This window comes from Triturus cristatus, chromosome 12 (genome assembly GCF_964204655.1).
Source record: "Triturus cristatus chromosome 12, aTriCri1.1, whole genome shotgun sequence".
Taxonomy (NCBI): Eukaryota; Metazoa; Chordata; class Amphibia; order Caudata; family Salamandridae; genus Triturus; species Triturus cristatus.
The window spans coordinates 757,276,147-757,534,605 of NC_140595.1; the positions used below are offsets into that span (position 1 = coordinate 757,276,147).

At 44.7% G+C, this 258,459-nt stretch overlaps 1 protein-coding gene across 1 annotated transcript; it reads left to right on the forward strand.

Annotated features, from left to right (window-relative positions):
* Positions 1–25,271: 25,271 nt before the first annotated feature.
* On the forward strand, positions 25,272–142,141 carry LOC146782724 (extracellular calcium-sensing receptor-like). The gene is made up of 5 exons (XM_085637208.1): positions 25,272–25,529; positions 108,047–108,553; positions 119,271–119,495; positions 141,011–141,134; positions 141,213–142,141. The coding sequence occupies exons 1-5, from the start codon at positions 25,272–25,274 to the stop codon at positions 142,139–142,141; spliced, it is 2,043 nt and encodes a 680-aa protein (XP_085493334.1).
* The last annotated feature ends 116,318 nt before the right edge of the window (positions 142,142–258,459 follow it).

Here is a 258,459-nt window from a genome sequence, read left to right on the forward strand (position 1 = left end):
GTGGACCAGGATCTGGGCATGCCTACTTCAGTGGCTGTGTTCAGCACCCTAGTCAATACCGGGGCCCAGAGATCTACCTGGCTTTTAAAAAGGTCGGGGGGTATCCCATCTGGGCCTGGGGCCTTCCTCATCACCAGGCCCTCAATTCCCAGTTTGACCTCCTCGACCGTGAAATGAGACCAATCATCACCAAGTGATTCTATGCCGCTATTTGGCAACTCCTCCGACTCACCGCGGTTGTATAGGCCACTAAAATGCGCCATCCATTCATCTGGCAAAATATGGGAAGCCACCTGAGGCTTATTTGGGGGTTGAAAACATGGAGCGTTTATGATCCTCCAGAAACTGGTCATGTCGTGGAGCTCTGCAGCCTCTTTCAGGGATTCCCAGGCCTCTGTTTGTAGGGATATTTTTCGCAACTTCGTTGCCTTTTTGTACCGGGCCCTACACGCTGCAATCTCTCCTCTATTCCTAGGGGCGGTTGATAGTGCCATTTTTAGGTCCCTGTGGGTTCTAGAGCAGTTCTTGTCGAACCATCTAGGACAGAAATCTGCCTGGGGCCTTGGTTTGCTTCTTAAGAGGGTGTCTATATGCTGTGCGGTGCCCTCAAACGCTGCAATCAAATCCGTCCCCTCAACAGTGGGATCTAAACATCTCCACAAGTGATTCTCAGCATTGGCAAGGAGAGCTTTATGGAGTTGTTCTCCATCGATGTTTTCCCATTTAATTCTTCTTCCTTGATCCTTTGCCTTGAATTCACCCGTGGTGGTCCTTCTATCTGTTTTGGTGCCTGGGAGAATGTCCACTAGAGACATGACCAAGGGGTTGTGATCACTAAATGCGCTGGGTACTATCATAAACTGGCCTATTCTGTGTATTAAGACAGTGGGAATGAAAATGTAGTCTATTATTGAGTTACAGCCTCTTCCTTTAAAGGAAGGGGCTATATCATCAGAATTCCCCCGATCAATCAGATCCATTGTGTGGGTTAGGGCGAACTCACTCAATATTGTGCTCAGGGAAAGACCCTCTCTGGAATGCTCCAGGTGCCAACCCTTAATAGAGGGGCAATTATCCCAAGTGCCACCCTCCCATTTCAGATGTGGGCACTGGTGGCAATTAAAGTCGCCCATAAGAATTAGTTGATAGCCCTCGTCCCCTGAGTTCTGAAGGGTGGCCAGTCTATCCTCTAATTCCATCAGATTTGTTAATGATTGTCCCGCGTTATAGAAGTTTATAAAAATCAGCTTTTGGCCCACCGAAGAATATTTTATGCCCTGGAGGCAGGCAGAATCCCACCCCAAGTCTTGCCAATTCCCCTGCAATGGTAATGCTACATACGTGATTAGTCCGCCTTTGGCTCTTCCCATATTGGATTTCTGGGCTGGCACACAAAACATTTTATATCCTTCCAGGAATGGGGCAGTTTTGTTAGTTTCCCATGTTTCCTGTAGGCAAATGATTTGAAAATTTGTTATAAATGCTAACCATTCAGTATTTTGGATCTTGGTTGCGAGTCCTGAGATATTCCAGGAAATAATCCCCAAATCCCTAAGGTTTAGAGCTATACCCCTAATCTTGCTAGGCATCGTTCTTAGGGGGGGGCTCTTGTCCAGACCGTGTGGCGTTTTCGGCCTGGCTTCCGTTTCCGTCCCTTGCTCTACACCAGGGGCGGCTGCTGCCACTTGCTCCGGAATCCCTTTAGCGTCTACAGTATTGTCCAAGGTAGGATTTGCCAGCTCAGGCACCATGCTCCCTAATTCCAACAGTCAGTCCTGTTCGTCCAATGCGGAGGGACAAGAGAGCGGTGCAAATCTATTTGTGTCAAATACAGGTGCCACCTCCCTCCAATTTTTGGGACGCCAGGGCCCCCGCCATCCTTGCCCAATGTCAGGTATATTATTCCTATAAAAAAAGTGCAGGGGTAGCATTGATATACATGACTCTAAACCCCCGTTCATGTGTCGATTGTCAAGTAGTTCTCTCACCATCTCGGGGTGTCTAAAATTAACTATGATGCAGTCACCTGTGAATCTTTTCGCACTATTCCCAATCCAGGCCACCCTCCTAGCCATTAAGATGTGCCTGTGTTCGAGCCTCAACCCATGTGGTTTGTTACGCACCCAGTGTATGGTCTTATTTATCAGGGTGCTAGTTGATTCCTCGACATCTTTATTAAGGCCTGGGACGCCTACTAACACTAACGTGTAGGGACTGGATGCAGGGGGTAAATCAAGAATCGGGAGGCCTGGGGTATTCTGTGCGCAAACAGTGTTGTTACTAGTGTTGGGCCAGACTACGTTCTCGTTTGGGCTACGGGGAGCGGTGTTTGGGTCGGGGGGGGTGCGTGAATTACCCTTGGATTTTTGTCCAGAGTGCCTATTACCAGTGTATGCTTGTGCTAAAGTGGCTTCCCTACAGTTACTGGGATCAAGTTCGTTATTAAAGGTAACCATTGTGTCACTGGCAACCCTATGTGACTCCTCTTCGTTCCCGCCACCCTTTTGCCTCCTCTGTGGAAAAATCCCATCTGGCTTTTCAGAGACTGGTTCTACCAACCTCCTTATCATACATTCCAAACTGGAAATTGCTAATAATACCGGGCCTAGATGTTGGACTAATAGCTGTTCCAATTTTCCTTCCAGTGCTGTAGTGGCTTCATATAGCCCTGTCGAGCCATTTATGGTTTTACAAGTTGGGCATTTAGAGCACTCAAGATTCTTGGTGGTCTTGGTTGGTCCTCTGCGACTAGGCTTACTCACGGGATTAGGGGTGTGCGTCCCTCCTGTGGTTACTGGGCCTGGCTGTAAATGAGATCTTTTTGATCGAGTTACCACTTCCCTGGTAGGCGATTGTTTGGATTCAGTAGCTACTACTGTTGTGAGTGCATTAGGCCCCCCCCTTTCTGCTTCTCCTAAGACAGTGTCAGGGTGTTGAGAGCCAGCAGCTTGCGGCGCCCTGGGAGTCGGGGAGATAATTATGGCAGACGGACTTACTGGATTTAGGGACCCCTGTGAGCTAGGGTCCGCCACCTGCAAGGGGTCAGGGAGAGTTCCTCCCGGCGTTACACTAAGGGCTAAGTTTCCCAACGAGGACCGTTTCTTGGCTATTAAAGAGTCCAGGGAAAGCCGCTTTTCCGTCAGTAAGATTTCATGGGCGAGTAGGGACTCTGCTCTTACAATAAAGGCGTCCAGGGTCCCCTTGACCCCTCCCTCCGCCCTGGACTGAGGATTCTTACTCTTTACCATGGTGATGAGATAAAGGGTGGGCCAACTATAAATTTGATGGGCACCGAAGGGGCGGTGCGGCACACAACAGAAATCTCTCACCACTGCCTCAAACCAATATATAAGGCGAGGTGGATACGGAACTTTGACAGCAAAAAGCGGGAATAGTCAGCGGTCAACAATGTACAATAGATACACCCAATAATGCAGCATCCGCTGCGACAGTCTCAGTGTCCCGGATCCCATAGCAGTGGTTAAGTACTTGCCTTACAGGACAATGTCTGGTAGGAGAGGGAGCGAGATGAACGATTTGACCCGGCCCGGCCTCTTCCGGCCCCGGACGGCCACAGACGGCCCGCCCTCTGCCCGGGCTCAGCCCGGCGCTGCCCGCGCGCGTCCCGCGACGCTGGGAATCCTCGCGGCTTTTGAGCGCCTCCGGGCGCGCTGTGGGCGGAAGTGCCCCTCTCGGGATTCTGGGAATTGTGGTTCCGGCCTCGCGCTGCTCGTCACACCAAGTGCTGCTGCTCAGGGCCACCAGGCACCTCGCGACCTCACGCCTTCAGAAATTAATATGCGGATCAGCCCCCGCTCCAAAGGGGAATCCTCGCGGCTTTTGAGCGCCTCCGGGCGCGCTGTGGGCGGAAGTGCCCCTCTCGGAATTCTGGGAATTGTGGTTCCGGCCTCGCGCTGCTCGTCACACCAAGTGCTGCTGCTCAGGGCCACCAGGCACCTCGCGACCTCACGCCTTCAGAAATTAATATGCGGATCAGCCCCCCACAAACCAGCAGAGGTGCAAAGGATAGCTAAGCAAGAAAATACCAACTTTGCAAAAATAAACTGTCACTCCCGCCTCAGCCACTTACATTACTGACAGTGTGAACCAGCAAGATTATCTTTTGTCAAAGTCCCTGATGGCCCCGGAAGTCCTAAGAAATAATATTGCTCTCGCCATCAGCAACGCTCAGTCAGATGGGGCTCCAGGGCCTAATGGTCTCCTGCAGGCCCTGTTCAAAGCTGGCCCTCAGCTTTGGTCTGAACACTTAGCCCCCCTATTTTCATACTGCTGGCCACTCACAACATACCAGAGCCGTGGAAAGGAGTCACAATTCACCCCATTTTCAAGGGAAGCAGGAGAACTGATCCCAAAAACTACAGGATGATAGCTTTTTTAGACGTAGAATCCAAACTTTATGCTAGCTTATTGCTGGAAGAGTTTTCATCCTGAGCACTTACAAGTCAGCATTTGCCATTTAACCAGACCGGTTTTATGGCCAAATCAGGCACCACTAGCAACTAAGTTGCCCTATCTGAACTGATGGAGAAAGCAGCAGTTTTAAAAATGCCATTACACTTCTGCTTCGTTGATTTCAAAGCGGCATTCGATCGGGTGCCCAGGGGCCTGCTATAGCACAAACTGCCAAAATGGTGAATACCCTCCAACCTGTTAAAGTCCATAATCCAATTCCACTCAAATACATGGATCTGTATAAAGTTAGGTGAGGGATCACATGTCTCAAGAAAAATACAGACCTCCAGTGGGGTTAAACAAGGATGTGTGCTGGCCCCCCTCCTTTTTAATCTTTTTATCTCACCTATTGGACAATGTCAATTCCCACTCTCCTCAACTAGGTGGATCCTGTATTAGTAATCTGCTATATGCAGACAACCTTGTTTTACTCAGCCATACGAGGGTTGGACTACAGAGATTACTTGACCAGCTGCATCCCTAAACTGCAAGTAACGCCCTGGAACTAAATCTATCAAAAAGAAGTCCATCACCTTCGGGAAGCGGAAGCAACTGAGTGGTGGGTGGTTTTTAACCCCTTCGCTGCCAGGCCTTTTCCCCCTCCTGTGCCAAGCCTTTTTTTGGCTATTTGGGGTAGTGCGCGATGAGGCCCCTGTAACTTTTTGACCACATAAGGTATCCACGCCAAATTTGCGTCCTTTTCTTCCAACATAATGGGGATTCTAAATGTACTCAGGGTTTGTGGATTCCCCTGGAGGGGTCACAGAAATGAGCCAAAATACAGCAACATTTTGTTTTTTTTCGGAAAAATTGGAAAAACGGGCTGCAAATGAAAGCATCTCGTTTTTTCCCTGCAAATGTTATCAAAAAAGGGTTTGTGGGGTTTAAATCACCATTTTCCCAGCTTTTCGGGGATACCAGACTTTTGTCAGTAACCCAACATTTTTTACACAGTTTTGGCATTTTTCTGGGACATAGCCTATTTTTGCTATTTTTTGTGCTTTTGACCTCCTTCCAGTTAATGGTAGAATTGGGTAAAAAAGCAATAATGGATCCTGGAAAGCTATACATTTTAGAGAAGTAGACAAAATTCTGAATTCAGCAAGGGGTCATTTGTGTAGATCCATCAAGGTTAAATATAGGATAAATTGAAAATTAGTTGAAAAAATCTGCCTTTTGTGTCAACGTTTTCACCTGTAACTTCTTCTAATTATGACAGCTCTTTGAAAGCAATATACCATTACATCCGCTGGACATTACTGGTTGTGGGGATATATAGGACTTGTAGGTTCACCAAGAACCCGACGATCCCAGAGCCAAAAACTGAGCAGCAACTTGCAATGGTTTTTTATTATGTACCGGGTATATAGTAATTATTCTGTAAAAATGTGTACATGGAAAAATCGGTATGAAAGACACCTATGTATTTCTGAAATGGGAACACAATATAGAGTTTAGAAACAGTAGATATTTGCACATTTCTGAAATTGGGAACACTCATACTAGCATGAGAATTATCAGTCATTTTTTAGAATGACTTCTTTTTTACACAATATCTTTCATTTGGAAGGCAGAAATGCATCGAAAGTCAATAGATAATAACAGTTCCTTTACAAATCTGAATTACCCTAAGTCTCCCGATAAAAATGGTACCTCACTTGTGTGGGTAGGCATAGTGCCCGCGACAGGAAACGGCGCAAAACGCAACGTGGTCACAACTCAATATCGCAGTGAAAAATTACCCAAACCTAAAAAATTGTCAAAAAAACCACATTTTCCCTCCATTTCTGTCGTGGAAAGTTCCGGAATCTGCGTGGATCCACACATTTCCACCCACCCCGCGTTCCCCAAAGTCTTACGAGAAAAACGGTACCTCACTTGTGTGGGTCGGCCTAGTGCCCGCGACAGGAAACGGCGCAAAACGCAACGTGGTCACACCTCAATTTCGCAGTGAAAAATGACCCTTTTTTGGCAAAATGTCTAGCTGTAGTTTTTGAACCCTAGCTCTGTGGGCTTTTTGGGAAACCTAGCAAACCTATACATTTTTGAAAACTAGACACCCAGGGGAATCCAGGATGGGGTGACTTGACTGCCTCCCACCAGGGTCTGTTACCCAGAATCCCTTGCAAACCTTAAAAATTGTCAAAAAAAACACATTTTCCCCACATTTCTGTGGTGGAAAGTTCCGGAATCTTTGTGGATCCACAAATTTCCACTCACTCCGCGTTCCCCAAAGTCTTACGAGAAAAACAGTACCTCACTTGTGTGGGTCGGCCTAGTGCCCGCAACAGGAAATGGCGCAAAACGCAACGTGGTCACACCTCAATTTCGCAGTGAAAAATTACCCTTTTTTGGCAAAATGTCTAGCTGTAGTTTTTGAACCCTAGCTCTGCGGGCACCTTGGGAAACCTTGCAAACCTATACATTTTGGAAAACTAGACACCCAGGGGAATCCAGGATGGGGTGACTAGACTGCCTCCCACTGGGGTCAGTTACCCAGAATCCCTTGCAAACCTAAAGAATTGTCAAAAAAACACATATTCCCCACATTTCTGTTGTGGAAAGTTCCTGAATCTGCGTGGATCCACAAATTTCCACCCACCCCGCGTTCCCCAAAGTCTTACGAGAAAAACGGTATCTCACTTGTGTGGGTTGGCCTAGTGCCCGCGACAGGAAACGGCGCAAAACGCAACACGGTCACACCTCAATTTCGCAGTGAAAAATGACCCTTTTTTGGCGAAATGTCTAGCTGTAGTTTTTGAACCCTAGCTCTGCGGGCACCTTGGGAAACCTAGCAAACCTATACATTTTTTAAAACTAGACACCCAGGGGAATCCAGGATGGGGTGACTTGACTGCCTCCCACCAGGGTCTGTTACCCAGAATCCCTTGCAAACCTAAAGAATTGTCAAAAAAAACACATTTTCCCCACATTTCTGTGGTGGAAAGTTCCGGAATCTGTGTGGATCCACAAATTTCGACCCACCCCGCGTTCCCCAAAGTCTTACGAGAAAAACAGTACCTCACTTGTGTGGGTCGACCTAGTGCCCGCGACAGGAAACGGCGCAAAACGCAACGTGGTCACACCTCAATTTCGCAGTGAAAAATGACCCTTTTTTGGCAAAATGTCTAGGTGGTGTTTTTGAACCCTAGCTCTGCGGGCACCTTTGGAAACCTATCAAACCTATACATTTTTGAAAACTAGACACCCAGGGGAATCCAGGATGAGGTGACTTGACAGCCTCCCACCAGGGTCTGTTACCCAGAATCCCTTGCAAACCTAAAGAATTGTCAAAAAAAACACATTTTCCCCACATTTCTGTCGTGGAAAGTTCCGGAATCTGCGTGGATCCACAAATTTCCACCCACCCCGCGTTTCCCAAAGTCTTACGAGAAAAACGGTACCTCACTTGTGTGGGTAGGCCTAGTGCCCGCGACAGGAAACGGCGCAAAACGCAACGTGGTCACACCTCAATCGCAGTGAAAAATGACCCTTTTTTGCCAAAATGTCTAGCTGTAGTTTTTGAACCCTAGCTCTGCGGGCATCTTGGGAAACCTAGCAAACCTATACATTTTTTAAAACTAGACACCCGGGGGAATCCAGAATGGGGTGACTTGACAGCCTCCCACCAGGGTCTGTTACCAAAACATTTTTTGGATAGGCAATGTTGATGTCGCATCACTACGTTTTGGGCCCTTGCCTGTCGCGGGTACTTGGGCCTCCCACACAAGTGAGGCACCATTTTTACCGGGAGACCCGGGGGAACGCTGGGTGGTGGGAAATTTGAGTGAGCCCGGTGATGTCACAACTTTCCTACACAAAAATGTGTGAAAAATGTGATTTTTTTCAGCTAAAATTGAGGTTTGCAGGGGATTCTGGGTAAGGAAATGTTGGGGGATCCACGCAAGCCATACCTCCCTGGAAGCCCCCGGGTGTCTAGTTTTCAGAAATGTATGGGTTTGGTAAGTTTCCCTAGATGGCCGCCGAGCACCGGGCCAAAAACCCAAGTGAACCCCCTTGCAAAACCAGGTGGTTTTGAGATAGACAATTTTGATGTCGCCTCACTACGTTTTGGGCCCTTGCCTGTCGCGGGTACTTGGGCCTCCCACACAAGTGAGGCACCATTATTACCGGGAGACCCGGGGGAACGCTGGGTGGTGGGAAATTTGAGTGAGCCCGGTGATGCCACAACTTTCCCACACAGAAATGTGTGAAAAAAGTGATTTTTTCAGCTAAAATTGAGGTTTGCAGGGGATTCTGGGTAAGGAATCGTTGGGGGATCCACGCAAGCCATACCTCCCTGGAAGCCCCTGGGTGTCTAGTTTTCAGAAATGTATGGGTTTGGTAGGTTTCCCTAGATGGCCGCCGAGCACCGGGCCAAAAAGACAGTTGACCCCCTTGCAAAACCAGATCGTTTTGACATAATTAGTTTTTGGTTTCTACAGCATGAGAATTTCGGCACAATATTGCAAGGAAAATGTGACAGACATTTTGAGGTTTGCAGGACATTGTGGATGAAATTACTTTTTGGAATTCACAAGAGAGACATCACCATGAACTCCCGTGGGTTTACGACAATATCTACAGTTGGTGGGTTATTCTTACATGGAACATACACCTTGGCAGAGAAACTAAAAAGACAAAGATTAGAACCAAAGATGGAAGGTGCACTCATTAAAATTAGACACATTGAATCAAATAGTCCAAATAGTATTTCTTTCTTTTAATTCTGAAGATTTTAACACGAACAGGACACAGCCAACGCGTTTCGTTCCATGCAGGAACTTCGTCAGGGCTTGCGTGTTATCGTTTGTATATAAATATATATGCAAATCAGGCCTTCGTGTAGTCACGATAAGGGTATATATCAAAAGTGATGATATGAACAGAGGATGTTAGATATTATCCTTCATAAGTAACGTCTGGTCTCAGCATGGTAGCTGCGAAGTATCAATAGATATACAAACGATAACACGCAAGCCCTGACGAAGTTCCTGCATGGAACGAAACGCGTTGGCTGTGTCCTGTTCATGTTAAAATCTTCAGAATTAAAAAAAAGAAATACTATTTGGACTATTTGATTCAATGTGTCTAATTTTAATGAGTGCACCTTCCATCTTTGGTTCTACGTTTTGACTCATTTTGCACCTTCGGACGACGGATGCAGGAAGTGTTTTTGCACCAATTTGTTGATTACTAACAATACACGTGTTTTGGTTGAGCTGGACCTTGGTCGGTCATCCTGTTCGTCCTTTTTTTGATTTAAAAAGACAAAGATTCCTGCACAGCCATCTATTCCTCAAACACACACACATACTGGTTGGATTTGGCACGAGGGCGAGTGATGGTTCAGTATATTAAATTTTATTAACAAGAGATTTCACAAAAATGAAATGCACTGTCAATAATTAAATGGAGAAAAAACTGAACAAATGACTCGCATCTCGTGAGCTGTAAAGCCACGGCAAGGCACCAACCGCTGTACAGGCCATTCACACCTTTCATACATGATACACACAAGACCATTCACACCACCAGGCACAAAACCAACATATCACAACATTCACAAAAAGGGACAAGGTACACCCTGCTTCAGGAAGACAAAAAAAGACAAATATTACTGCACAGCCATCTAATCCTAAAGCACACACACATACTGGTTGGATTTGGCACGAGGGTGAGTAATGGTTCAGTATATACAATTGTATTAGCAAGTGATTTCACAAAAATGAAATGCACTATTAATAATTGAAAGGACGAGAAACTGAACCATTGACTCACAGCTCGTGAGCTGTAAAGCCACGACAAGGCACCAACCTCTTTACAGGCCATTCATACACCTTTCATACATGTGACACATACAAAACATTCACGACGCCAGCCGCGGGCCCATCACATTGCAACACTCACACCAGCAGACAGCGCCATTCAAGGGCCCATCACTTCCACACGCCCACATTCCTGACACAGCAACTACACAAACTGATGGATTGCGTGGAGTGGCGCTCAGCTAGCAGTGTGTGCAGTGACCAGCAGCAAGTCACTACTCACACACCGCCAGCCGAGCGCCAGTCCACACACACCGCCATCACATTCAGGATTTTTTTAGACAAAAATAAAAACACAAAAAAATCGCAAATAGATACAAATCTACAAACACAAAATCAGAAACTAAATACATTGCACTAACGCCAACCTTGAAACAGAATCAAATTTTTCAAAGAATACAGGCCAGGCAGTTTACTTTACCACTCATGAATGCTCCCAATAATTATTTTGCGTGTGGTACGCTCTAAAACAAGCAGGGACACACAGCCCAGGTTTAGAAGGACAGTCGGGGCAGTACATACGAATCTCCTTCCGCGTACCTCTTCGCCAACAGACTCTACATCTCCTACAAGGAAAATCTTTTGAGGGTGTGGGAGGAATGAGATCAGGAAAGTGGCAATCTCTCAATCTAGCAATATCCTCCACCCCTCCAAATCTAGGAACACTTGCCTGTTCCACAACAACAAGGCTAGCTATCACAGAGTGCTGAAACTGAAGAAATGTCAAGTTTGACGCAGGAGAACACTCCTTGAACACAATAAAAGCATTGAAATTTGCTAATTCGAAGAAATGGATGGCCAACTTCTTATACCAAACATAAGCCTTCCGAATAGCAGAGTGAGGTTCCAACCTCTGATCTTCTCTCTCAACACAACCCATGTGCTTATTGTAGTCTAGAATGCACACAGGTTTGCGCACTTCAGCAACCTGACCCCAAACAGCTACAGGTGAAGTACTCTCATCATGGATGGTAGTCAGCATGTACACATCCCTCCTGTCCACAAATTTTACAGCTAGTAGTTCATCACTACTCAAGGAACTGCACTGCCCCCTCTGAAGTTTTTTGCAAACAAGCTCTTTCGGATAACCTTTACGGTTAGAGCGGATTGTGCTACATGCAAAAGTGTCCACTTTATACAATTCCTTAAATAATTGCACAGCAGTATAGAAGTTATCAAGGTACAAATGGTGGCCTCTGTTAAACAGTCTTCTAGCAAGATCCCACACAATTTTCTCTGAAACTCCAAAAGTGGACGGACAACCTGGGGGGTCAATAGTAGAATCTCTACCAGTGTACACACGAAAATTAAAAACATATCCTGTCCTACTCTCAGACAACATATACAGCTTAATTCCATAGCGTGCCCTCTTGCTAGGGATGCACTGCCTAAAAACCAAACGGCCCTTGAACAAGACCAAAGACTCATCAATAGATATTTCTTTCCCTGGAGTATACATCTCAGAAAATCGATCTACAAAGTGATCACGAATGGGCCGAATCTTAAAAAGACGGTCACAGTCAGGGTGATCTCGTGGCAACGCCATAGAATTATCAACAAAATGCAGCATATGTAGCAAAAGTAAATACCGATTACGAGTCATAACTGCAGGAAATATGGCAGTTGCCAACAAGGGGCTATTTGACCAATATGAAGCCAAGGTTGGCTTCCTTAACACACCCATCAATAAAGTCAAACCCAAAAACTTCTTAATCTCTTCCAGATATGTGGGAGTCCACCGGGTAGCTCTAGACTGGGGCCTAAGTTTGTCACTGTTGTCCCTCAAAAACTGTTCAGCATACAAATTCGTCTGCTCAACAATCTCACCCAAAAATACATCATCCATAAACAACTGAAAAAACTGTATAGGCAAAAAGTGTTCACAATCCACTGTACACCCTGCATCACCGCTAAAGGCAGGCAACACCGGCTGCACCATGTTTGGATCAACCCAAAGTCCAGCACTTCCAGTAGGAAGCCTAGCAGCCTCAGACTGCAATCCAGATGCCTTTTGCACCATCGGCACAGCAGTTTCCTCCTCTAAGACAGGCACTTAATCCGCACTGAGAGTTGCTTCATCCACACCAAGAGTACCTTCATCTGCACTGAGAGTACCTTCATCATCCGATGATTCCATGTGGAGAGAAAACTCACTGCCAGAATCTTCCCCTCCCTCCTCTCCCTCAGACGCACTGTCAGTCTCATAATCATGCTCAGAGGAAGATTCAAGAAGCATACCAACCACCTGTTGAGCAGTCATTCTGCTAGCCATAATGCTTACTAAAAAAGGTAACTTGTCAAACAAGTCAACAACAACAAACACTTTGTAAAATAAGTAATAAACAAAAAGCACCTTTATCAAAAACACATATATACTCCAAAAAAATACCACTCACTTGCCAGAGGCAGCTAAACTACTCACCAAAACCTACTCTGCACAGACACAGTATGGATCAACAATATCCCACTAAAAAAGAAAGAGAAAAGAAATTACACATTAGACTATGCAAAACACATCGCAAAGAATGTCATGCTCAAACCACTAACTAAATATGCTGCCATTATGCCATCACTTACAAAAAAATTCATTCAAACATTACAATATTACTCATTTGGAGTAAATACAACAAAAAAAAAATTCTTGCCAAAACAATGCAACTATACAAAACTGCAGAACAACCACTGTCGAAACCAGAAACAGGAATCAAAAGCTTTAGACTGGAATAAAAAGGAGAAAAAAACATTAATGTCACATATGCATATAATGCTCTAGACCATCACGTACTGCACAAAATGTATTGCTTGAACCTCCCACTTTCAAGAAGGAAAGATCGATGGCCCAATCCTTTACAGGCAACGCGGCGAGAATCTGGAACTCAGCCTCAGCTCCGGACCACCCCCTCTTCCCAGTCCTTCAAAACTGACCGCAAAGTTCTCCTCCTGCAAAGACACTTCCAAACTTAATTCACGCCCTCTCTATTGTCTGAAGGAAGTCTTTACATTATAGGAAATTCTGTTCTCCATGCCTATAGAAGTGCCTTCCCAGTGTGTTCCTGTGTTTTGAGTGTCTGCCATTTATTGCACTTTTATACCTCTACTTGTACTTTGTACTCTTTTGTAACTTGCACACATGTCACTTTTCCTCTTGTAACGTATTGTTTGCTACCTCTTGTATTTTGTTTGCTTTTGATACATGCACAATTACCACCATTGCCTCATGTAACATATCGTTTGCTCTTGTTTTCTGAGTGTCTGCCATTTATTGCAGTATTTTACCTCTACTTGTATTTTGTACTCTTTTGTAACATGCACACATCACTTTTTCCTCTTGTAACGTATCTTCTGCTACCTCTTTGATTTTGTTTGCACTTTAAAATATTTTTAAAATATTGTGGCCATAAGGGGAGCGACCCTTGCCTAAGGCGCCGCACCCACAAACAACCCCAAACCTAAAAAACGAAAAAAAAACCCTGGCGCTAGTGGCCATTCCACACAGAAATGCATAAAAGAGACATCGGGGGCAAAGGCGTAGCTAGAGCTTGTGGCGCCCGGGGCTATCTCTCAGATTGCCGCCCCTGGGGAGGGGGGTTGCTGGGGAAAAAGGACGGCGACCACTTGAAAGAGGTCCGAGAGACACTTAGTATCACCGCTAATAGTTACCTCGATCATGCAAGTTACATGCACATACATGACACGGTCCAAGGCTACACAGTTGAATACACCGGTGACTGGCAGTACAAAAGAGAACACACAGACTGCATGATCTATCTGGGGACTCAGAAAAATCGCATGTGACATCCATCAGAGAGCTGCGTGAATAATTACCTGGTAATCCCCTCCGCACAATGCAAACATGCACATACATGACACTGTTCAGGGATCCATCATCTACAGCTGACATTAAATGACCATTCATCATGGTCCCCCCATTACAGCAGTGCACTTTGTGATCTGCATGGTACATGTTCTTTGCAGCAGGCACATTAACCCTCTGTGCTACCTTTCCAGGAGTCAACCCTTCCACTAGACAAAACTCCATATCTCTCTAGGAAGAACATTAATCACCAAAGTTATCATGACATTTTTATTGTTTCTGAAAACTGCTGGAGGCCAGGAAGGAGGCAGCAAGTTTTTTTCAAACCATAATATACTTGCAAACACTACGCACCCACCCGAAATAGGTACCCAGTGAGGTCACACCGTTCGCATCGCCCTAACCTGCTCAAGGTTCATGTGACCTCAGTGACAGAGTCACAGCAACTGGATCACTGTTGCTCTAGGGTGTCCTGCTTCGTAGGCCTGCCCGCAAGACTGGAGATGGATTGTGGTGGACAGGCCTTCAAGGTTAACCCACAATAGACACCACTAGGGTACACCTGCTTGTGCTAAGACATCAAGCCTTCTAAAGTCTAGTGGGGCCTTCTACGGTCTAGCATGGGAATATGCTCCCTCAGTAGAGTGGTCTGGTGGACTGGTCATGAAGGCTGAACCCGGTTCCCCAGTTCCAAATTCGACAGCTCTGGCCATAGTGCCACTTCCTCTCCCACACTGAACACCATACTTTCCCACTGAGAGAAACTCGCACTGCCTTCAGCTATAACCTAATTGTGCCCGCTATAAACACTTGGGTGTGGCTCAAAACAAATTATGCACTTGATAAGAGTAATAAGCTGCCTAAAAAAAACGCAACCACTCATAGGGAATGCAAGATTAAGTAAAGCATGTGAAATGTAAGCAGAAACAACATGGTTACCTTACCTTAACGATCTCTCACTCACTATTCAGAAATCAGCGAGTGGTTTCACCTGAAAAGTTATGGACATGACTAGAGGGCCCTGAAGGGAACCGTTTCAATGTCCATTGCTTATATCCTTACAAAACGAAAGCAGTATGGTATAAAAAGACCACATCCATAAACACAGAGCCATGGTACACATTGTGTTTTCCAATCCACCCATCAACCAGGTATTGCAGTACCTTCATGGTACACTTTCCCATCTGGGAACCACAATGCTGTTCAAAGAAAGACGAGAAAACGAAAGTAGCGCTTCACTGGCAAACTCTGTAAAGTGAGGCTGATGTATTTGGATGTAAATAAAACCAATCTGGCCAGTTTGCAACCCCTCTGTCTTGCTTTATTTAGTTATGTATCTATTTTTCATATTGAAAACCTTGTATTTCTCTCCATCCCGCTGCACTTTGGAATAGAAAAATGTGAGAAAAAGGGCATTTCTCGCAAGTGTGTTTCTTTTTTGGATCCATTTCACAGGGATGCAACTGAAATAAAGCAGAACTAAACCGAGCCGAGCGTAATCTAAATGCCTTTGACCTCCCCCAACATTGTGCCTACACCGCCCCACCCTACCTAAGCCACCGATCGCAGAAATCCCCCCACCCCAGCCCCAAAACTCACCTTTCCTCTCCGACGCGCAGGAAGCAAATGGCTTCCTGCGCGACGGAGAACAAAGGGGAAACCTCCAATGACGTCAGCGCGGCTCGCGCGCTGACGTCATTGATGACGCGGGGGTGGGGGGCGGGGGGAGGCAGGGAAAGGTCTTCCCCTGCCTTCCCAGTAAAAAAAAAAAAAAGGATCGACCACTCACGGGGGGAGCGCCAGCGCTTCCCCCATGGGTGGGTGTCATGACGTGCTGGACACGTCATGGGCACAGCACGACTGTGCTCCATGACGTGTCCAGCACGTCATGGGCACAGAAGGGGTTAATGGTAAAAGCATTGAAACAGTGACATTGTATTAATACTTGGGCATCTATATGGACTCCAACAGAAAGAAGTGGTTAAAGCAAAAGCACTGTCACTTGAAGCAGCACTAATGAAGCTCGTGAGACAGTTACATGGCCCAAGTCTATAGCCCCTTCTGACAGTTATGAAGGCTAAGGTCACAAATTATCTAACATACGGTCAAGAGATAATGTTGGGGAGCAATTCTACCATGTTGAATAAAATAACAACCAGAATTTTCAAGCAAGTTTGGCGCCTACCAAAATCGGCATCACCGGCTCAGATCAGGCTTGAGTTCGGTCTCTTGGATCATCAGGGCGTTGGAGCCAGCACATTCATTAAGCTGTGTAACAGCCTGCGCAACTCGCAGGAAGGAAGCCTGGAGGCCATGCTATGGCAAGAAATATCAGCCGGCCAAATCAGACAAAAACATCGACGTTATCATAAACACTGCTGCTTGATATTGAAGAATACTGGGGTACTAACCCACCACAGCAGGCATTAAAACTATCCATCAAAAGAGGCATACGACTTTGGTTCTTTCATTCAGATAGGGCACAATTGTCCAAAAGAAAACATGCCTAGATCAGAGGCACCATATCTTTCAAGCACTTTTGCGCTTTCTTGGAAGAAAAGATTTATGGCACTGAGGATGAGTGAATGGCCCTTTTTTAAATACCTGCCAGCATGGCGCAGCTCAAATGACATTACCAAGTGTAGGGGGTGGGGCACCACTCAGAATCGATTGAGCACATGGTTTGTATCTGCCCTGCTTTTCTTAATGACAGAAGGATCTTACTGCAGGGCGAATGGATCAAACATGGTGCCCGATCGTGCCGACAAGCCATCATAGCAGATATGAACCCAGAAAACACGATGCTTAACATCCGGTTTACCAAATTCGTCACAAGAGCAGCCAAAAATCCCACAACGTCAGGATGGCAATCAATTCCGCCACAACCTGTACATCCATGAACATACCCGAGCCCCATCGACCTTTCGACCACTGCTTGCTCCTGCTCTTTTTCCTGAATGTTAAGGCTTGCCTGGTCTGTTTTTTTGTTGTTTTTTTTTGCTCCTACTGACAATGATATCAATCCTGGCAGCCCATACCCTCTATTAGATAACAACGAAATTGGTGAATTATGTGCATTGAACAATAAGGACATTACGCTCCAATTAATTCTAGCAACGTTTCGGCTTCTTTTTAAACTATTTGTAATAATGATTATCTTTTTAAAAATTTGTACTTTTTTCCCCCTCATTTTTGTACTTAAGTATTGTGTCTTTTTTTTCATTTTAATTGTCATGATTTTAAGTAATGAAACAATAAACATAAATTCAATTTAATTCAACTCTGGGTAGTTCTCAAGTTTAGGTGGAAAGCAGCTCCAGTATAGAGCACTCTCAACACCAGCGACACTCAAATGTATATACATACATCACTGACAATAACACCTGATGACAACACATTTCAAGACAGCATTGATTACAAATGACATCCTCATTTCTGATGTTTTCTAAAAATCCAGCAAATACTGAGTACTACCTGATGAAGGTAGGAGCCGAAAAATGGTAGTGGGAATATATTTTGACATTTATTTGTGACTCAATCCCTTCTTAAGGATAATGATTTTTGCGCTGGAGATATATATATATATATATATATATATATATATATATATATATATATATATATATATATATATATATATATATATATATATATTACCTACTGGCGGTCGCCAGTAGGTAGTTATAGTTAGGACCACGTTTCCATAGGAAATCCGCAACATTCTATTTTGAATAACTTTGGCGCCGGTCGACGAATCCTCGCAAATTTTTCAAAATAGGTGGGGCGCTACGCTCCGCTCCTACCCTGAAAGTCTCGGGGGGATTCGTCAAGCGGGGGCTGAGATAAAAGGGGGTCCCAAAATGCGTTTTTCCCATGCATTTTTCCATAGGACCTTTAGACACAGCTACAGCCCGAACGGCTGAACAGAATTACTTGAAATTTGGCAGAGAGGTAGTCCTCAGGTCAGGGAAGTGCCTTTTGTAGGTTTGGTGTAAATCTATTCAGTAGATTCTGAGAAAATAGCCTTTAAACCAATATATATATCTGAGCCAGCTTACGGTGCGCTTACGGTGCGCTTACCGTACGCGTACGGTGGCGTGCGCAAGCGCGATTCTGATTGGCTGTTAGATCTTAGTAAACATTCGAATCGGTCGAAACCAGGAAGCAGCGGCCGCCATTTTCTCTCTCGCTCTCTGAGTTGGGCAGCAAAAACGAAGCCCAAAAATGTGTAAAGAGGCAGTTTCTTGAGATCCTAACCACCCAGGATTGATATAGGGGTCCCCAAACAACCCCCAAGCCCAAAAAAAAAATTTTTTTTTTTTAGGAAATTCGCCGATTACGCTTACCGTACGCGTACGGTAAAAATTTTTTTTAAAAAAAATTATCCACATTCTCCCCACCCCGTGTGCAAATGCTGCCCGCAGGGCACCATTTGCGCATGGCCTATCACAACTATGAAATTAACAAAAAATACATTTCACAAAGATGCGCATAATATGTCCCCCATGTGCGCACGGTGCGCGAAGCGCATCGTGCGTACATGGCCCATCCCGCATAACGTGGGCACGTGGTGCGCGCAGCGCACCGCGTGACCACCGTGCGTGCACGGCACTAACTGCGTAAAGTGGGCGCGTGGTGCGCGAAGCGCACCGCGTGCTCACTGTGCGCGCACGGTGCGCGAAGCGCACCGTGCGCGCACGGAACGAACTGCGTTAACTGGGCGCGCACGCCACGAATGGCGTAAAGTAACTTAGCATTTAAAAAACCGTACAAATTCACTGAAAAAAACATAGGTTTCACACACGTTATAGTTAGGAATTAGCATTTAAAAAACCTTGCAAATTCACTGAAAAAACCATAGGTTTCATACATGTTATAGTTAGCTGTACGTTTCACTCGTAAAAAACCAATGAAATTCCCCCGTTATAGTTAGTGCAGGCAACTATAACTCACGCAACCGCAATCTTCTGCTGATGACATATGTGTCTTTATGAAAAAAAAAATATTTGTAATATATGTATAGCTAAAATTTAATGGAAGAAGACAGGGGCAAATAAGTGTCTAAATACAGTATTAGCATCAGCAGAGGATTGCGGTCGCGTGAGTTATAGTTGCCTGCACTAACTATAACGGGGGAATTTCATTGGTTTTTTACGAGTGAAACGTACAGCTAACTATAACATGTATGAAACCTATGGTTTTTTCAGTGAATATATATATACACACATATATATATATATATATGTATACACTTCCTGGTTTGGAGTGTTGGCAGCCAATGAGAATGATGCTCGGGAGGGTTCGCGAATCCACCGCTGCCCTAGATATTGAAACTTTTTATTTTTCTAATTGCTACCTTTTTGCCAAATTTGGTGTAATTCCATTCAGCAGTTCGGGCTGTAGCTTTGTCTAAAGTTTCCTATGGAAAATTACATCGGAAAACGTGTTTTGGGACCCTCCTTTTTCTCGGCCCCAGCTTCACGAATCACCACAAAACTTTCAAGACAGGAGCTGACCAGAGCGCCCCACTAGTTTTGAACATTTCGCGAAGATTCGTCAAATGGCTCCAAAGTTATTAGGAAAACAAAAAATGCTTTTCCTATGGAAACTAGGTCCTAACTATAACTACCTTCTGGCGATCGCCAATATATATTTATATATATATATATATATATATATATATATATATATATATATATATATATATATATATATATATATATATATATATACACACACAGTGAAAAAACCTTAGGTTTCTGGGACGTTATAGTTAGTTGGACATTTCACTCATACAAAACCAGAGAAATTTGGCTGTTGTAGTTAGTTGAGCTTACTATAACTCGAGGGCCCGCAATGCACTGCTAATGATGTCAGATATTACTTCACTGATGACATGGTCAGTGACATCACTGATGAAATCTCAACTGACATCACGGATGACATCACTGATTTTATCATCCAGAGACTGGGTGATTTTTAAAAGTTTGAGAATTTTCTATTTAGAAACACAAAGGTTTATTGAAGAATGAGTAGGCGTACGAAAATTTGAATGGATGATTTAGTGGGTGCATGACTGACTATATAAGTGAATGATTAAATGTGTCTTAGTGAATGCATGGGTGAATGACTAATCTGTGTGAATGTCTGTATCAGTCTGTCAATCGTTGTGTAAGTGGCTGCATGGGTTGGTAAGTAGCTAGATGAGTTTCTATACGAGTTAATGATTGGTTGTCTGAGTACCTGTATGGGTGCCTGAGGGTCTGTGTGGGTGGGGGTGTAACTCCCTGCATTGATGTTTGAGTGGGTGATTTAGTTGATGTATGGGTTCATGAGTGCATCCGTGAGGGGCTGTATGGGTGAGTGAGTGTACGTTTGGCTGTGTTGGCGAGTGAATGGATGTCACAGTGTGAGTAACTGCATATGTGAAAGGCAGTATATGTGCATGTTGCAGTATATAACTAACTATATTTGAGAGTGAGTGATTGTGAGAGTGGCTGTATGAATGAGTGTGTGCTTGTGTCAGTGATTGTAGAACAGAACACGTATGTGTTAGTATCTGTATGAATAGGTGAGGTGGTGTGCGTATAACTGTATAGGTGAGTAAAAGGCAGTGTTATTGATTCATTTGGTAACTGACTAGGTGTATGAGTAACTCTATGGGTGAGTGACAGTATGTGAGTGTCTATATGGGTGTATGAGTACATATATCAGAGGCTGTATTGATGAGTGACTGCGTGTATGAGTTACTGTGAGTGAGTGGATGTGTGTAAACCTATCAATCAGTGAGTGGGTATGTGCTGTCTGGTATTGGTGTATCTATGGTTTTTAGAATGGGAGTCTGCATTTTAGAGTGGGTGTATGAAATGTTATATTAGGGTGCGAGGAGGTGCATCAGATATTATCTGGATGATGTCATCAGTGATATCATTTGAGATGTCATCAGTGATGCCATCAATGATGTCACTGACCATGTTGTGAGTGATGTAATATGTGACATCATCAGCAATGCATTGCGCGGTGCAAGTTAAAGTTAGCTCAACTAACTATAATGGCCACATTTCTCTGGGTTTGTATGAGTGAAATGTCCAACTAACTACACCGTCCCTGAAACCTTTTTCTTTCATTGAATTTCTAAGGTTTTCTAAATGCTAATTACGTACTATACGAAACCTAGTTTTTTTCAGTGAATTTCTTAGGTTTTTTTAAATGCTAATTTATAGCTATAACGTAGTAGTTGGGTTTGCAGAGTGGTGCAGAAAGAGGGCTGGGCCCCTGACCAGTGCTCAGGAATTCCTCATTGTAGGACTTACAGGAGGTACCAGGAGGGCTTCTTGGCCCCAAACGTCCCTCAGGAGTAAAGTGGACTTCATCTCCAAACACTATGGGTTTGTGGACTTCATCTCCAAACCCATAGTGTGCCAGGAGGTGCGTTTACAGAGTGGTGGAGAAAGGAGGGACTGGCATCCGAAGACCTCTTAGCAATACCACTGTGTGGGACTTACTGGAGGTAACAGAAGGGGTAGTTGTCCCCCAGAACATCCTTGGGGGCTAACTACCCCTCCTATTACCTCCAGTAAGTCTCACACAGCAGCATTGGTAAGTTCTCAAAGCGTGCTAGGCCCCCGTTGCACACCAGTCTGCAAATGTGTTCCCCGGCGAGCTCTTGAATGGGGATTAATGTCCCCTTCGATGCTGGGGGTCCTTAGCAGCCATCTAGCTGACCTGACATCTCCAGTAAGCCCCCGATGGTGGGATTGCTGAGACGTGAACAGAGACCATGCCCCCTTTCTCCATCACTCTGCAAAATCGCCTCATGGTGCGCTCTTGGTTGGGGATGAAGTCCCCTTGACCCCTGAAGGGTCCCTTGGGGGCAACTAGACCTCCTGTCATGTCTAGTAAGCCCCACACAGCTGGATTGCTGAGAGTGGTCTGAGGCTACACCCCCTTTATACACCACTCTGCAAATGCACCTCCTGGCACACTGCTGCTGGGGGGATGAAGTCCGCTTTAGTCCTGATGTCCTCAGGAAACATGTGGGCCTCATCGTCCCACCAGCAGTGCACCAAGAGGCACGTTTGCAGAGTGGTGTTAAAAGGGGCATGGTCTCGGACCCCCACTCAGCAATCCCACTGTGTGGAGGTACCTGGTGGGCTAGTTGGCCCCTAAGGAGCCTTACGATTCAAGAGGACTTAATCCCCCTACCCAGGACACACCAGGAGGCGCGTTTGAAGAGTAGTACATGGAGGGGGCGGGCCCTCCGGCAAGATGCTGGCTTTTTTTTTCTTTTTTTTCAAGCAGGGCTGTGTAGACCCCTTTCCCTTAATTAATTTTGGGCCCTGGGGACCCTATCCCCCTGGGCCTGAGACATAGTTTTTTGTTGTTTTTGTTAAACCGGAAGGGGGCCGGGACATGGCCACATCTATATACATTTAAAAAAATATATTTTTTAATGGAGGGGGCTGCACGTCCCCCCTCCTGAGGCCTTTATCGGTTCCGGAGACACCTCCTGTGTGAGCCGGCATTGCTTTTGGGCAAAGGGAGCTGCGTACATACAGCTCCCTTTGCCCAAAAGCAGTTCTGTTTTGCTTTGTGGAAGTGAGAGCAGGTTTCCTGCTCTCGCTTCCACAAAGCAAAGCAGAAGTTTGCAATGACAGGGTGGATGCTCCTGCCCTGCCATTGCAAACTACAATGTCCCGGGGGGGGGGGGGGCACCCGGGACTTTGCTGGAGCCAGCCATGAGGGGTGGCGGTCCCCAGGGCCATTGAGGGCTCCACAAGGGGGGCCCCCACATAATTTTACTAACGCCCTGAGAAGGTGCTGGTCCCCGGGACTGCAGGGGGGGCGCATGCCCCACATAATATTAATCATGCCCCAGTGAGGTGGCAGTCCCTATGGTTGCGGGGGCCCCGCATATGTTTTACTTGTTGCTTCCGGGACCAGGCCCACCTGGAGGCTGATTAAAATGAAGTGCAGGACACCACGTTTCGTTTTATTTTTATATTCACAGTGGTATTCGTGCACCCAGTGCGAATCCTGCCGTATAAAAAAAAAGAGGGTCAGGGTGTTTCTACCCTGCCCTCTATTCTTTTTTTTTAACCATTTATTTTCCTTTATATATATTTGCCAATTTCTTTGGCACCTTTTCATGAATCTTTGAGACATTGTCAAAACTAATGGTTCGGTAAGGTCAGCTTCTGACTTGAAAGTTTCGGGATATATATATATATATGTATATATATATATAATATATATATATATATATTATATATGTATATATGTATGTATGTGTAGTTGGTGATGTTTAGTCCATATGGATGAAATGATTTTAAAGGGTATATCCAGAGGTTTTCTTTCAAGTACAGTAGTTATTCCTTTATGACATTATTCCATAGAGAAAATCTTCAAATCTGTCAGTGAATGATACACAAGGTTAAAATAATTGGCTCCAGCCCTGTCACGTTTCCTATTAATTGCTGAGGTGTTTGGATTACTAGATCATATAGGTTCCACTTGTCACCAAACTTGTTCATGATGATGTTTGTAAAAAGAAATTCACATGTGATGCATCTTTTAGAATCATACCAATAAAGGCCTGCATTTTTAGCACGCTTGCTAGAGGTTAGCTCTCACAATAAGAGCTCTTAGATTTGGAGCTTTGCAATAAGCAATGACTGTGTTTTTTACAAAAGCTATTTTTAATTTTTCACAGGTGGATAATAAGGGGAATGTTTTTGTTTTATGTTATTGTAGGTATGTGATGTTGGATGATAGTCAAAAATAAATGGAATTCTGTCGCTTTATTCTGATGTTGATATTTCAAATAAAAATGCTTCTATTGCTACCTGCAAATATTTGTACATTTGTTGCTGTATGGTATGCAGAGGACAGCCTTGCATTTGAAATAATCTAGCAAGTTCCTGTAGATGTTTTTGACCTCATTACCGTAGATGCCGTGTTTGGTGTGCTATAGATATATGTATATCTATGCATTGAGATTGTAGTTTGAAAAAGCTGTTCCCATCATGAAAGAGATAAATTGCTGTGATATTTGAGAGTGGGAGAGAACGTGAAGCTTAAAAGGCAACGGTATGGTCTGGGTCTACAGACTATACACCAGATTTCTCAAGGCTTTACACTGCTGAAGGGTCACACAAAGTGACACAAACTGGCACGAATTGGGCTTTTCTTCCAGCACAAATTTTGAATTTCGAGGTATAGTAGCACTAGTTCTTTGTGCTACTTTACTCCAAGAGGGTGGTATATGGGTGTTCCCATGCATACATGGATTTTGAAGGCCTATCTTCTAAAAAAGGGAAACAAGGGTTTGGTCCAAACATTTCTCAAAATGTTTATAACTTTGCATGTTTGCTCTCAGATACACACATGTAAAGTTAGAAAAGATTTAAGCTATGCTTAAGCATTGCATTTTGTATAGGCTTGGTGCCCATCCAGGACAGACCTATCCTAGACATTATGCACACCTTACGTACACACCATTGCACTATGGTTCAATGGTGCCTGCATGGCCTAAGTTAGCCTAAAGTGTACCAGTGCAGCGACTGACAGCAGTTGCGCCATATCTCGGTAGGCTTAGTATGGATGGCAGTGTCCAGCTGTCTCCCTTTCATGTAAAGCAGTGCAGCACTTTTGTTTGTTATATTATGCCATAATAGTATGTAACATATATTTTTGTGAAAATAGAGGCTAGCAAGACAGCTAAAGCTGTATCTACATCCGACCAAAATGATACTGCAGATGTCAATGTTGTTCTACGATCGCTCAAAGTTTGTTAATCTTTAGCATTCTGCCTTTATCAGGGCCACTGCCATTTTGTTCCAGAGGAAAACACCATCAAGCCTAAACTATGTATCAAACATAGGTTAATTATGTGGTGTAATGTGCCTTTTTTGATAATATTTCATCATTATTTTGAACTTTTACATATGGTACAAACACTGTCTTGACAAAGATTTGACTTCATTGGTATTGGTTTAATTGGTGGCTTGTAATCACGGCTATACATAGTAATATAGTTCTTTGAAAACAGTTAGGAATACAGAGGAATCATAAATGATATTTGCTAACCTTTTTTGATGTTTCTTTAATATTCATGTCCTAGGTTTGTCTTTCAAAACTATCAATGGGTCCAAGCCATGGTATTTGCCATTGATGAGATAAATAGAAACCCTGACCTCTTACCCAACATCACACTGGGCTTCCAGATCTATGACTCATGTGGCAATCCACTTCTTGCTCTTCAGGGCACACTATGGATGCTGACAGGGCAGAGACAGCACATTCTGAACTACAGCTGTCTAAGGGCTGGTCTTCTTGCTGGAATTGTTGGAGATGCTGGTTCCCTGTGCTCCATTCCTATGGCACGAGTACTGGGATTGTACAGACATCCACAGGTAGGATACAAAATAGCATCCTGTGCTAAGGGCAACTATTTCATAAGGTGTCAATTATGGGGATGAAGTTTTTAAAATGAATACAGAGATCTTGGTTTCTGAAATATGGAAACCGGTCTGCAATGACCTTGTAGTAACTCTAATTGACTTTATTGGAAATGTTTATCTATATCTACATATACATATATTGCTATATCTATAGCAATGAAAAGAGTTAGTGGATCTTTATGCATTCTTTATCTATAAACTAAAACGTAAACTACACAAATATAAAAAAGTGTAGAGTTTAATTTATAATCTACAGAACACTTTCAAATTATAATAACATGCACACTCCATATACAGAGTATAGAACTTGGTAGTCACGATATATTAACTACAACCTGCGTGTTCTCCATGCACTGCATAAACCATTTCATATTCTATCAGTTATACCAACTAAAATAACAACATTTACAAAAACACTTATGACATCACGTATCACATGTAGAGAGGTGAGTTGTAGTTAATGTATTGTTGGTATCGAACTCAATACAATTTGTATGGAGGTGCGTGAGTTATAATAATTTGAAGGTGTTACACAAATGATAAATTAAAAGTATAACTTTAGATTTTCTAATATTTGTGTAGTTTAATTTTCATTGTACCTAAAGAATAAATAAAGGTATAGGAATTTTAAGGTGGTCTGTATTTGGAGTGGCATAGTGTGGAGTTGCACAGAGTGGAATAGAATAGAGATTTGTGGTGTTGAGTGGAGTGACATGCAGTGGAGTAGTGTAGAGAAGAGTGGTGTAGAGTGAAGCTTTGAATTTAGCGATGTGCATTGGAGTGCAGTAGACTGAAGTGTCATGCAATGGAATAGCACACAGTGGAGTGACATAGACTGGAGTGCTGTAGTTTGGAGTGGGGTACAATGTAATAGTGTAGAGTGTAATAGTATAAAGTAGAGTTGAAGATAGTGAAGTGGCATGGAGTGAAGGAGCTTAGAGTGGAGTGACACAGACTAGAGTGTCAAAGAAGTGATTTGGTCAGAGTTTTACTTATTACAGCGGAGTCAAGTAGAGTGGGGTGGCTTGGAGTAGAGTGGTGTAAAGCAGGGTGGCGTATTATGGATTAGTATAGACTGCAGTGGTGTATTAAGTTAGTGAGAGTTAGAGTATGCGACGTAGACTGGAATATTGTACAATAGAGGAGCATAGAGTGAAGAGGAGTTTAAGTTTGGTTTGTATCTAAAGAATGAATAAAGTTATAGTAATTGAAAGGTAGTGTATAAAGTATAAATTTAAGGCATAACGAGAACTTTAGAATAAGTTTGCTTTGTACAGAAAGAATAACTACAATTTTCCTAATTATAACAAACGTTTAACCTTAGTTTTTTTCTTAGAATTTCAATTTTTTTAATAATTTTAATAACCATGTGGTTCAAATCAAAGAGTTTTGTGTCATTGAATGGAGTGTTGTTATATAAAGTTTTGTACAGTAGAGTGGAGGAGAGTGTTATACAGCGTAGTATTTTAGAGTGCAGTGTTGTAGAGTAGAGAACAGTGGAGTGGAGTGGAGTTGAGTGTGGCATAGTGGCGTGGCATTCATTGGAATAGGATATGGTGGAGTAGCGTAGAGTGGAGTGTTGCAAGAGGAAATATCATTGAGTGAAGTGTCATATAGTGGAGTGGTGTAGGGCAGAGTGTTATACAGTGGAATAGTGTAGAGTGGTGTGGGGACAGTGGAGTGACGTGTTGTGGAATAGCATCCAGTGGAGGGGCATGCATTGAAGTGGTGTAGACTTGAGTAACATAGAATGGTGTGGAGTACAATGTAATAGTATACAGTAGAGTGTTGTACAGTGGAGTGGCATATGTTGGAGTGACGTACAGAGGATTGGCATAGAGTGGAGTGGCGTACAGCAGAATAGCATACGGTGGAGTAATGTAGACTGGAATGCACAGAGTGGAGTTGTCCCATACCAAAAATAAGCTTTGCTCAATTTATGCAAGTGTCTGAGCTTTCTAACTTGTTAGACTTCAAGACTCAGTCTTAATCTTTATTTTAGAGGTAAAATGATTCCAGGTGAATATTGCAACCCAACTTATCTCCCAAAAACACAGATATAAGATGTTTTAGGTATACTAACAGATTCCCTGTTGTCTCCTAGACCCATGGTTGTACCAGTGTATAAATGTGGACACGTTTTATTGTCAAGGAAATGCTTAATTTCAAGTCAAGACTCTAATACCAACTAAGACACAGTTTGTATTTTACAAGCACAATTTATTTATTTAGAAAGATTGCTAAAAGGGTGTGCTAAGATCAATAAACGGATTAGGCCTAGATATTTTATTGAGGCAAGGAGGAATGTATAACAAAATCAAAGCTCAATCATATTATGGATTGCTGCCTCTCTAGGTATACCTGAGAGTACCCTAGACTCCCTAGATCAGCATGCTAGGCAATCCTGATTTCTAATTCCCATTCACTACTTATTAGTCTTGTTTGTTATCATCTGCCATTCTAAAAGGCTGTTGTCATTTCTGACTCATTGGGAGTGATGCAATTCATACCTCTTGCCAAGTTTTGCCTGGCTTGGGATTCACGCTAGCATCCTCAAGCACTCCACAAATGAGAAAGAGAGAAAGGAGGGCTTGAACTGCTCCATTCTGTGCTGAGCACTTATTTGAGCACTTATCTCCAGCTCCCGTAAAGGGAGGGCTCAGCTACTCTCAGCCTGGTTGAATAGATCGCCTGCACCTGGGCATGAGTCCCTCAGTCCCACACTTCTGCTCCGATTGACAGAGTTCTCACTCTTTTACCTTAGGTTCTGTCCAGACTTATATAGAGAATCTGACCAGAATTGTTCTCATTGTACCAACCCGGAGTGCACTGCCTTGACGCATTCCCTGGACTAGTCTTGGAATTTACTGTCACAGTATCTGGACATCCCCAAAAATGTTTGTACATCTTAAACTCATAATAATCTATGTATGTTTCCTATCTATCTATCAATCAATCAATCGATCATTTGTAAAGCGCACTACATACCCGCGAGGGTCTCAAGGCGCTGGGGGGCCGCTACTGATCGAACAGCCAGGTCTTCAGTATCCTCCTGAAGGTCAGAAGGTCTTGGGTCTGTCGTAGGCTCAGTGGGAGGGTGTTCCATGTCTTGGCGGCGGTGGTTGTTCTTCGGATGCACGGGACGGTGGCGAGTGAGAGGTCGGCAGAGCGTAGCTGGCGGTTGGGGATGTAGAAGGAGAGCCGTCTGTTGAGGTAGGCTGGGCCGGTCTCGTGGAGTGCTTTGTGTGCGTGGATGAGGAGCTTGAAGGATAGCCTCTTGTTGACGGGGAGCCAGTGCAGGTTTCTCAAGTGGGGGGTGATGTGGCTATGTCGTGGTACGTCGCGGATCAGTCGTGCCGAGGCGTTTTGGATGCGTTGTAGTTGTTTGATGAGCTTGGTCGAGGCTCCCATGTAGAGGGTGTTTCCGTAGTCGAGTCTGTTGCTGACGAGGGCCTGGGTGACTGTCTTTCTTGTATCTGTCGGGATCCATCTGTAGATCTTGCGGAGCATGCAGAGGGTGTTGAAGCAGGAGGAGGAGACGGCATTTACTTGCTTGGTCATTGAGAGCGTTGAGTCGAGGATGATTCCCAGGTTGCGTGTGTGGTCGGTGGGTGTCGGGGCTGCCCCCAGTGCCGTCGGCCACCAGGAGTCATCCCAGGCTGAAGGGTTGGAGCCGAGGATGAGGACCTCCGTCTTGTCCGAGTTCAGCTTCAGACGACCGATCTTCATCCAGTCGGCGACGGCCTTCATTCCTTCATGGAGGTTGGCTTTGGCAGTGATGGGGTCCTTGGTGAGGGAGAGGATCAGTTGAGTGTCGTCAGCATAGGAGATTATGTTGAAGTCGTGCTGTCGGGCGACGTGTGCGAACGGGGCCATGTAAATGTTGAACAGTGTCGGGCTGAGGGAGGATCCCTGGGGTACGCCGCAGATGATCTTGCAGGCTTTGGAAAGGAATGGGGGGAGGCGGATGCTCTGTGTTCTGCTGGAGAGTAAGGAGGTGGTCCATTCTAGAGCCTTGTCTTGGATCCCTGCGGTGTGGAGGCGTGCGCGTAGTGTGCGGTAGCAGACGGTGTCAAAGGCGGCGGAGAGGTCTAGGAGGATGAGTGCTGTGGTCTCACCGTTGTCCAGCAGGGTCCTGATGTCATTGGTGGCGGCGATGAGGGCAGTCTCGGTGCTGTGGTTGCTGCGGAACCCTGACTGGGATGGGTCCAGGATTCTATTTTCTTCGAGGTATCGGGTTAGCTGTCTGTTGACGATTTTCTCGATGACCTTGGCCGGGAAGGGGAGCAGAGATATGGGCGGGAAGTTCTTGAGGTCTCTTGGGTCTGCCTTAGGTTTTTTGAGTAGGGCGTTTATCTCGACGTGTTTCCAGCTCTCTGGGAAGGTCGCGGTCTCGAGGGAGAGGTTGATGACGTTGCACAGGTGGGGTGCGATGGAGCTGCTTGCTTTGTTGAAGACGTGGTGCGGGTATGGGTCTGACGGAGAGCCGGAGTAGATTGTGCTCATGGTCTTGATGGTGTTATCGACGCTCACGCTGGCCCAGGATAGCAGGGGGTCATGGTCGATGGTGTGCGGAGGGTCTGTTGTGTTGCTGTCTGTTGGGGCTGTCTGGGTGTTGAAGTTGTCGTGGATGTCTGCTATCTTGCGGTGGAAGGTGGCGAGGGAGTCACACAAGGCTTGCGACGGCGGGATGTCGTTGGTGTTGGAGCTGGGGTTGGAGAGTTCCTTCACGATGTTGAAGAGCTCCTTGCTATTGTGTGCGTTGTTGTCGAGGCAGTCTTTAAAGGAGGTCCTCTTGGCCGCCCTGATGAGGTGGTGGTGGTTGCGGATGGCGTCCTTGTGTGCTGCGTGGCTGTCCGGAGTTTGTTCACTGTGCCATTCCTTCTCTAGTTTCCGGCAGGCTTGCTTGGAGGCAAGGAGTTCTGGGGTGAACCAGATGGCCCTCTTGCTGGTGTCTCTGTGGGGGGGTTTCTTCAGCGGGGCGAGGGTGTTGGCGCAGTCGTCGATCCAGCGTCTAAGGCTGTGGGCAGCGGCGTCAGTGTTGGAGGGTTTTGTGGGTGGGCTGAGAGTGAGGTTTGCATGTAGTTGGTCTTCGGTGATTTTGCTCCAGCAGCGGTGGGGGATCTGTTGGGTGCGGTGGTCTGTGGTGGGTTTCTGGAAGGCGAAGTGGATGCAGCGGTGGTCGGTCCAGAGGAGTTCGGTGGTGTGGCTGATGGAGACGTGCGGGCTTGAGAAGAAGACGGGGTCGAGCGTGTGGCCGTCGGAGTGGGTGGGCATTGTGACGAGTTGCTTCAGTCCGAGGTTGGCAAGGTTATCGATCAGGGTTGTGGAGTTGTTCTCATTGTTGTTCTCAAGGTGGAAGTTCAGGTCTCCGAGAAGGATGTAGTCGGTGGAGGTCAGGGTGTACGTGCTGATGAAGTCGGCGATGGAGTCGCTGAACTGGGGACAGAGTCTGGGGGGTCGGTAGACGAGGGTGCCTCTGAGGGTGGAGTTAGGGTCTGTGTGGATCTGGAAGTGCATGTGTTCGGCGGTGCTGAGCGCATCGGCGGTGCAAGTCGAGACCCTGATGCTGTTCTTGTGGACGATGGTGATTCGTCCTCCGACTCCGTTGGTGCGGTCTCTACGGGTGATCTTGTAGCCGTCTGGGATGGCTATGGCGATGCGGAGTAGTCGTTCAGCCAGGTCTCTGTCAGGAAGGCGACGTCCGGGGATGTTGTGTTGAGCAGGTCCCAGAGCTCGACGGCGTGTTTGCGTGCGGAGCGGGTGTTCAGTAGTATGCATCGGAGGTGGTTGGGGTCTTTCTTGGCGGGTGGTTTGTTGGCTCTGAGGCTGGTGTAGCTGCAGTTCCGGCAGGTGAGGGAACCATGTGTGCGTTTCAGGGCGGCCTTGAAGCAGCTGTGGGTCCGTCCGGACATGAGAGCGTGCAGAGTGCTGGCTTCGTAGTGGCGGCGGTCGTTGTGGCGGGTGCAGGAGCCAGGGGTTCTGGCACTGGGCACGGTCCAGGCGCGGACGGGCTTGCCTATGGCGTGCGGCGCGGCCACGCAGCGGCATATATGGGGAGGTGGGAGGGAGGAGCAGCTGGGAGGTGGGGCAGTGAATGGGCAGTGGGCAGTCAGGGGGCGGGGCCACAGGGGACGCAGCGGCCGGGGCGGTGAGGGAAGATGAAGGTAACACAAGGCAAAAGGGTACAAAGAACGAGGGAAACGAGTGGCACAGAAGGCAAAAAGGGCACAGAAATACAGGAAAAACGAGTGTCACAGAAGGCAAGAGGGCACAGAAATACAGGGAAAAAACGAGTTGGACAGAGGCAAAAAGGGCACAGAAATACAGGAAAAACGAGTGTCACAGAAGGCAAGAGGGCACAGAAATACAGGGGGAAAAACGAGTGGCACAGAAGGCAAAAAGGGCACAGAAATACAGGAAAAACGAGTGGTACAGAAGGCAAGAGGGCACAGAAATACAGGGAAAAAACGAGTGGCACAGAAGGCAAGAGGGCACAGAAATACAGGGAAAATGAGTGTCACAGAAGGCAAGAAAGCACAGAAATACAGGGAAAAAACGAGTGACACAGAAGGCAAAAAGGGCACAGAAATACAGGGAAAAAACGAGTGGCACAGAAGACAAATAGTACAAAGAAATACAGGAAAAACGAGTGTCACTGCAGGCAAGAGGGCGCAGAAATACAGGGAAAAAACGAGTGGCACAGAAGGCAAAAAGGGCACAGAAATACAGGGGCAGCTGAGAAACAGAAGGCAAAAGCGGGCGGAGAGGCACGGGGGCAGCAAGGGGTACAGAAGGAAAAACCGGGAAGAGACACGGGGGTAGCGAGGGGTACAGAAGGAAAAACTGGGCAGAGATACTGGGGCAGCGAGGGGTACAGAAGAAAAAGCCGGGCTGAGAGACACGGGGACAACGAGGGGAACAGAGGGAAGAAAACGGGCACGGACCACTAACAGGCAGCGGGGGAAGACAAAGCAACAGCAGTCACAGACACAACAATATAAAACAGGCAATACAATAAAACAGTAGAGCGGAAGATGAACAAACCTACGGCCTACCACTGGCCACCAGGGATGAGGCGCAGGTGGTAGCCTGCGGGTGGTGGAGGGCCTCGAGGGACACATAGGCGGTGATGTAAGGAGGGGGAGCGACCTACCTGGTGGGGTCTATAGTGTGCAAATCCTCATCTTTGAATTTAACTGAGGACATCATTAAAATTATAATAGGTAATCCCTATGGCAACATGCCCCTGGTATCTGAAAGGAATTTGTTGACATTGCATCACTTACACACAGAAATATGCATCAAAACAATCCTAATGAGATGGCATATTTGAAGAATCATGTTAAAGATGCAAAACTCATGCATACAAAAATGGAGGAATTAAATAGATCATGTAACACCACACTGTGTTCAGAAAGTCTCTGGAAAATTTCAAAAACTGTATTATATGCACAGTTCAAAAGGTAATAAATGTTCATATAGATACAAAATGCATACATATTTATTCCTGCATTGTTTGCACTTGTAATCCGAAATGGATTATTCCAAGTACATCGACAAGTGGCAGATATTGCAGTACTCCATTGTTTTAACCCTGCAAACCTAGAAGCATCAATCAAAACTTGGAGCATGAAATAAAACCAAGCAAACCACTGACTCACAATATATCCTTTTGTCATGGATATTCAAAAAGCCAGAGATCAAATATACATAATGTAATGCTCAAAAGTCTGGAAACATATGTGCATTCATAACAAAAACCTCACCACCATTATTTGGAAGAGAAACCTTTGCTTGATAACCAAAGTAAAACGGGCACTGATATTTTTCAAAGCCAATTAGGAAAAATGAAGTGGCACAAACAACAGTGAAAAATAATGTCCTTTGTAAGTCCCCAAAAATAAAGTTCTACTTGTGATTTACCTAAAAGTTCATGAATAAAACCTTTTCCTACTTTCTTCGGTATTTCTATGCCATTCAGCACCCAGATCACATACTCTCCTCCGCTGAGACTAGTAGTCCAGGAATGTCAAAAAGCATAGACCTTTCAACTTCAGCCTGGATTTCACAGACGAATGCACACAGTGAAAGCTGTAGCATCTGATCCGCATGCATGCAGCGTAGGCCACATTATCCATAACCTCCATGAACTCAAAGGAGAAAGTTTCAAGTTCCATTTCACCAATTGCTGAGGAAGGAGACATCAATGGCCACATCACAGAGTCCATATGATTAAGCTGCTGGCCTAGCCAATAGTCTTGGATTGATTCAATGCTCACTAAAATTGGACCCTCAAAATGAGCATCAATGATAATTGGAAGAAAAAGTGTTTTGTGATGTGCTCTCACTCATAAGACCAGCAACATCCTGGTCGGCCATTGGATCTTCAAGAAGGATTTCCAGGCACAAGTTAAAAGGACAGATGAGGCACCAAAATACAGGGCACATGCTTCGACCTGCAGTCTGCAAAAACTCAGCAACCAGAAGTCAGAGAGTTTGTTAAGACAGCCTCCTCCCAAACACATCAACAGCCACTCTCTGCAAAGTTGTTCATTGTAGGACATCACTTCATTTTCCAGAAACTATGCATCCATTGAGGAGAAATAGATAAAACACCACAGCATTACAGCAATAGCGAGGATCACAAAGACTACTTGAATCCCAAATGCACTTGCAAACAGCAAGTGGGAGATCGATCATAAGATGCCTGCAATCTTCTGAAGCAAACACACTAAAATGGAACTGACAATCTTATTGACATGAATGACTCCTGTTTTAAAGGAGTTAATAAATATTCTATTCACCAGTTGTACAAAGTGGACTGGAGATTGTGTTCTGAGAAGGCTAGAACTTCAGCTGATGACCTTGCCACTTGCAATTTTATATTTTTAGCTGCTGAAGTTAACACAACTTCTTTCTGATAATAATAGTGTAACCAGTTTAATATTTTTTTTTTTTTAAAGCATCGGTTTTCATTCAACACCAAGACAGAGCTTGTAAGATATCAGTTGGTCCTGGGAAAACTGTTATGTCACAACATTGTACTGATCTGGAAATGGTTAATAGGTGGCACACTGAGGTTCTCATACTACAACCAGTGGAAATCCCTAAGAAAAATGCAGAACCATTAGCGAATACTGTGTATTCTGTGGTAATATACACCAAAGGCCTAGCACTTATATAACACTGAAGCCCAGGAACAGATGCACTACAAAGTCCATGCACCATGACTGGGCTGCATACCAAGACTTTGGATAGCAGAGAATTTCAAGTATTCATACGGATACAGACCTTCTTGTCTTCACTAAAGCATCAGTATGAAAACGGAAATGACCACTCATGTTTCAAATACTGTTAATTTCCTCATACCAGTGGACAGATGTATAGTTCAAACATTCAATATAGTGAAAAGTTGTTACTGGAAAAGCTATAACACCCTGAAGTAACCAGGTGATATCAGCCACAGAAAATGGGATGTGTTTCTGATTTTCTATACTCAGCAGAGTGTATATAGTTTCTGTCTTTGGAAGTATCCCTGTGTTTGAGACAGATTGTAGGACCTGAAAGGGCACCCAAATGTAATAACCACTAGGGTACCCATCCACCCACAATTGATTTTAAAGCCCAATCCAAACTCAGGATTGCTTTCAGCTGTGCCTTACCGTGCTGTAGCATTCTCATGTCAGTGTTAATCAAATCCAAAGCTGAAGAAACAACATGATTCAATTTGTAAATTCTTTCTGACAGTGTACTCATGCCATTGTCAACAACTTGAAAGGTCATTTATAAATTTGCTTTGTCAATCTGTTAAAGCCTAGCTGCAGCTTCCTGCTCGGATGCCTTCCAAATGCCAGTATATACTTCATGGAGAAATCTCTTTGGTAGAAACACGTGGCCCCAAAACAAAGTCACTAAATCCATGCCCTTGTGAATCGATGCTGTTTCACAGATTCCCTGATTCCAAGATTCCAAGAAGTGAGACTGCAACCAATTCTGACCCAGTTTACCCACACCTCAAATTGTATCAAACACAGTTGTGTCTCCCATTTTGTAGCGCAGTTCTGGTCTATTAGCTTTAAAACCAGTGTCATTTAACAGGAAACAGTTCACACAAATATCAGCTGACCAGAGTTCCCACTACTCAGAAGCAAATTGTGACATGTTGTATGTACCATTCATAATCATGTTAGGTGTAATTTCATTTTAAATATTTCATTTGAATTTAAAGTAATTCAGCTCTCCTGCCACAAGGATTGATTGTGTTTGCATGTTCTTTATGCAGGCAAGCCCTAGGCATGATGTCTTCTGCATGGATTTATTCAGAAAAAGCAACACGCCACTTGTTTGACTTGGATATCCAGCTCCTTAAACTCATGCTCCAAATATTTCTCCTCCAGCCTCAATTTAGTCAGCTCAAATTTCCTTTTTAGCTTCCTCTCCTCCCTCCTATCCTTCAACTCCTTTGGGGACAATCCTCAATCCGAAACACTGCTCTCTGCTTTATCCATCCTGAGTATCAGGGCCATCCATATCCTCTGCTGGGGTAGAGTCAGTCTCTCCTGGGAACTCAGGACCCTGGTCTGGGTCCTCCCTCCCCTCCTCATCCTCAGACCGTGCTCCTCCCACCTTATTGTCATCCACCTCTTCCTATCCTGAGGTGGCCTGCCATCTTTCTGCCTCCTCAAAGGCTTTGAGGGCTACCAGCAGATCCACTCTTGTAACCTTGGTTGCCTTTAGCCCCCTCTGTGTGCAAAGCTTTGGCAGCTCATACTTGCTGAGGGTATCCACATTGCAGGTATCCATCGTGCAACAAGTGAAGGTTTAGGGTACTTACATTTTGAAACAGGGGCGTCCAATGGAAATCTAGGACAGGAAAAAGAAAAAAACCTGTAATGTTCTTGAAAAATGTGGATGGTAATGTACACCAAATTTCTGTGAGGAACTGCACAAACACAAGTCCTTTACTCACCGCTGATCACAAATGTTAGAAATTGGGTCTCTAGGTGGCAGAGGTATGCACCCTGTCTGAGCAGCGACCAAAATCCTAGTCAGGGAAAGTCAGATCCACTGCATAAATTAAACTTTTCTCACCCTCTGATAGCTTGGTACAGAGCAGGCAGGCTTAACTTAGGAGTCAATGTGTAAATAATTTGTGCAACACTTAGGGGCCGATTTCGATCTGGATCGGAAGGGCACCGAACGTGATCCAGCCGGAAAAAGTATGAGCCGTACGTGTGTTTTCCACCCAACTCGTACAGCTGTACGAGCGACCAAGTCCGATGCGAGTTACGTGAAATTCACCTACTAAGTCGTCTCAAGGTCCGATCTGCTCCGTATGTCTCGGCTGTAAGCTAACCGTGGCGTGCAATGGATGCGATTTACGACCGAGCCAGTACGATGCATGCGTCGGACAGCTGGTGCAAGCTGGATACTCCGGCTCGCAAAATGTCCGGTAAGTTGCCTTTGGGGGTCCGCGTCAGACCCCCTGACACCCGCAGCCCTACGACTCGGACACAGGGGGAGACCCAAGTGTCCCCCCAACACAGGCATGTACGGTGAGGATGGCACTGATGTGTACCCACTGTAGGGGCCGCCCTTGTGCGAGACATACCCATTCAGTCAATGGGAGCCCATGTACGGGTCATGCAACCGGCTACCATTGACTTCTATGGGAGTCCGACCGAACCGAGTCCGGCAGCTTACGGCAGCATCGTGCTTGCTCGGTCGGACTGCAGGACTCCGGCTTGGTCGGAAAACACTCTGGATCCGGCTCGGTCGGAGAGGTTTCCGACCCGGATTGGAATCGGCCCCTTATTACTGTAAAACAGTCAAAACCACCACACAAAAATAAACCACACCTGGTTAGAAAAATAGGGCTTGAATTATTGAAAAAAATAAGACCAAAACAACCAACATATTTTAAATAGAATTAGATTAGAAGATTATCTTGAAATCCAGTGCTTAAAAGTAAATATCACTAAGGTGCCAATTCCAATCCTGCAAAACCCGGGTACGAATGGTCGTACGGAGCATATTCTCCTTCCGACTCGTACCCGGGAAAACCACCTTACAAACCAGCAAGTACGATTCGTACAGAAATACCATTTCCGTACGAGTCGTACAAAACACCGACCGGCTAAAAAATACCCACAATTCCGATCCGGGACACCGCGTACGTGACCTCCGGACGGAGTCAGGCAGCGTTTTACGGACCAGCAAGTACGATCCATGCCTACGTCACTCCGCACCGCTCATTTTTTACGGCAGCCAAAAACTCCTGTGAAATTGAGGACGACGCGAAGAAGGAGCACCGGTACGCGACGGAGAGCCATGGACCCCATCCTACGTGTCATCCTGGCCCTCCTAGCCTACGACCTGGTGTACAGAAACCGACGCAGACGCCACAGAAGGTCAGAACAACACCAATCCCTACGTACCACGATTGTAGTGGTGATGTAGGGGTACGCGTGGTACGGCCCGTACCCACGCTCTAAGGGCATGGGTACGGGCCATACCACGCGTACCCCTACATCACCACTACAATGGGCCATACTACCATTGTAGTGGTGACGTAGGGGTACGCGTGGTATGGACCGTACCCACGCCCGCCAGAGCATGTGTACGGTCCGTATCACCATTGTAGTGGTGTTGTAGGGGTATGCGTGGTACGGCCCGTACCAATGCCCTCAGAGCATGGGTACGGTCCGTACCACCATTGTAGTGGTGATGTAGGGGCACCATGGTACGGACCGTACACACCCTATGAATGCAGGGGTACGGTCCGTCTCACCCGTACCCCTACGGCACCAGTACATTATGGATACAAGGCGTAAACACGCCACAAATGTCGGACTACGGCCTGGTGCAGCATATTAGCAGTAAATTTGGGGGGGTGTATAACCAGGACAGGAGTGTACTGCACCAAGGGGGTGGGTGGGTGGGTGCGTGGCTGCAGAGGACTCCCAGCAGTGGACAGAGACATGGGGGTGGGTGCAGAGGATTTCCAGCAGTGTCCAGACATATGAGGGGTGGGTGCAGAGGATTCCCAGCAGTGTCCAGACATATGAGGAGTGGGTGCATATCACTACCAGCAGTGGACAGAGATGTATGAGGGGTGGGTGCAGAGGATTCCCAGCAGTGTGCAGACATATGAGGGGTGGGTGCAGAGGACTCCCGGCAGTGTCCAGACATATGAGGGGTGGGTGCAGAGGACTCCCGGCAGTGTCCAGACATATGAGGGGTGGGTGCAGAGGACTCCCAGCAGTGGACAGACATATGAGGGGTGGGTGCAGAGGATTCCCAGCAGTGTCCAGACATATGAGGAGTGGGTGCATATCACTACCAGCAGTGGACAGAGACGTATGAGGGGTGGGTGCAGAGGACTTCCAGCAGTGTCCACACATATGAGGGGTGGGTGCAGAGGACTCCCAGCAGTGGACAGAGACATATGAGGGGTGGGTGCATGTCACTACCAGCAGTGTCCAGACATATGAGGGGTGGGTGCAGAGGACTCCCAGCAGTGTCCAGACATATGAGGGGTGGGTGCAGTGACTCCCAGCAGTGGATAGACATATGAGGGGTGGGTGCAGAGGACTCCCAGCAGTGTCCGCACATATGAGGGGTGGGTGCAGAGGACTCCCTGCAGTGGACAGAGACATATGAGGGGTGGGTGCATGTCACTACCAGCAGTGTCCAGACATATGAGGGGTGGGTGCAGAGGACTCCCAGCAGTGGACAGACATATGAGGGGTGGGTGCAGAGGACTCCCAGCAGTGTCCACACATATGAGGGGTGGGTGCAGAGGACTCCCAGCAGTGGACAGAGACATATGAGGGGTGGGTGCATGTCACTACCAGCAGTGTCCAGACATATGAGGAGTGGGTGCAAATCACTACCAGCAGTGGACAGAGACATGGGTGTGTGTACATCATCCTCAGAGGACCACAACTCCATGGGTGTATGAAGGCATCCCCAATGTGCGACTATGTTGAGAGTGCCATAACAACACATCACTGACAGCAGTGTCCCACTCCCATGAGGATGGATGTCTTTCCCCCACTGCATGACACACCACATGTGGGTGTGAGGACAAATGACACATGCATACCCACCCCTGGCAGATGCAGCACAATACACACACTGAGATCATGTCACAAGACTGTACAGTTATGTTAAAGCCTACTAAACTAAGAGAGCCAAAGGGAACACACACTGTCACACACATTCCAGGACTGATAGGAATGTACAGGTGCTGGGACAGCCACCAAGTTGTTGTCTCCCATGAAAGGAATAGGGTGGACTTCCCACAGATACAATGCCCACAATTGTGAGTCAGGTGAACAAATACCCTGCAGAACAAGTACCATATATGTGCTAGGCTGGGAGTACACACTTGCATAGTGCGGAAAAGGGACAATTTCTACATGAAGGCATGGCAACATGCTCTATACACAAGTACAGTGACTACCAAGGATGGCACAGGCGATGCAGCCGGAGACATTGCTGAGCAGGCATGGCCATAGTTGAAGGGATCCGTCACCCACCAAGGAAATGTAGACACAGGTCAGCACAACAATTGTGCAACTCCCTGCAGGGAAGATGTCAGGTGCCACAGAGGAAGGAACACTCCTTGGGACAATGTCTCCAAACACAAAGAGCATACACGACCAAAGAATCTTTTCAGAGACCTTGTGATGGCACGCAGATACCAGGGTCCACCCCATGAGCAGCAAACTACAACATTTCCCAGACACCTAACACATGATCACCACCCCAACTCATGGAGCATCAGCACCAACATCAATACCTGAAAACCAATCGTGTTCAAAGGAAAAACAAAATGCTTTATTCAGCATTAAATTAGAAAGGTATAAAAGGGCACTATTTACAAAGGCCATAGGCCAGTCCAGATGCGAAGTCCTGCGGGGGGACACATGTCCACGCGTCTCCCTGAGCTTGCCTGCACATTCTAAACCTCTGGTTCATCGACTGGGGGGGGGCATCATGTGGGGAAGGACCAGGCACCGCAGGGACAGGAGGGGGAAGGGTAGGTGTTGTGGGTGCAGGCACGGACGACTCCACCACAGGGGGTGGGGCAGCGCCAAAGGTGGAGGTTAGCATGGTGCTGCACACGTCCGCAAGCTCGTCCAGCGTCTCCACTGCACCCGAAGGAACCACAGGCCCCAAGGAAGGGGGGGAGGGTCGGAGGGATGGGTTGCAGCGCTACTGGTGGAGGTGGTGGACAGGGGGGGACTCAACTCCCCTACACGTGAAGTGCCTTGCCCGTTTGCGTGATGGTGAACCAGTGGGGCTGAGGCCCAGCACAGCCAAGTATGTCTCCTTCTCAGACTGTGGGGCAGGGGAGCCGAGGGGAGTGACATTGGAGGGACTAGGGATTGAGGCATGCGGACTTGGACTGTGGCTGTTTGTCTGCCTGTGTGCCCTAGACCCAGTGGGTGTGCCTTCTTTCCCCTGAGTGTGCATGACAGGAGGTGTGCGCTTGCCCTTCCCTGTTGGTGTGCTGCCTGTGTCTGGTGGGGTGCGTGCCTGGGAATGTCTTTGTGTGCTTGGGACAGGCATGGGAGTGGGAAGTGTGGATGGTGCAGGGGTAGGGGGGGAGACGAAGCGCTGCAGGAGACTCACTGCTGCTGTCAGTGATGAGTCCATGGACCTCAGCAACATCCGTTGGTCAGACATCGCTGATGACATGCCCTCCATGTACGACACCATCTGTGTCAGCAGTCTGGTGTGGCCATGGAGGACAGTCAGGATCGATGTCTGCCCAACCTGCAACTGCCGCTGAATGTCCACAGACTCGGCAGTGAGGGCAGCAGGGGAGACAGGGGCAGGGGGTGCGGTGCCTGGCACGAAGGAGACACGTTGTTGCCCTACACGGACAGAAGGGTCCGGAGCAACTGGGAGGGCGGTGATGGGAATGGAGGGGGCGGTGACAGTTGTAGTGCTGCTGCCAGCTTTTGGAGCAGCCTCCGCCCCCTCAGGGAGTTCAGCCTCGGACCCGTCAGCGTCGTAGTCGGTGTTGGTACTAGACAGGTCCTCCGCCTGACTCCCCTCGCCCTCCGTGCCAATTGATTCCGCCGACTCCCCAGCAGTGGTGGCACCGGTGCTGGATCCCTCCTCCTGGTCCGTGCAGGTGTCTCCCTCGGTGTCCCCCGATGATGCTGTGTGCAAGGTGAAGAGACAGGAAATAATCAGTCACCTGTGTACATCTGACACATGAGTCCAAACAAAATAGGTCACAGTGCATATCAGGAAATGCATCATGAGTAACATCTAGAATACTCCGCACATATGTAAGCCCTGCTCTCCCCAGTTGATTCACCCACCATGCCACCTGAAAAAATGAAAATCAGGACACAACAGCAAATAACTCGATATCCAATTATACTGAGAAGCTAGTGTCTGTGAACAGTGGAGCACAGCCAGACTGAGAAGGCATGCCACCTCTTATTCACTGTGAAAGAAACAGTATTGGTGCACCCAAGGCCAAATAACAGACGCCAATGCTGAAGGTGTCCCCACACTCAGAGACCTGTGAGTACTTTGTAAACCCTAAAGAAATACATTGTGATCCCTTAGGAATCACAACACTTTACACAATCGACATGTTTGGAATGTGTGAATGTGCCACTTTTGGAACAGAACACACATGTGCCTGGATAACAGAAGTCACAGAAGGAGGTGCACAAAAAACTACATTTACACAGTCATTGTATGAGCTGCCAGCCTAATGCAAATAAGCCACTGTTAAGAAGAAATGTGGTATCAGGAAGTACATATACATGGCACCACGGTGGTCTGGATGACTTGACACCCGTAAGTTGGTATCAGCAACAACCAAGGACTAACCCAAATGCAACCACACTGTGGGAACATGTATATGTATAATCTCAAAACAATTTCTTTACAGAACTGTGCCTTTGTTTTAAATGTGCCAGCGTGTCCCCCAAAAGTTTAAAGGTGGTTTCTTGTGCACTTCCTTGGGAGACATCTGTCATGCAGGCACATTATTGTCCTTCACAACAAAAAATCAAAGTCAAGCATATAAACTATTGGGACATGTTGACAAGTGTAGTGAGTGCCAAGGTACAAGACTTCTTGACTAACAACTTAAATCATGCCACCTGTCACATGGCCATCCGTACCATGATGACACAGTTGGCAACACATCTGACCCACTACCTGTCATGTGGAGTGGCACACATGTCCAGACACAGGACAATGCATTAGCTAATTGCCCTGCAATTGTGTCGGAATAAGGAGCACCTGCACTGAGGAGACACCCTCATGGGAACCATTAATGTCCACACAGGTGTCAGCACACACAGACCAAACTACGTAGCATCTGGAGCACACACAGGTGCCAAAAATGGATGAGCAGGAAACATGTCTTTTAACTTTTACCACATGCTGCAAAGCACAAACATTACACCCTTCACAACATGCCTGGGTCACTGCACGTTGAGTGTCTGTCCAGACAATTATCACACACAGGTCAGACCTGGCAAGGAGACATAAGGTTTGGACATGTAGGCCTTGCCTGCAGAAACCCTCCCTACCTGAGACAATGTGATTGAGACAGAGCAAGTAGTTACACCTCTTAATCTGGGTTTACTAAAATGTGCATCAAGAACTCCTAAATGTACTCAACACCTCGTGAGGCTGACCACACATATTTGTGACAAACAACCATCAACAGATAGTTGTACATAGACACACAGGCACTGCCCAGTGTGAGTATGCACAAGGCTAATGGGGTCACCATGTACAGTGGACACATGTAGCACACTTTACGTAAATACAAATGAGGCCATGGAACAATGCCACAGAGGCCAACCTATGCTGAACACACAGAGAATGGGCACAGTGTTTGATGCCACACATGATTCCTAGGAAAAGGTGTCTCAGGGGACTGTAGTGGGCACACTGCTCCCTGGTCCTGGAATGAGCTGACTGTAACAGGAGCAACCGTCCCGGCACTATGCATATCTCCCACTCATGCACATCATGTCTGAGGCCACTACATCGGTCATGCATGCTGCAAGTCTGTTTATTTGAAACCTCACACTCCTATGTTGAGACTCAGGACAGTGCCAACAATTATGGACCCCCAAAGGAGTGAACAGGACAGGGCACAGGCAAGGTACCAACACATGTCAAAGACCACCCCCACACATGATGCTGAAAGCAGTGTGCACCTTGATTAACTTGCAGCCTAGATGACCATGTGCAATAGTGATTACACACACCCAGGGAACACATGTCAAGGAGGGGAAGGGAGGAAGAACAGCACCGGTTGACTTGGGGGAACAGGATATGCACTGCACATATAAACCCTGGCAGTGTATCCACGTGACAGAGCACTTCCAAAAGCTGGTGACACACAACAAACACACATGTACCTACCCCCTTCCTGCTGCTGCATCTCCTGTAACCGCCTATCCATCTCAGGGAAGACCACCGCCAGGACACGCTTCATTTGGTGGATCAGTCGCCGGCGCCCGCTGTGCTTGCGTGGTGGTGAGTCCCCCAGCAGGACCCGGGCGATCCTCCTGGTCCAGCACCGGATGTCCTGCCAGCGTTTCCTCACTTGGGGCAGGCGCCGACTGCGACCCTCCACCGAGATCACGGCCCTGACGGCCCGCTTCCAAATCTTCCCCTTCTCGTAGGCGGTTACCTGTGAGGATGACAAAGTGAGAAAAGATCACTACACCTGCTCCATGTCACAGAGACACACATTTGAACATCTTTGATTTGTTGAACAGGGCATAGTATGCTGCCAACTAATAGCACCTTTGTCATAGGGACATTCGCCTCTGTGTAAGCCCCAATGCACTACATGGCATTGAAAGTACACAGGTGGCATGAGGGGTTCGACACACTCCCTGATCATGGCAAACACTGTGCATCACAAGCAACACAAGGCTGATGGACAGCACCTCCAAGCAGTCACATGCCCCAGGCCACTGACGCAAAGTCAGCAGAGTACACAGGCACACACAGGCACAGATCATTCACCTGCCATTGGCAACAGCGTATACAAACCTCACTCTGCACATGTGCCACTTGCCTGGGGGGTGTCACAGGTGGGGGCTAGCTCAGCAAGTCAGATACACAGCACGGCTTACTTCTCACATCAGATGGGTAGAGCAGTTGCCTCCTTCATGCAGCTGTGGTGCAACACTCCACATGGACACTCACCCACATGACAAGGAACATTCACACACATCAATGTCCAGGGCGCGTACACATCATTTGGACACTCTCACCACAGCTCCACTCAACTCACACACATCTGTGGGTACAGTCACCTGTCACACCAGGGGGACCACTGAATCACCTCAGTGAGGTTCTGGACTTTTAAGAGTCCAGAGGTGTCAGGGAAACAACACCCGAAGACCCCTGAGTTCCTCCTGTCTCGGTGCACAAATAAACAGAGACACGGGCTTCTCGATGGCGGCGTCAAAGACCAAGGTTTATTTACTGCAGGGACACAGAAATCATAGGAACCACACAGAGGCAGAATCTACGAGACTGTTCAATTTGTATCAAGTGGGTCGTTTCTTAAATACAAGAAAAATGTCTCGGGGCAACATTACACAAATATTTCTCATGCCCAGCCCGGTATCCCAAACAGACAATAAATAAATATCAAACAATGATTAGTTGTAGGTTTTCGGTATTCGATCAGGTTCCCTCGACAGTTCTCCATTCTCCGCCCGATCCTCCCCATCATAAAAATCGTAACCTCCCCATTGTAAAAGCCCAGAAGGAAAGGAGCAGAGCCAGGTGCAAAGGATTGAAATGTAGGATAAGAGGTGTTTATGGATCATAAACGGGCATGGCTATCGTCTTCGGCCTTTCAGTCAGGACAACGGACACAAGAACCAGTATAGCAGGACTGGCCTCAGGCAAGGGAGGCAGCTTGATTCTGCCTAGTCATGCAGCGTCAGCCTTTCTCGGGCTCGAGCTTACGTGTCCTTAACAAGGTGACTCTGCCGGGGTCATCGTCCGTTCATTGACTATGTGAGGGCAAGAAACAAGATGGATGCCGTAACTAAAATGGATGCCATGGCTTTACAACAGAATGCCCTACTTCTCAGTGAATTCATGCTAGTTGCGCAGCGAAAACACTGTCATGCCTATAATGGATCATTTGCGGTTCATTGGTACCGAAATCGTGTCAGTACTACGATACCGAAATCACAGGTTCGGATCGCTACAGAACCTCAGACCGTCCTTTTGCCCTTACATAGGCAATAACTCACTCTATGTCAGAGTCCAGTTCTATGTTCATCAGGTCACTGATATGTTGTTGTAGCATTACTCTATCCCGTGGCATATCTCTGGAAACAGGTGGTTTTCTTATGCATGATGAAATACAAACGCTACATAAGGCAGGGCCACACTGAATAATGAGACAGCACGAGAATAAAAATACCAACGCAACACCAATGACCATTAGAACCTTCCACCCCCATGCAGATAACAGATTCCAGAACCATCCCATAAGTGACCAGTCACCCTCCTCTACATGAATGGAGTCGGAGATTTTGTGTAGCTTAGAGATGGCCTTGTATACTGTTGGCGCATTATCTGGGATAAAAACGCAGCAACTTGATTGGATCATTTTGCATACCCCACCTCGATCTGCAAGTAACACATCAAGAACCATACGGTTCTGTAACGTCATGAGGCGATCCGCTTGAAGCTCGGCCGTTAGGTTACTAAGGGCACCCGCAGTTTCGGTAATGGTGGATTCAACTACTCGTGTTAGTTGACGCAGGTTCCTACTGTTGACCATAGGCCCCCAGAACGGAAGGTAACCTTTGAAAAAGTCTCCTGCTTCTTGGCCAGCAGTATCTTCTTTACTGAATACACCTCTCACAACTCTTGTTTTGTGATAGTCCGGTGCAGCAGTGTATGTCGGAGGTAACAGTCGAGCGATATAACATGAGCCTGAGAAGTCAGCGGGCAGCCATGTATATGCTCTGTCTTGACAAACAAAATAGGTACCCTTAGCGGCTAAGAATGCTGGGGAAGATTGTGACGGGAACACGTATGTTTCAATACAGTCACTCTTCCCCAGTCGGGCTTTCTGATTCCTCCCATTCCCTTGCAAACAGACCTGACCTTGGTGGGGTACGACGCAGATCGGAGTTGAGCTCTTACGTTTGTTCTCGCCCAGAGTAATGCCATATTCTGTAATGTTCCACCCCATGTAAACTCGCAACTCATCCTTGGGAATGTACGGAGTATTATTGACATCTCTCACCATGTCAGTGATTCCTTTTACCAAGGCTCTATTAGCAGAGTTATACCGGGTGGAACGCGGAGGTCGTGGAGGGTAGGTCTCTAGAGCATAGGCGAACATGGTCTGAAATGCCCAGAATGATCCATTATAACTGAAAGGCAGGACCAAATAAGGGATGCCCTTGTCCATGGTATGTGGTATCAGGCCACATACCCAGCAGTTTGTTGTGTTAACCACTAGTTGATGTTGGTGCAAGAGCTGGATGAAAGTGTTATTTATAAACTCAGAGCGTCAAGCTTGTTCGTGAGCAGGAAAAGGGTGGAAAGAATGAATAGTACCAATAGTTGGGGAAACAGAAATATGGGGAGATACTGTAGACATAACAGGTGCAAAGATCAATTGAATACCAAAAATAATTCCGCCTACTAGAGTTATAAAAACAATCAGAAGTGTCAGAGCACATTGCATTAGGAAACATTTGCTATATAGTATATCATACAGTTTGGTCTTGTGCACATTTATGACTTTAACCCGTCGTAATTCAGGAAGCTCCATCTTCTATAACCGTTCGCAACGGATGGTTTGTACCTGTTAAAAACTTACCTCTGTCTATCCTGGGAGTTCCCAAGATAAACAGAAGAAACCGACCTAATGTCTGATTCCCTGTAAATTAAAACAAGGCACACGTTACGACCCTACGGTAACCCAGACGGCAAGGTAAGAGGATAGCAAAAACAAAAATTTAAAAAAAGCAAACTTCCTGACAGTACGGGATGCAATGCAATCAAAACAGTTTTACAGTTTTCAAACAAAAATGTAGTAATGCAATGTCATCAGTTCATCACATGAGAACGAAGATTGTATCTGTACTTTCCAGGTCTGGTTTGGTCTTGAAATAGCTGGTCCACAGGTGCAGAAATGTTCGACTCCACAGGTGACAAATGTTCACTTTGTGCAATACTTGGTTCAGGGTTCAACGGAACGGTTTCTGCTGAAGTGTCAAAGTTCTGCGTTTCAGTTCGTGGATGGTCCGTTAGATACTCTGCATCACTGAATGGGATGTGTCTAGGAACAGGTTCTGTCTCGGATACACCAATTCCTCGTCTAACCCAGTTGTCATAGGGAAGTGGAAGAGGGACACGCTTTGTGTGGCTGGCATGCACCCAATTCTTCCTGCCGGCCAGGCGTACTGCAGTTCTGGTTACAAGGAGGACCTGGAACGGGCACACGAATCTCGGCTGAAGGTTTCGGGTGCGTTCAAAGTTCCGCACCACGACCTGGTCCCCAGGTTTCAACGTGTGGCCTGGACTCTCCGGCAGTTTAGGCAAGGATTCGAATACCTGTTGATGAATAAGGCTCAGTTTAGCAGTCAGATCATAAAGGTAATCAATCAGCATTGGGTATTCAATTTGTCTAAATTCCTTTGGCCTAGGGACTCCCCAAACATTAGCAGGGCGGCCGAACACAATCTCATATGGGCTAAGCCCTACTCGAGAGTGTACAGTCGCTCTTGTGGACAGTAAAGCCTAAAGGCAGTGCGTCTGGCCAAGAGAGACCAGTGGAAGCTTGAATTTTCGCAAGCTTCAGCTTCAGGGTGCCATTGTACCCTTCCACCAAACCTGCTGACTGTGGATGATTCGCACTGTGGAATTTCTGTACAATTCCTAGACCTGCACACACACTTTTCATAACTTTCCCTACAAACTCACTTCCGTTGTCTGACCAAACAATCCGTGGCATACCATACCTAGGGAAATATTCTTTGAAGAGGATTTTGGCAGTGGACATGGCAGTGTTATCCTTTAATGGGTATGCCTCAATCCATCTTGAAAAGGCACATACTACCACTAGGACATACTTAAGATTGTTACACCTGTCCATGTGGATATAATCCAACTGAATCACTTCAAAGGGACAAGAAGGGGGAGCAAAATGACCAGTTGGGGTTGGGGTTCCCTTGCCAGGATTATGCATCAGGCATACCATGCAGTTTTTCACCACTCTTTCCGCACACTTTGTAATTCCATCATTCTTCCATACTGGAGCTAACATTTTACAGATCCCTTTCGAACTAATGTGCGCCGCTCCATGCGCCATCGTGACTACTGCAAGTACATACGCATTGGGTAACATCCAACGTTGCTGTTCAGACAGATCAACCCAACATCCACTCGAATCCATTTTACCCGTTTTCTCCTTCCATTCATTCTTCTCATCTTCAGTTGCCTCATTTTGGATTGCTTTCACACTGTCAATCGTATTCTCACACATTCCTGATTCAGCAATCCATCTTGCAGACGTTGCAACGTACATTCGGCTCATCATGTTCTTGGCCGTTTCTTTAGCGACCTCATCAGCAAACGCATTCCCTCGGCCAACATCATCCGTGATCTTTCGATGTGCACTGCACTTCACAATCGCAACTTCATTCGGTAGGGTCAGGGATTCTAATAGATCGCTGACTAACTGTCCATGTTGGATCTTAGTTCCATGGGACGTGAGAAAACCTCTTTCTTTCCAGAGACGTCCAAAACTATGTGCAACGCCGAAGGCGTACTGGCTGTCAGTAAACACATTCACTCTCTTTCCCTCAGCTAAAACACACGCTCTTGTCAATGCAATTAATTCTGCTGCTTGGGCAGAATTCTGACTCACTCTTGCAGTCTCAATAATCGTACTCAAAGTCGTAACTGCATACGCGGCCGTCACATCACCATTCTGGAGTTTGAAACAGGACCCATCGACATATAACGTGCCGTCTGGGTCTGATAACGGAGTATCTTTTAAATCGATTCTACCTTTTGTCTCTTCCTCAGTTCTGAAACAACAATCATGGGGTTCTGAATCACTCGACTCCTGGGCAATCGGCAACAGCGTTGCTGGATTCAATATGTTGCATCGCTTGATCTGAATGTGACTTGCCAAAAGTGTCAGCTCGTAGCCTGATAATCTAGCACTGGTGAGGTGCTGAGTTTTCGTTCGATTCATGAGTGTATCCACAGCATGAGGAACCATGACTACAAACATGTTGTTCATGACTAATCCAGCAGACTGTCGAATAGACACTGCGGCTGCTGCTGTGGCTCTCAAACAACTTGGCAATGCTCTGGCTACCGGATCTAACGTGGATGAAAAATATGCACAAGGCCGCTGTTTGTCGCCAAATTGTTGCGTTAATACGCTCAATGCACAGCCTTCTCTTTCATGGACATATAGTGTAAACGGCTTACTGTAGTCAGGAGTACCCAACACAGGAGCTGAACACAGCGCATCACGTAAGTCAGAGAAACTCTGTTGACATTCATCAGACCATGGCAAAGGGCTCGGAACACCTTTTCCAGTCAGGGCCATCAATGGTTTTGCCATGAGAGAAAAATTTGGGATCCATTGCCTGCAGTATGACGTAATACCCAAAAACGCACGCACTTCTCTCTGTGTGCTTGGTACAGTCATCTGCGAGATTGCTTTGATTCTCTCTGGGGTCAACCTTCTTCCCTCCTTTGACAAAAGATGACCTAAGTAGGTCACTTCTTGGCAACAATATTGCAGTTTAGAAGGTGACACCTTGTGATGTAAGTCTGACAAATGACGCAATAAAGAAATTGTAGCTGCTTTGCAAGTTTCCTTGTCATCAGCGGCTAGTAGAAGATCGTCTACGTATTGGATCAGAGCAACACCAGGAGGAAGTACAAGAATATCTAGTTGACTTTTTAATGCTTGGCTGTAAATTGAAGGGCTTTCACAATAACCTTGTGGAGCGCGTTTGAATCTGAAACTGCGTCCTCCTAAGGAGAAACCAAAAAGTCTCTACTTTCTTCGGCTATCGGGATGCTGAAAAATGCATTTTTCAAGTCAATTACCGTGAACCATGATGCCGATGCAGGAATCAACGTCAATAATGCAGTGATATCTGGTACCACTGGAAACTGTGGAATTACAATTTTGTTAACCTCTCTGAGGTCAATCACAAATCTGTAGATTGGAGGTTTGGAAGGATCAGTGAGTTTCAAAATCGGCAGAACAGGACTATTACAAACGTTTCCTCTAGTTTCCTCAATCACATCTTTCTGTATCAAGTCCTTTACAATCAGTAAAAGTGCTTGTTCACCCTCATTTGAAATCCGATACTGTGGGATTCGTGGAAATTTAACATTCGCTTTTAGACTTACCACGTAAGGCGGAATTTCCAATAGACCTACATCGTTAGGACCAGTTGCCCAAAGAGTATCAGGGAGAGAACGCAGCTCCGGTGGGAGCTTGTCCATCGACATGTACATCGGAGAGATGACTCTTTTGCCTAATGTGAGCTGTACTCCCGAAGGAGAACAGTACAGTGTCGCATGCAGGCGTTTCAACAGGTCTAAACCAAGCAGATTCTCATTACAACCAGTAGTTAGGATAAGGGGTGCTTCTAGCTTGCATGGCCCAACCGAGATAGATAAAGGACTAGACACAGGATTGTGAACAGGGGCGCCTGAGAAACCTACTGAAATGTTCGTTAAGCCGGACAAAGGTGCGCCAGGGAGTTTTGCACGCATGATTGAACTTTTTGCCGCACCAGTATCCAACAGAAACGGTTCGACCACGCCTGAGGTAGCTACTGCGACATAAGGTCCACTCTGATCAACTGGAACTGATACTACTCCCTCTCTCTGTCCTCGGCTGTCCTATTGCTCGCTTCTATGGATCTCTTCATTATGATCGTAGTAATCTTCAACATGGTACTGTGGAGATCTACCTAGTTGCGTAGGTTGTATATTTCGCTGGTCGAAATAATTCGATTGGCGATCAGCCTGTGGTGTCATCGTACCACGCCCTCTACCTCTAGGAGCTTGCGTAAATCCAACATTTCCTCTCTGAGCTGGGATACCACTAGTTTGAGGGTGTAGTACTGGACACTTGTTCTTATAATGACCCTCCTTTTTACAATAGGCACACTGATTCCATGCTAACTGTTGTCGGGGAAAGTTATAATTAAATCTTTGGGCCGTCCCTTGCTGAAATTGTGGCTGCGGTTGAAACTGAGGTCGCTGCTGTGAATCTGACTGATTCGAACGAGGCGGATATGCTTGTTGCAACAGAACTTTGTTTTTTAAATCTTTCGTTTTCTTTTCTGATTTTTCCTTCTCTTCTTTCTCTCTATTCTCGTAATACTGAGCAGTTGCAAGTATCTGTGCTGTCGTCGACACTGCCCATGCACTTTCTGAATCTTTTAACTTATTACTAAGCTCAGGTAATAAATTAAACACGAACTTATCAACAAACAACCTCTGACCTCCCTCGGTACTCATATCTTGCCCACTGTGATCTACGAAAGTCTCTTCAAATCTAGTGAAGAAGTCAGAGACGCTTTCGTCCTTCTTTTGCTTACATGCTGATAGTTTATCCCAATTTACTCGCAACGCTGGCATCAGTGTTTTCATCAGATTAATTATTCTGCCAGGTAAGTCAGCAATCAGGGGTTCAGGTTTAGCTCCGCCAACCTGTTGTGCATCTGCCGCTACGATAGCTGGCCAATCACCTCCTAAGGCGACTGGGTGGTTCTCTTGCCGAATCTTGGCCCATATAGGCTGTGGCACTACATTACCAAATAGCATTTCAATGTCTGCCAAATTCATGATACACGCTTGAACTGTCTGCGTTAATTCTTTGTAATAACCAGCAGGATTTTTACGAGGATCTGGCAATGCTTGCTTTACTGCTAATACTTCAGCCCGTTTCCAAGGGATGTGTATCCATACTCTCTGGAATTGTGCCGGAGCAGCTACAATACCAAGGGCCGCATCAGCTTGAACTGCATCACACCATATGGGCGGAACTTCCCTCATCGGATACTGACCTCGTCTTTTTCTAGTTATCGGTGTACCATCAGGGTCTCTTGTCGCCCTGAAGGGGGACTCATCCCTATAAGCTAAAATCAATTCTATCGCTCTCCCTACTTCTGAACCTATCACCATTCCTGCGGCGAATTTCTGCTGAATATTTATTAAATCAGAGGGAACTGTATCTAAGTCATCATCTTCCCATTCTTCACGCACAAGAGAACACATCACGTCAAAAACATAACGTTGAGTCGGTTCATTCCATTGCATAAATGTGTCTAACACTCTTCGTGCATCATACTTCGCAGCTTTCGACATCCACCTAAGAGCTGTCGAATCTAACGTGTCTCGTTCCTCGGGACCAGGAAGCTGGCTACGTCTCTGTATAGAGTCAGAAACGGGGGTCCCAATTAAAGACCTGTAGAGAGGAGTTAAGATATTAGTCACAGAGTCGGTTATCTTCCGACAAACGGAAAACGGAGTCAAAATGATAGGGCTTGGGGACAGGGCAGCTGAAGCAGATGAAATAGTAAGGGTGGGAGTAGTAGGTAAAGCAGTTTGTGAAACGATAGGCAAAGGTAGAACAGGCAACCCAGGGAGAGGGGGTGCCGTAGGATCATTGATCACGGGAAAAACAGGAGCTGGATTCAAAGGAAGTGGAGCACCTATTCCATGCTGACCAGCAGCTGACAACAGGTAGTAACTGTGGTGCTGTAATACCCTGTGCATACGGTGGAGGTGAACTCAACAGATAAGACAACAGGGGATCCTTTTCGGGATCCTCTATCGGCTTAGCAGGACAAGATGGCAAGACAGGGTAGCATTTATCGATCGCCAGATTATGGTTTCTATTCGCTATTTCTATTGCTTTTTCGGTCTCGTTGACATGCAGCTGCCTAGCAGACTCCATTAAGGTCAACCCTTTCTCTTTCTGCTCTTTCTTCGTTTTCCTAATTTCTCTCTGTTTGGCTTCTTTGCGCCATACGCGAAAAGAATCAAACATTGCCGGCCGGGCTTTTTTCTTGAACAACTTCATTTCTAAATTATCTAAAATTTCCGTTTCGAAACTACCATGCGGTGGCCAACTAAGGACACCATCTTTCTTGGTATAACGGACCCATACTTCATTGTACATAATAGGACCCACACCATGTTTACAATAGAGCTCATATGTAGGAGTTCCAATCAGAGGAACCGAACACGAATCCTCCAACCGGGAATCCCCGTTGCAACGTAATAAGGACAAGAAACAATTTTTACCCTTAATCATGATTATAAAGACAAATTCCAACCAAAATGCACAGAGAACTTAGGCCTACCAAAAACGAACCAATACCAAATACAAAGATTATCCTAACAAGAGCAACCAATGATAATCTACAAATCCAAAAACAAACGTATCCAAATGACCAGACTGAGCACTACCCAATTAATACTTAACTGAAATGTGGAAGACGTCACCAAGGAGAACCCGTCTACATCTCGCCGTACTAAGGTCTGCACCTCGGGTCCAAGACACGGCGACAGTCAAGGCAGCGGTCCTCTGTAGCCGCCTGGGAACGGGAACCCTCGTGGAAGAGATCGTCGGGCCACTTTTACGACATGCAGGGATCGATGAAGCGGGGTACCTCCCTCCGGAATCTTCACACAAAACTTCTCGAACTTTTCAGGCTTTGGACCGGTACCGGATGACGTCGCCCCACGTTGGGCGCCAATTTGAGGTTCTGGACTTTTAAGAGTCCAGAGGTGTCAGGGAAACAACACCCGAAGACCCCTGAGTTCCTCCTGTCTCGGTGCACAAATAAACAGAGACACGGGCTTCTCGATGGCGGCGTCAAAGACCAAGGTTTATTTACTGCAGGGACACAGAAATCATAGGAACCACACAGAGGCAGAATCTACGAGACTGTTCAATTTGTATCAAGTGGGTCGTTTCTTAAATACAAGAAAAATGTCTCGGGGCAACATTACACAAATATTTCTCATGCCCAGCCCGGTATCCCAAACAGACAATAAATAAATATCAAACAATGATTAGTTGTAGGTTTTCGGTATTCGATCAGGTTCCCTCGACAGTTCTCCATTCTCCGCCCGATCCTCCCCATCATAAAAATCGTAACCTCCCCATTGTAAAAGCCCAGAAGGAAAGGAGCAGAGCCAGGTGCAAAGGATTGAAATGTAGGATAAGAGGTGTTTATGGATCATAAACGGGCATGGCTATCGTCTTCTGCCTTTCAGTCAGGACAACGGACACAAGAACCAGTATAGCAGGACTGGCCTCAGGCAAGGGAGGCAGCTTGATTCTGCCTAGTCATGCAGCGTCAGCCTTTCTCGGGCTCGAGCTTACGTGTCCTTAACAAGGTGACTCTGCCGGGGTCATCGTCCATTCATTGACTATGTGAGGGCAAGAAACAAGATGGATGCCGTAACTAAAATGGATGCCATGGCTTTACAACAGAATGCCCTACTTCTCAGTGAATTCATGCTAGTTGCGCAGCGAAAACACTGTCATGCCTATAATGGATCATTTGCGGTTCATTGGTACCGAAATCGTGTCAGTACTACGATACCAAAATCACGGGTTCGGATCGCTACAGAACCTCATCAGGACTATAGAACAAGAATTCCCAAGAGGATTAGCCACGCTGACTGTGCCATGCACCATACAGTGAATGTCACAGTAAGCACAATGCAAGTGAGGAGTGCACACATGAACCACATCATGCTCTGCATGAGAGACATAAGCCACCCCCCCCCCCCTGGGACCCACTCTAAACAACATTGCATGTCTGTCACACCTGGACACAATGCCAGAAGTGACAGTCACAAAAAAAGGGGCACAGTCAAAGGTAGTGGAGTCAGCACTCCCCTGCTCCCCTGGTCTACCATACAGGCTGGAGTACTGTGGGAGGATGATGTCCAGCAACGCCTCATTCTCCTCCTGGGTGAATGGCTGGGCCCTCTCCACAGACCTTGACATGGTGCCAGAGGAAGACAAGACAGCAGCAGTGGTGTCGAATGAAAGGTTGTGCAGGCAAGTGCCCTCTCATGGGTTCTGCCTGACTTATATCTGCCTTGCTGGCCTATTTCATTTACAGGAGTACAGAGTGATTGGTCAGACTCATTTGCATCCTACGTTTCATCCAATCCCTTTAAACATACACCAGTGACAGCATTAGCATCTTTCAAATTTGCAGCAGCATGTCAAGTCAACAACCACTTTGCAACAATTTATACTGTGGCCAACTGCTTTTTCCAGCCCACATGATGGAAAAATGTGATCTTGAAACTCGGTATCCATGACAACCAGCATGCATTTAGGCCCTAATACTTGTCCCTTATGTGTCCCCATTGTAATTTTCAAATCCCCACACAGGTACGGTACGTTTCACACATACCCCTAGGGCACCACTACTATAGTGATACAGCCCGTACACGCGTGTGTACGGGTCGTATCCCTATAGTAGTGTTGGCGTAGGTGTACGCCATAGTGATACGGCCCGTACATGCGTGTGTACGGGTCGGATCCCTATAGTAGTGTTGCCGTAGGTGTACGCTATAGTGATACGACCCCTACACATGTGTGTACAGGTCGTATCCCTATAGTAGTGTTGGCATAGGTGTACGCCATAGTGAGACTACTCCGACACACGCGTGTACGGGCCGTATCACTATGGCGTACACCTACGCCAACACTACTATAGGGATACGACCCCTACACACGCGTGTACGGGACGTATCACTATGGCGTACACCTACGCCAACACTACTATAGGGATACGACCCCTACACACGCGTGTATGGGCTGTATCACTATGGCGTACACCTACGGCAACACTACTACAGGGATACGACCCCTACACACGTGTGTACGGGCCGTATCACTATGGCGTACACCTACGCCAACACTACTGTGGGGATAGGACCAGTGTGTACACGTACGTGTACGACCAGTGTGTACATGTACGTGTACGACCAGTGTGTACACCTAGGTGTACATACTGGTTGTACACGTACGCGTACTACGGTAGTACACATATGTGTACACACTGGTCGTACACATACGTGTGTGCGGTCCGTACACACACACGTACTCCTACCCAACCCTAATATAGTGATATGACCATACACATGCCCTCAGAGCGTGTGTACGGTGCGTTTCACAGCTTACACTGGTGAAAGGAGGTGCACACGAAAGGAATGGAGGTGTCAGACTCGCACAAGGCTGTACATCAATTCATTGTCAGTGCAGTCCTTCATGGGCAGGGCCTAGGTGTGTCAGGCAGTGATGTGGCACATGTCTCCTCATGTTTTAGCACAATAGATGTGTGATGACCTGTGTACACATGTCATGTGTGATGGGCCACTATGTGGCACACTTCCCCTTCACACTTTGCACATGTGTGCATGTAGTACAAATGTGTCAAGCACTGCATCACTGGTATGGCACAGTCACCAACACCCGCAACTGTCCCCTGATGCCAGGTACACAGATAATTACACCTGACATCTAACTACCAGCGTGCCACAATGTGACTATGTCATGTGTGTGTCATGTGCTCCCATGAGCTTGCTGTTGGTGTTCCGTCAACTGCATCTGCTGTTGCTGCATCCAACATGTGTCTGCGTGTAGATGGGCATGGCACACAATTACGCACACCATGCCACATGTGGAATCCCACGTAACGTGTGTCTGTATACATCGAACATGGTATTTCGACCTGAGGACATATCTGCGTTGTCTCAATGTCTGTGTTATCAGTTATGAAATGTACCCCTTCATGGCAATGTGTGTGATCTGTACTTTTAAATTACATGTGATCTGTGCATCTAGCTTGCCGCCAGCTGTCTGTATGAGATAACATCCTTTGAATGCAGATATGTGGATGTATGTCACTCCTGTAATGTGTCTGGCTGTTCACTTACACTGGCCCACAGCTAGATTCATGGCATGTCATGTAGACCTTGACAATCAACGGTTGTAGCTGGCTCTTTGTAGGAGTATCACCTGGCTGGCATACGTGTCCTGGATGTATTGCACAGACCAGACTCTGTATTTAGCAGATGTGTATTAGCTGTTGAACATGTGCTCAGTTCATTGACATTGTAATGTACTCACTCTTTGTTATTCCTTCCAAATTTCTGCAGGGCACCGCCTCTCCACCGACCAATGCCAGACTTGGGTGCCATGAGGGAACGTGACTGCATACGAGGCTACCGCTTCTCGCAAGAGTTGATTGAGCACTTGACCACCCGGCTGGAACCACACCTCCAACCGCTACACAGGTATCCTACTGCGCTGACCCCCAAGATGAAGGTGATGGCAGCCCTACATTTTTTTGCCACCGATACGTTTCAATTGACCATAGCTGATGTTGGTGGCATGTCCCAGACCATGTTCAGCCGTGTCCTGCATGATGTTTTAGAAGCCATGTTGGAGCACCTGGATGAATTCATCTATTTTACGACTCGTGAGCAGTTGACAGGTATCAAGGGTGAGTTCTATGCCCTGGGAGGGATGCCCCATGTAATTGGGTCCATTGATGGGACACATGTGGCTTTGGTACCACCACAGGCACAGGAGGTAGCCTATCGAAACCGAAAACATTATCACTCCATTAATGCCCTTGTGGTGTGTCTACCTAACATGCTGATTTCCCATGTCTGTACACGTTTTCCAGGGTCAGCACACGATACCTACATCATGAGGCATAGCAGGGTGCCACAAATGATGCTGTGGCTGCACAACGAACAAGCATGTCTTGTTGGTGGGTATACTCTGTTTGTCCTGTATTTAGCGGTATCTTTGTATGTTACGGCATCTCCTGACCCCCTTCTTTACATGATGTTTCCATGTAGGGGACTCTGGCTATCCCAACATGCCATGGCTGATGACGCCTCTCTGCAACCCCAGAAAAGCTGCAGATCACCGTTACAACAACGCCCATGGGCAGACCAGGCGAGTGATTGAGAGGACGTTTGACCTCCTGAAGAGCCGATTCAGGTGCCTCCACAAGACAGGTGGGTCCCTCCCATATGCACCAGTGAAGGTCTGCAAAATCTTCCTCGTGTGCTGCATGCTGCACAAAATGGCAGTGGAGAGAGCTGTGCCACTCATCCTGGATCCGGATGAGCAGGAACATCCACCCGTGGAGGATGAAGGGCTTGGTCACGAGGCAAGTGAGGAGGAGGAGGAGGAGGAGGAGGAGGACATCCGGAGTCAGCTCATACACAACTTCTTCTCATAATGGTGAGTCCCTGGGTCTGAGTGTGCACGCTTGGAGCCTTGTGTGCCATGTGTTGCAATGTGTGTGTCCAGCTGACTGTATGCTAAGTGACTTAGAGGTGTGTTCTGATGTGTCACTCAAGTGATGATGTCATTCCACACATTTTAGCTGAGACACTCAATTTTCAACTAGCATGGTGACAACCTTATTCATGTAGAGTAAATGACCATGCATGCGGATGACTATCTTTTTGCTGACTTCTTGTGTGTCTGTCATCCCCAGGTAGTTGCGCATACTGTCTGCTCATGCCATTGTTGGGCTCCTGCTATTCCTCATGAGTATTGCAACGTGTGCTGAATCAGCGTTATATGCACGGACATGGTGAAAATTCGCCTTTGGGTAAGGATTGCAGCAAGGCATTTTGGGTGTGGTAGTTGTTTGGAATGTGTGGGCACTGCTCCTGTGCAGGTTTTGTTACTATGCATACATGTCGACTCAACATGGGGCACATGACATGTAGCATGACTCACATGAATTGATAGTCACACTTCGTGACAGTCATCTGTAATGGGATTGTGGATTGTGATGAATGCATCAATATGTGTAAAACTTCCCTCTGAAACATACGGGATGCTACGGGTGGACATAGTGTGGGACATCCCCATAAGAGGCTCTATGGGGAATAGCAGCCTCTCCGTGTGCAGCAGGGGGTGTTTGGCTCACCCCCTTCACTTGTGTGCCAGTTCAATGGATTTACAGCATCTGTGATGCGAAGGGGGTGTCCAGTGTAGGTCCCACATGATCATCCAAATGACCTGTGAGTCTGTTCATATTGATGCATTTCCCTAGGTGTGAGCCTGAGTAATAAAGGTGTTCCTTACCCTCCAAGGTGCCTCATCTCTGTCAATGCAGGTCTCTTACCACTGTGCATGCGGCATCTCTGGCATAGTTGTCAAAGATTGTGCATATGAGTCTATGTGTAGATTAGCAACATGCATGCTGTTCTTCATGGATTTGATTCTCTAGTGTGCATGAAGTCCATGGCTGTGTATGTATTTTGGCATGTTGGTCCACACAACGGGCTCTCAACACCTGCTGAGGGTGTGTTTCCTGTGCGCAGCGCAGCCTTCAGTTTCCTGATACGGTGTCAGTCATCTTTGGTGATTGTGCATCCATTGTCTCTGGGTGTGCCATGGAAACCGGACACTCCTTCCTTTACATACACCTGTTGCAGTTGTCCTTTCTGACATCCTTGTCTTTGTGTGCAACTTGTGGCATAGTTTCCAAGACATGCCGCCTGCTGCTGCAGCCCCTGCAGCAAGGGCACACAAAGTTTCCGGATTTGGCAACACACACACCTCAAAGATGCTCCTCCCTTCCTCCCTCCACCCATTCATTTGGCTGTCATCAGCTTGTCTGTGCCACAGTTGTTGCCATGCGGTGCCAAAGGCTGTACCGTCTGCACATGCAACGTGCACATTGCACAACCCTCAGGTCCCTGCATGACCCACATCACACTGCAGTCTGATGTTGCAGCCACCCTCCAAGCAATGTCCATCCACAAATCTACCGCCTGCTCTAAGGCATTCAGTAAGCGCACACACAACACCTTTGCATGATGAGTGTGCAACTCCAACTGCCTACACAGCGCTGCCACGCCTTCCAGGCCCTGTCACACCAACCAGGTCATGTCCCTCCTACTCCCCACTGGCTCTGTACCCCAGCAAGGCCATGGGAGTGGGACTCAAGGATTCTGCATGTAGCATGGTGTCATTGTCTGGCACATGGCACAGGTATCATCTCTCAGTGTGTCAATCTACAATGTGTCCAGGACCCCCCTCTCCACCATCACATGCGCACAGCACCTCATCATCAGCTCGTATGCCATTGACAGCCAGGTGCTCCTCACCCTCACCAAAGACGCAGACATTGCCAGTTCTAATATTCAAGAATGCATGAGATTCATTGATGAATGGCTGAACATCAGCCACCTGAGGCTGGACTTGTACAGGACTGAGGTAATCATCTGAGGATTGTCCCCTTACAACTGGGTCAACTGCTTGTGTCCCACCCGCAAGAGCCCTGCACAAGCACCCAGTGGCCACGCACACAAGGTAGTGTGCATCATGGATTCGTCGCTCACATTTCCCATGCTAATCACCAGCGTCTGTACCTCAGGCTTCAACACCCTCTGCATTATGCACATGATCCCCAGATAGATCCACTCCAAGGAAAGACAGACCATCCCCCAGGTCCACAACAACATCCGTGTCAAATACTGCCCTGCCCTATACGGAGCAAGTACATCCAAACTCCCGGGAAACTTGTCCACATCCAGGGTGCATCTGCACACCTCAGCTTCAACATCCGGCGCACCAGCCACATCACCGTCCAGCAGAGATAGATGCAATGGATCACTGTCTGCTGCAGGATGACCTTCACACTCCACACCCACACTCAGGAGGCAGGCCACAACCCCGACCCCAAACCAACATTGTACCACTGTCATCCGAGACCCTGTTGGGCCATCTCCGTGCATCCAACCTTGCCCTGGACACCATTCTTCACATCCACCTTACTCCAGCATGCAGGACATAGTTCTCCCACCTGGCCAAACATACCTGGGACTCCCTCCCCGGGAACCTCCACATGAGCCATGACCTCTGCGCCTTAATGATACTCTTCCAAATAGGTCTGTCCGCACAGTATTGCAAGCCCACCCTCAGCAGCTTGAGGACATCACAGGTGAGTATTGTGCTCCATGTCTGCATTGAATGATACATTGTGACCCATGTGTGTCCTGTACCAGACTCAGAACACAGGGTATGGATGGCAGGAGTTAGTTCAACACTCAGGCATAGTTTGACATTTACACACACATATGTTGTGGACTAATGCACAATGACAGCAACATCTCATGAAAAAAATAAGATTTTTATTTGCGGTGGGGTACGTGTTTTGGTAGATAAAATAAGGTGCTCTACCGGGTGCATAGAATCCAAAGTTCACAGGGGGAGATGGGATCCTTTGCATTGGAAGTCATCAGAGTCCAGACCACAGTGTTGGTCATCATTGGTCAGACTGTGACCAGCAAGTCCATGTGGCAGAGAATGTCATTGGATGAGGTGCTGCTGTTGCGCCGGAGGGCCAGGTGCCAGGCCAGGTGACCTTGGAGATGTGGATGGTCCGCTGACTCTCATGGTCTTTTCCGTGGACGACCCACCTTCCTGGAGGGACCCTCAGATGCAGGCCTTGACGATGCTTGTGATGCTCCGTCGGATGAATCCTCCTCCTCCTCCCTCCCTGTGGCTGGTGGTGGTCTTCGCCTGGTGGCACAGGGAGGGTTGCCCATGTTGTCGGCGATCCGACAGAGTGAACGGCTCATGTCCGTTTGCACCGCCAGGAGCTCAGCCAGTCTTGCCTCCATCTGTCCTTGGTGTTGTTGTTGACTGGCATGTTGCTCGGCCTGCAGGTTCTTCATCTCGTCGAGGGTCCCCTTCATCTCTGTAAGGGTCGCCACTAACTGGCTGATGCCCCTGGTGTCACGCTGGTATGTGTCCAGGATGTGGCGTATGTGTGACATACCGGTTCCCTCAGCTGGCTGGTCAGGTTTGTGCCTCCGCCTGCCTCCACTCCCACCACCCCTGCCCACACAAGCCTGGCCTGCCGTTGTGGGCACATCGGGTCTACGGGACCCCTGAGGGATGGCATTTGCGGGGTTGTCTGCCTACTCCTGGGTGCCCGGAGAACCTTTTCCCTCCTGGTCAGACTGGCTCTGTTGTTCAGTGCGAGCAGGGCTCCTGGGTGTCTCCTGGGATGTGGCAGGAATGGGGGTGGGGGTTGGCACAGATGTACCAGAAGCAGGTGCTGCAGGGGCTTGGGCACCAGAGGGGCCAGGTTGGTTGGGGTCATCCATGGAGTGGTGAGAGTCATCGCTGCCGGTGGGATGATCTTCATGCCGAGCCTGGGACTGTGATTGTTCCCCCCCCATTGTTGGGGGGAGATCCATGACGTTGCCCTGTGTGTGTGAGAGAGACAATGTTAATGCTGTTTCATGCGACATCCATGTTTCATACATGTTCAAGTTGTCACAGTTCCTCCAGGTAGTTGGATGTGCCTAGCATTCCTCTCAATGTACACTTGGGGATGGGTATGTTGCGGGGGACAGATTGATATGTTCTCCTGAGTGTTTGACCAGTAGAATTTTGGCTAGGATGCTTATTTGGCTATGGATTGGTCTTGTTGTGTCACATGTCCATTGTGAGAGTGGGTAAATCCATTGCCTGCCCCGGGGGTGTGTGCTTGTGTAAGGGGGGGGGGGTGTGACCGGGCCTGCTGTTGGGTGTAGTGTGATTTGACATTGGGTCTCCCAGGTGATGTGTCTGTCCCCTCATGGTGCATGCTGGCATGTCAGTGAGTGTGAGTTCCTGTGCTAGATATCTGAGCTTGTGGAGTTGGTGTTTGAGTGTACAGCTATCTTGTCAGTACTTTGCCAGTCCCTGTGCATTGTGCATGGTGCATGGGTATGTACCCAGGCCATATGGGCTGAGGGCATTGGTGTCTGCTTCTGAGTTGCACAATGTGTTGTGTGAGCCCCACCCTCCCAGCATCCCAGACATCCAGTCTTGGGTTTGTGGTTGGTGTAGCCTGGGCATGGCATTGCCTTGATTTGTGAATGGGGCATGGAGACGTTTGTGGCATGAGTGTGGTTTTTGAGTGTGGTTATGTGCGGTGAGGGCTTGGGGGTAGTTGCGTGCATTTGCTGTATTTGTGGTGTGGATGCCATTGCCCCCATGTTACGTCAGTTGTTTGTGTACTCACCAGGCTCTGCGACTCCTTCGACTCCGTGTACTCCCACCGGCGGAAGCAGGGCCATCACCTTCTCCTCCCAGGGATGGTAATGTACCGGTCTGCAGGGCAGCCCACCTCCAGTGATGTTACTCTGGGCGTATTCCTCGTTCATTTTCCTCTTGAATGCCCTCCGCAGATCGTACCACCTGGCTTGGCATTCATGACTGGTCCTTCGGATGGGTGCAACAGCATTCACCTTATCGACGATCCTCTGCCACATGCGTGATTTTTCAGCTATGCTGGTCTGTCTGACCAATGTTCCAAACAGCTGTGGCTCGACTCTGATGACTTAGTTGACAAGGAGGTCCAGCTCCTCCCTTGTGAACTTTGGATTCTTGTCTGTGGTCATGGTGTGGGGTGTGGGTGTGGATGGTTGTGGGTGTGTGGGTGTGAATGTGACGGTGTGGGTGTAAATGTGAAGAGGGGGTGTTTGTGAAGGAGGTTGTGTGAAGGTGTGTAAGTTAAGTTGTATGGGTGCAGTTGTTTGTCTGTGGGGTCTGGCAGCAGTGGGTCTGTTGCAAAGGCTCATGGGTTGTGTGTGTGGGCCCTTATTATTGGTCCATTTGTGGGTGTGGCTGGGTTTGAAATTTTGGTGGGTGTGTTATAAGAGGTGGTTGTGATTTTGGGCCTCTGTTTGGATGTGCCAGGTCAGTCATTGAGATGTATTTTGTCATGTAGACGTGTTTTGTGGTGTTGTGCGAGTCGAATTGACCCTCCGTGTGCTGTTTTACAGTGTCCTGGTTCTGTACGAGTCTTTTTCGTGTAGGTGAGGTCCGTACATACGCGATTCTGGGTGAGGGTGCTGGGGTACGGTGTTGGGGTGCGGCACGTACAGGTGCGGGGCTGGGGTATGGGCCTTGTGTACGGCGCGTACAGGTGCGGGGCTGGGGTACGGGCCTGGGGTGCGGCGCATACAGGTGCGGGGCTGAGGTACGGGCCTGGTGTATGGTGCGTACAGGTGTGGGGCTGGGGTACGGGCCTGGGGTGCAGCGCGTACAGGTGCGGGGCTGGTGTACGGTCCTGGGGTGTGGTGCGTACAGGTGCGGGGCTGAGGTATGGGCCTGGGGTACGGCACGTACAGGTGCGGGGCTGGGGTACGGGCCTGGGGTATGGCGCGTACAGGTGCGGGGCTGGGGTATGGGCCTGAGGTGTGGCTCGTACAGGTGCGAGGCTGGGGTACGGTGCGTACATGCACGGGGCTGGGGTATGGGCCTAGGGTGCGGTGCGTACAGGTGCGGGGCTGGGGTACGGGCCTGGGGTGCGGCGCGTACAGGTGCGGGTCTGGGGTACGGGCCTGGGGTACGGCACGTACATGCACAGGGCTGGGGTACGGGCCTGGGTGCGGCGCGTACAGGTGCGGGGCTGGGGTACGGGCCTGGGGTGCGGCGCGTACAGTTGCAGGGCTGGGGTACGGGCCTGGTGTACAGCGCATACAGGTACGGGGCTGGGGTACGGGCCTGGGGTGCGGCGCGTACAGGTACGGGGCTGGGGTACAGTGCGGACGGGGGGGGTACGGTGCTGACATACGGGGGTACGGTGCTGACATATGAGGGGGGTCTGTACGGCTCGTATCTGTGCACAAGTTTACCCGTGTACATGTGTGCTACTGCGTTCACTCCGTACGGGGCCTTTTACATGCGGTTGTGTATTCGGATGGGCGGTACGGATCGTACTTGCGCGCCGGACTTCTGTTTTACGATTTGCACGTAAAAATGTCCGGCTCCCTCTCGTACACTTTTCCCGACGCTATTCGGACGTAAAAATGTCCGGCTCCCTCTCGTACCCTTTTCCCGACGCTATTCGTATGTATTTTTCACGTACGAATCGTACTTCGACGTTTGTACGGTACTTGTACGAATCGTACGTGAAAATATACGGATACGAGTCGTATGCAAAATTATTTTACCGGATCGGAATTGGCAACTAAATGTTACTTCAGGTCACAATGGACTGGATCAAATCTGAAAAGTCAGACTGTCCGCAATGGAATGCGGATCGAATACAAATGCCATTCAGGCTCCGCTGAAACAGTGCCTTTGTTTGGAGCATGGGTAGATGTGAAAGACTCCCTGCATCGGTTCTGATTCATGCAGTCAGGTCGATTATTTGAAATTGAGCCTCGCAGTCGGTGTGAAGGGGTCGGCGCTGCATCGTTTTTGAACCTTGAAGGCGGGATCCGCTTCGTCATCGAATCAGTATTATGTCAACATTGACGGCAAATGCATAAGTTCCTACCGTGCACAGTCAGGACTGTGTGGGTTTTTCAGTAGAACAGCACAGAACCCCACTTATGAAGCCCTAGACTGGAGGTGGCACATCAGCCTAGGGTACGACTCACAGCTGGAAGAGTCCAGGTGCTTGTTTGAGAGATGCAGGTGGTGTTTTATGTCACTGAGACTGCAAAAACAGGACGCAATCAGTTAAGACCTTGGAGTCACTTGGGGTTCAAGTTGTGAAATTCCAGTCCTTCTCACCCAGGCATAAAGCAGCAGAACTCAAGGCAGAGCAGCAGAAAAGCGGTTCTCTCAGAGCAGTATTTCCACAGAGTAGCAGCCCTTCAGCAGCAGAGCAGTCCTTATTCCTGGCAGAGTATCCACAGGTCCAGCAGAGTACTAGAATGGTGGTGTTTGAGGTCTAGTAATTATACTTTGTTGCCCTGGTTCTGGAGGTGGGAGGAATTTCAGGAAGGATCCTTTGAATTGCACACAGGTCCTCCCTTTCCTGCCCAGGCTCCATACACAGTACAGAGTGGTTTACAGCTCTTTGAGTGGGAACAAGCACAGCCCAATTCAGGTGCAAGTGTCAGCCTCTCCCACCCATCTATCTCAGGAAGGCCCATCAACCTGCTGATGGGCAATCAGGATGTGAATGACACACCTCGGCTCCCTTTGTGTGTGACTGTTTAAGGGAATGCACAAAGCCGAGCTGTCACATAACGAAGACATGTATTGGAGGCAGGCAGAGACACACAGGGCGGTGCAGAGACAAAATATCTAGTAAGAAATTGTGTAAGTGCACAAATGTCGTGTCAAAAATATTGTGGGTCAGGAATTTCGACAGCCAAGAATATCGATTTTAGGTTAAGTAATATTGAGTTGAAAAATATTGTTTGCAAAAATATAGTTGTTAAAAATATCGATTTTTATTAATGTTATGGATTTTAGTATAAATTATATATGTGTGTGATGTATGTTTTTTGTATAAGAATTGTTTGTATGTTTATTATATGTGTTAAAATGTTAGTAGTTATTAATTTATTTTTATTTGAATGTTGCAGTTTGAGTTCCGTAGCGGGTTGTGGGTTTATAGGGAAATAGGGTGGGAAGTTATTTATTTATATAACATGTATTTATTATTTGTAGTAGTTATTATATTTTTATTTAAATTTTGCGTTTTTAGTTCTGTAGCAGGTTGTTGGTTTATAGGGGAATAGGTTGAGAAGTAATTTAATTATATTACATGTATTTAATCATTCTTATTTATCAATATTTGTTTAAATGAGATGTTATAGTGTTAAATATGTAAATTAATTTATTATCAAATAATTAGTTGTTAACTAATTTAGTGAATGAATTGGCAATTAATTATGGTAATTGTGTACTTAATCTTAGGTGTGTGTTTTGGTGTTTATAGGTGAAAATGGTGGGAAGTGTGGGAAGTAATTTATTTGTAATTCATGAATTAATAATTAGTTAATTCATTTGAATTAATCAATTAGTAATTAATGATGGTAATTGCGTAATTAATTTTAGGTGTGAGTTGTGGTTTTTATAGGTGTAAATGGTGGGAAGGGTGGGAAGTAATTTATTTTTTATTAATGAATTATTAATTAGTTGTTAACTGATTTAAATTAATTTATTAGTAATTGATTATGGTAATTTTGTAATTATTTTTGGGTGTTTGTTGTGGATATTATAGTGTTAAAGAATGTGAATGGTTATTTTTTTTATTAATAATATTTTTTAGATTCATTAATAATTATGTTAAATTTGGGAAATGCATTAAATAAAAATGTTGAAATCTTTTTTTATTGGTGTGGTGTTAGAGGGTAGAAAATAATATAAATAAATGTATGTTTTAAATAATTTGTTTTTTTGTTAATATTTGCTCCTTTTAAATAAATATTGTTTATACATGTATTTTTTAATTTATTTGATATAATATTTGTACATTTTTGTTACATGTAATTAATATTATAATATGTGTTCTTTTTATTTGTTTAATATATTTTAATCATATATTTTTTAAATATTGTTGATTTATTCCTAACATTATTTAAATCCTTTCATTTGTTTAAATGTTATTAGTATTGTTTGTTTTTCTGCTATCCCACACTTTCCCTACTGTAGCACTCACTGAAGTGGGAATAGTAATTTTTACCCTTCGGCAATCCAGCACTTTCCCTACTGTTGCACTCACTGAATTGGGAATAATAATTTGTAACCCTTTCCGCTATCCAGCACTTTCCCTACTGCTGCACTCACTGGAGTGGGAATAGTAATTGTTACCCCTCCGCTATCCAACACTTTACCTACTGTTGCTCCCTTTGGAGTGGGAATAGTAATTTTTACCCCTCGGCTATGCTGCACTTTACCTACTGTGGCACTCACTGGAGTGGGAATAGTACATTTTACCGCTCTGCTATTAAGCACTTTCCCTACTGTTGCACTCACTGGAGTAGGAATACTAATTTATATCCCTTCTGCTTTCCAGCACTTTCCCTACTGTTGCACACTTTGAAGTGGGAATAATAATGATTACCCATCTGAAATCCAGCACGTTCCCTTCTGTTGCACTCACTGGAGTGGGAATAGTAATTTTTACCACTCCGCTATCCAACACTTTCCATACTGTTGCACTCACTTGAGTGGGAATAGTCATTTTGTCCCCTCCACTATCCAACACTTTCCCTACTGTTGTAATCTTTTGAGTGGGAATAGTAATGTTTGTCCCTCCGCTATCCAACACTTTCCATACTGTTGCACTAACTGGAGTTGGGATAGTAAATTCATTTCTTCCTCTATCCAACACCTTCCCTACTGTCACACTCTTTGTAGTGGGAATGGTAATTTTTATCCCTCCGCTATCCAACACTTTACCTACTGTTGTATTCACTGGAGTTGGAATAGTAAATATAATTATTCCGCTATCCAACATTTTCCCTACTGTTGTATTTATTCTATTGCAAAATGTATTTTTTAATTTTTTTAATAGTTTGTTTGAATTAATTATAGAATGTTGTTTTTATATTAAATTATTGATATAAGTATATATTTTATTTTTATAAATTTTGAAAAGTTTAAAAATGTAATAAAAATAAGAGTTAAGAAATTATTTTAAAGTAAATGTATGTATATGTTTGTCTGATTATATGTTTTTAAATGAAGTTTATTTTCTATATTTAGTTAAAATGTATATTACATTTAAATTAGTGTATTAAAGATAATTTTCATATTTTATATATTTAATATATATTCTTTTTTTTTTAAATCAATGTTTTTCACATCTATATTTTTAACTTCGATACTTTGATTAAATATTTTTGTACTTACCGGTTTAAGTAAAGGGAGTCTATATTTTTGCATTCTATATTTTTCATCCCTATTTTTGCTGTTGATATTTTGTCAGTGAACCACACAGGGCTTAGGAACAGAAAAATATAAATTTTCTAAAAGATGCATTTTCCAAGTTGTTATCATAAATCCAACTTTACCAATGAAGAGGATTTATTATACGTAGCAAACCCTGCTATCATATACCTTCTCAATCAGGAATTATACTAATAGATGTATTAAGTAATCGCCAATGTTAGCCTATGAGTGGGGTAGGCCTCACAGTAGTGAACAACTAATTTGGGAGTTTTTCACCACCAGGACATGTAAAATTGAAAAGTATATTTCCTGCCTTTCACTTACACCTTAGGGGTGACTTATATAAAATAAACAGGGTGTTTAAGGCTAGGCAAGGGGTTTTAAATCCCTGGTCAACATGTACTGCTCTGCCCTTGCAGGCCTGAGACATGTTCGATGGGCTTCTTAAGTGGGTGGCACAATTTGTGATTCAGGCCCACTAATAAAAGGAACAAATGATGGATGGAATGTTGAACAATGCAAACATATACCACCAGTCACAAGAATCTGGGTCCAATCCATCATTCTTTTGTTCAGCACACCACCCCAGTTGTGACCCAGCTATATGCAAATCGTCTTTATCCAGTCCCTCATGGGAACAGTCCAGCCCACATTTCCAAGCCAGGTCTTCCCTGGACCAGAAACAAGCATCCTGGGAACTGTTTTGGGGCATCACCCCTCATCAGCCAGGCTAGCTTGAATCCAGTGGCGCAGTGAGCAGGGGACCCAAGTCTGGGCATACCCCTCTCACTTAGGGCAATAAAAGCAAAAGGAACAAATGATGGGCGGAATGCTAAACAATGCAATCATTCACCCCCAGTCACAAAGATCTGGGTTTAATCCTCTGTTGTTTTGCTCACCACACCACCCCAGTTGGGACCCAGCTATATGCAAATCAGTCTTTATGCTGCCCCTCATGGGAACAGTGCAGCCCAAACTTCCAAGCCAGGTCCTCCCTGGACCAAAAACAAGCATCCTGGGATCGGTTTCAAGGAACCACCCCTCATCATCCAGGCTAGCTTGACTCCAGTGGCGCAGTGAGCACGGCACCTAAATCTGGAAATACCCTTCCCACTTAGGGCAACAAAATCAAAAGGAACAAATAATGGACGGAATGCTGAACAATGCAAACATTCACCCCCAGCCACAGGGATCTGGGTTTAATCCATCATTCTTTTGCTCACCATGCCACCACAGTTTGGACCCAGCTATATGCAAACCAGTCTTTATCCTGCCCCTCATGGGAACACTCCATGCCCAAACTGCCATGTATACTTTGCCATGCCATGGTTCTTCTCTGTTGTTATTTCTCTTGAGTCTCTTTGTATTCTTTAGTTGTTTTATTTGTCTCGTCCAAGTGAGAGTTATCATCCAAATCGTTGCGGGACAATCTGCCATATGAGCAGTTCCTGAGGCTCCAACGGAACTGCTCCTGCACAGAGAAATACAATGTGCATGCTGCAAGACTAAAAAGCAGCCTACTGGACAGACATTACCCTGCCAACCTAGTCAGAAAATCGGCGAAAAGCGCTCTCAATACCAACCGAGAAGTCATATTAGAACAGCCAAGTGTCAGACAAACATCATCCAAATTGGTGTTCGGAAACACTTACAGTTCCCTCTCTAACACAGTCAAGAAGTCAATACTACATAACTGGAATATCCTCAATAAGGGACAGCTGACGCTTGAAAAACTGCTGTTTGTGTTCAATAGAGGCCGTGATCTGAAAGATACCCTGATTCACACCAGATCTCCACCTACAAATGCACCAAGATCTAGTACTCTCTGGAACTTACCTAACGTCCAGGGCCATTAGCCATGTGGGTCCTGTGCTGCTTGCGCCCAAAAAGAAATGTGACCAAGAGTATAGACATAGGAACTTTTAGACCCTGGGTCCTACAACAACACACTAATTGTAATAGTGAGCGGGTTGTCTACCTCGTTACCTGTCCTCATGGCTTGAGGTATGTGGGGATTGCTACCAGGAAAGTACGCACCAGAATCCTTGAACACAAAAGCACGATCAGGTGTGCAAAACAAATTATGAGACTCACCAAACACTTTTTTGACATGAAACATGGAGCGGAGTCGCTCAGCTGGACGATCCACGACAAACCCAATTTGAATGCAGCCACTCCTGGTCTGGCAATCAAACTTCTCAGACTAGAGCAGAGATGGATGTCTATGCTGGGCACTACGGAGGCGGGGCTCAATGATGAGATCCCTTGGTTGGCACTCTCCTGAGAACTATCCTTCACTTTTGTGTCATTCTACTGGAGAGCCACAGTTCTTGGTACCCCCCGGCATAGACGCCCATGTACTTATATGCTCATATGCTTGGGTGCGGTTTTTCAATTTACACACAAGTCTTCAACTCGGCAACCTCTATGCCCCCGCTTATATGCTCTTGCACTTATATGCTTTTATGCACCTTCACTGAGTTCCAATGCATCCTTAGGCACTGTGCTCACACGGGGTAATTCCCAGTCTGGTCTATAGCAATACTGTCCTTTTCTGTAACATAGTGCATTTGGCAAAACAGAGCAAGGTGTGCCCTCAGCCCTTGCCGCGCACTTCCTGCCTGGACGTTCTTTGCATTCCTGCAATTCACTGACACTGGCACACTTCGCCGTGGTAATTCCCAGGCAGTCTCTGCCTGAACTACATCTCCCATCATAACCTAGCTTCCGGCGGACATCCGGCTGCGTTCCTTTCCACACTTGTTACTCAGCGGCACTAACTGAGCCTGCCTATTTAACCACAACAGCTCTGAGGCACTGTGTCCCTGCTCCCTGGACGGGCGCCACCTGGTCCCTGGACTCCACAACTGGTGGTAAGTGTCGGCCGAGCACTGCCTTGCACCCCTGCACGCTTGCTGAGTAGGTGCCTCCACCTGTCCTTCCCCCTTGCGGCATTCCCACCCAAGTTAGCTTTGCCGCCAGCAGAGTAGACGTTTGCTTACACTGCTACTACGCTTTTCCGCCAGCCCTCTCAGCACCGGCGCAGTTAGTTCCCTACATTGAACCAGGGGTAGACTTGTTATTCCACCTCACCACCACCTGCAGTTTTAGATCCCTGGTCTATGTTCTCCGGTCGCACGGTCCACCACCTGATAGGACCGGAGCTCTTCCCCCAATAGCCCTGAGAACCCCTCACAATAGCTCTGAGAAGCCTTCTCAAAGCCCAGCCCCTCTAGTGGGTGTCTTCCTTTTTACAATCCCCCCATGTCGGTTCAGGCATCTCTGGACCCCCACCCTTTCCCCTCACTTTTTTTTTTCTTTTTCTTTGCCTTCAGGTAGGCCTTTGTTACCATACCACACCCGTGCCGGGTCAGACATCTCTTGACCCCCTTTTTGGTTTTGTTTTTGTTTTTACTTGGCCTTCAGGTAGGCCCTTGTAACCATACTACAACTTAGAATGACACATAGACCTTGTTCATTGCAACTGCTATCGGCGGTCCTTGTCATGCTCGCCCATCTCTGCTCTTACCTCTGTTTCTCTGAGACAGTGAGTTTGCTTAGACACGCAGAGTCATCCGACTGCCAAGGGACAGATAAACACTAATCCCCTCACTGTTTGAGTCCCAAAACACATACAACATCATTGCGTTCTGTCTCAACTTCACTCTCTTGGGGTTTTCTGTTTCTAATGCTACAAACCTTCTTTGATAGGTTTTGGCGCACTTACCATATGGCTGCTATGCCGGGATAGATGTGGTGAACTTTACAACCTAAAGTGGTGAGTCATGCATTGCAGTTTATTACACATTGGTCTAATATGTGAATATGTTTCAGTGTACTACTTAATGGGAGGATTAACTGTATGTTGTACTTGCGCTACATCTAAATCAACAATTTTGTATACAAATGTGACATACTGTTCTTTGTCTCCACCATAGGTTGAACGTTGAACATACTTAACAGCCAATTCACTGGTTCAATATTATACCATTATTTATCGCACGTGTTTTATCATGTACTTTCACGTTTTGAGCACCTATTTATTGCAGTAGCTGAAATATTTTGACCCTGAAGAAGGCTGTGACACTAGTTTAGTTCCTTTGGACGAAACATGTTGGTCTTGCACTAACACAGAGGCCTCTAAAGACGGCACCTGCGTTACCAGCTATTTTCTGTTTTTAATCCTGGCACCGGGTAAGCTGAAGAAAGTTGCAGCATAGCTAACCTCGTAGCCAGTTTTAATCACTCACATTATAGCACTGCACTTTTTCTAACACACCAGGCTGACATAGGGTTTTAGTACACCCGCTCCCCCTTTCAATAAAAACATCCCATAGCTCCTTCCTTACAGCGAGGGGGTTGTAGCCTGCATGGAGACTAGGGGGCCATTTACCTCTGCCCACCACCCATTTCACCCCACCAAATTAGTATGGCGGGAGGACCCCGGTGGACGGAAAGACCGTCCGCCGGTTTACCGCCGGTCAACCAGTCCACCAGGCGGAAATGGGCTCGTTATGGTGGCGATGTCTGCTAGACACCGCCATCCACATTAGCATGGGTAGTGGTGCAGGGCTTTCCATGGCGGAGATCCTGACATGGAAAGCCAGGCGGGGTTTGCTTTTGGGGGCCTGTTGCGGGCCCCCAGGTTATTAGGGGGTGGGGGGGCACATGCGGGGTAACCTACATTGTCATGAACAAGGTGGCAGGCACCTGGTGCATGACAATGTACAACGTGCATTCCCAGCATTGTGGCGGGCGGTGCTGTGAGCACCGCTCACCACAATGCTGGGAAAAGAGGATGCCACCGCCACGGTGGCGGTGGCATCCTAATTGCCGGTGCGGGACCGCCGTACCACTGGCGGCCGGTCTCAGCACCACTAGGGTGGCGGGCGGACTTTCGTCCGTCTGCCATCCTAATAGGCCCCTAGGTCTCTCACACGAGGAGGCACCCCTATGATGAAGCATGACACCTCTGGTGTGTGAGGGGAACCGTCCTTAAAAGGGGAAACCCCCTTTGTATGCAAGAGTACACTGAGTCAATTGTCTGACTTCCCGTTCACTTCGGACCCGTAGCCTTTTCTGTGATATGATTAATGAGTGGGGAGGTGGCCCACGCAGGTCCTAAAATCTCCTCTAGCCCCCTTGTGTGATTAAATTAAAAATAAACTTTCATATCTAACAAAGTTTTCATCTTAAGTGATTGAAACAAAAAAAAACAAGCATTGTCATAGCCAATAGGTCTCGCCTTTAGGACCTTATAAGTGTTTAGCCATGCAACAGTTGGTGCACCAAGGATATTGTGCTGCATAACTAAATACTTATAAGGTCCCAAAAGCGAGACATATTGGCTATGCCAATGCTTGTTATAAATTGGTGTTGGATTTTATTTTGTGTTGTGTCTTAATTATTTACTGAAATGGTGTTTTTAAATGCTTTACATACCTGTCTTATAAGTTAAGACTGTCTGCTCGCAGCCACGTTACCAAGGGTTGAGCATAGGAATCGGTTTCTAAGACCTATGCTGGGTCCTACCATGTGTTAGTGGCCTTATTGCCAGTGGCATACCTACATTTGCCCCTACCAATAACCCACTTTCCAAAACATACATTTTCACAGTGCATTCTGTTACAGACTGGGACTTTGTAACACTACACATAAATAAGTCGGTATTCTTCACTCAGGGGCCGATTCCGATACCCGGTCGGACAGCTGTCTGCAGCCTTACCATGCGACCGACATGGCCCCGGAGCCGGTCTGTCCTGTAGAGTAAGTACGATGCGCATAACTGCCAAAAACTCGACCGACACGCAGGCTGTGATTCAAGCTCCATTCTCCGTCCGAGCTGTAACTCCTAACGCTGAACCGAGTCACCCGGAAGCAGTATCCATAGCAGTTGCCGGCATGACAAGTACGATGCGTATTTCCTACGCGACGGACGGCTCGCCATGTAGGGGACATCACAGCATCCGGAAAACAAGCATATCAGCTACGATTCGCGCCACAACTCAAAACATGGGTACTAGACGGACCAGCTTGCAGCGGGTACGAGACGGAGCAACAAGCAGCATGTACGACACGAACACATCATGAATCCCATTGTGCAGGTCATCTACATCTATGACCGGCTCAGGAACCGACGGCGCAGGTGGTAAGTCAGACAACTACCACATAAACAAACGACATATACCTGAAAATGACACACACACACAGGGGATCCACATCCTGGCCACTGACAACAGCCCACTATAGAGGTTGCATGGCCAGCACCACTAACACCCCCAGCCATAGGGCTTTGGTTGCCCATCACTACTGCCACCCCCAGCCATAGGGCTTAGGTTGCCCATTACAACTGCCACCCCCACCCATAGGGACTATGTTGCCCATCACTACTGCCACCCCTCAGCCATAGGGCTTATGTTGACCATCACTACTGCCACCCCCACCCATAGGGACTATGTTGCCCATCACCCCTGCCACCCCCACCATCAGGGCTTATGTTGTCCCTCACTACAGCCACCCCCAGCCATAAGGCTTATGTTGCCCATCACTAATTCCACCCTAACCCATAGGGACTATGTTGCCCATCACCCCTGCCACCCCCAGCGATAGGGACTATGCTGCCCATCACTACTGCCACCCCCACCCATAGGGACTATGTTGCCCATCACCCCTCTCACCCCCAGCCATAGGGCTTAGGTTGCCCATCACAACTGCCACCCCCACCCATGGGGACTATGTTGCCCATCACTACTGCCACCCCCAGCCATAAGGCTTATGTTGCCCATCACTACTGCCACCCCCAGCCATAGGGCTTATGTTGCTCATCACTACTGCCACTCCCACCCATAGGGACTATGTTGCCCATCCCCCCTGCCACCCCCAGCTATAGGGCTTATGTTTCTCATCACTACTGCCACTCCCACTCATAGGGACTATGTTGCCCATCACCCCTGCCACCCCCAGCCATAGGGCTTATGTTGCCCATCACTACTGCCACCCCTACCCATAGGGACTATGTTGCTCATCACCCCTGTCACCCCCACCCATAGGGCTTATGTTGCCCATCACTACTGCCACCCCCACCCATAAGGCTTATCTTGCCCATCACTAATGCCACCCCCAGCCATAGGGCTTATGTTGCCCATTACTACTGCCACCCCCACCCATAGGGACTATGTTGCCCATCACCCCTGCCACCCCCACCATTGTGGGTTATGTGGTCCCTCACTACAGTCACCCCCAGCCATAAGGCTTATGTTGCCCATCACCCCTGCCACCCCCAGCCATAGGGCTTATGTTGCCCATCACTACTGCCACCCCCACCCATAGGGACTATGTTGCCCATCACCCCTGCCACCCCCACCCATAGGGCTTATGTTGCCCATCACTACTGCCACCCCCACCCATAAGGCTTATGTTGCCCATCACTACTGCCACCCCCACCCATAGGGCTTATGTTGCCCATCACTACTGCCACCCCCACCCATAGGGACTATGTTGCCCATCACCCCTGCCACCCCCACCCATAGGGCTTATGTTGCCCCTCACTACAGCCACCCCCAGCCATAAGGCTTATGTTGCCCATCACTACTGCCAACCCCAGCCATAGGGCTTATGTTGTCCATCACTACTGCCACACCCAGCCATAGGGACTATGTTGCCCATCACCCCTGCATCCACACCCATAGGGGACCTGTTGCCCATCACTACTGCCACACACACCCATAGGGGACCTGTTGCCCATCACTACTGCCACCCCCACCCATAGGGCTTATGTTGCCCATCACTACTGCCACCCCCAGCCATAGGGCTTATGTTGCCCATCACTAATTCCACCCCCACCCATAGGGACTATGTTGCCCATCACCCCTGCCACCCCCAGCGATAAGGACTATGTTGCCCATCACTACTGCCACCCCCACCCACAGGGACTATGTTGCCCATCACCCCTGTCACCCCCAGCCATAGGGACTATGTTGCCCATCACCCCGGCCACCCCCAGCCATAGGATGGGTGATGCGCAACACATCCAGCATACACCAACATCAGGTATGTCAGCAAAATACATCCCCCCTAACATCATGACAACAGTGTGTAGTCTGTGACAAATGCCCACAACAGTGATTATGACTTCCAACATACAATGTAACTAACAGCACATGTGTGACCAACACATGAGTGTGGCATACACAAGGCAAGCATCACTATAGCACTGGGGCAATGTAAAAAGAACACCTCCTCACTGTGTAGAACAGAAGTTAAGTGTGGGCTTCCAAAATGCAGCAGATGTTGAGCATTGTGGTGATGGGGACTAAACACCCCCTCATCACAGTGACCAAAAGGTAAGTGTCATCATGGTCAAAGCTGCAAATAACAAACAGCATGTATGATCCCTGCTCCCAACACATTAAACACTTCTGGGGCAAACTAGTGGTTGTGTCCCATTCCCACAGAGATGTGGTGAGGCTAACAGTGCTGTGAAAACATAACACACTCTCGGCCATGTGCAGACAAGCACCACACATGGGGGCTGACAATGCATACAGTGTACAATGACACAAGAGCAGAAGTGACCATCACCAAGCATGCACACATCTCGAAAATAGGCACACTAATCAAAACAACATGTGTAGACTGTAGGTGTCAGCTCAGTTCAGTTCAGTTCAAATAACTTTATTCGATTGTAAGATTTAACAATCATAAAAGCACAATACATGGATAAACATTTCACAGATAAATTGTTTAAAAAAGCTGTCCAATACTTATGTATGATGGGCGGACTATGTAAACAGAATGAGTAAAGGCATCTAGCAGAATAATCAGGTTTAAGAATATAAATAATTTGTTCAAAGTTAAAAATCATTAGGGAATAGGACAATAAAAACAGCATAATTATCCCTCCATACTTTTCCTGAAAGTAATAGCTAGTTTTAAAAAGCTGCTTACATATAAAGTACAATCACAGTTCAAAAGTTGAAGGAAATAAAGTGCTGGTTTAATCTGTGTAAAATTTAGTTTCTTTAAACAAGGCTTTAGATATAGTCTTCGAGGTACTGAATAATACGGACAAAAGAATAAAAAGTGCTCCAGATCTTGCGGAGACTTTCCGTCGCAGCCGCAAGCAGGTAGCACTTGACCACGATGGGACCCTCTTGGTACAGCCAGTAGGAGGTGGAACAGGTCAAATCGGAACCTGGTCAACAAAAATCGTTCGTAGCCAGATATAGGCCACGAGAGATATGGTTCCAAATGTAAGCATGTTTTAAGTAGAGCGTGTTTCCTGACACTACATTTCATAAACTCGGCCTCCTCCCGGGCAAGGTAACTGGTTGTAAGAAATGCTTTTTTTACAAATGTGACATCAGCTTTTGTTATAGTGGATGGGGTTAAAAACAGGGCTGGCCGTCCAAGTTCGGTAAGACAATCTTTTATATATTTCAGCCATGGGACCTTGAATCTACCATCCCAGGTTAAGGCTTCTCTTAATATATCGTTGGTAAGGGGTATATCATTATTCAACCAAGAATTCATCCAACAAAGTATGGGATTTGCGGCTAGTCTATCGCTTAGAAAGGGCAAACCTAACTCCTCGTGAACCGAGAAGTTACCAGTGCCCCTAGGCAGCCTTAGGATCTTCTTTAAGAAATTATTTTCTGTGACCTCTAGGTCTCGCGTCTGGCTATAGCCCCAGAGTTCACTACCATAACAGGCAACTGCAATGCTCTTTGCTTGGTATAATTTAAGCAAGGCCGCCACCGGGCTGTTGCCCATTTTTCTCGCAAATCCTAATATGGCTGCGTTGGCCCGAGTCATTTCGCCCTTTTTTTTATGGACTGCTGGGCCCCAGGATAATTGGTCATCAAGAAGAATTCCAAGATATGAGAAAGTTTTAGATGTTGGAATTTTTTCCCCATTTATAGTAAAGGAATTTGGTTTTCGCGAACCATGGCCAATTTTCATGACAAACGACTTGGAGTTATTGATACTGAGGCCTCGAGACTCCATAAAAAGATAAAATGAATTTAAAAGTGTCTGGAGACCGTTCGCTGTCCTTGAAATCAGGACGGCGTCATCTGCATAAAGCAGAACCGGAACTCCTCTTGAACCTACATGAGGATAATCCGTACCTGATCTCAGCAAATAGTCCTCTAACTCGTTAATGTACAGGTTAAAGAGGAATGGGGCCAAGATACACCCTTGTCTAACACCCCAATTAATTCTTATGTCCCCGGTCACTTTCAAATCTTGGGTGTAGCGAACATTCGCTCTTGTGTCAGAATGCAAATCAGCCAATAGATGGATTAGGTTTTGCTCGACACCCATCTTTAACATGATATCCCATAGTTTACCCCTATCCACGCAATCAAAAGCGGACGATAGGTCCATAAAAGCCAGATGAATAGTTCCCTTCCGGGCCAAAGTATATTTACCTGTAATCAAGTATAGATTCAGGCATTGGGTCACAGTTGAGTGACCAGGTCTGAATCCATATTGTATTGGAGACAGAATTTTATTCTCTTGGGCCCATGTTGTCAATCTGGTCAGGATTACACCTCCCACTACCTTTGCTACTGAGTTTATCAATGAGATTGGTCTGTAACATGATGGGTTGCTGCGATCACCCTTTTTAAACACGGGGACAATTGTCGAGTGCCCCCATGACTTCGGGCAACCCAAAACCGTTGCAGCATTTATTACTTTAGTTAGTACGGGGGCCCAAAGTGATGTACAAGATTTAAAAAGATCCGGAGGTAAGCCATCCGGTCCAGGTGCCTTATTTCCAGTTAGCCCTTGAATGGCCTTTTCTACCTCGTTATCCAGAAAGCACAGAGAATTCGCCCTTATAGTTAAAAAATCATATTCTGCTTGTTGCCTATTACTCTTAAAGATTACACTAAAATGATTAACCCAGTCCTCCTCTGGGATATTAGTTCCTAGATCTGAATCACTGGGGTTGTCGAATAGGGGTTTATTTATAATTTCCCAGAATTTACTGCTGTTGCCCAGAGTTGAGGGGTCAAGCAAAGAATCCCAGGTAATGGCCTTGATTTCCTTTTTACGACCAGCAAGTGCTTTCTTGTAAGTCGCACGTAGATTTTTAATTAGGCCTGAGTCCCTAGGTATGATTTTCAATGCTTTTCTTAGGTCTTTGCTTGCCTTGGAGCAGGTGTGGTCAAACCATTTAGGGTAATTTCTAGTTTGTCCCTTCACAGGAACTAGCAGCATGGAACCTACAATAGACACCACGACCTCAAATGAGGCTAAGGTTTGTTCATGGGAAATAGATGTTGATACACAAGCCGCAAGTTCCTGGCCACATAACTTATTAATTTCATTTTAAAAGTTATCATGGTTAACTAAATTCCACTTCAATCGACGTTTTCCATTAATACATTTTAAGGTTCCCCGGTCTTCACGGAGCCCACGCAATTCAAAAATTCCACCACCCAATATGATAGTTATGGGGTTATGATCACTAAAAATATTTGATTGAATAGTGAAACTAAAGGCCTGGGTGGTAAGGTCAGCGGACAATATCATATGGTCTATAAAAGACCCGTGAGCACAGCCTTTAAAAGTTGGCTCGTCATATACCTTGTCCTCCGGTACTAAAGACATAGCTACATACAAATTATTTTCATTTAACAAATCATTTAAGAGGGTTCCACATCTAGTGTGGTTAAAATGAAAGCCGTTCGCGTTGTTACAACCTAGAGACCCCATAGGGGTATCTCGAGGGTTACCGCAGGGGTGCACATTAAAATCTCCAACTATTAATAAATTGCGTGACATCACACCTGCGCCTTCTGCCAACGTATCTTTCAAAGACATTATATTACAATCCCCTTCACTGGATGTAGCATTATAAAAGTTGATCAAGGTCAAATCACGTTTGCCTCTCTTAAAGTCAAGTATTTGGACATTTCTGTTTGCGTGATATAGGTTACGTATAACACAGGAAAGAGCCAAATTTACAAAAATGGCCAGCCCCCCCTTTGCCCTGCCTCTAACTGAGGGAACTGCTGGGCTGATAAAGCTTTGATATCCTTCAATACATGCGCTGTTGTCTTCCATCCATGTCTCTTGAAGGCAGATGATGGTGTATTTTTTAGCATATGCCAACCAGGCAGGATCACTTATTTTATCGGCCAATCCTGCTACGTTCCAGGAAACTAAAGACACATTATGAGCATCGTATGACTCGTGGCCAGGGTAAACATCAGTAGAGGAAAATTCAGGTGAGTATTCTGGTCGATCAATATGTATACCTCCTGTGTTTTCTATATCGAAAGAATTTAATTCTACAGGAAGTAAGTTAGAAGTATCAGTCATGATAGGGGAATTATCAGTCATAATTTCATGGTTGGGGAGTCAATCCTGTTCGTCCAGTCCTGATAGGATAGCATATCTATTTGATGTTGGAATGGTGGAATAAGATGTCTCAGTGGTAACCCTCGGTGGTGGATATGAGAGTGGAAGGTTTGACAAGAGGGAGCGAGGGTAGAAGTAGCTGAGATCAGCCGTTGTAATTCCCAGACTCCTACCCGGGGTATACCAGTCCGCTATGTAAGGTGACACCCTACGGTCTCGAAAATTGACTATGATGACATCGCCCTGTTTGTCCTTAGGTCTAGGACCCAACCAGTTCAGTCTCCTAACATGTAATATTTCACCGTTAATTTCAGGAGGGAGTGGTCTATTATGGGTCAACCAGTACACTACTTTGTTTTTAAGTTGTTGGTGGCTCTCAGTTTTACCCTGGGCGAGGACAGGAACCCCCATTAAGGTCACTACATATGGAGCCGCTTCAGGGGGCAGGTCAATATGGGAACTTTTATCCAGTTTATACTCTGGGGGGGGCTGCCTGTTTCTATTGTTACCCGGGGGAGCTGCAGAGTTAATAATTTGGTCTTCTCTCAGGTCCCTCTTGGTGGTGGGTTGATTCTCTCGTATTGGTTGGGGGGCTTGTGTGTTCTGTTCATGATTCAATGTGTTAGATTGAGTAGTTATTTGAGTTAAGGGAGAATGTGTAATAACCTCAGTAGGTTGTTTACGCAGGTAAGAGTTCAAATCAGTATTTAGTGAGATAAGGGAGGCATGAGATGCTTCTAAAGATGTTAATTGTGTCTCAATGTTCTTAACTCTCTCTACTAGAGGTAAAAGTAGAGCTCTCACCATGCGCTCGACATCTGACATTGAATTAGAAAAAGGAAACATGGGAAGCTGTGGCGGTGGAGTTGCTTGCTTAGTTCGCAGGGGAGATAATATAGGTTGGGGCATGGCTTTAGGCGCATCCAAGTGGCGTACTTTTCTGACGCGGGGAATGGTTCCGATTTTAAAGCCCCTCCTTGCGCAGCTTCCGGGATGTTTGGGTCCGGGGAGTCTGGGTAATGTAGTTCTTCCCCCGTTACTCCACACAGTGGCCACACAGGAAGGAGCGCGGCGGCGGGAGCGAGGGGGCGCCAGGCGCAGTAGTCTCCTCTCCTCTCTCTGAGAGGCACAAGGTAAAGCTCAGCAGGGACAGCCAGGGACAGCCAGGAACAATGCTGTGGACGGCACACCCGCTCCACCGAGAATGGTTCAGATTTTAAAGCCCCTCCTGGCTCAGCTTCCGGGATGTTTGGGTCCGGGGAGTCTGGGTAATGTAGTTCTTCCCCCGTTACTCCACACAGCGGCCACACAGGAAGGAGCGCGGCGGCGGGAGCGAGGGGGCGCCAGGCGCAGTAGTCTCCTCTCCTCTCTCTGAGAGGCACAAGGTAAAGCTCAGCAGGGACAGCCAGGGACAGCCAGGAACAATGCTGTGGACGGCACACCCGCTCCACCGAGAATGGTTCAGATTTTAAAGCCCCTCCTGGCGCAGCTTCCGGGATGTTTGGGTCTGGGGAGTCTGGGTAATGTAGTTCTTCCCCCGTTACTCCACACAGCGGCCACACAGGAAGGAGCGCGGCGGCGGGAGCGAGGGGGCGCCATGCGCAGTAGTCTCCTCTCCTCTCTCTGAGAGGCACAAGGTAAAGCTCAGCAGGGACAGCCAGGAACAATGCTGTGGACGGCACAAACACACATTCCATGCCAGCAATGGCACCTAACAACCCGGATGAATGTGCACAATGATGTGATATGACTCACAGGGATAGCAGGCAAAATCACAGAAACAGCATCCAGACAAAGGCCCACAACAGCAATACCAATGCACTGGTGCAGATGCACAAACACAAACAGGCAACCTCACACTGCACATCTGACACAGCATGTTTGTGTGTGTCACAGTATCCCCAGGCAACTACATAACACATGAGGGGGGCTGAACCACAGTGACACAGATTTTGACACAGTGCCACACAAAAGTAAATCATCATTGGGACACCCTCAGTGGGCAATCAGGCATTGGGAGATGAGAGGGAGCACAACAGACACATGTGACACAAGCTGGAATTAACACAAACTTACACAGCAAGAGACTGACACACAACACCACTACCCCCAGGGACAAGACATTGGGGTGACACAAGCATGCATGACATCTCCACTGTGATGACAAAGGCAGATGGCATACAAACTGGGAAACCCAGAAATGTGTTCTATGCCACAAACGTACATCACACATACACAAACACAAATCGCTCAGCATGGCCCCTCATCCATGGACAAATGGGAGCTAGGGGACCATCCATGCAAACATTTATATCAGTCCACCCTCAACACCACACACCCTGAACTGCAACAATGTGTATCTGTGAAGCCCACATGGACAGGTGACATTGCACATGCACCCATGACAAACACAGGAATGTTGGGAGGAACTAAGGTGCACAGACACATCACACAAGGACCGTTTACAACCCTGGGGAATGACCGACATACTGCACAGTATGCAGTACATGGCCTTGACCTCAAAGCTCACGTAACCTTCAGAATCTCTGCCACAGTCCCAGGACAATGCAGAAGCCAAGGAGAACCACAAGGCACACATGCTGACACCTGCCAGCATCGCAGCCATGAACCCGACAAGTGGGAGCAGTCACACACACATACAAATGTCTCAATCACTGCAAGGTACCACCTAGGGACAACTACATGATTTAGCAAATAAACAGGTGCCTTGGGTAACCCTGACTGTGTCCCATCTGTGTCTGACAACATCATCACCGCTCAGAATTGACAAATCCCACTGATTATACACCAATTAACAGTAGTGTGTCATGCACCCACACATCTGGTAGCACATTGGAAAAGTAGTGGGATGAACCCAGTACCCCTCAGCAAGCATCAACAACAGGAACATATCAAGGGAACACTGTCTGTGTATGAACAGGGATGTGGACACACACACATGCTCATGCAACACACACCATGGGCCCAGGTCATGTCATTGGACAACACACTTTCTTGAGGGGACCCAACACCTGTGGAAACCCAGCTGTGCCAAACATATTCCCCGCACGTCTCACTCATGTCTGCAGAACACTTGGTCAGTCAGCGATCAGTTACCACACAATGAAGGCTCTGGTCACAACAGCCTGGGTACGGGATTCTCCCCTAAGTCATCTCCACATACCCAAAACATATGTCTAGCAAGTTGCACACAGGACCCAGTTGCTCCCATACCAATGATGCCCACACCTGTAGGTCCAGTGTTGAGGAGCACAAAGTCTGTTGATGTGACAAATTGGACAATGGGAAGCACATCATATGTGCAGGGGTGCAAGCCAGAGATGTGACCATGCAAATGAAATGTTCACAGAGATGTCCACAAATAGTTGATCCTGACACACCCAGGTATGTCATGGATACCCACCAGAATAGGATACATATCTCATGGACCACAGGGAGTACCTCACAGCAACACATCAGTATTCAGCATTGGAAACCAAGCATCACAGGTGCAAGGGCATGTTAAACATCATCAACATAATGTACAGCTAAATCGAGTTCACAGGGATAAAGAAAAAAGCTTTATTCAGCATATTAAAAGTTAAACATCTGTTCAAACAAAAGGCCAATGGCCAGTCCATGTCCAAATGCCAAGGAGTGAAGTAGAGTGATAACTGTCACACCTTGCTTGCCTGCACTGCTAAGGACCGGGGTCATCCCCTCGGAGGGGCATACATGGGGGCAGGCCAGGCACCGCAGGGACAGGATCAGGGCGCAGCAGGAGACAGTGAAGGGGTGGTGGAGGTGGGCGAGACACTTGCAACTGCAGTGGAGCTGACTGAAGTGGTGGGTGCTGTCACAACTGTGGGGCACAAGTCAGATGGGGTGGGTGCTGGCACAACTCCAGTGGGCAGGTCAGATGGAGTGGATTGGGTCACCACTGCAGTGCCCAAGTCAGACGGGGTGGTCGTGGACTCCAATGCAGTGCCTACATCCATGAGAGTGGAATGGGGGGCAGTTGAGATCGGCAGGGCAGGGGGGGAACACAGTCCTCACATCAGTGGCACTAACCGTCTGACCAGGTGTGGAGGAGCAAGTGCCAGGGGGGGAGGGCCTTAGCATTTTGGGGATGGTGTATCTGTGGGTGGGAGAACCCGGGGCAGGGTGTGGCGGGGGAACCTCTGGAGTGGTGGCCTGGGGGATGGAGGACGGAGACTTTGCCTTGGAGCTGCGTGGTGACGGGGGGTCTTGCACGTCTTGCGCCGGGGGGACTTGCGGGTGGGGGTCTCTGTCTGACTGCGCCTGGGGAGGGTGTCCGGGTGTGAGGGGCACTCCCCTCTGTGTGTGGGGACTTCCTCTTCCCCTTGTAATCAGGATCTTCTGGGTCAGTGGGGAAAAGGCCAAGGTCACAGATGAAGTGCTTCTGGGGAGATGGGGTTGCAGGTGATGCAAGGGAAGGGGGCTGGGAGGGAGAGGTCTCGGAGGACTGCAGAGTGGTTGTGGATGACTGTGTGTGTGTCTGCAAACCAGCCCCTGTGAGTGTGTCTTCAGTCCCCTGCGCTTGCTTGTGTGCACGTCTAGACCTTGGTTTGGGTGTTTGTGTGCTCGGGACAGGTAGGCTGCAAGGAATCATGGGTGGTGCAGGGGTAGGAGGGGTACGGGACTGTTGGAGGAGGGAAACTGCTGCCGTCAGGAAGGAGGCCACAGACTGATTGGTCCTCTGTAGGGCAGACATGCCCGAGGAAATGCCCTCCATGAATGACACCAGTTGTGTCAACAGACCTGTGTGTGCATGGAGGACCTTCATCATCGACGCCTGCACTACATGGATCTGTTGAAGTAAGTCCACAGACTCCTCACTCAGAGCAGCAGGGGACACAGGGGCAGGGGGTGCGGTGCCGGGCACGAAGGAGACATGTTCACAAACACCGGAGCCCACAGGGACCTCTGGGATGGGAGCTGATAGGAGGGTGGTGGTGGTGGTGGTGGCGGTGGCGGGGACAGCCTCACTAGCTGGGGTATGGTGGCTGCTGACACCCGCCTTCACAAGGGAGTCATCCTCAGAGCTGCTGTTGGCCCTCAGTTGGGGGGATGGTGCTGATGACTCCTCTGTGTGGCTCCACTCGCCATCCGTGCCACTGGGTCCACCCAACTCCTCTCCTTCTGTCCCTGTAAGGCTCTATGGCTCCTCCTGGTCCGTGGAGCTGTCCTCTCCTGTGGCCGTGGATGTATCTGGATAGGAATAGGAACTAAGAGAACAACATCAGTCACCTGCACCGACTGTACACACCACAGTGAGTACATCACATCACAGGGCAAGCCCTGGCATCATCAGCTGAACACAGCTCAAAGTGCCAACACTGTTTAGGATAAGTCAATTGTCATTCTCAACATCAACCATGGCACACATATCCCTCCTTGACTTTCACACATATGTCTGTTGCATGTTGGATGCTAACACCCCAATGTGCCAACATGCACCACCCACACATTAGTTGTACATGCAAGTGAACATGTAGGAGTATGTCACTATACACACAGCACATCTCTTGCTACTGAATCAGTACAGGTGTCCGGATGAAGGGATGGGGAGAGACTCATTTCACATGCTTGTGATGCATGCCAGCAAGACACACTATGATGTCCTCATGTTCTCATGGGCAATGCCACAATGGTGTTCATGGTGCACACTTGAACACAATGTAGGATCACCCAGAGCAAGTTAAATGCCATGGCACTGGGATGCCCTGAAAGTCAGTCAACACTGTCTCCTGTCACAGGGGCAGGGCATCCAGACAACAACAATATGCACTGACTCACAATCCTAGCTCAGGGGTAAAGCTAACTCTGCAGATGACCGGCACACTTGCCCATCCCATGCAAACAACATGTCCAGGAGCCAGAAGACCCCACATCATGCAAATCAGACATCTGAGTCTCTGCAAACACAAATCCCTGTACATTAACACGTCACAGTCTGCCATGCATGTAACCCAGCTGCCTGAAGGACACAGTTGCATACACCATTGTGCGCTGTCAGATGATCACACACCAATATGTCACACCGGTCTTGTCTCTCACGGTCACATCTAAGATGTCATGCTGACCCTCTGAATCATGGACACCCCAGTTGTACGTAACAACAAGCCACACCCTAATGACACAGAGGCAGACACCTGAGAGCATATGTCACTAAGCACAACCTGCAATTTCATACACAGGAGTGGGATTACAGAGTGTTTCTAAATGCCCTTGAGGAGGCATGACTGGCAAGGTCTACGTGAAACAATGTTTGGCCCTGGACAGTAGTCAGGTAGCTAAGCAAGTGTGACATACTCGATATACATGCTCCTGAAGCCCAACATTTGGAGTCCCCTGCTGCATGGGTTTTTTTGGAATACCCCAGCCACATGTTGCGAGTCAGACCAGCAATTGGAACACATCTCAAGGGCACACACATATCACATGTCAGATCTCAGGCATTGTGTAAACAATTGACCCACCCATGAAACACACAACAGAGTCACAGGAACAGATGCTGACCGGTAGATGAAGCATAGCTGACTGCAGAGACACAGTGCCCTAGTGACACAAGCAACAGACTGTAGGGGCCACAACTGTGGAACAGATGAGGAGTGTGCATCACACAATTGGGGCACATGAGAATTGGACTACAAGACCTACGTAATGTGGAAGTGTGACCAGGCCAAAAGACTGCTATTAGCATGTCAGACATAGTACACAGATCAGGCATGGACATACCCCCTTCCTGTTGCTGTCTGGCCTCCAGCGGCCTATCCAGGTCCGGGAAGACCACGGCCAGTATCCGGAGCATGTGGGGAGTCAGGGTCCGGTGTCCGCCCCTCCTGCGTGGAGGTGACAGCTTCAGCTGGACTCTAGCTATCCTCCGGGTCCAGCCACGAAGGTCCTGCCACCTCTTCTGGCAGTGGCGGATCCGGCGCTTGTAGACGCCCACTGAACGAAGAGCCCGGGCGATGGTCAGCCAGAGCTCCTGCTTCTGGTGAAAAGTACATTAACACACATGCCCCAGATTTGTGCAGCACACATTTGGATATACATGTCATCATCACAAAGGGAAATGAATTACACAGGCAGTGCAACCATGGGGAAGGACAAATCACCTGCATGTCTGACATGTTAACAATGCCTGGATAGTTTAAGCTTGCACTAATGCACTTTAGCAGCAGTAAACCTATTCAGTACATGTACCTACACACTTTGGGAGATGAAAGTAGTCAGTGAGAATGCTTGCCACTGGTGTACACACTGCTAGTACTGCTAGTCAGACAACATGCATAATTAGGAAGGCAGTGGACTGCACACTCACCTGCTCCCCTGGTTTCCCATAGAGCTTGGTGTACTGTGGAAGGAGCCCGTCCAGCAGGGCCTGGTTCTCCTCCTCAGTGAAGGCTGGGGCCCTCTCCAGAGTACGTGCCATAGCAGGAGCCAGAGGATGCAGAGACAGCAGCAGTGGTAGCAGGGATGTAGTCCAGTAGCATGTAGTGCAGGCAAGTGAGCTCCCTGGGGGCCAGGCAGCCTCATATCTGTGCTGCAGAGACAGACTCTGCGCCATGTATCCCAAGTGATAGCACCAACACTGTTGCATTCTATGAATCTGGATAATCCATTTAAATGTACGACTCGTACACGCCTTACGCATCGTTCAAATCTTCACCTTCATGGAACACTTGAAATTGCAACATTGTTGTAGGCATCCCGCTGAATTTCCAGTGCACAACTCGTACAAGTTTTGAATCCGCATCCGTCTCCATGACAGTCTGGAGCCAATGGGTGCGCCCGGCTCGTTGTTCAATTGACTGTACAACGCGTATTTTAAATATACACATGCACCCATCTCCATACGATTCAATGACAAAGTGTACGCAAGGCTCGGACATGACCCGTGCAATGCGTATGCATTGTTACCCGCGTCGGACCTCATTGCATTCATTGACAAAGCGTACGCACGGCTCGGACATGACCCGTGCAATGCGTACGCATTGTCACCCACGTCGGACATCACTGGTGTGACTATTATACGGATGCAACACACATTTACTGGCCAGGGACACCTGTGCACACTTACCACACTACAGCATTGGCCACACAGTGTCCCATAGCATGTAAGGCTGCATTCCCTGGGTGTTTGTGGGGGCCACATCTGTTTTTTCGGCTGGCACTTTGTGCAGCCACTCCCAGGCTGTGCATGTGTACATGGGGGCAGAATCCTTTGTGTGTTGTGCACATTACCACTGTGATGTGCAATTGTATGGTAATGGGCATGAGTCACAGACACAGTGTCAGGTTGGATATGTATAGGACATGTCACATACACCCTGAGTCCTGGGGGTGATGGCATGTACATCACAGTGAGGCCTGTAGCTACAATACTGATGTGCCCCCACAGTCTGTGTGGTTGTTGTGTCTCAGAAGTGTCTGATCAAATGTGCCCAATGGGTGACAGTCTCCACATCCATGTGGTATATGCATCACCCTTGATGGGGTGTGTGTCTAAGAGATGTACATGTAGGGCCGGCAGGAGCAACAGTGGCCACTGCCTGTGGACTTACGCTTGCCTTGTGGTGTGTACGTGAGACGCCATGTCCATTGCTGTGTCGATGTGGCAATAAAGGGACCCTGGGTTTCTGCATGGCAAAGATCTGTGATGCCTGGGAGATATGAGGCCTCACTTGTCACTGTGGTGCGTGTTTGGAATGTTGCAGCGGCACATAGGTTGGGTGACACTGCCAGATGATTGGCCATTGCACTACATGGGACTCATGTGGACATGTGGAATTGAGATGTGAGGTGGTGGTCTTGTAGGTGACATATGTGTCCATGCCAAACATCACACACCTCAGTACATTGTGTAATGTCATGATCTAGCATGTGATATTGATCGTGGTCATGGCCACATGGGTGGATGAACTGACAATCTTCCTTTGTGCATCTCTGTACTGCAGGTCACCAGCTGTCCATCGGCTGTTCCCAGACCTTGCAACCATGCAGGAACGCAACTGCATCAGACGGTAACGCTTCACCAGGCCACTGATTGCGGAGTTGGCGGAGCAGTTGGTGCCACATCTGCTACCTGGAAGGACATACCATACAGCACTGACCCCAGAGGTGAAGGTGATGACAGCCCTGCACTTCTTTGCTACTGGTACCTTCCAGTACACTGTGGCTACTGTGGGTGGGATGTCGCAAACGATGTTTAGTCGGGTGCTACGCGATGTCTTGGAGGGGATGTTGCATTTCCTAGACCTGTATATCAAGTTCCCGAGCCCAGCTGAACTCCCTGAAATAAAGGATGACTTTTATACACTGGGGAGGATGCCGAACGTCATTGGATCTATTGATGGGACACATGTTGCCCTGATACCACCACAGGCACATGAGCAGGCATACCGTAACAGGAAGCACTACCATTCGATCAATGCTCTGGTGGTCTGTCTTGCTGACATGTCGATCACACATGTGTGTGCACGGTTCCCTGGTTCTGCGCATGATGCCTACATTATGAGGAGTAGTCGCATTGCAACGCTGATGTCACAGATGCCAGCTCAGCATCCCTGGCTTGTCGGTGTGTACTGACTGTTTCTCATTGTGTGTGTTTGTCAATGTTGTATTCCGCACTCCTACAAAACTCAGCTACTTGTTCATTTTTGTGTGTGTAGGTGACTCCGGATACCCCAACATGCCGTGGTTGCTGACACCCCTCAGGAACCCTGTGACACCAGCCGAGTTGCGCTACAATGAGGCACAAGGTCGGAGCAGAAGGGTGATTGAGTGGACATTTGGACTCCTGAAAAGCCGCTTTCGCTGCCTGGACAAGACCGGAGGGGTCCTCCTATATGAGCCTGCAAAGGTGTGTAAAATAATCCTTGTCTGCTGCATGCTACACAACATGGCAGTGCGGAAGGAGGTGCCTCTCATCCAGGATGACAATGACGATGGCCAAGCTCCGGCACCTGTGGAGGATCCCAGCCTGGCCAAGATGCCAGTGATGATGAGGATGAGGGTGACGTCCGCTCACAGCTCATCAACAACTTCTTCACCTGAATGTGAGTTTCCAGGGTTGTTATGTGAATGTATGGAGGTAGCCTGGAATGTGTTGTGCCAGCTCTGTTGCTGTCTGAGTGTGTCTGTGTGCCACTTGACTGGATGCGTGCTGTGATGTGTCCATTCAGGTTGTGTGTACTTCACAATAGGGTAGTACTGCTAACTAGTGGTTGTGTAGGTGTCTTGCAACATGTTTTGTGCATGTGTATTGCATTTCTCTCCTGTTCTTCTATGCTTTTGACTGTGTCTTGTGTCTGTCCTTCCCAGGGTACTTTGCCTGTTGTTTGGTCAACACTGCCCCCAACACCCAGAAGCCAACCCCAGTGTGGAAGTTGACAATTCCCTTCAACTGATGTACCACACACCCCTGGACTTCCATTCTCCAACACATTGAGAGCGTGTGCCCACTGTTACGTAGAATTACCGTGCAACTATTGTGGAATAAACGTGTTGCTGATGTGTAATGAACCTGTGCTACGCTTTCTCATGTGCGTTGTCTGTCTTCCCACATCTGAGTGACATCTGCTTACCTCACCTGTGGACTTGTTACCACTGACTGGGGTTGGTGTTGTGTCTGTGCATGCCAATGCGTTTCAGGTCAACATCATTGTGTGTGATGAATAACATAGCCATGGTGAGCATGTTTTGTGTTACCAAAGTGGTGTGTCTCCCTCACATGTGTCACATCACCATGACTCACCTTACGTTGGTCACATTGTTGCAGTATTTGGCATGCACTGTGTTGTGTAGCAGATCGACATCTCCCTGAACATGACAAGTTGGAATCACAAGAGAGGCAAGTATGGTGTACTGGTGAGTTTATTTACAAACATGTGTGAGGGAAGTGTACAGGATGGTGGGTGCTGTACATTGGTTTGGGAATCCAAAGTTCACATTGGAGTTGGAAGTACTGGTAGAGGAAATGTCCAGATTAAAGTCCACAGTCATCTGCTACATTGGCCCAACATGAACCCTCCATGTCATGTGGGCGAGTTGTGTGCGATTGGACTAGGTGAACGGGTTGCGCACAAAGGACATTGTCCAGAACAGGTTTAGAGGCCCTGGGGGATGTGCTGGTTCATCTGCCTCTCTCTCACATGTCCTTCTTCGGACGACCCCTCTTCTTCCGGGGGGGATCCTCATGTGCAGGACTCCGTGGTGCAGGGGACTCTCCGCCAGAGTCCTCCTCCCTCCCTGTGGTGCTGGCAGATGGTGTTGTGACAGATGTTGTGGCCACACAGGGGGATGTGGACAGGTTGGTGTTGATCTGGCGGAGGCATCGGAGGACGTCCCGATGCACCGCAGTAATGTCAACCCACTTGGCCTCCATGCAGGCATGGTGGGTGACCTGCTCGTGTTGCACGTCCTTGAGGATCCCCACTACCTGGCCAAAACCTCCTGTGCTATCCTGGTACGCATCTAAGATGCGTTTCAGGTGGGGGTCATCATGCAGTCCAGACCCCTCTGCAAGGCGCCCTCTGTGCCTCCCACCCCACCCAGCACCCCTCTCCGCACGGGCAGGACCAGCGGCGGGACACACAGGTGACACTGGGACCCCTTGGGTGGTGTTTCTGGTGGTGTTTGCTGTAGCTTCCGGGGGGTCCTGTCTCCCTTTGCTGTGGGTGTTGATTGGCCTTGGTCTATCCGTGTTGGCGGAGGTGCCCTGTCGGGTGCAGATGTTGATGCTGCTGGTGCTGCATGATGGCTCACACCGGAGGGTCCAGGTTGGTCATCGTCATCCGAAGAGGACAGAGAGAGAGTCAGACCAGAGAGATCAGTGTCCGCCAGAGTCTGGGACTGGGTATCCTCATCATTTGGAAGAGACACACAATGTGAGTTATGTTTCTACATGCATCGATGGTTCACAAACATGACATTTTCTACTTTTCGAACAGATGCCTGCATGTACACTGCTTTTTCCCTGCTTGTTACATACAGAGTTTGATATTGTTGTTGGCCATTTGCCAGCATGGCCTTGTGCTCCCCGCGACAGAGCCCAGTGTCAGACATCTTGTCAGTCCCTTCCCGCTCCCTGTGAGGCGAGTATGGTTCAGTGTGAGCTTGCTGGGCTATGTGGGTGGGTGTAGATTGTCTGTGACTGCGACTCCCATCATACTCTTGGCTACACCCCCTTCCCAGCATGCCCATACTTCCTCCCTCTTCGACTCTACTTCCCTGTGAGGGGGTGTGACAGCAATGGCAATATGGCTGACTGTGTAGTCCTGGTGTTTGTTGTTGGCCATTTGCCAGCATGGCCTTGTGCTCCCCATGACAGAGCCCAGTGTCAGACATCTTGTCAGTCCCTTCCCACTCCCTGTGAGGCGAGTATGGTTCAGTGTGAGCTTGCTGGGCCATGTGGGTGGGTGTAGATTGTCTGTGACTGCGACTCCCATCATACTCTTGGCTACACCCCCTTCCCAGCATGCCCATACTTCCTCCCTCTTGACTCTACTTCCCTGTGAGGGGATGTGACAGCAATGGCAAGATGGCTAACTGTGTAGTCCTGGTGTTTGTTGTTGGCCATTTGCCAGCATAGCCTTGTGCTCCCCACGACAGAGCCCAGTGTCAGACATCTTGTCAGTCCCTTCCCACTCCCTGTGAGGTGAGTATGGTTCAGTGTGAGCTTGCTGGGCCATGTGGGTGGGTGTAGATTGTCTGTGACTGCGACTTCCATCATACACTTGGCTACACCCCCTTCCCAGCATGCCCATACTTCCTCCCTCTTGACTCTGCTTCCCTGTGAGGGGATGTGACAGCAGTGGCAAGATGGCTGACTGTGAAATCCTGGTGTTTGTTTGGCTACAAGTCCAAAGTGAGCCACTGTGCTTCACACAGCAGCATCCAGTATGGGGTATCTTTTGCTGATAATTCAATGAGGTGTGTGTCAATGCATTGTACCCGGTGAGTTGTGTTGAGTTTGTGTTGGGGGGGTGTCTCCACATGCTGGTAAGTATGGTCGGGGCTGTCAGTCCTCCTTCCCATCATGAAACGTGCTTTCATTGTAGGGCGTGCAAGTTGTCTTTCAGGATGTCAGTCAGTGGTGTCCTGCTTCTGATTTGCACACAAGCCCTAGCAGGGCCTTGTGCTCCCCACATCAGGACCCAGTGTCAGCCATCTTGTCAGTCATTTTCCACTCCCTGTGATGTGGGCATGTTTCAGAAAGGTCTTGATGGGCCAATCAGGAGGGGGAGCATTATCTGTGAGTACAGGCCCCATCATGATTTTGGTCACACTATTTTCACCTGCATCCCCACTATTCCTTCCTGACAGTCAGCTGCACTGTGAGGTGGTGTGTTTGTGGTGGCAAACTGTCTGGCAGGGTCTATTTGGCTTTGTGCCACTGGCATTGTTTGTAGGTTGGTGCATGTCATGACACAGTTCCTAGTCACTATGAGATGGAAGGTATTGTGTTTGTCTGACTGGCATACACATCGTGGTATGATTATCTATTGGTTAGTGTAGCTTTGCTTGCGGTGCATGGTTTCACTGTCCCCTTGCACACAATCTTGCGTATGTTGTTTGTGTACTCACCAGGCTCTGGGATGTCTGTTAGGCCATGGACGCTCTCTGGCGGTAGGATGTCCCGCACCTTCTCCTCCCAGGTCCTGAAGTAGACTGGTTTGGCAGCAGGGCCACCGCTGGTGCACTGACTCAGGGTGTGATCTTTTTCGATGAGTTTCTTGACCCTCCTGTGCACGCCATACCACCTATTCTGGATATCGTCCTTTGTGCACCTTGCTGGTGCTTGAGCATTCACCTTGTCCACAATCCTCGCCCACATCTTGGTTTTCTGTGAGATGGGGGTCCTTTGAACCAATGTACCAAACAAATGTGGCTCTACTCTGATGATCTCATCTACCAGCACTTCTAACTCACTATTTGTGAACTTTGGATTCTTCTTTGGGGGCATGGTGATGAATGGTGGTGGTGAGGGATGTGTGTGTGAGGGTGCAAGTAAGGGTGGTTTTGTGTTGGTTTTGCTGGGTGTATGTGTGTGTGCTTTTGGATGAGGTGCTGATGGTGTGTGAGTTGTGTGATGGGTGAGTTGTGAGTGTGTCTGTGGTTGCTGTGTACTGGTGTTTGCTGCTGGCTGTGTGCATAGTTGGAGTTGTGGGTGTGTCTTTGCCCCATGTTTTTTCCTTTGGTATTTATTGGCGTTGTCATTGCTTGTTTGGTCCTTTTTTTGTCTTTTTTCCTTTGGGTTTTGTAGGCATGAAGGAGACTTTCATGTAACGGAAACGGACGCTGCTGTTGTCTCGTGTGGGCTTCTCCGCCTCGTTCACGCTGCCTATCTTCTGAGTTTGGTACGCGGCGGTCGCGGCGGTCTCTATTGCTTGTGTGCCGGGTTGTCTGTGCGTGTCGGTCGTGCGGCTTGGTCTCCGTGTAAGTTGGTCTGGTTTTACACGCATTACATCGTACTGCTCTAATCGTACATCGCGGGTACGGATCGGTCGGGTTCATTCCGGGTTCGTGTCGGTCGGTGAAAATCACATCAGTTTCCGGCCGGATCACTATTTTACCTACGGCTCGGTCGTACGGCTTGTATTCCGTACGTGTCGGTTGTAATTCACTCGCGTTGCATCGTACTGCACGGGTCATACGGCGCTGGTCCGTGTCGGTTGGTATTCGGTCCAGGTCCGAGTCGGTCGGTTCGTTTTGCGGCCAGAATCGGAATCGGCCCCTCTGTGGAGTAGCTAGACCTTTGGCCGCCCCTGGCGGACCCTGCGTCTGCCAAACCTCGATGCCTCAGGTAAGGGGGGGTTGCTGGCGATCCCTCAGACAGCCGCAGGGAGGAGCTGGGGAGTGGGAGGGTGCTGGCGATCCCTGCGTTGGCCGCAGCGGTTGCAGATAAGAGCGGGGAAGGCCGCCGCCCCCAACACCCCACCCCCTTGCTGCACCACTGTCTTCACTGCACCAGCCAGGATTCAATTCTGTAGCTCTCTGGTGCATTCATTAATAGAGGTTTCATAATGTGCATAGTGCATTTAGCAATATTTAACTTGCTATTAATGTTTATTTAAGCTGTGCATTATTTTATATGTAGTTACCTGAAGGAGAAAAACTGAGGGGCATATTGTCAAGGACGGCGTTAAAATTATCACCGGTTTCGCTGCAGAAAACTGCCGCCGAAGCGGCGATAATGGGCTTGATAATATGCCCTGGAGAATTCCCATAGAAGCCCATGTTCTGGTGTCAACATGGGCTTCTATTGGAATTCTCTGCGGCATATTATCAAGCCCACTATCGCCGCTTTAGCGGCAGTTTTCTACCGCTAAAGCGGCGATAATTTTTTTTTTGCCACCCCGACAACATCATAGTTCCCATGTTTTTATTTTAAATGCACTTCGGACACCGGGCTCAGTTCACAAACATGCTGCGGGCCCTTCTCTGGTTTGTTGCAACATAAATTGCGGCTTCCTCTTTGAGAATATATCAAAAGCGCCCTATTTTACAATGCATTGATTTAGCAAGGGTTCTCAGTGGCCTAAAAAGAGGGAGCCTGGGCTCAACAGCCCGTCTGTCCCTCCCCAGCAGGAGGCGCAGAGGTAGACCTCTAGCTCGCTGCTGACTCAGAGCCTGTAATTGCACGGTCTGTGGCTTTCCTTCCTACAGGCCCACCCAGTAGGATCCGTGTATGATTATAAACCTCACCCTGCCGCGTGCCATTTAGCTAGCTCCGAGAAGAAAGCCGCGTGGGCCACAACAGAGCTCCTGAGGGCTGGCGCAGTGCCTGAGACAGCCCGGCTTAGCACTTGGGACCTTTTAAATCTTCTATCTTGATATTGAAATTCACAATCTGCAGCCTTGGCTGTAATGCCACTGCCCTCAGCAAACCATCATCTAACCAAAAGCAATGCATTCCATTCACATTTACCCAAACAGTCCGGTCACTTTAGCATTAAAATAAAATCGATAATATTGATAATATTGCTCAAAAGATGGTTGTATTACAAATCATGATGTTAAAGGTCATAGATCACAGGAAGCTCCTCTTGGAAGCCTTAAACAATCGCGCGCGCCTCGCGGGGAGGGGAGAGAGGAGGGGGGCCTGCGCGATTCACTTGCAGGAGCGAGCAGCTGGCGCTGCGATAATTGATAACATGGTGCCAGCCGCTCGCTCCCGCAAGTAAATCGCCAAACGTGCACGCTTTGCAATAGAAAGCAATGCAACGCGTGCATGTTATTGGGGAGAAAAGCTGATCGATGACATGATGTCGCCGCGTAGGCGAGACCTAAAAACGATGTTAAAAACACCAAACAAGGCAAAAATCTACAATTAAAATGAGGTGGAAACAACATCCACTAAGTTAAAAGTGGTGCCTGCAATGTAAAAATGTAGCATTCAATACAATCATCATCTATTGATTTCTAAAATAAAAATAAAAATCTTTACTCTAAAACCGACAGGTAAAATGTCAGAAACAGAAAAATGCATACATACCCAAAAAAGCAAAACTGTTATTAAACTATAGAGGACATACTTATAGTAAGGAGACAAAAGATACTGGAAATGCACCAAAAATTATTCAAATGCATGCTATGGCATGGCTATCACTAAAATGGTATTGTTGAAAGTTTTAGGTAACATAACCACCTAGTATTACTGAAATTGAAGTCAGAAATATTTTACAAGGTGTAAAAGAGGCCAATATAAGCTCACAAGAGCCAACACTAACAAGATTAGAAACATTTATACCAAACCTTCCTGCTCAAATATGAATATAGATTAAATAAAGGAAAAGACAAGAGGATTTTTAGCAAGTTGATTTATTAAACGCAGTGGCCAGGAGAGTATCAAAAGACGTGCGTCTGAAAGTACAGAGGTTTTGACAGCACATATATACATATATACTTGACCTTTGGAAAAACTAGTGTGGGCCACTGCGCATGTCCAGGTGTCCGGAGTTGTGAGCGTGTGATCACTCCATGTAGTGTACATGTTGTATCCTGATTGGCTGAGTGTGCCTAACTACATGTGGCATCTAACTTTGTGGGATATTGAAAATGGGGGGCTTTGGCTAAACATGTTTTATTGGGTCCAATCTCCTTGGTCCTTTTTGATGTGTGACTACCTATCTGGGGGAACGATCAGGGTTTTCTCTTGGTGCGCATTTGTCTTTGGGCTAAGTGTATCCCCCACCTGTAACCTCTCAATCAGTTGGCTTGGGTTTGAGTTCCAAGGCCTGTCTGACCACGTATCTCGGACTTGGAGTTGATGGCTAGGTCATCTCGGATGAATCCAACGGCAATGATACGAGTTCATGTGTGCTAGCACATGTAACATGGTGGACCTTGATATCATATTTACCAATATTCTTATTATTATATGAGCAGTTATTACATCGCACATGAACATTACAGTCACAGAGATTGATACCTTTATGTGTGCATAAGTTACGGTGTACATCAACATTGGATCTACTGGTATTGACATCATTGTGCATACATTGATTACAGTGTACATCAATATTGCATTTATTGGTACTGCCGCTGGTATGGACGCATACATTAGGGCGTACATTTCTATCCTATTTATCGATCTCAACAGTATGAACATACAGACATATCCCACACCTACAAATCACACATAAAAAACAAGCATTGGCAATGCCAATCTGTTCTTGCCATAGTGATGAGTTTAGTGTTGTAGTTTTTAATAAAGAGCATTATTATAATGATAATCTATGCTAACCTGCCTATTTGGTCACATTAGACTTACTCCAGCTCTTTCTGCCTAGCTGCTCCCCAACCTTTGATACAAACACAATAAGTGTAAATGCAGATGAAGAGAAAATCACCAAACCGAACTTGCCTATCAATGAACAAATAAGCAGCAGCAAGTTCTAAGCTCTAGCACTCTGCAGCCACATAAGTCCTAAATAAAAGCCCACACCCACTGCTTAATTTGTAAAACATAAAGTGCTGGGGCTAAAAGCAAGCCTTTAAAAATGACCAGAAACATGTCAAAAATGCAATGACAAAGTCGCCTCTAAATACATAGTCCCTTGAACTAATTGTCTTCAAACTATTTGGAATTAAACAACCAGACTTGCATTGTTAAAATAAAACAAGCAGCAAATGCCACATTCTACTCTCCAGCGCTCTGCAGCCACAAAGGTCCCAAACAAAGGCCTACACCGCAGTGCCTAATTAGTAAAACATGAAGTGCCGGGGTTAAAAGCAAAGCATAAACTGCCATGTTCTTCTCTGCATCACTCTGCAGCCACATAAGTCCCAAATAAAGGCCTACATCCATTGCTTAATATGTAAAACATGAAGTGCTGGGGCTAAAAGCAAAACTTTAAAAATGCCCAAAAGCACGTCAAACAGTCAATGAGAAACTATACTCTAAATACTCCTTCCCTTAAATAAATTGTCTGCAAACTATTTGCTATTAAATAAACAAACTTGCCTATCAAAAATCAAACAAGCAGCAACTACCACGTTTAACTTTGCAGCTGGTCCCTTTCTATCAAGACAGTTAAATAGAGGAAACAAAGTCCCTAAGCAGAAGCAGATAAGTCCTAGGGCTGACCTCCAGAGCCCACAAAGTACATAGACATATAGGTATATACTAAAGTATATACAAGAGGTCTTGAATGCTTGACCTGAATACACTTCATTACTAAATGAAGACCACAATGAAAATAAAAAATAATTATTTATGCTAACAATAGCAATTGACTAAACTTAATTCAATGTAACACAATTATGATTGATGGCACTTTGAAGTCGTGACTACCAACATCCACTCAAATATACACAATACATTGTCACAATTAAAATACAATCATCCCATTTGTGTCTGCATTTTTACCAAACATATAAAGTAAATCTTGCAAATAAATGTTCACGTATAGAGAACAAAAACAACTATCAAACAGAAAAATCATTATAGATTGAACTGGTACATCCCCAATAGGCTTTTATGGTCTTCGTCTACAAAATCAGTAATTGTGCCCAAATACAAACGGGCATCTTGGGGTAGATGCATCTTCATGCTGGGTGCTTCCACTAACTGGAACAAGCTCCCATAACATATCATCCTCTAATCTTCTATCTTTTAGAAAGGTGGTGAAAACTTGGCTATTTGTCTCAATATAGTCACCTACTGCACTAATAGCCTCATGTACAATCACAGTAGCTAGCACCAGGACACCCATGGGTATTTGTGTGCTTAACAAGTTCATTCAACATAACAAAACATAATTAGAAAGACTAGCCTTCTTGAGTCTCAACACCTGCCCCATCACTTAATCCTTAGAAAAAAAAGTGTATAATATTCTCACCAGAGCCAGACACGAGATATGGGAAACCCTAATCACAAGCTCTAGACAAAGCCCAAAACGACAAAGAAAGATCACAAAATAAAATAAACAGGACAAATATCATAGAAAACAAAACAAAAAAAGACTTCAAACCTACAGAATACTATGTTGAAGAAATATACAAAATAATGTGTTTTAAATAAATATACACTAAAAATACTAATAAAAACATATGACATATAACATATAACCAATTGTTTTAGTACTGTTAAATAGATTGCAATGGTTAAAAAAATGAAAGAATGTCATGTTTCTAGCACATTACAGTGTGATATGTCTAAAACATTTGTATAAACCCAAATAAAATGATGTACGCTACAAATATATCATATCTGTAATACAAATTATTCTGTAATAAAAAAAATAATTTTTCAATACAGAACACTGTGCAGAAAAAAATATACATATTTAAAGGGATGTGTGAAAATAAATATAATAATACAATATAAAAATGTGTTTTACAGAAACCACAAATGAAGCAAACAAATAGTTTAAGCTATAAATTACTGTAATATTTTAATGTACAAAAAAAAAATACAAGCAAATAGTCGCAATTTATTGCCATCATGTTATTCTTTGGTGAATGTGTAGTTTTCTACTCCTACTCAAAACTTCAACACAGTATGAAAAATGTTGGATTTTTGGCTTTTCAGATTGTCTATTCTGACTCCAACATAATTACATTCTAGAATGCAATTAACTTGGGGGTTCACATTTTCTATATCTGCTCAAAACGTAGCCACATTAGGGAACGTATTAGAATTTGGTGGGCCCATATTTACTATTTAAACTTCACAATTCACAGCATTGGGGAATATGTTAGACTTGGGGAGAGGGCTGTGAAAAAAACCCCCAGATAAGACGAAAAAGTAAATTGAGGAAAGTACCAAACACATTACAATAATAACAGTAATTTAGTATAATTTTCAAAGGAATAACTATAGATGTATTAAAAGATAACAATTCTAAAGCAATTATTTTAAAATGAACATTTTAAAAATTAAATTAAATCATATTAATGTAAACCTCCCATTGTAAACAATAAGGCCATTTAAACCAATAAATATATTAAAATAAATTTCATTCAATAATATTCATTTTTTTTTATATGAATACAAATAAAAAAATATTTATCAAGCAACCAAAACATTTTGATTAGACAACATAAGAAGGGAAAAATATCAATATTAAAATGGAATTTAGAAAACATTTTCTTTAAAGAATTACATATAAACATTCAAATTTGACATGATTAAAAATAATTAAATGTTTTAAATCAAAAATATAATTCCATAGAATGGAATAAAAATTAAAAAAGTGTCTAAATGCTGCAAAAGAATTACCAGAACATCAATTGTAAACATGACAAAATACATGTTTAAATTACTTTGCATCCTATTTCTTCTATAAATTCAATAGTCGACCAACATGAGACTCTACATCTGACTTCATATAGTCATAAAGAAGACCTCTTTTTTTCAGATGCATTGGTAGTTTTGCACCATACAATGCCTTTCTGTTACTTCCATGCTATACCTCAACAAGACACACCAAACCGGGATTTTTTTCTGCAACGCTTTCCAATAGTGTTAGAAACTGGGCTACTGATTGACTGGATTGTGAGCCCTGGTCAACCAGCAACCATGATACTAGTCAGGGTAAGGCACAAGCAACTGCCAAATTAACCTGTGCTCAAAACCCCTGGTAGTTTGGCACAAGGCAGCCAGGCTTAACTTAAAGATACTTCAAATAGTAAAACAGTGAAAACACCACACAAAAGATCCCTCACCATCTTAGACAAACAGAGCATAATTTAATAAACAAGACCAGATTGGCAAACAATTTATCGGTAGAACCAGAGTTATGACTTTTTAAAGATAAACTGAAATGTAACGCCTAAACGCATAAAGCACCAACCGTGTCGATCTGTTTGTGCTGGACCAGGTCAAAGTCAAAAGGTCAAGCCAGATCAGTCCTACTCAAGGTGTACATTCTCAAGTTTTGTGCTAAGAGTCCCTTCAATGATGGAGGGGGTTGTGAGGAGCAAGGAGAACTTTGTGGGGGTTGGTTGGTGTTGGCGAAGAGCAGGCTGGGCATCAGAGATGGGTAGGCTGGTGCTGCAGGGGGCTGATGCTACTGTGAAAAGAGATGGGCTGTCATCAGCTTGCAGAAATATTTGATGTGAGTGGCACTGTTCCAGTGCACATGGGCCTGTTTGCACTCACAAAAAGCCCAAAAGCTTAAATTTAGGAGCTCAAGATCCACACCACAAATGCAGGACCTGAGAGGCACTGATTGTGAATCAAGAACTCACTGAATGAGGGTCCAGGAGCTGTTGGGCAGCCTGTTAAGTCCCTGATGCTCAGATCAGGAGGCTAGAAGCCTAGGCCTTTGAGTCACTCTGGGGTCCTGGGTTTAAGATGGGTTGCATATCCATTTCTTCCTTTCCAGGCAAGGGGGCAGCAGACAGGAAGTCAGTACAGCAGGGCAGCAGTTGCACCCAGTCACGTGACCCAATACAAGCATCAGGCACAATGGACTAAGGACAAGAAAATGCCAACTTTCTTAAAGTTATTGCCAGAACGGGTGACCTTTGCACCCCCTGCTGTTGCACTGCTATAATGAGGATGCTCCCCTCTTGAAGTAAACCAAGTTCACCACTTTTTACTGAGTAGTCTAGAGTAATCTGTAGTAATCCACAACATTAATCAATAATTCATCCATACTTCTTTTAATCACTCCGGAGACAGCGATGATGACTTAGAATGTTTTATTTTATTTTGCATTTTCAAATGTCTTTTGCTGCCAAACAAGCTTAAACAAAGACTTGTGCTTACAACATTCCATTAAACCGGCATTGTCAAAACAACCCAATGCATTTCTAACTGTTAAAGTTCTTCGTCAGGGGTACTGAAAGTGAATCAGAAAGAACTGCATGAACAAACAATACAATACATTTAATGCATATGCTAAACCACAATTACTAAAACGACAACCACTTATCATCCCTAAACCCCCAACTAAATCCCCTTTATTTTCGCTACAAAAACAAAAAGTGCATTGAAAAGCATTTCCTCCCAAACCCTTTCTTAACACTCATTCCCCTCGTGAAAAATAATGTTGACTCTCTTAAATTAAAAGAAATGAGAAACGTGCTCCCACCCATTCACAACGCACATATAAGCAAACTGGATCCTTTTTACATTCACTTTCTTAAAGTGGCATTTTCAAACTTGTAATGAAAAATCCAACTTTACCATTAAAGAGGGTTTATCACTCCAATTTCGTAGGTGCCAAACATGAGATTTCTACCTCCTCTCAATTAGGAATTACAGCCTATTAAATGTAATAAGGAATCCCCAATGTTATCCTATGGGAGGGGCAGGCCTCACAGTAGTGTAAAACGAATTTGGGAGTTTTTCACTGCCAGGACATGTAAAACTCAAAAGTATGTTCACTCTTTTAATTATACAGCACCCTGCCCTATGGGCTACCTAGGCTCTACATTAGGGGTGACTTAAATGTAATAAAAAGATCTTTGTGCGTGGCGGAGGGATTAATGTCGAGGTCAACATAGCAGTTTAAAACTGCATTCAGTCTGCAATGGAAGGCCTGGGAAATGCTTTAAAGTGCTACATAAATGAGGGTCACAAGAATTGCTTCAGGTCCCCTGGGAGCATGCATTTTACAGGCCCCGAGTATAAGTTATACCACTCTATAAGGGATTTATGAGTAAATTAAATATGCCAATTAGGTGTATGCCAAATAAACCATGTTTACAGGAGTGAGCTCAAGCACTTTAGCACTGGTAATCAGAGGTTATGTGCACAGAGCCCTAAGGCCAACAAAAGCAATACGTCTACCAAAACTTGGAGGTAAGAAGGCAAAATATTTGGTGGAAGACCACCCTAAGGCTGACAGGTCTAACACATGTCATAACTTGTTTCAAAAACAGGCCACAGAGAAGCACACATGTTACTTCAAGGCAGTAACTATGAACTTCACATAGACCTCCTCATGCTATTATAACCTAATATTATTTTTGCTTGTATATGATTAAAATATAATTGTATACATCTATCACTTTAACCTGATTGGTGGAGTCACCTGTACCATAACAAATGTTTAATGAATGACTAAATAGATGACACAAGGTACTTACTAACAAAATAGATAGGAGATGAACGTGACCACCATGCTAAAATTAACTTACAGTCAACATCCTTACTTTAGTACCCAAATGCTGTTGCTACCTTCCTACGCAGTTCAACACCAATTAATATTCTGAAGCAATATTATACTGTGCTCCACTTTCCTAAAAAGTAATTCTCAGTCACATGACTCATGCTCAGGTGTGCAAAGAATACCAATAGTGCATGCAAGTACATAGACGTTATGTCCAAAATCCTTAAACTAATACCTGCTGATTAGAAAATGGCATGACATCAGGGTAAAATCAAGAATTGAAATTATAAGATCTTTCTTCATCACCATGACATACTGTCATCATGCCAAGATAAATAGCTGAACAACCAACCAAAATGTTCACAAAGTATTTCAGATAATTTTTAAATCAATCAGTCGGCAAGAGTGCCGGTCCAAAGTCCCAATTAATTAAAGTCACTCACACTCATGTATGTAGCAGATAACAACCAAGTTAACACATCAAAATCTACCTCTAACTAACAGTAAAAGCCACGAGACTCTATTTCCTTCAAGCCTAAATCCAAAATCGGATATAACGGTTTTGGTCTGGAAACTCAATAGAGTTACCAGAATATACCACCTGAAAGATTCATAATTTGATACTTAGAGGGTTAAAGAATTAGAAATGTATTTCCCAGAATCCCGAAAGCAGTGCTGCATTAAGCTTTGGAGGAGCATAATTACATTGAGTTTCTCAAGTTTTAAAATGTGGTCATTTGAGAAGACATGCAGATATATATTACATCGAAAGACAAGCAACCAAAATCATTGGATCCTAAAAAACATGGGGCCTGATTACTAATCTTTCATGCAATACAATGCAGCACAGCAGCTTGCTGCGCTGGCCTGTGGTGTATAAAAGGGAGAGAAAAGAAATGTCCCATATCTACTAAGATACTGTTCACTTCTGCTCTCTCATAGCACCGGCACACTACAGGAAGCCTACTGCTAATGCAGGCATCCTTGCCTTCCCATTGTCCAGTTTTACTGCAGTAAATAATGAGGAGGAAACAATCTTTCTCCTCGTTCTGCCATCCTCTGGAAGGCATAGCAAATTTATGCAATCCTAGATGTACCAACCTTTGTAAATCTGGGATTGTGTGAAATCAATGGGTGGATATATGGGAGCTCCCATGCTCCACTCATGGAAAACCTCCCAGAACAAAATGTTATGCAATGGAGTGGCTTGTGCTGCCTTGTGTTACATTACTTTACAAAGCCATGCAAGGCAGGGCAAATCACTTCTTGCTTGGCTTTGTAAATATCTACTAGCATTTTGTATTGTGGCTGCCCTACAAACGTGGCACAACCATGATGCAAAATATGAGTAAATCTAAGCCCACGGTTTCATGCTTAAGCAACCTAAAGAGAATGGTTTTGTCCATCTTGAGCTCTGTGCCTGTTTGTATGTAATCTCAGCATATGCATCATAGGTTCCATGTCTAAAGGTGCACCATTTGACAAGATGAGTGCTGGAAAGTAGTTTGGGACAGTGAATCCAACTGAGGGTGTACCATCCAAAATTATGTAATACCTAAACCTTTCACTGAAGCTAGGGACACAAAAGTTGGGTGGTACAGAATATCTACCAAATTCTGCTCCAAAGGATATTTTACTTATGGATCATTACCTGTCAATTTCTGTAGTCTCAAATCTGTTGTGTCATGTTTGTATTACCTGAGCTATGTTCAATCGTAACTCTTGTACTAGTCAGTACTTGCTAAGGGTCCTGTTTTTTGTACTAAGATTCAGTATGCAATTATTTCCATGCTTGGCTCTCAAGTTAGTAACCTGGAAATTCACTCTCCAGGGTTTGTTACTAGAATATCCCATTTTTAATATTGTACTACCATAATATTTCAACCAAAATATTGACAACCAATCTATATACAATGTGAGAATAAATATCAGCCAAGGTAAGAATAAATATAAGTCAGTAAATATTTACTATACTTTATCCCAAATATATGAACTTTAACAATATGTATATATCTTCAAGATATGTAGACGTGGAGTTATGAACAGGAATCTATACCAATCTGTATATAGCTACATTGTCAATATTGTTTTTATTTTATTTTTTTGGCTGTCATATTATGGAAGCATGCTATGAAACACTTGAAGTTCTGGCATACCAGGCACTGCGTTCCAGTTCTAGGTTTTAGTTTTTGGTAGCAGCATGCATAGCTAAAAATATATCTCACCATGAAAGCTCTTATAGCTCAATTCACTTTGCAATCAGGTTAATCCTAAATCAAAATCACCAATTGTAAGCCCATACAATGATTTAACACCCAGGTTCATATTCTCATTCCACAAATGACACTGTCCAAGCCAGGTGTACCATAATACTTGTCCTGATGACAGAAACACTCATGTTCTCTTTATTTCCTAATTTAGTGAGCTTTTCAAGTCTAGAACATGTTTATGTTTTTCTTCTCCATCCTTTCATAATGATAACTTATGTCCTTATATTTTCCAGTGAAATTAATTGAATGAAAGTCTGGTCAAAACATTATCTTCTGGGGCAGGGTTTAGTCATTTGTTGAATTGATCTCCTCTACCAATACATCTGAGAAGTGACATAGAGAAGTGAGTGTCCATCATCTCATGGCAGTGCTTCCAAGCACAATTTCTGCTTAAAATAACAGGACTTAGCATCTTGATAAAATCAGTTATTACGTCTTAAAAATGTCTACATTTCTGTTTTACAGATCAGCTATTTTTCAACTAGTCTAATCCTGAGTGACCGGAACCAGTTCCCTTCCTTCTTCCGGACCATCCCAAGTGATGACTTCCAGTCCAGGGGACTGGCCCAGTTGGTAGTTCACTTTAATTGGACCTGGGTTGGCATTCTTGCAGAAGACAATGACTACGGCCGTCATGGGGCTGAAATATTACAGACAGAACTTCATAAAGCTGGAGCTTGTGTTGCCTTCTCTGAGAATATCATCCTCAATCGAGCAGACAGGAATGCACCCCATATTGTCCCGATAATGCAAAATTCAGCAGCTAATGCTGTGGTCATATTTGGCCTTGATTCACATTTGGTTCCTCTGTTTGATGAAATAGTGAGGCAGAATATGACTGGAAAGACATTCATTGCCAGTGAAGCCTGGTCAACATCAGCACTCCTATCTGCAGACAAGTATTTGAAAATCCTCTCTGGCACAATCGGGCTTGCGATTTACAGTGGAGATATGCCAGGTTTCAAAGAATATGTAAACAATGCCCATCCTTCAAATTTTCCTGACGATAACTACATTAAAACCTTTTGGGCAACAACTTTTGGTTGTAGGTGGCAAGATCCAGAAGTACTGCTGGATTCATGGGATAACAAAACAAAATTATGCACAGGGGCAGAGAAGATTGATAGTGTCAATGGCATCTTTAATGATGTCTCCCACCCTAGATTCACTTACAATGTGTATCGGGCAGTTTCCGCCATTTCAGTAGCTTTACATGATCTCAATACATGTCGAACACCAGGAGGACCATTCTTTCGTGGAACCTGTTCCAGTGTATTGGACTTCCAACCCTGGCATGTAAGAAAACAAGTCATTTGCTGCTAGAAATAGTTTGAATATTCAATTAACTCCATGAGATCAGCAGGAGACAGACATGATTGGCTTATTATTGGGTTTAGGGAATCAGAGTGCACATTGATGCCTTTACTGTTGAGATTCACTAAATGAGCTTAAACTGTATCGCGATCAATCATATTGTTTTAGTTCACAGGCAACATGGTGGTTAAGCCTGGACTTTTAGTGTGAGGCATAATACATTGTGCAATGTGAACACTTAGGGGCATATTTACAAAGTGGTGATAAAAAATTATCGCCGCTTTTGTGGCCGTTTTCGGCCAAAAAGGGGTGATAATTTTATCGCCTAATCAGCAAGGCCGCGCTAACGCGTGAAACCTTGCTTTAGCGTCAGGATTCCTAACGCCCAGCTTTGCATCTCTAATGAGATGCAAAGTGGGCGTTCCTGACCTAACATGACAGGAGAAATGTCGCTAAGCGACATTTCTCCTATCATCAAGCCCGACGCTATGAAGCATAGCGGCAAGAAAAGTAGCGATATCCCCTGTTATCGCTACTTTCCTTACGCCTGCTTCAGGACTGACTTAGCCATGATATCCTATGGAAGGTGGATATCATGGCTAAGTTTGTGAGTCCCTATCAACTAGCTAACGTGAGAATATCGCTGGGTTTCCAGCGATAATCTCACGTTAGCCAGTTAGCGCTAGGATTTTTATCGCTGAGGAGATAAGCGTTACTTATAGCACACTATCTCAGCGATAAAAATCGGCACTAGCTGGCAATAATTATCCTAGCGCTAAGTGCGTTCAGCGATAATTATCACTGGTTGTTGTTGATATGCCCCTTAATTTTTTCAAATAGAGACACCATGCATGAGCTCCAAATTTAATAGTTGCATGACATTCAGATAGTAGACAGGCTACTATGGAAACCATTCACTCTTATTCAGAAAGACACAGGAAGACCAGTAATTCAGTGATGTGGGACACTGCATTCTTTCAAATTGCTTTCTGAGGATACTCTAAGAAAGGGTGAATTACCACTTCATGAGCTGGAGTTACACATCTAATCCTGTGATAATTCATCTTCAGTGCTTTTCTTTTAAGTTTAAAAGATAAAGTTTACTTGTTAATTAAAGTAGCGCAATCAATGAAAGTGCCGGCAAATAAATACAATATGATGTGCAAAGTATGAAAAATCTTAATAAACTCTGGAACTTAGTTTTAAAAGGAAAAGAAAAAAAACAACACATTAAAGCGAGAGAAAAGTAACATAGCCATATCTTATCAGAAATAAATAACACATGTCAAATATCATTGCTAAAAGATAAGTATCGAAGTGAACAGCATATTATATTGATTATCCATATTGGTAACATAAAATAAAGTCATTGAGGTTTAAATACCTCTTGTTTCTGAGGGTTGCATAGCAGCTGTTTCTTGCAGAGGAATACAGGAAATTCATCACAGGAAACCAAAGAAGATCTATTTTAATGGTAAGAGCAATTGGATTGATGTATGATCTAGCAAGTCTAGGATTATAGAAAACACCATACCACCAAGTTTGAAGCGATTACATTTGCAGAATCTTTCTATGCTCTGGTAATCTGTTGCAAAGCAACTGCTAGAAGTAAATCAATCACCTGAATATTATCTGATTGGGAGGACTAGTGCTCTGGAATACTCCCCCAAAAATATTAGTGAAAGTGAAGGGTACATGCGTGTGAAAGATACTCCTGATCTGTCTCCAGGCTTATGACCAAAATTGATTGGTAGTGGAACAGTCGAATAACATATGTTTGAGGGTGGATGAAGTACTATTTCAGGATCAATAGGAGGAGGGGAATGTAGGGTTCATTTATGTAGAGTGACTAGAGTGATCAAAAGTATATTTTAGATAAAAAATAATGTTCCATATGGGAACTGAAAAATAAGTCTGTACGTCAGATTCCCAGTGCATTTCCACAGCTGGATTTGCTTGAGTTCTGGGCGAGATGTTAAATTCTTATATGTTTGGGATACTGAGAGAAAGATGCAAAGTAGAGGAGATATGCTAAGAACCTGAGGAGGAGGGATGAGATAATGCAGGCGTTTATCATATGCACATATGATTATTGAACTTATTGATGCATATTTAGCCTGATAATGAAATGAGAAACATGCTTGAGCTAATATAAGAGGAAGAAAAGAGTCATTATGAAAATGTTGATAAATCCATCTGAGTCCTTTACCATGCCAAGCTTTCCCAAAAATGGGTTTATTGTTTAATTTAGTATGTTTATTATGCCAAACTGAAGGATGTAGAAATTGTTATTTAGTATTCTGATGTGAATTGTAAATAGGTTGGAGTAGCTTACATGCATTTTTTTAGTATGAGAGGGACAAGGATAAAGGTTTGTGAGAAAAGGATAAGAAATAAGAATTCTTGAATAGAAAAGGAGTGGAGAAAAGATTTTTCAATATCAACCCATAAAGGAGGAATTATAGAGTTGTTGTCAGTCAGGGAAAAAGATGCTTGATTAAGGAAACATACCGCGTATAGTACGAGCAAGAATCAGGAAAATTAACACCTCACATATGTTTGGGATGTTTACGTTTTTGAAGGGACATGCATGATTTTTTGTTATTCCATTAAAAACTTGGATAAAATAGAGTATATTTTTGTAAAATGAAAACTGGGAATATTTTAGGGACATTAGAAAGATAAAACAATATTATGGGGACTATCACCATTTTTATTGTATCTAGTTGAACTCACCTAGATAAGAACTGAGTATTCCATCTAAAGGAAAGAGTTGTAATGTCCCTATTGGGTTGAAGGATACCATGTCTTTACTCGAAGTATTACACCATAGTCCAAGATATTAATTCTCTCTGTATTACAATGAAAGAAAGAAGAAACAAAGTCTGCATGAAAACATAATTTATTTAAGGGAGAATTTCACACTTATCAGCATTTAACTTGTATCGTGAGATGGAAGCACAATTTGTGACTTCAATCCAGAAGGCTGGCAACAAGGATTGAGGATATGAGAGGAAGAGCAAAATGTAATCCGCATAGACTGAAAATGTTAAATGTTTATTTCCATATTCAAAACCATAAATTTCAAAGTTTAAATAATTTTTCATAAAAATGATTATAGCGCAAACAAATGATCTGGAAGAAAGAGGGCATCCTTGCTGAACAACTGGATGAAATGTAAAAGATAGAGACATAAGGCCATTAGCTATTGTAGATGCTCCTGAAGCAGAATATAACAAGGAGTGAATTAAATTTACAACCAAAGACGAACCTAGAAAGAGTAGAAAAAATGATGGTCAGCTAACTCAGTCAAACGCCTTTTAAGCATCCAAATAAATAGCCATTTAAGAATGTTTATATGATTTCAACTTACTTAAAACACTCACGATTAATCTGGTGCTATCCAAAATATGCCTACCTTTTATAGAGCCAGTTTGTTCCCTTCCTAATAATTTAGTTAATAGAGGATTCACGCAAGGATTTTTGCAAAGATTTTATAATCAAAATTAACAAGGGAAATGGTTCTATACTTTTTTCAGATTGTTGGATCTTTGCTCTCTTTAGGGATGAGACATATTAAAACATCTTGGAAGGAACCCCAGCAGATGTAGAGGAAATGAAATTAGTAAAAAGCAGATGTTATTTGGGTGTAACAAGTTTGAAGAAATGTGTGTTAAATTATAAAGTTAAACCCATCTTAATAGAGTAAGTGAGAATGTCATCAATATGAATGTCATCTAATGAAGTGAAATCTATTCTAGGATTGGAAGGAGATTTGATATTAGATAGCTACTGAATATATCTTCCTATTGGATTTCTCAGTGTATACAGATTGGAAAAAGTCTCTAAATTCAGAAACAATATCTTCCTTTTTATGAACTGATTGGTTAGTGGAGGTGAAGATAGTGTCTATTTGTTACGGTCTTTTTTGATTTTGAGGTGATTAACAAGAAGTTTTCTGAACTTATTTTTCATCCGTAATATTTGGCACTAGATTTAAGGAGGTATGAGTTGGTGTTTTCAGTGAATATTGTATTAAATGCAAATTTAGATTTGATTGACTCTTCGAGACACATTTTAGAGTTGTGGAGGTGATTCTCTAACTGATTAATATAGTTAATATCTGAATGTGTAATGTGTCATGCAAGAGACTTGGAAACAAATAAAGTCAATTTGAGATTGGGAAGAATGTGCAGGGGAGAATAAGTGTATGCCTTGAGTGATCTCTGTTTTATAGTGGATTTATACAGGGGATGCATATGTGATTGGATAAACTTAGATTTCGAGTGCAATCAATAAATGGGTTGTTGTGTTTTGATTTAGATACCCGTATATAGGTTTTTCTGAATCATGTCCTTATATAGGCACAATTCACTTTGCCCCTATTTAGGCATAGAACCCCAGTCCTTATTTAGGCATTAGCCATGCTAACCAAATACAGGCATGGTCACCTACATTCATCCATCCCATGTAACAACGAGTTCTTAGAAACCAGAACCTTAAGTCGAACAGGACTTTCCCAAGCTAGGATTATTGATTTCTCCAAGAACTCATCTATTATGCATGAACTACTATTCCTTACGGGTTCATCCACGATGTCTTCCTCTGCCCGACTTTACGTCAATACTAGCATTCCTAAGCACCTTCCAGGTATAAATATGCCTGCCCTTACCATGTCAAAACATGGCACGACTCAACACGACTTGACTGCACGGTTCGCCACGGCAAGTTCAGAAGAGACCATATCCCAGCCTGATGCACTGACCAGACGCTGTCGTCCCTTCTCGCAGAGAATCCAGCTTCCAGTGTTCTGACTCCCTTCGTGGGGTGTTAGAGTTTGAGACCAGGACCTCGCTCATTCTAAAGGTAAGGAGCCGACTAGAACCTTGAGGGACTCTTGGCATACTTCAAGTTGGTGGTAATTAGCGATTTCCTTTAAAAAAGCACTTTTTTGCTTTTTTTAAAGTGCCATGTGGCACACATTCATGCCCTTAGGGCATGTGTGTGCACCACATGTGCACACATGCACATTTCAGGGGTGCAACAGGGTGTCCTTTTGACACCCTGGCACCCTTGAAATAGTGCCAGCTATTTGCCATTCTTTAACACCAAATCGCAAATATTGAATATCTTCCCATTCATTCCTATGGGCCTCCTAGCCCATAGGGATGAATGGGTAGGTATTTCTTATTAGCTAATCTCAATTTGCGACTCGTTATCAAGGAATGTTAAGGAATCGCTAATATTTTAGCGATTCCTACCTACATTCAATTTTGCGAGTCCTTAATAGCTAACCGGTAAAATTTGCTATTAAAGATTTGCAAGTTTGATTTTACCTACATCTGGCCCTAAGTTGCTAAATAATTCAGGAAGTAGGCAATGAAATAGCAGAAAATGTTAGCATAAAGAAAATGTGGGGGTAGTCAGGAGAAAAGAAGGAATAAAACATAGCAAAAGAAAAGAGTGAAACAGGAGAAAAACGAGGCAGAGGGAAGTAGAAATGCAACAAACTGGAATGAATAACAAAAAAGATATATCTACACAATAAACAAAAAGTTGAGGGTGGAGGAACCATGAAATGGGGAAGGCACAACCCAAACTCCGATCAGCTAACAAAGGAGGGGAGACCAAACCACATAAAACGGTATCTGTGAAATCTTGACAAAAACATGGAACATACCTAAACGAAAGATTGTTTGCATTGTTAAGTAATGATTATTACATTTATGGTGAGAAGAACAGTAAATAAAATATGTACTGGTGAATAGAACCCTTATGACTAGAAAATTAGCAGAGAATTAAAAAAAACAATTAATCAAGTAACAGTAAGCTTGGAGGTGTAGATCGCCTCTCCTCTGAAATTAGTAATACATTTTTACAGAAGGGAGTCTTGTTATTTTAACTTACTTTGAATAAACATGGATGAAATAATCCAAATCTGGTGTTGAGAGAGTGGATTGCTGGTCGCATATCGAGAAACATTTTCCTTCTGTCTGCTGTGACATTGGCAAAATCCAGTGCAAATCTTATGTTAGCTCTGGACTATGAAATACGGCCTGTGGCTTTAGTTGCCTTGGTGACTTTAAGGAAATCCAAATATTCAAAAAATTAAAGCATTACACCTTTAGGTTTCTGTAAAGTTGAGGCAGAATGAGGAGCATGACCAAGTGTATGTACCCTTTGTATGTTCAAAAGAGGGGAGGCAGGTAGGATCAGAACCTTCCATTCCTTCAGCCAGACCATAAGTTTGCAGATTTTTCCTTCTGTTTTGATTTTCTATGTACTCAGCCTGTTTTTTAAGACAGCATTTCAGATTGCAATGCCTGTACAGTTAGCGCATTGTCTTTGAGTACTCCAACCCTTCCCTCCATCTGAGTAACTTTATCTATCACAGAAGACCATTTTTCATCAAGGGCCTGTCTTCCATGTAAGGTTTGAGTGTCCGAATTTCCTCTAATTTGAGCTCCATTGAGACAGTGGTGTTGACTTTTCTGAGTGAAGGATGTCATTTGTTAGCTCTCTTATGTGTTGAGGCAATAGAAGAAGTAGGCAAATTAGAAGGTAGTTTATGCAGAGATGGCATGAGAGTCTGACATACTAGAGGGAGAGTTTTGACATACACCCCCAGAGTCCTCCATAACCTCCAGGGCAGAGAACAGGTTATGAATGACGATTTTAGTATTGTTCTTCAGTGGTTTACTGGTATTAAGTTGTCAGTTTCTGGTTCTCTCCATATGTATCTGAAGAAGCCAATGACTGACAGAGGCACAGAACTTAAAAGCAGTCTACAGAGAGAAAGAGTAAAATAATATTGTCTCTCCTTACTTCAGTGCAATAATATGGAAAAACAAGTGAGCTGACTGGCTATCTTTACCTTCCAATGCCCCTTAAGATTCAGGCAGCATTCTGAGGTGTTTTGAAGCTGAGCGTGACATCAGTAAACAAAAGCAAGACAAACAAAATGATCATCATCATCATCAGAACGAGAATTATCTTAAATGGATACACCTAAAAGCAAGAGAGGTTTGTGTCAATATGTATCAACACCCAATTGCCGACAAATTTATAACCACAGGTATCGTAAAGAGATATTACGCACCAGAAATGTGGGCATAAATTCTCTCAATCAAAAAAATATTACACAGATTGTCCTGGACCAACTTCAAAGTAGATATTGGCATGCTATAATTGATGATGTTAGTGTTACACAAAGGAGGGGATCCTTGTAAGGAGTTCTTTGAGACAGGCATGGTAAGCCTGTTTTACCTACCCCAAAATTAAGGACCTCTGGTTGAACACTATCAAACATATCAATATAAAAGTGAAGACTTAAAGTGGTAAGCAATCAACAGATCTCTTTGGGACTCTGATGAGGAGGCAAGACGGGCCTTCTCTCAAAAAGGGAACTATTTTGGATGGACAAATGAGGGACAATCACCGAGGCCTGCATACTCTAGGGGACTGGAGACAGGCATCGTTCATATGAACAATGGAGAACTTTGCACTTTGTGTGAACTGCACAATTGAAGACATGACTTCTTATTGTTTTTCTACGTGTGCTTTCTTTTGTGTTTCTATGATTAGGTGTACCTAAGACTGTGGCAAGTTGTTTTTCTACCTATGACAATGCTGTTAATGGGGAACCACAATGTTTTTATTTCAATGTTTTCCTTTTAATGCTCTTTTTCTCTCTCTTTTTGCGTCTATAATTTTGTAAATTCTGACCCTTTGATATGTTCAGGGAGTGGAGAGATGGTCAACGATTTGATCTCACTAGCATAGAGGAAAACAACTTATTATGCAAGAGTAGGACAATATCTTTTCAATAGCTTTTTTTCTGCATGTAAAACTTTTTTTAATTGCACAGTTACGTCAACCAACATGCAGTCTTGGTTTAGAACGTGAATCTATATTTCGTACAAAGAATAGCAAGCATTTTGCTCTGTTCTCTGCTGATAACTCGATTGTATTGCCATTGAAGCATGGTGACGGCTGCCACCTTTATGTGCATGGTTTTTGAAGCACCTCAGGTGTAAACTACATGCTCCCTTCGGCACTTGGAATGGCAGCCCAGAAAGGCCAAGCACAGGCAGCGTTTCATTGGTACTATGGAGCTGATTACAATGTCGGGCAGACTATATCATGAAAGGGACCAACCAACCTCTGGTCAGCGGTCCGACTGCCTGATTTGGATGCAACTGAACACTGTTCAGTCACATTCCGACATTTCCCTATAGTAGCATGTGTTACGGACATAAACCGGCCATAGTGCATGCTCCCATAGGAAAATGGGAGGTGGTGTTAATCCCTGCTCCCCGTGGCAAGCATCTCAAGCTGCCTATCACAGGGGCACAGATTAACCGCGGTGCCATAGGTGCCCCCTCAGCTCCCAACCAGAGGCCCGCTAACAAGGGGGCCCTGCTAGGGGCCCCATAATCACTCTCTGACAGGCTTTCCATGTCAGAAAGCCAAGCATGGAAAGCCTGTAGGAGATCAAGTATCATAATTTCAAGGGTGGAAAGACCGCCCTTTGGGATTACGGGCCAGCCTCTGACTGGCCAATGGGCTCCTTGAATCTGTCAGAAGCCAGCCATAATGACAGCCGATTTCAATTCCAATCGGCTGATTCATAAGCAGCCGGTCGGAATTGAAACCGATGATGATGGTCAGAAAGCCTCCGACCGAAGGCTTTCTGACCACCATTGTAATAAGTCCATTAGTGTGGAATCCTCTGGCAGCAAGGTTAGGAATCTGCCTTTTTCTTTTATGGAATTGGACTTTAACTTTTTTGTTATTTATTTTAAGTTTACACAAACTGAATAGAGAGTGTGTCTTTAAAATGGGCTTCTACCTTCAATGATTAATGCATTTGTGGCTCATGCTGGTTTGGTGAATTCACTTGGAGATTAATATAAGATTAGCATCAACAGAAGGTGTTTGAAATGCCAAAATAATTGCACACAATGTTTGTTCATTTCGAAATTTAGGTCCTGTCACCATCCCATTCTGGTTTACTAGAATCAATTTGACTCTTGTTTAAATGGTATGTTTTATGCTATGTTTGCATATTTAGTGATCGTTTTGGGAAATACACTTACTAGTTGTAATAGTGATACATCCAGTTGTGCCATTTTTGGATACCTCAGTAGGCTTAAGTAACACTTTATAGAGTTTAATGCCAATCAGTCTGTGCTGATTTATTTAATTAATTCCTTCTATAAATTTCATTTTAGAGTAAGTGAACTACATTTTTAAGCTATCCTTAGAAACAGTGTGACACTTCTACATGCAGGGGACTTTCAATGTCCTTTATTTTGGGTTAGGTAACACAGGTTTACCTTGTCTGTCTCAATTATCTCCTTATAAGGGTCCACTCCTTCATGTAATACCTATGTTTTTCCATTACAGCATGCAAATATCTAATTTGAAGTTGGTCCAGGACAATTTTTTCTGATATTTGTTTGATTAAGGGAATTTAGGCCCCAGTTTTTCGGTATGTACTATCTCTTTTAGATATCTGTGGTTATAAATTTGTCAGCAATTGAATGTTTACATATATTTGACACAAGCTTCTAATTTTTTTGCGTATCTCCGTTTTAGATAATTCTCGTCCTGATGATGACCATGCTCTAAGTGCCCATATTGAGGGGTCAAAACATCGACAAGTAACATATATGGACTGTGTTTTTAAGATTTTTGACAGTCGATATCAACACTCGGTTCATGGGTGTGGGCTTCAAAACTATCTATTGTCCCTATCAGCCACATATATATATATATTGTACATACCATGAATGCACTTTTCAATCACCACACATCACTTTCACTGCTGTCACTTTTTAGGAGCACCTTGTATAATTGGTATATTATACTGTGTTAATTGATCAATATATTAAAAATTGAGATATGGATAAATAAATGCACTGAAATGCATAACTGAATCTTACTCATTGGAGAGGTTTTTTACTTTCCCTAAAATAACACTATTGCTGTTATAGTCAAGAGCTACTCTACCCCCATAGGAACCAGTGTATTGTTTAGCTATTGCTTAGCTCTAATCAGATTTTCATTTCCGCTGCATACAATTTAAAGTTCATATGGTACTTTCAAGTAGCTGTGCCAAAATAGACACGTTATTGTTGAACAGCAGACAAGAGTCAATACAACAGCACATCAGTTGCAGACCTTAAGTCAATGATAGGGGATCTGTTTGCAGCTACATTTATAAACTGGTACCTGGTGCATTCTGCTTTTCCTGTTTTCACTTTCTTAATAAATAATTAGGAATTAATTACATCATCATGTTATATATCCCTCCAACCTCCCAACAATGAAATATGCCAATTTAATCATGTTCTCCCTTTCTATTCCCCAGCTTAACCACTACATCAAACATGCCAACTTCAAGGATGAATTTCAAACAAAGGCTTTCTTTGACAGTTCTGGGAACCCCCTCGCTCAGTATGATATTGTCCACTGGCAGCTGGGAACAGGAGCCAAAATACAACACCGGACAGTCGGGCGCTATGATTCCAGTGCCCCCTCAGGGAAGAGCCTGCACATCAATGCCAGCATCATTTTGTGGCCAGGATCTGCACAGGTTAGACCATGTTAAGAGTACAAAGATCTTCCAAAGGTTCCATGTGTCATTTCCCTCCAACTGATAAGCACAATGCCTGTATAAACTTAGAATGAATGTTGACAAAGGTACCTGACAAATAAGATCAACAAACTTTCCCCTTCAAGATAAGGATTAATGTATTTTATGTCTCAGTTAAAAAAAAAAATTATTTTGAAATCCTTTACTGGTTTCGGTATGTTTAGAACCTAACTTCAAAGTGTAAGAGCTGAAGGTGACCACCTCGCTTTCTTCCACTCTGGACACTGTATCCACGCCTGCAGTTTTGACCTACAAATTGTTTTCTCATGTTTCTCAGTCTGATTAGACTACAGCCCTCAATATGCTCCAGTGTATCACACAAACATCCAGCACTTCAAACAGTGTCTGTAATGATGTGGAGAGGGTGGTCACCCTATACACAGCTCAATACTGTGTTAAATATACAGTAGGACACAAACGCGTTAAAGCACTTATGTATTTGCACATTAACTGAACTCACAAAGCAGTTCTATCAATACAAAATAAGTTGGCAAAGATATAAAAAAGGATAGAAGGTCCATCTTTTCTGTAAAAGATTGCTATAAAGAAAATGTTCAGCATTTAGCACCAAGGCAGCACTGCTGGCCAGAAACACAAGCATCTTTCATTTTAATAAATGAAGTGCAAGTACTTTTGTATTGAAACATATATTGATTCATGAAATGTAATTAGACCGGGAGATAGCCTCCTGAAACCAATATCTCTCTGGTGTAGTTTGGAAATATTTATAAAAATGCTTTAAACATTTTTGGTTTAAAGAACAAGTCTTTTTTAATAAATATGCAAGTAAGTGGATATATATTTAGGACTACAATGGAACTATGGTAACTTATTGCGAGTTGCACCTAATATTATTGAGACCAATGACCCTAGTAAACAATTCAAAAAGAATTTAGAAGAACCCTCATGTTGTTTGAAAGCAGACTGTCAGCCTGCTCTTAGATGGTCATCTAAACAGAACTCTTACATCACAAAATGGAAGGACAGAAATGCCTGAAACAATCAAAACAGCTATTTGTTGTTGCACTGCATTTTAAACCATCATTAAAAACAGGGATCAACCATTTCCAAATTGGCCTTGCCCCCACTACAAAAGGGAGAGTCCAGCTCTTCATGGGACTGACAAGATCAACGTTCCTAAGACCACTAACAATCCTATGCCTTGTTTTCACATCAAACAGCTTTTTTGATGCAGTACATGTATTTTGAAGTGGTGAATTTGTCCCCAGCTACAGTTAAGCAAACATAGATTCTGGGTTGAACCCTGAGAATTCCCTTGTACTTATTAATTACCATGGTAATTAGTAATTCAGGGTCCAATTTACCTGACCATCCCTCATTATTTCCGTCAGGATGCTTTCAGGCGCATGAGAGATCAGTGGTAACTCCATGGTTTGTATACTTCCCAACTGGGTCAAAAACAGGGCTACCAGCCTCAATATGAATTAATGGAATTTTGTAATAAGGGTTACCCCCATGGCACGGCAAGTTAAGGAGTGATATCTGATAATACCCATTTCTCACTGATGAGCCTCAATAACCCTGGAACATGGCTCGGCTTTGAGGGTCCTTTCTATTAGATAATCTGTATGATAATTGTACCCAATGAGGGATATGGGCCAGTGCTGTCCTCATAAGGAAGGAACAACTCACACAAAAAGGGAGTTTGAGATCAAAAATGTAAGAAACACCATGAAGGTTTATGACAAAATTAAAGGGAATCAAAGACAATATAAGGTTCGGTTAGTTATATAAATCAACCATGAGGCATAGAAATTTGCCATGGAGGAAGTAAGCTATTTAAAAAGATGCACCAATAAAGAGCAACATCTGAAAAATTGACTAAGTCCATGTTGTACAGGAAATCAACAGAGAATCAGGCAGCATCACTAGAGAATCAAGAAGATGTCTATCTCAACCCCAAATTCAAAGGTCTTACATACTAATTTCTAGCATAGAAAGAAATGAAAATGCAATGTTATTATGGTGCAAGCTAACATATCAACATATTAACAATTCATATTTCAGCATTATAAAATGGCCTCTAAACCCACCATTCTAGCAGTAACCCACTACACGAATATTGGGTTGCCCCTTCTGACCTAAAGTCATATGAATTGTCAGAACAAACTAGATACATGAACAATATAAAGAGTCATGAATGTATCTACAACAGTGTGCAAGCGGAAGAGTATTTAAAGGCTTCTCCCAGGGAGTTCTTTGAGAACAAGATATCATACAAATTTCAAAATAAACAGTGCATTATTTCTGCCTGTGGTTCTGATGAGAAATATAAATAAATCAAGAATATTAGGAAAGCTTCCATATTTAAAAAGATGGAGTTGAGGATTAATTGAGATTTAGTTAAAGACCAGAATATACTAGAAATTTCATTTCAACTCCAAATAAATCATAATAATAATCATTTGTATTTTTGATTAAAGAAAACTCTAGCAGTTATTGCATTCCCCATTCAAGTAGTTTGTGTTGGACTTTACAATTTCGGATGAGGTTAAAAGTGAGCTCCATGTGACTGGCATAAACAGAAAAATACTGATGCAATTGAATGTTATTTCTGAAAAAATCCAAATATTTTAAAGTCCATTTAGTAGAAAAGCAAAATAGAACTACGGTTTGGACAAAATAAATTAAAAAAAAACACAAGAAAATTAAAAACATAATATTACTTTAAATTTATATGAGTGAAGTTAGGCATGGGATTGGAGGAAACAAAGAAATGTTGAAAATGGATGAAGGGGAGTTGTGATGCTCCCAGGCATAATAAAACATGAGTGGGGTTAGAAGGAGGATTGAGAGAAAAAAATTGAGAAGGAAAATGGTGTGAAAAGAGGCAAGGCTTTTGGGAGATCATGCCCCCAGAACAACAATTTTTATAAGAAAATTGTCACCAGGTAAAATGACATCTCGACGTTGGCCACTCAACAGTCGCTACTCTACTGTGTTCGCAATTGAGCTACTGAAGATTTAGGACCCTTTAGAGAGAGTCTTGTAGACATTCTTAAACAGTAATGTTCTAAGGGGATTAAGTGGCTGGCCTATGTCGAAAAATCATGGTACAATCTGGGCCTAGCTAATTTCTGGGAAGATCCATCTTCTATCTTGTCCACTTACTGTGGTTAAACTGGGAGAGCATCGCTGCTCTGAATAAATCCTTTAGTTCTACAGGCAGCCTTACGAGGCTCTTGTTATTGCATAAGTCTGTGCCTAGGCAGAGGCTTTTCTAAATCATATACAACCACAGCATGCTTGCTCCCTTTTTCTGCAGTATAGGTATGGGACTTCGTAAATTGCTGAGCATACATCATCTTGGAATTCTGTAGAGACTAGGCCAACTTTGTGTCAGTCATGTATGCTCCTTGATGAAACTGAGAAACACATGTTTTTCTGCCCTAGACATGCCAGACCTAGAGCAAGATGTATTGTTCTTTTATGTTGTGTTTTGGGATTGACAAATCGACCAATTTTAGAATTTGTAAAAGTCATTCTATGGGCGTGATAGTGATAGCTGTATCCAAATTTCTTTTTATGGCCTCATATAAGAGACACAAGTTGTCTGCCTCACTATCGAAGATCAGTACCTGCTCTGGGAATGTTCATGAGCTTGTTTTATTGTCATTTCTTTATGGGTAAAAGGATCTATAAAGACCCTTTGGGAAAAAAAGCAAGAGGGAGCCCATATTCCCATGTTATGCTTTAAACATAAATGAAACTGCAATTTGGAAAAAAACATTCACATATTGCAACAAATGGTTAAGATCTACCTAAGCATTTCTAGCTACCTTGTTTTATTTTTCTCATCCAAACACCTTAAGTGGCAAGGGTATGCCTAGTTGTCTGTCCCATAGCATGCTGCATAAATGGGACTCAAACAGCACCTCATTGAGAGGGACAAACAATTCAAAACAACGTTCCTGGAATGGCTTCTGGTCCTATGGAAAGGAGATGTATTCTGAGCCTTAGGTTACACTGCCTCTTTTGTTGCTGGGTCTCCTTTGATTTGCATATGATTGTGCCTGTCTGATGGGGCCTGGGGGTGGAGAAGAAGTGGAATAATTTTCTACCTTCTTTTGAAAGCCTGGGTAAGGAGGAAATAAGAACCATTAAGACAGAGATATCTGCTAACCAGATATAATCTTTTTGGACCTGGTAAAAACAAAGTAGAGAGCTATTTGAAAAATAAGCTGGCCTTCATCCATTGAGTCATGCCTCCTGAACGCATAGCTGCCAGTTTGGCACTTCAGCTAGTATAGCTACTGTGGTTTGGCCTTGTCAATTTGTAGCCTCTTTTGCTTACAGTACACCTAATCTTGATTGTGACATACACCTTTTCCTGGCACGCTTTTTCCTCTGCCTGCTTACTCATATTTTTTTCACTATGATTTTGAGTCTCCCATATTTGGATTGACTTGGGCTTGAAGAGCTCATCCACCTGACATCTGGAACTGGTTCAATATGAAAAGATATGTAACAAAATATATAATTACTCTATTGATTCCAACCAACATCCAGACCAGCCTCCAAACTTGGCCTGGTTTGGTTTGTGGCTCTCTTAGGACATTTACATGCAGCTGATGATGTGTTTGAAGAACTGACTTCCTCTGTGTAAAAAAAAAAGGGATTTTTTAGACAATATGTACATAATACTTGACGCATTGCACAACCTGCCGTATATTTCTAAATACACTATTTCTTTTTTTATCATTTTTTACTTAAACTTGGTGTGAACATATTTTTTCAATTGTAACTGGCGGCTATTTGTGCTGTTAAACAGAACCCTTCACATATTTACTCATGGGACCATGTCACTGCATTGGCCTAGCCACCAAAATAAGCCAATACATCCTGAATTCTTAATCCTTAATGAAACCAACCCACCATAGTGGACTTGTCAGTTGTCTATTGCTGAAACTCTGTGGCCCTTATTCGGAGTTGGTTAATAATCAAAAGTCTCTGATTTTCAAATAAAGTATAAAACCAGAGAAGAATCTACCAGCTGAAGTTCCCCCAACTTAATTCCTTCATGGTGGGGGTCATTTCACCAGTGCATTTTCATCAATCTTCACAACATCCGTAAGCACATTTTCAATTATCAGGTATCTTTTATTTAAAGATCGTGACCTCACTCTTCCCTAGCCTGCCATGTTGTATTCCTACAATGAATATATTTGATCAATGAGCAAAAATAACCAACAAGTAAGATTTAATAGGACATTGATCATGCGATCCATGTTCAATGACAGAACATACAAAGCTCCATCTAAATTCTCCAATGTAGAACAATATTCACGGGATGGGGCTAGCTGCTGGGCAAAATAACATCACTGAGCGGGAGCTCTCACGGTAAGCCTTGGCCCAACACTGTATCCACCACATTGAGGTTGTGGTGACATCTTTGGAAGACAGTGTAAGATACAACAGGGGAGTCTAGTTATTTGGGAGGTGGCCCTTCAGGGTGCTCAGAGTTAATGGAGGAAGCCTTACAGTACAAACATGGCAAGTGTAGCAGTGCTGTTGGCAAATGAGGAGTAGCGCCTCACAGACAGCAGCTATAGAGCGGGCCACTCCTGACAGTTCCCCATCGGAGTTGCCTTCTTGCACCTTCCACAATACACATCCCCCTCTAGTAGGAGAGTTAAGTGGAGCGGAGGCTGTGGCGGAGAGGGACAGCACCCTAGTGAGGGAGAGAACTGAGTTATCAGTGCAGACGGCTCATTCTGGGCAGCAGAGCAGCCATTCTGGGAAGAGAGAAGAGGGTAGCTCACTTAAATGGCACAGCATGGAATATAGAGAGACCAATTAGCTGCAGAGCCTAGAATATCTCATCCTGATTCATTTACAGGCAGAAGGCCTGATGGAGGTTTCGAAAGTGGCTCAGGGACATTTCAGTGAGCAGGTTCAGGAGGCCAGGCAGGGCAGTAGCCTCAGATTTGTGAAAATTACAGGAAGCTCAAAGGTGAAGAGCGGTAACAGGATTATTCAAGGGGAGAGATCCAGAACCCTCTTGGTGTGCAGTGGATTACACTTGGCATTGGTGGGGACTATAAACCCCAGAGGCAGCCCTTTTGAGCCCTGATCATCGGATTGGAATGTCCAAAGTCAAAAAGCACTGAGGAGGACCCCGCTGTGAGTACATACATATCCTATGGGACAGGACTGGAAGCTGAGAGGTGGGTATGACCTAACATACTCAATCACCACTTTCACTGTCACTTGCTTACAACAGAACAGAAGGAAAATGCTTGCCCCTCTGATATAATTTTTCTAGAGGCCTTATTTCTCATCAGTTTTAACCTTACCACACGGACTCCTGAATAAAGGTTTTTTTAGGGTACCAGTGTGGTCATTTTTAATTCACTCATATGCTTTCCCCCCACAAACCTGCACTCACCACTGCGGCATTACTCCTAAAAGAACTCTGACAAAGAGTCCTCTAGTGGGCCCGTGGGAGACTGCAGTGCCACCCCCACGAGGAGCAACACCCGATGATGAAGCATGACACCCACATGGGTGTGTGAGGGCACTTTTTCCAAAGGGAGGAATTCCCTCACCTCCACACTATTCTGTCCCCAACCTACCATGTCTCACTCACAGTCTCTCCCAGCGACCAAAATAGCCCAGCTCTTCTTGTCATTTCTTTAGGAACAGTTACCCTTGAGTGGTTATTATTCTGCAAGGGGGTGGACTGGCATCTAAGGAGATTTGAGAGAAGTCTGAGGATCGATGACCCAGGACCACCAGTGGAGCATTTGGATGGGAGATAGGCTTGTTGTGCCAGCCCACATGCCAAACTTCCAGCCAACTAACCGTTTCTGAGGCAGTGGCTGGGAAAGCTGAGGACACCATGCAGGCTGTTTCTACAGGGATCATGGCGTTGGTGTCAGGGGCATCAGTAGTGTCAGACGACCCTCTAACTATGCTTTTGAAGAAACTGGCAGAGATTACAGTTTCCATTAGCACAATGAATGCCACTGTGCCAACCACCTCAGTGGAAGTACAATCTTTAAGTGGTGATATCGCCATCTTCTAGACTAGGTTATTTGTTGTTGAACAGACACTGGCAAATATGGAGTCCAGGTGGGACACTAACCCAGAGTGCGGCCCAACATCTGGTCAATCATTGACCTGGAAGCCCAGAGCTGCTGGAATAACATCTGTATGTCTGAGAATTCGTGTACAACTGCTGCTGACTATACTCTTGATGACGTTTAACCCACCCTTGGAATTTCAGTGAGCTCACAGGGTAACGTCTTGACATCCCCCTCTCCTGATCATCCCCGGCAAATCCTCGCCTATTGCCTTAGACATCACTAAACCTGTCAGATTCTGCATATGGACAAAAGGCACTGACCGTATCTCTCTCATCACACAGTATTTCTACTTTGAAATAAATCAAATGCAGAAAGGCCTCCAGATAAATTAGGTGAAATCCAGTCTGTTGGAACCAGCAAAGCTGTTGATCACTTTGGGTGGGGTGGATACAGGAATATGCTGATGAGGAGGAGTTGAAAATCCTGCTGGACACTCTGTACAGCAAAGAGGCTGCAGGATTGGCTATGTCATCAACTGAGCCACGCTTGCCAGATTCGAGGGGAAGGAGGCGCCAGGAATAGCAACATCTTGGAGGAACAAAGACATCTAGAGGAGGTTACACGAAAGTGGGAAAAGAATCGAACGTATCGCACAGAGACTCTAGGGGGCATATTTACAATCAAATGCTGCAGCGTGGTGTCACAAGCAGTTTGCTGTGCTGAGCTGCAGCATTTAAAAAATGCAGGGATGTGCCACATTTACAGGAATACAGTTCACACCTGTGCTCTCCCCTGCACAGGTGCTAAAACAGCAGCCATGCACCAACGTATGAACCGTTACACCACGGTGCAAGGGAGCCTGCATTGCAGGGTTTATTGTGTTTGTGCAGGAAGAGATACCTTTCTGCACAAAAACAATCTTCAATGGCATTTTGCTCCTTCTATACAAAGAAAGAGCAAACAATGAGGAGAAATTAAAGTATTTCTCCTTGTTGCGCCATTTTAATGCCTCCCCTTGAAAGGCGTTAGTTTTTGGTGCAGCTTCAGATTTACCAATACCATGACATACCCCTTTAATGCAGAATACTGAGTGAATGAGGGGCATATTTAAAAGGCTGTGTAAAACCACAAAACGTGGCTTTGTAAATATGGGCTAGCCCACAGCACCACCAGAGCATCAAAAAAGTGACGCTCCGGTGGAGCTAGGGGCTTGTAAATATGCCCCAAGGATTGGAAGAGATAAGTCTCAATCCCTAGATTGTTAGCCATATCTGGGCTTGGGGCCAGTAATAATGGTTGACTTATATGTTGTTTATCTGCTTCACATGCCTTGGTTTACTACATAAAAGATAACACTGGGAATAGTGGCCACAGGTATGGGGGGTTGAGGGATGCGGCGCCTAATCCCAACATCCTTGTGGGGTGGAAGGACATATCTTGGAGTGCTTGTAGTGGAACAGATGCACCCCACTCCACAGATGATGCTCTGGGAGGTATGCTGTTGTGGGGGGAAAGAATATGGGAGGTGGTGCATGATGAATTACAGGAGAGATGGAACATTAATTCAGACTCTTGGCATTAACACACAAACAAAAAAAGTCACTAAGAGATATTGCAGACAAGATGAGTACTTCTGAGGTGGGGATTGCCTCCGAGGGAAGAGGGACTGGGGGAAAAGAATGGAAGGAAGCTCTGATTAAGATAAAGATGCGCGGTCCCCCAGAATGTTGATCACTAATGCTACTTGGGAGTGTGAGGGACAGGGGCCTTGTTGAGGACTCAGAGGGAAAGCTTCCCCAGGACCTGGAATTCACTGGTCCCCATTGACTGCATGTGACCACAGTTCTTAGTTTCTCATGAGTTTTTTCACAGGTCGAGGGCTGGGATTCTGATGGTCTGGCATCCACTGGTGTCCCTAGCGCTAAGGGACGTTGAGTAGGAGTTTGGCTATTGGGGGACCAACACTTGTTCTGCTTCCTTCTTGTCCTGGATGGAGGGATCTTATATTTTAGATCATAGAGACTTGTCTGTACCCCGGGATATTCGCTGAGGGTGGAGGTGACACCACGCTGAGATCATGACAAATGCCTTATCCAGGCTGAGGATGCTAGTTTTGGCCATGCATGCAGATCTTAACACCCCCATAGGTTATTAGCAGTTTGCAGGACAAACCTGGTATATTACAAGGATGCCTGGGAACACGAAACTAGGGGTAGGAAGAACTCAGAGAATTTTATTCTGCGAAATTCTGTGGAGTTGCATTAAAACTCCATAAGATTCCACGGAGTTCTGCGATTTGTGCCGGAATAGGCATGTTGTGCTGCCAGCACTCTGATTTAGCACGAGTAGCACATTCTGTGTTGAAAACTTAGCGCAAACTGCACCACGTGTTGTGCCAGAGAGTGCAGCTTCTCAAGATGATTTTGCATGGAATACGACTATATTTTCTACTCAAGCGGCCTCCTTCTGACCAAAACAGTTGTGACTGCCCGTGACCACCTGCATTAGAAAAATCATTCGGGATATCCTCCTAGCGACCAGAAATTGTGATACCAGATGCCAAATTTCACATGTGCTCAACAACTTTCTGGAGCCGAGTGCAAGAAAAGATCCCGCCATGCGGCAATTTGGGGAATTTGGCAGGAACACTGCATTACAAGAGTGACGCAAAGTCACCAAAATTAGTGAAACTCCGTGGACGGAACAGAATTTTTTGCCCACCCCTACACCAAACCCATCATGTTTCTGTATTTGAATGTAAATGACCTCAAACACTTCACAAAATGTACAAGGTATTCAACTTCTTGGGTCCGACAAAGCCAGACATCACACTGATTCAGGAAACGGATTTGAAGGCCCAGGAATTTGACAAATTGAAGCAATATTGGGTGATGAGGGCTGTCTATGGGGTCCTCCTATTCCAACAATCCACGTCTTTGAGCCATAGAACCAAAGGGGTGGTGATACTTCTTCACAAGCATCAACCATATAGACTGCATACCAAATAGATTGATGGGGAGTGGAGGTACATTTTTGTTAAGCTCCAGATACAGTACGCATACTTGATTGTTGGGTCAGTATACACACCAGTTGGAGATAAAGCTGATGTATTTTCTAGGTTGACTAGACTGTTTGCGTCATTTGGAAGGATGAAGTTAGTAATTGGGGGGACAAGAATACAGTACTTAACCCTGTGCTAGACAGTTTGGGGCAGCCTAACACCAAACACAATAGAGATAGGGCCAGATTACAAGATTTGATCTCTGATTTCACAATGGGGAGCGCTGGTGATTGTTGCATTCCTTGGCTCAAGATTACACCTTTGCTTCCTGTCCCCATGGAACGAGGAACCACTTAGACTGTTTCTTTGTTTCGGCTCCTACCTTACAGCATGTGGAAAAAGCATGGATTATTTCAGTGCTGGTTACTGACCATTATAGCTTAACTTCTATGTTGCATCCCCTCCTCCAGGGGTGTGGCATCTGAATACAGCCAGATATAATGAGGCAATGGAGAAGCAAAAATTATTTTTTTCTGGTTCAACAGTTCCTGTCTAACAATGTAGGGTCAGTGACTTCTCTCTCAAATTTATGCGGGACAGGGAAAGTTAGCATTAGGGAGGAACTAATAAGAGGATCAGCTGCAACTAGAGAAAGGATGTGGCCTAACGGCTAGGGTGGTCGATCTCAAAGCTGGGGAACTGGGTTTGAGTCTCGGCATGGACTCTCAACATCCTGTTATTCTGAGCAAATCACCTAATCTCCCCGTGCCTAACAAAAAATAATGGTGTCCGTCTGTAAAGCAACTGGTTGTCATGTAAGGTGCTCTGATACCTTTGGGTCTAGTTTGTGCTATATATACCCCCCCCCAAAAAAATAGATAGCGCACGGACCAGATAAGACAAGACCTAGAACGGGAAGTTGTGAGAAACCAGGAATTTATGCAGCATTAATTCATTTATGAGATTTATAAAGCGCATGGCTACCCGCAGGCTTCCCAGCCCTGCCAAGAGGATCAAACAAAATGTAAGATCTCAGGGGAACAGCCAATTTTTGAGTTTCTTTCTAATGGACTGTTCATTCTTGGCTAGTTTTAGTTCTAGATCCATACTATTCAAAGGTTTTGGGCTAGGTGTGAAGAGGATCTTCCACCCCATCTTGATCTCCTTATTTTAGGTGTATTCACCAGGAAGCTAACTCCTGACCTAAGGCATCTGTTGGGAGCATAGTGGGAGCCCAAGGACTGTAACATGGTTGGGCCTCTCCTGTGCATGGCCTTGTGGGCCAGGCAAAGGGCCTTGAATGTAACCCTGGATTGGATTGCTAGCCAGAGGAGCTTCTTCAAAGATAATCTATCTGATTCACATCTAGGACATATTTGGGGGATCCCAGGTACAATGCCGTAATCTAGATGTGAGACTACTAGAGCCTGTACCACCGTTTTCCTCAATTTTTCTGGGATTAGGTTCAGGATTTTTCTGATCATCCGAAGGATGCCGAACCAGATGGCCGAAAGTTTTGTGGCCTGAGTATCCATGGATAGGTTTTGGTCTAGCCACATCCCTAAGTTCTTTATGGAAGTTTTGGGAATGGTCTCCAGTTTTCCGGCCAGTTAATCTTAGCCCGTGGGCCCGGTCCACTTCCTAGGAGCATAAGCTCCGTTTTGGTCCCATTCAATTTAATGCTACAGTTGGCCATCCAGGTTCCTATTTTTTCAAGGCATGGAACTAGTTGCAGATGTCTTGAGTTGGAAGTTTCTGCCACCGAGACCACCACCTGAGCTTCATCAGCGTACAAAACAATGGACAATCCGAATTCCTGCACCAAGTGAGCTAGCGGGCTTAAGTAAATGTTAAAAAGGGTCAGGCTCAGAGACGAGCCCAGAGGTACTCCGCATGTGGCCATGAAGGTATCTGAGAGGATACCTGCCTCCATACATTTAAAGGATCTTTTACTCAGGAATGAGGTCACCCATTGGTTGACTGTGTCTCTGATCCCAATCTCTTTTTGTCTGTGGATGAGGATCTCGTGGTCTACAGTGTCGAAAACCATCCTCACATCTAAGAGCAGGATTGCAACCGCTCTGCCTTGATCGAGAATTGATTTTAGTTTCTCTGTGATCACGAGCAGTGCGGATTCTGTGCATTGTTCCGGGCAGAACCCCATCTGGGACTGGTGCAGGATTCCATTAACCTCCAGGAATTGTGAAATTGAGCTATTAACGTGTTTCTCCTCAATCTTTCCCAGAATGGGTAGCAGTGAGATGTGCTGATAATTTCTCATGGATGTGGGGTCCAGTTGGGGTTTCTTAAGCAGAGGTTTCACTAGTGCATGCTTCCATTATTTGGGTAATATGCCTTTCTCAAGGAATAGGGAGATGAGGTTGGCCAAATTGTCCCAGATGGGATCACCCCCTTGTAGAATGATGTGAGAGGGAGCAGGATCTATTGGGGACCCTGATTTGATGTTACGTAGGAGAAGGCCTGCCCGTTCTTTGCTCAGCCTAGCGAAGGCGAGAAATGATGGGAAAGGAGTGGGCTTGGGCAGTTCTAGGCATAGGGAGTACTCTGGCTTGTCTGTTGATTTCTTCATCTTTTTGGGGATCTCGCCAGTGACTGAGTGAAGTGAGTTGTAGATGTTTTCAACTTTACTCTTCAAAAAGGTGGCTAATTCATTACATCTCTCCTTTGAGGATTGGGAGATATGTACGTCCGATTCGATTGTAGTGAGGGATTTGACTATTTAAAACAGTTCTTTGGGAGAGTTGGATGACCTCTCGATTCTCTCCCCAAAGAAAACTGCCTGAGCTTTCCTAATATCCTTATGATATTGTTGAATGGCCGCTTTATATGAGGATTTGAGGTCTAGGGCATAAGTTTTCCTCCAGCTCCTCATTGCTTTTTCCAGTGTTGCTTTTGGTCTGCTATCTGGGGGCTAAACAAGGCCGCTCTATTACTGTTTCGCTGCTCTGTCGGTCTGGGCTTCTTAAAACTTTTATCTACGGAACTGGTAATCCAGTCTGACCACAGCCTGTGTGCCTCATCTAAGTCTACTGTGTTTGGAGGGATATTTGCCTCCAGATATCTAGTCCAGAACTCAGGGGCAAGCCTTGGCCATTTACGTCCCAGAATTGGGCAGACGCCTGAGGGCTTTGCTAACGGGGCCTTCTCGTACAGGATGGGAATATAGAAGTGTTCTGACCAGGGAGTCTGTATCGGAATAAAGAACTGCAGTCTGGGATCATTAGAAAAGATGGAGTCCAAAATATGCCCCTTTTCGTCCATCGCAGATCCCACCTGTTGTATGAGTTGCATGGCCTCAAGGTCGGCCACGATTCTTTTGGATGATAGGTTCTTTGTATCATCCATATGAATGTTAAAATCACCTAATGTGGTGAAAGCACTTTTTCCTATGATCAGGTTGGCCAAGAGATCAGGTATGGACTCAAAAAAGATGTGCAGGTCCCTGGAGGCCTGTAGATGAGGCTGCCCAAAAAGGAGGATGTAGGGGAGAGGGTCAGTCTGAATTGGATAGCCTCACAGTTGGTTAAATTGAAGGGGTTATTAGAACAACTCAAATGTAATTTATAAATATTGGTCACGCAACCTCCCGCTTTTCCCGCCCTGTTAAGCCTATGTATACCACAGCCTTGGGGAAGAGAACATATGATGTCTGGTGTGGAGCTTTCGGTGTTTCGGTGAGAAACAATGCATTGAGGTCTTCCTCTTCTATGAGCATCCCTATCTCAATTTTGTGCCCTGGAAGGGATCTACAGTTGATGAGGCCCATCTTCCAGTGCTTGGGGGTATGGTTCACCAACTCTTTGTGATTACCGCTCGACACAGACGTATTTAGTAAAAAGCCGCATATTTGACAACCCAGAGGGTTGTTGGCATCAAGGGAGTGGAGGCAGAGTGGTGACATGATCTGAATGATTCTAGATCCTTTTTTGTGAACTTAATAATCCTTGCACGATCTGGGTAGAATTGGGCAGAGTTTCTGGCCCCTGGTCTTGTCCGGATGCGTATGGGCACAGACAGGCTTGCCTTCAGCGTGCCAGCGGTGCGCCCGCTGCTCACGTCCGCTGCACGACTACGAAGCTGCTGCCATAAGTAGGCGAGCCACATGAGTCTAGACCGCTAACCCACCCACTCCGTGACCGAGGGGAGAAGTGTTCATCTCTATGGTCCAAGGGGGTGGAGCGGCTTCCCTTCACGCTATGAGCTTCCAACACTTTTTTGCCCCCTGTTTGACCTCTAGATGCTAGTTGTCTGACTCTAATGGTGCCCTGGCCACTGCTAACCAGACCCATGTCCTGAGTGTTGATTAAAAGTCCATGGTAATTAGGTGCAATTACAATTGGTACTGACAATTTACCTCTAAGTCCCTAGTAAATGGTAGGGAATGTAGTTTTAGAGGCACAGTAGATTTAATGCACTTAAACGTGCACTGCTGTGTTGCCTGCTGTCATTTTCAAGGCAGCTCTGCTTTTCAGGCAGATTTACCAGTCAAATATATCCAAATTCAACTTTAGAATTAAATGTACTTCCAAAGTCTTAAACTACACTATTTTATATGTTACCCCTAAAGTCTGTTAAAGCAGAAAAGGTTGAAGGTGCACACCAAAATAAAACTAGTGATAATCAACTTATGCGTGTAAAATAATAGGTGCCACGGTACTACATCCGCTGTCAAACAGGATGAATGTATAGTCATGACATCAATATAGCAGTAAAACCTACTAGTACCATGCACTGTTCAGTTGGTTTTTTCCAAAACCACTATGAATAAACAAGCATGAACAAAACTAACCAAATGAATAAACTGTCATTGGATTGAATGTATACACAAAATAATCATAATAAATCACATGGTAACATCCATAATATGGGAACAATATCTCTGTTCTTGATTAAGCATAACATTAATCACTCTTAATGATGTAAAAAACATTAGTTATAACAGAAACAAAGTTGTTCAATTCGTCATCCGTATTTTACGTGCTGCCCGATGCATTTCGGGACAGAAGAGTCCCTTCCTCAGGGGCAAACCATGGCACGAACTACAAGCACGTGTGGTGGAAGGAGCAGACAGGGATGGCGTATGTCACTCAGAATTCACTAGATATGATGCATGCTACATGAAAAACTTGAGTGCAATGGCTTTAGAAAAAACTGTGGCCGGAACCATTGGAGATATTAAAAAAAACGACGAGGTAATCCTCATGGGGCACAAACTCTTCGGGGAACCATTATGTACATAACCATTATGTTCCCCGAAGAGTTCGTGTAGGTTTTCCTGCTATATTGATGTCACCCCTAAAGTCTCCCATAAGTGCCCGGAGGGTGGGTACTTGCAACTGTAAGCAGGGACATTTTAAAAAGATGTTTTGGATGCCCTGGTGAGGGGAAAATTGCCAATTTCATTTTTCCCCATTGTAGCACATTGGCTCCATAGGCTAACTTGGGAATACTTCAATAAAGTATAACTATTGATAGGAGTGAGCTGAAAATATACCTCAAAGTATTAAAATGATAGTTGGAATAAATCCAACAAGTTGCCAATGTTAGATCGAATAATTATCACATAAAATAAGTTATTGAACTTTATTTTCTGATTAACCAAAATTCAGCATTCCATCAACCTGTTTGGCTAGCCTTTGACAGGCCAAGGGAAAGTGTTCTGATGAGGTGTGAAGTGGCCTTCATAAAGACAAAGGACATCTGGTGGGAGGAGATCTGCAGCTACAGAGCAAAAGGCAGGATGGGTGGAGTAGCGAAACTGGCCTTCAAGAGGGAATGACAGTTAGGATAGGACATAGGCTCACCTTTACATCCTGCAGCCCCAGCCAGACAGGAGCCCCAGTAATTGAATTAGCAGAGGGACTTGTAGAGGCGTGTTAGGGGAACTTAGCCACTCTAGTGTGTTTGCTTAGCCAGATCTTAACCTACAGGAGCAAGTTTCTCCATTTTGCATAGTACTTTCTGGGACAATAATATACCACACTTTTGAGAAAGTTTTCATACCTGAGGGTGCCACCCTGCACCCCTTTGCTCCACTGCTTGTCACCCAAGAATACTGGATAAATATGGGAGAGCTGTCCAGCAACTCAGCGCCCTACCGTGAAACTACAAGAATAACTAGGACTGCCCTGCTGGACCCTTGGACAACACAAGAGAGGACTCCACTCATAAAGCCTGCACCTGCTGCACTCTTTGGTATTTAGCCCAAAAAGTCCTTTGCCTTGCCCTGAAATTTGAAGGAGTGAATTCCTTGAAGGCATCATGTAAAAAGAGTTCCACCTGTATCATTTCCACCAAGAAAAACCCAGCTGAATTGCATTCAGTAAACTTTTAAGGATTTGGCTTAGTGCATTGTCGATCTTGTGGTCCCAACTTCCCTAGGAGCAGCTCAGGGATTCTGGAACCTTGGATTGGTATCGTGGACCCTTAAAGACCTAATGGAAACAACTGGAGAAGAAGGACTGTCCTGCTGGACCCATGGACAGCACAAGAGAGGACTGCACTCATTAGGAATACACCTGCTGCCCTCACAAGGCTTCACAACAAAAGAATATGCCAGTCTTAAAAGATAAGAATTGGAATCCCAAATTAGCAACAGGTAGAAAAGTGGTGGAAGGGCTGCCTGCAACACCATCCCGGAGGACAGCTCCAGCTGACAAGCTTCACCTGGATTTTACTTGGATTGACCAGGTGCATTGTGGGAGTTGTAGTCCCAGACCCCAAGAGGCAAACTAGAGCTTTTAAACCCTTGGGTGGTGCTGTGGACCACTTTCCTGCATCAAGAAACACTTCTGGAGGTAAGTGTAAAATTGTTACATCAAGGGCGGCCTGGACTCTTGACTTTGTTCCGGTCCAACGCAGCCTTCTTTAACCCTTTGAGAGCTAGTAGCTTATAAGCGCTAGTTTTATTTTTAATCTTTATAAATTCATATATATATGGATTTTGTTCATTTTAGTGTCATTTTAGTCATAAAATATTTAATATTTTATATAAATTGGCGTTGAGTTTTTATTGTGTGTTGAGTCTTACTTATTTATGGTTTTGATGCTTTTGAAATGCTTTACACGCCTGTCTCCTAATTTAAGACTGCCTGCTCGCTGCAAGCTACCAATGGCTGAACAAGGGAATACTTACTGAGACCTTAACTAGGTCTTATATTGTGATTGTGGCCTTATTACTAGTGGTAGATACCTACTTACCCCTACTAATAACCCACATTCCAACAGAGGTGAACACCCTCACAAAACAAAATGCAAAAGACCCAACTCCTGACTCGCTTAGAGAACTCATTGAGTTATATGGTATATATGCCGCCCAGGCAGAAAAGGCTCTTTCTTTTGAGACAACGACATTACACTAGGGGGTAAAACACAGGCTATCATCTGGTCCTACAGTTGACAGGGATGGAATCTACCGGCTGTCCACAACAGGCATGTAACTCTTCTCACTCATACCAATGATATTCTTAGGGAATTGAAACACTTCTACTCCCAACTGTGCAGATAGGATCCCAATGTGGCGCGAGCAGTAGAGAAACTTTTTTGGGACATTATGCCCCTCCCTAGTATGTGGACAGGTCAGTTATATGTTGATAACACAGAGGAGGAAGCTGCAGGCTATTGATGATTTACAAGGGAGTAAGGCCCAGGGAGAAGATAGGAACCTAGCCGAAAACTATAAGATGGGTAAACCCTTGCTTACTCCCATATTGTGAGGGTTTTCCAGGATTCAGAGAGCTCTGTTAGATTACTTGATGACTTTGCAAAGTCCAGGATTGTTCTCCTTCCAAAGCCGGACAGGGACCCATCAGAGTGCACTAATTATAGACCCATATTCCTAATAAATGTGGATACCATGAGCAGGGCCGGACTGGGAACCAAAACCGGCCCTGGCAAAGTGCTTGGCTGCCCTGCTCATCTCCCCCCAGGGGGTTGGGGGTGCCGCCGAGCTCTTTGCCAGGGCCGGTTTTCGGCCGATTTTGTTACAGGGCCGATTTTGCAGCTATGCTGCAAAAACGGCCCTGTAACAAAACCGGCCCCCAGGGGCCCAAAACCGGCCCCCAACCGTGCGGCACACCGGGGGATTGCCCGGTGCCTGCTACGGCCAGTCCGGCCCTGACCATGAGCTTAGCTAAGATTTTGGTGAGTCACCCTCAACAATGTATGACTGACCTGATACACCTGAATCAAGTTGGATTTGTACTGGGCAGGGTGTCCTCTAACCAACTTAGGCTCTTGCCCTATAGTCTGTGGCAGGTATAGGAGGATGTCGATGAGAAGGAGCTCCTTTTTTTAGCTGAAGAGAATGAGTTTGATAGAGTGATAGAGTGGAATGGGGGTAGCTTTTCCACATCATCAAAAGGATGGGTTTGGACGGCGTTCCTGACATGGGTGAGGAACATGTATAGAAATCCGGAAGTGGTAATGGCTACAGGGGGTTTTACATTGCAAAGTCTTAGAGTGGAGAGAAGGATGCAGTAGGATCCCCGGTGACATTGCATTCAGAGGTTCTCTTGTGGCATAATATTGCCATCAGCTTGGGGCGAGCGGAGATTAATTGGCAAATTTGCCAAAATTGTAATATCAGATGTTTGGTGGACATGATTAGCATAGATGGGGTTGTACCTTTTGACGAGCACAGATCTTGCATGCAAACTTATATAGAGGATAGGATGTAGCCCCATGGCCAGAACTGCCGACTTTGGGGACAGGGAACAAGGTTCAAGCCTTGGCATCGGTTGAGCATCCTGTCATTCTGGGCAAATCAATTAATCCCTCTGTGCCTACCAAAAAATAAAAATAATAATCTGTCCTTGTGTATTGTAACTGGTGCTCATGTAAAGCACTCCAATGCCTTCAGGTCAAGTTCACTCTTTGTAAATGTGCAAAAAATAAATACAGCTATGGAGATATACACAACTGAACAGTGCCCTGGAGCCAACCCTCCTTAGGTCCCCTTATTTACCCATGACTTCCCAGATATGGGAATACCTGTACACATCAAAGAACTTTGGAGGCATTGTACCAGGACTTTATACTCTTCTCATTGACATAGTGTATTCATCAGGGTCAGCACTGGGACTATTGCAATGGTAGGAACACAGACTTGATATTGGATTTGATGATGAGGACTGGGAGATGCTGATGACTGAGAATGTTTGACGCTTGTAAGAGGCGCAGACAACATGCAGTCATTTTAGGATCATCCACAGGTGTCACTGGACACGGGCCTGACCCCAGAAGGCCCGATTGAGTGTGCATTCCCTGTGTTGGAGATGTAAGGAAAAGGGGGGGGGACATACTAACATAGATTGAACAATGTGGTTTCTGGTACACTTGGTTCTATTGCTTGATTTCTCAGCATTGCCCACCCTTTCGTACCATGTAAAGTGTGTCTCTCAACTGCATTTGCAACAGCAAAGGTGAGGATTGCAATACTCTGCAAAACTACATAGGTACCAGCCCATGGGCAACGATTGGAGAATATGTATGACACAGCAAAGTTTGAGAAGATAATATACAGACCCAATGACAATTTGCAGATGTTTGGAGAATTGTGGGTTAACTTTTCACAAAGATGAGGATGGAAGGGGGAAGGGATGGTAGCAGAACAAGGGAATGTATATATAGAGAGTCTTGGTGGGGGGTAATGACAGGAATGGTACAGTGGAGGGGGTGAATGTTTTCTTTTTGGATAAAATCATTGGTTTCAAGTAGGTTTATGCAGGCTTGGGGAGGGAAAGTAGGGGAGAGGTGTTGCACACATATGGTACCCTGTTTACTGGCAGGATTGTACTGTATAGTTGCTATTGTACCACAAAAACTAAAAATGTAATGTTATCAGAGAACTATATTCACATAGATTTTGTTATAACATACACTCACAGGCCCAACATTAAGGTGCCGATCACGATCCGGTAAAAAAATTGCCCGTACGACTCGTATCCGGTCTTTTTACCATACGAATCGTACAAGTGCCGTACAAACTGGCAATCACGATTCGCATGGTAAAAAGTCCGTACGAATCGCATTGGGAATTATTCCCCACACGTCCTCGGGTCGGAAAATGTGTCCGACACATCCTCGGACGATTCACCGTACAAACGTGAGAAGTGAAGTCCGACCGCGCAAGTACGATCCATCCCGTGCGTCCGATGTCACAACCGTATGGAGAAAACACCGTTCGCACCGAACACCCATAGCAACCATGGAGACATGTGCCCGCATGCGCGCCGACCCCCCCCAGCCCCAATGAGTACACGCCGACCCCCTCGTGTATGTACGCGCCGACCCCCCCAGCCCCCATGAGTACGCGCCGACCCCCCCAGCCCCCGTGAGTACGCGCCGTACCCCCCCAGCCCCCGTGAGTACGCGCCGACCCCACCCCGTGTATGTACGCGCCGACCCCCCCTGTATGTACGGTACGTACCCCCCCGTGTATGTACGGTGCGTACCCCCAGCGCATAGCGCTGGGGGTACGCACCGTACATTCACGGGGGTACGACTCGTACGTACACGGGGGTACGCTCCATACATACATGGGGGTACGCACTGTACATACACGGGGGGTCGGCGCGTACATACACGGGGGGGTACGCACCGTACATACAGGGGGGGTCGGCGCGTACATACACGGGGGGTCGGCGCGTACATACACGGGGGGTTGGCGCGTACATACACGGGTGGGTCGGCGCGTACTCACGGGGGCTGGGGGGGTACAGCACCTACTCACGGGGGCTGGGGGGGGGTACGGCGCGTACCGGGCCCCCAATTCCACTCGCATCGCGGCGTACTTCGCTTTTCCGCCACTTTTCGGGTGCCGTAAAAATATTGCCGTCCGGACTGCTGTCGGTTCGAATCGTACTTCCTGGTTCGTGAAACGCTGCCTTAGAGCGTCCCGACGTCACGTCGGCGCTTTCCCCGGATCACATTTGTATGTATCTTTTCGTCGGTCGGTGTTTTGTACGACTCGTACGGAAATGGTGTTTCCGACCCGTGCGAATCGTACTTGCATGTTTGTAATGTTTTACGACCGGGTACGAGTCGGACGGAAAAAAGCCTCCGTCCGACGGTTCGTACCCAGTTTTTACCGGATTGTGATCGGCACCTAAGTGTATACTCTGCAGGTAATACTCTGAGCAGACGCACATAAAACTATTGAGCACAACTTGGAGTGATAGAATCTGTTGTATCAGAAAATAACTGGTTAAGAAGGACAGCAAAAGATGAGCCCAATCACCATTGTGCAATAATTATTAAAGCAACTGCCGCAATGGCTAGCAAGATTTAAAGAGGACTGGGAAAGGCAATGTGTACTCCAGACCTAAACACTAATTAAACAACTTCATGCACTCTTTTGCTGCATTTATTTTTTTTCTTTCAAGAACCCAGTCTCGGTTTGCACTCCCAGCTGCCCCTCTGGATTTCGAAAGGCTGCTAAAGAAGGACAGCCTGCCTGCTGTTTCTCATGCATTCAATGTTCTCCGGGAGAGATAACCAACCAATCAGGTACGTACATAAAAGTGCTAATGACTCCTACATAAAAAAAAACTTCAGAGATCACTAAAAACCTCTTCTTGCTTTCAGACTCTGTGGATTGTTTCAAATGTCCCTGGAATCAGTGGCCAAATGGTGAGAAAAACCAATGCATCTTGAAGCCTACTGAGTTTCTCTCCTATGAAGAGTCATTGGGCTCCAGTCTGACAGTAATCAGCTTTATTCTCTCAGCAGTCCCAATTGTTATCCTGCTACTCTTCATCTATTACAGAAACACTCCCATTGTCAAAGCCAACAACCGCAGTCTCAGCTACCTCTTACTTTTTTCTCTCACTCTGTGCTTCTTGTGCTCAGTGGCTTTCATTGGTTATCCTACGGAAGTCAAATGCCTCATTCGTCAGGTCACCTTTGGAATTTCTTTTGCTCTTTGTATTTCCTGCATCCTAGCCAAAACCATCATGGTAGTTGTTGCCTTTAATGCAACTAAACCCAACAGTGACCTAAGAAGATGGGTTCGTCCACAACTGTCCTACTCGGTCATTAGTGGCTCTACGTTCATTCAGGTTCTCTTATGTGCCTCATGGTTAATTATCTCTCCTCCTGCATCAGAATTCAACATTGAATCTCAACCAGGGCGCATCATACTTCAGTGCAATGAGGGTTCTCCTTTAGCCTTCTGGTGTATGTTGGGGTATCTTGGACTTCTGGCATCCATTAGTTTCATAGTAGCTTTTATGGCAAGAAAACTGCCCGACAGTTTTAATGAGGCTAAATTCATCACCTTCAGCATGATTGCTTTCCTCAGTTTGTGGCTCTCTTTTATTCCAGCTTATCTCAGCACTAAGGGCAAGTACATGGTGGCTTTGGAAAGTTTTGCAATTTTGTCTTCCACTTTTTCCCTTGTCTTTTGCATATTTTTCCCAAAATGCTACATTATTTTGCTGAAGCCGGAGATGAACAAAAAGGAAAGCCTCATGTGCAGAGAAGCGAGCCACAGGAAGAAAATTAAAGAGACTTAGACATTAAATTGTTCCTCTCAGAATGGAACATCCTTCTGCTTGAATATCTTAGTTTTACAATTCCATGAATTTCTGACACTAATTTACTTTTAAGCTTGGGATATCCAATGTAATCCAAAGTTAACTCTGCTTAAGTTCATTGTAAAATAAAGTTTAAAGGAAATTTACATTTCTAGAGCTCAGGTGAATAAAAATGTCATTAACGTCCTCCGTGACCACAGAAATCCAATATATTTAAGATGTGATCTTACTCCTTAACATGTATTTTCTTGTCTTTATATTGTTAATGGCCTATACCATATGGTTATAATGTTTGTTTGATGTACCTAATTGCTTTCATTTAGTTGGACTCCTATATTTGGTATTAGAGAAAGTTACACTGTCATATGTATGCTCATAAACATATGTATACATATAGGGGGTCATTACGATTATGGTGAATCTGCCATGGAAAGGCTGGCATGGATTTAATTTGGGGGCCCGTTGCAGGCCCCCGTTTTGCTGGGGGGGGTTTGGCTGTGCACTGGGTGGCAGGCACCGCGTGGTGCCTGGCACATAGTGCAGGGAAATGAAAACAGTGCTGCAGCCAGCAGAACCCACCGCACTGTTAGAGATAGACGATGCGACCACCACAGTGGCGGTCGCATCGTAATCTCATGTGCCGGACCGTCACCTTACAGGCGGACGGTCCCACTACCCGCAACGATGGCGGACGGACTTCAGTCAATTTGCTATTGTCATCACCCCCTTAGTTTGTTGGAGTTATGATCAGTCCAAAAACACCAAAATTCCACAGTGTAAAAATAGAACAACTACTTCCAGGAAGTCTTGCTTAACATACATATCACAGGATATATATTGGAATAGCAAAATATAAACATAAACCAAACATTGCATTTGAAGTTCAAAGAAATAAATGGCAAAACAACAACAATATTTAACCACTAATACCAAAATACATAACAATGTTACACAATCCATATAAAATGTGTTTATGTACAAATGTATCAATACCCAAAAGTCCCACCCAAGTGAGCTACTGTACATCACCTTCCATACTGCATAGGAGATAAAAAACATTTTGTGTTAAGTAAATCCTAGTGTTTTCCTCTCTCTACATCAGCATAACATAATAAACAGTCCTGCCAGATGAGGAAAATATCCAACTCTAAGATGAAAAAATATCACAGCGCCAATTGATCTCTGTGTTCGTTGTAAGCCAAACACATTACAATATTCCATTTGCTCCCAGTTTCTCATATTGTACATCTCTCTATAAAAAGGAAATAATTATTAGAAAGAACATTTTTATAACCAAGGGTCAAATGTACATAGATTCAGGTTTGAGGTTGTGATTGTTTATTTGGTAATCCCAAACAGCTATGTACAACAGTGACCTACTTCATTAATATTCCTGAGGTATTGTGACCCATTGGGAATCTCTAAAATCACAGGGATTTTGACCTGCTGGGGCCTGCAGACCACCATGTCTGTGTTTGCTTTTAACTAAAGCAGCGCTTTTTTTTTTTTTTATGCAGGACATTTTCCTTAATTGAAAACAGGATGTATTTCAAAAACCAAATTGAAAAGTTTTCTTTTAATTTTTGTAAGACACTGGCCTGTGGGATCACTGCCTGCTCTTAAAATCGTTTTTGCATACATTCACAAATGGGAAGGGGTCACCTGTGGATACCGCCCCCTTTGCAAACAGCTTACCACCTACTTAAAGTAGGTGGTAAAATGCTAATTATTTTAGACTGCATTCAGGTCGCAAAACATTGACACGTGCCACTGCGAGTTGCTATTAGGAAGGTACACCCTAATTACACTCCTTCCTAATTTCGAAATGCTAACCCATTTTGCAATTCAGTAATATTTTGCTGAATCACATGATATGGTTCGGTACATGAGAAAATGTTTTTTTCCAGTTTCAAACAACCTGATTCTGCTAATCGTGCAGATTATGACCTGAAATAGGCATTGCACTTCTGGCCCCAACTGTGGGTTAAAACTAGAACACTAAATTGATAAAAACAATATCAACAAAGCTAGCAAAGAGGAAGAGACAATTGACTAATGGCATATATTTAGAGACAATTCATCAGTCATATTGAGCCATTCAGTATGTATGTGGCTAACTTCAAAGATGCATTTTGATTCCATTCTGCTTGATTTATGTATTCTATGGTTTTGCTACACCATCTATCAAATAAAAAAGACAAATACTTCGACCCTTATTGTGAAACTGAGCAAAATGGTGTGCATCAGGGTAGCTTATGTCATTTGATTTGATTTCTCTTATATTTTTCCATATGGGCTTAAATACTTAAATGATTGTGAGTCTTATATAGATAGTCATGAATGGGCCTTTTAGAACATACAGTAGAAAATCTGCTGTGCATCACAAATATATTTCAATGAGATATGTCATTTTCAGATGAGGAATATCAAATTTCCATACATCATAGCCATTTGTAGATGCTGCACCGTTCCTACACCTCTTTAAAGCCTTTTGAGTTAAGCCAACTATCTTTTAAAGGTTTCTCTAGATAAATGTGGAATAAAAAGTCAATAAGGGATTTTGGAATGCAAAATGTTATCATTGGGTGATTCACTATTTTATCATTTATTATCCATCATTTTGCAGTAGGTCTCAATATTTACATATTATTTCTTTTACATTATGTGTGGTACTATTGAAAGTTGTAATGGAACACATCATTTCTTCATCTTTTTCCTTTTTTTATTGTATTATTAAAGACTAACTGCCCAATTTAATTTTTGGCAGTTGGGCTCTCCTCTGCCAGCGCGATGAGATAAATGACTCTGTAGTCCTGGGCCTGGCAGAGGTTCTGACTGCTAAATTTTGAAATGTTTGTCTTACCAGTGGGAATTTAGATCATTAACAGGAACCAACTTCAAGGTGATTCCTGCCATTGCATTGTAACTTTGCCGTACGACTCCCTTCAACATGACAGAGCCATACGGCAAATGTACATTTTTTTTTTTTTTCAAAAACAAAACCCCAACGCAGGATTTTTGTGCCAGTGACAGGTTGACAAAACTGAACTTTATGTTCACCTATCTAAATTAGGTGCACAGACATACAGGTCAACCTCCAATAACCCTAACTCTGTAAGGCCATCAGAGGGGTGTAACCACATCAGAGACAGAGTAGTCTCCTCTGTGGTTACACTAATGGTCTGTCCATGTTTAAATGGGGCAGGCAGACCATTATATTGGGGAAAAGGGTACTCTATCGCAATGGAATATCCTTTCTTCCAACATATTAATTGGGCCCTAAGTGTTCTTATGTTTTATGTTCAGGGAAGCAGCTTCATATTGGGTGCTTCCCCTAATTTAAATAAGCTCCCCCAACACATACAATTTTACCCAAATCTTCTATCTCTCAGAAAGGCTCTGTATTATTACTCAATTTATGAAATGTCTCACTAACATTTGCAGTAGCCAGAGCAAAGACACCCAGGGGTATTTGTGCGCTCAACAAGTTATTTTAACAACACATAACATATCAACCTTTTTTAAGTAAAGTTCTACTTATTTACGTGAAACTCTACCTGGACGCCGCCACTTGCCGACTGGGTGAGCTGGGATAACGCCGACTCGTCTTGTGGCCTCCCCGTGTCCCTGGAGGGATTGACCGCCATATAGCCACATAACAACTTGCAGCACCCGCTTCGCGGGTGCCGCTGCGCGGCATTTGGCGTGGGGTCGAGGCTGCAGGGGTGCCGGTGAGTGCCCGGAAGGAGGAGGAAACAACTGCGGGAGGCAACAGAGGGCGCGTGCTGCAGGGACTCTCTAGACCAGGAGTCCCTGCGCTGCACAGGTGTGCACGGCCGCGCCCCCAGCAAGACACGCCCCCGGCCGACCAAGCTTTTAAACTTGAAGATTCTCTGAGTGCTGTGGGACCCTTATTTACGTGAAACTCTACCTGGACGCCGCCACTTGCCGACTGGGTGAGCTGGGATAACGCCGACTCGTCTTGTGGCCTCCCCGTGTCCCTGGAGGGATTGACCGCCATATAGCCACATAACAACTTGCAGCACCCGCTTCGCGGGTGCCGCTGCGCGGCATTTGGCATGGGGTCGAGGCTGCAGGGGTGCCGGTGAGTGCCCGGAAGGAGGAGGGAACAACTGCGGGAGGCAACAGAGGGCGCGTGCTGCAGGGACTCTCTAGACCAGGAGTCCCTGCGCTGCACAGGTGTGCACGGCCGCGCCCCCAGCAAGACACGCCCCCGGCCGACCAAGCTTTTAAACGTGAAGATTCTCTGAGTGCTGTGGGACCCTTATTTACGTGAAACTCTACCTGGACGCCGCCACTTGCCGACTGGGTGAGCTGGGATAACGCCGACTCGTCTTGTGGCCTCCCCGTGTCCCTGGAGGGATTGACCGCCATATAGCCACATAACAACTTGCAGCACCCGCTTCGCGGGTGCCGCTGCGCGGCATTTGGCGTGGGGTCGAGGCTGCAGGGGTGCCGGTGAGTGCCCGGAAGGAGGAGGGAACAACTGCGGGAGGCAACAGAGGGCGCGTGCTGCAGGGACTCTCTAGACCAGGAGTCCCTGCGCTGCACAGGTGTGCACGGCCGCGCCCCCAGCAAGACACGCCCCCGGCCGTAACGCCTCCTTTAAGAACAGCGCTCTTCCGCTCAGCGGGACGCGAGCGGGACGCCGAGCGAAGCCCGGGCAAAGGGCGGGCCCTCTGTGGCCCTCAGAGGCCAGAGGAGGCTGGACTGGGCCATAAACCCTAGTCGGTTATACTTAGCTCCCTTGTGCTTTTACTGATAGGAAAAATAGGCCATGAACTGCCGCGAAACCAGAAGTATGGCCGCTGTAGGAGCTAAAAAACTTACCGGAACTTTGGATGATTTTATCACCCGCACTCATGCGTTAATTGACGAGGGAATAACATTAATGGATAGGAGAGTGTCCCAAGATCTGGCCATGGCCAAGCGATCCTCCCTGGGCCTTATTGCACAGGCACAGACACCCAACACTGATTCTCGGACAGATATACAGGCCCTAGTACATAGCACTGGAGAGCCTGGGGATCTTGATGCCTCAAACACTTTACAGGACCTGGAGGCTTCTCCTAACCTTCATCTCCTTACAGAGAGTGGAGTGCAACAAAGTGAGTTAAATACCTCTAACAACATACCCGTTACAAAAGAAAGGGGCCGGATAGAAGGGGCTATCCCTAAGCTAATTCGAAAGACCAACAAACCATCCATTCCTAAAGGAAAGAAGGTTCGAATTCCCCCTAACCTCCCTAACATGGATAAATTGCCAGTAGTTTTACCCAGTTCCACAGGGGGACCGCATGCTATCAAGAATGGTTTACCCTTGAGCCTTCCAGACGACACTATTATCGATCAAAGTCTGGAGGAAATTCTGGAGCTGACTGGGGAAGTTGGTAATTTAGCAAAATCACCATTACAGGAGGGGTATGGTTCAAGCATGAATAACACTACTATTTTTAATATGTTAAAAGTATTGCTGGAACCCATAGAGGCTAGATTACGCTGCCTGGAAACCATCCTAAAAAACATACATAAGGATATAAGTGCCCCTAGTTTTACCTTGAATAACAAAATTGCCCAGGTTACCATTCCACCTAAAACGGCCAATAAGCCTTCGGTGGCTGTTACTAGATCGCTGGAGACCAGTAAATTGGCCCCCAAGAAATCCAGTTACATTCCAAACCAGGTTGGCACCACAACAAAGGCCCCCGTAACTGACCAAACTCAGACAACAACCAAAATTAATCCAACCGCTCAGGCTACATTAAGTGATCGCTTATCACAGCCTCTAAATCTGGATGCACCCGATAGAGCCAAGGGCATGGCCCGCAGAAACATTCACCTTCCCCCTGATGCCTGCCCCTACGTAATTATTCTCACTGGTGTTACTGAAATCCCTCCATCAGAAGTAGAATCGTATCAGGCTCTTAAAAACAAAGTATGTCACTGGCTATCCAAAAACTATCCCCTCCCGCCAAACATACCGAGCAATATTCTAATGATTGAGAGAGCTCCGTGGGTGGGAGGCAACAGAAAAAATCTACAAGGGGACTGTGTAGTGGTCACTTTCGAGAATACGGAGGTTGTAGATTTTATTTGTAGTAGTGGATCCCCTAGATTCCAGACGAGCACGGTGGCCGCCAGACCTCTTTCTTATTTTTATCTCCCACAAAATCAAGCTGACAACCGATGGAGCTGGTTAAAAGGACCATATGACAGTAAATTCAGACAGAGACTTAATCCCCCCTGGGAAATACAATCCCTTGGGTGGGAGGAGGGGTGGGATGCGGGATGGAACCTGGTAAGGAGCAGAAGAGGTAGACCGCGTCAAGGCGGCTCTCTTGTTGGTCCACATCACAGCCAACCTTATCATTACCACCAGCTTACAAATGGTCTAGATAACCCCTTGCACTTTCCAATAGCCAATCGCTTTGAATGCCTGTCAACCACAGATTGGGCTGACTGACAAACACAGTGCTCGTCATTTGGACGGAGTTACCATATTATCCCTATTCAACCAGGTAAGGTTGTTGCTACAGAGGACTCGATTAAATCAAACTTTTCTCATACGCCTGATAAAGGTCCAGTGGAGGGCGAGCGCCAGGGCGCGCTTACCCCTCCTAACGCAGATTCACCATATTGTAAACTTCTCACCTGGAATGTGGCGGGTTTAAATGTAAAGGCTTTAGACCCCATATGGCAAGGGTTCGTAAAACAATACGACGTCCTGGCAATCCAAGAAACATGGGACACCACTACAAGTTTTTCATTGGATGGTTTCCGCAGTTTTTCTACTCCAGCAGTCCCAGGAGTAAGAGGGAGAGCAAAGGGTGGCCTACTCACACTGTGTTCTCTGGACTTGGTGGGGGTTTTTAAAAAACTAGATTCCGCACCCATGAACACGTTAGTGGTGGAGTGGACTCTATCTGACTCAAAGATTTTCTTGCTTATCAATTTTTATAATTCCAAGGAGGTTTCTTATGCGAATGAGCATTTGACCTCCTTGTTAGACTTCCTGTCAGTCTGTAGACAAGATTGCATTTCCGTCCCAGAGATGGTAATCCTGGGTGATTTTAACATTCATCCTTGTGAGGGAGATTGTTTTAACGATAGATATGGGGGTCTACCGACCGAAGGCATTCCCCATTTTGAACACACGAATGAGGGTGAGTGTCTCGAGACCTTCCTTGCGAACTTAAACCTATTTGAAATTGAGCAGGGCAAAAATGAACCCAGAGCCCCAACTTTTATAGGGAGAGACGCCAACACCGTCATAGACTATATTTTTGTATCATCCGGGGTCCTGTCAAAGGCATGTGAGTATAGGGTTGTTACTGCTAGTTTCAGTGATCATCATCCTGTCCTCTTAATGCTGGACCTAGACTGTTTCCGGATTAGTAGACTGACAAGTGTGGCAGCCTCAAAAGTCTTGACGACTAAGGACCAGGGAAGGCGTCTTAATTGGGGGATGATTGTCCCTGATCAATTCTTCCAAACATTAGCCCAAGAGTCGGAGGCTAACTTGGCAGTGTGCTTAGATCCAACTGCCCTTGGTTCCGATGTTGTGGCTGCGTTTGAGGAAATATGTGCAAGGATCTCTAAGAATTTGGAGCCAAGGCCAGGCGCACTAAGGAACAAGAAGATTTATAAATGGTTCAACAAGGATTGCTCGCTAAAACACAGTGCCCTGTTGAAAGCACTAAAACATAAACCCAGAGACAGGCCCTTAGTGGCTAACCTAAGGAAGGAATACAAAATTGCAGTTACTAATCGCAAAACCCAAATTAAGGAGGAAGCTTGGGATAGTTTACTATCCATTGATGTATTGAGAGATAGCAAAAAGTTTTGGGCCATTGTGAACCAGCCTTTTTTTTCCGAGGATGGGAAAACCGATATGGACTGTGTGATCGAAGACGATAGATGGCTAGGCCACTTCAAACAGATTTATGAATCCGCAGGATTAACTTCACCAGTCAGTGCCCATGCTATATCCCACCTGGTTATGGAGTTTAATACCACCGAGGTTGAAAGGGCGATTAAAGACACAAGCAAACACAAGGCCCCGGGACCGGATGGGGTCCCCGCAGATCTCTACATCCAGTATCCGCAATTTTGGTCAAAAATTTTAACCAATGTTTTTAATGCGATACCTGCAGCTGGTTTTCCTTCCTCCTGGTCTACCTCTATTATTGTTCCCATTTTCAAGAAAGGGAATAGGGGGGACCCTGCCTGCTACAGGCCAATCTCCCTGTTGGACTCTGCCGTTAAGATCCTGGGCAGAGTCATCTTGCAAAGAATGGGGGATTGGCTAGTGGAGAGCGGGACCCTTTCGGAACTACAGTATGGTTTCAGAGCACATAGAGGGACCATGGATCAATGTTTAAACCTCCACCTCATTATTAGCAAATACACCGTGGCGAAGGGGGGGCTTCTTTATTTGGGATTTATGGACTTATCTTCTGCTTTTGATTTGGTTAACCGTTCAAAACTGTGGATTATTTTGCGTGACTTGGGTTTGGACAGTACTTTGGTTAATTTTTTGCACGACCTCCATCAAAATCTGTCCGCCTCGGTTAGGGTAACAAGGGAAGGAAGATGCACGGCAAAGTTTAGGTCAGGGAGAGGGGTCAGACAAGGCTGCATTCTGGCCCCTCTCCTCTTCACACTGTATATTAACTCTTTGGGGAAATCCCTGAACTCAGCTACCTTGGACATACCGCGTATGGGGGGGCTACCTATTCCGGTCCTCCTATACGCGGATGACGCTGTTCTTATAGCTCGGACAGGTACGGGCCTGCAAAGACTATTAGATCATTTTGGTGGTTTCATGGAAGCCTTGGACCTAAAGATCAACACTGCTAAATCTCATGTTATGATTACAGGTTCACGGAAGAAATATATGAAGGTTAGGTCCTTCAGCTGTAACAATTTTCCAATTTCGAGGGTACCCTTTTTTTGCTATTTAGGAGTCACCTTTGACGAGAAAGGAACTTGGGGGGCACAACTGAAATTAAAGGAGAATGGCGTAAGCAGATCTACCACAGCTCTTATGCATTTCGCTAAAAGATTGGGCTCGAGACCCATGGAAGCCATGACTCGTATTTATAGAGCCAAATGCGTGGCAATTGCATCCTATGGGGCAGATATTTGGGGCTACGTTTCAGCCCCAGGCATCCAAATCGTAGAAAACAACTTTATACGAGCCTTGTTATCACTCCCGAAATCATCTCCCACATATTCAATCCATAACGAAATAGGCTTGGGATATGTCACTGATCTCTTAAAAATGTCCCCACTGTTATGTTGGATTAAAACTTGGACAAATGAGGAGATCACATTGAACCATTGCATTCTCAAAGATTGTATGACTTTGGATAAAGCAGATAGCATACCGTGGCTAGCGTATGTTAGAGCGGCATGCGCTAGGCTAGGGCGCCCGGATATGTACTCTTTTCTACAGAATCTCAAGAAAGAGGATGTAAGGTGGGTCAAGCAGCACTTTCGAAATATGTTGGAAGCTGAGAGGGAAACGGTTGAGCTTTGTAAACCAATGGTAAGATCATTTTACCAACTTTCGTCGTCTATGGCCATGGAACCTTATTTAAAATATGTAACCAAACCATATCATCGTTTCATACTTATAAGGTTCAGGTTCAACCTGATACATCTTGTGCTTGGCTCGTATACAAAGTGGGGCATCCCAGAAGACTCCCCACCCTGCACCTGCGATTTCTTTTCCACACAGGATACTCTGCACCTAGTTAGGCTTTGTGAACACTATTTGGTGGCCCGTAAAAAATTTCTTTTCCCCATCCTGAAAGACTTAAACTTTGCTCAGGTACGGCCGGCTCTATTATACTTACAGATGTTGAACTCAGTACAGGTCACATATGGGGTAGCTTGTTTTTTGGTAGCAGCCGTTAGACAAAATAAAACCAGACTGGCCCCAAAAATCAACCACCAAACCTGACATTTGCAAATATGGTACTCCTTATATCTCTAACATGTTTTTTTATCTAGGATTTGCAATCACTTTTAAACTTGTTTAATTGAATTTTAACCTTGTTTTATGTACTCTGTATTGCTTTTATGGTTTTAATTAACCGAATAAAGTTATTTGACTGACTGACTGACTGAAGTAAAGTTCTAATGAATCTTCATGGATAACCTCTATCTAAAAATCATCTATACAAAACACTGCATTATGTTTCAAATGATAAGTAGGTATAGCAATTATGCCCTACTCTCAGGAGTGCCATTGGGGATAGTGGATTTGAGATTATGTGATGACTCCTTACAAGAAGGAAATGGTGGCCAGCTGTTGGTTTTGTATGGAGAGGAGTTGTTAACTTACCTTTCTCTGACATAACCTTAAGTTCCAAAAATAATTCTTCCCCCTTATTCATTGTGCAAGAAAAATATAAATACAAGTCAATGGAATTAATCACATTCACAAAGTCAGCAAAACCCTCTAATTTCCTCTCATTTCCAATGCCAAATCACATATATCACCATCACCATATATCATAGCCATTCTACAATATGTAGAATGGCTCTACAATTCTGAAGAGTGCAATGAGCACAAAACGCGTCAGGCGTGAATCGACAGGCATGCTGTAAACTGGATCCGCCCGCCGATCCGGGTTTTACCTCATGAAGGTTGCTGCAGTGGATGTCAGAGTGCGTCTCCACAGGTGGAAACCTTGGAGCTTTGATTTTTATGCAGCCTCCCAGCCGCGGGAGATGCACCACCCGGAAATTTGGGGCCATGGAGCTCCGAATCACGGAGTCTCAATGTGGAGGCATCCATGGAGGACTGACAAGACGGATGTGCGAGTGGAGGCCCATTGGTGGGCTTGAAACGTCTCTGACAGCGGCACACAACTGAGGCACACACTATAAGACCCACAAACCAACGTGGACTCATTCAAGTCCCCCATTGGAGGGCACATATTTTTAAGTGGGAGGTGTGGCCTCTATGCCAAAAGGACTGTCGCGCCTCTGAAGAGTGCAATGAGCACGAAATGCATCAGGCGTGAATCGACAGGCATGCTGTAAACTGGATCCGCCCGCCGATCCGGCTTTTACCTCATGAAGGTTGCTGCAGTGGATGTCAGAGTGCTTCTTCGGCCTCTTTTAGTGAGGAGTGGTCGGCGAGGTAGCAAACCTCTTATATCCAACAACTGATGTATTTTCCTAGTACAAATCCCCAGGCAAATAACTCTGGGTTCTGCCGGTGAGGAAGAAGGTGATCCAGTTCACAGCTTTGTCACGGATCTCTGCGTCATGGAGGCATGTGCATAGGATGAGGTGGCAGAGGGTGTCAAATGCGGGTGAGAGGTCCAGGAGGATGAGGGCCACGGTTTCGCCGTTGTCCAGCAGGGTCCTGATTTCATCGGTGGCGGCGATAAGGGCGGTTTCGGTGCTGTGAAGCTGCGGAATCCAGATTGGGATGAGTTCAGGATGTTGTTCTCCTCGAGGAAGTGGGTCAGTAGCCTGCTGACCATCTTCTCGATGACCTTTACTGGGAACGGGAGCAGGGAGATAGGCTGGAAGTTCTTGACATCCTTTGGGTCCGCCTTGGATTTCTTAAGTAGGGCGTTGATCTCGGCGTGTTTCCAGCTCTCCGGGAAGGTGGTGGTCTCGAATGATCTGTTGACGATCTTCCGGAGTTGGGGTGCGATAATGGATCTTGCTTTGTTGAAGATGTAGTGAGGGCCGGGATTGGATTGTGAGCCGGAGTGGATGGTCTTCATGATTTTGGTGATGTCGTCGTCGTTGATGTGGTTCCAGGAGAGCAGGAGGCCGGTGTGGCTGGGGGGCGGTGAGTGGGGGATGTCGGCAGCTGTCAGAGGGCATCTGGGTGTTGAAGCTGTCGTGGATGTCTGTGATCTTGCGGTGGAAGAAGGTGGCTAGGGAGTCACAAAGGTCTTGTGACGGTGGGATGTCTTTAGAGTTAGAGCTGGGGTTGGCAAGTTCCTTCACGATGTTGAAGAGCTCTTTGCTGTTGTGTGCATTGTTGTCGATGCGTTCCTTGGAGGCGGTTCAGAGGAGTTGGTGGTGCTTGCGACTAGCATTCTTAAGGGCTGCATGGTTGTCCGGTGTCTGTTCATGGCACCACTTCTTCTCGAGTCTTCGGCAAGTGTGCTTGGATGCCTGGAGGTCGGTGGTGAACCAGATGGCCCTTCTGTCGGCGCTTCTGTTTGAGGGTTTCTTGAACAGGGCGAGACAGTTGGCGCAGTCGTCCATCCAGTATCCGAAGTTGCAGGCAGCCGTGTTGGTGTCAATGGGGTCGATTGGTGGGTCTCGGGTGAGGGTGGTGATTAGCTAGTCTTCGGTGACCTTGTTGCAGCTGCGGTGCGGGATTCATTGCGTGTGGTTGTGCGTGGTGCATTTCTCAAAGGAGAAGTGGATGCAGTGGTGGTTGGTCCAGAGGAGTTTGGTGGTGTGGCTGAAGGTGATGTGGTTGCTGGCGGTAAAGATGGGTTCGAGTGTGTGTCCGACAGAGTGGGTGGGTGTCGTGATGAGCTGTTTGAGTCCGAGTTTGTCAAGGTTGTCGTGCAGGTTGGTGGAGTTGCTGTCGTTGGCGTTCTCGAGGTGGAAGTTCAGGTCCCCGAGGATGATACAGTCTGGATGCGAGGGCTTGCGTGCTGATGACATCAGTGATGGCGTCGCTGAACAGTGCCTGGGGTCCGGGGGGTCTGTAGATGAGCGTTCCTCTGAGGGTGGTTTTGGGATCAATGTGGATCTGGAAGTGCAGGTGTTTGGCAGCGCTGAGGGTGTCTTTGGTGCTGGTCGAGATTCTGAGGGTATTCATGTGGACGATGGTGATTCCTCCTCCTGGTCTGTTGGTGCGGTCCCTGCGGGTGATCTTGTAGACGTCTGGAATGGCTATCGGGCACCGAGAAGGGGTTCATCCAGGTCTCCATCAGGAAGACAATGTCTGGGGAGGATGAGTCAAGTAGGTCCCAGAGTTCGATGGCGTGCTTGTGTACAGAGCGGGTGTTGAGTAGTATGCATCTGAGATGGTTATGACCTGCCATGGTGGGAGGGGCAGGACATGCAGGTGATGATGGCTGGTGAAGCTGTAGCTTCGGCAGGAGAAGGGTCCATGGGTGAACTTCGGTGTGGCCTGGAGCAGGTGGATGATCGGCCAGTGTTGAGTTCGCGGAGGGAGGTGGCGTCGGGCGTCGTGGCATTTGTGGGGGCCAGGGGGTCTGCCGCTGGGTGCGGTCCAGGCGCAGGCAAGCGCAGATGGGCTTGCCTTTTGAGCGCCTTCGGCGCGCTAGCGGCGGAACCGCACAGCGGTCACCATGATGTAGGGTAGGGGGGAGGGACGAGGAGCTGGGAGGCAGGAGCTGGGCGGTAGGGGGAGGGGTCAGTCATGGTGGGAAAAAGGAGGGGAGACAAGGGGGAACAACAGCCCCCAGCAAGGGCTGAAGGGGAGCAGAAAACAAAAATAAAATAATATTAACAGTACCAAAATACAGAGGAAATTACACCATTGAAAAAACACAATCACCATGCGCCTGATGGAAAGCTGGACCAGGGTAGTCTTGAACCCTGCCAATGGAGAGGGGTTGGCTTCTAGGCGAAGCAGAGCACCGCAGAGCTGCCGGTGAGAGTGCATGCCTTGGATCGAGGTCTGAGGACTGACACGCGCTCCCCCACAGCCGTCGCCATGATGTAGGGGAGGGGGAGGGGGAGGGATGAGGAGCTGGGAGGCGGGAGCGGGCGGTATGGGAGGGGTCAGTGGTGGCGGGAAAAAGGAGGGGAGACGAGGGGGAACAACATCCCCTAGCAAGGTCTGAAGGGGAACAGAAAACGAAAAGCAAACAATATTAACAATACCAAAATACAGATGAAATTACACCATTTAAAAAACACAATCACCTTGCGCCTGATGGAAAGCTGGACCAGGGTAGTCTTGAACCCTGCCAAGGAGAGGGGCTGGCTTCTAGGCGAAGCAAAGCACCGCGGAGCTGCCGGGGAGAGTGCGTGCCTTGGACCGCGGTCTGAGGACTCACTATATTAAAAACATTAACAACATTTAAACAAACGTTACACCATATACTATCAAATACACACTAAAATACATTAAAAACAATTTGAAAAACAATAATCTTAACAGCAATAATTTTGTAAACTATATTAATGATTTCAAAATTGTTAAATTGGATATTACTTACCATAAAATTGATTATACTGACAAATAATATTCTTGCGCACACTATTTCTGTGTGACGAGTTTTCACACTGAATTTTTCTGTCTACCAAGATATCTTTTTCGATATTTTGTCTGAAAATCTCCTGAATCAACATGAATTATAGGGAAAATCCCAAAATATAGGTGTCGATTACGATCCCGTCAGAAAGACCTTCTCAGAGCAGTCCGGAGCCTACGACGGAATCCTACTGGAAGCCGCCTGCATGTTTGCAGCCCGATTAGGAACGGCCAAGTACAATGTATGTTTCCCGTGTGCTGAATCTGTTGCCACTACCCAAACGTCAGAGAATCCGGAAGGGGAGTATTTCAGCTCCGAAGCACGCCGAAACACGATGGCTGTACAGGCTGTTAACAACCAGATGATTGGAAGTACAAACTGGGGTGTTGGGTGCAGTAAGATAATCGGTACAGTCGTGGGGTCAAACGATAGTTGGATCGAGGGATGGATTATGGTTATTTTGATATGGGGAGGTTTTCTGTGGAGGTAAATAATGGGGATGATGTAGAGGGAGGGATGTATGGTAATGGATGGGCATTATTTGTTTGTTCATAATGAATGACTATAAAGTTGGTTTGAACTCAAACACAGGAGATATGATTTGGACACTACGTTTGTGGTTCATTATGATTGATAAAAGCTACGTTGTAAATACAATTTTGGGTTTTTGATTAATTCTTGAGCATTAATATTATTTAAAAATGAGTGGGGCTGATGATCATTTTTTAATCATTTTATATACCCCTGAGGAAGGTCGAAATCAGACCGAAATGCATTGGGTTATTCAAATGTATTGGAGGAATGGAGCTTGTTTACATGCCTGTGAATAGGCCTGGATGAGCAATTCCTGAGCAACTAAAATGCCGAAAACTTTTGAACTTCATTTCTTTGACGTGACAGATGAAAATGGATTTAAAAGATGGAAATAAATTTGGATGAACTTTGGTAACACTATGGAGTACGAGTGAATATGTTTCTCAAATGTGCATAAGGCTGTGCAACTCCTCTGGGGCACGACAACTGCGTGTCACAATGTTTTGATGAATGTTAAATTTGCGCCAAGGAACGGAGCGCATAAGAGTGTATGCACGCCAAACTGGATTATAATATAATGAACACAAAAATGTGGGGTAAACTAAGGGTGTGCTTCAGACCTTTTTTCAGTGAATTATATTACATTCCGTTCCGACTCTGTAAGCACCTAAGGAAACAAACACGATTCTCACGAAGAAGTTAAATTGTCACGTCGGAGATTATCCATACAACTTATCATCAATAAGGAAATTACATTGAAAAATGATGCGTTATACCACACCATGATGCAAGTTTATTCACGAATTTGGAATTGAATTCATTCATTTATTTGGGAAGAGTTTCGCTCACAAGCAGGAATGTTTTGCTTTGTTTCTTTAAGCTTGGGTAATATACGCATCACACGTAAGATTTATGGGGGCGGGGCTTAGGGAATCACGTCACAGAATGAGCACAGGTGGGGCAGGTAACGCCTGGTTAAAAAACCGGGAAGATTGTGATTACGGATTTGGAGCCATGGCGTTTGGTTTTGATGGCGTTTTAACTTGATGGCTGTACAGGCCGTTAACAACCAGATGATTGGAGGTACAAACTGGGGTGTTGGGTGCAGTAAGATAAGCGGTACAGCCTTGGGGTCAAACGATAGTTGCATCGAGGGATGGATTATGGTTATTTTGATATGGGGAGGTTTTCTGTGGAGGTAAATAATGGAGATGATGTAGAGGGAGGGATGTATGGTAATGGATGGGCATTATTTGTTTGTTCATAATGAATGACTATAAAGTTGGTTTGAACTCAAACACAGGAGATATGATTTGGACACTACGTTTGTGCTTCATTATGATTGATAAAAGCTACGTTGTAAATACAATTTTGGGTTTTTTATTAATTCTTGAGCATTAATATTGTTTAAAAATGAGTGGGGCTGATGATAATTTTTTTATCATTTTATATACCCCTGAGGAAGGTCGAAATCAGACCGAAATGCATTGGGTTATTCAAATGTATTGGAGGAATGGAGCTTGTTTACATGCCTGTGAATAGGACCGGATGGGCAATTCCTGAGCTACTAAAATGCCGAAAACTTTTGAACTTCATTTTTTTGACGTGACGGATGAAAATGGATTTAAAAGATGGAAATAAAATTGGATGAACTTTGGTAACACTATGGAGTACGAGTGAATATGTTTCTCAAATGTGCATAAGGCTGTGCAACTCTTCTGGGGCACGACAACTGCGTGTCACAATGTTTTGATGAATGTTAAATCTGCGCCAAGGAACGGAGCGCATGAGAGTGTATGCACGCCAAACTGGATTATAATATAATGAACACAAAAATGTGGGGTAAACTAAGGGTGTGCTTCAGCCTTTTTTTCAGTGGATAACTAACACTCCCAGCATTGTCTACCGCATAGGGAGGTGGATGGCTAACACTCCCAGCAATCTAATGCCCATAGGGGGTGGCTGGCTAACACTCCCAGCATAGTTTACCCTATTGGGGGTGAATGGCTAACACTCCGAGCCATCTAATGCCTATAAGTGGTGGTTGGCTATCACTCCCAGCATTGTCTACCCTATAGGGGGTGCATGGCTAACACTCCCAGCAATCTAATGATTATAGGGGTGGATGGCTAACACTCCCAGCATTGTCTACCCTATGGGGGGGCGAACACTACCAGTGATCTAATACCTACAGGGGGGATGGCTAACACTCCCAGAAATCTAATGCCTATGGGGTGGTGGATAACTAACACTCCCAGCATTGTCTACCGCATAGGGAGGTGAATGGCTAACACTCCCAGCAATCTAATGCCCATAGGGGGTGGATGGCTGGATGGCTAACACTCGAAGCATAGTTTACCCTATAGGGGGTGGATGTCTAACACTCCCAGCAATCTAATGCCTATAGGGGGGGTGGATGGCTAACACTCCAATGCCTATAGAGGGTGGATGGCTAACACTCCCAGAAATGTAATCCCTATAAGGGGAAGGATAACTAACACTTCCAGTATTGTCTACCCTATAGGGGGGTGGATAGCTAACATTCCCAGCAATCTAATGCCTATAGGGACATGGATGGCTAGCTCTCCCAACATTGTTTACCCTATAGGGGGGGGGGGTGGATGGCTAACACTCCCAGTAATCTAATGCCTATAGGGGGAGGATGGCTAACACTCCAAGCATTCCAATGCATATAGGGGGGTGGAAGGCTAACACTCCCAGAAATCTAATGTCTATAAAGGGGTGGATAACTAACACTCCCAGAATTGTCTACCCTATAGGGGGGTGTATGGCTAAATCTCCCAGCAATCTTATTCCCATTGGGGAGGATGGCTAACACTACCAGCAGTGTTTACCCTATAGGGGTGGATGGCTAACACTCCTAGCAACCTGATGCCTATAGGGGGTGGATGGCTAACACTCCCAGCGTTGTCTACCCTATAGGGAGTGGATGGCTAACACTCCCAGCATTCTAATGACTATAGGAGGGTGGATGGCGAACAATCCCAACAATCTAATGCCTAAGGGGGTGGATGGCTAACACATCCAGCATTGTCTTCCCTATAGGGAGGTGGGTGGCTAACACTACCAGCAATCTAATGCCTATAGGGGGATGGATGGCTAGCACTCCCAGCATTGTTTACCCTATAGGGGGTGGATGGCTAACACTGCCAGTAATCTAATGCCTATAGGGGGGAGAATGGCTAACACTCCAAGCACTCCAATGCATATAGGGGGGGTGGAAGGCTAACACTCCCAGAAATCTAATGCCTATAAAGGGGTGGATAACTAACACTCCCAGAATTGTCTACCCTATAGGGGGGTGGATGGCTAAATCTCCCAGCAATCTAATTCCCATAGGGGGTGGATGGCTAACACATCCAGCATTGTCTTTCCTATAGGGAGGGGGGGATGGCTAACACTCCTAGCATTCTAATACCTACAGGAGGGTGGATGGCTAACACTCCCAACAATCTAATGCCTAAGGGGGGTGGATAACTACCACTCCCAGCATTGTCTACCCTATAGGGGGTGGATGGCTAACACTTCCACGAATCTAATGCCCATAGGGGCATGGATGGCTAGCACTCCCTGCATTGTTTACCCTATAGAGGGTGGATGGCTAACACTCCCATTAATCTAATGCCTATAGGTGGGTGGATAGCTAACACTCCAAGCACTCCAATGCATATAGGGGGGTGGAAGGCTAACACTCCCAGAAATCTAATGCCTATAAAGGGGTGGATAACTAACACTCCCAGCATTTTTTACCCTATAGGGGGTGGATGGCTAACACTCCTAGCAACCTGATGCCTATAGGGGGTGGATGGCTAACACTCCCAGTATTGGCTACCCAATTGGGGGTGGATGGCTAACACTCCCAGCATTGTTTACCCTATGGGGTGGATGGCTAACACTCCTAGCAACCTGATGCCTATAGGGGGTGGATGGCTAACACTCCCAGTATTGGCTACCCAATTGGGGTGGATGGCTAACACTCCCAGCATTCTAATGCCTAAGGGGGGTGGCTGGCTAACACTCCCAACATTGTCTTCCCTATAGGGAGTTGGGTGGCTAACACTACCAGCAATCTAATGCCTATAGGGGGAAGGATGGCTTGTACTCCCAGCATTGTCTACCCTACAGGAGGTGAATGGCTCACACTCACAGCATTGTCTACCTTATTGGATGGTGGATGGCTAACACTCCCAGCATTGTCTACCCTATAGGGGGGTAGATGGCTAACATTTCCATCAATCTAATGCCTATAGGGGGTGGATGAATAATACTCCCAGCATTGTCTACCCTATTGGCAGGGATGGCTAACACTCCTAGCAATCTAATGCCTATGTAGGGGTGGGTGGCTAGCTCTCCCAGCCTTGTCTATCTTATAGGGGGATGGATGGCTAACACTCCCAGCATTCTGATGACTATAGGAGGGTGGATGGCTAACACTTTCAACAATCTAATGCCTATAGGGGGTGGCTGGCTAACACTCCTAGCATAGTTTACCCTATTGGGGGTGAATGGCTAACACTCCCAGCCATCTAATGCCTATAAGTGGTGGTTGGCTATCACTCCCAGCATTGTCTACCCTATAGGGGGTGCATGGCTAACACTCCCAGCAATCTAATGATTATAGGGGTGGATGGCTAACACTCCCAGCATTGTCTACCCTATGGGGGGGCGAACACTACCAGTGATCTAATACCTACAGGGGGGGTGGCTAACAGTCCCAGAAATCTAATGCCTATGGGGTGGTGGATAACTAACACTCCCAGCATTGTCTACCGCATAGGGAGGTGGATGGCTAACACTCCCAGCAATCTAATGCCCATAGGGGGTGGATGGCTGGATGGCTAACACTCGAAGCATAGTTTACCCTATAGGGGGTGGATGTCTAACACTCCCAGCAATCTAATGCCTATAGGGGGGGTGGATGGCTAACACTCCAATGCCTATAGAGGGTGGATGGCTAACACTCCCAGAAATGTAATCCCTATAAGGGGAAGGATAACTAACACTTCCAGTATTGTCTACCCTATAGGGGGGTGGATAGCTAACATTCCCAGCAATCTAATGCCTATAGGGACATGGATGGCTAGCTCTCCCAACATTGTTTACCCTATAGGGGGGGTGGATGGCTAACACTCCCAGTAATCTAATGCCTATAGGGGGAGGATGGCTAACACTCCAAGCATTCCAATGCATATAGGGGGGTGGAAGGCTAACACTCCCAGAAATCTAATGTCTATAAAGGGGTGGATAACTAACACTCCCAGAATTGTCTACCCTATAGGGGGGTGGATGGCTAAATCTCCCAGCAATCTTATTCCCATTGGGGAGGATGGCTAACACTACCAGCAGTGTTTACCCTATAGGGGTGGATGGCTAACACTCCTAGCAACCTGATGCCTATAGGGGGTGGATGGCTAACACTCCCAGCGTTGTCTACCCTATAGGGAGTGGATGGCTAACACTCCCAGGATTCTAATGACTATAGGAGGGTGGATGGCGAACAATCCCAACAATCTAATGCCTAAGGGGGTGGATGGCTAACACATCCAGCATTGTCTTCCCTATAGGGAGGTGGGTGGCTAACACTACCAGCAATCTAATGCCTATAGGGGGATGGATGGCTAGCACTCCCAGCATTGTTTACCCTATAGGGGGTGGATGGCTAACACTGCCAGTAATCTAATGCCTATAGGGGGGAGGATGGCTAACACTCCAAGCACTCCAATGCATATAGGGGGGTGGAAGGCTAACACTCCCAGAAATCTAATGCCTATAAAGGGGTGGATAACTAACACTCCCAGAATTGTCTACCCTATAGGGAGGTGGATGGCTAAATCTCCCAGCAATCTAATTCCCATAGGGGGTGTCTGGCTAACACATCCAGCATTGTCTTTCCTATAGGGAGGGGGGGGATGGCTAACACTCCTAGCATTCTAATACCTACAGGAGGGTGGATGGCTAACACTCCCAACAATCTAATGCCTAAGGGGGGTGGATAACTACCACTCCCAGCATTGTCTACCCTATAGGGGGTGGATGGCTAACACTTCCACGAATCTAATGCCCATAGGGGCATGGATGGCTAGCACTCCCTGCATTGTTTACCATATAGAGGGTGGATGGCTAACACTCCCAGTAATCTAATGCCTATAGGTGGGTGGATGGCTAACACTCCAAGCACTCCAATGCATATAGGGGGGTGGAAGGCTAACACTCCCAGAAATCTAATGCCTATAAAGGGGTGGATAACTAACACTCCCAGCATTTTTTACCCTATAGGGGGTGGATGGCTAACACTCCTAGCAACCTGATGCCTATAGGGGGTGGATGGCTAACACTCCCAGTATTGGCTACCCAATTGGGGGTGGATGGCTAACCTACCCTATGGGGTGGATGGCTAACACTCCTAGCAACCTGATGCCTATAGGGGGTGGATGGCTAACACTCCCAGTATTGGCTACCCAATTGGGGTGGATGGCTAACACTCCCAGCATTCTAATGCCTAAGGGGGGTGGCTGGCTAACACTCCCAACATTGTCTTCCCTATAGGGAGTTGGGTGGCTAACACTACCAGCAATCTAATGCCTATAGGGGGATGGATGGCTTGTACTCCCAGCATTGTCTACCCTACAGGAGGTGAATGGCTCACACTCACAGCATTGTCTACCTTATTGGATGGTGGATGGCTAACACTCCCAGCATTGTCTACCCTATAGGGGGGTAGATGGCTAACATTTCCATCAATCTAATGCCTATAGGGGGTGGATGAATAATACTCCCAGCATTGTCTACCCTATTGGCAGGGATGGCTAACACTCCTAGCAATCTAATGCCTATGTAGGGGTGGGTGGCTAGCTCTCCCAGCCTTGTCTATCTTATAGGGGGATGGATGGCTAACACTCCCAGCATTCTGATGACTATAGGAGGGTGGATGGCTAACACTTTCAACAATCTAATGCCTATAGGGGGTGGCTGGCTAACACTCCTAGCATAGTTTACCCTATTGGGGGTGAATGGCTAACACTCCCAGCCATCTAATGCCTATAAGTGGTGGTTGGCTATCACTCCCAGCATTGTCTACCCTATAGGGGGTGCATGGCTAACACTCCCAGCAATCTAATGATTATAGGGGTGGACGGCTAACACTCCCAGCATTGTCTACCCTATGGGGGGGCGAACACTACCAGTGATCTAATACCTACAGGGGGGGTGGCTAACACTCCCAGAAATCTAATGCCTATGGGGTGGTGGATAACTAACACTCCCAGCATTGTCTACCGCATAGGGAGGTGGATGGCTAACACTCCCAGCAATCTAATGCCCATAGGGGGTGGATGGCTGGATGGCTAACACTCGAAGCATAGTTTACCCTATAGGGGGTGGATGTCTAACACTCCCAGCAATCTAATGCCTATAGGGGGGGTGGATGGCTAACACTCCAATGCCTATAGAGGGTGGATGGCTAACACTCCCAGAAATGTAATCCCTATAAGGGGAAGGATAACTAACACTTCCAGTATTGTCTACCCTATAGGGGGGTGGATAGCTAACATTCCCAGCAATCTAATGCCTATAGGGACATGGATGGCTAGCTCTCCCAACATTGTTTACCCTATAGGGGGGGGGTGGATGGCTAACACTCCCAGTAATCTAATGCCTATAGGGGGAGGATGGCTAACACTCCAAGCATTCCAATGCATATAGGGGGGTGGAAGGCTAACACTCCCAGAAATCTAATGTCTATAAAGGGGTGGATAACTAACACTCCCAGAATTGTCTACCCTATAGGGGGGTGTATGGCTAAATCTCCCAGCAATCTTATTCCCATTGGGGAGGATGGCTAACACTACCAGCAGTGTTTACCCTATAGGGGTGGATGGCTAACACTCCTAGCAACCTGATGCCTATAGGGGGTGGATGGCTAACACTCCCAGCGTTGTCTACCCTATAGGGAGTGGATGGCTAACACTCCCAGGATTCTAATGACTATAGGAGGGTGGATGGCGAACAATCCCAACAATCTAATGCCTAAGGGGGTGGATGGCTAACACATCCAGCATTGTCTTCCCTATAGGGAGGTGGGTGGCTAACACTACCAGCAATCTAATGCCTATAGGGGGATGGATGGCTAGCACTCCCAGCATTGTTTACCCTATAGGGGGTGGATGGCTAACACTGCCAGTAATCTAATGCCTATAGGGGGGAGGATGGCTAACACTCCAAGCACTCCAATGCATATAGGGGGGTGGAAGGCTAACACTCCCAGAAATCTAATGCCTATAAAGGGGTGGATAACTAACACTCCCAGAATTGTCTACCCTATAGGGAGGTGGATGGCTAAATCTCCCAGCAATCTAATTCCCATAGGGGGTGGATGGCTAACACATCCAGCATTGTCTTTCCTATAGGGAGGGGGGGGATGGCTAACACTCCTAGCATTCTAATACCTACAGGAGGGTGGATGGCTAACACTCCCAACAATCTAATGCCTAAGGGGGGTGGATAACTACCACTCCCAGCATTGTCTACCCTATAGGGGGTGGATGGCTAACACTTCCACGAATCTAATGCCCATAGGGGCATGGATGGCTAGCACTCCCTGCATTGTTTACCATATAGAGGGTGGATGGCTAACACTCCCAGTAATCTAATGCCTATAGGTGGGTGGATGGCTAACACTCCAAGCACTCCAATGCATATAGGGGGGTGGAAGGCTAACACTCCCAGAAATCTAATGCCTATAAAGGGGTGGATAACTAACACTCCCAGCATTTTTTACCCTATAGGGGGTGGATGGCTAACACTCCTAGCAACCTGATGCCTATAGGGGGTGGATGGCTAACACTCCCAGTATTGGCTACCCAATTGGGGGTGGATGGCTAACACTCCCAGCATTGTTTACCCTATGGGGTGGATGGCTAACACTCCTAGCAACCTGATGCCTATAGGGGGTGGATGGCTAACACTCCCAGTATTGGCTACCCAATTGGGGGTGGATGGCTAACACTCCCAGCATTCTAATGCCTAAGGGGGGTGGATGGCTAACACTCCCAGCATTGTCTTCCCTATAGGGAGTTGGGTGGCTAACACTACCAGCAATCTAATGCCTATAGGGGGATGGATGGCTTGTACTCCCAGCATTGTCTACCCTACAGGAGGTAAATGGCTCACACTCACAGCATTGTCTACCTTATTGGATGGTGGATGGCTAACACTCCCAGCATTGTCTACCCTATGGGGGGTAGATGGCTAACATTTCCATCAATCTAATGCCTATAGGGGGTGGATGAATAATACTCCCAGCATTGTCTACCCTATTGGCAGGGATGGCTAACACTCCTAGCAATCTAATGCCTATGTAGGGGTGGGTGGCTAGCTCTCCCAGCCTTGTCTATCTTATAGGGGGATGGATGGCTAACACTCCCAGCATTCTGATGACTATAGGAGGGTGGATGGCTAACACTTTCAACAATCTAATGCCTATAGTGGGGTGGATGCCAAACACTCCCAGCATTGTCAACCCTATAGGGGGTGGATGGCTAACACTCCCAGCAATCTAATGCCCATAGGGGCATGGATGGCTAACACTCCCAGCATTGTTTACACTATAGAGGGTTGGATGACTAATACTCCCAGCAATCTTATGCCTATAGGGGGGTGAATGGCTAGCACTCCAAACACTCCAATGCCTATAGGGGGTGGATGGCTAACACTCCCAACAATCTAAGGCCTATAGGGGGTGGATGGCTAACACTCCCAGCATTGTCTACCCTATAGGGGGGTGGATGGCTAACACATCCAGCCTTCTAATGACTATAGGAGGGTAGATGGCTAACACGCCCAACAATCTAAGGCCTATAGGGGATGGATGGCTAACGTTCCCAGCATTGTCTACCCTATAGGGGGTGGAGGACTAACACTACCACCAATCAAATGCCTATAGGGGGATGGATGGCTAGTACTCCCAGCATTGTCTACCCTACAGGGGGTGAATGGCTAACACTTACAGCATTGTCTACCTTGTTGGAGGCTGGATGCCTAACACTCCCAGTATTGTCTACCCTATAGGGGGGTGGACGGCTAACACTCCCAGCAATCTAATGCCTATAGAGGGGTGGATGGCTAACATTCCCATCAATCTAATGCCTATAGTGGGACGGATGGCTAATACTCCTAGCATTGTTTACCCTACAGGAGGTGGATGGCTAACACTCCCAGCATTGTCTACCTTGTTGGAGGGTGGATGGCTAACACTCCCAGCATTGTCTTCCCTATAAGGGGGTGGGTGGCTAACACTACCAGCAATCAAATGCCTATAGGGGGATGGATAGCTTGTACTCCCAGCATTGTCTACCCAACAGGGGGTGAATGGCTAACACTCCCAGCATTGTCTACCTTGTTGGAGGGTGGATGCCTAACACTTCCAGCATTGTCTACCCTATAGGGGGTGGATGGCTAACACTCCTAGCAATCTTATGCCTATGTAGGGGGATGGGTGGCTAACACTCCCAGCATTCTAATGACTATAGGAGGGTGGATGGCTAACACTCCCAACAATCTAATGCCTATAGTGGGGTGGATGCCAAACACTCCCAGCATTGACAACCCTATAGGGGGTGGATGGCTAACACTCCCAGCAATCAAATGCCTATAGGGTGGTGAATGGCTAACAAACCAAGCACTCCAATGCCTATGGGGGTGGATGGCTAAAACTCCCAACAATCTAAGGCCTATAAGGGGTGGATGGCTAACACTCCTAGCATTGTTTACCCTATAGGAGGTGGATGGCTAACACTCCCAGCACTGTCTACCCTATATGGGGGCGGATGGCTAACACTACCAGAAATCAAATGCCTATAGGGGGATGGATGTCTTGTCCTCCCAGCTAACACTCCCAGCATTGTCTACCTTGTTGGAGGGTGGATGCCTAACACTCCCAGCATTGTCTACCCTATAGGGGGGTGGATGGCTAACACTCCCAGCAATCTAATACCTATAGAGGGGTGGATGGCTAACATTCCCATCAATCTAATGCCTATAGGGGGACGGATGGCTAATACTCCCAGCATTGTTTACCCTATAGGAGGTGGATGGCTAACACTCCCAGCACTGTCTACCCTATTGGGGGTGGATGGCTAACACTCCCAGCAATCGAATGCCTATATAGGGGTGGATGACTATCACTCCCAGAATTGTCTGTCCTATACGGGGGCGGATGGCTAACACTCCAGGCAATCTAATGCCTATAGGGGTGGATGGCTAACACTCCCAGCATTGTCTACTCTATAGGGGGTGGATGGATAACACTCCCAGCAATCTAATGCCCTTAAGGGGTATGGATGGCTAACCCTCCCAGCATTTTCTACCCAATTTGGAGTTGGGGGATAACCCCCAAGCATTGTGGAGCAATACCACTGACTCATTGTCAGTGAAATTGCTCTCCTTCCCTCGCAATTCCACCATTAAGTGAGACCTTCCCCCGAGCCCCTGCACTCTCGAGTGTTGGTGTTCGAGGCCCTTCTCCATGCGCAGGTTTCACCTGCGCCTCATCTCTGGTGGTCCATTGGACCTCTGTCTCCATTCTCTTGCTCTGCTTTTTCTCTCCCTTTTCACTCGTTTTTTCCCTCACTTCAATCTCCCCCCTTCACTCTCCATCTGGGTCTTTCCTCCGTTTCCTGTCATTCTCCCCTCATTTCAAGCTCACCCCTTCACTCTCATCTGTGTCTGTCCTCTGCTTTTCACTCATTTTTTACCCTCATCTCAATCTCCCCCTTTCACTCTCCTTCTGTGTCCTCTGTGTCTTTCCTCCACTCTTTCTTCCACTTTTGTTGCCTTATTTGCAATTTTCTCTCTCTTTTTGCCTTTTTCCTTTTGCCTTTTTCAGCCCATTTTTCCCCGCCGCTGCTGCCCCCGCGGCCCCTCCCCCCCAGCATGACCAGTCCAACCGGCCCAATCCAGCTCCCCTCCCCACCCCGCCTCCCAGTTGTCCAGCCCTCCTCAACCCCTACTTAATGGTGGCCACTGCGGGGACAGGCGCACAAGACCACTAATCTCATTGTCAGTGAAATTGCTCTCCCTCCCTGGCAGCTCCACCATTAAGTGAGGCCTTCCCCTGAGCCCCTACACTCTCGAGTGTTAGTGTTCGAGGCCCTCCTCCACCCGCAGGTTTCACCTGCACCTCATCCCTGGTGGTCCAGTGGACCTCTGTCTCCATTCTCTCACTCCGCTTTTTCTCTCCTTTTTCACTTGTTTTTTCCCTCACTTCTATCTCCCCCCCTTCACTCTCCTTCTGGATCTTTCCCCCATTTTCTGTCATTTTCCCCTCATTTCATGCTCACCCTTCACTCTCCTTCTGTGTCTTTCCTTCATTTTTCACTAGTTTTTTACCCTCATCTCAGTCTCCCCCGTTCCCTCTCCTTCTGTGTCCTCTGTGTCTTTCCACCAGTCTTTCTTGCACTTTCGCTGCCTTATTTGCACTTTTCTCTCTCTTTTGGCCTTTTGCCTATTTCAGCCCGTTTTACGCCGCCGCTGCTGCCCCCGTGGCCCCTCCCCCCAGCATGACCAGTGCAACCGGCCCAATCCAGCTGCCCTCCCCACTCCCGCCTCCCAGCTGTCCAGCCCTCCCCGACCCCTACTTAATGGTGGCCACTGCGGGGACAGTGAGCAGGACCACTGACTCATTGTCAGTGAAATTGCTCTCTCTCCCTCGCAGCTCCACCATTAAGTGAGGCCTTCCCCGAGCCCCTGCACTCTCGAGTGTTGGTGTTCGAGGCCCTCCTCAACCCGCAGGTTTCACCTGCGCCTCATCCCGGGGAGTCCACCCTGAAACACCACCCCCTGCATGACCCCCTACACTGTGCACTGCCCTAAACCCTGAAACACCACCCCAGCACAACCCCTACACTGCCCGAACACCACTTCATTGCCCTAAACCCTGAAACACCAACCCTGTATGACCCCCTGCACTGCCGAACACCACTGCACTGCCCTAAACCCTGAAACACCACCCCCTGCATGACTCCCTACACCACTGCACTGCCCTAAAACCTAAAACACCCCCCCAGCATGACCCCCTACACTGTCCGAACACCACTGCACTGCCCTAAACCCTAAAACACCACCCCCAGCATGACCCCCTACACTACCCAAACACCACTGCACTGCCCTAAACCCTAAAACACCACCCCCAGCATGACCCCCTACACTACCCAAACACCACTGCACTGCCCTAAACTCTAAAACACCACCCCAGCACGATCCCTACACTACCCACACACCTCTGAACTACCCTAAACCCTAAATATACACCCAACATGACCCCATACGCTACCCAAACACCACTGCACTATCCTAAACCCTAAAAATACCCCAGCACGACCCCCTACACTACCCAAACACCGCTGCACTACCCTAAACACTAAATCCACCCTCAGCACAAGCACTACACTACCCAAACACCACTGCACTACCCTAAACCCTAAAACACCACCCCCAGCACGACCCCCTACACTACACCTACACCACTCCACTACCCTAAACCCTAAAGCTCTACCCCAGCACAACCCCCTACACTACACCAACACCACTGCACTACCCTAAACCCTAAAACACTACCCCAGCACGAGCCCCTACACTACACCAACACCACTGCACTACCCTAAACCCTAAAACTCTACCCCAGCACGACCCCCTAGTCTACCCAAACACCACTGCACTACCCTAAACCATAAAACATTACCCCCAGCACGACCCCCTACACTACCCAAACACCACTGCACTGCCCTAAAACCTAAAACACTACCCCCAGCACGACCCCATACCCTACACAAACACCACTGCACAACCCTAAACCCTAAATCTACCCCAAGCACGACCCCCTACACTACACAAACATCACTGCACTACCCTAAACCGTAAAACAATACCACCAGCACGACCCCCTACACTACACAAACACCACTGCACTACCCTAAACCCTAAAACACTACCCCAAGCACAACCCCCTGCACTACACAAACACCACTGCACTACCCTAAACCCTAAATATACCCCCAGCACGACCCCATACACTACCCAAACACCACTGCACTACCCTAAACCCTAAATCTACCCTCAGCACGACCCCAACAGTACATCAACATTACTGCACTACCCTAAACCCTAAAACACTACCCCCATCACGACCCCCTACACTACACCTACTTCACTGCACTACCCTAAACTCTAAAACTCTATCCCAGCACAACCCCCTACACTACACCAACACCACTGCACTGCACTGCCCTAAACCCTAAAACACTACCCCAGCACGAGCCCCTACACTACACCAACACCACTGCACTACCCTAAACCCTAAAACTCTACCCCAGCATGACCCCCTACACTACCCAAACACCAATGCACTACCCTAAACCCTAAAACATTACCCCCAGCATGACCCCCTACACTACCCAAACACCACTGCGTTGCCCTAAACCCTAAAACACTACCCCCAGCACGACCCCTACACTACACAAACACCACTGCACAACCCAATCCCTAAATCTACCCCAAGCACGACCCCCTACACTACACCAACATCACTGCACTACCCTAAACCATAAAACACTACCACCAGCACAACCCCCTACACTACCCAAACACCACTGCACTACCCTAAACCCTAAAAGATTACCCCCAGCACGACCCCCTACACTACCCAAACACCACTGCACTGCCCTAAACCCTAAAACACTACCACCAGCACGACCTCCTACACTACACAAACACCACTGCACTACCCTAAACCCTAAAACACTACCCCCAGCACAACCCCCTACACTACACAAACACCACTGCACTACTCTAAACACTAAATATACCCCCAGCATGACCCCCTACGCTACCCAAACACCACTGCACTACCCTAAACCCTAAATATACCCCAGCACGACCCCCTACACTACCCAAACACCAATGCACTACCCTAAACCCTAAATCTACCCTCTGCATGACCCCTACACTACCCAAACACCACTGCACTACCCTAAACCCTAAAACACCACCCCAGCACGACCCCCTACAGTACACCAACATCACTGCACTACCCTAAACCCTAAAACACTACCCCCAGCACGACCCCCTATACTACACCTACACCACTGCACTACCCTAAACCCTAAACCCTAAAACTCTACCCCAGCACGACCCCTACACTACCCAAACACCACTGCACTACCCTAAACCCTAAAACATTGCCCCCAGCACGACCCCCTACACTACCCAAACACCACTGCACTGCCCTAAACCATAAAACACTACACCCAGCACGACCCCCTACACTAATCAAACACCACTGCACTACCCTAAACCCTAGAAAAGTAAACACCACCCCATGCCCAATCCCCATTACCTCTCACTCCTCATGTATCCTCTCTCCTCATGGTTCCTGCTTCCTGTCGTCTCTGAGGGGCGGTGCAGGTCGTTGTGAGGAAACAGAACAGCCTCTGTTTCCTTACAACAATGTGGATAATCTAAATTTTTTAAGAACTCATGGTCATTTACCATACATACCTTTACAACAAAATTTGTTGTAAAGGCATTCCTGGTAAATGACCATGCGTTCTACAAAAAATGCGTAGTAATGACTTCGCGATGTACAATCGGGAGAAACTGTTGCGACAGAAAGAATCACGTCACATTATAAACTTCAGGTGCATGACCCCGTATGGTTTAAATCAGTCTGAAGAACTTTATATACAACTTTAACAACCTGAGAATGAACACAGTAATGATGAAATAATGAATCACCTTCTAGAAATATAAAATCACTACAATTGGAGCACGAGTAAAAGACTGAAAATATGATGGGATTTCCCGCCCGATTGAGTCTGTCTCTCAAATCTTGACAGTAGAACATAATAACATAACAATGTAAAATGAAAGAAAAGGGTTACTAGTAACTGAAACTCTCCGGACATTGCCCACTGGAGGGCGGGAGATTTACATGAAGGCAAATGAGAGACTCCTTTATGGGACAAGAAATTTTGTCTTGTTCAAAAAGCAAATATCAATAATATAATTTGAATCCATTTGTTAGTGGTACAGTGTATATAATAATCAATAATTGTGTGTAAAATAATTATTGGCATAATGGAAAAATTAATTTCATTAACTGCACTTTAGCCTACTCGTAGAAAATGAGTAAATTGCAAGGGGACTACATCTCCCAGGAGTCTGTAGGTGAACACCCCATCACTCACAGGAAATGATGTTATAGCATTTCTTTTGAAACATATGTTTAAAATGTAAGGGTTTTTGCAAAACCAACAACCGTGATCAAGTTAACGGAGTTTAACGAAACGTGTTGGTTGTATCTGTGTTATGCGGATTAATAATGACTGCAAAATAAATTAAGTATTGATTGATCAACAGTCACTGGAGTGCGATCCTAATTTCTTCGTTGCGGAGAATTGTGGCATATATATATATATATATATATATATATATTCCCCCGTTATAGTTAGTGCAGGCAACTATAACTCACGCGACCGCAATCCTCTGCTGATGCTAATACTGTATTTAGACACTTATTTGCCCATGTCTTCTTCCATTAAATTTTAGCTATACATATATTACAAATATTTTTTTTTCATAAAGACACATATGTCATCAGCAGAGGATTGGGTGAGTTATAGTTGCCTGCACTAACTATAACGGGGGAATTTCATTGGTTTTTTATCAGTAAAATGTCCAGCTAACTATAACATGTGTGAAACCTATGGTTTTTTCAGTGAATTTGCAAGGTTTTTTAAATGCTAATTCCTAACTATAATGTGTGTGAAACCTATGGTTTTTTCAGTGAATTTGTACGGTTTTTTAAATGCTAAGTTACTTTATGCCATTTGTGGCGTGCGCGCCCACTTAACGCAGTTCGTTCCGTGCACGCACGGTGGGCACGCGTGCCCACGTTACGCTGGATGGGCCATGTACGCACGATGCGCTTCGCGCACCGTGCGCACATGGAGGACATATTATGCGCTTCGTTGTGAAAGGTAATCTTTTAAGTTTTCGAATGATATATATGCCATGCACAAATGGTGCCCTTAGGGCACCATTTGCCCACAGGGTGGGGAGAGTATGGATAATTTTTTTTTTTTAAATAATTTTTACCGTACGCGTACGGTAAGAGTAATCGGCGATTTTTGAAAAAAAATTAAAATTGACTTTTTGGCCTTGGGGGTTCTTTGGGGACACCTTCATCAAGGCTAGGTGGTTAGGAGCTGTCTAAACAGCCCCTTTACATGTTTTTTGCCTTTGTTTTTCCTCCCACCATCAGACTGCGAGAGAGAAAATGGCGGCCGCCGCTTCCTGGTTTCGACCGATTCGAATGTTTACTAAGATCTAACAGCCAATCAGAATCGCGCTCGCGCACGGCACCGTACGCGTACGGTAAGCTTACCGTAAGCGCACGGTAAGCGCACCGTAAGCTGCCACAGATATATATATTGATTTAAATGCTATTTTCTCAGGAACTACTGAACAGATTTACACCAGACCTACAAAAGGCACTTCCTTGACCTGAGGACTACCTCTGTGCCAAATTTCAAGTAACTCTGTTCAGCCGTTCGGGCTGTAGCTGTGTCTAAAGGTCCTATGGAAAAATGCATGGGAAAAACGCGTTTTGGGACCCCCCTTTTTTCTCAGCCCCCGCTTGACGAATCCCCCCGAGACTTTCAGGGTAGGAGCGGAGCGTAGCGCCCCACCTATTTTGAAAATTTTGCGAGGATTCGTCGACCGGCGCCAAAGTTATTCCAAATAGAATGTTGCGGATTTCCTATGGAAACAGGGTCCTAACTATAACTATCTACTGGCGACCGCCAGTAGATAATACAGTTGCACAGTAATCATGTGGATTATAGAGTGGTCCCTGCACCCGCTGCTCACCATTGGCCACGAGAAGAACTGCAGGATGACTGCTAGTGAATATATCAATAATCAACACTAGAAAGCTCACACACCGAGATGTAAATTTGCCAATCAGTTTAATAAGCTAACGCGTTTCGACCTGGTAGTCTTTATCAAAACCATTCAAAACAGTGAAAGTGCCCAAATTCCTTTAAAGATAAGAAAGATACCCATAAAACTTAAACAGAGTGAAAAAACTTCTGTAAATACCACAGACTGAAACTTTATAAAACAACGTTATGGTTCAAGCCTCATATTGGACACTTTCCAAGCTGTTGTACAATTCACACAGTATTATTGAGTACAGACAAAGCCATTAAAATGTATACATATGCAACAACAATACTCATACAGAATTCGTGAAAAATACATAAGCCAGATAATACTACATCCAAAAAGGCATATCAAAGCAACTGTTCACAGCAAAGAGAAATTAGATATGAAGTTGAAACATGAGTCCAGGTGACCTCTCCCTATCTGACAGTAACTGATGAAAAGGATATACAAAGACCAACATATCAACCAATGTGCACATGTAGTTCTGCTTCCTGGTTGAGGCTCCCAGGGTGTTTGCTTCCAAAAAAGGAAATCTCACCACCACCAGTGGTGTGAAGCAGGGTAATTGGAATCGTCATTTCTTATTGCACAAAAGTGCTGAAACACCCTCATTTTCACTAGGAGAAATGTACTTCCTACGTACTGGAGTCCATAAGGACAAACAAGAACATAGACCTCAAAATCACTATTCCATTTTATGAATTTCCTAATGTGCCTGGTACTGTTTCTTTTGGTGCTATGGGCACATCCTTTGCATTTCCCACATTTATAGAACCCTTGTTGCTCCTTAAGCCATAATACCTCATTTACCTGCTGGTTAGTGGGATACTTCTGTAAAACATGTCCCTCAAAGATCTATACCTTTTCTAGTTTATCTCTGGCGGGGGCTGATTAGATTACCAATAACCTGGTCCAACTTGACTAAGTCCAAGACCTGAGAAAGCGTTGTCTGATTAGTGAGCTAAAAAGAGCATGTAACAAGGTCTGCTACTTGAAGTGTAGAGTAGGGTATTGTAGACTATCATATAGTGGAGTAGATGGGAGTAGGTCTAAATACAGTGTCAATAAGTGGAGTATCATCAAGTGGAGTGTCTTAGAGTACAGTGGAAAACTGTGTTGAAGAGTGGAGTTCTGTGTTATATAGTGGAGATGTCATACAGTTCTTATGAATTGAATAGGACTATGTATCCAGTCAACATAACAATCAGACTATATGGCTAGAGTCCACACATATCATCAGATTATGTTGGTCTAATTACTAGCTAGCTCACAGAACCCAATCTGATTCCCTAACCTTACCAGGGTACCAGATGGCAATCACAGAACATAACCACTCTATTTCCCCAAGGAAATTATGGAAATAGATCTTTCCGTTTGTTGTTTGCTTTCACATGCTCAAGATAAACATATTAATTGGCTTTTCAAACATTTATTAAAACAATTGTGTCCTTATTTAAAAAGCTTGAGCTGCAATTATCAGGAGGATGAAACAATGCATTGTAAGCAGCATTACAAGAATGGTGAAAAAGATGATCAGTTCAACCATTATCACATTACTGTGTGATTATGATTATATTTATACTCCTATCTAAAACTACCTAAACTAACGAGAGCATAGTGTGAGTACTCTTTGCAAGATCTCTTGGGACAGCCTAACCCCCATAACTATGTATGATGTATTGGAGTTTTGCCCAACTTTGCATTCCCAGCAAAGCACAGAGTTGGTAAAACTCCACATACTCCACTGGAGGAGCAGAGTACGACGAACTTAAAAATGATACCTTACTTTTGTGGATGGGCCAAGTGCCTATGACATCAAAGGCTCAAAAACTTGTAGAGATTGAGGGGGGCCCAAAATTGGTCCAAAAGGGCAGTTTGTTTATACGTTTTTAGGCTGATGCTACTTTGGGAACCCACACAAGTGAGGTATCGTTTTTCTCGGGAGACCAAGGGGAATGCTGGGTAGTAGGACATGTGTGCCTGTGTGCGGATCCTACAAATTCCCACACAGAAATGTCAGGAAATTGTGACTTTGTAAGTAAATTTGAGATTTGTGGGAGATTCTGGGTAAGAAAACGCTGGGGGAATCCATGTAAGCCACACTGCCAGCCAAAAGTCAGTACACACATAACACCATCCACACACACCACCTGCCAAGCGCTATCCATGCACACTGCCAGCCAGGTGCCATCCATGTACATCGCCAGCCAAATGCTATCAATGCACATAGTCAGCCAAGCAATATCCTTGCACACCACCAGCCAAGTGCCACCCACCCACTCTGCCAGCCAAGTGCCATCCCTGCACACTGCCAGCCAAGCAGGGCCGGACTGGAAACAGAAACCAGCCCTGATAGATTGCTGCTCAACAGGCCTGGGGGGATAGGTGGGATGCTAGTAAAAAATACCCCTCCCGCTTGTGTAACTAGGGCCCAATATTGCAAAAACCAACCCTTAGTGAGAAAATCTCCTTCCACAGCCAGAAAACCGGCACCCCCCCAGCACACCGAGGAAACATCCAGTGCCCGCCATGGCTTTTCCGGACCTGCAGCCAAGCACCATCCATGCAAACAGCCAGCCAATCACCAATCACCAGTCAACATACACCACCAGCCAAGCCCCACTACACGCACACCACCAGGCAAGTGCCGATCTACATACACCATCATCCAGCCCGAGTCCACCCACACCATTAGCCAAGTGCAGGTCCACACACACCAGCAGCAAAATGGCAGCCAAAGGTCAGTACACACACAAAAACAATCCCTGGTTTCTAATGGATGTATGCCCCGCGTGGGTGCAGATGAGAACATCGCTGAAACAGCCAAAATGTGTGCCTAAAAAAGAGAGAGACCCTTGCGTACGGGGCTTCTCAATGGCATGCCCATAAACATATCTCTGGTGCCTAGTGGGCTTTCTACTGCCCAATGTGCATTTTGGGGGGCAGAAAGGCTGTGGCAATATTTTTTGGGGTTGGGGGTATGGCATGCCCATTTTGGGTAGCCCCCACCTCTAAGTATAAAAAAACAATCCCTGGTGCCTAGTGGGCTTTCTGCCCTCCCCGGAAGCAGATGAGGGGCTATTGCCCTGTCTGCCTCTGGGGGGGGGGCAGAAAGACTGTGGAAGTTTTGTGGGGGAATGGGGGCATTGGCATGCCCATTTTAGGAAGCCCCCACCCCGATATACATGAAAAAATCTCTGGTGCCTAGTGTGCTTTCTGCCCTCCAGGGGCAGATCAGGGGTTATTGCGCAGTTTTCCTCCCAGTGGAGGACAGAAAGACTGTGGAATTATGCGGGGTGGATCTCAGGCAGCCCCCACCCCTAAATAAAATAAGACAAATAATCCCTGGCATCTAATGGGCTTTCTGCCCCCCTTGGGGAGCAGATCGAGGGTACTGCCCCCATCTGGCTCCCAGGGAGGGCAGAAAGACTGTGGAAGTTTTGCAGGGGTCGTAGCATTGGCATGCCCATCTCAGGGGGCCCCAACCCCTAAATCCAATTTAAAAAAAAATCCCTGGCCTCTAGTGGGCTTTCTGCCCCCCAGGGGGGCAAAAAGACTGGAATTTTGCTGGGGGAGTGGGGGCATTGGGAGACCCATCTTGTGCAGCCCTCCACCCCTTCTTACATTCTTAAAATAAATCCCTGGCTTTTATTGGGGGCAGATTGGGGGGGCAGACAGACTGGACATTTACTGGTGATGGGGTGGAGGCCTTGGTATGCCCATCTTGGGCAGCCCCCACTCGTACATCAAAGAAAAAAAAAATCTCTGGCTTCTAGTGGGCTTTCTGCCCCCCGATGGGCTACTGCCCACATCTGCCCCCCAGGGAGGCAAAACGACTGTTTGTTGCTAAATAAATTGGGGGAGCAAAGGCCCTTGCTCAAGGGGTAGCTCCCCCCTCCCTGTTACTGAGTGGGTGGATCCCTGGTTAGGGATCGCCCTCCTGGGGCAATACCCAAGTAGGGATCCACTAGGGAAGGGAGATTCTCCTCTTCCTCTTTCCTCTGATACCTCTCCTGATTTTCTACATGATTGGGGGCTGAGCATGTAGAAAGTGAAACTGAAATGAGCCTATCAGCTCATTTCAGTTTTAGTTTCTGTGCAATGACGTCAGCGTAATGTGCATGCTGATCGTCGTTGCACAAAAACCAAACACACAGTCTCAGGAGCTGGGGAAGCCATTCCCCAGCTCCCGAGGCTGTTGGGGGGGGAAAGGGAATCCCTCTGCTGCCTGCACCAGAGGGATTCCCTGTGCCGTGTGATCGGACATCTGGGGGCCGTCTGACACACATGAGCACAAGTGTATCGGACCGTCCCAGCTGTCCGACGCACCGAAGGGGTTAATGTGAAATATCTAACTGCTCATGTATACATTTGTTTCAATATACTACAATTTTGGTGGACAATGCATGATTACGTTATGATACATTACAAAGTGACTATCAACATGATTTGGGACCACTGAATGGCGTAAAGTTTACTATGTTCAGGAGTATAAAATTGTTTTTTTTAATTGCGCTCAATAAATTGAAAAAGGCTGCAGCGCAGCCAAAATGCGTCTCTACTCTGTGCAATTAGGTTGATAAATATTGCTCGCTTTTGATGTATTAGGAGGCCAGTGCATGGAGAAAGTGAAAGTTATAGTTGATGTAGTGAGGTGGCAACACTGAGTATGGAAGAGCCCGATTCATAGTACTTTGAAGGTGTTGAGTAAATTATAAATATAAGGTATAAGTACACGTTTAGAATTTCTAAAATCTGTGTAGTTTTAGTATTGTTTGTATAGAAAGATAAATAAACTTACAGTAATTTAATGGTGATGTGTACATTTTAAATTTATGGTTTCATTTTGGTTTGTATGGAAAGAGGTTTTCTTAACTATAACTTATCCAGAACATTTGTTTTTCTAATTTAATTTCAATGTTTTTCATTTTTTACTAAAAATGGGTTTAAAATGGTGGTGTCAAATGTTATTAAGCTGACTCTAATTAAGTGAAGTGCCATACAGTACCGTGGAAAAGAGTGTGGTATAGTCTAGCATGGTAGAGTGGAGTGGCTTAGCGTACAGCGGAGTAAAGTATTGTATAGTGGAGTGGCATGGTGTGTCATATAGTGGAGTGAAGTATTGTAGAGTTGGGTGGCATGTTGAACAGTTGAGTGTAATGTCATTTAGTAGAGTTTCAGTGTTGTACAGTGGAGTATCTGTGACTGGAGTCTTGTGGAGTGGAGTGTTGTGGAGCGGCATTGAGTAGAGTAGAATGTTGCAGAGTGGCATACAGTGGAACAGAGTGTTGTAAAGTGTAGTCTTTGAGTTGGGTTGAGTGGAATAGATTGTCATACAATTGAGTGCTGTTGAGTGGAACGTCATACAGTAGAGTGGCAGGGATCTTCGCACAGTGTAATTTCGCACAGTGTAGTGGTGTAGAGTAGCATGAGGTGCAGTAGACTGTGTTACCATGTCATCCACTGGAGTAGAGTGTAGCAGAGTGGGGGGGCACTAGAGGGCGCACAGCGGAATGGCTGCCTCTTGAGTCAGCTCTGCCGGACGGGGAAAATAAATGGCGCTACAGGCATGATCGAGGAGGCGCTGCTGCCTGAAATTGACTTTACGGAGGTCGGAAATCGGCCTCCACCCATGGCGAGTGCACAGATCAACTAAGAGGACCGATAGCCCACAAACTGCGGTCTTCAGCGAGCTGCTGGGTACGCTTCCAGCGGCTGGCAAGATGGCGGCGCCCGGGAAGACGGAGGCACGATGAGGTTGGAAGCCGCTGCGGTCCTGGGAACGGATAGCCTCCGGGGAATGCGATCCCGGCACTGACTGCGGACCTCGAGGCCTGGATCGGAATTGGTGACCTGGAGGTCCCGACGGGATCAGAGCGGAGAGGTGACGGCTGTGCCGGGAGTGAACGCCCCCCACTGGGACCGATGTTGGCGCCCGAGGATGAGATGAGGTAGGCTCGGGAGGCCGCTGCATACTGCCCGTCCGCCCGTTACGGGGGTAATACCGGAACTGAGACTGCGGCGTGGATGTCTGGCCCGTGACCACGGGCCCTGCGCTGGGGTGGCTGACAAGAGATCCGCAAGGCTGATGGGGGTGCTGTACTGCGGCCGCTGGCGCGATTGACCGGCGCCGAATGCAAAGGACTGAGGAGTGTGCCGCTGGCCTGGCTCGAGTGGGGTGACGGTTGCCCCTGCCTGCCCGTGGTGCCCTGATCCGTGCTGATGCTCTGGACTGAGAACAGGGCCAGGTGATATACTGCGACAGCGGGACGTGCCCATCGCGCTCCACACGCGCGACCTGCCCGCTCTGCTCGCTGCTCGTTGACCAGGGAGGAGAGCCGTACGTGCCTCAAGCCACCAGCGATACTGGGCGACAGCGGAGGATCGTGCGTGGTGAGGGGCGCGGAGCTGGAGACGTACCCGCCCGAGGAGCGAGGGGAGGCTCTGAGCCCGGTCTCCTGCTGAGCAGAACTCATCACACTTGCGTGAGGGACACTGATACACGGTGAATCTGCGAGCCGGATCCCCGTGAGCCCGACGGAGACAGCCGGCGAGATGGGGAAACCGGATAAGACGCAGGCCAAGCTCTCATTTGAAAACAAGCGACAGACTAAGGGCTCCACGGCGCTGTCGGACACGGCCACGGAGGCTGGGGAGGCGATGCCCCAAGGCATGGAAGGAGCGCTGCGGGCCATCCAGCAAAGCCTGCAAGACATCCATGGCAAATTGGACACTATCACGCTGCGCGTTGACAACATGGCAGCGAAGCTGGATGGGCATGGAGAGCGACTGACGGAGGCGGAGACCCGCATTGGGGCAGTCGAAGATGTATCGCAGGCGACGGCCCAAAAGTGTGCAGAGACCGAGAGACTGCTGGAGGCGCTAAAAAACAAGGCGGAGGATTTAGAGGGGCGCTCGCGATGCAACAACATGCGAATCGCGGGGATCCCAGAATCCACCAACACTGGCCGTATGGAAACCTATGTCGAGGAGTTGATTCGTGATGTTGTTGGCGCGGAGTACCTCTCTCCGATGTTTCTGGTGGAACGAGCGCATCGGTCACTGGCCCGAGGCCGAAACCTGGGGCGCCCCCGTGTGCTATAGTCGCCAGGGTCCTCAACTATCGAGACCGCGACGCCATCCTCAAGATTGCGCGGGAAAAAAAGCAGATCACGCACCAGGGCAATACACTGGAATTTTATCCGGACTTTACGGTTGCTGTCCAGCAGGCACGGAAAGAGTTTAATCCGGTCAAAAAGAAACTGCGTGACCTTGGCGTTGACTACGCCATGCTCTATCCAGCTAGGCTTCGTATCACGCATGGGGGCCGTGCGACGCTGTGTCATACACCTCGGGAGGCACACGAACTTGTCAAGAAAATCGGTGCCCGGCGTAAAGAGAAGCAGAGGAGTGACCAGACTGCGGACACTGAATAATGAGCCACGACGGAGAACGACTCGGAGGTTGGAGGCGGCGCCGCCCAGACTGAGCTGCTTCTGCGGCCTTGACGAGGAGGACTACGTGGGTTGAAATGGATGATGGTGACACCCCTGGCTTGTCGGACGCCGCAAGTACGACTGATACGAACAGGACTGCCTATACCCACGCCCTGCTACTGACTGGTAACATTCATGACAATCCAGCCTTGATGGTAACCAGGTAGCCCTTGGTTAGGGGTCTTTGAGGAGGCACTGCTATAACCGGCTGGGGCTCACCTAGTGGTGGGCAGGGACGATCTATAATGCAATGGCGTTCGTTATATGGGACCGGGGGAGAACTACCTGAATGTGCAGCCGGACAACTTGTGCTCTGAGGGCTGGGGCGAGGGATGAGGCACGAATGATAGACCTGGTGGGGGCGGATGATGGTAGATTGGGGGCTGACTGCTGTCCATTAACCAGCGTGCGAAAGAGGCTACGGTAGGGTTGAAGTGGATAGATGTTGCGGCTGGCGTGGACATTGGGATAGGATATGAAGATGCCTACGCAGCTATGGGGCCGTATAGGCTCCACATTATACTCTGTCCCCGTCCACATCCATTGAGTTGGATGGAGAGTTGTGCTCTAGGCGGTCCCCCTAAACGGGTGATCCCCGAAATCAGTTCATTTAAAGTTGGTTCTTCATTGTGGGATGTGTCTTTGGCATGATTGGGGTGATGAAGTGGGTGGGGGGTGGTGGGGGATGGTTGGGAAGTTGATATGTTGGTCACTGTGCATGAGACGCATCGCTGCAATCCAAATGCTATTGGGGAGGAATACTGAGGCCCTTACACGCTTAGATGACCATTGGGCCGCGCTCACTGATAGCGGGGGCTGCTGGCGCCCTAATATTGATACTGGACCATGGCTGAGAGTAGGTTAGGGGCTGGGTGCCTCCGACTGCTAACATGGAATGTGCGTGGGCTCGGTAACCCCAAGAAAATTAGACAAACACTGGCATACCTAGACAGACTACGCATAGACATTGCACTCATACAGGAGACTCACTGCGCACCGACACGCCAAGTAAGTATGGGACGAAGATGGGCTGAATCGGTACACCACTCTTCGTACTCATCATATGCGCGGGGGTGCTGGTTAAAAAAGGGCTGAAATATGCGATAGACAAGGTTGAGACGGACGATATGGGAAGATTTGTCATTCTCACGGGTCACCTGCGGGGACAGAAATTGGCTGTGGTGAATATATATGGGCCCAATGTGGATGACCCACAGTTCTACCACTCACTATGGGGCAAGTTGCGTGATTTGCACACCCCTCACGTGATCGGGGGGGCGACTTTAACATCGCGCTTTGTGATGACGCAGATCGGTCTGGAGCGACGACGGAACCACACAGACGAGCACTGCGCATTTTGCAGGACCTAATGGTGGATAGGGGGCTCACTGATATCTGGAGAAGTCGGTATCCGGAGGGGAGGGAGGCCACCCATGTAGCGGCGGCACACGGCAGCTGGTCCCGCATAGATTACTGGCTGGTGACCGGGGATATTGCCTTATGGACACGCGAGGTTAGACACCTTCCTAGGACGTTATCGGACCACAGCCCGGTACTCCTCTCCCTGGAACTCCCGAACTATATGCCTCCTCCTTTCAGTTGGAGATTCAATGCCAAAGCGCTACTAGACCCCATCTATCTCGACACTATTGAGCAAGCGATACAGGAGTACTTTACTCACAATGCGCCAACTGCGACTGACCCGGGTGTGCTCTGGGAGGCGTTCAAGGCCACCGTGCGCGGCGTCTGTATAAGAACTAACGCGGGTATCCTTAAAGACATCCGACGACAGCTTCAAGTGAGGGAGGGCAAGCTACGGGCCTTGGAGTGAGACTATGAGCACACGCAAAATGTTCAGATATTAGGGGACATTAGAAAACGCTGTCCGAGTTTCAGGGCTTCGCGGAAGACGAACTTAAGTATGCAGCGAGGCGCACGGTGGCGAGGGCCTATGGAGAGGGCGGCAGGCCGGGCAGGCTTTTGGCTGCTAACATATGTGAAGGACGTGCCCCGCAGAACATACAGGTGATTCGAGGACAACAGGGGGAGAGGATGTATGGCGAACAGGCAATCCTGGGCGAGTTTGTGGCTGCATATGGGGCGCTGTATGCCTCCAGGTCGACAGCAACCACGGCGGAAATCGTAGACTACCTCGAGGATGTGGCGATAGCGTGGTTATCGGACACACACCGTGAGTACCTCTCCCTACCAATCACGGTCGAAGAGGTCACGGAAGTGATTAAGTCACTGCCGAACGGCAAGGCTCCGGGCCCTGATGGGTTCACCTGTGAATTCTATAAGGCCTTTGTAGACCAGCTGGCCCCTCATCTGGTGCAGATGTTTGGCAATGCACATGAGCAGCAACACCTGCCACCGACACTGAGGGAAGCATTACTACTCGCACTGCGCAAGCCACAAAAGAATCCGGAGCTCTGTGACTCGTACAGGCCCCTGTCCCTTATCAATGTGGACAATAAGATCCTGGCCAAATTGCTTGCTGCCCGACTTAACCCTTTAATGCCTAACCTAATCCTGCCTGACCAATCAGGGTTCATACCATCGCGCTCCACTGCGCACAATACCCGGACACTATTCGCGCTCTCGCTCTATCTAACACCTCAGACAAAGGCGGCGGCGGTCTTTTTGGACGCTGCCAAAGCTTTTGACTCCTTGGAGTGGACCCATATGTATGCGGTGCTGCGACGGATGGGCTTCCCGCCCATGTTCCTCCAATGGATACAATTATTATATGATGCTCCTGTAGCACGGGTTCGGGTGAATAACTACATCTCAGACTCCATTAATATTCGAAGGGGGACAAGGCAGGGATGCCCTCTGTCCCCTCTCCTCTTTGCGCTGGCGCTGGAGCCCCTTGCGTGCAAAATCAGGCAGGGACACCACTACTCGGCCCTGCAGTTCCCGCAGCGGCCGCTGCACATATCGTTGTATGCTGACGACATGTTGCTATATGTAAGGGACCCAAAGGACAACCTAAATCCGCTACTACGAGAATACATCAAATTCGCACGCCATTCGGGGGTCACTATTAATTGGACCAAGTCCATGATTATTCCCTTGACGGACAGCACACAACCACACCCCATGGACTATCCGCTAGAATGGAAGATAGACCCGATAAAATACTTGGGTGTGTGGTATCACAGAGACCCGGAAATTGTGATCCGGACGAATTATGGGAGGGCAATCGATACACTGGAGGAGAAGGTGGGGAGGTGGATCCAATTGCCGCTATCATTGGCAGATCGCATTGCCATTGTTAAAATGGTGGTGCTGCCAAAATTACTCTACCTGTTCAGTAACATCCCCATCCAACCGCCAGCAGAGGTATTTCGACGTATCACCTCGATGGTTCTCCGGCTCATCTGGGCGGGAAAGACTGCCAGGGTCGAGCTGAGGACACTCATGTTGCCGTACGGCCGGGGGGGGTTTGGGGTTCCCGATTTCTTCCTCTACTACCTCTGTGCGCAAGCGCAATATGCGCATTTCTGGTACCACAAAGTCCTGTTTCTCACTCACACTGCGATCGAAGAGGGTGACGCTCTGCCAGTCCCACTCGACGCAATCCTCTCCCATCGTAGGCCTCCTTTGCATAAGAAAGACATTAACACAATCGATACTACGAACAAGGCATGGCATACCATGGGAAGAAAAGCTAATAAACTGCCGCTGTATGCCCCGGCGTTTCGGCTCCGATGGCATCCGGAAATCTCGGTCACGCAGGAGCAAGTGGGATTGGATCTGCTGAGTCAGGTGGGCATTGACACCCTAGGGAACCTGTACGAAGATGGGACTTTTAAAACATTAGATCGCTTGACCTTCATTAGTAACATGACTGCGTTGTTTCGATTTAACTATCACAGACTGCAAAACGCTGTGAAGCAGCTGTATCCAAATTACCCGGCGGAACCCCCGGCACTGACCACGTTGCAGTGGCTGATCACTACACCCGATACCAGACACCTGATATCCACACTATACACGAAACTTCAGGTAGATATAGCGGCTAACACGAATGCATCCATGGAGAAGTGGAGCAGCTGCTTGGATACTCCACTCACTGAGGACGAATGGACTACTGCCTGCACGCTGACTGGCATGTTGACGCCTAATGGCAATCTCCACATCCTACATTTCAAATACCTACATCAGACATACTATACGCCCGCTCGGCTGCACCGCTATGAGTTGCGGGAGGATTCCAGATGTGGGCGCTGTGGGGCTGAGGGGGCGGATTTCATTCATCTGGCATGGTCGTGTGGGGCAGTTGGGGAGTACTGGGTGCAGGTGACAAGGATGCTAGGGGCCATGGTGGGCGGTGAGGTGCGCTGCGAGGCCAGAACCTGTTTGCTGGGACTGCTGCCGGAGCTTAGGGCCCTAAAACGCATATTCTGTGTGATAGCGCTGTTAATGGCTAGGAGGGTCTTGCTCTGCTGGAATGGCAGGCAGACCCCGAAGCCTAAGGAATGGCTGGCGGACTTAACGTACTGTAGAGATACCTTGAGAACCTATGAAGAAGAACTTCCTAGTGGATCGAAACCAAGAGACTACTGGGCGTACCTAACCCAATATTTGCAATTGAATCAAGAACATTGATTGTGTTATTATATGTGAAGGGGAGAGGTGGGCGTGGGGGGGCCTCTGATCAGAAAGAGAGCAGCTGAAATTGGAGGAAGGATGCTGTTGCATTGTGACCGAAATGTTCTGGTTATATTTGATTGTAGATCATTACAAATGCTAATAAAAAAAAAAAGAGTGTAGCAGAGTGGTGTGGAGGGGCATACAGTGTAGTACAGTCTTCTAGACCTGAGTGGCATACCGTAAAGTGGTGTATCATACAGTACAGTACAATATAATACAGTGGAGTCTCGTACACTGACTAGAGTGGAGATGAATGGAGGTGCATAAAGTGGAGTGCAGTCTTTTAGAGTGAAGTGGTGTACTGTGAAGTGCCATGTCATAGAATACAATGAGGTGTCATAGAGTGCAGAGGCCTGTCATAGAGGTGAGGGTCATACAGTGGCGTGTCATACAGTGTTGTGTCATATAGTACTCTGTAGGTAAGTGGTATGTAGTTGGGTGTACTGTTTGCGAGTAGAGTCAGTGTCACAGACTATGATGGAGAGCAGTAAAGTGACATACAGACTATTTGGTTGGAGTAGAGTGTGAAAAGAGTAGAGTATTATCAAGTGAAGAGTCATAGAGTACAGTGGAGGAGAGTGTTGTAGAGTGTGGTGTCATATAGTGAAGTGGCATGTTACGGAGAGGAGTGGAATACAGAAGAGTGGTGTAGCTTAGAGTTAAAGAAATTCTCATAAATTGGAGTGGTGTCTCATACAAAAGAGGTGAGTGCTGTGTCGTAGAGTGCTGGAAAGTCTCATACAGTAGAACAGAGTGTTCAATGGAGTGAATCTGGACTATAGAGTGTAAGGAATAAGATGGAGTTTAGTGTCAGACAGTGGCATACAGTATAGTAGAGTCTTGTAGAGTGGACTTATATTGAGTAGAGGAGAGTTTCATACAGTTGAGCAGCGTAGAATAAAGTGTTGTGCACTGGAGTGGCATAGAGTGGAGTTGCAAACAGTGGAGTGGCATACAGTGTAATACCATAGATGGAAGTGGCATAAAGTGGAGTGGCATACACTAGAGTGATGTAGAGTAGAATAGCATACAGTGTAGTGGCATACATTGTAATAGTGTACAGTGGAGTGTTGTAGTTGGAATGACATACAATGGAATAACTTAGAGTGTGGTATCATACAGTGGAGTGACATAGAGTAAAATAGCATAGAGTAGATTAACGTAGAGTGGAGGGGCATACAGTGGATTGGTGTAGACCGTACTAAAGTAGAGTGGAGTGTGCTAGAATGGAATACCATACAGTGGAATGGCATAGAGTAGGGTTTCGTACAGTGAAGTAGCCTAGAGTGGAGTGGCACACAGTCGAAAAGTATACAGTAGAGTATAGCGGAGTACAGCCGAATAGTGTGCAATAGAATATAGTACAGTGGAATATCATAGAGTGGAGTAGAGTACAGTGGAATGGCATACAATGGAGTGCTGTAGGCAGGAGTGGCATACAGTGGAGTGGGGTAGAGAAGAACAGCACACAGTGGAGTCGCATACAGTGAAATATAGTAGAGTGGAGTGTCGTAGAGTTGAACGGCATACAGAAGAATAGTCTAGAGTGGAGTTGTGTACAGTACAGTGGCGCAGAGTGGAGTAGCAAATGATGGATTGGTGTACAGTAGAGTGCTGTACAGTGGAGTGTTGCACAGTGGAATAGCATGCAATGGAGTGTTGTAGAGTGGAGTGGCACAGAGTAGAGTGGCATGCCCTAGAACAGCATACAGTGGAGTGGCATGCAGTAGGGGTGTAGTGTGAAAAAGAGTAGAGTTGAGTAGTATAGAGTGTAGTTGTGTACAGTGGAATACCATCTATTGAAGTGGCAAATACTGACATAGTATACAGTGGAGTGATGTACAGGGAAGTGAAATATAGTGGAGTGGTGTAGAGTAAGATTCCGAAGAGTGGAGTGAGGCAGACTGTAGTGTGGGAGACTGTAGTGGCGTTCCGTGTAACAGCATACGGTTGAATGTCATAGAATGGAGTGGCATACAGTGGAGTAGCATACAGTGGAGTGGTGTAGATGAGAATAATGTTGAGTGCAGTGTCATACAGTGGAGTGAAGAAGAGTGGTGTGCCATATAGTGCAATAGGTTAGGGATGAGTAGTGTACAGTGGAGTGTTGTACAGTGAAATAGCATACAGTGTACTCTGGAGTGGCATAGAGAAGAGTGGCATAGAGTGGAAAAGGTTACAGTGTAGTGTCTTAGAGTGGAGCTGCCGACAGTGGAATAGTGTGGAACAAAATGGAATGGATAGGCATACATTGGAGTGGCATGGAGTGGAGAGGCTTAGAGTGGAGTGTCATATGTCATGTGCAAGCCCATTTTCATTTTCCCGATGTTAGCAGGAGCACATTGCAGACTGTCCTTTGCTTTGCACATGTTACCATGCAGATATATTTTGCTTTATGCCACAATGCACTTTCACACAAAACAGGAATTGTTTTGCACTCTCTTCCTTTCCTGGGATGTAGTCTGAACATGTAGATAAGGTTGAACAACAATGTCCCGTGTTAATCTGTTCTGGTCAGGCCCTAGCACCTAGACAAAACACGCAAATGCAGCTGTTGTTTGGAACACGTACTGTCCTTCATATAGGTATAGACAGTTAGGTAACACACACATGTAGAGGGATATTTCCAGGTAAAAGATCGTGACAACATCTGGGATGTAGAACTTTCATTTGTGTTTTATGCGGTACAGGGTCCGCTGCTACCACCAAGAGATCTTCTGATATATATACATATCCATTTTGCTTATGTAGATGGGGAGGGAGGTTAGGCTCCACTGTTGTATATAATGACAGCTCAGTTAATGATTTATGGACTACTAGCTTTGCTTACCATATTTGTGTTAGGCATTTTCTTACTTGTTGTGGCACATATACTGCATAGTAGACAACAATAGTTAAAATAAACATTTCTCATGTCTCTGTCAGAACTTACCGTGGATTTGTATGAGTATGTGAGTGAAAATGTGTCCTGCAACAGCAACTCCTGTGAGAGTCGGGAGTGTTGAGTTCTGGGGTGTCTAATCACTTGTTCCTCTGTGACTGAGTAGGAGGGCAAGTGAGACATTATAGTTAGTCGGTTCTGGGCTCATGGGTGCCCAGGTGGTAGGATGACTCGGTCCCTGCCTAATAAGGTGCCATGATCCCACGTATAGTTCTGTGACTACGCAAAATCCCTGCAACAGGAGTGGTGTACAGTGTAAAAGCTTACAGTGGAGTGTTGTACAATGGAGTGGTGTATAGAAGAGTGGCATATAATGGAGTGGCATAGTGTGGATTAGTATACAGCAGAATAGCATGCAGTGCATTGGTGTACTCTAAATAATAAATAACCCAGCATTTCCAAATCATGAACTAATTAGCTCTAAGGGTCTCAAGGTGCTGTGGGCTCTAGAGTGGCATAGAGTAGAGTGACATAGTGTGGAATAGCATACAGTGTAGTGTCATCAAGTGAAGTTGAGTACAGTGGAGTGTGCACTGGATTGGCATAGACCGGACTGTTGTAGAATGGAGTGGCATAGATTGTAAATAGCATACAGTGGAGTGGTGTAGATTGGAGTGGCATACAGTGGAGGGAGGAAGAGGAGTAGTATAAAATGCATTGGTGCAGAGTGCAGTAATGTATAGTGGAGTGACGTTTAGTGGAGTGATTTACAGTTTAATAGCATATAGAGGGGTAGCATAGAGTGGAGTGGCAAACAGTGGATTGACATAAACTGAAGTGTGGTACTCAGCGTGAAAGTGGGTGAATAGATGTAATGTGGGACAACTACAGATCATGATTTTTGTTAGTAGGTATAAATAGTGAATTAGTGTTAGAGTTATAATTGTTGAAATACTTAATTATGAATTGGGTCGCTGTACACAACAGCAACTTTGCGGTTTACAGCAGCACATGCCGATTAGATGGCAATATCAGATTGACTGCTTTCTGTCTTTACAAAACATAAATGGCAGCGATGTAGTTTTGTTACCTTCCAGGTTAAGGCTTTAGATATAGGTAGGTACTAGGTTTTATCATTGTCCCCTATCTAGTACCACTTTATTAAAGTGGTAATAGTTTGTGAAATGTATTTATATTTTTCTATATATTCTTACTGCGCTTTACGTAGAACCTATTTTTAAAAAGAAATGCAAGAAGCGCTATAATTTCTAGTTATTATTGCAGTACTCCATACAGTTTTTTGTATTGAATTCAATATATGAATTTATTTTAAAACACTGAGCTCACTATATTAGTAAACTATAGTGTGGTGCAGCGCATTTTTTATTTTTTCACATCTTTCTTTTTTTTGTACCATGGTACTTCCTGGGAAGTACCACTATAATCCATAATTTTTAGAATATATAGAAACCTATAAATAATGTTCCCTGCCTATTATCACTGTAGTTATGTGGTAATTGGTAGGAAAAAACATAAAACTTACTACTTGCCTAAATCTAAGGACGGAACGCAGAACATAGTCAAAGTGTAGCTAAAACAACATGGATGCCTTTAACTTTTGTAAAGGCAGTCATTAGCGAATCACATAATGCCTTGTCATAGCTATATACCATGGTAGTTCGCAAAATACTGCAAAATTTCACAAAACTACTGTGACAACAGATATCACTAAGCTAATATGCATTATAACCTAAAAAATACTTGCCCTACATACCTGTAGTTCCCAAAAGGATCATCTGCACACCATAAAGTATAATTCTGCCATATTTGAAGAAAATCGATTCAGCTGTTTTTTCGCTACATCTTATGCAAAAGTCTATGGAAAATGCATTGGTGGATACATGTGGACCCATCACTCTCTTTTATCTTTGTATCCCCTTGACCAATCACTGCAAAACTTTCCATCCTCTGCCAATGTAAGAATAGCTATGTGTCTGGAAAGTTGTGTGGAGATTTGACTAATTGGGAAACGTTAGTAGTGAGTAAATATCTGAGGAATTCATATACCCTGCAATCCTAACTATAGCTACAGAGTGGCTACCACGACTCTGTAATATATATATATATATATATATATATATATATATTCACTGAAAAAACCATAGGTTTCACACATGTTATAGTTAGCTGTACATTTTACTGATAAAAAACCAATGAAATTCCCCCGTTATAGTTACCGGAGGCAACTATAACTCACGCGACCGTAATCCTCTGCTGATGCTAATACTGTATTTAGACACTTATTTGCCCATGTCTTCTTCCATTAAATTTTAGCTATACATATATTACAAATATTTTTTTTTCATAAAGACACATATGTCATCAGCAGAGGATTACGGTCGCGTGAGTTATAGTTGCCTACGGTAACTATAACGGAGGAATTTCATTGGTTTTTTATCAGTAAAATGTACAGCTAACTATGACATGTGTGAAACCTATGGTTTTTTCAGTGAATTTGCAAGGTTTTTTAAATGCTAATTCCTAACTATAACGTGTGTGAAACCTATGGTTTTTTCAGTGAATTTGTACGTTTTTTTAAATGCTAACTTACTTTACGCCATTCGTGGCGTGCGCGCCCAGTTAACGCAGTTCGTTCCGTGCGAGCACGGTGCGCTTTGCGCACCGTGCACGCACAGTGAGCTTCGCGCACCGTGCGCGCACAGTGAGCACACGGTGCGTGAAGCGCACCGCGCGCCCACTTTACGCAGTTAGTGCCATGCACGCACGGTGGTCACGCGGTGCGCTGCGCGCACCGCGTGCCCACATTATGCGGGATGGGCCATGTACGCACCGTGCGCACATGGGGGACATATTATGCGCATCGTTTTGAAATGTTTTGTTTAGTATTTTCATTCGATTGATATGCCAAGCAAAAAAGGTGCCCTTCGGGCATCATTTGCACATGGGGTGGGGAGAGTGTGGCTAATTTTTTTTTTTTAAACAAATTTTTACCGTACACGTACGGTAAGCGTAATCGGCGATTTTTCCCCAAAAAAAAATTTTTTTTTGGGCCTTGGGGGTTGTTTGGGGGCCCGTATATCACTTCTGGGTGATTATTATCTAAATATATTCCCCCTTTACACATTTTTGGGCTTCATTTATGCTGCCCCACTCAGAGTGCGAGAGAGAAAATGGCGGCCGCCGCTTCCTGGTTTCGGGCGATTCGAATGTTTACTAAGATCTAAGAGCCAATCAGAATCGCGCTCGCGCACGTCACCGTACGCGTACGGTAAGCGCACCGTAAGCGCACCGTAAGCTGGCTCAGATATATATATTGATTTAAAGGCTATTTTCTCAGAATCTACTGAACAGATTTACACCAAACCTACAAAAGGCACTTCCTTGACCTGAGGACTACCTCTCTGCCAAATTTCAAGTAATTCTGTTCAGCCTTTCGGGCTGTAGCTGTGTCTAAAGGTCCTATGGAAAAATGCATGGGAAAAACGCGTTTTGGGACCCCCCTTTTATCTCAGCCCCTGCTTGACGAATCCCCCCGAGACTTGCAGAGTAGGAGCGGAGCGTAGCGCCCCACCTATTTTGAAAAATTCGCGAGGATTCGTCGACCGGCGCAAAAGTTATTCAAAATAGAATGTTGTGGATTTCCTATGGAAACGTAGTCCTAACTATAACTACCTACTGGCGACCGCCAGTAGGTAATATATATATATATATATATATATATATATATATATATATATATATATATATATATATATATGTATATATTCACTGAAAAAACCATAGGTTTCACACATGTTATAGTTAGCTGGACATTTCACTCGTGAAAAACCAATGAAATTCCCCCGTTATAGTTAGTTCAGCTAACTATAACTCGCGCCCCCGCAATGCACTGCTGATGACCTCACATATTACATCACTCATGACATGGTCAGTGACATCACTCATGACATCACTGATGACATCTCAAATGACATCACTGATGACATCAATGATGACATCATCCAGTGAATGTGTATTTTTCTGAAAATTAAATATGTTTTATATATGTATATCTCAAGGACGATGGAAGAATAAATGGGTATATAAGTGTCTAAATGGATGATTTGTTTTTGAAAAATTTATTGTATAACTGACTGATTAAGTGTATCTTAGTGAATACATGGCTTAGTGAGTAATGTTTAAATATGTAAATATCTTTATCAGTCTCTCACTTTGTGTATAAGTGGCTGCATGGGTTGGTGAGTAGCTACATGGGTGTTTATATAGGTTATTAGTTGTTTTTTTTAGTATCAGTGTGAGTGTGTGTATGGTTCGGTGGGGGGTATTACGTACTGCATAGGTACATGAATGAGTGACTCACTGTTTGTATGTGTTGAAGACAGCATGTCTGCAGGACTGTATGGGTGGATGAGTGTGTGCATGGGTGTGTTAGTGAGTGAATGACTGTCTCAATAGCGTCTCTATGAGTAACTACATATGTTTTAAACTAGTATATGTGACTATTGGTGTATATAACTGAGTATATGTGAGAGTGAGAGATTGAAAGAGTTCCTGTATGAATAAATATGTGTTTCTATAAGTGATTGTTTAAAAGACTAAGTATGTGTAAGTTCTCCTAGAAGTAAGTGTGGTGGTGTGTGTATAAATGGATATGCAAGTAAATGTATGTTTCTTTCTTTATTTTCATGAGTGACTATGTGTGTCAGTAACTCTGTGGATGTGAGGCATTGTGTAACAGGATGTATAGGTGTATGAGTACATATGATTAGTGAGTACATGTATGAGTGACTGTACAGGACTGTTGGTGAATGAGTGGATGTGTATGTGGATCTTAGAATTACTCAAGAGGTTGTTGTAACTGGTATTGGTATGTCCATTTTTTTGAAAATTTTAGTCTCTATTTTTGAATGTGTGTATCAAAGGTTATATTAGGGTGAGAGGAGGTCTGCCACTCTGTCACAAGGATGATGTCATCAGTGATGTCATGAGTGATGTCACTGACCATGTCATGAGTGATGTAATATGTGACGTCATCAGCAGTGCATTGCGGGGGCGCGAGTTATAGTTAGCTGAACTAACTATAACGGGGGAATTTCATTGGTTTTTCACGAGTGAAATGTCCAGCTAACTATAACATGTGTGAAACCTATGGTTTTTTCAGTGAATTTGCAAGGTTTTTTAAAAGCTAATTCCTAACTATAACGTGTGTCAAACCTTTGGTTTTTTCAGTGAATTTGTACGGTTTTTTAAATGCTAATTTTTGTATTATTTTATTAAATTTTTTTTTTTATTAAAAATAAAATTCCTATGTATTCATTTATAAATTATCTGTATCTTTTTATTTGTTTTTGCTTTTTTAAAAAAATTTCAATTAGGATAAAGTTGAACAGTTTTTTTAATTTTTGCAATTAATTTTTCTCCACTTTTTTTTTTAATATAAATTCTTGGGGTGTGCGCTCTGAGTGCGCTCCTAGCACAATTTCATTCGTTTTTTATGAATACCGTCGTACGTTATTTACGTACGCATATATACGTCATAGTGCGCGCTGGGAGCGCGCACCCAGTACGTATGCGTACGTACGTACGCATGCGTGCGTGCGTCCTATGCGCTCCACGCGGTTTACTTCCGCATACGCTAAAATTACGCGCAATAACGGTCGCGTATACGCGTGTTCAATGTATGCGCGCTACGTACGCGCATATGACATATGCACATGCGCTCCTATGCGTTCGCGCATACGTAATCACGAGGTGCGCGCTCGGAGCTTGCGCAGTGCGCGCACCTCGGGTATATGCATAATAAAACAGCACTTCTTATTGGTTATCATTACTTTCAGTTTCTGATTGTTGCAACACCACACCCAATCCCCTCATGGCAAGTCATGTGATCAAGAATCATCACTTTTGATTGGTTTGAAGTACTTTCAGTTCCAGATTCTTCCCAAACCACACCTACTCCCCTCATTATTAGTTCTGATTCCTTTGGAGAAGGAGCTATTCTGTTGTTGAGATACAATGGCTGAACAGCAACCATCTTCAGACAGTGACCAGGACACTCTTGAGAGGCAGAGGAGCAGGAAGCAGAAAGACAGCTTTATATGGCAGTTTTTCACTTTTCCAGAGGGACAAAAAAAGGTAAATGCACCTAAAGTTACATGTGTACTTTGTCAAAAAGTCTTGTCACGTGGGAATCCTATCAAGAAATATTCTTTTAGCATTCACACTATGTTGAGGCATGTTGACAAAATGCATCCAGTGACTTTTCGTCGAGCTTCTGGAGCAAACCCTCCACCTGCTCTACCGACGACATCTGCAGCAGCTCAGCCGAGCACATCTTCGGCAGCTCAGCCGAGCACTTCTTCTGCAGTGGTGCCTTTGCCTTCTTCCACACCTCGTTTTGGACCACCTTGTTTTGCTAGGTTGTCCACACGCTGCACTGATTGCGGTAAACTAATTTCTGTGTGTGAGACCAGTCTTGATCTCATTCAGAGAAAATTTGATGCCCATGAGTGCAGTAGGCCATAGATGTTTTTTCTTTTTTTTCGTTTTTCTCTTCCTGTTTCCCTCCATTAACTCAAGGGCTCTTTTAAGAGCCACTTATAAACTAAACCCCGAAAATTTTTGGGGGGGGATTTTAAAAAAAAATATTTTTGAGGTGCGCGCACCCTGCGTGCACCCAAGGTTTTTTTTAAATTTTTTTTTTTTTTTTTTTTTTTAAATTTAATGTACAAAAAGAGGTGAAGAAATGGAAGCATGAAAAGGGAGGATTGAGTAATACTAATATTTTTCACTTATTTTTTTAAAAAAATAAATTTTTTCGAAACATTTTTTTTTAAAGTATTTTGCAAGGGAACAGAATTTTTTTTAAAATTTTTCTTTCCAGTTCGGTAAAAAAAGAAAAAAAGTATTAATATTCAATCATACATTACAAAAAGCATTACATGTTTTTACATATTTTACAAAGCAATTTTTTGCCCTTTTTTTGCTGTTTTCAGAATTTTTTATTTTTCACTTAAAATAGTGAAAACAATTGTATTCATCATTTAACAGCGGGCAAAAAAAAAACAATCTGAAAGATTGCTTAAAAAAAGCCCTAAAACTTTCCTCACTAAAATATACCTTGTTAGAAATATTACATATATATTACAAGTACTTCTCTAGATGAATAATATTTTTCTAGACACATGCCAAAATAATTTCTGTCAAAGGAGTCCACAATTGTTTTTATTACTTTTCCTTTAGGCCAAATAGTAATTTCAAAATCCTTTTTAAGTGATATCTTCAATTATAATCCTTTAAAATTACAAAAAATGCTTTCTTCAGATTCAGTTTTTAGTTTTCAAAATTTAGGTTTCAGAAAAATTAAGTAAGAATTGGGCAAATCATAAGGCAAACGTTGCTTGAAAATCAATTGGGAATCATTACACAGTGTCCAGCCTTTTTCACATTTAAGATAAACTGTGTAATGCCCAGAAGTTACAGTAGGTCCTTCATGAAAAATTATTGCAACTGTAACAAAAGTTTTTCCAGAATTTGATAATTGCTGTCCTGTGAACCATCAGCTCTACAACGTTGCATCATTAAAATTACATACTGACCATATTTCTGTAAAAATAATGTGGAAAACATGTCTGATTTACATTCAGAACATTCCATGTTGTGATTGGCATCTTTAACTAATTTTCTAAAAGTCACTGATTTACTTTGTGGTAATGGTAAAAATATGAACCTTTCTGAATCAACATTACTACTACATGTGTTCATACAGTTTTCACAGCAATGTTCCCATTTGTAAGAGACACCAAATAAGTTTTCTACTTCTACTCCTTCATCTTCTAGTACACTCAAAATATATATTAAGAATTCCTGTACATCTTGCTGGACATTTTCTTTAAACTGTGTAGAACCACAACATACATCTAAAAGATTTCTAACATCAGTAGCACTTTCTATTTCAGTTTTATCAGTACTCAGCTTCTCATAAAGGAGACTCAGCAGAGAACACAATCTTTTTCCATGATTTACTATTATCTGTTCTAGCAACGTTTCAAGATAAAATACAACATTCAGCATTACATTTGCATAGCAGTTGACACCAGATCTATTTTCAAAATGGCAACCAACAACCTCTTCAACACTGTCCTTTTTCTTTTTCCTTGCTATCACATCACTGTCCTTTTTTTTTTGTTCTGTTCATCCACATTACAGATATTCTCAAATCTCCTTTTCCGACAAACAACATGTTTTTCAATCACAGGATACTGACCTAAATGAGGAGCATAGGTTCTTCTTAATCTATTATACTCCTTTACACAGTTTGTATCAGCACTAACTTTTGAGTCATCAAAGTCTATCATAAATAAACCAGATAATGTTTTCACTCGTGACAAAGCAACATATGCCATACCTTCTTTGAACACAGTAGAACCAATGTTTACAAAAGCAGTATCTACAGTCAATCCTTGAGACTTGTGAATAGTTACAGCATATGCTAGAGAAAACGGAAACTGCTTCCTACGTACATATAAGTCTTTCACAAGCATGAAACGAACTGAACAACGACAAATGTCTTGAACTTCTTCTATCAGATCAAATTTTATTTTTAAACATTCAATTCCTTCTTTTTTCTGATAATTAATAAAACCCACAACTCTTCCCATAGCTCTATTCACTAAACCTTTTTCAACATCCAAATTTCTCCTTAAAATCACTCGACAATTCATGCAAACATATAGATTTTTTTCTAATCCAGCTGTTTTGGAAATATTCTTCTCTAGTGAATCCAATTTATTTTTCAGTTTGCCTGTTAATGTAAAAGTAATTATTTCATGCTGAATTTTGTCCTCTGCTTCCATTTTCTTAATCTCTTCCTTTTCCAATTTCAAAAGTTCCTCATTGAATATTGAGCACTCACGTAGTGTTGGCATTAAGCAGATTACAGTATTTTTTTCTGCAATGTTCTGGAATATTTTCTCTGCAACTATTTCTTCATTTGGAAATAAGTTATGTAGCAACCGACTCTGTAATGCTTTTTTGCCAACTTCTGTGAGTAGTCCAATTCTGATATCTTTCAGAATATTTGCATAATCTTCGTCGTTTGCTTGTCTCATATTGGTAGTGAGTTCTTTGTACTCAAAGAATGACCAAATATTCGCATTACCAATGCTTCCTAATGACTTCTTCGTGTCTTCATGTGTCACAGTATTAAACACTGGTTGTCCTTTAACTGGAGTGAGCTGTAAAAGATCTCCAAAAACTATGACGTGTTTACCTCCAAATAACACGTCATAGTCTCTCTTAAGAATTTGTTGCATTCTTAAATGCACAAAGGCAAGCATTAAATTTGAAACCATGCTCACCTCATCAATAATGAGAACTTGCATCTTCTTCAACACTCTTGAAACTTCGAGGCATGCTTCTCCAGTTAGCTTGTGGTATTCTATTTTGTTCTCATGCTCCACTGGTAACATTAGCAAGCGATGTAAGGTAATTCCTTTTATGTTATAGGCTGCTAACCCAGTTGGAGCAGTTACCACACAAGACAAATTTGAAGCTGTTTTTTGCTGTAGGTAGCTTCTGATGACTTTTATTAAGAAACTTTTACCAGTTCCAGCTTGTCCACTCACATACATCCTGATTGGTTCAAATGATGTGCATGAGCACTCTTTCTTTTCTTGTAGTAATCCATGATCAATTTTTTTGATGACTTCTTCATAAATTTCTTTTTGTTCTTCATTCAGTTGTTGTTCCAGATTTAGTAAGTCGATTGAATCTTCCTGTGCTTGATTCATAGCCGTTTCTACTTCAGTCATGGCTACTGCAGCTTCATTTTCTATGATTGGTTGTCCTAGGGGATCTTGACTAAGTGTTCCTGAACTTTGGCTGTCTTGAGAACTGTCTCTAGCTACTTCAGCTGCAATTTTTGCTTCCTGTTCATTTTCTTCATTTAACATTTGGACATAAGTTGTGAAAGTACTGCATTCTATACTGTCTTTGCTAGCATTAAAAGAATCTTCATAGCTTTGAAATTCTCCCAGTAGTTCGTCCTCTGAACGCCATGGTTTAAACAGCTGTAAAAGAGCCAAGTAGTAAAATTCCTTTATGTCAGTAGTTTCGCAACTGAGCTTCCTGTGATTTATCAAACTTCCTTTTGTTTGCTTCACCAAACATCCTTCCTCACCAATGACTTTATATTTTCCATTGTTGATGTCTTCTGTGGCTTTCCGTGAAAAAAGGTAGTTCTGCAGCACTTCATAGAGACACATTTTCTCAAAATGATGACTTCTCTTTGGGTAATATGTGTCCAACATGTTTTATTTCAAAATATCTGTACTTTCTGGGTCATTCTCGGCCAAATATTCAATTTCTCCAACAGATTTCAGTACCCGATTTCTCATTCCTGCAAGGCCTAAGCTTACCCAAATTATTCTTCTGGATTTCGAGTAAAGACTTGCAGATGATAACCTATCTGAGCATTCGTAGGATCCAATTTCTCGATGCGATAACATCTTTAAACTGAAACTGTACAGCTTCTTACTGACAGTCTTCTCGTGAGAAATCTCTTCCCACATTTCCTTCAATTCTGTTTTCTCAGATTTAGTGATGTAAGATGTCACATACCGAGCAACAGCAATAGAATTGTCTGCCACATACTGAATATCCATGTTAGCATTCCACATGGATAAAATGACTGGGTTGAAGTCATTTATAAATTTTGACTCTTCATTTCTTTTTAGGTTGTAGGTATTTTTGGGAGATTTTCTGGTTATAGTATGTCGCACAGCTGACATAAAACTGTTGACTCTTCCTTTTGAAAGAACAGGTCTAGGAAATCCAAATCGACACTTTGTGTAGAATTTATCTTTGGTCTTGAGCTTCCGTCGACAGTATTTTCCACACCGATGACTTTGGAAACGTAAAACTTGTTCTTTTAACTTTTTCTCTTCTGTGCTTTTAGGTATAGCACATGTTGCATATTCTTCAATGAAAGATAACACTGCTTCATCAGTATCTGTTCCAAACTTTGGGGCATCCTTGATCCACAACAGCATATGAATATGTGGAGCACCTCTTGCCTGGCACTCTTTTCTCCAAAAGAAATCCACTACTTCTCCAAGAGTTGGATTTTTTTTATTGCAGATGAAGGACATCATAGCCTCAAATCTATGATTGAAATATCTGCAAACATTAACTGTACCAATGAGCACAGTTCTCCAGCTGTCTTGTATTCAATGTTTTTAATGTTTGAATTTGCCTCTCGTAGAAAATCCAGTAAATCATCCCAAGCGTACTCGGCACAGCTTAGGGTTAGAAACCATGTAGGAGTTCCTAAATTCCGTAACATGCATTTTAATTCACCATGGCGTCGGTACCAATATTCATTTGTCCCACGCTGACAAGCCATCAGATTGATCAGTTGTGTTTCCAAATGATCATCTCGGTGCTGCACTTTCTCCATAAAATCCTTAGCAGACACATTTTGTAAATGTACTCCACTTTTTAAAATGTGATTTACTGCATAAGATAATGCAGACAGGTCGCTTTCAAATAAGGAATACTTTGACGAAATCTTGGATCTTCTGCATATAGTCTTGTAGTCCGATACTCAGAAGCTGGAATCTGTTCTGGACGATCATCGTATCGTCCTCCTTTTCCTGTAGGAAACAGCTGGGGAAAACATCGAGCTTCCAAGCTCTCCTCCCATACACTCACGGGAGTTCCTTTTGCTTTCTTCATCTGAAGCAGATCAATAGTGTCTCCCATAACTTCTTTTGAATGAAGAGGATGTATGCTAAAATGTTCATAAATTTCTTCTTCCTTTGACTTGTCCACTTTTTCAATTTGACCAGTTGGTGTTTCTGTGTCTTCTTGTAAATCTTCTTCTTCTTCATCTATATAAATTGATTCATACCATTTATTATTTTTTTTCAAATACAAATTTGCTCTTTGTACTTTTCGTACATCCACCAGCTCCTGCCAAATCTTCTTATTCTTTGTAGGTACACCATTAACCAGAATTACTAATGGTTCAGTTTCCAAAGTATCTGCATCAATAGTTTCCATATTTGTTTTCAAATCCAAGGGCAAAGACACCACTCTTCCTTTTAAACCTCTCAGTAAATCAGAAGGAGGTAATTTACCAGTTTTGGGCTCCATACGTACTATGGTCTGGAACGGATGAACACATTGAATGAGTATAGACTCATATGTATTTAATTCAGAAAGTTCGGCAGGAATAGCATCCAATTCTAAATTATTATGTACAGCTCTGAGCGGCATTCTATTTTCTTCTAACTTATTATAACAGTATTTACAAATACGCTGATCTTCACCCAATTCAAAACAATTTTCAAGAAATATATATGTTGCAAAATCCTTCCACTTATAATTATCTTAATTTTCACTTTTTTTATACAGATCAACATTCCTTGTTTGAATTTTATAATGACTTCTGCGGCAACAAATACAAGTAATATTTGGTCTTTCATTAGAGGTGATAGTAAATTTTGTCATTTCATCCTCAAAATTTTTAGTAATAATGAGTTCTACATTCTGTTCCTCATTTTCCTCATTTACTGTGTCCTTTTCTGCACTTTCTTGTTCTGGACCAAAGTAACAAAACTGAATCTCATCAGTAACCTTCACTATATCTGATACAGATCCACGGAACAGAGCATTATTCAACTCATTCAACTTTACTGCTGGACTTTTAGCAAAATACAATGTTCTCACAAACTTTCTCATTTCAGTATGATGAACAGCCAGCATCCTAAAATGATGAAAACACTTTTACACACTTTTCTAGATAGACAAGCCAGAGAATGTCCCTGCAAACCAGTATTTTCTCTCACTCTGCATGGATCTAGTGTTTGAAGCACCTTCATCTTCTGTTTTACACTCTTTTTACTATATTCTCTTAGAAAGTCACGTAATTTATCAATAGATTCCTGACGCACAGTACAAATACTACTACAGTTCCAAGTGTACACTGGGGCTTTTGGACATCTCCCCATAGCCTCAGCAGCCATTACTTCTTCCTCATTTCTTGGGACCATTTTCTCTTTTTCCATCACACAACCATCCTTAACTTCATATGCTCTACCATTGGTGTCAACTGCATGCAACAAACTATTACTTTGAAGATAACTCTCTTCATTAAAAAATGGTTCAGTACTTGAACTGTGTTTCCATTCTCCCAAGAACACTTTACAAAAGTTACTTTTTTTCACTTCTCTTTTCCTTTTGCTTTGTGACTTCATTGCATTCACTAATTTATCTAATCTACGCATCCTATTCAAAATTAGAATAAAAAGTTTTCTTTTTATTTCCAAAGCCTTACTTACAATATCTTCTATAAAAAAAGTTTCTTAATAAATTTTGTTTTTTTCTTATATTTTTTCACATCCTTTAGCAAATTTAACATCACTCTTCTATGAAACATTTTTCGACTAATGTTTTTAAAATCTAATTTTCGTGTTAAATCAGTTTGACATAGTTCTGATTGTACATTAGCTTTTTTTTTGCTGTTGACTGTGTTGTTGCTTTGTACATAAAACTCTGTTTGTTTTACAGTTATTTTTGCCATTTTTTTGTTTTTTGAAAACCTTTTTAAAGAAATCTCTGCTCTGCTTACCAGACTTTTTCTTTTTGCCATCACCAGCTTCTCCTGCTATTTTTTTTTTCCCAGTTTTGTCCAGATATACTTGTTGCTTTTCTTTCCTCTTTCTTGTCCTTAAAGGCATTTTTTTTTCACTGTTGCTCAGCAATACCTGCAAGGAACTAAAAAAAAAATCCTTTTTGTAATTATAATTCATTAAAATATTTTTTTTTACTTTTCATTTATTTCAAATGTTTTTCCATTTGTCTCTCATTTGTGATTTACTAATTTGTGCAAGGTACTAACCACCACAGTTGAAAAAAAACAAGCTGCCCCTTTCCTGCAAGTGCATTTTTTAACAGAACAACTGCAACACAAATTATATCTGTGGCCACAATTCCTGTGCGCACACAGCCTCATGGTGTGTTTCTAAGCAGAAAACAGAATTTGATTTGCAAATTCAAAGCACATTTACTACTCTGGTAGATCAAGTGATAATTGCTGTTACAGCCTTACACATTTTCCTTATAGATCACAGAGGCAGAAAAGAACACATTTCCTAACAGCTACTTCATACCATAAGTATCTGCAACCTGGGTGAGTATTTAGAGTAGAGCAAAGAAAATGAGGCCTTGGTGACGTTGAATGTGTTTGCATTACACACAGTCCTGAGTAGTACGCATGGGAGTGTTGGAGAAGCTGCTGCGTGTGTCCCAAGAGTGTGTTTCTGCAGACTATGTATTGTCAGCTGCAAGAGACATGAGCAAGGAGATTTCCAGAACTGCATGAAGACTGCAGGGATGTACGTAACAGTGCATGTGTGCTAAGGGATAATTTGTGTAAACACAACAGGCTGCCCATTTCCTGGGACTGCATTTCTTACTGAACAACATCTTCACAAATTAAATCTCTGCCCACAATTCCTGTGCGCACACAGACTCATGCTGTGTTTTTTGGAACAAAACAGTTTCCCTGAATAGTACCAAATTACTGTTACTGCCTGACATATTTCCCATATCATTTACAGAAGCAGAAAACAGCACATGTCCTAACAGCTCCTTAACACCATGACCATGTGTTACAGGGTGAGTGATTAGACTAGATCAATTTAAATGAGGCCTTGGTGACGTTGAATGTGTTTGCATTACACATTGCTATCTGAAACAGCACACAGAGGTGAGTACTAACCATGAGAGTGTTGGAGAAGCTGCTGCGTGTGTGCCAAGAGTGTGTTTCTGAAGACTGTGTATTGTCTGGTGTAAGACAGATGAGCAAAGAGACTTCCAGAACTGCATGAAGACTGCAGGGATGTATGTAACAGTGCATGTGTGCTAAGGGATAATTTGTGTAAACACAACAGGCTGCCCCTTTCCTGGGACTGCATTTCTTACTGAACAACATCTTCACAAATTAAATCTCTGCCCACAATTCCTGTGCGCACACAGACTCATGCTATGTTTTTTGGAACAAAACAGTGTCCCTGAATAGTACCAAATTACTGTTACTGCCTGACACATTTCCCATATCATTTACAGAAGCAGAAAACAGCACATGTCCTAACAGCTCCTTAACACCATGACCATGTGTTACAGGGTGAGTGATTAGACTAGATCAATTTAAATGAGGCCTTGGTGACGTTCAATGTGTTTGCATTACACATTGCTATCTGAAACAGCACACAGAGCTGAGTACTACACATGAGAGTGTTGGAGAAGCTGCTGCGTGTGTGCCAAGAGTGTGTTTCTGAAGACTGTGTATTGTCTGGTGCAAGACAGATGAGCAAAGAGACTTCCAGAACTGCATGAAGACTGCAGGGATGTATGTAACAGTGCATGTGTGCTAAGGGATAATTTGTGTGAACACAACAGGCTGCCCCTTTCCTGGGACTGCATTTCTTACTGAACAACATCTTCACAAATTAAATCTCTGCCCACAATTCCTGTGCGCACACAGACTCATGCTATGTTTTTTGGAACAAAACAGTGTCCCTGAATAGTACCAAATTACTGTTACTGCCTGACACATTTCCCATATCATTTACAGAAGCAGAAAACAGCACATGTCCTAACAGCTCCTTAACACCATGAACCATGTGTTACAGGGTGAGTGATTAGACTAGATCAATTTAAATGAGGCCTTGGTGACGTTCAATGTGTTTGCATTACACATTGCTATCTGAAACAGCACACAGAGCTGAGTACTACACATGAGAGTGTTGGAGAAGCTGCTGCGTGTGTGCCAAGAGTGTGTTTCTGAAGACTGTGTATTGTCTGGTGCAAGACAGATGAGCAAAGAGACTTCCAGAACTGCATGAAGACTGCAGGGATGTATGTAACAGTGCATGTGTGCTAAGGGATAATTTGTGTAAACACAACAGGCTGCCCCTTTCCTGGGACTGCATTTCTTACTGAACAATATCTTCACAAATTAAATCTCTGCCCACAATTCCTGTGCGCACACAAACTCATGCTATGTTTTTTGGAACAAAACAGTGTCCCTGAATAGTACCAAATTACTGTTACTGCCTGACACATTTACCATATCATTTACAGAAGCAGAAAACAGCACATGTCCTAACAGCTCCTTAACACCATGACCATGTGTTACAGGGTGAGTGATTAGACTAGATCAATTTAAATGAGGCCTTGGTGACGTTCAATGTGTTTGCATTACACATTGCTATCTGAAACAGCACACAGAGGTGAGTACTACACATGAGAGTGTTGGAGAAGCTGCTGCGTGTGTGCCAAGAGTGTGTTTCTGAAGACTGTGTATTGTCTGGTGCAAGACAGATGAGCAAAGAGACTTCCAGAACTGCATGAAGACTGCAGGGATGTATGTAACAGTGCATGTGTGCTAAGGGATAATTTGTGTAAACACAACAGGCTTTCCCTTTCCTGGGACTGCATTTCTTACTGAACAACATCTTCACAAATTAAATCTCTGCCCACAATTCCTGTGCGCACACAGACTCATGCTATGTTTTTTGGAACAAAACAGTGTCCCTGAATAGTACCAAATTACTGTTACTGCCTGACACATTTCCCATATCATTTACAGAAGCAGAAAACAGCACATGTCCTAACAGCTCCTTAACACCATGACCATGTGTTACAGGGTGAGTGATTAAACTAGATCAATTTAAATGAGGCCTTGGTGACGTTGAATGTGTTTGCATTACACATTGCTATCTGAAACAGCACACAGAGGTGAGTACTAACCATGAGAGTGTTGGAGAAGCTGCTGCGTGTGTGCCAAGAGTGTGTTTCTGAAGACTGTGTATTGTCTGGTGCAAGACAGATGAGCAAAGAGACTTCCAGAACTGCATGAAGACTGCAGGGATGTATGTAACAGTGCATGTGTGCTAAGGGATAATTTGTGTAAACACAACAGGCTGCCCCTTTCCTGGGACTGCATTTCTTACTGAACAACATCTTCACAAATTAAATCTCTGCCCACAATTCCTGTGCGCAAACAGACTCATGCTATGTTTTTTGGAACAAAACAGTGTCCCTGAATAGTACCAAATTACTGTTACTGCCTGACACATTTCCCATATCATTTACAGAAGCAGAAAACAGCACATGTCCTAACAGCTCCTTAACACCATGACCATGTGTTACAGGGTGAGTGATTCGACTAGATCAATTTAAATGAGGCCTTGGTGACGTTCAATGTGTTTGCATTACACATTGCTATCTGAAACAGCACACAGAGCTGAGTACTACACATGAGAGTGTTGGAGAAGCTGCTGGGTGTGTGCCAAGAGTGTGTTTCTGAAGACTGTGTATTGTCTGGTGCAACACAGATGAGCAAAGAGACTTCCAGAACTGCATGAAGACTGCAGGGATGAATGGAACAGTGCATGTGTGCTAAGGGATAATTTGTGTAAACACAACAGGCTGCCCCTTTCCTGGGACTGCATTTCTTACTGAACAACATCTTCACAAATTAAATCTCTGCCCACAATTCCTGTGCGCACACAGAGTCATGCCATCATTTTAGGCACATAACACAGGCTGCCCCTTTCCTGGGACTGCATTTCTTACTGAACAACAAATTCATAAATTAAATCTCTGCCCACAATTCCTGTGTGCACACAGACTCATGCCATCATTTTACGCACATAACACAGGCTGCCCCTTTCCTGGGACTGCATTTCTTACTGAACAACATCTTCACAAATTAAATCTCTGCCCACAATTCCTGTGTGCACACAGAGTCATGCCATCATTTTAGGCACATAACACAGGCTGCCCCTTTCCTGGGACTGCATTTCTTACTGAACAACATCTTCACAAATTAAATCTCTGCCCACAATTCCTGTGCGCACACAGACTCATGCTATGTTTTTTGGAACAAAACAGTGTCCCTGAATAGTACCAAATTACTGTTACTGCCTGACACATTTCCCATATCATTTACAGAAGCAGAAAACAGCACATGTCCTAACAGCTCCTTAACACCATGACCATGTGTTACAGGGTGAGTGATTAGACTAGATCAATTTAAATGAGGCCTTGGTGACGTTGAATGTGTTTGCATTACACATTGCTATCTGAAACAGCACACAGAGCTGAGTACTACACATGAGAGTCTTGGAGAAGCTGCTGCGTGTGTGCCAAGAGTGTGTTTCTGAAGACTGTGTATTGTCTGGTGCAAGACAGATGAGCAAAGAGACTTCCAGAACTGCATGAAGACTGCAGGGATGTATGTAACAGTGCATGTGTGCTAAGGGATAATTTGTGTAAACACAACAGGCTGCCCCTTTCCTGGGACTGCATTTCTTACTGAACAACATCTTCACAAATTAAATCTCTGCCCACAATTCCTGTGCGCACACAGACTCATGCCATCATTTTAGGCACATAACACAGGCTGCCCCTTTCCTGAGACTGCATTTCTTACTGAACAACATCTTCACAAATTAAATCTCTGCCCACAATTCCTGTGTGCACACAGACTCATGCTATGTTTTTTGGAACAAAACAGTGTCCCTGAATAGTACCAAATTACTGTTACTGCCTGACACATTTACCATATCATTTACAGAAGCAGAAAACAGCACATGTCCTAACAGCTCCTTAACACCATGACCATGTGTTACAGGGTGAGTGATTAGACTAGATCAATTTAAATGAGGCCTTGGTGACGTTCAATGTGTTTGCATTACACATTGCTATCTGAAACAGCACACAGAGCTGAGTACTACACATGAGAGTGTTGGAGAAGCTGCTGGGTGTGTGCCAAGAGTGTGTTTCTGAAGACTGTGTATTGTCTGGTGCAACACAGATGAGCAAAGAGACTTCCCGAACTGCATGAAGACTGCAGGGATGTATGTAACAGTGCATGTGTGCTAAGGGATAATTTGTGTAAACACAACAGGCTGCCCCTTTCCTGGGACTGCATTTCTTACTGAACAACATCTTCACAAATTAAATCTCTGCCCACAATTCCTGTGCGCACACAGAGTCATGCCATCATTTTAGGCACATAACACAGGCTGCCCCTTTCCTGGGACTGCATTTCTTACTGAACAACAAATTCATAAATTAAATCTCTGCCCACAATTCCTGTGTGCACACAGACTCATGCCATCATTTTACGCACATAACACAGGCTGCCCCTCTCCTGGGACTGCATTTCTTACTGAACAACATCTTCACAAATTAAATCTCTGCCCACAATTCCTGTGTGCACACAGAGTCATGCCATCATTTTAGGCACATAACACAGGCTGCCCCTTTCCTGGGACTGCATTTCTTACTGAACAACATCTTCACAAATTAAATCTCTGCCCACAATTCCTGTGCGCACACAGACTCATGCTATGTTTTTTGGAACAAAACAGTGTCCCTGAATAGTACCAAATTACTGTTACTGCCTGACACATTTACCATATCATTTACAGAAGCAGAAAACAGCACATGTCCTAACAGCTCCTTAACACCATGACCATGTGTTACAGGGTGAGTAATTAGACTAGATCAATTTAAATGAGGCCTTGGTGACGTTCAATGTGTTTGCATTACACATTGCTATCTGAAACAGCACACAGAGGTGAGTACTACACATGAGAGCGTTGGAGAAGCTGCTGCATGTGTGCCAAGAGTGTGTTTCTGAAGACTGTGTATTGTCTGGTGCAAGACAGATGAGCAAAGAGACTTCCAGAACTGCATGAAGACTGCAGGGATGTATGTAACAGTGCATGTGTGCTAAGGGATAATTTGTGTAAACACAACAGGCTGTCCCTTTCCTGGGACTGCATTTCTTACTGAACAACATCTTCACAAATTAAATCTCTGCCCACAATTCCTGTGCGCACACAGACTCATGCTATGTTTTTTGGAACAAAACAGTGTCCCTGAATAGTACCAAATTACTGTTACTGCCTGACACATTTCCCATATCATTTACAGAAGCAGAAAACAGCACATGTCCTAACAGCTCCTTAACACCATGACCATGTGTTACAGGGTGAGTGATTAAACTAGATCAATTTAAATGAGGCCTTGGTGACGTTGAATGTGTTTGCATTACACATTGCTATCTGAAACAGCACACAGAGGTGAGTACTAACCATGAGAGTGTTGGAGAAGCTGCTGCGTGTGTGCCAAGAGTGTGTTTCTGAAGACTGTGTATTGTCTGGTGCAAGACAGATGAGCAAAGAGACTTCCAGAACTGCATGAAGACTGCAGGGATGTATGTAACAGTGCATGTGTGCTAAGGGATAATTTGTGTAAACACAACAGGCTGCCCCTTTCCTGGGACTGCATTTATTACTGAACAACATCTTCACAAATTAAATCTCTGCCCACAATTCCTGTGCGCACACAGACTCATGCTATGTTTTTTGGAACAAAACAGTGTCCCTGAATAGTACCAAATTACTGTTACTGCCTGACACATTTCCCATATCATTTACAGAAGCAGAAAACAGCACATGTCCTAACAGCTCCTTAACACCATGACCATGTGTTACAGGGTGAGTGATTAGACTAGATCAATTTAAATGAGGCCTTGGTGACCTTCAATGTGTTTGCATTACACATTGCTATCTGAAACAGCACACAGAGCTGAGTACTACACATGAGAGTGTTGGAGAAGCTGCTGGGTGTGTGCCAAGAGTGTGTTTCTGAAGACTGTGTATTGTCTGGTGCAACACAGATGAGCAAAGAGACTTCCAGATCTGCATGAAGACTGCAGGGATGTATGTAACAGTGCATGTGTGCTAAGGGATAATTTGTGTAAACACAACAGGCTGCCCCTTTCCTGGGACTGCATTTCTTACTGAACAACATCTTCACAAATTAAATCTCTGCCCACAATTCCTGTGCGCACACAGAGTCATGCCATCATTTTAGGCACATAACACAGGCTGCCCCTTTCCTGGGACTGCATTTCTTACTGAACAACAAATTCATAAATTAAATCTCTGCCCACAATTCTTGTGTGCACACAGACTCATGCCATCATTTTACGCACATAACACAGGCTGCCCCTTTCCTGGGACTGCATTTCTTACTGAACAACATCTTCACAAATTAAATCTCTGCCCACAATTCCTGTGTGCACACAGAGTCATGCCATCATTTTAGGCACATAACACAGGCTGCCCCTTTCCTGGGACTGCATTTCTTACTGAACAACATCTTCACAAATTAAATCTCTGCCCACAATTCCTGTGCGCACACAGACTCATGCTATGTTTTTTGGAACAAAACAGTGTCCCTGAATAGTACCAAATTACTGTTACTGCCTGACACATTTCTCATATCATTTACAGAAGCAGAAAACAGCACATGTCCTAACAGCTCCTTAACACCATGACCATGTGTTACAGGGTGAGTGATTAGACTAGATCAATTTAAATGAGGCCTTGGTGACGTTGAATGTGTTTGCATTACACATTGCTATCTGAAACAGCACACAGAGCTGAGTACTACACATGAGAGTGTTGGAGAAGCTGCTGCGTGTGTGCCAAGAGTGTGTTTCTGAAGACTGTGTATTGTCTGGTGCAAGACAGATGAGCAAAGAGACTTCCAGAACTGCATGAAGACTGCAGGGATGTATGTAACAGTGCATGTGTGCTAAGGGATAATTTGTGTAAACACAACAGGCTGCCCCTTTCCTGGGACTGCACTTCTTACTGAACAACATCTTCACAAATTAAATCTCTGCCCACAATTCCTGTGCGCACACAGACTCATGCCATCATTTTAGGCACATAACACAGGCTGCCCCTTTCCTGGGACTGCATTTCTTACTGAACAACATCTTCACAAATTAAATCTCTGCCCACAATTCCTGTGTGCACCCAGACTCATGCTATGTTTTTTGGAACAAAACAGTGTCCCTGAATAGTACCAAATTACTGTTACTGCCTGACACATTTACCATATCATTTACAGAAGCAGAAAACAGCACATGTCCTAACAGCTCCTTAACACCATGACCATGTGTTACAGGGTGAGTGATTAGACTAGATCAATTTAAATGAGGCCTTGGTGACGTTCAATGTGTTTGCATTACACATTGCTATCTGAAACAGCACACAGAGCTGAGTACTACACATGAGAGTGTTGGAGAAGCTGCTGGGTGTGTGCCAAGAGTGTGTTTCTGAAGACTGTGTATTGTCTGGTGCAACACAGATGAGCAAAGAGACTTCCCGAACTGCATGAAGACTGCAGGGATGTATGTAACAGTGCATGTGTGCTAAGGGATAATTTGTGTAAACACAACAGGCTGCCCCTTTCCTGGGACTGCATTTCTTACTGAACAACATCTTCACAAATTAAATCTCTGCCCACAATTCCTGTGCGCACACAGAGTCATGCCATCATTTTAGGCACATAACACAGGCTGCCCCTTTCCTGGGACTGCATTTCTTACTGAACAACAAATTCATAAATTAAATCTCTGCCCACAATTCCTGTGTGCACACAGACTCATGCCATCATTTTACGCACATAACACAGGCTGCCCCTCTCCTGGGACTGCATTTCTTACTGAACAACATCTTCACAAATTAAATCTCTGCCCACAATTCCTGTGTGCACACAGAGTCATGCCATCATTTTAGGCACATAACACAGGCTGCCCCTTTCCTGGGACTGCATTTCTTACTGAACAACATCTTGACAAATTAAATCTCTGCCCACAATTCCTGTGCGCACACAGACTCATGCTATGTTTTTTGGAACAAAACAGTGTCCCTGAATAGTACCAAATTACTGTTACTGCCTGACACATTTCTCATATCATTTACAGAAGCAGAAAACAGCACATGTCCTAACAGCTCCTTAACACCATGACCACGTGTTACAGGGTGAGTGATTAGACTAGATCAATTTAAATGAGGCCTTGGTGACGTTGAATGTGTTTGCATTACACATTGCTATCTGAAACAGCACACAGAGCTGAGTACTACACATGAGAGTGTTGGAGAAGCTGCTGCGTGTGTGCCAAGAGTGTGTTTCTGAAGACTGTGTATTGTCTGGTGCAAGACAGATGAGCAAAGAGACTTCCAGAACTGCATGAAGACTGCAGGGATGTATGTAACAGTGCATGTGTGCTAAGGGATTATTTGTGTAAACACAACAGGCTGCCCCTTTCCTGGGACTGCATTTCTTACTGAACAACATCTTCACAAATTAAATCTCTGCCCACAATTCCTGTGCGCACACAGACTCATGCCATCATTTTAGGCACATAACACAGGCTGCCCCTTTCCTGGGACTGCATTTCTTACTGAACAACATCTTCACAAATTAAATCTCTGCCCACAATTCCTGTGTGCACACAGACTCATGCCATCATTTTAAGCACATAACACAGGCTGCCCCTTTCCTGGGACTGCATTTCTTACTGAACAACAACTTCACAAATTAAATCTCAGACAACAATTCCTATATACACACAGACTCATGCTGTGTTGGTAGGCACAAAACACAGGCTGCCCCTTTCCTGGGTCATCAATTCTTACAGAACTAATGCTTTTTTCAAATGTGCTGCCATTTTCCTCTCTTTTCTTTCAAAGTGATTTCTGCTAAATGCTAACCATCACAATTAAAAAGAAGCTGTCCTTTTCTTTCAACTGCAAGTCTTACTTTTCAACAGCAACACAAATTAAATCTCTGTCAACAATTCTTCTCTGCACACAGACTCATGGTTTGATGGTAGGCACAAAACAGTATTCCTCATTGTTACCAGTACACATTAACTTATGGTGAAAACATACTCCATAATATTTTACATATTCAAGACAGTTAAATATCTCCCAAAACAGAAAATGTAAATCAGAACTTTAAACAAATAATCACAATTCTTTTTTTATATCTAAATTAACCACAAACACCCCCTCTCAAACTCATAACTCACCTTTAAAATTAGTTATTTGGGAAAGAAATGTGGCAGTCACACAGCAGTTTATCAGACCAGAATCTCTGAGCTGAACACCTCTCTCCTCTCAGCAGAACCAGTTAATGGCACAGTTTCCCTCTCTTTTTTCACACATATACATGTTAATTACAAATCTCAGTGCTTCCCACTTTTTTTCAAATCAATCAATCAATCATAGGCATTTATAACGCGCACTACTCACCCGGAGGGTCTCAAGGCGCTTGGGGGGGGGGTCCGCTACTGCTCGAACAACCAGGTCTTGAGCTTCTTCCTGAAGGAGAGGTGGTCTTGGGTCAGGCGTAGGTCGGTCGGGAGGGTGTTCCAAGTCTTGGCGGCCAGGTGGGAGAAGGATCTTCCTCCTGTTGTCGCTCTGTGTATGCGGGGGACGGCGGCGAGGGCGTGACTGGTCGAGCGGAGGTGGCGTTTTGGAGCGTAGAAGTTGAGGCGGCTGTTGAGGTAGGTCGGGCCTTGGTTGTGTAGGGCTTTGTGCGCGTGGGTGAGGAGCCGGAAGGTGATTCTTTTGTTGATCGGGAGCCAGTGCAGGTCTCTCAGGTGTCTGGAGATGTGGCTTCGTCTGGGGACGTCGAGGATGAGCTGGAGTCTCTTCTGGAGCTTGGCGGTGGTACCGGCGTAGAGGGCGTTGCCGTAGTCCAGTCGACTGGTGACGAGGGCCTGGGTGACCATCTTCCTGGTCTCGGTGGGGATCCACCGGAAGATCTTACGTAGCATGCGCAGGATGTTGAAACAGGACGAGGAGACGGCGTTGACTTGTCTGGTCATGGAGAGGGAGGAGTCCAGGATGAAGCCCAGGTTGCGTGCGTGGTCTGTCAGTTTGGGTGCGTTGCCCAGGGCGGGGGGGCCACCAGGAGTCGTCCCAGGCGGAGGGTGAGGAGCCCAGGATGAGGACTTCCGTCTTGTCTGTGTTCAGTTTCAGGCGGCTGGTCGTCATCCACTCGGCCACGTTTTTCATCCCTTCGTGTAGGTTGGCTCTGGCGGTGGCGGGGTCGTTGGTCAGGGAGAGGATCAGCTGGGTGTCATCGGCGTAGGAGATGATGTTCAGGTTGTGTTGGCGTGCGATGGCCGCAAGGGGGCTCATGTAGATATTGAAGAGGGTGGGGCTGAGCGAGGAGCCCTGAGGGACGCCGCAGATGACTTCCGTGGCTTCTGATCTGAACGGGGGCAGGCGGACTCTCTGTGTCCTTCCGGTGAGGAAGGAGATGATCCATTCCAGTGCCTTCTCCTTGATTCCGACGTTGCTGAGGCGCTGCACTAGGGTGCGGTGGCAGACAGTGTCGAATGCCGCAGAGAGGTCCAGGAGGATGAGGGCCGCTGTTTCTCCGTTGTCCAGCAGGGTTCGGATGTCGTCGGTGGCAGCGATGAGGGTGGTCTCGGTGCTGTGGTTGGCCCGGAAGCCTGACTGGGATGGGTCGAGGGAGGCTGCCAGTTGCTTGTTGACGGTCTTCTCGATGACTTTGGCTGGAAACGGGAGGAGCGAGATGGGGCGGTAGTTCTTGAGTTCGGTGGGGTCCGCCGTTGGTTTCTTTAGTAGAGCGCTGAGTTCGGCGTGCTTCCAGCTCTCAGGGAAGGTGGTGGTGTCGAGGGAGGTGTTGATGATGTCCCGCAGGTGGGGTGCGATGACAGCGTCGGCCTTGTTGAAGATGTGGTGAGGGCAGGGGTCGGTTGGGGATCCGGAGTGGATGGAGTTCATCGTGCTGATGGTGTCTTCGAGGTTGATCGGTGTCCAGGCGTTGAGGGTGGTGGTGGGGGGCGTTGGTTTGGTCGTGGAGAGCGTTTGTTGTGTTCTGAAGCTGTTGTGTATGTCAGCGATCTTGTTGTGGAAGTAGGAGGCGAGGGAGTTGCAGAGGTCTTGCGATGGGGTGATGTCGTTGGTTCCGGCGTTGGGGTTGGAGAGCTCTCTGACGATGTTGAAGAGTTCCTTGCTGTTGTGTGCGTTGTTGTCCAGCCGGTCCTTGAATGCTGTTTTCTTGGTGGCGTGGATCAGTTGATGGTGCATTCGGGTGGCGAGCTTGAGGGTAGTCATGTTGTCCGGCGTTGGGTCTCTTCTCCAGGCTTTCTCGAGGGCACGGCAGTTCTTCTTGGAGCTCTTGAGTTCGTCGGTGAACCACGGGGCCTTCTTGCTTCCGGGTCTGCTGGGCGGGGTCCTCAGAGGGGCGAGCTCGTCCGCGCAGGTGGAGATCCATTTCGTGAGGTTGCCGGCAGCTTGGCTGGGGTTCGGTGAGCTGGCGGGAGGGTGCTGGCTCAGGGATGCGGCGAGTTGTTCGGCTGTGATCTTGCTCCAGCTTCTTCGTGCAGCCTGTTGCTGGTGGTGGTGGACCGTGGTTCTTTTGAAGGTGAAGTGGATGCAGCTGTGGTCCGTCCAGTGGAGTCCAGTTCAAATGATATCACACATTTCTATTGGTTGAAAACTTCAACCCCTTTCCAAATGTACCCTTCCCCCAACTTGACTTCTGCCTGCTACCATAGCAACAGGTCATGGAACACAGGTGTGAGCAGAGAGGTCAGAAGTTCAGCAGACAATGTTTCATTTCCAAAGAGCAAGAGTGCTTGACTTTTCAAACCTAACAGCAAATCCAAACTAATGTTCTTTGTTCACACATTTTTCTGAACCAATACAAAACATGCTTTTTAAAATTTAAACATACAGCCTAGTTTTTAGTGTAGAATGGTTTGAAACAGCCAATGAGTTCTTTTTATAAAAAAAGTATGTGTGCCCCCATTTTTCAACTGTCTCATTTCTTTTTGCCTTTCTACTGAAAGACACCTCCTGAGTGCATCCAGATCTCCTTTGAAGATATTCACAGTGTGGATTGTAGGTCACAGCTATGTCTTCTGGAGTGAAAAGGTTAAAGTGGCACCAATTAATGCCTTTGGTGAAAACCTTTCTACATCTCCCACAGCCTAACCTTATTATTGTGCACTGTGGTGGAAATGACCTAGGCACTTTAACTGGGGTAGGTCTGGAAATGCTTATTAAGGACACCTTTGTGCAATTGATGTCGCTTTCTCCACAAACTGCCTTCGTATATTCTAACATATGCCAAAGGCAAAAGTGGAACTGGTCCAACCAATTTTGTCCGCAGATTGACAAAGCAAGGAAGCACGTCAACAAATCTATTTCTGCTTTCCTCAGAGACTATGGTATGGGTTCTATATACCACAACAACTTGCGTTACAACATGCAAGACATTTATAGAGGAGATGGTGTACACTTCACTGATGAAGGCAACAGAGTCTTCCTCTTGAACTTTAGACTCTGCATCGGTACTTACTTGTAGGTACCAAAAAACAAACAATAAACACAAGGGCTCTTTTTAGAGCCACCTTATATCTAAACACTTAAATGCGATTTTTTATTATTTTTTTTTTAAAGTTTTTTTTCGGGTGCGCGCTGGGTGCGCGCACTCGGTGATATTTTTTTCCAAAATATAAATCTTTTTTTTTGCCCTACAAGGTCCTACTGTGACCCCCTTACAATGCCTAGTGGGTGAATATCTCCCCACTCTGCCCCCTTTTCAAGTTCTCCCCCTTTGTTTATCACCCCCTCTTTATGCGAGAGACAAAATGGCGGCCGCCGCTTCCTGATTTCCACCGATTCGAATGTTTACTGACATCTAACAACCAATCAGAAGTGCGCTCGCGCACGGCAAGGTGTTCGCACAGAACTCGCTCAGTGCGCGCACGGTACGCGCGTACAGATATATATATTGATTTAAATGCTAATTTCTCAGGAAATACTGAACAGATTTACACCAAACCTGCAAAAGGCACTTCATGGACCTTATGGCTACCTCTCTGCCAAATTTCACATAATTCTGTTCAGCCGTTCGGGCTGTAGCTGCGACTAAAGTCCCTATGGAAAAATGCATGGGGAAAATGCGTTTTGGGACCCCCTTTTTTCTCAGCCCCCGCTTGACGAATCCCCCCGAAACTTTCAGGGTAGGAGCTGAGCGGAGCGCCCCATTAGTTTTGAAAATTTCGCGAGGATTCGTCAACCGGCGCCAAAGTTATTCAAAATAGAATTTTGAGATTTCCTATGGAAACACTGTCCTAACTATACCTACCTACTGGCGACCGCCAGTAGGTAATGTATATATATATATATATATATATATATATATATATATATCTCCTTATTACCGCGTCGAGACTGCAGGAATCCTCCTTGCGTTCACGGACACGTACCTCAAGTAGGTGCAGATTAAAATTATTTTATTTTAAAGTAAAAAGCCATAACGTTTTGGCTCCTCCGAGCCTTGCTCACATGACAATGTACTTTTCAAAGAGTGCAGAATTTAAAGTGACAGTGCAAATTACTTGACGTCACGTGGGAGACGCAGTCAGTGTAACTAAAGAAATACTATACATCGTAGTAAAACCAATGACATATCATAGATTTACACAATGTTACAATTATGCAAATAACAAATCTAAAGTGCATATAGCAATGTATTTAAAATCGATATCTCCAATGACCAGCTGAAGTCCTAATATATTAGACATAATAGTAATTGGTAATAGTAATAGGTTTGGTTCAACCGCGAGGACAACGCACCTTTGCCTTCTTGAGCGCCAGGATTTCCGGAACTTTTGAACCGTTGTGGAAAATATATATATATATATATATATATATATATATATATATATATATATATATATATATATATATATATATATATATATATATATATATATCCACCACCAATGCTCAGTTTGAATAAAAGCAAGCAGGACACAGCTCCGGAATTCGACAAAAGCAATTTATTTGAGCTTGACAGCGCTTGCTTACAGTCCGTGAAACGCTATGGCAAACGCGTTTCTGGCCGGAATGGCCATCTTCAGTGCCGGTCTCAACGGCTGATAGCTTTGCCTTTGAGTGAGAGACCACTCCTTAAAACCAGTCTCTCAACTCCTCCTTCTAGACCAGGTGGAAATCGTTAATTACGCTGAACTCAGGTAAGCTGCATGATGGTATTTGCAGTCCAACGAGGTGCCTAATACAGTGGTGTAGGCTCCCAGAACGTCAAGTGATGCCCCAAAATTCATGGCGCTGGAAAGCACATTGCCACAGCCTTCCTGGATAAGTTGATACTGCTCACACTGATGTCTTTGTCCTTATCAGGCAGCCTCTCGCTGCCTCCTCTCTCCCCTCGCGCACATCACAGCCTTGGTGGCAGTAGTTTCGCTCGGGGGGGCACCGCATTTGCACTCCTCGTGCTACACCATATGTTTTGCTGAAGACGCGGTGCACCTGACCTAGGTGACTGAGAGTATGTAACTCGGCAGGAAGAAATGAAATAATGCAACATTGTAAATATCCAATACCTCTTTAAATGAAAAACACACATTTGGGTTTTTAGTAGCCGATACACGGCGAGAATGACGAATGCAATGAGGGACAGGGCGGTTCAATTGAACCGCCATCAGCCGATCCACGGCAAGATTCATAAACAAATGAGAGATATATGTACAAATAAGGGTGCAGACACACTTGACACAATATCTATTGTTGTAAAGGACATGTCGACTTCTGTGTATATTGAACACAATTTTAATCAGGAATCAAGTGTTAAATGCGGCATTTGTACACTCACAATTGGCGCCCAAATAGTCTACAGTGGCGGGAATGTCCTTCTTTGCTTGCAATTCCCGGAAATGTGACGTGTTATGTACATTGTTAAACACACTGACGAAGGGAGAACCCGAAACGCGACTGTGAAGCGCTAATAAACTGGCCATAAACCAAACCCGTGAGTGCTGCTGCCTTCTTCCCGGACGGGAGAGAGGGACTTGGGGAGCGAGATATTGAACACGGAGCACCACCGTGTAAGCAGCACCCGCCAACATGTGATCCGTTTCAAAGGTGCAGTGGAGCAGTTATATATACTGGTCGCCAGTAGATAGTTATAGTTAGGACCGAGTTTCCATAGGAAATCTGAAAATTCTATTTTGAATAACTTTGGCGCCGGTTGCAGAATCCTCGTGAAATTTTCAAAACTAATGGGGCGCTCCGTTCAGCTCCTACCCTGAAAGTCTCGGGGTGATTCGTCAAGCGGGGGCCGAGAAAAAAGGGGGTCCCAAAACGCGTTTTCCCCATGCATTTTTCCATAGGACCTTTAGTCGAAGGTACAGACCGAACGGCTGAACAGAATTACTTGAAATTTGGCAGAGAGGTAGTCCTCAGGTCAGGGAAGTGCCTTTTGCAGGTCTGGTGCCAATCTGTTCAGTAGTTCCTGAGAAAATAGCATTTAAAAGCATATAAATATCTATTAGCGCGCACCGTGCGCGCAACGTGCGTGCACCGTGCGAGCACCCTAACGTGCGTGAGCGTAATTCTGATTGGTGGTTACATGTTAGTCAACGTTCGAATCGGTCGAAATCAGGAAGTGTCGGCCGCCATTTTGTTTGTTTTCAGTGCGAGAGTGAAAAAGGAAGGTGGCGAACGTGAAAAGGGGGCAGGGTAGAGAGTTCCTGACCCCCTAGCCTTTGTCAGGGGGTCCCTGAAGGACCCCGAAGGCAGAAAAAAACATTTTTTTTTTTTTTTTTTTTAAATCGTGGGGGTGCGCGCACCGTGCGCGCACGGTGAAAACCCCCCCCCAAAAAAATTTAATACGTAGTTTATTGTAAAATAAATATATAAAAAAAATAATACATAAATAAATTAGCATTTAAAAAACCGTACAAATTCACTGAAAAAACCATAGGTTTCACACACGTTATAGTTAGGAATTAGCATTAAAAAAAACCTTGCAAATTCACTTAAAAAACCATAGGTTTCACACATGTTATAGTTAGGTGGATATTTCACTCGTAAAAAACCAATGAAATGTCTCCCGTTATAGTTAGTTCAGATAACTATAACTCGCGCGACCGCCACTCTATCACAAGGATGATGTCATCAGTGATGTCATGAGTGATGCCACTGACCATGTCATGAGTGATGTAATATGTGAGGTCATGAGCAGTGGATTGCGGGCGCGCGACTTATAGTTATCTGAACTAACTATAACGGGGAAATTTCATTGGTTTTTTACGAGTGAAATATCCACCTAACTATAACATGTGTGAAACCTATGGTTTTTTAAGTGAATTATATATATACATATATATAATAATAGGTAGTAGGTGCATTTTGTGTGTGTTATTTCAAACACAAATACGTTTTAAAAAAATCTGTTTATATATATATGTATATATATTTATATGTATTTATATTATTTATTTTTGGTTTTTAAACAACCATGATTTTATCAAACTGTTTTTTATTACTATTTAACTTAAAGACTGGTGTATTTATACAAATGAGATCTATATATGTAACACAATGACTGTGATAAGAATCCACACTATGTGCATATATGTGAATTCAATTATGTTTACCAATCAATGACAGCAAAGATATAAAAACTCCACGATAATTCTATTGACGTATAATCAGCTTTTGCACTTCTAAACAATGTCAAGCTTGATAGGGTTTTTTCTATGTTTAACAAGGTGATATTTATTGAAAGATATAAAAACAGAAAGCGGACTGCGTTTCCGTATGTGATCAAGGATACGTTGTATGCCCGAAACGCGTCATATGGCTTAACAATAAAGAAAGTTCCAGCCACGAAACTTTGGGTCTGTGACTCTGTGTCTAAACGTGCAGCAGTCGGCTTGCAAATACTTAACTACGGAAATATTGGTTGATTCCGTTGACGGACCCCTTCGCCAGAAGCAGGAAGCAGCTCGCAACCATCACAAACGCTGCTAACCCGGAAGGGATTTTCAGTAGCTTCCCCCTACAGCAGCCGAGGAGAACCACCGGACACGGAGACGAAGAAGGTTGTGTCGGAGGATTCACTGAATTCGAGCTCCGTTAACGGTGAGTTCCATATCGGGAACTGCATAGGAGGGGAGGTGTGGCACAGTGAACTAACAGCCGGATGTGTAACATATAAGACCTGGTATATTCCATAAGCCTAAATATGTCAGCGGATGAGGTCCGGGAGCGGGAGGTGGTGGCCGATGAACTATTCAAAAACTTGCCTAATGTTTCAGCAGCGGGTGAAAATACTCAGTCTAACACTGAGAATGCTGGCAACAATTGCAATGCGAAAGAGCTTCTTAAACAATTGGAAAAATGCAAAAGGTCGAAAGTCACTAAGTGGTGGGAAAACAAATCTCTGATTAAATATGAGGAGGCAGGGCGAGTACCAAGAGGATTGTGAATTTTTCTGGCACCAAGCTTCGAAAAACCCAACCCTGCGATGTTAAAAGAATGGGGGCAAAGCAATTTGGATGCATCCATGAACTTGGTTCGTATTTTAATTAAATACGCCGAAATAGATCGATTAGAGCTTCTAAAGGAGATTGATAAAATTAACCAAGAATTAAGCTCTTTAGAACCAAATGAATTCATCGCCAAAACAAAACAGGAGATTTTTGCACGTTTAAAAAAACAAGAAGATAAAATTAAAACACGAAAAGCTTTTAAATTTGCTCGTGACTTAGCAGATTATGAACACGGCAGTATCTACACGTTTGCCAGGAAATTCGCTATGGCTAAAAAAGTTAATACGAACACAACCCCAAGCAATGACAACATCACTGCCCAACCACAAATTGCGGGTACATCAAAAGACTCATATATAGCATCTGAAGGAAGTTCCATTAGTAGTGATATAGGCTCAGAAGATAGCAACAGCACTACAATCAGCATTGAAACAAGAAGACTAAGCTTGGGGGAAGAAGTGGATTTTTTAGCAGTAGACAGACGCAACACACTAAGACCACGGAAGCAAACATCAGCCAAAGAAAAAAACGCAATATCAATAGAAGAGAGCGGCGCAAAAAAACAAAAAGCAAAATCAAAAAGAAATTATTGGCGCAAGTAACAAATTTGGAAAATAAGACCATCGTAAATCTATCAACGATAACTCTAACTACAGCAGAGAAAAAAGTGCTTAACCTGGGTTTGTCGTATTGTCCATCAAATAATTTCAATTATGTTCAAACCAGGAGAGATGTATTCAGCTACATTCGGAAACTCAAGCTAAAAAAGTTTTTTACAATAAAAATGGTTTCAAGCAACAACAACCACATGATCCCAAACAAAGATTAGGGTTGCAAGTCAAAGACATTCCACTATTACGTACTGTACATGCCCTCAAAGAAGCAACCTCACCTCAAACAGTTAACACTACCACAGAATTGTCTACATAGCAGCAGCTTATAAGTATGGATGTTTGTCAACAAGGGGCTGGGAGCAGCCCCTTTAAATCCAAATCAACATTTATACCTAATATGCCTAAAGATGCGATAGACATATTCCACGAAACAGTGACAGAAGTATTGAAAAAACGTAATCTTCAAACCAACAAGAAAAAACGTGCATACAAGTACAATGAGCTGCAATATCAAGAATTGATCAAGAAATTACAGAATAATCATGAAGGGGTAATCACTAAAAGTGATAAAGGAGTCAACATCGTCATTTGGCCCAAAAACCAATACATTGAAGAAGCGCAACGTCAATTAAAAGATGAAACATGCTATGCAATATCAAACTGGAAAGAGTACAGTAAAGCAAAAGACTCTTTAAACAAAAAGCTATACCAGTTCAAAAGGGAAGGAATGATCTCACAGGAAGAATTTAATTTTCTACAAGTACAACATCCAATAATTCCAATAATCTATTTTATTCCCAAAATTCATAAAAAGACTGTACCAAACCCAGGACGCCCAATCATATCAGCGATCAACAGCATGAGTGAACATGTTTCTCAATACATTGATTTTTTTCTTGCAAGAATCAGTCAAAAATGTACCTACTTACGTGAGAGACACTGGAGATTTTTTGAAGAAGATCAAAAATAACAAATGGGAAAACAATATGATTTTGATGACATTAGACATTGAATCCCTTTATACATGTATAGAACATGAGACAGGACTACAAGCTATTCAATATTTTTTTAGTTCTCATCCTATTGAATCCTACCAACACAACAACATGTTGCTAGAATGTATTGAGTGGTGCCTCAATAACAACTTTTTCCTATTTGGCACAGATGTATACAAACAGCTGTGGGGCGTGGCTATGGGATCCTGCTTCTCTCCCAGCTATGCCTGTTTGATGGTAGGCTGGTGGGAGGAGCAGGTCCTGAGAAGGACCCACGCAGCCTTGTATAATCAACATGCTAAATTTTGGTACAGATACATCAATTATGTTTTTGTGGTGTGGCAAGGCATGAACAATGCAGAAATGTTTGTCAATACCATCAATGACAACAAGATCAACCTTAAATTCACATCTAGCATTGACACAGAAAAAATAGAATTTCTAGATGTTGAAATTATTATTAAGGATGAACAAATGACCACAACATTACACAGAAAAGCTACGGCAGGTAACTCTACGTTACATGCTTCAAGTAAACATCCTAAACATTTAATAAGAAGCATTCCCTTTGGAGAGTTACTTCGCATTAAGAGAATCTGCAGCCAAGCACAGGATTTGGAGAAATGCACTAATGAGGCCATCATAAGATTTAGAGACAGAAGCTATGATGAAACTGTCCTCAAAGAAGCACAGGCCAAAGTAAAACTAAAAACTAGAGAAGAACTTCTTGAACCAAAAAGTGCCGCTGCCCTACTAACAGACAATGATGATTCCGAACCTAGATTGATTATCACCTACAATCAACAAGAGAGAAAAATTAAATCAATTCTCAAACGTAACTGAAGAAATGTGTTTTGGTAAACTCCTAGGGATAGTGGTGCTTGTCTAGAATCACACTGTGAGTCTGTGTGCATTTGGGAACCACTGTGAGAGAAGCATTTGGTAATATTGTGTATTTTCTGACAGATAACTTTTTTAAGACCTGTCTTGTTGTCAAGTTTTAGTAGCATTAGAAGTCAGTCTTTGCTTATGCGTTTAATAAATGAGTTAGGCTTTGACACAAAAATGCAGTCCTGAAATATGTAGATTGCATGCAGTTCCCTTACCACTTCCACAGTAGTGAATGATCTTTGGTAAACTCCTAGGTATAGTGGTTGTTTTCTAGAATCACACTGTGAATCTGTGTGCATTTGGGAACCACTGTGAGAGAAGCATTTGGTAACATCGTGTATTTTCTGGCAGATAACTCTGTTAAAACCTGTCATGTTGTAAAGTTTTAGTAGCATTAGAAGCCAGTCTTTGCTTATGCGTTGATTAAATGAAACATGCTTTGACACTAATGTGCTGTATTTAAATATGTAGATTGTGTGCAGTACCCTTACCTCTTCTAGACTAGCGAATGAGTTTTGGTAAACTCCTAGGATAGTGTTGCTTGTCTAAAATCACACTGTGAGTCTGTGTGTATTTGGGTAAGGATTGTGATAGAAGCATTTGGTAACATCCTGTATTTGCTGACAGATAACTGTTTTAAAACCGGTCATGTTGTCAAGTTTTAGTAGCTTTAGAAGCTATTCTTTGCTTATGCATTGATTAAATTAGTCAGGGTTTGACACTAAAGTGCAGTACCATGTACTATTCTCTTCACTGTGCCAGAACTGAAAATTTAAAGGTTTTACCCAGGCACTGTCCTAGCAGTAGTCTGATGATTTAGTCAGTTTACAAGTACTCATGTTGTGAACCATACATTACCACATAGACTGCTTCAAATGTCTATGAAGTATGCATGCAGTCTTCTAACATACTATACACTTGTCTTTCACACCTTCAATTCCCTAGTCAGTATCCATACAGTCCAGCAAACATCCTGTCACTCCCTTTGTACTCCTCTAGTGACCCATTCAGTACCAAGTACTAATCCATTCACTGTGTCAAAAGCCAACCACTTATAAATTCACCCAGGCACTCTCCTTGCTGTATTCTAATCATTCCGTCAGTACCCAAGGTCTCATGCAGTGAGCCAGGCCTTAGCACATAGACTGCTCCAAATGCCTATTCACTATGGATGCAGTCCTCTAATCACCTACACAGTTGTCTTTCACACCTTCAATTCCCCAATCAGTATTCATACACTTCTAGCAAACACCCTGTCACTCACCCAGTGTGTCTCCTTATAGTACTGTAATCATTCAGTCAGTTAGCATGTAGTCTTTTAGTGAGGTAGGCTTTAGGGAATGAACTGCTTCAAAGTAGTATGCACTATGCATGTAGTGTTTTAACCATCATCACACTTGTGGTTCAGGGCTATAGTTTCTTAGTCAGTTTTTATATAAAATGTGTTTGTACAGTAATGGAATAGTATAAGTTTGAAAGTTATTAATATACATTTATTTGTGATTCTTTTTTACAGATACTGTTTTTCAACGTAAAAATAGAGAAATCATGCCAGAAAAAAAAGAAAAAGAAAAGAAACTCAGAAAGGCGCAGGAGCAGAAGTGTTTCTCATCCGTTTGCACTCTTCTCGTGCAAGATTGTTTGGATGAAGGGTCTTTAGGTGTTTCATCATACGTGCCGTGCCGTACGAGTATTTCTTGTTAGGATCCCCTCGCGACAGAACTCTTTCGCAAATCTTGCACGTGACCAAGGTGGCATTGGTCTTTGTTTGCCCCTCAGGAAAAGTAAAAAATTTCCACACCACTGAAGAAAAACGTTGTGGGTGTGGTGCCTTCTCCAAAAATGTATCCTCAGATTCGGTGAATATTTTGAAGCGGCAACATTTACAGTTTTTGTTAATTAAACGTTTAAAATTTTGTTAGCCGTAAGCATTTCATATATCTGTGATTTGTATCTTGTGGTATTTTGCTGAGAATAGCATGTTGTTGTTTTTTTTAACAATCTTTCGGATTGTTTTTTTGTTGCCCACTGTTAAGTGATGAGTACGATTGAAATCACTATTTTTAGTGAAATTCAATATATTCTGAGAACAGCAAATAAGGCAAACAAATTACTTTGTGGAAATTATGCTGTGTTGTAAAAAATTTATTATTAGATGTTATCATTTTTTTTTCCTTTTCTTTCACAGATCCAAATTTTAAAATAAGTAATTTATATGAATTTAGATTGCAATGAAAATCTGAAAAAAATATATACCATTTTTTATTCCTATTACTGTGAAGGTAAGTTTAACTAAGTCTCAATATGCAGAATGAGGAGGTCTGCAAGAAGCTACAAAGTTGAAACACGTTTCTAAATACACACTCTGTTTATACCTATGTAGTTTTGAAATCTGACCATAATCAGATATCATGTGACCTGCAAAAAAAGAGATTTGAGGGGTTAATAATATTTCCCATTGTACCTATTGAAGGACCACAATCATTTCAATCATTCTTCTTTGAACATCTTTGCAGACAAAACTCTGTGCTTACCTTCTATCATTCGCAAGGCAAGGAATTTTAAAACCGGAAATATGTCACTGTTTGTAACATAGTTATTGTGCAAGACAATCTTTCATATTTACAAAGAGAGGAAAAGGCACTCTGTGCACTTTTTATACTCCATGTAAATACAACCTCATAATGCACTCCACTTTGCGTTGAAAGGGTGTTCTATAAGTGTTGTTGTGCATGATTGCACTGAATACTCATAGAACAAGACACATGTCTAGATTTATCAGAAATCATAATTCTCGCTATGTGTGTGAATGCTGCACCATTGTAAAATTGGTGTAGGAAAGCACAACAAGGAGAATTGTTTTCATTTCTCCACATTTTTATATCTTCAATGCATGCTACAATGCTCAGCATACATTGAAAGAGAAAAATGCCTTTACTGATTGTTTTTGTGCAGGAAGGTGTGTCTTCCTGCACAAAAACAAACAGCACATGACACAGATATCCTTGCACTATGGTGCAAGGGTGCCTGTGTCACCACATGGCAGCAGTTTAAGCAGCCGTGCAGAGAGAAGCATACATTTGCAACATATTTATGTACATATGTTGCATCCCTGTGGTTTGGATGTACTACAGCACACTGCAGTTAAAGAGGTTACTGTGTGATGCTGCAGCACTTCCTCATAGTTCTGCACTTATACATTCACCATACGCTACTAATGCATTCATTCAGTCAATTACATACTACACATACATTCATCTAAACTTTCACACACTAACAAAGAAATTTAGCTCTTTTTTTAAACCAGGAAAGTTAGTTCTTACAAGAACTTTTTTTTTTCTTTTTTTTTTGGGGAGTTTTTCCAACAATTTTGTGATTTATTTGGAAAAAACAAAAACAGAAAACAAAACAGGAGAAACCAAACAATGAACTTCAGGGAACAATAGAAAAAAAAAAAACTAGCAAATGTGACTTTCTTGCTGGCGGCACATCAGATCGAGCGACTGCTCACCGTAGCACAAAGTCACATTGCACTTAGTGCAGCGCACTTTTAAAAATTGAAATTGAGGACGGATGTCCAAGTTTTTGGCTGATGGATGCACTCTTGAAGTGCTCGGCTGCGATGAGGTGGAAGGCGCAGGAGCAGGAGTGTTTCTCATCCGTTTACACTCTTCTCGTGCAAGATTGTTTGGATGAAGGGTCCTTAGGTGCTTCGTCATACTACGAGTATTTCTTGTTAGGATCCCCTCGCGACAGCACTCTTTTGCAAATCTTGCATGTGACCAAGGTGGCATTGGTCTTATTCTGCCCCTCGGGAAAAGTAAAAAGTTTCCACACCACTGAAGAAAAACGTTCTTTGCGTGGTGCCTCCTCCAAAAATTCATCCTCAGATGTATGAGGAGATGCAGGTGATGCCTGCTGCCCTTAAGCCATTTTTAGTTGAAAAAAGTTAGAGCTAAGTGTAAACTTAGTCTAAAAAATCTTCTTCTCTGCAAAGAGATGCTCCTCCAAAGAATGTCAAAGAAGAATGATTGAATTGGGTGGAGTCTTTCAACAGTTAGAACAGGAAGTGTAATGAACCATCTCTTTTTGCAGGTCACATGGGATCCGCGCACCCTGCGCATAGGCAGCACGCACCCAGCGCGCATCCGCGAAATTGAATTAAAAAAAATTATAGGATTAGATGTAAAAATATATTAGTTTTAAGACTAGTTTAGAGTTTGTCTTCAATTAATATTCACATGAAATACATATATATATGTTTTTTTAAATGTTAAATATTTCGCGGGATCCGCGCACCTACCGCGTCATAGACGCAGATGATGCATCGCGGAAGCGCGTAAACGTCGCGTTACATACATCGAACGTGTCACGTATAGGCTGGGAGTCGCGTACCAGTCGCATTGCGATCGCGCACTAAACACGTAACCAACGCATACCATGCGCGGATGCTAACGCGTAGGGATCGAGAATGGTGCGCATAGGGTGCGCGGATCCAAAAACATGGAAAAAAATATATAAAATAAAGTTTTGAACATATAGTTAAAGAAATATTTATAAAAATATAAAAAAATATGTTTGAAAAACCCAATAAAAACAAATAATATTTTTTACGTTTTTAAAAGAATTAAAAAAATAAATTTAAAAAATGGTGATAAAAAGAATTTCAAAAAAACATGATTAATGTAATTGACACACTGAATTTGACAAATATAGAAATCCAATGAATATCATTAAACATAATATCTTTAGAGATAAGTTATAGATAGGAATTAGCATTTAAAAAACCTTTGAAATTCACTGAAAAAACCATAGGTTTCATGCACGTTATAGTTAGGAATTGGCATTTAAAAAACCTTTGAAATTCACTGAAAAAACCAAAGGTTTCAGGGGCGTTATAGTTAGGAATTAGCATTTAAAAAACCTTAGAAATTCACAAAAAAAACCATAGGTTTCAAGGGTGTTATAGTTAGCTGGACATTTCCCTCGTACAAAACCCTAGAAATTCCCCTGTTATAGTTAGTTCAGCTAACTACAACTTGCGCCCCCGCAATGCACTGCTGATGACGTCACATATTACATCACTCATGACATGGTCAGTGACATCACTGATGACATCACTGATGACATCTCAAATGACATCACTGATGACATCACTGATGACGTCATCAATGTGATAAATTAGTGCATTTTCTCACACCCTAATATAACCTTTGATACACAGACTCAAAATTTCAGACGGCCATTTTGAAAACCATAGATACTCCAAATCAATAACTACACACCCACTCATTGACTCTTAGGTCTACATACATCTCCACTCACTCACCTGTACAGTCTCTCATACTTACAGTCACTCTGTACAGGACTATCATATGCATTTATACACCTATATAGACACTCACACACCGCCAATCATCCATTGAGGTACTGACACATCTAGTCAGTCATGCAAATAAGTAATCACAGTCCAATTTACTCACCTATACAGTTAAACACACTCAAGTTCACTTACTCCTAAAAATACTAACAAATTCTGACGCTCTTATACAAATACTGATACAAGCACACACTTATCCATACAGCCACTCCCAAAATCACACACTCTCACATATAGATAGTTATATACTCTTACACACATATACACTGCGTTTCACATATGTAGTTACTGACACATGTACAACTGAGATATACATTCAATCACTAACACACCCTTACATACAGTCACCCAACCATACAGTCCATCACAGATGCACTCTTAAAACCATGCACCCACTGAATCACCCACTCACACATCTATGCACAGAATCACACACACCCTACCCACACAAACACTCAGGCACCCATACAGATACTCAGACAACCAATCAATAACCCATATAGACACTCATATAGCTATTCACAAAACCATGCAGCCACATATACACCAACACACAGACACATACAGACATTCACACAGTTTAGTCACTTTGACTCACTTATAGAGTCAGTTACGCACCTAGAAAATCACCCATTCACACACTTATACACCCACTCATTCTTCCATAGGCCTTTCACTATAAATATATAAAACATATTTAAACTTTACAGAAACACACAGTCACTGGATGACGTCATCAGTGATGTCATCAGTGATGTCATTTGAGATGTCATCAGTGATGTCATCAGTGATGTCACTGACCATGTCATGAGTGATGTAATATGTGACGTCATCAGCAGTGCATTGCGGGGGCACGAGTTATAGTTAGCTGAACTAACTATAACAGGGGAATTTCTAGGGTTTTGTATGCGGGAAATGTCCAGCTAACTATAACGCCCCTGAAACCTATGGTTTTTTTAGTGAATAAATATATATATATATATGTACAAATGCATAACCAATAACTCATAAAGAAATAGCAACAGATCAAGCATTTCTCACTATTAAAACATAAGCATGATTAAGACATATTAGAAACATTCATGCCAAACAGTAAAAACATCTTTTTGGTAGAAACAGTTGGACAACGGGGAGGCGGGTGGGACAGGGAGGAATCCACAGGCAGAAACTGTATCCACCAGAAAAAGTGTTACCGAATGTAAGTAACTTGCTCTTCTGATGGATACTTCTGCCTGTTGATTCCTCACCTTTTGAATAGAATCCTCAAGCTGTACCTCACCCGGAGTAGGGTGTCCACCTGACTAGACCAAAAAATCTTGCAAAACAGATCGAGCAAAATGGCCATCCCGCCTAACCTCCGAATCCAATAATAATCGAATAATTTTTAGTCAAAATTATATTGAAAGTAATGCTTTAAAAATACTTTTATTGATACATTTAGACAATCACTTAAAGGAAAACTTTTATTTATAATTAATTTAAAGATAATTCAAACTTTACAAATTAGGCCGAAGTAGCGACCCCAGTGCGACTCTTCAAAATGGCTACCGGAATGCACGCAGCCATCGTGTAAAAAGAATGAATATAGTTTTCCTTACTAAAAATTAAACACAATTTTTTTATATGTGATCAAGACAGCGTGTAGCTGTCGAAACGCGTCATGCTGGGCACTTGCTGTTTGAAATGTAGCTGAACAAGGATGCAATAAACTTGCACTGGAAACGCACGTTGTGGTCCGTACCTGCTTTTTCTGTGGATTGAAAATCGAGTCAGGAACTCTTATCTCTATATATATATATATATATATATATATGTCGCTCCACTTGCACCAAACTCTCGCACTCACGAACTGGTGCTGTACGGCGGGGGGTGCTCCCACCAATATTATCGCTGCACGCCTCCTCTCCACTTCAGAAAAGACACAGCACTCACGGGGGAGAGTCAATAGATTTATTTTGACCCTCAACGAACCAGACGCGTTGAGGGGCAAAATACATCTATTGACTCTCCCCCATGAGTGCTGTGTCTTTTCTGAAGTGAAGAGGAGGCATGCAGCAATAATATATATATATATATATATATATATATATATATAAAATTTAAAAAACATAGGATTGAGGTACATCAGACTTACAAATTTTCATTTAAAAATCCTTTGGTTTCAGGCACGTTATAGTTAGAAATTAACATTTAAAAAACCATAGAAATTCACTGAAAAAACCATAGGTTTCAAGCACGTTATAGTTAGAAATTAGCATTTAAAAAAACATAGAAATTAACTGAAAAAACCTTAGGTTTCAGGAACGTTATAGTTAGCTGGACATTTCACTCGCACAGAACCATAGAAATTCCGGTGTTATAGTTAGTTCAGCTAACTATAACTCGCGCCGCCGCAATGCACTGTTGAAGACATCACATATTACATCATTCATGACATGGTCAGTGACATCTCAAATAAAATCACTGATGACATCATCCACGTGAAAATCTGATGCACCTCCTCACACCTGAATATAACTTCTGATACATCCACTCTAAAATACATTACCATTTTCAAAAAAATAGACTCATCAATACCAGTTACTAAATACGCACTGACTGATTCCTAGGTCTACACACACATCCACTCATTCACCCATACAGTCACTCATACATGCAGTCACTCATCAACACAACACTATCATATGCACTCATACACCTATACAGACACTCACACAGTGCCACCTATCCAGAGTTACTCACACACTTAGTCAGTCATGCAAAGAATCAATCATGCTTCCATTTACTCACCTATGCAGTTATACAGACACAACCTCACTTATTCATACAGATACTAACACATAATTACTCTCTTATAGAATCACTGATACAAATACACACTCATCCATGCAGCCAATCTCAAAATTACTTACTCTCACATATAGATATTTATATACACCATCACTCACATATACTGCCTTTTACATATGTAGTTACTTGCACATGTACCACTGATACATCCATTCACTCACCAACACACCCATACACATATCCACCCACCCACCCATACAGCTGTATCCACATGCACTCTTGAACCCATACACCCAGTGAATCAACCACTCACACATCTTTGCACACATCACACATCTCCCACCCACCCACACACACACTCAGGCAGCCCTACAAATACTCAGGCAAGCAATCAATAACCCATATAGATACTCATGTAGCTACTCACCAACCCATGCAGCAGCTTACACAACAACACACAGACTGATACAGACTTTCACACAGTTTAGTTACTAACCCATGCATTCAGTAAGACTCATTTAATCACTCACTTATACAGTCAGTCACGTACCTACTAAATCCTCCATACAGACACTTATACACCCACTCATTCCTCAATACAGCTTGGCATATATATAAAACAAAATTAAACTTTACGGAAACACACATTCACTGGATGATGTCATCAGTGATGTCATTTGAGATGTCATCAGTGATGTCATCAGTGATGTCACTGACCATGTCATGAATGATGTAATATGTGACGTCATCAGCAGTGCATTGCGGGGGGCGAGTTATAGTTAGCTGAACTAACTATAACGCCAGAATTTCTATGGTTTTGTACAAGTGAAATGCCCAACTAACTATAATGTTCCTGAAACCTATGGTTTTTTCAGTTAATATATATCTATATATATATATATATTCACAAGAATTCCGTCACCCGCTCCAACTCTGCTGAAAGGACGGTACGGACCCAAAGATTAGTGCAAAGTCTTTTATTTCATTACTTGACCCTGCACTGCCGCCATGACGCGTTTCGGCCCCAGAAGGGCCTTGATCACATGATATATATATTATCTACTGGCGGTCGCCAGTAGATAGTTATAGTTAGGACCGTGTTTCCATAGGAAATCCACAACATTCTATTTGGAATAACTTTGGCGCCAGTTGACGAATCCTCGCAAAATTTTCAAAATAGGTGGGGCGCTCCGCTCCGCTCCTACCCTGAAAGTCTCGGGGTGATTCGTCAAGCGGGGGCCGAGGAAAAAGGGGGGTCCCAAAACACGTTTTCCCCATGCATTTTTCCATAGGGACCTTTAGTCCAAGGTACAGCCCGAACGGCTGAACAGAATTACTTGAAATTTGGCAGAGAGGTAGTCCTCAGGTCAGGGAAGTGCCTTTTGCAGGTCGTGTGTCAATCTGTTCAGTAGTTCCTGAGAAAATCAGAAGTAAAATCATATATATATGTGGGCGGAGCCTAACCACACATCTCATCCTGAGATCTGATTGGCTGTCAGCACTTCCTCCAAGAAGTGTTGGCAGCCATCTTGGGACCAATATACATGATAGCACCTCATTAAAAATCATTGCAGTTAATAGAAGGTTTTAAGACTTTAGTTACATTATAAATCATGTGATGATGGTACCATACTCATTTTAGGAATTTTGGTATGTTCTAAGGTGATTTCACCATGTGAAAAAGCCTTCTGCTGGGATATCATGATTGAGAGAAAAATATTTTCTCATGCTTTCCCACAGAGGTTTGGAAGGTGATCTATAAGCTAAACTGAGAGCTTATTTTCTGTAAATTCACATTATCTTTCTCAGTCATGTGAGAATGAAGTCTGACATTCTCAGTAAAACATGTATATCCAACATGGGCAGAGACTGTCAGTTGATTCCTTTGTGTTCTACTGCAGCTTCCCAGAGTGTTCCAAAGAACAACTAGAGCGCTAACAGTCCTACTTATGATAAACGTATGGCACACCTGAAGCCATCTTGCTTGGATTAAAGTGGTAACTCTTTAAACATTTAATTTAAAAAGGAACAAAATGAGGGGGTTCATTTTTCCATAAAAAGTATGATTAATGCTGTAGAAAGAAAAATTAGGGCACATTTTAAGTGACTTCTCAAATCCTCTTCTATTTCATTAAACAATTCTGACATGCAGACTGAAACATGCACTTTCAATACCAGCAGCAGTTTTCCCTGGTGAGCAGTAGCTTTACTACAGTGATCTAATGAGCAAAAAGAGTGCTAACATTCTGAATTTATGGCAAATGTGTGACATATCTGAATACCTTCATGATGGAATCAAAGTAAAAAACTGAAAGCATTTCTTACTGAGGAGACTGCAGTACATGAGGAAATTAGGAAACTTCATAACAAATAAATCTCCCAAAATGGCCACCGGAGACAAAAGAGCCCAAATGTAGCCCAAAATCACCCAGATGTAGCCCAAATATAGACCAATGACAGAAGTGTGCAAAACACTTATTATTTTGTGTTTTTGCAGTGTTATATAGTGCAGACTTGTCAGGTATTGGAGTGCTTTACATGAGCATTGGTTACATCACACAAGAACAAATTCATTTTGGTTGTAGACATGGGGAGACTAAGTGATTTGACCAGAATCACAGAATGTCGAGCTGAAGCAGAAACTCCAACCTGGTCCCCAGTTGCAAAGTCTGCAGTTCTGGAAGTAACACCACATCCTCTCCCCTAAGTGCAACATTTAATCAAGTGGTCAACTGGATAAAAAAACATAAAGATAACAAATAATTTAAAAGTGCTTTGTTGCTATTTGAAAACTCAGAAAATATGTCCTTATTTTAGTCTTTTAGAGCACTAACCATAATTTTGATGCCAATAAGACCCTCTCACATATGTAATTTCTAAAGGAAATGCTCTAGGTATTACAGTTTTGATTACATCAAGATGACGTCAGGCGTTCCACACTTTTGTAATAAATATAGAATGTTAGCAATCTAGTTGTTCATTAGGATACTGTTGAGAGGCAGAGGCCAGGGGCACGGACTCTGAAAATTGAAGGCAGGTAGGAGGGTGCAAAGGCAACAATTTAAGCACATTGAGCAGGCAGGAAGGGCCGTGGCAGCACAACAGACTATGGAGGGCAGTGGAAAGGGGGGCAGGGGCAACAAACCAACAATACAGGACTTGCAAGAGAGGCTGTGGCAATGTAATAGACCATTGTGGGCAGAAGGAAGAGGCAATGGTAGTACAACCATACATGCCAACAGACCCGATTCAGCCAGGAAACGTCCAATGTTTTTAAGCTCAAATGGGCTTTATTTGATCTGTCTCCTGTCTACAATCTCCTCTTTTTCAATGTAACTCAAAGGGGAAAATCAATACCCCAGCTTTTTTTCAAAATCTCCCTCTTACCAAGTTCAAAATGTTCGCAAGTATGGTACATTGGATCATGGAAGGAAATGGGGTAGGGACATGGACTTGGATAACAGAGGACAGGAGGGACATGGAGAGGTGCACCAAACTGACCCTGCAGGGCAGGCATCAGGGTTTGCAGCAGCACAATACACCACACAGGGCATGCGGGACGGGAGTGCAGCACAACAATCCATAGAAAGCAAGAGGGAGGGGACAGGACCATGCACATGGACAACAGAGAACAGAGGGGCAAGAGGCAATGGTAGCTAGCTGACCATAATGGACAGACAGGAGAGAAAGCTGCAGCATAACAGACCATAAAGGGCAGGAGGGACGGATCAGGGGCATTACAATGGAACAGACAAGCCAGGAGGGAGGGAGTAGGGGTCTGCACATGTAAACAGAGGGCTGGGGGCAAGGGGGCAGGGCAGGAGCAGCAAGATAGCCATGGAGGTCAGGCAGGATGGGAACTAGAAGCAAGACACACCATGAAGAGCAACAGTGAGACGGTGATGGCATACACACAGACCATGGAGGGAAGGTGGGAGGGGGTCAGGGGCAGCTAACTGACCACACAGGAAAGGTGGGAGGGGCCATGGCAGCACAGAAGACCATGCATGGCAAGTGGGAGGGTTAGTGGCAGCACAATGGCTATGATGGGCAAGAAGGAGGGTGCAGGGGCATGCACAAAGGACGATGGAGGATAGAAGGGAGGGTCAGGACCTGTGCACAGACAAGAAAGTTCAGGGGAAGGGGCCTCACAACAGACCGCACGGGGCAGGCAGGAGGAGCAGTTGCAGTATAACAGACCAGGGAGGGCAGAAGGGTGTGGCAGTACAATGGACCATGTGGACAGGAGGAAGAGGATAGGGGCATGGCATGTGGACAGGCAGGGTGGAGGTGGCAGGGACAGGTTACAGTCATCTGACAATGCTAGGCAGGTGGGAGGGGAGTGGCAGCTCAACAGAACACTCAGAGTAGATAGGAGTGGCAGGTCCATGGAACATGGTGGGTAAAAAGGATGGAGCAGGGGCATGCACAAAGACATCGGAGGGCAGGGGGAAGGAGAATAGGGGCAGCAAGCTAAGCACAGAGTTTAAGCAGGAGGTCAATGATGGGACATAGAATTGGGCAATGGAGGGCAGGAGGAGTGGACTGGTACATCATACTAAATTGAGGGCAGTGGCAGTACATCAGACCATGCATGGCAGGAGGGAGGAGGCTAGTCCATGGATTCACAACACAGAGGATAGGGAGGAGGGGAATGGGGCATCAAGCTAACTGTTCAGAGAAGGCGGGTATTAGGAGCTTTATTGTTTTTAAAACGTGTGTCTGTGCGAACTACTTAAAATATGAACAAGTATGCAGCATAATCTCACTTTTATTCAGGAAGAAGAGGATGTTTGTGACTGTGACTCCGGGCTCACTTGGCAGAAACACCCCCTGACCCTCCACCCCCTATCGCAAAATGTAATGCCCGTGAAAAGGGTAGGTGAAGACAGTGTTATATAGAACATAGTCCTGAGAGCACGATTGAAAATGAAAACTAGATATAGTGTATGGTATAAACTATGCACCAAAAAGTGTGATATAAGATGAACCGGGCGTGAAATATAATATGCAATTCATTGTGCGCAATGACAGATTCATTGGAGAGCGCGAGATAGCACAGGCACTAGCGCGTGCTATGCGATATGCGCCTTGGAGTGTAATATGCACAGGGCAGTGTTGTGTAACCTAACTAGTCTCTAAAGTTGTAATATAAAATATGTGCTGGGGAGTGTAACATTGCATATTCACTGTGACAAAGATATGAATCCCAGATTGTAATATGTATGGCATAGCACTGTGCGTTATAACATAGGCATCGAGGAAGGCACGTTAGATGGGGCAATATAACCCGTGCTAAGACAAGTGTGGCATGACATATTCACGGGGTGGTGTTACAGTGCACATGGGCTAGAGAGTGTGCATATGCACTAGCTAGTGGAATACAACACAGAGGTGTGTGGCACTCAGCAGGCAATGGTGGGTGTAACACAGCATTGGGCTCTGCCAGGAGCGCGCTGTGACTCTCAAGTGATGTTCGTCCCCTTTCCAGAGAGTAAAATAAAAAGTATTACACATCCGGCAGTGGATGTGTGTTTTATTAATCGTGAGGGGGGTTTCTTGCATAGTTTTGGTCGAATTTTTGTCGAATCCCCTTTGAATGGCTTGGTGTGCATGTGTATTAAATGTGCCCGTCAATAGCTACCCATGTTTGTATAAATAAACGACAAGGGTGTCTACCGGGATTAGGCACGGTAGGGCATCAGACATGTCAGAGCTTCACTAGTGGTGTAAATACATTCCACGTGGATTCATTGTATGCATAGTCGCCTTTTAATGAATATCACGCAAATCGTCATGGTGATAGGTACGTACGATTTGTCCAGCATGTCCTAGGTGTGTCTATAAATATATATTTTTTTAAAATAATAAAAAACAGTGGCCGGCCCTGGAGATTGGGGTAAAAAAAATATAATTAGGAGACAGGCCCTTGGGGATGGGGTCATCAGGGCCAATAAATTAGAATAAGAAGGGAAACCACACAGCCCCCCTTCTTAAAAAATTAAAATAAATAAAAGACTGGCATCGTGCCGGAGACGCCCCCTCCTTGCAGCACTCTGCAAACGCGCCCCCTGGCGAGTTGTAAGTTGGGGAATTAATTCCTCTTCAATACTGAGGGTCCCTGAGGGCCAACTAGCCCAACAGGCATCTCCAGTATGTGCCAGGGAGCTGCGCTGCAGACAGGTGTTTTGAGGCCAAGCCCCTTTTTACACCTCTCTGCAACGCAGCTCTGTGGCACTTATTGGAGGTACCTAGTGGTCTAGTTTGACCCTAGGGACCCTTAGGATTCAAGGGGACTTAATCTCTCAACTTAGAACAGCCACAGGGCGCGTTTACACAGTGGTGAAGGGAGGGGACGGGGCCTGAGGTGACGTGTGCAAACACGCACTATGGCACGTTTTAAATTGGGGATATAATTTCCCTTCAATACTGAGGGCCCCTGGGGGCTAACTATCCCACCAAGTGCTTCCAGTAAGTGCCACTGAGCTGCATTGCAGAGAGGTGGTCCAGGCCGTGCCACTTTTTACACCTCTCTGCAACGCAGCTCTGTGGCACTTACTGGAGGTACCTAGTGGGTTAGTTGGACCCTAGGGACCCTCAGGATTCAAATGAACTTAATCTCCCAACTAAAAACGGACACAGGGCGTGTTTACACAGTGGTGAAGGGAGGGGACGGGGCCTGAGTTAACGTGTGCAAAAACGCCCTGTGGCCTGTTTTAAGAGGTAGTTTTAATCCCCCTGCCCTATTATATACTAGGGGCTTACAGAGGAGGTCATGCTAATCACAGGGGGACCCCAACGCATAATGTTCCCTAGTGTATGTAGGTGTTTTCACTGTATTCTAAGTGTCTTTTAACATAGCACTGGCTCTAGGACTGGTTAGTCAGACTCAGTTACCATCAGTATCCGTTGAGGGTACAGGATGATTTTGCAACAAGGCTTCTTTCTGCTCTTCTTTTCGTTCTTTCTGCACGTTATCCTTCTTCCTGCACTTTTCTTCGTCTTTGAGGACTTCTTTTTTTTCTTTCTGTGCATTTTTTCTTCTTTCTTCACATGTCCTATCTCTGTAGGCATAGTTAGAAATTAGCATTTAAAAAAACTTTGAAATTCACAGAAAAAACCATAGGTTTTAGGCACGTTATAGTTAGGAATTAGCATTTAAAACACCTCAGAAATTCACTGAAAAAACCATAGGTTTCAGGGGTGTTATAGTTAGCTGGACTTTTCACTTGTACAAAACCATTGAAATTCCCCCGTTATAGTTAGTTCAGCTAACTATAACTCGCGCGCCCGCAATGCACTGCTGATGACGTCACATATTACATCACTCATGATATCGTCAGTGACATCACTCATGACATCACTGATGACATCTCAAATAACATCACTGATGACATCACTGATGACATCATCCTTGTGATAGAGTGGCAGACCTCCTCTCACCCTAATATAACCTTTGATACACACATTCAAAAATAGAGACTACAATTTTCAAAACAATGGACATACCAATACCAGTTACAACAACCTCTTCAGTAATTCTAAGATCCACATACACATCCACTCATTCACCAACAGTCCTATACAGTCACTCATACATGTACTCACTCATCATATGTACTCATACACCTATACATCCTGTTACACAATGCCACTCATCCATAGAGTTACTCACACACATAGTCACTCATGCTAATAAAGAATCAAACATACATTTACTTGCATATACAGTTATACACACACCACCACACTTGCTTCTATGGAAACTTACACATACTTAGTCTTTTAAACAATCACTTATAGAAACACATACTGATTCATACAGGAACTCTTTCAATCTCTCACTCTCACATATACTCACTTATATACACCAATAGTCACATATACTAGTTTAAAACATATGTAGTTACTCATAAAGACACTATTGAGACAGTCATTCACTCACTAACACACCCATACACACACTCATCCACCCATACAGTCCTGCACACATGCTGTCTTCAACACATACAAACAGTGAATCACTCATTCATGCAACTATGCACAACGTAATACCCCCCACCGAACCATGCAGACACTCAGACTGATACTCAAAAAAACAACTAATAACCTATATAGACACCCATGTAGCTACTCACCAACCCATGCAGCCACTTATACACAAAGTGAGAGACTGATACAGATATTTACATATTTAAACATTACTCACTAAGCCATGTATTCACTATGATATACTTAATCAGTCAGTTACACAATCAATTTTTCAAAAACAAATCATCCATTTAGACACTTATATACCCATTTGTTCTTCCATCGACCTTGAGATATACATATATAAAACATATTTAATTTTCAGAAAAACACACATTCACTGGATGATGTCATCAGTGAACAAAGACCTATGGGGCCCCCAACACTGGCCCACTGTAATGGGTCCTCATCCTGTGCCCTGCTCTCAAGTCCGAAACCTAGGATTTATCATGGATAGTAATCTTTCTATGAAACAACATGCGGTAAAAACGGCGGCCACCTGCTTCACCATATACCCAAAAGACAGTTGTCCAGGCACTTGTAACATCTAGACTGGATTACGGAAATATTCTTTTCTTGGGTGCAAATAGGGATGTACTACGCAAGCTTCAGGTAGTTCCGAATTCGGCCGCAAGATTGCTCTGCAAACTTTCAAGAATGACTTCCACCACTACTGCCTTGAGAGATCTTCATTGGCTCAGAGTGGAAAATTGAACTAAATTTAAACCTCTGAACTATACGTTCAAGATCAAGACAGGCACTGCTCCCCACTACCTGCAAAAGTTAGTCCGTCTTTATCAACCTTCCCGCTTGTTACGATCCACCACTCAGGAAAAGTTTGTGGTCCCTAGGGTCAAGCTTGCAAGAATGGGTAGTCGTTCCTTTTCCTACCTTGGCCCACTCTTATGGAATTCTCTCCCCATAATGATTCGTAGTGAAACATTATACACGAATTTCCGCAAATTACTAAAAACCTGGTTATTTAATCAATAACTTTTGATTTTTCTCATCCTTTGCCATTTCAGTCCTACGCTGGGAAACCCTATTTGGGTAGCTGTGCGCATTATAAAATTATTTTAACTTAACATAACATAACATGTTTGACTAGCCATATCAATTTAGAAAGAAATATAAAACTCTCAATGTAAAAATTAATACTTCACATAAAATATATGTTCAAACATATAAAAAAACAATTCATAAACAATCTAATAATTAATTTTCAAATAAAAAATGTATGGATATTTAATTATTGCTTAATTTACTTCCCACCCTATGTCCCTAAAACCTAGCAACCCACACCTAAAATATAACTAAATAATTGACAGTTAATTTCATAATTAAATAAAAGTTATTAATTATTCAATCAATCAATCAAATAATCTTTATTTCGGTCATAGACCATAAAAGATGATAAGTCATAAAAACATACATCATACATGGACAAAGATAGACAATTACAATTTATAATCGATAATATTTCATTGTAAATTACATTGATTAACAACACAATTATTTAAAAGCAGTATAATAGAATAAAAAGTTAAGATAATTAAAAATGATACTAGTGGCGAATAAATATATCTGTTTAGATGACCCTAAAGATTAGATGAAATAAGGGAACATCTCCTTCGCCACACAGCGTGCCAATAACGTGATACCAAAAAAACTATAGGTGTTGAGGTATCAGTCTTCATAATTCTATAGGCCGCATGACAGTGTATGGTGCCCAAATTCCTACAAAGTTGGACAAGCCAACGTGTTCTAATTGATTTGTATGTGGGGCAAAAGAATAGGACGTGCAACTCAGTTTCTTTAGTAGCTCCACAGGTCGGGCAGTCAAAAAGATTATTAGTCGACCACTTTCCTGAGAAGGCTCTCAGAGTGCCATGTCTAAATTGCATATAGAGCTTTCTAGAGGCGCACGGCTCAATCTGATCTAGAAAAGGCTCTATTTTAAACTCCTCCTTTATATTAAAAAATTCTATGGTCAGTGGACCTAACCTATTGTTGGATAACAGTTTGTTCTTGCTATTTGTCCAAAATATGTTAGCCAGTTCAGCTCTAGAGAGATTTGGAGCAGTTGTCTCCGGCTGATACCAGAGAGCAGGAATTCCCAATCTCATGAACTCCTTTCTGATGTGTACAAGCCATGGTATTTTGGCTGAACCAGGGAGTGCCATTAGTGACTTTAAATAATTTCGATAGTTTACCAACTCCGGCGTTACCCACAGCCTCCGCCAGTACATTAGAGGCCTCAGGGCGACTTCTTCTTGGATGGGTCTAACTCCCAGATCCATTCTAAGTGGATTGAGTGGTGTACTGGGTGGTAGGGCCAATAAAGACCTTAAAAACAAATTCTCAGACCTACTGATGTCTCCAGCTGGGGAGTGCCCCAGAGCTCAACCCCATAGAAAGTTGCACCCCGTGCTTGTGCTTTATAAATCTCAATAGTGGGTGCTATAGGTTTGGAGGTGGATGCTCTGTGCAATTTAAGGATCCCACCGCAGGTCTGGGTAAGTCGAAGTTTTGCTTTTGCTAGCTGAGGACCCCATTCTATCCTATCTGTGAGTGTAACTCCAAGATATTCGAACACTGTTACCCTATCCAGTATAACACCATTAAGGGAAGGATTAGGGCGGGTGGTTTTGGGCGGGTTACATACCATGAATTTTGTTTTCGTGGTATTAATTATTACTTAATAAAATTGCCACTTAAATATGTATTTATACATTAATAATTATTCGTTTTTAATGATCACTTATACCCATACAAAACTAGTGACCTGCAACTAATGTATAACTAAAATGAATTAGTATTACATAATGCACATACTTAATAATGAATTCAATAATTAGTAACTAATTGTTAATTCATTAATACTTAATTAACTTCCCACCGTATACCCCTACAAACCCAGCAACCCACACCTAAAATATAATTAAAATATATGATTACACAATTTACATAATTAATATTGATTTAAATATTAAAAAATAATTTAGAACAATTGGTTAAATAATTATTTCCTAATTAACTTCTTATCCTATACCTCTACAAACGAAGCAAACCACACATTATTAATAAGTAAAATAAATCCTTATTACATAATATACATAATTAATATCAGTCACATGCTTACTTGAAAATTACAAACCTAATAATCCGCTACAACACTATGAAGTAATATTAGCAATTAAATAAAAAAATATAAATCACAAACTATTTTTTAAATAAATAACAGTTACACAAACAATAGTAACTAATAAAATTAATATATGAACTAAAACACATTAACATAATTGAAAAACAATTGTTTTACAACTATACTATTCAAAATGATATTAACAACAATATTCTTAAGAATGATATTACTTACCTGAAAAACAATATTATAGTCAACGATATTTCTGCATCACAATCGTTTTTCTGATATTTCTGTCTCCCTAAATGTACAACTCAATATTTTGTCCATATACCGTTGCTTCCATCCACCACAACATACAACATTTAGCATGTGGCAATGTGTCAACCCAATTCATTATTAGCTCAATAGCTCTGAGAGTGGCAGCATTTTGACTGTTTACATGCGGGCCACTATTTTACTTTGCCCCATTCTTCTCGGCTTTTTATTGTTTTTATTTTTTGTCCCATTCTTTAGGCTTTTTTTTTCTTTCAGTGATCCATGTTTGTTTAAACTATGCTTTCATATTACAGTAATTCAAATCCACCTATAACTTTTCAATTTGAAATTAAAAATTATAATTTTCTTTGTTGTTTAGATTCCTGATCTGACTACACCTGCCTGCAAGAAAGCACCCATATTGTTTTATTAGTATAACATACAATTTGTTTTTCAATGTAAAAGTATTTATAATAAGTATATGGGCACAGGGTAAGCAACAACATTTTTTCTATTTCTTCTTTGTTCTTTATTTTTGTGACATTTGCTTTCAATTTAAAAAAAAATACAAAAATCATTGCTTCATCTTGCCAGGGCCAGTTGGCTTTGCCAATTCTTTCTTGATGTGTAGTCACTGTCAGTAGGTTCCTTACATTCTCATTAGGATCAAGGGAGATGTTGGATGTACAGTCTGGATCACATGGCAAAATGCACTATTATTTATGCCAGTCGTATTTGGTTCTTACATTGTCAATCAAAATATAGGATATTTTAATTTTAATTGATAAAGAGTGAAAAAGCTGATGGCTGTACTCTAACTCAATTCATGTCTCAAATATCCATGAGAATGAGACAATTACCTAAAGCATCTCTCTTCAAAGTGGCCCTTCACTCACTCAGGCTTTGAGATGGCTCCTTAAGAGGGTAATTCAAATGTTGGTGGACAGTGTTAGTACAGTAGGCATGGTGGACTACTTCACTCCTGGCAAGGTGAGGGTACTCCACCCACCACATATAGCGATAGCTCAGTAGACATCTCTTGCATTTAAAGGTCCCAGCATCATGTTGGTTCCTGTAAATGCAATAAAATGGGAAACAGCCTTTACAACGAGGATTCTACCTCGTTGTGCCTTTTCCACACGGATTTTATCACGCATATTTTTACAGCAAATATGCATTTACAATGCATGACAATACCACATATTGAAGGTAATTTGGGGGTGTGGGGGTCACCCCCACAAATACATTGTTATTAAATCTAAAAACAATGCGTGGTATTGGCATGCGTTGTAAATGCATATTTGTGGTAAAATCATGTGCGCTAAAAAATGTGGGGCAAAGGCATGCAAAGTAATTACCTCCCTTGCATCGTCGTACAACCCAATAAAAGTGTGCCCTACTGCTCCGTCAATATGACAGCGCCACACGGCACACTTTCAGTACCTTTTTTATTTTCAAAAACAAAATCCCAAAGTGGGATTTTGTTTTTGAAAATAAAAAAAATCAATGACCCCCTTGCCATGGAAGTGCACTCCCATCGCGTGGGGGTCATTGAAAAGTTTTTACTTTTGCAGACCGCCACGTTTTGGGGTTTTGTTTATAAAAGTAAAACCTGGCTACGTGTCCCCCACTCTTAATCAGGTGGGAGGACACATGGCCAAACGTCTGTCAGCCCTTACTCTGTTGGGCCATTGGAGGGGTATGTAGGGAGCACAGAAGGAGTAGTCTCCGCCATCTACATACTCAGGGTCCATCTGTACGTAACTCAGATGGAGGGATCTTCAGGTTGGCTCCATTGCCAGTGCGATGGAGTGCCCTCTCCGCCAACATCTAAATCAGGCCCTAAATCTTAGTAATCTCTACCACTGTCACATGACCTAATGCAATGGAGCCATTGTAGTCTCTTGGACCACATTCAGTGCTCTGCAAAGGATGCTGATGCTCAGCTTAGAAGACATTGTGGTGTCCATGAGCCAGGGAGGGGCAAATATTGGTATGACGTTTGCATGCAAGCAAAGGTGAAAAAACACCTAATTTATCAAAAGTACATTTTATGTCCGTATGGAAAAGGTAATTTTCTCTCTATGGAGACATCTCAGCCTGAGGTAACATTGGAGATGCAAGCAAGGTCTGCTTTAATGATAGAAAATGATGTTGTCTTTAAAGATCTCCCTTGCTGATTCTGGTTAAAAGGCTATAAAGTGCAGGCACCTGGCTTCTCTTCATAAGTGCCTCTTCAGGAGACAGAAGGAGCTGCATGCGAGGTTAAGTGGACACAAGAGTCAGCTCCAGATCTTTATTTTTTGGGTACATTGGAGAATTGTTTTCTGGCATGTATGTAGGTGACTCCAGCGTGTGGCATCCATTCCACTGGAACAGACAGAGTGCATTCTTCCACAGTGAATGTTTGTGAATCTTATCCTGCACAGCAGGGTGCAAGGGGAGCTCAGACTTTCTGTTCCTACAGGTCAGCCCTAGTGCCACAGAGACAGAGGACCAAAGACCAGAAGTCAGAGCCTGTTGCTGTGAAATAACAAGCATCTTCTGACTCAAGTGCCTGACCCACCTCAGCAGAAGCTCAACAGACCCCAACCCAGAGATCAAGCCATCGTGACCTCCTGCTCACCACCCAAGGCAGTCTTTATTCTGGTAGCCAGCGGTGTTTCTTTGCCAAGATCTGTTACACCTCTTCACATGTGCCACTTGGCTCGCTACTTCCTGTTGGCTTGCTTGATGCCACAATGCATTGGGCGGTGGATGGCACTTCGGTGCCAGCTTGACAGCGCTGAGGTGACCGGTGTCTCCAGGCCTGGAGATATCCTGATTGGAGGGATCTTCCCACTCCACGTCGACTCAGTCAGCTCTCAAGCCAGCTTCGAAGCAGAGCCAGCGGTGATCACCTGTCAGACGTAAGAGACCCAGTTGAAAGGTGCCTGGTTGTGTGTTAGTGTTTCTTTCAGGTTTCTGAATGGGAAGCTGTGTAGGCTTCATCTATGCACATCTTAAAAATCATTAGGAAAGGTAGTGTGGCTGGCTTTGATGTGCTAACGCATGTTACCCAAAACAGTATTTGTACATGTGAGCTCGGCCAAGCCTGACCTGCTGGCTTTGGCAAAGCACTTTAGATGACAACACAGAAAAAGAAACATAATGGACAGAAAACCGAGAAAACAACGGGAATATTAATAAAGGCAAACAGTGTTAGATAAATATACATGCAAAGTCAATCGGAAAGACGGAGATAAAAGAACAAAGGGAAGGATGGATGCAAAAAACATGCACAAGCCCTGCCTAAAATATAAATAAAAGCATGGTAGGGGGAAGAAAATCAAAAAGAAAATGATTGCTTTCTGTTTACAATGCATGAATAATTTCCAAATCGAATATGTGATGATTAAGTGTACTTTTGTAATTTTAAATAATTGGTAACAACAGGCCATGATGTCAACATACGCTGTTAAGCCAGATTTAATTTCAATACAGCTGAAGTACGGAAAGCATGCCCAAGGATGATGAAAAACACACAGGGGGAAGGTTTACAAGGAAGTGCCGGAGCGCGGCAACGCAAGCCCTTTGGCTGTGCCACGCTGCGGCACTTCCGAAGCACAGGAATACGACATATTTACAATAGTATGCCGCATTCCTGGGCTCTCCCTTGCACTGGTGCACAAACAGCTGTCATGCGCCGGCGCAGGCACCTTTGCACCATGGTGCAGGGATGCCTCTGTCATGAGGAGATTGTTTTTGTACAGACATTTTCTTCTTTCAATGCGTGCTGTAGAATGCAGCACGCATTGAAAGATGAAAAAACGAGGAGAAATGAAAACATCTCTACTGGTTGTGCGGTAGCATTCAGACGCATTTCCAGATTTATGATTCCTCGGTGTCTGGCTCCATTGATGTTGCTTGGGAACACTCACAGCAACACCCATGGAACGCCCCTTTCACGCAAAGTGCTGTGTGTAAAGGGGCCATATTTACAAGGACAGGAAAAGCCACGCAGGGTGGCTTTTCTTGTCCTTGTAAATATGGAGCAGTAACAAGCACCACCGGTACGTCACAAAAAGTGACGTACTGGTGTGGCAGGGGGCTTGTAAATCTGCCCCACACTGTACATTGGAATTGCTTTGAGTGTGATGTATATGCATTAAAAAGTGCAGTAACTGAAAATATACATTAAAATGTAGTCACAAAAACAACACTTCTACACTAATATCTTTCTTAATAATGTTGACATGTACATATACTCATTCCCAGCACTTGCCCACAAGCATAATAAGACCTGAGTTAGAAAAATAAGAAAACCGAGGCAAGTGAGGAAGTTCTAGATTGAGGAATTTACATAGGCGATTTTTATTTGTATGCAAATATTCCCGATTTACATTTATTTGGCAGTATACATTTTTAAATCAAGATCGATGGCGAGAACGTGATACATTTTCACCAATTAATAATCGAAATCTGCTTGAAATTCATAATTTCTGCAGAATGGGATGCACCAGCTCTGCTTCCCCTATGATTGATCCATTGATCAGTACAGCCAGAAAGCAGACTTCGATTATTTAATCGGATTAAGCGTTCGACATGTCAATGACAGTTCTGGATGTGGAGAGTTGAGTAAAAGTGAATAACTGACCCTGAAAATGGAACTGGGACGGAAAGCCACCAAGCTTTTGTGCAAGGTGGTGCAGTGCCCTTAATAAACCTGTGCTCGGAGCAGTGGGCCCCTAGAATACAGCACCAGAATCAATAGATGCCTCCATTGTGCTGTATCCAGTGCCTGGTGAGATCCATTAAGCAGAAAATATAAGACTGAAAGAAAGGACCAGTGAGACCAAAGAGAAATAAAGCACCCTCTAATTGTACAAGGAGGAGGGGAATAGCTGTGAATCATTTCCCCATATACATTTTCTAGGTCTACGAATAATTAAACTGCTGGAATAAAGTCCCCTTCTTCCACAATGCTATGCTCGCAGGAAAACCCACAGAATGTCATTTGGGAGGTATTGTCGAATAAACCTGTACTGGAGGAGTAGTGACCGTGCAATACAACATCCGGTGGAAATATCCCAGAACGCTGTGGCAGAGCAGAGCACAAACTCCGAAGATGATGACTCCAGTGTCAACAAAAGCGGGTACAAGAGCACAATGCAGCAGACATGCTGTGCATGTTAGCACATTGTGAAGGAAATTTTAAAGATAATATATGAGATTTTGTTAATTTGTTTTCCACCAAATATTCCAGATATGATCATGATAGCTGTAGGGTGACCAACTGGCATCGGTGCAAATTCAGGACGGTGAGTGTAAAAATTCAGGACAAAGGGTCAAAATTCAGGACACAAATTCAGGACAGGAGGTCAAAATTCAGGACAAAACTTCAGGACAATAGGTAAGTTTTACAGACACATCAGAGGAGGTCGCACAATAGTATATAAGTAAACCCAGCCATATCCAAACATATTCAACCATTTCACTCATCCGTCCATCCATTCACAACCTTGCACTTATCAATTCATCAATCCATCCATCATTTCACTCATCCATTCAACCACTCACTCATCATCCACCTTTTCACTCATCTATCCTTTCACTCATCCATCCACCCTTTTACCCATCCAGCTACCCTTCGACCAATACATCCAGCTATTTACCTTTTCTCTCATCCATCCTTCCACTCATTCATCAATCCATCCATCCTCTCTCATTATCCATCTATTCAATCTTTCATTCATCCATTCACCCTTTCACTAATTCATCCAGCCATCCACCCATCCCTTCACTTACTCACTCGCTCACCTTTTCATATTAATTTTGAGCTGAGCCTTTTTCAGAAGAGGCCCATCAAGAACTTCACCCTCGCTGCAGGAGCCATTCCAGGACTAGGGCCGAAACCACCCAGGGTGGAGACAGGATCCACCACAGTGGGGGGGACAGTAACCATCACAGGTGGGGGGGCAGGAGCCACCACATGGGGGGACAGGAGCCATCACTGGGAGGGGGCAGGAGCCATCACAGGAGGGGGAACAGGATCCACCAGGGTGGGCACAGGGGTGGGCATGCAGTATTCTAGTATCATCTTGGCCTCTTCCAGGGTGGGGTAGGGCTCCTCCTGGACAAGACAACGAGAGGACAGGCTCTCTTTCTAAAATGTTAGTTTTGCCATCCCCCACTGTGATGTACAGTACTTAAAGGAGATACCCCAAGAGAACTGATTTAACGGATTGTCCTCCATACTTTGTTAATCAGTGTGGGTGAGATTGTGTCATTTCTTTATTTTATTACATTATAGACTGCATGTTGGAAGAACCGAGGTTTGCTTACAATTTAGTGACAGTAATTAAGCTCTGTGAAGAAAACCACGTGCTGCCTTGGTGTAATCAGGGCCGGTTCTATGATGTTTGGGGCCCTGGGCAGAAAGGGAATGTGTTAGGCCCCTCTAAATTGCAGAGACATGATGCATTCAGTGCTGTTTGCATAGGAATAGATGCCCCTGCTCCTGAAGCTGCAGCCCGTCCCTCTCAGTCACCTTCAAACACCTCTTAACAGCTCATCAAGGGCTGAAGATGTTAGGGTTGCCATCCCTCTGTGCCTCTCCAATGCTGCTGGGTATCTGAGCTTTGGTACTGCATCGGAGTCTGTTACACCCGACCTCAGCAGCATCGGAGTCAAGCAGGGAGGTGGGTGGAAGCTGTGCCGGCTTTAGGGTGGTGCCACCGGTGCCCGGTTAAAATTACGGACAAATGGCGTCTGTTAAATGATCCCTCACGGACAACGGACAGACGGCCGAAATTACGGACTGTCCATGAAATTTACAGACGGTTGTTCACCCTAGATAGCTGGTGGAGATATGAAAAATGTCCCCTATAATTTCAAAGCAAAATGGTTCAAAACAAATACATTTCAAAGAGCACTCTAGTGTTTTTGTTATGATCCTACATGTTTCTCAAAATGGCTCATAACTCTCAAAATTAGGTGACCATTTTTTCAGTATTGTGCCACTTGTGTGCGATGTCTGACCCCAATCCTGCCAAGTACAACGCATCTGGTGTTAAACTAACACAGTTTCAGTGTGGTGTTCCGCATCACAGCACTGAAATGTATTAACACGCTTTATAGGCATAGCGCCCCAGCTTTAAAGTCGTTAGCGCTGCCAACTATGCTAAACTAAGGCTGACACCACGCTGGGGCATGCGCGTGCTGCTCCCTCAGGGTTGGGAGTCAGCTGGCTGAGCTAGTAACAGCTGGGTGCTACAATGTATGAATAAAGAAGGAGATTCCCGCAACGGCACGGACTGACGTCACATCGAGGTAGTGCCCAATGGCTACTACCAAGACATCAGCGACACAGGTTGTGTGATAGAGGAAGATTCTTTAGGAGCTGCTGGGACGACACGTCCTGCTAGTCCTGCCGCTGGCAGCTGCAGTTTGTGGGAGGCTGGCTAGGTGGTTGTGTGTAAATCATGACTATACTGCTCTGCTGTGTGGCCTGCAGTAAATTTAAATTTGTGACCGTCACCCCACTGCAAATTGCAGAGGGAGTGATGTTGTAGCGGCCAGGACTGGACAGGTAAACCCATTGCCGTGGCTCCTGGCCACACAGGTAAGTGCAGCCAAGTGTGTTAATAACTCTACAATTTGCTTTTTACCTACAGCGTGCGATCAGCTGCCTGCAGTGCCTGGCCTGTTAGTAGCTGAAGTTCTTCTGCCCTGGGATGTTTTTATACTCTTTTGGACTGAGGAAAATCACAGGTCAGAATGAAGTAGCTCACGGAAAACACATCTTGACACCTGGAGAGATAGCCACTCTTAGAAACATATGTTTCATCGGTATCACCTTCAATGTTTTCATGCATACAGCCCACCAGAAGCGCTCTAGAAAGATGAGCGTTTTTTAGAAATAATAATCACTAAGCGAGGGCGGGTTTTTGTTTTATTTGTGGCATCTAATACAGGCAGGGAACCTGTTTCCAAGCAATCGTATTCTGTAGGTAAGGGAGCTGAGTACATGAAGATTGGGCGATCTGACAAGGATCACACAATTCTGACAAGTGGAGAGACCACGATTAGAACACCGTGATTTCCAGGGGGCATATTATCAAGCACGGCGTTAAAATTATCGCCGCTTTAGCGGCAGAAAACTGCCGCAGGGAATTCCAATAGAAGCCCATGTTGACATCAGAACATGGGCTTCTATGGGAATTCTCAAGGACATATTATCAAGCCCATTATCGCCGCTTTAGCGGCAGTTTTCTGCCCCTAAAGCGGCGATAATTTTAACGCTGTTTCTTGATAATGTGCCCCCAAATCTTCTCAGAATTTCTTGTTGCTCAAATGGGTGTAATTTCTGATATTTATAGGTTTGTCTCGTCTTCGTTGCATGATTGTGCGCATGAGAAAATGTCACTCATAGTCGTTGAAAATGAAATGTCACTGATAATTACACTGAAATTAAGAAAATGTCACACATAGCAATCTGATACCTTGGCAGCTATGTGACCCGAGTTCTGCACATGGTAGGAGTGGAACGCCATATGTCCAGCTTTGAACGCCCACCGAGGTGAAATGAAACAAAGTTGTCAGTATGTTGTGAGGCCTACAGCAGCCCTGTGGGATCCCCTCGCACAGAAACAGAGCTGTGGGAGGTGCTTGCCAGGGGGCAGTGATTGTTACCTATGACTGGGACTGGCTGCAGCACAAAATGCATTCTGAACAACAAAGGTTTAGAAGCCCCTTCACCTTTGCAAATGCTAAATCAGGAATATGGACACCTGCTGTGGGAGGCCCTAGAGTAGCAGGAGGCAGCTCTCTGAATAGTTAAGGCATCCCACTGTCATTTATGAGCCAGGCAAAATCAATGACCAGATTGTTTCTACAGCCCCTTGTACTGTATTGTATTGCAGCATTTATATAGCACTAGTTACTACCACTATGTGCGCCACTGAAACCCTGGCCTGCATGGGTATCATGCTACACTGTGTAGGTTGTGTGGTGATATGAGGTTGTCTTTGTTTTAATCCTATGCAGGAAGTGTTTCCATGTCGTGCATGATTACCACCAAGGGGCGGTTATTGTGTTATAGGATGCAGTGTGTATCAGTGGGTGGATGATGAAGTGTGAGAGACAGACGCACAGCTTTACAGGGTTCAGTATGCAGTATGATGGTACCTGAAGAGGTCAGCATGTCCCTCCAGGGTATTTGTATGCCATAGTCTGCTTAGCTGGTTACTGCACAAGGTTGTCCAATCTGAGGTTTGGGCCAGATTTGCTAACATTTTCTGTCATGTTGCGTCACTATTTTAACACAGACCTGATGCAAAATGTATTTCTATAATAAGGAACGCAAAGCCCGATTTGAGTGGCTTATTTTTATAAAAGTAGCACAAGGCAGAGCGCAGTGCTGCCTGATGGTTCGTTTCATTGGGACGCCTTCCATGGACATTCCCATGCATCCACCCATGGATTATGATGCAAACCACAATTTCCTGAAGGCAGTGAACCTGGTTTGTACCAAAATGAAAACGTGAATGTGAACCATGCTGGGGGCCCTGGTCTTGAAACATTATGATTTCCAGTATTAAGCATGTTTCAAGGGTCTTATATAATGGTACACAAGGGATAAGAAGAACAGAGGGAGCATCATTTGCCCAAGATCAAAATGTTTGCTAAACCAGGAGAGGTGAGACTGCAGTGCAGAACTGCTTGCCCCAAGGCCTATACATTTATCACAATGGCACATTTTGGTGATGAGAGAATGAGACTGGGTGCTGTCCCGGACAAGGAAATATGTATCATCAGTTCAGTTCCATTAAGGTTTTGATATCACATAGCTATCATCCCAAAAAGAAGAGTAGAGGAATACATTCAAAAAGTGATAGCCCAAGAGAACACATGGGAAGGGTGGGATTGAAATCCATGTCAGCTGGTTCCAGTTTCCAAACTCACCTCTAGACCATACATGGAGTGGGGGTTCTTACAGCAAGGTCCAGTCCTCTCTCCCTCAGGGAAATGTCAGTGTGTGGCGGACCTTATATAGGTAAATGATGCAGCAATCATTACAAGAATAATGTTGTGAGGTGTAAAGTCAGCAATAGATGACAGATTTCAAGATCTCATGGTAACAATGTAGTCACTCTGCAACATCTAGTGTTGGGGGATTCTACACACCATAGTGAATTGTCAACCTTCTTGAGGACCCTCTAAAACTCCTTGCCAGAAATAAACCGCATACATAGGAGTAAGGGCATAAGCAGATTGAGGGGCCTTTTCCTATGGTAAGGAAGCAGATTGCATGATTGATACTGATGTGTACCATTCATCTCTCAAGGCCCAAGATGCTGTATCATTCAACTTGACTAACTCAGTTATCGCCTTGGTGTATTCTTGTTGTGTAGGGACGTGGTTACGTGGACCAGGCAAGCTGCACTCAAACTGCTGGTAGAGGGATTGTAAATCATGCACAATACGTCACAATTTCTGTCCTAGGCAAACTCAATGTCCAATGAAAATTATATTTTTTTAAAAGAGTAGGAGCTTGCTTTGTCAGAGGTGGTATGGAATCAAATCTAAAAAATGTATGCAGTGTCTTATAGTCCTCCCAATAAAAGTTTTCAGATAGCTGCGACTAGTGTCTTCCAGTGCGCAAAGTGTCTCCAAGGAGCAACGTGTACTGCAAAGCGATAAAGAGAAATTCACCTTTGACTCAAACTGTGTGAACTCCTCTATCGTACACTCCTAATTTAGGGGGATAACTTCTAGTTTTTCAGCAAAAAATTGCATTATTTTACCTTAATTCTCAGTACCTAATTTGTAAATCAAAAAGTGCCAGTGCCTGAATCTCTGCTAAGAAGTCTGTGGCCCCTGCAATTACATGATGGTGTGCTGAATACCAAGGCTGATAGTCTTAATCCACCTAATGCCTCTTTAATCCAATTCTAGACACTTCCTGCCCCTTTATCTCATTCTTGCATGTTCCTGGTTTCTCCTTTTGTGGTGGTTTTGCTGTCTTTCTCTTCCTCCGAGTGCATGATGTTTTTATTTTCACAAACCCTGGCAATTTGATGAACTAACATTTGCGTGTTAGTGGGTAACAAAAAGCATTGACAGGACAAACCTACTTGACCATCCTTTAAAAATGGGCAGCTAATAGCTAAACCTCTCGCCATCAGGTAATCTCTGACCTTCATTGTACTGTTAGTGATTATTTGAGGATAACATCTTAGTAACTAACATTTGTGTCTGAATATCTATTATCTAGTGAAGTCTATCTTGAGATTGTTCCAACAAACAACAGGAGATATTTAAGATGGGACTCGGGTAAAATTCTAAATTGAAATTCCATTATTCAGTGCTATTTTGGCAAGATTTAATGTACAACTCTCAAAGCCCCTGATGGCAACATTAGCAAAATTCTGCTATTATTTGATATCATGTTATATGAATTGCAACTTCTGTGTTCAAGGCCACTATCTCAAACTCCAAAAGCTAAGTTAAGTTCCCATAATTCTTGGAGTTGGTTTTAGGCTGAGTGTTACAACATGAAGCGTAAAGTTTCACAAGCATTAATTCAGCACCACGCCATCATAGAGAGCGAACAAATATGTCAATCATATAGGTGGGAGTACAAACATTTTTAAAGGCAAAAAAACAAGAAGCATAGAATTCATTATGGGCACCATTGTGAAAAAGAACTCACACAAAAAACAGTTTGGGGTAATATTGTACCCCGTGCTGAGAAGGAAACAAGTCAAGTCAAGTCAAGTCAAATTATACTTTATCTGGCCATTAAAAGCCATAAAAGGTGACATTTATTAAAAATTTAAGTAAATAAAAGATCCCACATGTACAATTAAAATTCCAAAATACGCAGGTCAATAGGCTAAAACCAATAATACAAACAGGTAAAATTAAAAACATATTTTTAAAAGTCGTTACTAAGCGTTGTAATAAACATAAATACAGCGGGTAAAATGCCCAACTAATACAATGCTGGCTCAATGGACTAGAGAGTTGACATGACGTGATAAATATACGAGGTGACATATAAAAATTTCCAGTACACGGATAACAGATACAGCCTGGCTACTGCAAAGACAACCCCTTCTTGTGTCTTATGGCCCCTATTAAAAAGCTTGCAACCCCGGAACAAACCATGGGAGAGGAAAGCATTTGAAGGTATAGTAAAGCAGTCCTTCCTTGGGGAAAATGGCAAAATGGCAATTTCTGAGCCACAAAATTATAAACCTTTTGCATTGGAAGTCATACAAATCACAGAAAAAGATTAAGTGTAGGGTATCCTGCTCAGAAAAGTTCTCACAAGGGCAGGGCTTTAGTGCTCCAGGTTTTGTATGGCCTTTAGGGACAGCTAATAGTAGGGTACCAGATTCAATCATAATCTGGTTAGCACAAAGCGATGGTATGCTTTAGATGCAAACAGCAGCTATGGCTGCACCTGTGAGCTCAGACCCAGTGTAACAAACCTTCTCACAATGGGCTTAACTAACTAGTTTCCTTCCATAAGCCCCTGCCTTTTGGCCAGAAAGTGTTGTTTAATGTCTCTAATGGCTACCGGGCCTAGGGACCTAGGGTTCACGTACAAGTCGGGGCAGCCCAGCCATTTCATTTGCTCCATAATATAATTTAGCCAGGGAATATGTTAAGCCCCCTCGTATGCAATGCAGTCCGTAATGACAAGTTGATTTAATTTAGGGGTGGGACAAGCCCAGATTCTCAGCCAGCGCAGCAACGGGGCAACAGCAATTAGGTCTCAGATGTACCTCACTCCCAGTTCTTTGTGTAGAATGTACACCGGAATAGTGTAGGGGAGGCGGCGAGAAGTTTGCACATAAATTTATTTTCTACCCCCTGGATGTCCCTCACGTCTTTGTAGCCAGAAACGTCAGACCCATACATGGATTAAGAGTGCATTTTTCTCTGTGCACCTAAAGTAAGGCGGGAACGGGCTTAGACCCATCCTTTTTGTAAACTCCAGAGTATCCCATGCTGCTCTAGCCAGGATGTTCTTTTTGTACCATCTTTGCACAGAACAAGTTCCTCTGTCATCGAACAGCATTCCCAGATATGGAAAGGTTGACACTTTTGTTAGTTCTACCCCCTTACAAAAGAACTTAATCCTTGCAACCTTCTGAGAGCCTATCGACATGGTGTGGGATATTGAAAGGTTAGTGGCTAGATCAAGTGAGTCCATAACATCTATAAAATCATTTCAAGGTTTTTAAAGAGCCTCGGCAGGTCTGGCAAACAAGACCGCATCGTCTGTTACAAGAGTGTGGGGATCATCTTGGGTCCAGCTCTCTGGACGTCTTTATAGCCGGATGATAGTATATCCCCAAGCTTATTAATATACCGCGTGAACTGCAAGGGGCCAGGATGCACCCCAGCTGGACCCGTCTCTTAACCACCCAGGCGTCCGTCTCGCCCCCATCCTGATTCAATCTCACTGCCGCCACCGTGTTATTATGGGGGGCATGTAAGAAAGCCCCCAATTCCATGTCCAGGCCCAGATCAAGAGTCAGCCACAACTTGGATCTATTTACACAGTCAAAAGCTGATGTCAGATAAATAAAAGCCATGTGTAAAATTCTCTTCTTAGCAATTATGTATTTCCTAACCACCAAATGAAAGTTGAGGTATTGATCCAGCATCCCTTTCCCTTGCCTGAAGCCATATTGTAGGTCAGAGATAATGTTAACATGGTCTAGCCACACTATTAAATGATCCAATATCACTTTTCCCATAATTTTAGCAGCCGAGTCCAGGAGCGAGATCAGACGATAACAAGCAGGGTCATCTCTTGAACCCTTTTTAAAGTAGGGATAATGATAGCATTTGCCCAGGGGGGAGGAAAACCACACACACAGGCCGCATTAAAGACCTGTTCCAAAATCGTCATTCAAACCACAGGGTTGGCCTTATACAGATCTGAGGGGACTATAGGCGGACCGGGGGCTTCACGCCAGATGTTGATCTAATACCTTTTTGAACCTCACCTGCACTCAAGTTAAGTGGAATACTAGCTAAGCCAG

Bases quoted from the DNA above. Each gene is read 5' to 3' on its own strand.
- LOC146782724 (XM_085637208.1), top strand. From the start codon at position 25,272: ATGGTATTTGCCATTGATGAGATAAATAGAAACCCTGACCTCTTACCC. The intron at 108,554-119,270 runs GTAAACAATGCC...TCTATTCCCCAG, and splicing joins TGCCAGGTTTCAAAGAATAT to CTTAACCACTACATCAAACA. The intron at 141,135-141,212 runs GTACGTACATAA...TCTTGCTTTCAG, and splicing joins AGAGATAACCAACCAATCAG to ACTCTGTGGATTGTTTCAAA.